At 47.4% G+C, this 288,358-nt stretch overlaps 1 pseudogene; it reads right to left on the reverse strand.

The window, feature by feature from the left end:
• Nucleotides 1-46,780: 46,780 nt before the first annotated feature.
• On the reverse strand, nucleotides 46,781-204,994 carry LOC140214177 (uncharacterized; annotated as a pseudogene).
• Nucleotides 204,995-288,358: the final 83,364 nt, after the last annotated feature.

The raw sequence follows: 288,358 nt of genomic DNA on the forward strand, positions 1-288,358 counted from the left end.
GCTCTCACATTTAATGACATCAAACAGCCACAATCACTCCTCCACAGTCACGGGCACAGGCGAAGTCCGCACGGGCAGAACGGAAGCACCGATTCACAGCTCTCGTCGCGTTTATCGCTTTAGCGCCACCTATATAAAAATAATATACAGAGCCAAGCCAAATCATTATTTAGCTTCTATTTGGGTGAACCTAACGCTTTCGGGCCCTAAGTGTTGGAACGACCAGGGAAATATAACGCTTACCCCACCTTTCCAGTCCGCCGACAAGGTCGCAGGAACGGCGGCCTTGAAAGATAGTGCCCGAAAGAGGAGGCACGGCCTTGACGCGCCCGGGAGAGGCGTGGCAAGCGGCTCACGGCAAGTGTGCAGACCGACAGCGAGACAGTCACGGTATTGCTAAGTTGCGATAATCCGTTGGTAACAATACGCGGCGCTGGCGCGTTTCGTCGTGCAGCCTTCTGCGCTTGAAACGTGGAAGATGCGTGCCGCGCAGGGTGCGCTCATGTTGTCATACGCGGCTTTTTTTCTACACCATTTTTTGCCTGTAGCTTTTTCGCGTTTCGCGCTATCTCCGTTCACTGACTGCCGTCGAGCAAACTAGGGTAAAACTCGGGTGAACGAGAAACTCGGCGCATCCTGCATAGTACCCCAGGTGCTGAAAAGGCGCAGTGGTGCCGGCGCAGCAGATAAACAGTGCCATAGATGCTGATGCGGCATGTTGCACGCACTTTTTAATCAAGCGATGACGTGTAGGCCGTGTTATTTGCTTGGTGTGATCACTCAGTGGCCTCGTGCATATGGCTGCTTTTCAGAATGAGTGCGAGCTTCTTATGCTTTCTGTAAAGTTCTAAAACACTTCCACAAAGTTGCGCCATAAACGACATTGCCTGCTCCGCCTGAAGCATAGATGGTTAAGCAAGCCTGCTAGGAGCTTCAAAAATGAACGAATGAATGAATGAATACTACCATTGTGCAGTAAAACCTTGTTAATATGTACCCACTTAATAAGCAATTCCAATTTATATATAGTCATCATGAATCCCCTGCCCTGTCACCATTCCACCTGATGTATTGGCTCAGCATATAAGCCGTAGTTGCTTAAGGCATGCCAAACGGTTAATGTGTAGTATTTACTTTATTTTTCAGAGGGTACAAGCATGACACTGACGAATGACTGCTTAAGCAGTAGTACTTGATGCATGCCAAATGGTTTGTGCATAGTATTTACTTTCATTTTTGGGTGTGCACAAGCATGACATTGGCAAAATGTTGTGCTTGAAGACCATAGGTAGCGAAACTGTAGCACACAGACCTTTCCCGTACTGTAGCTTCCGCCGATAATGACGTCAAAACATGGTAGCCATGAAGTGTTTCCTGCTCCCATAGCTTCTAGCACTTCCACGTCATTGTCATCGATGACGACGTGGATGATGGCCCTTCCGTATCTGACTTGGCTAGTGTGTTGACCATCATCAGGGTGTTTACAGAGAAGTGGGGACTGATGGAGAATCTGGCTGGTGGACGTGCCGAGATTTGGGATGCCGTCACCACTGCAAGGTCACTACATCGGCAAATGAAACTCACATGTTTTTTTCTGCCTGCCCGCAAATAAAACTTGTCTGCGTGCGTGTTTGAGTGAGAATTAACATGTTCTTTTGGCGGGTAAGTCTATAGCCGCTCATCTGTGATTGTCGGTTAATTAGTACATCGATTAGTGCATACCTTATCCACGTTCCCCATTATATATGAACTAGGTTTTAAATCAATAGTGGGCGCAACAAATATCAATGTGCCGGACACTTTTCTGGCTGCATGTTGAAACCTTGTCAAAGAGGTTATGGAGCGTATGCACACCCTCTGTGTCTGCAAACGTCACCCCTGTGAGCATCGCTTGCGTGGTGCTGCGAACCTCAGCAGCACCAGCTAACCAGCAGGTGCAGCGGTTCCCTGCAACGCAGTGGCACATTGCCTGCACCATGCCACGATTGAGAACTGTGGTGCAGAGGCATGCTTTTGCACCAAAGAATCGAGGGCTATGTGACAGCACACCATCACTGTTGTGCATGGTGCAGTATACTGTGCATGAATCGGACACACCTTATTTAGTACATCAACCACCACGTCTGCAGCATGCCAAAGTGCCACCGCCATTTCAGCCACAGCTGTGTACACCACCGCGTGACACTCCACGATAAGACTATCAGAGCAGTCTGCGCACCCGGCTTCGGGGAAGATTCTTCAGCAGATATTGAGTGTGCACCCAAAGGCAAACGAGCCAAGTTGAAGTTTTTTTCTTGTTCAGGAACGTTGACCCCTGTTTCTCACTGATGGTAGCACGAAGGCATATGTACTACAATGTTTAGACATCAATTACCATAGACATTTAATATTTCGACGAGATATAAAAGATCTGACAGCGATGTTAAGGACTCAAAGTGCAACAAGGCAAGGACAATGAACGTATATGATGGCACCTGCACTGTTATTTTGCGTAAACTCATCATTCCACAGGTTCTTAGGGTCAAGATGTAAAACTTACCAGACCCAGCTTCTCTTGTCAGTCAACAATATACACCATAGAATTAACCTCTAAAGTTATCACTAAAATGAGTGATAAAGCCCCTTAAAGCTTACATTAGGACCATAATTCACAAGTGGCTGTAATATGAACGTGTAAGCACTCAGAGGATTCCTAAAGCATTGTTGAGCACAACATGAACATCACTTCCAGCCGGGGAAATACACGTGCGATGGGAGACAATGCCACTAGCTACTAGTTACAATAGGGAAAATAGAGGAATTCCGGATCAAGCTACAGAACAGGTATTCGGGTTTAACTCAGGAAGAGGGCCTTAGTGTTGAAGCAATGAACGACAATCTTATGGGCATGATTAAGTAGTGTGCAATAGAAGTCTGCGGTAACTTCGTTAGACAGGATACCGGTAATTTATCGCAGGAGACGAAAGATCTCATTAAGAAACGCCAATGTATGAAGGTTTCTAACCCTACAGCTACAATAGAACTGGCAGAACTTTACAACTTAATCAATAAGAGTAAGATAGCCGACAAAAGGAAGTGTAATATGGACAGAATTGAGCATGCTCTCAGGAACGGAGGAAGCCTAAAAGCAGTGAAGAAACTAGGAATAGGCAAGAATCAGATGTATGCATTAAGAGACAAAGCCGGCAATATAATTACTAATAAGATAGTTCAAGTGGCTGAGGAGTTCTACAGAGATTGATACAGTACCAGTGGTACCCACGAAGATAATGAAAGAGGGAACAGTCTAGAGGAATTTGACATTGTACAAATAATGCCGGAAGAAGTAAAGAAAGCCTCGGGAGCTATGCAAAGGCAACGCTATGCAGCCGGGGAGGATCAGGTAACGGCAGATTTGTTGAAGGATGGTGGGCAGATTGTTCTACAAAAACTGGCCACCCTGTATACGCAATGCCTCATGACCTCGAGCGTACCGGAATCTTGGAAGAACGCCAACATAATCTTAATCCATAAGAAAAGGGATGTCAAAGACTTGAACAATTATAGACCAATCAGCCTACTGTCCGTTGTGCACAAAGTATTTACTAAGGTAATCGCAAATAGAATCAGGATCCGCTTAGATTTCTGTCAACCAAGAGACCAGGCAGGATTCCGTAAAGGCTACTCAACAATAGACCATATTCGCACTATCACTCAGGTGATAGAGAAATGTGCGGAATATAACCAACCCTTACATATAGTTTTCGTTGATTACGAGAAAGTGTTTGATTCAGTCGAAACCTCAGCAGTCATGCAGGCATTACAGAATCAGGGTGTAGACGAGCCGTTTGTAAAAATACTGAACGATATTCATAGCGGCCCCACAGCCACCGTAGTCCTCCATAAAGAAAGCAACAAAATCCCAATAAAGAACGGAGTCAGGCAGGGAGTCAGGATCTCTCCAATGCCATTCACAACGTCTTTACAGGAGGTATTCAGAGACCTCGCAGAAGAGGCCTCGCGGTAGAGTCCATCATACGTTCAAATGTCGCAGGAGCATTGCATAGGAAAAAGGACATGACTTTGAACTGATATAAGCCATCCGGCGTGATGAAGGCCGTCTTCTCGCGATCCATTTCATCAACTGAAATCTGCCAGTAGCCGGATCGAAGATCGATGGACGAGAAGTATTTAGCTCCGTGCAAGCAGTCCAAGGCGTCATCGATGCGTAATAGTGGGTAGATGTCTTTTCGAGGGATTTTGTTCAAGTGGCGATAATAGAGGCAAAAACGCCAGGTACCATCTTTCTTTTTCACAAGGACGACAGGCGAAGCCCAAGGACTGGCTGATGGCTCGATGACTCCTTTGCGAAGCATTTTGTCCGCTTCTGATTGGATGATTCGATGTTCAGCATGCGATACACGATAGGGACGCCGACGAATAGGATTCGTGTCTCCAGTGTTTATACGGTGCTGAACTACAGATGTTTGGCCTAAAGGCTTGTCGCCGAAATCAAAGATGACACTGTAGGATGCAAGCAGGAGACATATGTCCGTGGCCTGTGCAGAGGTGAGGTTAGGTGCTATCATTTTCGCGAAGTCATCCGTTAATTAACCAGAGCTGCAATTGGCGCGGGCACGGCGGACCATCGACAAGCATGTGGCTTAAACCGTTCTGCTACCTCGTGCAGGTGCTTGCTCATGGCCTGGCCGGATCAACAATACTACAACTGCCGCAGCCTGACCAGTCTTCAAGAAATGCAATCGACCGTCCCTATCTACCAAACTTCGCCACGTGCACTAGTACCACAACTAGAACACCGATGCCACGTCACTGCTTTCATGATACCAATCCTTCGCTGTTTTGGGACGCGTCACTTGAGGCGCCACCTATTCTTCACGTGACGTCGACGCGTCGGTGTATAAAGTATAAACCCCATGCAAGCGATCTTGCACGCGACAGCGACAAGCGACGCGATGGAGATGGCTGTCGCGTTCGCTCGTCGCCTACAAGTCGTACCCCATGCGAGCGACGACTTCGAGCGATGTCTGCCCAGTGTTGCCGGTATGAGGGCAGCAATATAGGCGCCGAAACTAGCGTGACGCGTGCTTTATTAACTTAAGTTGATGTGTTTTACTGTAAAAAGCAGCATAAGATACTTCTGAAAATCGTGCAGTAGGTTCTTATCCTTGCACGTATAAAAATTCAATCGTTTGCTCGTTCCGTGCAACAATCAGAAGTACTTGAGTTATGTACATTCAGTTCCGGCTTCGCGCTATTGGCTAGTCGCTCATAGCACTTCCGGGCGACGAGCGACGAATTCTAGATTTGCAGAACCGAGCGATCGCGCGACAAGACCGAGCGATCTGTTGACGCGACGGCCCGATCCGTCCCTCGAACCCGTCGCTCGTCGCTGTCGCGCACAATATCGCGCTCATGGGGTTTAGCCTCAAAGGAGCAGCTCCAGACGTACATTTTCAGTGGGCACGGCGGACCATCGACAAGCATGTGGCTTAAACCGTTCTGCTACCTCGTCCAAGTTAGTAACTGCTATAGTACGATGAGAAGTGAAGGTCTTTTGGTCTTGCCGTGCCCCCTACGGTGTGCTTCTATTGTCCATGATGTGTACTGCGTGTGCTTGCTGCTGAAGTGCGGCGACATTGAGTTTAATCGCGGCCACACTAACGGTAGTGGGGCTTCTATCGAATCCATGCTGAAAGTGTTGCTGTCTGGTTAAAACAAGTTGGCAGCGGACGTGACTGCGCTCAGGAAGCAACAGAATAGGGTGGAAAACGTTATAGCTGATTGGGGAACCAGGTTAATTGAATGAGAAAAATGAGCCTCGCGTTTAGATGACCTTGAGCGTACAGTGAGATCACTGCAGTCAAAGTTGACTGATCTGGAGGATAGGAGCAGGAGATCCAATCTGGTAGTCTTAGGCATTCCGGAGGATGTCGGCGAAACTGAGCCTATTCTTAAAAATAAAGTTCTTGACGAGGTGTTCTCTGCAAAGCTTGCTGTTCCTTGCAAACCCGTCGGCCGAATTCATCGTCTTGGTAGCAAAGGTAACAAGAGACCAGTCATCATTTGCTTCCAGGATTTTACCGAAAAACAGCTTGTCTTAAAAAGTGCGTACAAATTAAAGGGTAGTAGAATATGGATTCAAAACGATTACTCGCGCAGCACACTAACAAAACGTAAACTCTTGTGGGATAGTGCTAAAATTGAAAGAGAACAAGGCAAGAAAGTTCGCTTAATTAATGATGAGATGCGTGTTAGCAATGAGCTTTTCGCATGGGATGACAGTAAGAATTTGAGGATCAAAATTGACTGCCATGTAAATACTTCGAAAAATGATTGACTTGCCTCCGCTGATACTTCCCCTGGTGCTAAAGAACTGAGAATTTTAAACATCAACGCCCACCGTGTCGTCAATAAATCGGAAAGCCTTGAGGCAACTATCATGGGTTACAATCCCCATGTGTTTGTGATAACAGAAACATGGTTGCATGACAATATTGAAGATGCTGTTGTGTTTCCTCCACCTTATTGAGCATATCACCGTGACATGTGTACTAGAGGGGGCGGGGTGGCGGTTTTGGTAAAAGAAACTATATCCGCTACTCTGTTATGTCAGGCCGGTAACTTGGAATCTGTTACAATAAAGCTTACTTGCTGGGATAAATCATTCTTGCTATTTGCAGTTTATCGAGCACCTGACTCGCCCCCAGAATTCTCCCCCGATCTTTTTGAACACATGGTTTCATTCACACGCGATAAAACACTACTTTTAGGCGACTTTAGCCTACCAGATAGTGATTGGGAGAACGGGTTTCTCTGCACCGGTATAAATTCACACTTAGGTTACTTGCATGACATCATTCTGTCGCACAATCTACAACAGGTTGTGAGACAGCCAACGCGCACCTATGGTACGTCAGCAACCATACTTGACCTCGTTTTTGTAAGCCGGTCATTAGAAAACTTTTTTGTTTCGGTTGAGCCTGGAATTTCTGATCATAGTCTGGTATATTTTTCTTGTTCTTTAGAAGTGCTTAACACCAAAAAAATTAAAACAACCACTGTTACAGATTTTTCTCGTACCAGAGACGAAAGTGTCTTGGATTATATTGAAGAATGCCTTGATAACTTTCACAGTAACAATGCTACTGTGCTTTGGGATAAATTTAAAGAAATTATGACTCACTGCCTTAGCAACTTTATTCTTAATAAAACTAAAAAAACTTACAAAGGCTGCTCCCTGGATAACGAGAAACATCTTGCACCTTAAAAGAAATGTTAAGCGCTTGAGACGACGATGTGCCTCACGTGTTTCAATTCACGAAATCCAAAATAAACTCAACCAAGAAGTACGGCAAGCTAAGCGCTGGTATTTTCACCATACGTTGCCAAATTTTATTCAAACGGCACCCCAAAAGTTTTGGGCTTTTCTAAGCGCAAAAACCAAACCAATTGACCAAATTGTTCACAAGGGCCATGTCATTGTCGAAAAAGAACGTATCGTGGAGCACTTCAATAATTATCTTCAGAGTGTTTTTTCAAATTTCGATGGTGTTATAAACCTTAACCGCATGTCATGTAACTCGCCCTCTGATATTGTTTCGCAGCCTGGTGTTGTGTCGATGCTGCTGAACCTCAAAACTAAATCGTCTCCAGGACCTGACAACATACCGAACGCTTTTTTTGCCCAGATATGCTGAAGCGTTAGCCCCTTTTCTTGTTGTTATCTTCCATTCCTCGTTACCTTCGGCTAATCTTCCTACAGACTGGCTAACTGCACGTGTCGATCCCATTCCGAAAAAGGTGACAAAACCCTAGTAACTAGTTATCGTCCCATATCATTAACTTCATCATGTTGCAAGTTAATCGAACATATTATAGCTAATGAAATAAGCAAATTCCTAAGTGACAACAACGTACTGTCCTCTCATCAGCATGGTTTCCGGAAGGGTTTCTCTACTGTAACACAATTACCCACAATTATTCACAACTTTGCAAGTGCTCTTGACAAGTGAAGCCAAATTGACGTAATATTTTTAGACTTTAAGAAAGCGTTTGACCTTGTTCCTCACAATCAACTTATAGAAAAACTACAGTCGATAGACCTTCCAGCCTATATTATTAACTGGGTGGCGGCTTATCTTTCTAATCGCAAGCAGTTTGTTTCAATTGATAATTACTCTTCTAATGAGCTTTCAGTAACCTCGGGAGTACCTCAAGGTAGCGTGCTAGGACCGTCACTATTTCTAATATACATAAACGACATCACTAACGAAATTTCTCATCCTGTTCAAGTTAGACTATTTGCCTACGATTCTGTGTTGTTTAACGAGGTTACTTGCCACGAAGATCAATTAATGCCTAACTCTGACCTTCAAAACATTCTTTCCTGGTGCAGTCGGTGGGGCATAGAATTGAAGAGAGAAAAGACTGTTTACATGTCCATAAAAAAAAAATGTCGTTTGTCTATAACCTCGACTCTGAACCGCTGACCAAAGTCAGCCAGTATAAATATCTTGGAATCACAATAACCAATGACCTCAGCTGGAATAGCCACATTTCTAACGTATGTAACTCGTCTTTCAGGAAGCTTTGTTTCCTCAGGCACAAACTAAAGCACGCTCCCTCTGGTACTAGATTACTGGCTTACACTTCACTCATCCGACTGAAAGTAGAATATGCATGCATTGTGTGGGATCCCTATAAGAAAATTAACATTAACGCTTTAGAGATGGTCCAACGTAAAGCTGTCAGGTTTATTTTTTCTAAATATCGACTGAGTGACTCTCCTACTAGCATAATAAATCAAAATAATATTCAAACGCTACAACTACACAGGAAAATACGACTGAAATTTCTTTTCTTGCTTAAAAACAACTGTTTGTCTCTCAACCCACAGGCTTATGTTAAACCACTTACAGCGCGCCGAACACGGCATCGTCACGTTGATTCTTTAACACTTTATAACACCCGAACTAACGAACTAACCTCTAAATTTTCCTTCTTCCCGCGCACTGTAACAGATTGGAACAGCCTGCCATTATCACAATTGATAAACACCGATTCTATTGAACACATGTGCCTTTAATAAGCTTTGTGACTGTTTTTCTTTTCTTTTTTTCACACGTGAATTTTGTGTTTGCAATAGTGGTTGCAAGTGCTTATATATGCGTGTGATACTGTTCTAATGTTTGTCGGGTTGTCTTCCTTCAGTGTACCTTCTCTTAATCTTATTAGTCGTCGCTTTCATTTTAGTTTTCTTCTGATATTTAGATATGTTGCATTGCTTTTGTATTTCTTTTTCATGTGTGCGTGTGTATGTATATATATATACGCACATATGTAAATATTTATGTATTATGCCCCTCCTGCTTGAGCCCTCATTTGGGCCTGCAGAATTGTTTAAATAAATAAATAAATAAATAAATAAATAAATAAATAAATAAATAACAAACCACTGTCGGCATTTAGACTCTCAATGTCAAATTCGGAACCACTAGAAACACTGGCCAAGAACATGCTGGCTGGAATCCCTTGAGGGCACAGGCAGAAATTCAGAAGTGGTAAAACGACGTCGTTATTAGTAACCGTGACCAGCGTATGCGGAACAGCAACGTTCCGGTTCAAAAGCACGTCGATGATGGAACGAAGCACATGTTCACCGTCAGGAATCTGTGGCTGTGCGGTTAAAACGACTTAAGTGACTGCCTCGGGTGACAGACGCACATCTTGAAGCTAACACAAGTTTGGTGGAGCGGTGCTCGGGGCATCCGCGACTTGAGGCAGTTCTAACTGAAAAACGCCGGCTGCGCAGTTGATGACAGCGGAATGATGGGATAAAAAGTCCAATCCAAAGATACCGTCGTGAGGGCAGTTTTCGGTCACAGCAAAGAGAGCATAAAAGGGCGGCCGGCTATACTTAAACGCGCAGTACACATTCCAAGAGCAACTAGCACGCAGCCGTCAGCCGCACGAAGCACTCCGGCAGCTGCTGGGGTGAGGACCTTTTTTGAACGTCTACCTAGGCTAGCACTCATCACAGATACGTGGGCTCCAGTGTCGACGAGTGCTTGGACAGGTACGCTGTCTATTTTAACGTCAATTACACTTCTTGTTGGCACAGACAGGGGATTTGCTGCAGTAGTCAGCAATTGAGCACCCCCTCCGAGGGCTGCATTTGCTAGTTTTCCGAAAGGGTGTGGCCGAAAGCCACAGGCGATGAAAGGCGACGTGGCTGCGGCGAACGGTAAGATGGATGACGTGTTTGCGCTGAATGAGACTGGTGTCCGCGCGGCGATGGTGAGCGGCTGCACCTCGTGTTCCTAGCAGAGTTGTCGGCGCCGTTAGACCCGGCGGGGGGCGAAGCATTGCGGGTATTTCTATCAAAACGGCTCAGGTTGGTCGGTGTGCGAGGTGCTGAGGGCCACGAGTTGCGACAGTATCGGGCGACATGACCAATGCGGCGACAGGTGAAACATATCGGCTGGTCATCCGCAGTTCTCCACTCAATTGGGTTGCGATAACGCGGAGAGAAGCGTCAATGTGGAGCCAAAATAGCAGAAGGGCGTTCTTTAGCTCTGGGATTGGCGACAGCACAGACAGAATGTCGACCAATGTTTTCAAGTTCCTGGCGAACGATGTCTTGTACGAGGGGAACTGAAAAAGTGCTAGCATCAGTGCTACGCGAACAGAAAGCTGCGGGCGCCATCGCATCCAGTTCACGTCTAACGATTCGCACCACGTCCTCTGATGGCGAGCATGCTGCTGTGCGGGTTGATCTTCACACGCTGACGTTGCGGCAGTATAGGGAAGTCGGGCGAATGCTTGCAAGACACGTCGGCTTTTGGCCTTCTCGAATTGTCGGAACTCTTTAATGATTGCATGAACTGTAGAGCAGCTTTTGCACATGAGCAGATTAAACGCGTCTTCAGCAATCTCCTTAAGCACGTGCCTGACTTTCCCAGCTTCTGTCATGCCGTGATCGGCTTTACGACAAAGTGCCAGCACGTCCTGGATGTACGAAACATAGGACTTCATGTGGGATTGGGCACGGGAGGCCAGTTCCCGCTTTGCGGCAATTTTACGGCCGGCTGATTTGCCAAACAACTCTGTCAATTTCTCTTTGCATTGGTCTCAGCTGGTTAGCTCCTTCCTCTTCGTGGTTTTCCTAGCACACTTTTGCCGTGCCTATTAGGTAGAACAACAGGTTAGCGAGCATAAGCGCAGGGTCCTATCTGTTGGTTCCAATCGCACGTTCGTACACGGCCATCCATTCTCTAACGTCGCAGCGCCATCGGTCCCTCAGAAAGTTCCAGGATCCTTGGCTTGCACAACGACAACTGAAGGTGACAGCGACGTAGCATCCGACGGTGACGTAGGAGGCGGCAACGACGTTGATCTCGAGTGCTCACCGTCGGTCATGGTGCGGACGGTGATGCGACGTCCGCTGCGGAGCTCCGTTTCCAGCCGTGATACCCCGCACCTCTCACGAATATGTTATGGGGATGTTGGAAGTATAGAAGATTGTATCTACAATCATCATCATCATCATCATACTGGTTACGCCCACTGCAGGGCAAATGCCTCTCCCATACTTCTCCAACTACCTCGGTCATGTACTAAATGTGGCCATGTTGTCCCTGCAAACTCCTTAATCTCATCCGCCCACCTAACTTTCTGCCGCCCCCTGCTAGGCTTCACTTCCCTTGAAATCCAGTCTGTAACCCTTAATGACCATCGGTTATCTTCCCTCCTCATTACATGTCCTGCCCATGCCCATTTCTTTTTCTTGATTTCAATTAAGATGTCATTACCTCGGGTTTGTTCCCTCACCCAATCTGCTCTTTTCTTGTCGCTTAATGTTACACCCATCATTCTTCGCCACGCTGGGCTCCAGTGTCTGCGCCACCGCTGCAGCGGTGGCGTAGGCGTATTTACAATATATATACAAAATCAGTCAGATTAGATGAGATGGCTGACCACCAACAACACGCAGTAGCCAGCGTCCCGCGATCTTCTTCCTCTCTTCTTTCATCCTTCCGTAACAATATGTTTCAGTATTTCTACTGAAGCTGTTGTCGATACCGTAGGGCAAAGGGGTTTCCCGCCTCGAGGTGGCTGGTATTGCAGTTCTTTCACACTCTGTGCGCGTTCTTCAAAAACGTAACGCTCACTACCCATGAACGAAGTTTTAAAGCGCAGGGAGCAAGGGGCTGATTTGCTTTATGCAAATGCAACAAGGTGTCTTGCGGGCAAATTGAACAGGACGTGTAAAATCCTAGACAACGCTGAAGTTCGTTAACTTATATTTTTTTTTGTTGAGTGTTTACTTGTAAGGTTTTACTTGTTACTGGTGCGCCTACATGTTCGCCCAATAAAGAATTACATTTTTGCAATGCGTCGTACATCATGTCACTGCAACGTGACAACGTGCTTGACGTAAAAGAACGGATTTCGCTTCCTCTGCCTGTCTCTCAGATTGCGCAGACTTGGAACAGATTCTTTTGTTTTGGCGAGCTTGTGTGTAAGGACATGGTTGTTTTGCAGCAGTGGGGATGGCCGCTATACAAGTGAGCGTCTTGCTTACCATTTGTCGGCTTTTTGTGCAGGGACATGGAAATGCAACCGACACTTAGTGGCAAAGTGATGTCGAGGAAGTAAATACTATCTAGGAAGAACTTGTGCGTGATGCGAACTTACGGGCGAATAGAATTGAAATTAGAAATTAAGTTCACGAGAATTTGCGCACTGCTGGCCCACGCAATATATATATATATATATATATATAATACAGGAATTCCTTATAAAATATTGGTTTTATGGCCGAGTTTCCGAGGAAGCAAATTTCTGACGACACCATAAACATATTAGCATAATTTGGCGCCATCTTCGTTCCCATGGCAGTTCCATTGAATTGTACATAATGGTCGTTGTCAAACTCGAAGTCATAATATTTAAGTAGTATATTTAGAAGAGTCTCAATGGCTCTTTTTCTAAGTGGCTAGGTTCGATGGAGTCAGCGTACGCTGAAACTGTGGAAGCTATGCCCTCGGTGTGGGGTACGTTGGGGTACAAAGATGCATCTCGCTGACTCTCTGCTGGTAACGCGAGATTTGGTACCACCCAAAGGTTTGCGTCTATAATGAGAAGGTGAAATGCCCTTATGAGAATGTAAATAAGGTTGGATATTTATTTAGTAACGGTTCCATTGCCGGAAAAGAAAGGCCGCGCGGGATTGTGTATTTTCTTAATTCGTGGTAGTACCTGAAAACTGTATGCGCAGAAGAGCCTGAGAAACGAGCTTCAAGTCGAAGTGCAAGCTGTTCATTCGTTGTTGATGAATGATCTGCGTCGCGAGATTAACATACAGCGTTAGTGGTTTTATTGTCGTGTCCTTACTGAAACACACACTCAGCTATTAACAAAAAATTCACAAACTAAGTTCTTAACTATTTACTTTACAGCAGATATGACAATTTATGAATTGTAGCCGGTGAGCTTGGGAAGGCGTGTCTAGTTTGAATGAACTTCCAGAACACCAGTTTGGAGATATGCGCCATCAAACTTGGCGTAAAAAAAATGCAAGGTAGTTTCACTTACTGTTTGAACAAAGCACTCTTGCATTGAAGCAGAAAAGTTACTGGAATACCCATGTATTTCGTCCAAGACTTGGGTAAATAATACCTCGACGCTCCCATCATACGGCAGATTCATTTCAAGTGGATTCATCTTGCTAACTCACCCGCTACAATCTGTAAATTGTAGTATGTGCAAATATTTAATTAAGAAAGCAATTAGTGAATTATGGATAGTTGGTTGAATATGTGTTTCGATTTCTCGTGCTAGTAACGTGCGCCTCTTCGAGTAATCCAGGTCAAGGACAAGAATTATGCTACGTACCACAGGGTACTTATAAGAATTCCGCACAAATTAACAAGCGATCTATGGCGCAAATGACGGTGGTCAGCTCCGGGCCACGGTCAGTTACACTTCGCTCCTCGAAGGACGTGTGTCGGGCGAGCTCCACACCTTGCAGTGTGGCCGCTTAAATCGCGGAGCCTCAAGCAGGCGCGATGCACTGATCTCTCGCAATGCACTGAGCCCGAGTGTCGTCTTTGTGGATGTGCCCAATTACGCTGCAATTTGTCATTACGTAAGCACAAGCTTGCAGGACAACATGTCCTTCTGCGTGCCACAGTTGGATGAAAGACAAGTAAAGGATTCTCTTGGGTGTGCCCGCAGTGCGAAAAAATTAAGCGTCTGGATCTGACGGACCTTTGCATCATTAGACAAACGGCTCGCAGTGTGAGATATCGCCTGAAAATTGTAGCGCGGTCTGTCTCGAAGATAACAACACGTGTAATGATTCCGAACGCACACGTTCAATCTTGTTGACGGTAAACGAACACTACGGCCCGTGTAGTCCAGGGCCGACGAGACATCGTCTGGTAAGGGGCATAGATTGCGTCACAGGCAAACGTATAGTCTATGGCGAGTGTTTCTTGCAGTGGCATGGACCGAAGAGGAAGCGCAACATTCTTATTACAACCATTTATTTCACGATCCATGCCTTCGGGAGCAGCTGCTTTATGAACGAATCCGAGTGAAAATAAATAAATAGAATGGGCTAAAGAAACTAAACAAGAAATAATTACGTGTGAAAATATTGATGACACACGGACAGAAAAGAACTACAACTTCAGCAAACGCACTAAACTCATTCTGATATTGAGTCATGGTTACCACAAAGCGCACGCCCCCAAAAGTAGTCGAGTAATTTTCTATTCTCTGTCTATGATAGAACTTCTCCATGCGACGGGACTCAAAGGACATGTTTCACACAAAGAAAAAAAAAAATGGAAGAAATACGCGCGGCAATTTTTCTTGTGGCTGCTTACTGCATTTTCTCTGAGCCCTTCACCTCAAGAATACTCTATGACCACGAAATTGAATGTAGTCCACTCTGCCGTCCTCTTAAAACTCGGTTAGCGAGCGAGCTTCCGCGACAAATGTGCAGTCAGAATCAGCGAGGCAGAACTAACGTCATCACCGTGCAAAATGCTATGAGAAGCGAGAAGCCTCGCTCTGTGCTCTTCTTACTAGTGTTATTTATCCAGATAGCCCGTCGGCGCCTTTGCTTTCAACCCATCGCCGCGGAAAGGCATAACGTAAAACTTTAGGAAGCAAACGCACATGAAGGTCGAAACAGCGAAAAAAATTGACTGCCCCTCACCTTCGAGTAAGAACGGTGTTCAGGGGTGGAACCACGGCTAAATCAAATTTCACAAGCGCGCCATTCGAGAGGCAATAAAGCGTCCTCTTCTCCCCCGGCGCAGACGACACCGAGTGGGCAGGCAGGTAGGAGACGACAAAGGGCGGCTTTGGATGGGGGTTCGCTGAAGGCAGCCGAGCGGGAAAAATAGGGGGAGACTAGTGGAGTGGCATTTTAAGCTCCCTTTTGTCGAATGCTTCTCCTCTCCCAAACACTTTCATCCCCCTCCCGGCCATCATGTCAGCGATAGCGGGGACACCGTCCGTTTTTCGACAATAAAACAGGCGGTGAAGTAGGCATGCCGCGTCATCTCGCACACAGCCGTTGAGAGCGGCCCTGCTCGGCCAGGGTGGTTGCCGACCGTTCTAATTGCGCGCGTATAGATGTGCATGACAAGCAAATTACGCCCTCTATTACTGAATGCGGGCCAACACCGTGGCGAAATGCAGCCGCTGTCGTGATCGCCAGAGCGCTGCTTCCGCTCCAAACTACCTGGCCGCGCACAGATGCGAAGCGCGAAATGCGGGAACGAACAAAGTGCAGGAGACGCACGACGACTGTTGCGTCGATGGAGCTCTTTCGTTGATATACCTTTGGATGACGTCCGCTAAAAACCGTCCCCGAAAGTGATAGGTTGACAATAGCGCTCCTGCACTCGATGGTCATTCAGGAAAATAACGTACACGACTGCGAATTGAAAAAGCTGCACTGGCAGCTTCTTCAGTGAAGCCGCATTGCGAAAGCAAATGTCGATGACCTCGCGCCGCGCGTCTATTGGAAGCGCGACGCAGCGCTGAAACTCCCTTCTATTGCCTATTTTGCCTAGATTGCCGTGGGCGCAGGAAGTCATATTCATGTCTGGTGGCGCACAACCAAACTGCATACAGCTTGGTGTAGGCATTCTGCAGATACGGAAAGGCTCAACACTGGCTGAAGTTCGCGGACGCTCTATAAGCACTGTCGCATTTTTGGTGAGCACTTTTCAATAAAACGATATGCCGTCAAGTTTCATTACGTTACCACTTCCGCAAAGGATGGTGGTAGTCCAAGTACTCGGCTGGCTGAAGAACAGGAACCTATGTCACAAATAACCGAGCATACGTCAAGGGTGTTGGCTGAATTACTTGTTTTCGGTAGCTGAGTTAGGTACAATGACCTTGGGGTTTTCTGGGCCGCGGTTCGGGCGCGCGCCTGAATACCTGCCCCGTGGCAGGAACTGGGAAAATCCTTTGAAACCGTCGCGCACAATTTCCACAGGTGGACGCTGGAGATTTGCACTAAGAAGGCAGCAAGGAAATCTTGTCATCTTGAAGCCTGCGCTGGCCTCGAGGGGTACGCACGGGGGTAGCTATTTAAATAATTGGAAAAGGAAAAATTATTTCTCTGAGCAACCGCTGCACCAAATTTGATTACGTTTGTTGCATTTAACAGGAAGCTTTAGCTCGGACCCAACTCCGACGCAGCCTATTCAAATACATGTAAAACGCAAAAGCGTTTTTATGAGACAACCTCTGGACCGATTTTAATTAAATTTGCTGCATTTGAAAGAGAAAGTTAAATTCTAGTGACTGTTAGAAGCGGAATTTCGATTGAGGGCTTGAATTTTCTTAAAACTATATTCAAATATTTGACAGTTAAAAAATATAAAAGCACGAAGTTTACAAATTCATAGCTGTGCATCAACAACTGATATCGCGGTTCTGCAAACGGCATCCATTAATTCATTCAAAGCGGACAAATTCAATATGTCATATTACATCTTATGTGAATTTGTTACGTGGTTACAAGGGTCTTGCAAAAGGTGTATTTCCCAATCATTAAATTTTTTTTATATTCATGTGTAACATACCGATTTTGACCGCTTTATATGTACTATTAGAAGCAATTAACTGAATTGTATTATCATTTTACGTTGTTGAGTTACAGAGTTAAAAACTTGGTAGTTTCGCTTTTTGAAAATTTTCAATTTTTGCCAATTTTTCATAAAAGATTGGCAACTTAACTCAAAAATTTGAAACCAACAGTCACTAAATTTTAAGTTTTTCTTTTAAATACAAAAAACCTTGTCAAATTTGGTGCAGTGGTTGCCGAGAAAGACGAATTCTCCTTTTACGTGTATTTAGATAGGAGCACCCGAGCTAAAGCTTCCTCTTAATAACAGTTCAAACAATCACCGCCAGGAGTAGACTTCTTGTTTAGACCGTTCACGTCTTATTAAAATTCTTAAAGTCGCGCAATTCTGAAATACAAGGCTATCAAGTTTACAACTGCATAACGCCACAATGCAAAACGATATCAAAATTCTGTAAACTGCGCACTATATTACACACAAAGCAGACCAAATTTATGCATCTGTAATGAAGCAGACGCGCGCCGCTTTTGCGGTGGCAGTCCGAAGACGACGACAGCCCGCGCGGTGATTGCAAGATAGCTGGTGCAGTTCGCCGCTGATAGGCTGCTGCGACACTCATTATCCCGTTGATAATTAAATCTCATCACTGTTGGTTCTTGGAATGCCTCAACTCACCCTGGAGCTGCGCACGCTGCCCACCGTGACTGACGTGACCAGCGCACCGACTGAACCCCGCGTCGCCTGCGCGGGCGTTCTCCGTCCGCCCGGCCAGCCCGAGCGGAGAACATGACGTCGAAGACTGGCTACACGTCCTCCCATGAACGTGTCAGCGCTCACAATATGTGGCACGAGCACGAGAGAAACGCAAATGAGAGAAAGGCAGGGAGTTAAAACCTCCGGTTTGCTTCCCTGCACTAGGGGATTGGAAAGGGGAAATAAAGACGGAAAGAAGAGCGGTGACAAAAATAAAAGCTTGAAAAAATAAGTTAAAAGGGACGGAATTGGATCATTATAGTCTTTCTAATAGGCCACTGCCACATAAAAAGGGGAACAACCCAAGCACAATAAAACTGAACGTCATATTAAAGCTAAAGGCTTATGGGACGAAAATAAACGATGTCCGGCGTTACGGCACCAAAGTTATTAGGGGGTCAAACCCACTATCTGTGGTGTTAATTAAGGCGAATTTAATTAAGACCTACGACCATTGGTTTTAATTAGTGCGAAGGTAATTAGGGCGCGGATAATTAAGACGTCGCATGAAAATGAGAAAAAGAACAATACTAACAACATTCGCATAAACAGCAATTAACCTTCGGGGTAACGTACGAAATACCTGATAAATTTTACCACGCACATTGCTCATGCGTACAATATATAAAAAGTTTTTTTTTGCGTGTACTTCCATGCCGTACATCCACATGCGCGTACTTACATCTAAAAATTTGGAGCACGCTTAGGCTTCGCCTTTAAGAGTGGAACACGATAGCATTCAAAAATCCCTGACTGCTTCTCATGCTTACCGGCCATGCAGCGTATGCGACCGTAATGCTTATGGGGAAACGCTCGAGGCGAATACTATGCCCTCAGCTGGGCTTTCTAGTAGAAACGCGGCCTCTTCCGCGGGCCGCGATGGATTGATGGATGTTGTCAGCGTCCCCTTTGGAACAGGGCGGTTGGTTGCGCCACCAAGCGCTAGTTATCTTATTGCGTAATTTCCTGCCTATGTTAAAAAGGACAAAAAGGAAAGAAAAACCCACGATGAATTCCCATAACCAGTTTGTGAACCCCTATTGTGAACTTTGCTTTATTGTGCCCCAGTTGTTCGTCGTTTCCCTACTTTTCTTCCACCAATCTTCCGATCGCCTCTCACTAATCTCTATTACGGACAGGTTTACTTTTCCACTGTTCTCGCTGTTCCCGAGGGCTTCAAGGACACCAGTGATTCCTAAATCGATCGCTGGGCAGATATCTTCAAATTATAATACAACATGCTCCGTCGTTTCCCTAGCTTTACCGCATCAGGTGCATGCTTCTTGCTTCTTATATGTCGCTTTATAAGTGCGTGTTCTAAGGCATCCTGCTCTCGCTTCGAAAAGTAATGAGCTTCCCTTTGAGTTATCATAAATTGTTTCTTTCCTGGTTTCGTTTCTTCCTCTTAAGTAGTTACTCATGGCAGGTTTCTTTTCCGTTGCCGCCACCCATTAAATTTTCTCAGCCTCTCCGACTTTCCCCTTGACGTTCCTGGTTGCCATGTTGCTCACCATACAGGCGGCATACTTGCTGCTAAGCTTCCTAGTTCTTTTCCTCCACTGTGAATCAATGTTTTTCCTGTAGAAATACCTCAACACTCTCCCAGCCCATTTATTTTCTTCCATATTCCGCAGTTGTTCTTCATAATTAATTTTACTGTGGGTTTCCCTAACTTCAAAACTAGTCCAGCCCATATAACCCTGCACAGCTTCATTTGTAGTCTTGCCGTGAGCACCCAATGTGAGGCATCCCACTGACCTTTGGTTCCCATCGAGTCCTGATTGTACCCCTGATTTAAAGCAAGCACCCGCATTTCCAAAAGTAAGTCCTGAAACCATTACACATTTCCACATACCCCGCAGCACCTCCTACCTATTGTATCCCCATAGCGCTCTGTGTTTCATTATGGCCGCATTCCGCCTCCCTTTTGCTGTTATTGTTTCTTACAGTGTTTCATCTATCGCCTTCGTTTACACATGTACGAAGGTATCTATTTTATCCGAGCTATTTCCCGGTCCGGAGTTGACACTGTTTGTTCACTGTTTTTATTGAATACCATAATATACCTGATTTCTTAACCCTAAATTTCAGGCGTAAATTCTCGCCTGCCTGTCCACAGATATTAGCCGGACGTTGCATATCACTTTGTTAGCTTGCAACACAATGTCATACCCATAACCAAACCTTGAAGCTGCTGCTCTACTACTGTACCCGCCCGTTTGTATGAGAGAGTAAACCGTATATACTTCCTTCTAGCGCCATTTCCATCGTCACCATGTACATCATAAAGAGCAGTGGGGATAAAAGGTACCCCTGCCTAGGTCCCTTGTAGATATTGACACGTATGCTTATCTTTATCGGCCGACCACGTTTCGCCGCTTAACAACTGTAATATCACAGCGAGGGACGCGCCTGCATGTATCCGACGTTTCTGGAAAGTTATCGATGCTTCTACCCGGCTGTCTGTTGTCGCCGAACCTTGTGTTATCTGATTTCATCGCGTGACTCGAATGTTGTAGAACTTTATGGAAGGCATGCGGGTCCCAACGATTAGTCTGGAACATTCGACGACTGTTGTATAAAAGCCGACGCGCTTGACCCGCTGATCAGATTTTCGACGATCGCCGAGCGTGTTCGCCGCTATCGTTGTGCTATAAGTGTAGCCTGTTATGTGGGCACAGGTTCGCCCAATAAAAGTTTGTTTTGTCGTTCACAGTATTGCTACTGTGTTATTCAACGTCACCACCACGTGACATCTGGTGGAGGTGCTGGGTGCTTACGGTGCTTACGATGAGCTTTTGTTCCTAGGCCACGTGATCAGCAAATCAGGAGTACGCCCCGACCCACAGAAGACAGCTGCCATCGCAAAGTTCCCGCAGCCAACCGACAAGAAGGCAGTGCGCAGATTCCTTGGCATGTGTGCCTACTATAGGCGCTTTGTGAAGGACTTCTCACGCATCGCGGAGCCGCTAACACATCTAACCAAATGTGATGTCGCGTTCAAGTGAGAAACGCCGCAGGCCAAGGCATTTCAAGAACTCAAACGACGCATGCAGTCGCCGCCGGTACTTGCACACTTCGACGAGGACGCCGATACCGAAATCCACACTGACGCCAGTAGCCTAGGCCTCGGTGCCGTCCTAGTCCAGAGGAAAGAAGGACTTGAAAGGGTGATATCGTATGCTAGCCGGTCGCTGTCAAAAGCGGAAAGCAATTATTCTACGACTGAAAAGGAATGCCTCGCCATCATTTGGGCTACAGCTAAATTCCGCCCTTACCTCTATGGCAGGCCATTCAAAGTCGTCAGCGACCACCACGCGTTGTGTTGGCTAGATACCTTAAAGGACCCTTCAGGACGGCTGGCGCGGTGGAGCCTCAGACTACAAGAATATGACGTCACGGTAATATACAAGTCCGGAAGAAAACACTCCGACGCCGACTGCTTATCGCGCGCCCCCATCGATCCCCCGTCGCAAGACGACGAGGACGACGACGCCTTCCTTGGGATAATAAGCGCGGAAGACTTCACTAAACAGCAACGAGCAGACGCGGAGCTAAAAGGCCTCGTCGAGTATTTGGAAGGAAACACCGACGTTGTCCCTAGGGCATTTAAGCGCGGGTTGTCGTCGTTCACGCTACAAAACAACCTGCTAGTAAAGAAGAACTTCTCACCAGTCCGCGCCAGCTACCTTCCTGTTGTACCGTCAGCGCTGCGTCCAGAAATACTGCACGCCCTACACGACGATCCAACCGCTGGGCACCTCGGATTCTCCCGGACGCTGTCGAGAATACAGGAAAGGTATTACTGGCCGCGTCTGACCGCCGACGTCGCCCGTTACGTCAAGACATGCCGAGACTGTCAACGACGCAAGACACTACCGACAAGGCCAGCAGGATTACTACAGCCGATCGAACCTCCTCGCCGACCATTCCAGCAGATTGGGATGGATTTGTTGGGGCCGTTTCCGATATCAACATCCGGGAATAAGTGGATCGTCGTGGCGACGGACTATCTCACCCGCTTTGCTGAAACTAAAGCTCTACCAAAAGGCAGCGCAGCCGAAGTGGCGAAATTTTTCGTCGAGAACATCCTGCTGCGACATGGTGCCCCAGAAGTCCTCATCACCGACAGAGGAACGGCTTTTACAGCAGAGCTCACCCAAGCCATTCTGCAGTACAGCCAGACAAGCCACAGGAGGACAACTGCCTACCATCCGCAGACGAATGGTCTCACGGAGCGCCTGAACAAGACCCTCGCCGACATGCTAGCAATGTACGTCGACGTCGAACACAAGACGTGGGACGTGATCCTGCCGTACGTAACCTTTGCGTACAACACGGCGGTGCAAGAAACAACACAGATCACGCCGTTTAAGCTGATTTACGGCAGGAACCCGACAACAACGCTTGACGCCATGCTGCCGCACGTAACTGACGAAGAGAATGTTGTCGTCGCTAGCTATCTCCAGCGCGCCGAAGAAGCCCGACAGCTCGCCCGCCTGCGAATCAAGAGCCAGCAGAGGACCGACAGCCGACACTACAACCTCCGACGACGCTTCGTCGAGTACCAGCCTGGCGACCGTGTTTGCGTCTGGACCCCGATACGCCGACGAGGACTCAGTGAGAAACTACTCCGACGCTATTTCGGACCCTACAAGGTCATCCGACGTATTGGCGCTCTGGACTATGAGGTCGTGCCAGACGGCATTTCGCATTCACAGCGGCGCCGCGCACGATCTGAAGTGGTCCACGTGGTGCGCCTTAAACCCTTTTATGGACGCTGACGAACTTCGGTATTTTTGTTCTTTTCTTTGCTACGAGTGCTTTTGTTTATTAAATTCGTTTGTTTGCAGCATCGGGTGGATGCTTTTTAAGAGGGGGGTATTGACACGTATGCTTATCTTTATCGGCCGACCACGTTTCGCCGCTTAACAACTGTAATCACACAGCGAGGGACGCACCTGCATGTATCCGACGTTTCTGGAAAGTTATCGATGCTTCTACCCGGCTGTCTGTTGTCGCCGAACCTTGCGTTATCTGATTTCATCGCGTGACTCGAATGTTGTAGAACTTTGTGGAAGGCATGCGGGTCCCAACGATTAGTCTGGAACATTCGACGACTGTTGTATAAAAGCCGACGCGCTTGACCCGCTGATCAGATTTTCGACGATCGCCGAGCGTGTTCGCCGCTATCGTTGTGCTATAAGTGTAGCCTGTTTTGTGGGCACAGGTTCGCCCAAGAAAAGTTTGTCGTTCACAGTATTGCTACTGTGTTATTCAACGTCACCACCACGTGACAATATCCACTTTTTCCTCGCTCCTCAACCCTTCCCATTCAACGCAAACGATATTTTCTAGGCAAATCTCTCTCAAAAGCTGTATAGAATCATCGCCTAAGCCTTCGCTTTCCACAATAGCCCACAATACGTTATGGTCTACGTTGTCATACGCTCCTGTAATGTCTAAAAAGGCCACAAATAACGGTCTCCTTTCTACGCTTGATATTTCAATACACTGAGTAAAGACAAATAGGCTATCATCCAAACGCCTACCTATTCCGAAGCCATTCAGAAATTATCCCAAAATGCCAATATTCTGTGCCATGCTTGCAGCTTTAACTTAAATGCCTGCATTTCTAACCTGTATATCACCGATGTAATGGTCAACGGTCTATACGAGTGAATTCTATATTTCTCCCCCTTACCTTTACAAATTAAATTCATTCTGTCGCCAAGTGTCTGGTGTTCCGCTATCGTTTAGACTTTTTCTACAGCTGTCAACAGTGCTTCCTTACTTTTTGGGCCTAGTTCATTAACCAGCCTAACCGGAACCTCGTCAAGTGCTGTGGCTGTGCGCTTCGGAATTTTTTCTTCGGCTTTCTTAAAATTTGTCAGCACCAGCTCCTTTTTCATGTGGTTCTCTTTTATACTCAACTACAACCTCGTCATTACCTTGGAACGATTCGGCTTTTATTTTTGGGATGTAATTTAAAGCCCCTTCCCCTTCCAATTTGTTTCCATCTTCGTCTAGGATATGTCATTGTACTGTTCCAGACTTCGCTACTGGTAATTCTATGTGGGTCCAAATGTTCTAGATGCGGTCTTCGTTTTCTCACGTATTTCTGACAACCAACGTTCACTTTCGCCTTTTATCTTTGCTTGCACCAGAACTTGAACCATAGGTTTCTTCTAACGGAATATTTCCCCTTGTTACTTCATCACTGCGCATTTCACCTACCTGTGCTCTAGGGATGCTTTCTGTCGTTTGGCGATCGCTTCTGGCATCGGCCGTTTCCACCAGCTTCTTGGTTTCTTTTTTCCTCTCCAGCGAACATGTTGCTCCTCTTTCCGTATTTCTGTCGTTATTAGAGTGAGAAGCTCATTATATTCACTCTTTGCTTGGCCGTTTACAAAGCTCTTCCTAAGCTCTTGTGACTATATTTGTTCAGTGTTCAAATTTGGAATGGTCATTTTGCGCTCGTTGCTCTCTTTCCCAACTGCACATCCTATTTTCAATAAGACGCGTTTATGGTCGCTTTCTATGCTGGCATATGCCTCGTCAATGAACATTTCTATCAACTTATCATGAATTCCTTCAGTCATGAAACAGTAATCAGTGGTCGATTGCTGGTTTCCACTTCCCATGTGGTCTGCCCGTCACGCTTAGGCCCTGTATTCACAATAAAGAGGTTATGTGGCTCACAAAGATCTAGCACTGACTTCCAATTGTTGCCGACATAGCCATCTAGATCCTGTATGTGGGCATTGTGGGAGATGCGGCGGAGCAGAGCGCCATCTGGTAGTGTTTCAAGGAAGCGTCCTCTGCCATTTGCGCCGGCGTGCGCAAATGGCGGATGCCGTCTCCCGTCTATGCATTGTAGAAACGCTTAAAAATGGGTTTATTTCAGTTTTTCCGTAACAGAGTTATGTTTTCGCGTATATTCAATTTACAATCCGATAGCTTTCATGTCCGTAGGTTGTGTGTTAGTCGTAGTTCAAGATTTTCCCACGTATTTTAGCTCGAGAAATTTAATATTTCATTTAATTTATTGCGTCACATACAAGGAGGTGAAGAAGCCGCCCGGGCCCCGGGGCTCGTGGCTGCCTAACAGCAAGGTCATCCGTCAATATCTTGTTTTGAAATAAAGTATTTACTCACTGACTCACTCACTCTGAAAATAACGTCCGAAGGCGGACGCCGACGCCGGATTTTTTAGGAGACGAGCTGCGTAACGCTACGGCGTTCAATCCCTCATTAGGATGTGTCAACGCTATTACTGGCGTGGAATGTACCAGTTTTTCCAGCAGTACGTTCGGTCATACGCCGCCTGTCAACAAATCAAGACCTCTCCACAGCACCATTCTGCCGCACTACAGCCGCTACGGTGTCCTGCTCGGCAGTTAAACCGCATCGTAATCGACCTCTATGGCCCTCTTGTATACAGCGAATGTGGGAACCGCTGTATTATTGTTAGCGTCGATCACCTGAGGCGCCACGCCGAGACCACTGCCCTTCCCGCCGCGATCGCGCGCGGCGTTGCGATAAAGAGGTTATGTTCGTTCTTCGTAACTTCATTCTTCGCCACGGTGCACCTCGCGAACTACTCAGCGATAGGGGTCCTGTCTGGTTTGGGATTTTTGCCATCTGATTGTATGCGCAACGCGAATTGTTTAGTACGATCTGGAAGGTACTAAACAAGCGACGCGATGGAGATGGCTGTCGCGTTCGTTCAAAATTCGGTAGTTCGCTCGTTCCGCTCGTTCCGTTTGTATACTGAGAAGCGCGCACGTGCGCAAACCGGTAGTACGTCACTAATGTACATCCCGTTCCGGCTGCCTACTATTGGCTAGTCGCTCATAGCACTTCCGGGCGACGAGCGACGAATTCTAGATTTGCAGAAACAAGCGATCTGTTGAAGCAACGGCCTGATCCATCGCTAGAAGCCGTCGCTCGTCGCTGTCGCGCACGAAATCGCGCTCATGGGGTTTAGCCTTAAGGCGTTATAGGTTACCGACCCGTTTATAATAGCCGAATTTAACGTAGCCAAGGAGGAATGTCCCCTCAAATTGAATTCATCAATAAACTTGTATCCTAGGGTTACATTACAATATCTACTGTAATGTAACCCTATAAGATATTGGGCTTCTATTCTACCTAGCTCAGTCTCCACAAATACAATTGTTATGAATAATGTCCCTTGCAATGACCCGTTAATTATTGCCACGACATTCAACGAATATTCTCAATCGATATTTAGAACTAACTTCGACCTACCTGCCTTCATTCATGACTCACATTATTCAAGGTGTCTCGAAGGTGTTTTGAATCTAATTTTGCACTGAGAAAATAAATCCCGTGGCCCTGATGGCATTACCAACGCTCTTCTTGTTGGATATTGTCCTTGAACTAGTCGGTATTTGACTAATTTTTCAAAAGTATTTATCTACCTCGACAGTTCCTTTAGTTTGGAAACTGGCGAAAATTCACCATTAAACTATCGTACGATTTCATTAACGTCTCATCATGTAAACTTCTTGAATGGAGCGATCGATACACGCGGGTGAACGCGAGGTTTGGCAAAGCGATGAAGAGGACGATGAGGGCGTATACACGTGGGCCGGATCAGATATCTTCTCTTGCCATAGCTTTGTTGGTTAGTATTCCGTAAGTATATCCACGCCTACATCTCACCTTCGTTACACAAATCTTTTGCGTGACTTTTGATGCTGGACATACGTAGCGAGGTCAACAACGCTGTATACTGATGAGCGATCTCGGCGAAAACCAGCCATGAAATTTGGTAAAAGGTTGTGGTGTTCCAGGTACTACTACAAGCGGGCAAGGATCATCTTTTCCATTGTCTTTCCCACACTGCTAGCCAGCGCTATTGGGCAGTATGAGGTGAGTTCAAGTGGGGACTTGCCTTGTTTTAGGAGAGGGGACCAAGCGGCTTGTCTTCCATTCTTCGGGTACCATGTCATCTTGCCAAGATACGTTGCATAGATGTAACAGTTCTCTCCGTGCGCCATCACTCAGGTTGTTCAAGGCTCGGTAGGTTATTCCATCTGGTCCTGGGGACGAAGAACGCCTGCATATAGCAAGAGCCGCTTCTAGTTCCTCCACTATGAAAGGAAGATCCATGCGGCAGTCACGTGAAACAGGGACGTGACTGGGGGCTGGAAAGCCTGGACCGGTTTCTTGGCCAGCGATCCTTGCACAAAAGTCTTCTGCAACATCAGCATCCAGTCGCCTCTGGAAGAGCGCCAGCGCTTTGAATGGGAAGCGTTGTTCAGGGAGGGAACGCAGACCACGTATGGTTCTCCAGATGTGGGAAAGTGGCTTTCGGGGGTCTAGTGACTGGCAAAACATTGTCCAACGTCGAGATGCCAATCTATCCATGCGACGTTGAATTTTCTTTTTTAGGTGTCTGGCTAAGGTCTTCGACGGATTTTGTGTGCCGGTAACGCCGCTCCGCACGACGACGGAGTGCATGAAGTCGCTCCAACACTATATCCAGTTCCTTGGGCTTCGACGAAACCGTGACCGTGCGCGTGGCGTCTCGTATTGCAGACTTGATTGTTTTCTCTAATCCAGAGGACAAGCCCTCCCGACAAGCATCTTCCATGGTGGAAGTCAAATTAGTCCAGTCAATTAATCGAATGGTGTTCCGTGGGAAGGAACTGGACATCTCTTTGATGACAAGGTACGTGGGAATGTGATCACTTCCGTGTGTCTCGATATCCGAAAACCATTTAACACATCTTGTGAAAGAGCTGGAGACGAAAGATACGTCAAGACAGCTGCCATAATTCACGCCTCGTATAAACGTTGGGCTGCCGTCACTCAGGAGTGAAAGGCCGGTGGCAGGCGAACCTTGCAAGTCTTTGCCCTCTTGCATTTGTCCTTGTGCTTCCCCATGCCAAATGGTGCGCATTAAAATCTCTGATAATGATATATGGAGCAGTGCACGCCGACAAGATGTTCGTTAATCTTTTGGGATCACAATTACTTGAAGGCGATATATAAACGCCGACAAGTGTAACTATGAGTTTTCCCTTTTTAATTGTTAGGCAAACATATTGATTGTTATCATGAGGCGGAATCGGCTGGCAAACATAGGTCGATTCTCGACGAATAAATACCATGACTTTGCTGCATGCCTCAGTTGTTGCGGATATAACAGCGTCGTATCCCGATAATCTGACTGGTTTCGACACGTTAGGCTCATATATGACAATGATTGGGAACAAATTAGTGTAAATATATATATATATATATATATATATATATATATATATATATATATATATGTATAGAATCACTCAAATGGCATCTATGAGGGGACGCAGCCTTGAAATGATTTGTCGATCTGCTTTGGGCGTGTCTTCAGCGGCAGGAGTAGGCTCCCGAATGGCCTTGACAATCTGTGGTTCTGTGGGAAGTTGCTGGCTCGGAAACGCAGGCCATTCTTCCTGAGAAAGATTGTTTTGAGCTGACTTTCTTGTGCTGTTCAGCCCCTTTTCGGCCTGATGGGAGAATGTCGGTGCTACACTGGAAGGACCCCTCTCCTTTCGTGTCTCTGCCTTTTTTGAGGAGGTTCGATGACGCCGACACCAGATCGTTTCAGCAGCCTCCATGTGAGTCGAATTGTCCCGAACCATTTGCTTGAAAACAGCAACCTCTTTCTTGATGCGAGGGCAGTCCCTAGACGAGGCAGCATGGCAACCATTACAGTTGCCGCACTTCAGGACAGTAGCCCGGCACGTGTCCACCGCGTGAGTTTCAGCAGACCGGGGACACACTAACGAGTTTGGACAGACCCCTTTGACATGTCCAAGCCTAAAGCACTGATGGCTTTGAAGAGGCTTTTGTACGAAGGGCCGAACAGAGTGTCGGAAGTGACCGACTTTGACGTGAGATAGTAGGCAATCTCCTTTGAAAATCACTTTGACGCAGCGCGAAGTTCCAAGGCGGCTCACACGCGTGATGACAGCACCCTCACTCGCTGGTTTGACGAGGATAGGCAAGTCCGCGTTGGGAATGGCGACATCAACGTCATAAATTACACCTGCTGTGGATACATCATCCATCGGGATATAGGAACGCAGTTGGATGCGCCCTAGCTCCGAGATCTGCTTCAATTTTTCGACAGCACTCCCGTTGGAAACATCGATTGCGAGGACATTTTTTCGTGTATTTATCCAAATCTCCTTAATTTCATTCGGCACGACCCCTTCCAAGAAAACGCATTGTTCTTGCCTGCTTAGCAGTCGGAGGTTGCCTGAGGGTTTCTCGGGTACGAACACGATGGCGTGAGGCCAGCGTTCAGGCTTTGACTTCGGAGTCGCCGCGCTCGCTTGCGTAGATGTATTCGTGTTGAGTCCTCCTTTTGGCCCTCTTTCTGCGGACAATGATGAAGCTATCATCCGACGAGTCATCATCCGACACGGAGTACAGCTCAGTGTCCTCGGCGTCACTGAGCATGCTTCCTCTCTTCCTCGTGAAGGACGGCCTTGATGACCTCTGGCCAGGAGGGCCTCTGGAAGGCTCCGCGTCCATGGTCACAAGACCGGGAGCCGAGGCACGAGGAAATTCCGAAGATTTCGGCAGAAACCAGAGAACACAGATAGAAGCGTTCTACCAAGAAAACGAAGTACATGTAGCGTAGCTTATGCTCGTGGGTCCAGTCGTTGAGGTTGGCAACCCCGTCAAAATGGTCAAGCCAGTCGTCGGCGTCCTCGGAAGCACTACCGTGGAACGGATTCGGCGTCCGGGTGTGAATGACGACCCCGTGCGATGATGCAGTAGCGGCAGGAGGTGGTTGCTTCGTCATTGTAGTGCGTTCGGGTAGCAGATCGTGCTGTGGCTGCAGTTCCTGGAGACGTCGGCTGGCACGTACGTGTGCAGGGGTAAGCTCGGCCGAAGGAAGGAAAAACTTTAATGCTCTATTTACAGCTTTCAGCGGCTAACAGAGGTCTTCATGCTTTACTGAAGTCTCCGTCGTCTTGAGTGGTCGGCGCCCCTATTCCAGAGCACCGCTGAGCCTGGCCACTTTGAGAGCGTGTTGCACCGATCCTTTTTGGACTGTGAGCACGCCGCTGGTGAGCAGGCCCTCCCACTGTTCCGCACTAGGTTTTTTTTTTTGCGGAAAGAGAAGTTATTTCTGCACTCCTATGTCATGTGATATAGTGTTGAGATGGCCCCACACCATGGGCGTGTGTCCCTGTATTGACTGGGAAACATTTTATGTAGGATGTTTAGATTGGAGAATGTACCTGTCTGCAGCCTTCGCCAGCCGACTGCTTCGTGTTGTGTTAAAGATGGGTGGGGTGGTGGATATATTATCCTTTGCCTCGGTGATGATTTATTATTTCCGCGTACGTTGGTTCCACCGTCATAGTGGTATCCGGGTCCATTGACTGTCCCACTCGGTATGCGAGCTCGCGAGCTAGACTGTCGGCCCTCTGGTTACCCTCTATTCCGGTGTGACCCGGCACCCAGAAAATCGTGTGCAGTATCTTTTCGTTCGGAAGCCCTGCCTCGAGGAGGATTCGCAGCGCCCCTTTGTTGATTCTACCTGCCGTGTAATTTCTGCATGCTTCTTTGGAGTCTGTGAGTATAATCAAGGATCTGTTTCCACGGTAACCCTCCGCCGCTGCTAGAGCCACAGCTGCTTCTTCCCCCTCTGTTACCGTGCAGCTCCTTAGGGTTGCGCTGCTTATCAGCTCTCCCATGTGATCCACGGTCACTGCCACCACTCCATGTTCTTTGGTGTTGTGGTCCCACGAGTATAGCGCTGCATCCGTGTATACCACATTGTTTTTAGTGGCCAGGTGTTTTTCTACGTATTCTGCTCGTGCCTGCCTTCTGGCCGCATGCAGATTCGGGTCCATATTCCTCGGTAAGGGGCTAGCTTTCAGTGTCTGGCGAAAAGAGTCTGGTATGTTAGCCATCCTATCCTTCGTTGATTCTATGTTTTTGGAGCCTAATCTTTTAAGGACCGCCCTGCCGGTGGTTGACTGCTGGAGCCTGTGCAGCGGCGCACCCAGCTGTGCCTCCTTGAGCTCTTCAAATGTGTTGTGGATACCTAGCTTGAGTAGCTTGTCGTTCGACGTGTTTCTGGGCAGATGCAACGCCGTCTTGTATGCTTCCTGATGAGAGACTCGGCTTGTTCTCCCTGTTGTTGCGTCATGTTGTGGTGCGGGAGTGAGTACATGACCCTGCTAACCACCAGGCTCCTGACCAGCTTGATCGTGTCCCCCACCTTCATGCCGCTCCGTCTTTGCGACACTCTCGTGATCATCCTGCTGACTTGCTCTGTCGATTGCTTGAGCAGGCCTAGTGTGTGTACTCACCGTTTGCTGCTCTTGATCCGCATGCCGAGGATGCGTATTATGTCTTTCTCTGATATGACTTGACCTTCCAGATACACTTCTATCTTTTCCTTGGTTGTGTTCCTTCCAATCCTCAGAATTTCTGATTTCTCGGTTGAGCACGCGAGGCCTCTCTCCTTGAGGAATTGTTCGACGCATGTTGCCGCCTTCTGTAGCTCTTCTTCTTTTTGGCCCAATGATCCCTGATTTACCCAGACCGTGATGTCATCCGCATACATGGAGTGCTGGATGCCCTCGATCTCGTTCAGTTTCTGGGCTAGCGCGATCATCGCGATGTTAAAGAGAATTGGCGAAATGACCGAGCCCTGCGGGGTACCCTTGTTAGGCGTGTCAAAGGTATCACTCCGCAGGTCTCCGAGTCCTACTGTCGCCGTGCGCTTTGAGAATGCCCGCACGTAATCGTGGACTCTCTTGCCGCAGTTGGTCTTGTTTAGCCCTTCCATGGTTGCTCCGTGGCTGACATTGTCAAAAGCCCCTTTGAGGTCTAGGGCCATGATGATGTTTTCGCCTGCTTTGGGGATACATTGGCGAATATTCAAGGCACTCATGGACCCAACCAAAACCAAATCTGCGAGCAACAAGGCACTTCAAAAGCTCGTCCACCAATATGAGGGACAAGACGAGGAATTATTAGAGGAAGTCCGGATCAAATGTTATGGCCGGGACAAGCCGCAAGAATACGAAGGGGACTACCAGGGAACGGAGAAACCGGAACACGATAAGCTCGGCCTAACTACTCGCCGGGCTTAGATCTGGGGTATGCTCCGGAGATCTTAACATCTACCGTACCCCGCACCTCCACCAGAAATGTTACCCAGCTAGTACAAGCTAAAATAGTTAACCAGCGACAGATTGGCAAAAAAGAAACGTCTGCTTTTAGCAATGGCTGATCCTCGGAGAGCGCGCGCGCAACCACGAACTTACTCTTTCTCGCCTCACGGGGCCAGGGTCATCACGTGTGAACTTATTTCGAGTCAATATCCGTAGGTTCGTGTAAGGGCCTGTCTGGCGCCTACGCCAGGCAGCGGCATCCTCGGTCTTTAGATTTTGATTGGTTAGTGGATATCGCTAGCGGCTCCCTCTGTGGTAGTTCACGATGGCTGAATACTCGAGGTCGACAGGGTCCGGGTATTCTGCAGCGGGCGTGATAAGTGCTCGGTTATGCACGAATCCTCGAGCTGGTCTGTCGGTCTGCAGGTTACCCGTGATGCCAGTGTTGCCGGTATCCTCCTACGGACGCCTTGTCGCCACGTCGGCTTGTCTGAAAAGCTGATGCTGCGCTACACAGGGACATCACCGCCCCTGTGCATAGCAGCAGCAGCTTTTCAGACAAGCCGACGCGGTGACAGAGTGTCCATAGGAGGACAATGGAGCGAGGAGGAAATGGAACGTCCCGATGTCGCGTGTCATACCGGATCTTCTGCGTGGCCTGAGAGTCAGTGACCCGGGAGCTGGCAATCTGGCGTGCCATGTGAGCCTGGGTGAAGACGTCTTGAGCGTATTGAATAAAAGTGTTCGTCGAGGAAGGAAGAAGTGTGTCAAAGGGCAAAGAAGCGTGGTGGCCGAACAGAAGGTGTAACGCCAGCGGTCTCGTGACGGGACGAATTATCGGCGAAGGTCAGGAAGGGCAACGTGCTGGCCCAATTACTGTGATCGTCAGAAACTTACATAGCATTTTGTCAGCGTGCGATGGAGCCGCTCCGTGAGTCCGCTTGTCTGCGGGCGGAAGGCGGTGGAAAGCTTGTGCTTGGCAAAACAGGAGTGAATAGGTGTTCAAATACTCGGGACAAGAAGGTATGGCCGCGATCCAAGAGGAGCTGCTGGGGTGCGGCGTGATGGAGGATGACGTCATGTAGAAGGAAATCCGCTAGCTGAGTTGCAAGGCTTGAGCGCGAAGCTCGCGTGATCGCGTACCGGGTTGCGTAATCAGTCGCGACAACGACCCACTTATTGCCAGATTTTGACGTCGGAAAAGGACCGAGAAGATCGAGACCCACGCCAAAGAATGCTTCTGAGGGCACGTCGATGGGGCGAAGACGTCCAGCGGGCAGCACAGCAGGTTTTTTCCGGCGCTGACAGATTGCTTACGCTGCAACGTAGCGGTGCGCAGAGCGGTACAGCCCTGGCCAGTAGAAGCGGCGCCGTACGCGGTCGTAAGTACGCGAAACACCGAGGTGGCCTGCAGTAGGGGCATCATGCAACTGCTGAAGAACTGATGTCCGGAGATATGCCGGAGATATGTCCGGAGATGGTCCGAAAGGTAAAAGTCACACGGCAATGTACTTTCGAGGTGTTATCTATGCACATGTCTTGGGAGGAGTTGAAGATGCGCATCCGTCGGAGGTTATGCGCGCCAATGTGAATTTTAATAACGTATAGTTGAAAGTACAGCGTTCGTCTGTGTCCAACGCCGTCTCCTTGCGTGCGCGTCCTTTGTGTTTTGCTGGTACCCCCTTTTTTTCAAGTACTTCTCAAGTAGGTCGGTAAGAGGGGGGGGGGGATGATTTCGGCAAAATTTTGATAAAACGACAGAAATACGGGCATAGCCCAGCAAAGATTCGTACGTCTGCGGCGGAAGACGGAACAGAAAGGTGCTCGACAGCGCGAATCTAGTCAGGGTCGGGTTGAACGCCAGCGGCACTAACGAGATGGCCAAGAATGGTAATTTGACGACGTCAAAGTGGCATTTGGGTGAGTTCAACTGCAGGCCGGTGCGTGGGAAAGCAGCAATAGCTGACAGACGCGTTAGGTGACTCGTGAAAGTTGGTGAAAAGACTATGACATCGTCTAGATAACGCAGGCTGTGGACCCTTTTAGCCGCGAAGTAAGAAGGCCGTCATTTTTTCGAAGGTTGCCGGGGCATTACAAAGGCCGAAATGCATAATCTTGAATTGGCAGATGCCGTCCGGTGTTACAGAGGCAGTTTTCTCACCGTCCTGGTCATCTACTGAGATTTGCCAATAGCCTGGTCGGAGGTCCATCGATGAAAAGTACTTGGCTCCGTGCAAGCAATCCAAGGCGTCATCAATACGCGGCAAGGGGTAGACATCCTTGCGTGTGATTTTGTTGAGGTGTCTGTAATCGACACAAAAGCGCCAAGTGCCGTCCTTCTTCTTGACGACAGCTGGGGACCCCCAGAGACTGGAAGATGGCTCGATAACGCCTTTAGTGAACATCTTATGGACTTCTCGTTGTATGACTTGTCGTTCAGCATGTGAAACAGCAGGCGGCGTATCGGATTGGCGTCTCCGGTGTAAAACGATGGGTCACCACCGACGTCTGGCCTAAACGGCGGCCGTCAAGGTCAACAATGTCGCGGTAAGTTTCAAAGAGATGGTGCAGGCCAGCAGTTTGTGCCGGAATATCAGGTGCAATCATCTTGCTATGTTATTCTGAGAGTCGGTGAATCAGATGTTCCTGCAGAGGGCGACGGGATTTCGGCGTGAAGAGCCGATATCGCAATAGTTCACAGGCGAGATGTCATCGAAAGACATGCCTCTAGAAAGAATTTCAGTCGAGCAGTTAAAATTAGGGAAAGGAAGCGAAGTCTGATTGCCCATAACCCAGGACACGGTATGGGGAAAGGCCAAATTTCTTTCCAGCAATATGTCAGCGGCGGGACGTAGTACATAGACGCCGCCAGGAACAAATGGAAACGACAGTAAAGTGATGTATGTAGTAGCTTGAGGCGACAAGCGGATGTCTTCGGGAGAGTATAGCCGTGGTTGTGTGATCGGTGGGCTAGATCAGCCATGGGGCAGTTCAAACTAAATGATACTAGACACGTAATCAAAGAGGACTGAATGAGACGATAAAAAAGTCTAAGCCAAGTATAACGTCCTAAGGGCAGCGTTCGAAAACGGTAAAGAGAGTCGTTAGGCGCCCCGCGATGCCAGTGTAAGTGGTGCACATACCAAGCACGGCAGGCGTTCCTCTGTCGGCGACGCGGAGGGTACGTGATGCAGCGGGTGTGAGAACTTCGTTCAGGTGTCGGCGCAGTTGGTCACTCATCACAGATATGTGCCCGCCAGTGGGAATGAGTGCTGGGATACTGACGACATCGACTAAAATGTCCATCAAGTTCTGTTTGGTCGGCAAAGTGACCAGAGGGATTTGCGGCCGAGTCGTCAAAGCAGCGTCACCTCCGTGGGCTGCATCACTTAGTTTTCCGGAAACTGGCGTCGTGGCTGCATCGGAGACGGCGGGCGACGAGCTGGTAGTGAACGGGACAGGTGACGTCGGAAAGACGACGAGGGACTGCTTGAAGGAGCCCGAGAATCATCGTTTAGCTGTTGTGGCGCCAATGGAGGCTGGTAAACATGCTCGCTCTGTTCGGGGCGATATTAACTGGTTAATAGCGGTCGTAGAGGGGAGGAGACAGTGCGGTTGTTACAATGGCGAGCAAAGGGACCAATACGCCAGCAGGCAAAACAGATTGGCTGATCGTCTGCGGTTAGCCACTCGGCTGGATTTCGGTAGCGTGCAGGATACCACGGACGAGTTGATGAACCTGGAGCATGAGACAGCTGTGAAGTGGAAATGGCATATAAAGAATGAGCTCCACGATTAGCCAATTCTTCTCGGACTATTGCCTGCATAAATGGGGCTGTAGGTAAGTTGTTCGGTTCACCGGGGTGGCAAACGATGGCTGCAAGAACCATAATTTCAAGATCTCGCCGCACTATCTGTGCCAGGTCTTCTGGTGATGATGATCGCTGCATTCCTAGCCTGTCGTCAGAAGAGGATGTCGCAGCTAAGACGTTGCACTGCGGCGGCTCTTGGTCTGCTCAAAGCGTTGGCACTCTGTTATGATGTACTGTACTGTTTCACAATTTTTGCACATTAGTAGGTTGAAAGGATGGCAAACCTTGCCTGGCTCAGCCATAGCTGAATTAACTGCCCACCTATAGGAACATGTTCAGCCATATCGCTGCCGGCCTTACGGCACAGAGCCAGCACGTGCGGGATGTAAGAGACGTATGATTCTGTTGACGTCTGGGCGCGGGCCGCTAGTTCTTTCGCAGCGCTGCTCTTCCGCACAGCGGGACGACCGCAGAAGTCCCTCAGCTTCTGTTTGCACGTGTCCCCGTCTATAACGTCTTCCTCGAGGTTGCCATACTACCCTTCGCCGTGCCTTGTAGGTAGATGACCAAGTTAGTCAACATAATCGTCGGATCCCATTCTTTGTGGCCAGTTATACACTCATACGTGGCGATGCAGTCTTCCACGTTGAGGTGGTCGGTGCCGCAGAACGTTCCTGGATCCCGCAGCTGAGTCAGCACAACCGTCGGGCTTGAAGGCGTTGATGTGGCCCCTGCCATACCGAGTCCTGTTTTTGTCCGTGATGTGCCGTCCAAGGTGACGACCCCTGCGGAGCTCCATTGTTGTTTTTCGTGGGTACCCCGCACCTCTCACCAATTTGTTACATTGCAGAAGTCACATATATAAAGATGTATTTACAATATTTGCCAGAGAGACAACTATGGATAAACAAGATGGCTGTGGAGACCGATTGCACCTCTATACGTCAACTCGTCTTCTTCGGACTCGCGCCACTCTTGGCTGTGCCCTAACAATATAAACTACTTCTGAAGAAAACTAGCTCAGAAAACCGCATTGTATTTAGATATCTACACTATAGTTTTAAGCAAGTAAAATTGCCCTTGTATAATGCAATTTTTTTATTCTCACCTGAACTATTTCGAAGTGGTACAGGGAACAGCCACGCGTTCTCAAGTACAGCGAACTAGCCTAATTCAGGAAAAAATATACTGCAGCATGTATAACGTCCCACAGGCTTATTAACTGCGAAACTCTTCTGCAGACGGCATGCAATGGGTATACATAAACTATAAAAATATCGGTTGAGCCTAAAGTTCGAATATGAAACGAAGCACAAAAGTATACTTCGTATACTGATCGCAGATCGCTTTCAGGGTAGGCATAGCGCAGGCGCGTCACAAGCGGCCGCCGCCGAAGTAGAACGCCCCCTCCTTCAGTGCCTTGAGCGTGGTGGAAGAGGGCATGCTTCCTCTCCGCCCTTTTTCCCTTGGGCGCGCAAGACCAAGCAACCATCCTCGGCTCACCCTCGCAGGTTTTCACCTGCACTCACACCATACGGCGGACAGCCACGGCGTTATCGCACTTCAACTTTATATGGAACATCAAGGCGACGCCGACACCGACAGCGATGCTGTAAATGGGCCTGAAGTGTCCATATAATTGCTATCGTTATAAAACGCATTTGCGGTAACTAGCCGACTTGGGTGTCACTCCCAACAAGACGAGACGAATTGTCACTACGGTTCAACTTAAATTAGAACAACGCTTAGAGTGGCGTTCTCTCCGAAATGAACATGAATTAAGAAGTAGGCACATATTTTATTGGACAAATAGAAATCGTCATGCATTCAACAGACGGACCTAATGTTATGCTTACGTGAGTCTAATACGTTTCACATGTTCTTTTTTGGGGGTACTTGCTCATCGCTTTTGTCGTTTGTAATTTTGACCATTTGTCTTGCTTGATTATGCTCGAAACTAAGTTTTTGACCCTGTGCCACTGCCAAGCACTGCTTTCGGAGGCTGTGGGCCTAGTTATATTGCAAGAAGCACCTTTTTGTTGTCCTACCATCAGTATGAGGGTACAGTTGGTAAACAAAACTTGTCTTTTTTTACCCTAGCTTTTGTAAATCGCCTCATCCTGTTTTCTCTAGTGTGTTAGAGCTCATAATTAACCAGTAAGCGTGCTCCAATCACTTAATAATTTTGGAAGGTTGGCAATGAAACGCTCGGACTACAGTGAGCTGATCTCATATTGTCCTCTAATGCACGAGGACAATACACGAGATTTACTTAAGCGCCAAGTGTCATTTAAATGTGGACTGCAACTCAGCCACGAAATCTGTTTCAGCGCTATCTCGGGGCTCTCTGTGTATGTTTCGCTTGCGTTCCGCCTACTCTATTCATAGTGCAGCAGCAGTTAATTAATACCGCACTGTCTGCGGATCCTGCATTGGTTTAAAAGAGGCCTGTATTCCTAATTAAAGGAAAATGAGACATCCGCCCAATTGTAGCAATTGCTACAAAAGAAACCCGTGCGGGTTCCTCGAAAGGAAAGCCATGCAGTTGAAGAAAAATTCGTCCTGGTCCGGGGCTCGAACCCGGAACCACCAACTTTCCGGGGCAGTCGCTGTACCATTTTGAGCTAACAAGGCGGCTAGCGGACGGCAGGGCGTAGTCGAATTTGTCAACAACACGAAGCAAAGACAAGAGTTTGACGTAATAGTTCTGCGGAAACTCACAAGGTGGAAAGAAGTAATGAATTAAGGAAAAATGAGACATCCACCCAATTGTAGCAATTGCTACAAAGGAAACCCGTACGGGTTCCTCGAAAGAAAAGCCTCGCAGTTGAGGAAGAATGTCTCATTTCAGCTGTTCTTCTGTAGCAACGAAGTCAAGTACAAAAGCCCACGGCTCAATCGTGAGGCAAAATTAATTCACCGTAGTCGTATCAGAACTACATATTAAAGGAACCTCTCTGGGCGCTTAAGCCCTAAGCGGGAGTGATGCAATTATCGCAATTACCATAATGCCGTTATCGTAAGATAAAGTGTATGACGCCATATAATATGACTTCATGCTTACGACTCTTTTTTCTACTGCTGAGTGATGTTCACGCCAAGCCATTCAACTTTTGTAGTATAACCGAGATTGAGTTATCAAGACGGCGTGACAAGTAGTGAAGCGCGGTATTACGTCTCACTCCTACCACTTCGTTTGTTTAAAACAAGGTAAACATGTTCTCGAGTCTCGAAGCGAGAAAAATTATGAGCCATTCCACTCTGTGCAGAGGGATGACCAGCGAAGCTGTTTATCATACGGCACAGAGGCGATGGTATGGTATGGTATGATGAACTTTACTTAATGTCCTGAAGATCAACCCTTAGGTTGACGCAGGCGGCTCCCAAGTTGGGACATTAAGGTTTAACTTCACCGCCGTATCGTGGGCCTTCTGGGCGGCCTGTACTTGATCGAAAAGAACTCCACTGTGTAGGACTCGCCGCCACCAGTCTCTCCCCTTGTCACAGTCTGTGAAAGACACAGGACACTGCCAAAGCATGTGATCCAGAGTAATGGTGCCATTACACTTCTCGCAATTGATTGGTACCTCTCATTCTGGATATAGCTTGTTAATAAAGTTTTGAGTTGGATAAGCTCTTGTCTGCAGCAATCTCAGAGTCACCGCTCGAGCTCTATTGAGCTTAGCGTGTGGCACTGGGAATTCCCTTCTGTTCATGTAGTAATGCCTCGTGATTTCATTATATGTAAGTAATTGGTCCCTGTTCTCCTCCTGTATATTATTAAGGTCCTGGTCGCGTAGTGCACGGATAGTATGTCCTCGTGCATCTGCGTTAGCCATCTCGTTTGAATTCTTCTGAGATGGATTGACAGACCCCAAGTGCACACAGGCGATATAGAATTTATTTATTGTCCTGATCGATGGTCGTCGTGACGATAGGTATGCACACATTCTCGTATCACTTCTGTTATCAAATGCGTCCGTCATGTAAGACAATCGCTCATGCTCCCTGAAGCAATGGTTCATACCACCGTAAACAATAAAAAAAAATTAACGCGGCCTCCTCATTAAGACGACAGAAGAGAAATGAAATTCTGCGCTCAAATGAGGAGCGGCAAGGCAGTCAGCTGCGGAAGAAGACCTCGACAACGAACGCGCAAGCATAGGCATGAGCGTCGGCGCCGACGAACTAGTTGTGAAAGAAGACGACGATGCTCGAGCTATTGATTATGATGATAGTTGTTGACGACTGTTTCGTCTTGCCAATGAATGGCTAATACCACCTTAAGCAACGAGCGACAACGGAGCCAGCTGGGGAAGGAGACGACGAATGCGTGGGTAGGGGCACGAGCGCGTTCGGGATGTTACGCTGAGGAGCGCAAACGACCCGGGTATTCACTCATCTTACTACACTGCAAAGAGGACAGCACAACGCTAAATAATTCCGCACACCGTCAAAAATGAAGACCAGCATTTATGGCTGGGCTACGGCGACGGAAGAAGCGGCCTTTTAAGATAGTCGAGCCGTAGACGCACACGTAAAGACGCAATCCACGCCATCCGTGGTATAGCCAGTGCCCGCCAGGCGGCGACACTGCTCAATCTCGCTGCGAAAATGTCAGACCTTTTCATCGGGCGAGGAGGAAAGGGTGCGCGGGGAGCCTTTCCTCCTCTCTGACTTGTGCGCGCCGGTGCGGCGCTGCTTGAATGTGCTGCTGGTCGCGTGGTGCGGAACAATTTGGAGGTTCTTTTAGCTAGTCCTGAGTGCCAATTACATGATATCAGTTCATACGAGGTCGTCTAACAACAAGTGTGTAGCCTTTAGGTGCACCAGTAGCTACGGTATGCGGAAACTTCACTTGGCTGTAGAATAATGCGCCGGGCATCAACTGCGGTGTGTGTATATGTTGTGAAATATTTTGAATGTATCGGTTTTCACTCGACGAAGGGAACGGGCGTCTGTGAGTTGCCAGCGTCCAATGGAGAATCTTTTCACTGTCTCTTTTTCTGAAAAGAGTGCTCGTGTACGTCCAACCAAATGCAACCCCAGAACATCTAAGCGCCAATTGTTATATAGCATTTGCATCAGCCACCGGCATCGTTCTCGCGCATTTCAAGTCTAGTAGACTTCAAATCACTATGTATACGCTATAGCCTCCTGTATGAGGCCAAAGACCTTGCTAATCACGGCGGGCACTGCGGTTGCTAAACCAAGATGATACAAACACGCTTTGTGCTTCTATCGGCATTGCCTTTCTTGCCCTCTTAGGCATAACATCCAAAGAGGATCGCATAAAAAGAATACAGCGGCTGTTTGTAAGGACACAATATCCCTAAGATGGGTAAGTGCGTCGCAGAGGAATGGACTAACGAGATTGGAAAAAAAGAGAGAAGAAAAGAAAGAGGTTCTTATTTTGTTACTTCAGAAAGAAAGAGAACAGAACACCGGATAATGCCGCAATAAGACTTCATATGGTCATGCTGCTTGCTTGGACCACTTGTATCATGAGCTATATAGAACAAACAGATCTATAACACAGCATTCACTACTGCCTCGGATGCTCGCGCAATCTGCGGCTGGTCTTTCGGCCAGTCGACAAGTGTGATTCCCACTGTACGGAATGCGGTTATTTTAACCAAAAATATTTTATTTGTGCACTGAAACCTCGTCTAGCAAGCAAGACATTCGCGCAATGTATCTGCAGATAACAATTTGAACGCTACAATTGTCAGAGTAAATAGCAATAGCTTATTCCGCAGTAGTACGGTACCCAAGCTGTTAAGATCGTCATATGTTTTGTAACTACTCATTGCTGGTAAACCATAGCTTAGAATTGCTGTAAGAATGCTCCAGTAAGGTCACATTCGGGAAACGAATTTTTCAGCTATACCTAATTGATCTCTGAGGCTAATTGTAGGCTCATAGAAACACGCGCACATCGGGCATGGTGCTCCATCCGCACTAACGCCAGAAGAAACTCCGGCCAGGCCGACTTAAATCACTTCAGTACGCGTCACAGAAGCGTTCCCCACGTCGAAGACGTCATTTTATGCTAAATAGACTGGGCAAGTGCGAAGGAACCTGCCAGAAACTGCCGCCGCGCGTATACCATAGCATACAACAAGGAGCGTTCGCCCAAGCCAGCATGCCAACTGCCCACAGATAGCGCTATCGCCTACGCAATATGGTGGTGCCCATGGAAAAATGGTCTCAAACATTTGATGATGATACGCGGAGTTTTATGGTGTAAGGGACAAGTATGGCCAAAGAGCGCAATGCTAGTGTTAATGAGTTGGCAGTGTAATACGAAGGTAGATACGAAATTACGAGAGGTAGATTGATGTGGCTGTGAAACGGCCTTACGAAGAGTCGCTGTAAAGTGCGTAAAAAGTATGTGTAATAAGATTATGGCAATGACTAATGATGTATACCATGAACATCAAAAATAGATTTTGAAAGGATAAAACATATAAAAAATATATCAGCGACTGCCTTGACAGAGCCCTTCCAGCCCAATACCCTGGAGGCACGTGCTGCACAGAACACCACTATCACAGCAGCATCCTCTGGCAAGAGGACGTGCTACGAATTCCTTGGTCTGATAACATCTAATACAACGTCGCTCAAAGAACCTAGAACTGTCTTGGTCTGAAAAAGCGGCTCTTCACCAAGAAACATAATGGGATGGAGCAGGACATGATAGCGATATGCTAAATGGAAATGTTTCTCTCTGTTTCGGCTTCCCGACACTACAGGAGGACGTGGAGGACGGCTAGCCGCTCACCACATGTACGGCAGGGTGGTGGTTTATCACCAGTCAGCAAAAAGCTGTGCTTGCCATATGTGTGTCCTATTTTGAGACGATAGAATAGGACATCAATTTGTCGCGTTTTCCCGGTGGATGGCCAGGAACCCAACTGTGGCTTGACTACGTGACCCCTATTATTTGGTTCAGCGTCCCACAAACGCTGCCAGTGAATTCTCGGTTGTTTTTGGGGAAAAGCTTTTAGATCTAAGGCAGGGACTGCAGCGGTAGGATTGACAGCTTGTGATGCAGTGTACGTGGCAATTTCGTCTGCCAACATATTACCCTCTATGCCCCTATGTCCGGGCACCCAGCATACTGCTACGACGAGAAAAGACGCTTCACAATATATCTACAAGATATGTACAACGGACAGAACACAGGCATACAAGATGGAGCCAGTGCGCACGACTATCGGCGATCGTCGCCTTCGTCAGTCCTCTCATCATCGTTAGCTCCTGAAGCACCTCGCGGCATAACCCCCGGCGGCGAAGGCGCTGTACCGGCGCTTGGTAGGTTTGAGTGATATCGCTTCAGTCGAGCGACGTGACTGATATCAGAGGAGCGTCGCGGTGTGGAGGTATTAAGAGGTTGTAAGCCGTAGGTCACGCCTGTCACTTGACGCAAGACATAGTATGGACCTGAGTAGGGTGAAATCAGCTTCTCACAAAGACCAACTCGCCGTGCTGGTTTCCAAAGAAGCACGGTGTCACCAGGGTTAAATTGGGCACTGCGGTGACGAGCGTCATATATGCGTCGTTGCTTTTCTTGGGAAGCGGTCAGACGCAGGCGTGCAATCTCACGTGCCTCGGTTGCTCTAGATATGTCACCTCGGGCATATTGTGACGTTGTATCGAGAACGGCTCGGAGGATCGTGTCAAACGGTAGTATAGGGTCTCGTCCATTCAAGAGAAAATATGGAGAGAAACGAGGAGAATTATGTCGATACGTATTCTAGCAGAATGCGGCGAACGGCATAGCGGCATCCCAGTCACGGTGGTCGGTGGAGACGTACATAGCGAGCATTTCTGTGATAGTTCTATTGAGCCACTTTGTGAGGCCGCTGGTCTGAGGGTGATACGCCATTGTAAACGTGTGCTTGTAGCGCAGGTATGCAAGATGTCCTGACAACCTGTGAGAGAACGTAGCTGCCCCGGTCGGTAAGGAGTTGTCGGGGAGCGCCGTGGTGAAGTATCACTGCGTCAAGAAGGAAGTCAGCGACGTCGGTTGCACAACTGGTCGGGAGAACCCGTGTGATCGCGTAACGGGTGGTGCAGTCCGTAGCAACTGCTATCCGCTTATTCTCACTCAGGGATAGAGGAAAAGGGCCAAGAAGATAAAGACGAACTCGAAAGAATTGCGCAGATGGTAGATCAATGGGCTGACGAGGGCCAGCTGGTAGGGCTGCTGGATTTTTGCGGTGCTGACAAGATTTACAGGAGGCGAAGTAACGGCAAACGAAACGGTAAATACCAGGCCAGAAGAAACGACGCCGAACACGGTCATATGTGTTGGATACTCCCAGATGTCCAGCGGTTGGCACATTATGCAAATGTGCGAGCACAGTCTCACGCATATGCTTGGGAATGACCAGTAGCAGTTCAGGGCCATGTGGTTGCATGTAGTAACGGTACAATATGCCATCTTGCACCACAAACATACGTGAAGAGGGTGAAGTTGGCAGGTCCGCCAGGCTGAGAATGATTTCTATTAGGTAAGGGTCGCGTCGTTGCTCATCGGCCATGTCACGAAACGCAGTAAGCGCGAGGACGCATGCTGACTCGCCGGTCTCAGGCTGGTCTGGTGGGTCTACTGGAGGACGTGACAAGCAATCAGCGTCCTCATGGAGTCTACCTGTTTTATACACCATTGTGTAAGAGTACTCTTGGAGCCATAGAGCCCACCGACCGAAGCGTCCAGCTGGATTTTTTAAAGACGAAAGCCAGCATAGGGCGTGATAGTCAGTGATAACTGTGAAGGGCCGTCAGTAGAGGTAGGGGTGAAATGTACCTACTGCCCAAACAAGGGTGAGGCATTCACGTTAGGTGATCGAGTAATTGCGTTCAGCTGGTGACAGAAGACGGCTAGCGTACGCAATGACACGGCCGCAACCATGCTGTCGTTGTGCCAAAACAGCGCTGATACCGTGGCCACTTGCGCCGGTGCGAAGCTCCGTTGGTCCGGACACGTGAAAGTGGCCGAGAACCGGTGGCGACGTGATTCGCGTCGTCAGCTCAGCGAATGCACTAGCTTGGTCGGGACCCGAGACAAAAGTCGCGTCTTTCTTAAGAAGTTCCGTTAGAGGGCGTGCGATGTCAGCAAAATTTCGCGCGGAGCTGCGGAAGTAGGAGCACAGGCCTACAAAGCTTCGAACGTCCGTTCCGAAGGTGAGCACAGGGAAACCCTTGAATGCGCGAACTTTCTCCGGATCGGGATGAACACCCGAAGAGTCGACGAGGTGTCCGACACTGAAAGAACTATCGAGAGACGCTCGAGGTGTGAGTCAAAAGTCGGCGAAATAACAATGACAACATCGAGGTAGCGCAAGCAGATTGACCACTTTTAGCCGTGAAGGGGGGCGTCCATCATTCGTTCGAATGTGACGGGATTATTGCGGAGCCCAAGTGGCATTTAACATACACTACCACAATACTTGTGGTGCTAGTGGCCACAGCTGGATTTAATGTACTATACGTTTCGGAAGGGCCAGCACGGGAGGGGAAACCCCACCTCATGTCGGTCCTTGCTGTCCAGCACTGGCCTCCCCAAGACATCATTTGTAGGTGAACTACCTTGGGGAAAGCTGTCGTGTTTTTGTTATACTGATCTTATATAGCTGTGGCCTACCTCAAAACTAACTACATCATAAGGAGCAACACAATGGTATTCAAAACAGAAGGAAGAAAAAGGAGAGAGAGAAAAAAAGAAATTATTAAACGACAAACGACAACTAGAAATGAACGAGCGCGTGACGAGTCTCCAAGGAACATCTACACTCTTTTTCTAAATCTATTGCGACAAATTAAGCTGCCGCGAAGGACGCAGGCACTTAACCAAGCCAGATGAAATCATGAGAGACCCAAGGTCTTGCTTAACTTCAAAGTTTCTCGACAGGTCATGCTTCTAGCTCCGAAAACCAAACTATGGGATGTGAATTTCTTACGCGGATCGAAGCAGCTCTGTAATGGAACATACTTTGCTGCCTTCTCACGTGTCTTGTCTTTAAGCACCCCCACATTGGCGTCCCATACGACCGCCAAATCGAGCACCAATACTTCGTCCACAGTCTCAATGGCTATGTCAGGCTTCAGCCTAGTGCCCTCTCGAGTCGTTAAACGAGGTTCTTCTTGAACCGTAACGCTCGGGCTATTTTCCTGTACTAGACGGGCAACCTGCTTCGCTACGAAGTTGTGTCGTTCAGTACGTGCGAGGTGCACCGACTCACACTCCTGCGAAATATGGAATGATGTTTCTGGCTTTTCATGACGGCGACGTCATAGACGTGACGTCGGATCGCTGCTTTGTTTGTTAGTAAGAGACCTAGTCGGATACAGATTAGTCCTAAGGCGCAAATCCTTAAGACGGTCCCCTGAAGGATAGAGCCCATCAGGTGTAATAAACGCCGTTTTTTCACAATCCATGTCGTCAACTGCAGTCTGCCAATACCCGGAAGGAAGGTCTATCGCAGAAAAATACTTGGAACCACTGAGACAGTCAAGGGCGTCATCTATCTGCGGTAAGGGGTACATGTCTTTTTTGTTACGTGGTTTGGATTCCGGTAGTCGATACAGAAGCGCCAGCTGTTGCTCTTTTTTCTAACGAGCACGACAGGAGGTGGCCATGGGCCTGAAGAAGGTTTGACGATATCACGGGCAACCATTTTGTCAAGTTCCTTTTGTATAACTTGGCGCTCAGCACAGCAGACACGCTAGGGACGTCGGTGTATGGGTTTGGCGTCGCCGGTGTGAATGCAATGCTTGACAAATGTTGTTTGGTCCAGTGGTCGGCCATTGAGATCAAAAAGGTCCTTGTATGACATGAGCAGGCCTCGAAGCGCGTTTAGTGTTCGGCCGGTAGGTCAGTGGCGATCATCTTCGTTACCTTATCTAGCATCGCGGGGTTCTAATCAATAGCAGCAGGAGGCGGTGCAGCAGGCTTAGCTAAGACGGAAACATGATAGTCGGAAGATGGAGCAAGGGTTGCAAGAGAGATATCCTGGGGTATCACTTGAGGGCACAGTACAAAATTCACAGTAGGGAAACATGCGGCACTGCCCTTTATACTGATGACCGAGTGCAGGAACATGCCATTCTGCGAACAAAGGACGGTAGCGTTTGGCGATACTATGTAATCACCGTCGTGCACAGGAGGACCAGGAGACACGTCGATGTACGTCACGGCTAGTTGTGGTAGACAAACGTAATCGGCGGAACACAGCGGACTCGGCGCAGGATCAGAAGGCTCAACGGCATGAGGTAAGGCAAGCTGGAAACCCCCGCAGAGCAGTCAATACGAGCCGAAGGTCCTGAATGAAAGTCAAGTCCTTAGTCCTAAGTCCTAAGCCAATTCCTAAGATTACATGTGGGCACTGATCCAAGACGTAAAACAAAACTGAAGTGTGGCGTCCGGCGAGAGTGACACGGGCGGTACGCAACCCAGCAACAGCCAGAGTCACGCCATCGGCTACGCTCACTGCAGCGATCGGAGCAGGGGTCAGAACTTTCTTCAGGCGAATACGGCGGTTTGAGTTCATGAACGATATGTGGGCGCCGGTGTCAATGAGTGCGATGACAGGTATACCGTCCACGTCTACGTTAATGAGGTTGTGATGTCCAGGTATTGTGAGCAGAGGGTTTGCGGTTCTGATCATCGTGGCAGGCTCACCTCTCGGAGCTGCGCCCGTCAGTTTTCCGATGAGCGGCGGGAGTATGAGGGAGAAGGAGAGCGATGACTCAGAGGTGAGCGGGGCAGCTGTCGGGATGGCGAAGGGGTGCGGTTTGATCGTGCTGGCGATGATGGTGGAGCATTGTCGTCGTCATTGTGTACCGGTACTCGGGGACTACCACCTGGACGTCGGATGTTTCGATAGCTCGGCGAAGGCTGCGAGTTCCAAGCACTGCGACAATGGCGGCAAATGTGTCCAACGCATCCACAGCAGAAGCAGATGGGCCTGTCAGCGAAAGTGCGCCACTCTAAGTAATTCTGATAACGAGGACGAACGGTTGGACGTCTGTGTACCTCAGGTTCGGCGAGCGGGCTGTAGCCAGGTCCGTTGAATGGGCAGAGCGTCTGTAATCCTGCGTTTGCTAATTCTTGACGCCCAACGGTTTGGATAAGGGAAATGGTTGCATGGGACTCGTCGGGGTTACGCAGCTGAAGAGGAACTGGGGAGGCAGCTTTAATGTTGCAGTGGGTGATGCGCACAATAATGTCGGATGCAACATGAACGGGTGGGAAACGGGGGCCCTCGCAGGTAGACGTCGCAGCCGTGTTCGGAAGACGAGTGAAGTTCGGAGTAACGCGGCGATTTTTTGCGTCTTCATAGCGTCGGCATTCATTGATGACGTCTTGCACTGTGGATTAGTTTTTAAAAACCGAAAGTATAAACGCGTCATCCGCGATACATTTGAGGATGTGCACAACCTTTTCCATTTCCGGCATCGTGTAATCGTCTTTGCGACAAAGCGCGAGCACGTCGTAGATATACGTCACATAGGACTCGGTGCAAATCCGAGCTCGACATGCGTACGATGGGCTTGCCGAAGAGATCGATAACCTTTTGCTTACATGCATCCCAGCTCGTAAAATCCTGTTCGTGGTTCAGAGACTACACTTGTGTAGTTACCACCAGGTAACATGCGATGTTCGATAGCATCAGAGTCGGGTCACAGTTGTTTCTAGCGCTCACGCGTTCGTACAGTTGAAGCCAATCTTCGACATCGGTGTTGTCAGAGCCGTAAAAGGTACCTGGGTCACGCGTTTGGGTGAAGACGACGGGGCGGGTGGCGGCCGGGTGGCGGCGGATGGTTGAGACACGGTTGATGACCTGCTCGAAGCATTCTCGTCCCCACCCTGCGCTGGCATTGTAGATGCTGCCAAGGAGCATCCGCTGCGTAGATCAGTCTTGAAATTTGAAAAACCCGCGCTCTCCACCAAAATGTTACGGGGAGAGAAGATGCTTGACAATATATTGACACAGTGATGTGGGGCTCCCGCACCGCGGGACGGCGCGCGCAAATGTCGGCGCAATGAAAGACGATGAAGCATACAGGCTGCACGCTCTTCTTCTGGCCCGCCATTAAAGAGAAGCGTCTACTTCATAAGACTCCGGCTTCAATCTATGTTACATTTTTCTTTTGGAGGTGCTGGGGACATGCGACCACTCCCAGATCGAAAACCGTCTACAAGCCCAGTATGAAGTCCGGTCGAGTTGACGCCTGTTCACGTACGGACAAGCTGTCGACTTCAAAGACTGCCACTTGAGCACGAGTCTCTACCCAATCGAGTCAGAAGGATGAGTACATCGGTTCCGTCTTCTTCCTCAACCATACCGACCAAAGTCGTCCTTAACCAGCCGTGAATCCCCACGTCCTTCCATGGGGACGCCTTCGAGGATGTTGAGAACTGGCTCGATCACTTTGAGCGTGTCGCAGAATTCAGCGGCTGGACTGCAGAGCGCAAGCTACGCAACGTCTACTTTGCCCTCGAGGACTATGCACGGTCATGGTTTGAGAACCGGGAGGCGGCCCTATTAACATGGGACGAATTGCGACGGCAGCTAATCAGCACATACGCTAGCCTCGATCGCAAGGAGTGAGCTGAATCTGCAATTCAGGCGAGAGTACAGAGGCCGAACAAAAGCGTGGCAATGTTTGTCGAAGATATGTGCCGACTTTTCCGACGCGTGGATCCGACCATGCCGGAAGAAAAGAAGCTTAAGAACTTGATGCGCGGTGTCAAGCAAGAGCTATTCGGTGGCCTAACACGCAACCCACCAAATACCGTTGCAGAGTCTCTCGCGGAAGCCATATCAATGGAAAATGCACTGCAGCAGCGAACAAGGTAGTACAACCGCTACCTGTCGACCCTATCGCTTGACTCTCTCGCTATACCCTGGGACAATATCGACGCCTTGCGTGAGCTCATTAGGCTTGTTGTTCGAGAAGAGCTCCAAAAGTTTCAGGTGGCTCCGGCATCGGTTCAGCGACTCGCTCTGGCTCAGGTCGTCAGGAAGGAACTCAGGCAGCCAGTCCAAGTCCCAGAGCGAAGCGAGACACCACAGCACGAGGTACGGCAGCCACAGCCCCGCATGTCGTATGCGGAAGCTGCGCGAAGTTCGTTGTCCCTGATTTTTCACGGTGTCAGCGACGTCCCGGACTTTCATGGTGTGCGCGCCGTTGAGCAGAGAACTGCACTTCAGGACTTGCCGCATGCCATTCATGGCTGAAACACGACCACCCTGCAAGAGCGACGTATGGCGCACTGCAGACCGGAGGCCCTTGTGTTTGCAATGCGGTGAAGCCGATCACCTCTACAGGGCGTGTCCTTACCGCCGAGCTGGGCTCCATGAATTTTCACTGAATGCGCCATGCTCGAGCAATGGTGAACAACCCCTGGAGATTGAGGCCTACCTTGCGGACACCAGGACCTCGTTTGCCCCACGACTCCGTAACCCTTGGTCACCGTCACCCGCCCGAAACAGGTCTTCCAGCCGACTCTTCCCGCCGAGCGCAACAAGGCGTCGCTCACCCAGTCCTGCCTCCAGGGAAAACTGAGTCCAGCGACCTGCGGAGGTGAGGTCGCTGACGTTGAGAACGTTGAAGATACTCCACTACGACGACTGCAATTTGACGTAATTGAGACGCAGAGAAAGCAGTGTCGTTCGGTGTCAGTATTTTGCGACGTACCAGTTACCATAGATGACCACAAATCACGGTGTTAATCGACACGGGTGCGGACACATCTGTTCTGAGCCAGAATTTCGCACATATAGTGAACAATGTTTCGACGCACTTCACCGGAACTCAGATTCGTACTGCAGGACGGCACCTCATAACTCCAATGGGCCGGTGCACGGCACGAGTCAACATTCGGGGCTTCACGTACATCGGCGACTTCGCCAATATTCCTGAATGTTCAAAGGACCTTATACTCGGCATGGATTTCCTTCAGGCGGACGGTGCCATTATCGACCTGCAAGAGTCTAGAGTCAGCTTCGCTACTACGCAAGCCATAGCGAACAGTAATGGTGACGTCGCGCTTCGCGTAGCTGACAATCACGTCACGTTGCCACCCAAGAGCAGCTTGCTTACTCTTGTCCGATGCGACATGAAGGACGATGCCGAAGGAATTGCTGAAGCAAACATCCCCCTGCTTCTTGAGTGCCACATTTGCACAGCCAGGGGGCTTCTTCAGGTGCGAAACCAATGTTCAGTGGTATTGCTAAGAAACTTTAGCAACGAGTATCGGCATGTACTGCGATGAACGACAATCGCATTCCTTCGCGAAATCATTGATGTTACTGACATTGCTACATTGGAAATCGCATCGTCTCAGCAATCTGAATTACCCAGCCTAATAGAACGGGTTCACGTTAACGCTCCTCTGCCAGACCACCAGAAAGACCGTCTGCTGAGTCTCGTGAATGAATTTGCGGACTGTTTTTCAACGTCGTCCAATGTGCAGCGCACGTTCATCACAAAGCACCGCATTATTACGGACGAGTTCGTACCGTTCGTCAGCATCCTTACAGAGTGTCTCCAGTGGAAAGGGAAGCGATCAAGCATCAGGTGAAAGAGATGCTCCAATACGACGTGGCCCAGCCGTCCACAAGCCGTGGGTCTCCCCTGTGGTGTTAGAAAGAAAGACAACACACTATGGTTCTGTGTAGATTACAGAAAGTTGAACCGTGTCACCAAGCGCGATGTTTAGCCATTGCCACGCATCGACCACGCGTTGGATCGTCTACAACATGCCAAGTTTTTTTCTTCGTTGGATCTTAGGGTATTGGCAAATCAAAGTTAATGAAAAGGATCCTGAAAAAACAGCGTTTGAGACACCTGACAGGATTTATGAGTTCAAAGTTCTACCCTTCGGTCTCTGTTCCGCACCTGCCACCTTGCTTGCTTGTTCCACACCTGCCACCTGGCACCTGCCACCGTGCTTGCTGAACTCAAATGGTAAACCTGCCTCGTATACTTGGACGACTTTGTCGTGTCCTCGAGCACGTTTGACGAACACCTCGCACGACTCGAGAGTGTCCTGGCTGCGTTCCGTACGGCCGGCCTTACCATCAAGCCTGAAAAATGCTACTTCCGGTTCCAAGAGCTGAAATTTCTTGGCCATGTCGTTGGTCCTACAGGCGTCCGACCAGACCCCGACAAGTTAGCTGTCGTCGCCGAGTTTTCACCACCCACAGACAAAGAAGGCTGTCCAACGCTTCCTTGGTTTGTGCCCATATTATAGGCGCTTCGTCGAGTTGATTCTCCAGAATTGTTGAGCCTCTGACAAGGCTTGCACACGAGAATGTGCCTTTCATTTGGGCGGACGAGTAGCAGCAGTCGTTCAAGGAATTGCGCAAGCGCTTGCAAGAGGCCCTAATACTTGCTCATTTCGACGAAGACGCTGACACTGAAATTCTACTGACGCCAGTAATGCGGGTCTTGGCGCATTTCTTGTGCAGTGGCAAGCTGGTGCGAAACGCACCATTGCTTATGCAAGCCGCAGTCTCACCAATGTTGAGAAAAGCTACTCAACCACTGAAAAAGAATGCTTAGCGGTTGTGTGGGCAATTAGTATATTCCGACCCTACTTTTACGACACACCCTTTAAGGATGTCAGCGATCAACCACGCCCTGTGCTGGCTTGCCAACCTCAAGGATCCTTCAGGCAGACTAGCCCGTTGGAGCCTGCGCTTACAGGAGTACGACATTACAGTTGTCTACCGATCTGGAAGGAAGCACAGCGACGCTGACTGTTTGTCCCGCGCACTGCTCCCTACAACGTCATCGGACACTGACCATGACTTGTCATTTGTCGGCGTTATCGACGCCATAAGGATGGCTGAGTACCAGTCCGCTGACCCTGAGCCGCTGCCGCTGATCGAGCACCTTCAAGGAGTTGAAGGTGTTTTACCCCGCTCGCTCGTGCGCGGCTTATCATCGTACTATTGGCACGAGAACGTCCTTTACAGGAAAATCTATGGAAGCGGTGCAAATACGTACCTCCTTGTCGTGCCGTCGGCGCTGCGCCAAGACATTTTGGAAGCCTGCCATGGTGAGCCCTGCGCGGGACACCTGAGCTTCGCTAGGACATTAGCAAGGATACGATAGAAGTATTACTGGCCCCGGCTTTTTTCTTCTATGCAACGGTACGGGAAGACCTGCAGCGATTCTCAGCGCCGCAAGAAACCACCAGTTAAGCCGGCTGGCTTTCTCCACCCTGTGGACCCTCCTCTAGCATCGTTCCAACAAACAGGAATGGATCTACTTGGGTCATTCCCAGTGACCTCTTCACGCAACAGATGGATAGTCATCGCTACCGACTACTTAACCCGGTACGCCGAAACCGAAGCTATTCCGCAAGCAAATTCGTATGAAGTGGCCAAGTTCTTTGTACGCCACATCGTCCTACGACATGGTGCACCGTCTGTTCGCATCACCGATCGCGGTACAGCCTTTACAGCCGAACGTTCTCCAGCTGACGCATAGCTCTCACCGCAAGAGCACTGCATATCACTCTCAAACCAATGGATTAGCGGAACGTCTGAACAGAACGCTGGCTGGTATGCTCTCCATGTATGTCGACGTAGAGCCCAAGACGTGGGACGAGATTTTACCCTATGTAACTTTCGCGTATAACAATGCGGCGCAGGAGACTACACAGTTTACGTCATTCGAACTTGTATACGGGCACCACTTCACGTCAACACTTGATGCCATCATACCTTGGCTGATAATGGCCCTACCCGCGAACACGTGGGAGAGTTCGTACAAAGAGCTGAAGAAGCACGACAGCTTGCTGGGCAACGTATCCGGAGCCAGCAGCATACCGACACCCTTCGATACAACCAGTGTCGACGCGACGTCCATTACAATACCGGCGCCTGCGTGTAGGTCTGGACGCCCATCCGTCGCCGTGACTCTCGGAAATGTTGCTCCGCCGGTATTTTGGTCCCTACAAGGCTACACGCCGCCTCAGTGATGAGACCTACCAAGTAGTCCCCTGCAGTTCTCACCCCTGTTCGCTCCGTCTTCATCCTCGCGCTGAAGTTGTTCATGTAGTGCGCATGAAACGCCGAGATGCACTTGAGGAGCTCCATTTCTTGTAGTCTCTGAAAGAACTTCCTGAAGCGACCGAGACGGTTGCTTTTCCCATGGGGGTCAATTGACACAGTGATGTGGGGCTCTCGCACCGCGGGACGGCGCGTCCAAAGGTCGGCGCCATGAAAGACGATGAAGCGTGTAGGCTGCACGCTCTTATGGCCTGCGATTAAAGAGAAGCTTCTACTTTGTAAGACTCCGGCTTCAATCTACGTTACAATATTTACAAGATATATACAATGGGCAGAGGTCAGGCATACAAGATGGAGCCCGTGTGCACGACTATTGGCGATTGTCGCCTTCGTCAGTCCTCTCATCATCGATCGCTTTCGCAGCGCCTCGTAGCAATATAATCACATGCTGCTGAGACAAAAGGGGGTTAACCGAGGCGCCCGCCTTATGTTAATCATATCGTGAAAAGCCAACAAACAGAGGAACCAAGGACAACATAGGGGAAATTACTTGTAATTAATATTTGCAATAAAGAAATGATAATGACAATGAAAGTGGATGAAAAAAAGAACTTGCCGCAGGTTTGGAACGATCCCGCGTCCTCCCACGTCGATCCCCCGCCAAGGTTTGCGAGTGGAGGCGCTGGCTAACGAGGTTAACCCTTGGGGTAGAGCATAAATACCCAACAAAGTGGATGGGAACACCGTGGCAGTTCAATTGGTTAGAGCATCGCACGCGTAATGCGAATACGTTGGATCGTTCCCCACCTGCGGCAAGTTGTTTTTCCACCCACTTTCATTGTCATTAATTAATCATTTCTTTAATTCAATTATTAAGTACAAGTGATTCGCCTATGTTCTCCTTGGTGTCTTTGTTTGTTAGCTTCTCATCACACGCTGCTGCAAAGAACGAAATAACGCAAGATAAGTACACGGTTTCTTGGTTTACGCAGCGACATTAAGGCTTTTACGACGCTTAGTGAGTCTGTAAATACAATTGTTTTTTAAAGTTTTAATTTCCCAATATGTTTTACAGCCGGCAACCGTGGATCGGCCTCTGGCGTAAAGGTGCTTGTTTTTGTGTGCAATGCATCAGATTCAGAGAAAGATGGTCCAAATGCTGCAGAATCAGTCTGGTGTAAACTTTATCTAGACGAAGCACATGCCGTGATAGGCGTCGTTTACCGTCCGCCAAGTTCTTCCGTAGACCACTTTCTAACTCTTGGTCGCTGTATTAACGAGCAACAGCTAAAAACGGGTAACCTCATTTGCATGGGGGATTTTAATGCCCCCGGCCTTCATTGGCGTACTTTAACACTTGTGAAAGAGACTGCCATAAATAGAGAACTAGTTGCCTTTTCTCTTTTATTCGACCTTGTCCAGATTGTGAATAAACCTACACGATGCGGTGCTGTGCTCGATTTGGTTTTCTTTATTTCTAACATTCTTGCAAAGGGTTACAGAAGTGATGTCATTGAGGGAATTTCTGATCACCGGGCCGTTCTTGTCTCCTTAAATCCTCCGCAGGATTTCCAAGCGTACAAAGGGCGTTAAAGAAAAAGAAATAAGACACTTTGTTCAGGTTTTCCTGCATTCTCGCATCCTGTATGGTGCCCCTTTTCACCCTATCACTAGAACACAGCTACGTACTCTGGAACGCGGCAACAACGAGGCAAGGAGAGTATTGACAGGATTGCCAAAGTACACGCCACTCCCTGCACTCAAGAGCTGCAGTGCTTTAGGTGGCATCGCTGACCACATTTCAATGCACGAGCATACGCATGTGACACGCCTCAAGTCCACAAACGAGGAAGGGCCACATTGGTTAAAATTCAGCATGACATCTCTAAGCTTCCGTCGCTTCCACGGATATCTCCCCCTTGGGAGCACGTACCAATTGCGGATCCCAAGCCACTGCCGAAGAACATGGGATAAGATCAATCGGCAAGAAGACAGGCCCACGCCAAACGCCATAAGAAATATACGCACCAACTACGTGAGGGGGGCCACTACAATTCTGGCAGGTGCCATATAGTCTATGTGGATGCTTCTATCGGAGGACCAGAGGAGGAGCCAATGTTCCCTACGGCGTGGACAAATATGGAAGCAACTGAATGGGGCAGTAAACTCCACCTCACAAGATATGTCCTTCACAGCTCTACGACAGAACTCTATGCCATCCTAGATTTTGCCAAGGGTGTTGAACACACTGCCAACAAAGGATGCTGAACACACTGCCAACAAATTTCCAAGAGAAGCTAAGCACCACTACAGAGTGTTTACGGGCTCTCAAAATGCCTTTAGAGCTTGCCAGGACACTCGTACAACCACTGCTGTGGTCCAATAACTCCTCCTCCACGTGCGTCGTCTGCGTGACCAAGGTCATGATTTTCACTTACATTGGATCCCGGGGCACACGGGTATACCACGAAATGAACAGGCCCATCGACTAGCACGCACCACGCTACTATGCGCGCTGTCGAAACCACCCGAACAATTATTGAACAACGTACCTGAAGACGCGGAAATACACAGTCAGTGGTACGATCCTATGGAAGCAATAGCCGAAGCCAAGCGCCACCGGCGCAGCTATCTCTTCACTACGTCCAATCCCATGGACATTCCTCCCCTTCCCTCCCAGGCTGCTACTCGTCGGCAGCGGGTTCTGCTCCGGCAGGTACAGACTGGCACCCTCCTTACCCCTTTCCCCGTGTAGTGTTTTCGCAGCGTATTTCGATATTTTCGTATCACCGTGACATTTTCGTACCATCGAAAGTATCAGACCCCATGATGTAGATAATTAAGTCCCCCACCGTGTCCCTTACCTTCTCACTCCCGCCACTTCCCAAGCCAATTCACCGTAGCCCTTTAAGGGGAAAAAGTGTGAATAAAGACGTGTAAACAACAACGCCAGCCGTGCAGCGCTGCTATAACCGAATGCGCCAAACTCAAGGTTCCATATACCACACCAAGTTAACCCAAGCGGCCTGGGATGACAGGACAGAAAAGTTGATAGGAAAGCAAACGATTAAGAAGCACACTATGAGGCGACCACTTATTTCATCCGGGTGGGTCAATCTGGGGGCGCCGTGTACGTGAAACAGAGGCCATAGGGTTGTGTTGACGCCACTGAGGGTCCTTAAAGGTCCAAACACTCAGCATAGGCTCAACCCCCAGGATCCCCTTTTCGCCGGAACAAAGCTTGGTGCTTTCCGTCATGGCATCAAACTACTCGAATGGGTCTCTGATTAGACTAACATAAAACTAACATAAATAAGATTCTGGTACTGCAAAAGAAAATTGTTCAAATATTCGCCAATATTGATAATACAGCTACCTCCAAGTATGCTTTTGAAACACATAACATTGTCCGGGTCAACCTTTGTATCACTTTAAGTTACAAAAAATGTATTTTTCGACGGCATCCATTGCCGATTTTTATTCGACTCTAGCATCTTTGGGCATGCGTCATGCTAACATACACAAAAGAACTATTAATACTTGGAATATACCAAGTTTTCGTACAAACTGTAAATTACAAATGTTGTCTTACAACCTGCCCCATGTTCTAAACACATATAAACACACAATAGGATATACTAAAGCTGAGCTGCGGAAATATTTTGTTGAAATGTGATTTTATGTTCTTTATGTTTTGCTTGATTATTCCTATTTCACTCTGAATATTTGTATCACCATTTGAGGGTATCTATTTTCGATTTTATTGTTTAATGTTTTTTGCAATAGATTGTTACACTCTGTATGTATAACTGGTGGATGTTTTCTCTTTATTGACTATAACTATTGTATTTTTGTCTGATTTCTGTACCACTCGTTTGCTACTGCTTGTAGGGGTTTTCTGGACATAGTCAAGCTGCTCATCAGCTTTTTGCCAGAAAACCCTCCAGTTGAACCTGGAAAATAAACTTACTTACTTACTTACTTACTTACATGAGACCTCGATTCGTAACGTTTAACCATGAAAAGACAACTACTATGAAAATAATATCTGGTGTTCCAGTATAGTCCTCACTGTCCCCCAAAGCTCGGTTCTTGGGGTGCTCTTGTTTTATGTTAATGATATTGTTGAAGTTATTGCTGACACTCTTGTTAAAACCTGCTTGCCTGGCGATGGCTGTTTCTTGTATTCAGATGTTACTAGGGTACATGATCAGCAGATAATAAATGACGTCTCGACATTCAGTCTCCAGTATCTCTGCAGGAAATATTTTATGTCGGTCGATTACTTACAGATGATTTTGATACCTACAAAGAAATTTCAGAATCGAAAAATTGAGGATCGCCAGTGAGACTCTATAGTCCGCACAGAAGTATGTTTATCTAAGTGAATTACTCACAGGGGACCATGATCAAGAAAAGGAATTTTACAAAAGAATGAAAATGGGTTGGAGTGCATATGGCAAGCAGTACCAAATCCGGACTGGGAGCCTACCACTGTCGTTGAAAAGACAAGTAAAATTATAGCATTCGGCTGGTGCTAACATATGCGGCAGAAACTTGAAGTTCGACAAACACGGTCGAGAACAAGTTAAGGACCGCGCAAAAAGCGAAGGAACAAAAAAATGTTAGGCGTTTAGTTAAGAACAATAAGAGAGCGGTAGCGGTCAGAGAGCAAACTGGGATAGCCGATATTCTAGGTGATAATAAGAGAAAAACATGGAGCTGAGCAGGCCACGTAATGCGTAGGGCAGATAAGCGGCTGATTATTGAGTAACAAAATGCGTGCTAAGGTAAGGAAGCACAGTCGATGACGCCAGACAATTAGGTGTGGTGATGAAATTAGAAAATTCTAGGCATGAATTGGAATCAGCTACCTATAGAAGGTCAGGGGCTCTATAACGTAAAACTATTCCAATATGTTTCTATTCCAATCTCCTGGCGTCAAATTTGCGTAACCTCCAACGCAAGCACCGGGCGGTCACCCACAGGGTTGTCTGTACAGACCACTCTCCTCGTTCATAGGAGGTCACTTTTATTTGCTTGAAAAACGAATAACATTGCCTACACTGAGCGGCTTGTCGTATCTAATTGGCTGACAAGAGGCGAGGAGAACGCTCAAGTGGAGAGGCATCCGCTGGGGCAGAGCCAGTGCACTCAAAATCGATAACCGGATGAAGAGGGTGGTGCCGGCGTCTGCGATTGGTCGGCTTTCCGTCACTTAGCTTGTGGTGGCTGGTCGAAAATCGCGGCGGCATGCAACGGAAGCTTAAGGATGACGCTAAAACTGACCCTCAGCAAAGAAAAGTTGGCAGAATGAGGTGGTAAACGTGCCGAAAGTGCTCGAAAACGTTACACGGCCACGCAAGAAGCTTTACTATACGCAAATACACCCATGCTCTCCGGCAGGTGCGAGTAGCCAGCGTCTCAGCGATCCGCGGCAGCCATCTTTTATTCCTTTCGGAACGGGGCAGCCTGCGGCTATTCCGAAGAAAATTCAGTTTTGTTCGGCATATTAATGCATTTTTATCGCGTATACGTCACTCTGACGCGCTGAGTTTGTGCGGTTTTGTGACGTCGCGTGACAGGCAGCTGAAGTGGGTGCAGCCCGAAAGCTTTTTACCAATAGCCGAGGGCTAATGGCGAAAAGGGGTCGAATCAGAAATAACTATTTTCCTTTTTTCTGTCAAATCATGCATAATTAGTGTGTACACATCATATCAGATGGGGAGCTATCGCGGTTTTCGTGACGTCGCGTGACAGACAGGTGGAGTGGGGGTGGTCGAGAAAAGTTTTTGACCAATCGTGGAGGGCTGATAGCAGAATTGGAATAGAAAAGTTTGGAATAGTTTTACGTTATAGCGCTCCAGGTTACTTCCCAAGAAATATTCAGCCTTTTCCAGTTAGTGTGAATCATGGGACATTGTGGTAAAAATAAAGGAAAATGTATGTTTTTCCATTACTAGCCATTTCAGTCATGGCGTGCGTGTTTATGGGCGCGACTTGTTTTTGCAATTACTGTGCAGTGGTTGCAAGGAATAGACAACGAACATATAGCTTTCAGTAAATTGAACATTCGGCTGTCCTAAAGTACGCCCATTTATCTTCTGAGTAAAATGTATCGCTTGAGACGACAACCTTTGTGAAGGCACTATCGCGTTTTACGGGACGTATTGAGTGAGGCGTTTCGGTAGTAATCGCGAAAGACTTTTTCCTTCTTGTAATGCTTGCACCCAACATTAACCTGTTCATATAATTCGAGCGAGGGACTCAATATCTTTAATGAAGAAACGTAGCATGACGTACACTAGGATAAAAGAATATTTATTTAGTATGTAATTATGATAGGGCTCTATAACATACATACTACAACATAACAGTTTCACTTGAATACGCGTCGGTAGTTTGGTCGCGACATCATTCCAAAGACTTGAGTCTATTCAGAAAAAAAAAACCATAAGGTTTTTATATAATCGTTATGACCGCCATTTCTCACCGACATCACACGCTAGTAAGCTGCTACTAAAGCGTCTGGCCCATAGGCGTACTTGTGACCATGTTGTTCTGCTATACAACATTGCTCATGGGAAAACTTATGTCAATGCACCTGTTTTTTTCACTAACTCTTCTTCTCGGCCCATTAAAAGAAGTCATCGTCTTAACGTTGTTCATTTGATTGCATCGATTGATCGTTTCAGGTTTTGCGTTTTTTCCACATACAATTGCGATTTGGAATGGCCTTGAGGGGTCCTTGCGCGACTTATCGAGTGATGAATTTGCCGACCTATTGCCGAATTATGTTCATTAATCAACTAGCTCTTCTTGATATTGTTCTTTATATTTTTGTTTTCTTTTTGTCACTAAAATGTATTCTTCAGTTGATTGACATATATATGCACTCACTCCTGCAATATCTTGCTATGCAAGATGGCAGTATGTGTAAATAAAATAAATAATACACACAGTTATTCTCATCCGACCTTGACTTGCTTTCTATGGAGTCTCCAGCACCTTGGTAAAAAATTATGTAAATTTAACACATTTAGCAACAGTTGATCGTAATTCGTGACAGTAGGGGCTTACAAAACTAGCAAATTGACGCTTAGCTGCGACATTCATGGGAAGTTCTTAAACAAGTAGAAGAGCATAAATGTTTAGGTGCTACAATAACCTCACCACTAAAATGGCCAAAGCATGTAAGTAAGGTCTCTTCAAATGTCAGAAGAAAGCTGGAGTACCTGAAACACAAGCTAAGCATTTCCTACAGCGCATTACGCTTAAAGGCTTGCCTATTTATACTTAGACCCTCACTGGAATTGTCGTATATGACCAGCAACACAGCACAGATGAGGCATAAATAAAGTTTAAGTGCAACGTCTCGCCACTCGCTTTATGTATAATTGTTTCAAACGGCGACATTCTATATGCTCTATGCTGGAATTGGCTAAATTTTAGTTTTTTTCGGAGGTAAGAGTTTCAGGCAAAACGTTTTTCCATATATATTTCTGGAAGTTAGGCATTCGTTCGAGAGGTTGTATAGTTGGAGAGATCACTAGGGCTCCTCTGCATAATCACAGTATCAGCATTAAACCAGTATTTGTAGGCGGCGTTCCAAGCAGGAGGTGCATGCAAAGGATTTCGGGAACACATATGCGCTTACAATAAATTGACACCTATAAAGGAGGAAAGCTTCAAACTACAAATTCAATTAAGTTACCAATTCCAGCTAAGGATACACCTCAAACCGAATAATTCCACGTGGATAATAACAAAGCAATGGAACCGACAGATTTAAGTAAGGATGAATTGTGTAGTAATGAATTCCAATTAGCTGTTGTACGTCAAGCAAATGAGCGTTTCTGCACACTTCGCCATGGTTTGCAGTATCAAATAAACAAATGATCAACTAAACAAACGAATAATACGAAACAGATACCAGGCACGGACTAACTTTCTATAAGAGACGCCGGGCTACTTTCGAATTGGCGACAGATTTGTGTGCCGACATCCCTCGTCCGGCTCTCGATCCTTAATCCCATTTGCCGTGCATCGAGCGCCTCTCGTGGTTGGCCGCAGCGCCTCTATTTCTACAGCCTCCGATGGAAACGAGGCGAACGCGTGGTAGCTCACGTAGCCGGCCATGCGTTCAATATCGGCTAAGGCACAAGAAGCGGCTGCCGCCGCGGGGGGAAGCGACCCCGGAAAGCAATTGGCTCGCTCGCCGGCGGGGTCCCTCGAAGCGTCGCCGGCGGTGCAGCGAACGATACTGCGGTGAGTAGGGCTTGCACCACACTCGGTGGATGAGAGCGGCATTCAACCGCCGAGTAATCAGAGTGTTCATGAGCGAGCATGCGTCGGGACCATTATCCGAGTCAATTGCGGGAGGGTTTGAGCCCAGCTTGGTGCAGCTTGGAGTAAGCACTCGGAGGTGTTCCCCCTCCCCGGAAGGCGATGTGATTAGCGACCAGCAGAGTGGAAGGGTGCTGACAGGTTGATTCATCTTCAGTGCGTGTGCTGGCCTAAACAGGAGTGCTGATGGAGAAGAGGCTTTTGTGTTCCACAAAACGCAATACGTATTTTTTATTGCAACAGCGGCTCTCGTCTCCGATGACAGAACTGCATATTTCAGAAGCGCCAGGGGCACGGTGCTAGCCCATTGAAAACAGTTTCACTTATGACATGGGCAGATAAAGCCAAGAACACGCAAACACGTGCTTAGCTACCGACTAATGCTTAAAATCAAAATGTGTTAACAACAGTCGTCGTTAAGCTAGTTTGTTCATCACAAGAAGTGAAATTAAGAGAGCCCAATAAACACACTGACGAGATTAAACACTAGTGCTATCGAGTCTTGTCCGTGTCTTCGTGGGTTCTTACAATTTTACTGTAAAGGTGCGCTTTTTATACGCACCACCACGGCGCCCCATCAGTGCCCATTGCAACCTGCGAATCTCCTCACCCACACACAAAAGAAAGCGAGCGTGTTGGGGCATTAAGCAGTGCAAATTTCGCTATTGCGCGTCATCTGGTAGTTTAGCAGGCGTTCTGTGCTTATGTGAACATTAGTTCAGTTAAATCATTGTTGTTACTAGGTGATGCCAAGCCGCGTATTTCGCCCTACGGCGTCTCAAGGGAAGTGATTCCCAAAGCCCGCTGGTGTTCTGTACCTTCCTGGTGTCACCGAGGCTTTGAGTCGTGTCGTTCTTAAGATCTTTGAATCAGGCACATGTCATCTGGCAAACGATGACACTAACTAGCTAATTTGAAAAACCAGCTTGACAGCAAGGATTGTCCAGAAGTGGTGTCCAAGGAAGGTACCGCGTGTTCGTTGGAGCAGCACTCACATCGGTAATAACGGCAGATTCACATAAAGAGTCAAAGAGCTCCAGAGAAACGTCCCCAAGAAAAAAAATAAACACCAAATACCTTTGCTCAGGATGTCTGTAACGGTGGTCAACGCATCGATTGGAATAGCGCCACCATAGTAGTCAAAGCAAAAAGGTTCTGATGAATCGCTTTTGCTGGGCTCTTTGGTAATTCAGAGGACAACCGATACTGTCAACAGGACAAGTGGGAACCTACGTGCCAGCTCCTCCCGCTCACTATGTAATATCTTGTCATAAAAATAAACGGCTTTTGTCGGCCTTAGTACATATCTCCAATGAATGCGGACGGGTTCCCAAATGTTTTTCTTTATTTTCACATTGGCTTGGTCAGCGACCACCACTTCTTCAATATTCAAAAACTCTTTCACTGTTGAAGGCTCCGGCGATTTTTGTTGTCTTACCCACTGGCACGCGTCGGTACGCTTCGGCACGCACAGACAAGCGAACGCGTCGCTTGCAGGGCGCGCAACCACTGGACACAAGCTCTGACGCGGGCTCCTTGGCTGCGGCGCACTGTTGCTGGACTATCTTGTTTTCAACCGTCCAAGTCTGACCTAAGCCAGCCTGCTGTAAACTAAGCTTGAAACAATAAATTAGTCATCGGTGTGCTCTTCTAGATATGGAAAACACATTCGATTAATGAATGTACGCCTGCAGCAACGGTTTCTTTTTACATTTGAAGTAACCATAGTGCACAGAATATCGATATCAGCGCTAGCACTCTCGCGTTCATCTGTCTACAAGATAGCTTCGCAAACACTTGCACGACCATGCCAAATCGTTTGAAAAGCTGTTGTACGATTTCATTTTTGGTAGCTCATTGCTCAGCCAACTATTCAAGAATTAGGCGTGCAAAGTATCACTGAAAAATCTGTGTTAAGAATATTGTCACGTAGCAGTGGTGGTGAAAAATGATGTAGAGTCAGAACTGGAAGTTACAAATTTAAATCTTTATTAGATGAAGTTGTGTCTAGCGAAAGCAACACTCATTCGCAAAGATAGCGGCGAGCAAAGTCGGCGACCGTCGAAAATTTCATCTGCGAGTCAAGCGCACCGGCGTTCATGTATCAGTCGTCGATAGCTCCAGCATAATCGCTGGTGCCCGCGCGCCTTCTAGAAACTACTGCGCAATTCGTGTCGCGTATGCAGTCGGATTATACAAGGTTCGTCGACAACAGACAGAACCATCGATAACATTCGCGAAGCTTCCGATAAGTGCAGGAGCGTCCTGCGCCGAGCGATAAATTTTAAAATTGGTTAGCCAGTGAAATACGGTCACCGGATAGAGATAAAAAATATCTGTGTCAATATAATTATGCTTGTTGGTGCATGAAATAAACGTCAGAATGTGGGTTCTGAGAAAACCAGCAAAAAGAACTGAAACGCCTGTAGCACTCACACGCACACACACACACAAACACACACACACACACACACACACACACACAAAAAAAAAAAAAAAAAAACATCTAGAATAGCTAAAATTTACGTAATTCGTAGCTTCTCTCCTCTCGATTCCTAATTTTGTCAAATCTTGCCCATGGAGCACCTAACTTATTATTCTAGGTTGTTTCGAAGCATCAACACCGCATCAGGAGGCCTTCACACTGACTGTATTTGGAGAAAAATTTTCACTGTGTAAAGGCCATGTTCTATTTTACCTGGTTTCAACATGTCACGTCTGTTTTGTATCGACAATAATGAAGTGACATACCGTCAGAAAAACATGCTTGAGAATTGGAGACTTCTAATAGGTGCCTTTCGTACTTGTCAATTATATATATATATATATATATATATATATATATATATGATGCTACGAAACAGCCACCACGAAGCATGTCAGTCCCGTCGTGTCGCGGGATTAGCCGGGTGCGCGTTTTATCGCGCTTTGCTGGACCAAATATAAATTTATTCACTCACTCACTCACTCACTCACTCACTCACTCACTCACTCACTCACTCACTCACTCACTCACTCACTCACTCACTCACTCACTCACTCACTCACTCACTCACTCACTCACTCACTCACTCACTCACTCACTCACTCACTCACCACGGTGTGGCTGCACTGAAGAGGAGGAAAACGACGTGGACCCGCTTGATTTAGCGTCGCCATTTTCGCTTTCCGTTAGCTTCCTCTAAATAAATTGCATATAGCATTGGGCTACAGCTACACGTAACATTAATTTGGTGGAGGTGGACGTTCACCGTACCCGTCATGTAGCTTCGCAGCGGTCACAACGGCGACACTGCAAATTCGGCTCCTGCTGGCGGAACTTCATCTACGCAACCCTCTCCGCCTGCAGCCCCGACCTACGTCGCTGTTTCCCCCTCTTGGGATCCTGGTGTGTTCAATGGAGTCGGCAGTCCTGATGTTGACGACTGGCTCCGCTTATATGACCGTGTCAGCACCAGTCACAGGTGGAATCCGACTATTATGCTTGCGAACGTTCTTTTCTACCTCGACGGAGCTCCACTTGCATGGTTCCAGAGTCACGAAGAGGAGATCTCGAGCTGGGATTTTTTCAAAGAAAAGCTCCGCGACCTTTTTGGCAATCTGCTCGGTCGCCAAGTCAATGCCAAAAAAGACCTTGCCACACGTGTACAGACGTCGACCGAGTCCTACGTGTCGTACATTCTCGACGTCTTGGCCCTTTGTGCCAAGGCTGACCCGACCATCTCTGAGGACGAGAAGATTATAACCACGTCCTCAAAGGCATTGCTGACGACGCCTTCAATTTACTGGTGTTTACGAACGTCACCAGCATCGATACGATCCTCAAGGAGTGCCGCCGTCTCGAGCATGCTAAAAGCCGCCGGTTATCCCAGCACATCATGCGACTTCCCAACACAGCTGCTACGTCATCCTGTGACGACCTCTTCCACCAGCCGTCGCGATGTGACATCTTGACCCGCATCATTCGTCGTGAGGTTGAAGTGGCACAACCGGCGGCCCCTCCATTCCCGTCACCTGATCATTCTCCGGTGACAATCGCCTTGATACAGCCGTCGTCCGTCAAGAGTTGTCCAACGTCGGCCTGAAATCCATTCGTTCCGTACGCTCGGAACCTCTCTCTCCACGCACGTCCCCACCGCGCTCTTCTTATACCCGTGTCACACAGGCGTTTGGACGGCCTTCCAACCGATAGTCAGTTTGACTCAAAGGTCAAGTTCGAGCTGCTACATGGGCGGTTTCGAAGGCCGTCGAGTCAATAGTCTATCGAGTCAACGGAGCACCTTACAACTCTATCGAAATCTCGATGGCCTTTGAGCAACGGAAACGGAAACAGTGCGAACATGCCCTCTCGTTCGCAGTGTGCCCGTACTATCGGTCAGAAAGAACAAATCAAACCAAAATGCTCTAAAATACTACATATGAGTGTTATTAATTATTCAATAAAGTATTTTTCCACTTAATATGTGCGAACTGCACATGCTCTCGACAACAGCGACATGCAGCGACGCAAACGTTGCCGCAGTTTCGCTACTCAACAACTTAAAAACTAAACATATATATATGGCAATGTATAAACTTTTTTTTTCATAGATAAACAAACATAAGAGAAATTATAGTGCTTTTAAGTGGTTGTAATGTTGCTTAACCTTTCGTGACAGGAAAACGAAAATAAAGATCCGCAGCGCCACACAAGTTTACGAGAAACGCCTGAACCACTCAACGGCCTTTCGAAAGTGCCGTGTAGTAGCGCGACAACTCCTTTGAGTAGATAGAGTTGTGGTATTTCGAAGGCCGTCGACTGGAAGGCCTTCCAAATGTGCCCGTGTGACACAGGTATTACTCTTATGGACAGCGCAACCCCTCCGAATGGCGAACCGTGGACGAAAAGCCGATCTGCTTTAACTGCCGACGCATTAGACATGTCGCTTGCCACTGCCACGGCCGCTGGACTTCTCCGGCGCGCTATTCTCCTGATTACCACCTTCGCCCCTCTGGCGCATCCTTTTCCTTCGCCCCTTCTATGCCCGCTCCATCACCTGACCCTGCGACACCTGTGACACGACCCCGCTACTCCCGCTCGCCTTCTCCCTCCCGTCGTCAATCTCGTTCGCCCCTGTCAGGCCGTGCTCCTTCTCCGACCTACTCGCCGCACCCCCGACCGGAAAACTAGACCGTGCAGCTTCTGGAGGTGAAGCTGCAATGACGACATTGGCGCGAAATCCTCGCTTCACATTACCCACGAACAAGAATCTTTTGGACGTTCTCGTCGACAATGTTCCTGTGTGCGCGTTGATTCACGCTGGGGCGCATGTGTCAATTATGAGTGCTGCTCTTCGCCGTCGGCTCAAGAAAGTTCTGACGCCCGCTCCGAACCGAGTCGTACAACTCGCCAACGGAGGGACTGTCGCTATTGTTGGCATGCGCTCTGCCCGACTCACCATTGCTGAGAGACACACCGTCGTTCTCTTCACCGTCATCGAGCATTGCCCTCACGAACTCATTCTCGGTCTGGATTTCCTTGCCAATCATTCTGCCCTCATTGACTGTTCGGCCGGCTCACTTCGCCTTGACTTGCCTCTTCTTGCCGACCCTGTGGACCCGCCTCCTAGCCGTTTAAGCTGCATGGATTTTATTCGCCTACCGCCCCACTCTGTGACACACGTCGACTTGCTGTCCTCACCAGATGTACCTGACGGTAATTATGTGGTCGCACCAATTCCGGCAGTTACACTTACACGTGGTGTTACCGTGCCGCACACTGTGCTGACAATTACTGGCAACCACACCTTCCTTCCCCTTGTCAATTTCGCGCTAACCGCGCAAGTTCTGCCTCAGGGGATTTCATTGGCTATAATTAGCGCTTTGCAGGATGATGAGATCGAGCCATTCACAGTGGAAGATCGTCACAGCTCAGCCCGTACCGTGACGTGATCGCACAGTACTGACGTCGACATTGAGAAGATGGTTTCCTCTGACCTTACACCTGCTCAAGCTGAAGCTCTTTGCCGCGTTCTTGAAGGCTGTCACGACATTTTTGACTTTGACAATCGACCCTTAGGCCAAACGTCCGTCGTGATGCATCGCATAAACACTGGCGATGCGAACCCTATTCAGCGACGTCCATATCGTGTTTCTGCGTCCGAACGAGCTGTTATCCAACAGGAAGTCAAAAAGATGCTTGCAAAGGACATTATCGAGCCTTCCTGTAGTCCATGGGCTTCTCCCCTCGTACTTGTCAAAAAAACAAGAATGGAACGTGGCGCTTTTGTGTGGATTATCGCCACCTGAACAAAATCACGAAAAAGGACGTGTACCCTTTGCCACGTATTGATGACGCTCTAGATTGCCTGTACCGTGCCACCTATATTTCTTCTATCGACTTACGGTCCGGCTACTGGCAGATATCCGTCGACGACATGGACTGAGAGAAGACTGCATTTATTACCCCTAACGGCCTTTATCAGTTCAAGGAGATGCCTTTCGGTCTCTGTAACGCGCCCGCCACCTTCGAACGAATGATGGACTCTTTGTTTCAGGGGTTCAAGTGGTCCACCTGTTTGTGCTATATGGACGACGTCATCGTTTATTCGCCGACTCTTGACACGCATCTAGACCGCCTTTCAGCGATTCTTGACGTGTTCCGCCGCGCCGGTCTCCAGCTGAACTCGTCAAAATGTCACTTCGCTCGCCGCCAAATCACCGTCCTTGGACACCTCGTAGACGCCCGAGGCGTGAGACCTGATCCGGACAAAATTCGCGCCGTTACGAAATTTCCTGTTCCGAAGTCTATGAAGGATGTTCGTAGTTTCGTAGGGCTGTGCTCTTATTTACGACGCTTTGTGAAGGGTTTTGCGACCATCGCACGTCCCCTTACCGAGCTCTTGAAGAAAGACGCCCCTTTTTCTTGGGGTCCTGACCATGCCGCATCTTTTTCGCAGCTCACTACTCTCCTTACCCCGCCTCCAATTTTCGCCCACTTTGACCTGTCTGCCTCAACGGAAGTTCGAACTGATGCCAGTGGTCACGGCATAGGAGCAGTGTTAGCACAACGCCAGCGTGGACATGATCGTGTTATAGCCTATGCCAGCCGACTTCTATCACCCGCCGAGCGCAGTTACTCAATCACGGAGCCCGAGTGCCTCGCTCTTGTGTGGGTTGTTGCGAAGTTTCGTCCATACTTGTACGGACGCCCCTTCTGTGTCATCACTGATCACCACGCTCTCTGCTGGCTATCCTTGCCCAAGGATCCCACGGGATGACTCGCTCACTGGGCGTTACGCCTGCAAGAATATACCTTCTCCGTGGTGTATAAGACGGGACGCTTGCACCAGGATGCCGATTGTTTGTCCCGCTATCCCGTCGACGAACCGGCTGACGTGGACGCCATCGCTTGCGTGTCCCAGTTGCTTGAAATCGGCAACGAGCAACGCCGCGATCCTTCATTACGAGCCCTCATGGACCATCTGGAGTCAACGCCTGGCGACGCCTCTCTCCGGATGTTCCTCCTTTAGGAGGGGACATTATACCGCTGCAATCTCGATCCACACGGCCTTGAATTCCATCGCACCTGCGTTCGACTGTCCTCCAGCAACTGCACGATGCTCCCTTGGCTGGACACTTGGGCGTCTCGCGCACATACGACCATGTACGCCGTCGATTCTATTGGCCGGGTCTCACCCGCTCCGTGCGGCGCTACGTTGCCGCTTGTGAGCCCTGTCAGCGCCGGAAGAAGCCCTCCACACCTCCAGCTGGATGTCTCCAGCCGATCGACATACCACCCGAACCCTTTTTCCGTGTTGGTCTTGACCTGCTTGGACCGTTTACTCTCTCGGGCTCCGGAAATAAATGGGTCGCCGTCGCTACTGATTATGCTACGCGGTACGCAATCACCAGAGCCCTTCTGACAAGTTGTGCTACTGACGTTGTTGACTTTCTGCTCTATGACATCCTTTTAGTGCACGGTGCTCCACGCCAATTACTCACTGACCGTGGCCGCACCTTTCTGTCGGCAGTCGTCGAGTACATCCTCCGCTCCTGCTCGACAAAGCCCAAGTTCAGCACGTCCTACCACCAACAGACCAACGGCCTCACGGAGCGCCTCAACCGGACCATCACCGACATGCTTTCGAAGTACGTTGCCACCGACCACCACGACTCGGATCTTCACTTACCATATGTGACGTTCACGTATAATTCATCGCGTCACGACATTGCCGGCTATTCACCAGTCTATCTCCTATATGGCCGAGAACCCGCGTTGACCTTAGACACTTTGTTGCCCTCGGTCACACGTTCAGCCACTGAATACGCCCGCGATGCGATCGCACACGCCGACCACGCGCGCCAGTTCGTCCGCACCCGTCTCGATGTCTCACAGGAGCATCAGAGACGCCTCTATGATTGCCACCATCGCGACGTGCACTTTACTCCGGGTTCTCTGGTGCTTCTCTGGTCAGCCATTCGACGTGTGGGCCTTTCCGAAAAGCTGCTGTCACGCTACACTGGCCCTTACCGTGTGGTGCGACAAGTGACCGATGTCACGTATGAAGTCGTCCCCGCCGACCTCTGAGCGTCATCGTCGGCTGCAAGTGACATCGCCTGTCCTGTCTCGCTTGCTGTGTGTTGTGTTTTTCGGCGCTACAACTCTCTTCTGGAGACATCGTTCACATGGCGAGACTAAAGCCATACCATACACCTTTCCCCGCGGATGTGTGAATTAAGCACCGGGACGGTGCTTCTACTGCCGGGGGTGATGCTACGAAACAGCCACCACAGTGAGGCTGCACTGAAGAGGAGGAAGACGACGTGGACCCGCTTGATATAGCGTCGCCATTTTGGACTTCCGTTAGCTTGCTCTAAATAAATTTCCACAATTTATACACTCCGAGTTATAAAAAATGCCAGTTTATTGTTTTCAGCCTACTATCATGATTTGACTGAGAAAGACATTAAATTTGTTCTCTGAGGTACGCAATACTTGCTGCGGCATAATATTTTCTTGTATAACACTGCATACAGTAGCTAGCCATTATTAAAACTCAGAAGAAATTAATAGCGCAATGCATATGATCAGGCACATAGCACTTTATTGCACTTTCTTAATTCATGCCTTTTTCAATTGCACAATAGCTACTGCACTGAAATAAAATACTAGTACCTACTTAAACAGCACGATTTTATACTACAATAATAATCAATGACCCAAATGTTTATTATACTGCCCAGGAACAGCTAGAGAGCCTTCGTACTGGTGCACTTAAAACAATATATGAGACAAAATGTAGAGAAAACATGTATGTGGTAGGCGAAACAATGCGAGACAGAGAAACAAATAGGAAAAAAGATAACCAGAAAGAGTAAAAGGGAGCTAATCACACATGATTATCTACAAAACCCTGACCATGAAAAGAAAATTCACAGAAGAATAAAAATGGGTTGGATCGCATACAGCAGACATTGTCAGCTTTTGACTGGAAGCTTACCGTTATCATTGAAAAGGAAGGTGTACAATCAGTGTGTTTTACCGGCTCTGACATATGGGGCAGAGACTTGTAGACTGACAAAGAAGCTTGAGAACAAGTTAAGGACCACGCAAAGAGCGATGGAAGGAAGAATGTTAGGCCTAATGTTAAGAGACAGAAAGATGGCGGTTTGGAACAGAGAGCAAACGGGGATAGCTGATATTCTAATTGACATTAAGAGAAAAAATGGAGCTGGGCAGGGCATGTATTGCGCAGGTTAGATAGCCGTTGGACCATTAGGGTTAGAGAATGGGTACTAAGAGGAGGGAAGCGCAGTCGAGGACAGCAGAAGACTAGGTGGATGAGATGAATTTAGGAAATTCGCGGGCGTTAGTTGGAATCGGTTGGTGCAGGGCAGGGGTAATTGGAGATCGCAGGGAGAGGCCTTCATCCTGCAGTGGACATAACATAGGATGATGATGACTATTACTATTATGTACATATAGAGAAAACACAGGAAGTGAACTCTGAGGTATGTCAATACAGGCACAATTCTTATTACATCTTTTTTTTTTTGGCGTGGAGTCATATATAGCATAATCTTAATGCAACAAGGCCAGGTAAAAAAATAATGTGGAATGCTGCCCGGTATACTGCTGCGGTACGAAGAATTGCATATTATCAAGAATGCTTTGGGGAATGTGTAATGCCATGGACCACTTTATACAGGAACAAAAGGCCTGATTAATAAGCGTTGAGTCTAGAGGTGCTAGCTGAGGTATTGTTTGAGAAGGCAGAACTATGGTCGCCAGAATGGCAAGAAAAGTGCTTGCAGATAGATATCAATTTATTCTGGGTGCGTTCAGTGAGGTCGGAGTTAGATTTGCACGTTGCACCCCCATCTACAGATGCATACTCTAGTAGTGGAAGGCACACAGCAGAATACAATTTCAGAAACAGAAGAGATGAGTGGAAATCGTGCAATATACGACATACAAATATAAGAGCATCAATGGCACGTTATGTGTCTATGCGTGTGAAGAGAAGCTTAGCATTTTGTCGAAGTACACACCAAGATCTTTCATTTCATCGACCCTGGGAGTGGAGCATCTCGAAGGGTTTATGAAAATCGGACATGGTGATTTACGTATATAACTTAATGCTATAGTATTGGAAGCATTTAAGAGTACCTTATTGTTTCTGCACCAGACGAAGAAGACGAGTTCTTGATCAGCTGCTAGTCCTGCTTCGCTCTGGTTTTTTCGGTTAAATTTGTGCGTACCGTCGCCCCCGTGGCGGGTACGATATCAAAAGCAATGACGGACGTTCCGCCTCCTCTGCCGCCAAGGTTGGGGGCTGACCTCCAAGCTGCAAGTCGGTCTGCTGCGCTCGACCACCTGAACGCGACTCTGCCAAGGTCTTCGAGCTGCTCAGACGTTGACGACATGGATTCTGACGGCGGATATACCGAGGTCACAAATCGTCGGTTGAAGAGGAAACTTCGTAGGACATCAAGCGTGAGTGAGCTTAACTACAATAAGCCGCCCACACAGCAAGCGTACACAATCGCCTACATCCCCGTCGCTGCTACAGGCAACCTCAATTCCCTCAATAGGCAAACTCCCACTGCCTATCTCGAGAGGCTGGCTCCAGGGCAAATCAGAGAGGTCCGTATTAATCCCAGTAGAAACATACTTACTGTTGATGTGACTACACGAACCAGCCTCGACACCTTGAAATCTGTAACTGAGCTAGGAAATATACTTGTCCGCTCATTCATCGTACATGGAGGCAGCACCACCGCTGGTGTTATCTACGATGTCGATACAGATATTGATAATGACGATCTCCCAACGCTAATCTCATCAACCGTCCATATCACAGACATACACCGTCTTGGACGGTCGAGGTGCATAAAACTCATTTTTGAGGGAGAGACCTTACCAACACATGTAAAAGTGGGTTATGTGCGCCATCCTGTCCGTCCATACATTCCTAGGCCCTTGCAGTGCCGTAAATGCCAGAAAATCGGGCATGTAAGTGCTGTGTGCGTGAACAAGATGACATGTCCGCGCTGTGGTGGTGATCACGATCAGTTGACGTGTGCTGGCTCTGACTTGAAGTGCCCTAACTGCGATGGGCCACACGAGGCAACGTCGAAGGACTGTCCAAAATTAAAGACTGAAATGTCCGTGCTAAGGAAAATGGTACGAGATCGATCTACACACAGAGAAGCTGCTACCAAGGTCCACCGCCGCCAGAGGCGCTCACGTAATCGCAGAAGGAGATCAGCATCGACAACAGGACAACCTGTACTCCAGGAAAAGTCGTCGAGCGCTCATGCTAGTCCTCAAACGTCACAGGCACCTTTAACCACGTCTACTCTTCTAAACACCAAGGACACTACAATATGGCCTTCCCTGCCATATCGGAGTACAGAAGTGCAGCCGGAACGCCAGCGTGACCATGAACCTTCATCGTCGGATAGGCAAATCAAGGCAATGCTTGCACAGTTGATTCGTTCCTTGCGATTGCTGCTCATCGGAGTTAAGACGCCCGTTGCCAAGGCTGCGGTGCAAATTCTCGACGCACTAGAACCAGTGCTTGCTGCTGTATAAAGGCTAGTAAACGCCATGGCATCATCACCTTCAAGGTTGTCACTACAGGAAAGGATAAGCGGTTCCGTAATATTCCAGTGGAACGCACGAGGTCTACGGGGTCGCCTGGGAGATTTTAAACAGAGAGTGCTCAAGCATCGGTTTCCAGTTATCGTAATATGCGAGCCGAATATGACATCGCCATTTAGACTATCTGGCTATGAACAATTCGCGTCTGGGACAAATGGAAATACTAGCAAAGTTTTACTATGTGTGCGATGTGACCTCACGTATTCGCTAAACCAAGTTCCGGTGCATAACAGCAACGAGTACGTCTCTATAACACTGAAGCTAAAGCGCCGGATAATCTCGATCATTGGTGGCTATATTTCTCCCAGGGGAAGATTTGACTCTGGACACCTGAAACTTGTTCTTGACTCTTGCCAAGGACCTCATATTATTGTGGGCGATTTCAACGCGCACCACCATCTTTGGGGTAGTAGCATCACAAACCTTCGAGGAAGACAACTTCTTAACTTCACAAGCAACAATGATCTTGAGATCCTGAACGATGGCTCACCAACATTCCTTCGTGGCACGACGTACAGCAGCTGTCTCGATTTAGCTATCGCTTCACGATGCCTTTCGTCTTCTGCTGCCTGGTGCACAGATGCTGAAACGTTTGGCAGTGATCACCTACCTACTTATGTACAACTGAGGTGGTTTACAAGACTTCCAAGTTCTCATACGCGACGCACTGACTGGGATGCGTTTCAGTACAAGCTAGAAGAATCTTGCAACTGTTTAATTTCACCGAAGGAGATTGAAGAGCGCATTAGAGCAGCAATGCACGCAACAACACGCATCATCGAAACTTCGAATTCAAGAACATCCGTTGACGTTATATATGAAGAGCTGCGGGCAGTCCGACGTCGCGCCGAGAGGAAATACAGGCGAACTAAATTGATATGAGACTTGAGGACGTCAAGCCGTGTGCAAAAGAAAATTCAAAGATACTTAGACAAGCTCGACAGACAACGTTGGAGGTCATTTTGCACCAGCCTGGACCCAAGAAAACCGTTGTCCACAATATGGCATGTTGTACGAGCACTACCATCTCCTCCACAACAGCTACGTCCCTTCCGAGCTTTGGCTATCATCCAGACGCGCAGTGAGAAGGAAATCGCGGAAGATTTCTGCATACACCTCTCTGGATCTACAACATCGGTAGCTTCAGTGCTCAGGTGTGCTCCTCCAACAATGGACGATCGCCTCGACCTCCCGTTCACGCTGCAAGAGCTACGTGCAGCGATTTCATCCTCAAGACACTCAAGTGCGCCTGGTCCTGATGGCATTACCTATTCTACCTTGCGCCATCTAGGCCCTCGAGCGACTGAAGAGCTCCTGGCTTTATACAATCTCTCGTCGTCCTCGGGAACTGTGCCTGCACATTGGAAGACAAGCAAAATTGTGGCATTATTGAAACCAGGCAAGACACCTCATGCTATGCTTTCCTACAGACCTGTGGCGCTTGCCAGTTGCATAGGTAAAACCATGGAACGCATGGTTTTGACGCGCCTGCAGTGGTTTTTGGAGAAGCGTAATATATATCCAGACGCAATGACAGGTTTCCGGAAGGGTAGGTCGTCCATCGACAGCGTCATTGACCTAGTAACAACTGTTGAACATCAGAAACGTCGCCGTCGATTAACGGCTGCTGTGTTTCTAGATATCAAGGGTGCTTTTGACAACGTTCTCCATGATGCAATTTTAAATGGCCTAGAAGAATGTGGTGTCGGGGGACGTATGCATCAATGGATAGCCAGCTATCTTCAAGAGAGAACGATATTCATGACAACTCCAGACGGGGAAACAAAGAACCACCCCGTCTATCATGGAGTGCCTCAAGGAGGTGTATTGAGCCCAACTTTATTTAATATCGTTCTCATCGAACTGGTCAAACAACACGCAGGCGCAGTCTCGGTCTCTGTGTATGCAGACGACATCTGTATATGGACCACGAGCTTAACGCGCTTACAAGTGCAAACGAAGCTGCAGCGCGCGGTGTCAATAACGTCCACATACCTAAACAGTCGCGGACTGCAGCTCTCACCGGAAAAAAGTGCAATCATGGCATTTACACGATAGTCAATGGCCTGCTACCCCGTTATGATTGATGGGAAGATTATACCTTCAGTAACCCACTACAAGTTTCTCGGAGTCATCATCGACCGTGACTTATCCTGGTCGAAGCACCTCTCAGGATTAAGAAAAAAGCTAGACAGCTTTACTCAGATCATTCGACATATGTCTGGAAAATCATGGGGGCCATCCAAGTCATCTCTTCTGCAGCTCTACCAGGCACTTTATGTTGGCTACTTCCGCTACAGTGCGCCTGTACTTTCTCGGGTTAGTACAACTGCTGTACGCACACTTGAAAGTGCTCAGGCTCGCGCACTGAGAATTTGCCTAGGACTACCACGATGTGCGTCTACTTGGGGCACTATTGCAGAGGCACGTGCGTGCCCAGCTCGAGTTTATCTGCAACATGAGCCATTGCGAGTGCATCTAAGGGTACTGACAAGACACAGGAACCATCCACTCACGAACGTCACAAGCGTACGGCCTGTGTCCGCCTACTCAGAAGCCGTGTTGTCGCAGCAAAACTTATTGCCGTCGGACTTCGAACCGTATGACATTCCCGAAGTTCCACTCTGGACGATGGCAAAGCCAACGGTCAGGCTCTCAATCCCTGGAATAACGAAGAAGTCGAAGATGCCGCTTGCTGGCCTCAAGCATTTCGCGCTATCATACATTGCTTACATGTATGGATATTACGAACATATTTTTACAGATGGTTCTGTGACACAGACCTCTTCCGCGGCGGCCTACACGGTGCCAGGAATGGGGATCGCACAGCGTTTCAAGATAGGACACAGGACGTCGTCTACAGCAGCTGAGTTGACCGGAGTACGAGAAGCAGTACGCTGCATACTGCAACAAAGTCTCGAGAAGTGGACAGTGTTCTGCGACTCAAAACCAGCACTGCAACTCATCAGCAATTATATGAGTGACAGAACCGCATATAGTCCCCTGGTTTGTGACATCATATATCTGCTTGCTGAGGCGTCTCATTCCGGACATACCACCGTGCTGCAGTGGATTCCTGGCCATTGTGGAATAGCTGGAAACGAACAGGCTGACGCAGAAGCAAAACAGACGCACACTGACGGAACTATTATAAAAATTCATTTTTCCCGGTATGACAGTAACGCCTTGCTCCATACCTCCATTAAAACTTCTACGGCGCAACATTGGGACAGCCCCGAACATCGACAAGAGCGCCTCCATAGACTTGACGCTGGATTACAATTCCGGCATCCACTTCGGTTGCGGAGAAGCCAGGAAACGCTCATTCATCGATTACGGCTGGGTGTGGCATACACCAACCGATACCTTCACAAGATTGGACAAACACGGGACCCTGAATGTAGCGTCTGTCACACTCTCGAGACAATAGCTCACGTACTTTGCGTGTGCCCTCAATATGCGGCCGAACGAAGAAAACTCAAATCTACAGTTGACAGCTTGGACTCCCGCCCCTTTTCAGAAGAAAAGCTTTTGGGCGCGTGGAGGAGTGTTGACTGTGCCCAACGTGCCATAAAAGCGCTTTCGAACTTTTTAAGTGAGACTGGTTTAGATGCTCGCCTATAGAAGCTGTGAGACGTGTAGTCAGTGCGAAATGTGTTTGCGCAAAAACTTTTTGCGGCAAGGTTATTTCTTTTATGGACAAGATTGCTCTTAGTGTATTGCGTCTCCAGTGCGCATCCGCATATTGGACAACGTGTATATAGTATCTCATTGTACCATATCATAATCATCCGCCACCTACCTTTCCCTGTATTTTCCACTTCCCCATTCCCCAGTGAGGAGTAGCAGGCTAGAGACACGCTCTCCAAGCCGACCTCTCCTCCTTTCACTCCATTAAAATCTACTCCTCCTCCTTAGAGTGAAACAAATTTTTTTTGGAGGTTGGTGCTGTGGTGAACATTGTTGATAGTCTCAAATAGTTTTATGTTGACGGCACACAAAGCCATGCTGTTCATTCATTAAAGTGTTCTTAGCACTATATATAACACAAAGCAAGGAATGCGGTACCGATTCAAATACTTTTGATGCACTGCAGAGAATAGATATAGGCCGGCAGTTAGTAACTGCATATCTAGCACCCGATTTCTGCTTGGACAATGTCGATGCTACCTTCCGAGTGCTAGAAAACGTACCAGACTTTAGGGAACTATGGAAGATGCTTGTGAGAACAGGGAACAAGTATGCTTCCATACGTCTTAACCCTTTCAGCCACCACTTTATCCCGTTGATTGAAAACTTGCTTTTGCCACGTGTCTTGCATCTTCAGAATCATAGAAAGGGTACAGCTGCAGAAAAGATTAAGAATTTTCAATTGTTTGGTGAGTTTTGTCAAGTATATAGAATTTCGACTCCAAGCGAAAATTCCAAGCAAAAAAAAGCATCGAATATGAGAACATAAACTATTTCGTGTTTTCAAGAGCTTGAAAAGCACTTATCCAGCCACTTGAAAATTTAAGCCTGGTGCATGACATTGTGAAAAGCAATGAAAGAAGTGAACATGCTACATACAACATACTGACACAGAGTAAAAACGCCCAACCGTCTACCTTCCTACTCATTTTGCTAAAGCATTCTACACGTTATTCAAAATTGCAGCACAGTTCGAATAATAAGTGTTTCAAGATGTATGCAACAGACTTTAAATATTGCTACGGAACAGTATTTGCGATGACGAAGAGGCGAGCAGTGTGAAGACAAAGATGACGATTAGATGCTAGCGCGGGCTGTTGCCTCTTGGCCTAAGTGCGGCACATTTCCTTGTAAATATACTTGCTTTTCGTCTGCGTCTGACTACCTCATACCATCCTCAAACCAATGGCCTGAAAAAGCGGTTAAACCGTGCTCTTACCGATATGCTGCCCAAGTACGTTTCCAAGGGCCACCACGACTGGGACATTGCCCTTCCTTACGTCACATTTGCGGATAATTCTTCCCGGCACGACACCGCCGGATTTTCTCCATTTTATCTACTGTACGGTCGCGAACCGACCTTTCCCCTTGACACGGCACTTCCTCCTGCTGCGATCTGAACAAGCGAGTATGAGCGCGACGCCATCACCCTCGCCGGCCATGCACGCCAGCTTGCCCGTACTCGACTGACGGCCTCGCAAACCACTCAGCAGCGTCAGTACAACGCCCGCCACCGTGACGTACTGTTTTTGCCTGGTGCGCTCGTGCTCCTGTGGTCGCCCTCTCGTCACGTCGGACTTTCAGAAAAGCTCCTTTCGCGATACACAGGGCCCTACCACGTGCTGCGCCAGGTGACGCCTGTGACGTGCGAAATTGCTCCTGTGAGTTCAACCTCGTCCTCTACTCTGGCATCTAGTGATGTCGTGCACGTCAGTTGGCTCATGGCCTACTACACTGCTTCCGAGTCCGGCCTTTAGTCGCTCCGGGACAGCCTTTTTGCCGCCTGAGGTAGTGCTACGGAACAGTATTTGCAATGACGAAGAGGCGAGCAGTGTGAAGACGACGACGACGACGATTAGAGGCTAGCGTGGGCTGTTGCCTCTTGGCCAAGTGTGGCGTATTTCCTTGTAAATATACTTGTATATAGCTTTTCGTCTGCGTCTTCCTACGTAACAATATCATTACTTTCATCAGTGCTTTTGCTGTCGATGCACTATCTTGCTGTACACAATTGTGTAGACAGCGCCTGAAAGGGTGAAGCACGGCGGAAGCAATGCCATCAGTACCACAAAAAAGGGAAGGTTTGAGTCGCTTCATACACTTGAAAACAAGGTTTTCATTGACTGATAGCGCATACACCGTGCCAGACTGAGAAGGAAGGTTACTTGAAGCATCTTTTACACCATATACAGAACATAAATGTTGTGCAAGGCCATCAGCAGTGTTCGAGACAACATTAACATTTTCAAGAAGGCGTACATCATTGGCGCTTTCTTTAGAATAAGTAAGAGCGCACGAAGCTCCGGCCAGCCATCTAGAGCAGAAATTCGCAGGGTGCAGAAGACATCTGCATCTGTGTGTGTGTGTGTGCGCACACACGCACGCACGCACGCACGCACGCACGCACGCACACACACACACACACACACACACACACACACACACACACACACACACACACACACACACACACACACACACACACACACACACACACACACACACACACAACAACAACAACAACAACAACAACAAGCAGGAGTGCCAATTCAGTCCGTTCGCAAGGAAGGGGAGTCCGAATGGCCGGGGGGTAAGAGAAATCTCTGTATGTCAGATGTAAGCACGGAGTTGCGGTGTCGGTACGTACAGGCGTTATGGGGCTCAGGCTGTGGTGACCGCTTGTTCAGGCGGCCTGAAGAAGAATGATGAAATCTGTCCACAGAGCCATCAAGCAATCTCCAGAATATACAGACTAGTGTAATGTTGCGCTGGTATTGCAGGGTGTGTCACTTGAGGGCGTTGAAGCAATCCTCGTAGGCTGGCACAAGCTTGCGACAACCGAGAAGACGGGAGTGGAGGGTGCGTGTTGCCCAGCACAGAACAAAATCAAGTTTGCCAGCGACATGAGTTTGGTACAGGGACTTTACTGATGAACAATACTCAAGCCGAACCAGAATGATAGAAGTGTAGAGTGCTCGGAAAACCTCAGGTCCACAGGGAAGGGAGACACTGGACAAAAAACCAACAATGCGGAACCGTGCTGGTGACATATGTAGAAAAGTCGAGAGAAGATCTGGATGTTACATGCAGAATGGGAAGGGCTTGAACAGCCTTTATAGGGGTGCCTCCGAGGAAGCAGGTTTGACATGCAAGAGTTTCGTTCTTGCTGATACTCGTGGCAGAACGTTTTGCAGTGCTACTACCAAGTTTGTGATTGTAGGCCCAGTCGTTGGCCTTTACGGAATGTGTTTATTTCAACTGCGTATGCTGTGCACCGGTATAATGTTGCCGTGGAAGTGTTAACTGTTAATCAAACACGTTCTGCGAAAATGCATTAGGAACTTCGATTTGAGTTGGTCTTTTTCCTGACTAGTTTATATCATCGCAGCGACAAACATTTTAATGGAAGCTGAAGAGATTTGTGCAGTTTAAGCAACGCGACTGCGCAAAGCAATGATGACATCTTTTCGATTTCCCCGCAATGCACTCGCACCATTTGCCCTCTCCATAAGAAAAAAAGAAGAGGTCAAAATCCAATTACAGTTTCATTGACTCAGTATGAGCTACTTCTCAAGCAGGCATCGAAGCAATCCTGGTATACGCGGCTGCTTGGAAAGGTCTTGTATGATGCAGGTGATCCTATGCATTGCACATGGTTAACATATTGCAAACAGATCATTTATTTTTGAAGCGCCCAAGCATAAGGACACACTGACTCAAACGCGACTGCGCTGTGTCATGCTTCCTTCAGTGCGTCAATGTTCTTTAGTGCTGCACGAGCGATTTATCCCTGACTAGCCCATGTACTTGAAAAAAAGCGAGTGAAGGACTACTGTGTACTTGTACTGAACTGGACTCATATGCCGAATAGAATAGCGCACTGTCAGCTGAAACGGACAGCACGGCTGATGAGGTACGTACTTCCTGTTGTTCGGCCAGTAGTGTGTTTCACTTTGGAAAGTTATCTTTGCCACTGGAAACAGCGCAGAGCTCGCCCGTAAAACTTGAATCACCTGAGTCCAGTCGAAATACTCGGCGGTTCACCATCCGAAGTTCCAGGCGGTTCATTCACCACATCACACAACACACGAAGTCAGGAGTGCCATATGTTAAATCGCTGCAGCACCAAACGAAACTCAAAACACATTTTCTCCGACAAAGTTCTTCAGCTGGGCTCGTTCACTCGCCAAGGAATTACGAAATCGATGGACGCGCTAGGCCTACGTAACGTAAACAACATCGGCGGTATATAGGCGAGTGCTCATAATCCAGACTGCGGAGTTCGGAAGCATGTTTCCATTCATTTCACGCACTACAAATTACGCATACACCAAGCACAGACGTTGCGGCAATCGTGATTCGTTTGCATGTTTTAGCAGACAATTGCACTAAGACCGGCGGAACCCAGTGGGCAGGTTGAATTAGTCGGCGTCGTTCGAAGTCGGTTTGGATCCACGTCGCACTGCCACAACCAACGGCCGTGGGTCGCGTCGTTGTCGGCCTACTATCACAACACCGTGTTTTAGGAACAATGTCGCGCGCTCCGTACGTCCAAAGAACTCGGACGATCGTTGGTGTCGGTTCCTTAGCAGCGGCGGCCATCATAGGCATAGCAGCCGGATTCCTCGCAGCCTCTCATTGGTGCTCGCCGGCGTGGAAACTTCTAGCATTGGCAGTCGACAAAATATCATCGTGTCCTCACGCTTCACCCTGTTCGCGACCGACGCTCTTGACACCTTGGCGCGCGTCGAAGCTTGCCGGCGCGAGCCAGTGGTTGGGCCTTTAGGCGCCCGTTCCTGTAATGAGTGTCGGCGTCGGCGTAACCGAGCGAACGAGCACAGCGAGATGAAAACAAAGGCAGAGCGCAGCGGGCGATGAAAGAAGCGAGGAGGTAAGTGGAGGAGGAGGATAAGGTGAAAGGCTGAGAAGAAAAGCATGTTGCCCCGACGTGGCTGCGAGATGCGCCAAGCTAGCGCGCGTCGTCTGGGAGGTCTGTCTGCGGCGGCTGCTGTGAATCGCGCCCACGCATCGCCCACGTGCTGGCTCTCGCGAGCTCCAGATTAGCGAGGCAGTCGCGCCACACTTCGCTTCGTTTTGAACGTGCCGCGCAATACAGATGGTCCGCGTAAGCCCATAGAGAGCTTTAGAATTAAGGACCCAAGCGGCTTGGGGACCCAAAAATTTGCGCGCCGCAAGTGCGCATGCGCAGAATCCAAGGCGGTCTTGGATTTTTGCGTTCGCGTTGACTCGAGACTCAAAAATAGAAAGCTAGCACGCGTCCCCAAGCCGTCTTGGGTCTTAACACAGCACACTCAGCTCGTTGCACTAACACAATAGTTACGTTTATTACGTCTCATTGTTCGTCATTTTTGCTCCAAAGTGTATTCTGTTTGCTTTCACTTGTAAGAATCGGTTTCCTTCTTTTTTTTTTGCTTTCAAGCGTCTTTTTATTTTCTCCACTACGTGCGTTTAACCCAATTCCCTAACTCTGCTCTTCCTCTAGACTCAAGAGCAGCCTACCCAACGCGGCTTGGGGACCCAGAGTCATGGGTCCTCAAATTTAAAGCTCTGTAATATTGGGGGGGGGGGGCTAAGACTACGGAGTCACCATCTGTCGGAAGCGCCTCGCATGTGTAGGGTGAGGGAAAACGCGGCGCACTGCTCTTATGGCCCAACCACTGGCACGCGCCGAAAGCTTCGGCGCGCGCTGGCAAGCGAATGCGTCGCTTCGCTTCGGCTGGAGGGAAAGGGCGCGCAACCACTGGAGAAAAGCTCCGACGCGCGCCGAAGCTCGCTCCTCGGCTGCGGCGCACTGTTGCCGGACTACTCCGTCTTCATCCGTCAAAGTCCGGCCTAAAACAGCTTGCTGTAAACTAAGCTCGAAACAATAAGTTATTGATCTGTATGTGCTTTTAGATATTAAAAACACGTTTGAATAATGAATATACACCTGCCGCAACAGTTTGTTTTTATTTTAGAGCGCAGCTCTTTGGCGTCCGTTCCTGGGTTTCGCGTCGTCGTCGGCGTTCTCGTCGGCCTCGTAACCAGCTCCGCCCCCCTTTCATCCCCCCAGCGCTAGCAGCGACCGACTGATACCGCTGGATGCCGCTGACGCCGCTAGAGAGTCAAGATAACGTGACTGCATAGAACACCGTCGCCGCCATGCAGAAAGAGGAGGAAAGGGTCCACCCCCCCTGTTCTTGTGTGGCGGATAGGGTGCTCTTCAGTTGCCGACGCGCCGGTTATTTCACGTAGGCCCCGGCACGTCGACGAATACGTGACCACCTTCCCACGGCTAGACCTGGTTCTTAGCGCTGCGGAAGCGAGGGTATTATATTGTTTGTGTCGGCATCGGCGGCGTTGTCCCTGAAACCAACTCCGCAGCTGGGGTTGACTCCCTATCGGCGTCAGCGGCATCAGTCAGTCGCTGCTATCTCTTCCCTCCTCCCTTTATCGTGTTGTCCGCTTGCTGCGCGCGCTTCTGCCCCCATCGTTTGCCGCTGGGTGTACACGCCGCCCCCCTCCCCCCTCTTCCTGCGAGTCTCCGGTTGTCAAAGCGCCGGCTCGAACTTAATTCCTTTCTTCGCTCCTCCTCCAATGCAACCCCTGTGCGGTGGCAATCAGAGAGCCAGATCGGTGGCGGCGGATGTGTATATGTGCACCGCCCGAGCCGAAATTGCCGCTGCCGTTCGCCCTGTGCGGTGGCAATCAGAGAGCCAGATCGGTGGCGGCGGATCTGTATATGTGCACCGCCCGAGCCGAAATTGCCGCTGCCGTTCGCCACTGCGAAATTATCTTGCTGGTAGTAGCTGCCTACTTCGCCCCTACCGCACTCACGAAAGACGTCGTGCACTTCCTGCAACTCGCATTAACCGTCCATCGATCCACACCGATGTTAGTAGTGGGGGACTTTAATGTTGACATAAAGACAAACAGCAATTTCCTAACACTTATGCGGGAGAACATCCCGTTCCTCTCGCTCGTAACGCGTCCCACGGCTGTGACAACCTCGCGAGGCACTTGTATAGATCTCGTCTTTGAGAATCAAGCATTGGTGTACCAAGTCGAACATATATCAGTCTATTTCTCCGACCACAAAGCTTCCTTCATGACTGTCAAGAACTGTTAGTGGAGTCTTTGTTAAAGGAATACGTGTGAAAAATAAAAAAAAAATTCTGTGATAGCGCATACATGTGTTGCTCGATTTCTTTGCCTCAATCTATCGAAAAGGTGAAACAGCTTATTTGCTGCGCTCAAATTTCGCATTAGGAAGTAACGTAATCGTCGGTAATTTTTGAAGTAACAATAGTGTATAAAATATCGACATCAGCGCTCGCGCGTCGTCTGTCTGCAAGATCGCTTTGCAAACACCTGCACGACGATACCATATATCAAAAACTGTTGCACCATTTCATTTTTTGGTAGCTTATTGCACAGCCAACTATGTAAGAATTAGGCGTGCAATGTGTAACTGAAAAAAATCTGTGTTGGAAATATTGCCACGTAGTAGTGACGGTAAATGAATAGTGCCGGCTCAATCGCAACGATAGCGGCGAGCAATGTCGGCAATCGTAGAAAATCTCATCTGCGGGTCAAGCGCGTCGGTTTGCATACGGCAGTCGTCGAAAGTTACAGCCTATTCGCTGGTGTCCGCGTGCCTTCCAGAAACTACAACACAATTCGTGTCGCGTATGCAATCAGATTAGCAAGGTTCGTCGACAACAGACAGAACCATCGATAACATTCGCGAAACTTCCGATACGTTCAGGTGCATCCTGCATCGAGCGATAACGTTTAACATTTTTTAGCCGGTGAAATACGGTAACCGGATACATATAAAGCATCCGTGTCAATATAATTATGCTTGTTGGTTCATGAGAGAAACGTGAACAAGTGGGTTCTGAGAAAATCAGCAAAACAGAATTGAAACCCCTGTAGCACTCAAAAAAAAAAAACTAGAATAGCTAAAATGCATGCAATTCGTATCTTGTCTCCCCCCAATTCTTGATTCTGCCAAATCTAGCCCATGGAGCACCTCTATTATTCTAGGTTGTTTTGACGCATCAACACCCCATCCGGAGGCCTTCACATTGAGTGTATTGCTACAAAACATTTTCACAGTGTAAGGGCCATGTTCTATTGTAACTGGTTTCCACATATCAAGTTTGCCTTTCTTTACATTAATCAAATGACATACCGTCAGATAATACAAGCTTGAGAATTAGAGGGTTTTAATAGGAGTCTTTCGTTGCCCTTTGCCAAGTCGTACTATTGAAGCACTTATTCGAATGTATGGGAGCAGCTCATTTGCATAGTATAAGAAATATATAAACAGGTTATTTTCACAATTTATACACTTCGTCACCACAAAAAGAAAAATTGCAGTTTATTGTTTTCAGCCTGCTATGATGTTTTGACTCAGAAAGATATATTCAATTTGTTCTGCGAGGCCCGCAATAATTGCTGTGGCATATTATTTTATTGCACAACACTGCATACAGTAGCCAGCCATTATTAAAACTCAGAAGAAATAAATAGCACAATGCATATGATCAGGCACATAGCATATTATTGCACTTTCTTAATTCATGCCAGAACGACGACCACAGGCGTCCTTCTCCAACAAGGTCAGCATCCATCGTGCCTCCTTACCATCGGGCTTCACACCCTCAGCACGTTCAACCTCAGCTCTGTGGTGTTTAAAGCAACCTCAAGTGCGTCTTACGGTTCCAGGGATAAGAAAGAAGACCGTCCTGCCTACCTTGGCCTTGAAGCAAGCAGCTCTGGATTGTTTGCACACTTTCTACTTTGATCGAGTCCACATATATACGGATGGTTCTTCCACTCAGACCAGCTCCACCAGCGCAGTGGTTATACCATCACGATCACTAAGCATCCAATACAAGATTTCTCATTTGACAACATCGACCGGTTCGGAGCTTGTTGCCCTCCGAGGTGCCGTTGATTATATTAATAACCAACCGGCTAATCGGTGGGCAATATTCTGCGATTCAAAGGCGGCCTTATAATGTCTTCTGTCATCTCTCCGTCGCGGGTCATGTGAACAACTCGTGTCGGAGATACGAGAAATGCACCATCACATGATCATGAAAGGACACGACGTCGTGTTTCAGTGGCTGCCTGGTCATTGCGGTATCTCCGGCAACGACCTCGCTGACGAAGCTGCTACGAAAGCCCACAAAGGAGCAACCCTTATTTCTGTACCTTTATCGCAGACTGACACAGCCCAACACTTAGGCAAGCTAGCACACTCTTTTGACATTGGAAAAGTGGCACACACCTGGATTCACTCAACATCGATTGCATTCCCTCGATCCCTCTATGCAACTGCGGCTGTTACCAGGTCTTCTGCGAAATGAGGAAACAGTGCTGTGCCGCTTACGTTTGGGCGTCGCATTCCCCAGTGCATATGCATTTTTGATTAGAATGGCTGATAGCGCCGAGTGCAATGCCTGCGGTGTCGAGGAAACCATAGAACACCTAATGTGCTACTGCCCATCTTTTGAAGATGAAAGGCAAGACCTCTGCAGAGCTCTCAATTAGCTAGATGGAAAGCCGTTCACCTTGAACAAGATCTTGGGACCATGGCCTCGCATATCGCAGCTACAAAAGGCCACAAAAGCGCTGCTGCGATATTTGAAAGATACCGGATTGAGTCAGCGTCTGTGATCCAGACTGAGTGACCGACTGATATCCCCAGTGGACTTCCTCTTCTTTTAATCTTTCCGTCCCCCTTTCCCTTTCCCCAGTGTAGGGTAGCCAACCGGGCTCAGTCCTGGTTAACCTCCCTACCTTTCATTTATCATTTTCTCTCTCTCTTCTTAATTCATGCCCTTTTTTTAATTGCGCGAAAGCTACTGCACTAAAATAGTATACTAGTACATACTTAAAAAGCACAATTTTATACTACGATAATAGTCAATCATTCAAATTTTTATTGTAGTGCCCAGGAACAGCTAGAGAGCCTTTGTACTGGTGCACTTAACGAGCACTAACTATGTGAGACAAAATGCAGAGAAAACATTAATGCAGTAGACAAAAAAAATGGAAGATAGAGAAACAAATAGGGAAAAAAGGAAACGCGAAAAAGTAAAAGGGAGTTAATCCTACGTGATTATTTACAGATACACAAAACACAGGAAATGAACTCTGAAGTATGTTTTGGAGTCGAGTCTTATTAGCACAATCTTGTAACAAGCCCAGGCAACGAATGTGGAATGCTACCTGGTATACTGTTGCGGCACAAACAAATGCATATGATCAAGAAGCTTTAAGGAATGTATAATGTCATGGACCACCTTATACAGGAACAAAAGGTGCAGGAACAAAGGCTCAACTGTGGTCGCCAGAATGGCAAAAGTGGTGCTTGAAGATAGACATCAATTTATTCTGGATGCATTCAATGAGGTCAGAATTAGATTTGCTCATTGCACCCCCCTCCTACAGAGGCATACTCTAGTAGTTGGAGGCACACAGTAGAATTTCAGAAACAAAACAGGTGAGTGGAAATCATGCAATATACGGCATGCAATTCCAAGAGCGTGAAGGACATCCTGTGTAATTATCTATGTGAAGAGAAGCTTAGCATTTTGTCGAAGTACACACCAAGATCTTTCATTTCATCGGCCCTAAGGAGTGGAGCATCACATAGGGTGTATCAAAATTTCACATGGTGCGTTTTGTGCATATAACTTAATGCCATAGTGTTGGAAGCATTTAAGAGTACTTATTGTTTCTGCACCAGTTCGAGAGTGAAAAAATGTCTTTTTGGAAGTCGATGCAGTAGTGAACACTGTTGACAGTCTGAAAGTCTCAAATGTCGGCACACAAAGTCATGCTGTTCATTTATTAAAATGCTCTTAGCACTAACAGAAAGCGAGGAATCCCATATCGATTCAAACACCTGACGCACTGAAGAGGATAGATATAGGTCGGCAGTTAGTAACTGCACATCTAGCACCTGATTTGTGCATGGGCAATGTTCATGCTACCTTCCGAGTGCTAGAAAAGGTACTAGACTTTAGGGAACTATTGAAGATGCTTGTGAGAACGAGGAACAAGTATGCTTCCATACATCTTAACCCTTTCAGACACCACTTTATCCCGTTGATTGAAAAGTTGCTTTCACCACATCTCTTGCATCCTCAGAATCGTAGAAAGTGTACAGCCGCAGCAAATATTAAGAATTTTCAATAGTTTAGCGAGTTTTGTCAAGTTTACAAAATTTGGACTCCATGCGAAAACTCACTACAGGAACACAAAATATGAAAACATGTACTATTTCGTGTTTTGAAAAACTTGAAAAGCACTTATCCAGCCACTTGACAATTATGCCTGGTGCACGACATTGTAAAAAACAATGAAAGAAGTGAACCCGCTACATACAACATACTGACACAGAGTAACAACACCCAGCCGTCCACCTTCTCACTCATTTTGTTAAAACATTCTGCACATTATTCAAAATTGCAGCACAGTTCCAATAATAAGTGTTTCAAGATGTATGAAACACATTTTAAATACCATTACTTTCATCAGTGCTTTTGCTATTGATGCACGCTCCTGCTGTGCCCAATTGTGTAGACAGCGTCTCAAAGGGTTAAGCTCTGTGGAGGAAATACCATCAACACCACAAGAAAGGGAAAGTTTAAGGCTAAGTTTAAGGCACTTCATATACTTGGAAACGAGGTTTTCATTGACTGTTAGCATACACTGCGCCAGACTGAGAAGGAAGGTTACTTGAAGCATATTTCACGCCATATAGCAAACAGAAATGTTCTGCAAAGGCATCAGCAGTGTTCGAGACAACACCACTATTTTCATGAAGAAGACGTACATCTTTGGCACTCCTTTTAGAAGAGAGAGCCCACAAAGCTCCAGAAATATTTTGAATTATGTGTCACGCTGGCTTCAACACAATCAATGTGGTCAAAGTAATGATTCTAATAATAATAATAATAATAATAATAATAATAATAATAATAATAATAATAATAATAATAATCTTAGTGGTAACTTGGCAAACTAGACTACAAAGAAGGCTGATGCCTGTATGTTAGAGAATCTGATAACCAGCCATCTAAAGCAGGAATTTGCAGGATGCAGAAGACACTTCCTTCCCCTCCACGTGCACACACACTTGCTCAATAACACAGCACAGCACACACGCACACACTCGACAGGTGCACAACACACAGGAGTGCCAATGAAGTCTGGTTCCAAGGAACGAGAATCCAAATCGCCAGGGGGGTGGAGAGAAAGCTCTGCATGCCAGATATAATCATGAGTTGTGGTGTCGGGCCATACAGGCGTGATGAGGGCTCAGGCTGTGCTGACCACTTGTTCAGACGAAGTGAAAAAAGATTAGTGCTGTTTAGAGAGACGTCAAACACCCTGCAGTATAGACTAGTGCAATGTTGCGTTGGTATTGCAGGGTGTGCTACTTGAGGGGTTTGAGGCAATCCTCGAAGGCTGGCATGAGCTTGTGACAACCGAAAAGACGGGAGTAAAGGGTGCGTATTGTCCGGCACAAAACAAGCTGAAGTTTTGTAGCCTCGCGAGTTTGGTACGGGAACTATACTGATGAGCAGTACTCAAGTCGTGACAGAATGATAGAAGTGTAGAGTGCTCGGAAAACCTTAGGTCATCAGGGAAGGGACACACGGGACACAAACCCAAGAAAGGGCCTGTGCTTACATACAGTGCTGGTGACATATGTGGAAAATTTGAGAGAACAGCTAAATGCTACACCCAGAATGAGAAGGGCCCGAACAGTCTTTATAGAAGTGCCTCCAAGGAAGAAGGTTGGACGTGCAGCAGTTTCGTTGTGGCTGATACGCATGGCAGCACTTTTTACGGTGCTACTACAAAGTTTGATATTGTAGGCCCAGTCGTTCACCTTTACGGAATGTATTTATTGTAAGCACATATGCTGTTCATCGGCATATTGTTGTTGTGGAAGCGTTAACTTGTTAATCAAACACATTCTGGGCAGATGCATTAGTAACTTGGTTTTGAGTACATCTTTGTCCTGACTACAATTTATAGTATCGCAGCAAGAAACATTTTAGTAGAGGCTGAAGGGATTCCAGCAGTTTAAGCATACTGACTGCACAAAACACTGATGACACCTTTTCACCTTCCCCACAATGCACTCACACCATCTACACTTTCCATAAGCAAAAAGTGAGATAAAAATTCAATTACAGTTTCATTGACTCAGTACTTGCTGCTTCTGAAGCGGGCATCGAAGCAATCGTGGTATACGCTGCTACATGCATAGGTCTTGCATGATGCAGGTCCTGCTATGCACTGCACACAGGGCACACGTTGCAAACAGATAATTTCATTTTGCAGTGCTCAACTATAACGACACACTGACTCAAATATGACTGCGTTGCCACGTATGCTTCAGTGCGTCAGTGTTCTTGATTGCTACACGAGCGATTTATCCCCAACTAGCCCAAAAGACGGTCGCACTTGAAAGAAGTGAGTGAATGAGTACAGTGAACTTGTACTGAACTGGATTCACATGCCGAATAAAAGAGCGCAATGTCATCTGAAACAGGCGGCACGGCTGATTATGTAAGTACTTCCAATAGTTCGGCTACTAGTGTAGTTCGCTTTCGGGAGTTATCTTTACCACTGGAAACAGCGCAGAGCTTGCCCGTTAAACTTGAGTCAACCGACACCACACGAAACACGCCGCGGTTGACCAACCCAACTTCCACACGGTTCATTCACCACATCACAGGTCACACGAAGTCAAGAGTGCCATATTTTAAATCACTGCAGCACCAAACGGACCTGAAAATTCATTTCCTTCGACAGATTTCTCAGGTGAGTTCGTTCACTCGCCAGTTACGAACTCGATGGACGCGCTAGGCCTACGCGTAACGTAAACAACATCGGCGATAGGCGAGTGTTGATTATCCAGACTTCGGAGCTCGTAAACGTGTTTCCATTCGTTTTGAGCACAACAAAATGCACATACAACAAGCACAGACGTTGCGGCAATCGTGATTCGGTTGGCTGTTTTAGCAGACGATCGTACCGAGCCCGGCGGAACCCAGTGGGCAGGTTGGATTAGTCGGCGTCGTTCGAAGTCGCGTCGGATCCACGTCGCACTGCCAGAACCTACGGTCGTCGGTCGGTTGATCGTGTCGTTGTCGGCCTACTTTTACAACACTGTCTTTCAGGAACACTGTCGCGCGCGTCGTGCGTCCAAAACACTCGGACGATCGTTGGTGCCGGCGTCTCCGCACGGTCGGCCATTACAGTCCTAGCAGCCGGAGGCTCCGCAGCCTCCGATTGGTTGACGCCTGCGAGGCGTCGCAGCCTCCCATTGGTGCACGCCGGCGCAGCTTCGCCGCGCGCCGGCAAACTTCTAGCATCGGCAGTAGACGTAATCGCTGCGCGACGTTCCGCTTCAGCGAGTTCCCGACCGACGCTTTGACGCATTTGACCCTTCGGCCCGCGCCGAAGCTTTCCAGCGCGTGCCAGTGGTTGGGGCATTAGGTCTGGCTGTCGGCGCTCGATAAAGACATTACGCGGCATCCCTCCTGGACATTTCTGCAAGTACTGTCTAAAGGAGGGAAGTTTTTTACTGTCAAAATAATAGTCTCGGGCAAACAGAAAGCACAGAATGGTTTCAGCACAGATACAGACGGTATCTCTTCACCGAATACGTACAGCGTACGCCCACTGCGCACAATCGCTGCCACGGAGTCCACCGAACTTGCTGCTTGCATGAAAGGTGCGCAATCGCTGAGAGCAAACTATGTGAAATATGTTCTTACGTTGGGCTGTCTCTATAACCCAAATGAAGCATAACAGAAAGAAGCCTCAATGCAGCGATCGCACGGTTTCGCAACGACCGACTGCGCATCTGCATGCATGTCCGCGCACAATGTTTCGCCTTGTGCTGAGAACTTTAGGCCGCAGCATATCAGCATTTGACTGCACACAAGCAACCATTTTTGCGTGGACTATCAGAGCTGTTCAAAAATAACTTCGTTGTAAGGAGGGGCTTCGACGCCTACGGGGACTTGTGCCGTCGGGACGATTCAATCTTTTTTTTTTATTATTTAAATGCTTGGAAGTTTCAATGTAATTATGTTTGTTATCAGTCTTTTCAGTGGGCAATTTCCGCTGCTTCTTTTTCTTAACCCAGTAGATTCATCGTTAGGTGCTAACACAACGATGAGCATATTGTATTTAGCACAAAGAAACACACGACACGAGTGGAGGCACACAGGACACAAGGCACGCAGAATACAGCTCTGTGCCCTGTGTGCCTTCTCTCGTGTCGTGCGTTCCTTTGCACTAAAAACTATTTACATGCAATGCCAACTAGCCCACAAGACTGTTTTCGTAAGCATATGCCATGTCTTTTTAAATGTGCTTCTCACCCTCCATTTCCATCCCAGTGAACTCGCCACTATCTAGCATTAACAATTTTATAGACCAAAGCTTCATAACATTAGCTGGGCAGCATGCGCGGGCGCTAGCGTCTGAATGCGCGCTTTCTGCTACTCACCGCGAACATCGTAGCCATCAACAATCTTTCTCGCGGAAGTGATTGCTGCGCACCCCAGTTGTAGCCGATGGCGGCTTGCCTGTTCCAAGTTTCGCAATCCAAGGTTCATGCCGCTTCTTGTCCTTCGAGTACGTGTGAAGGCTGACAGCGAGCTCCGTTCCGTACGTTCGGCACTGCTGCACCGAGCAGTAGCCTACCATGTTGGACGCCTTCAAAGGCAGCCGCTACCTAATACAGTGCTTTCAAGTGTTCTTAAGCAGACACCTGAAGCGGGAAAACCTCCCCACTTAAGCAGAACCGCGGCACAGGCGAGACTTTTGTTTTCACCTCGCATCGGCGCTTCCGAAGCAGGCGACGCGGCCGCTGTGTCCACGTGATCTCTCATACAACGTCCCGGCGACGGCGGTGCCAGCTTTTCCAGTGGTGGAGCTCGCTTTCTAGAAACATCGGATACATGCAGACGCGTCCCGCGCTGTGCGATAAGATTTGTTAGGCGGCGAAACGTGGTCGCCCGATCAATATAAGTACACGTGTCAATACCCCCCTCTTAAAAAGCATCGTCCCGATGCTACAAATATAAGAGAGCGAAACACAAAAGGACGCTTATTAAACATAAGTAACAAAACAACGAAAAGCAATCAAGTCCGAAGGTCAGTTACGCGAAGTCCCAAAGTTCGTCAACGCTGGTGGTACGGCTTGAGTCGCACAACGTGGACAATTTCAGGCCGTGAGCGGCGCCGCTGTGACAGCGAAATGCCGTCTGGCATGACCTCATAGTCCAGTGCGCCAATACGTCGGATGATCTTGTACGGTCCGAAATAGCGACGCAAGAGCTTCTCGCTCAGTCCTCGTCGGCGTATAGGGGTCCAAACCCAAACACGGTCACCGGGCTGGTACTCGACAAAGCGTCGTCGGAGGTTGTAATGTCGGCTGTCGGTCCTCTGCTGGTTCTTGATCCGCAGGCGGGCGAGCTGTCGCGCTTCTTCGGCGCGCTGGAGATAGCTAGCGACGTCAAGATTTTCCTCGTCAGTGACGTGCGGCAGCATGGCGTCGAGCGTCGTCGTCGGATTCCTGCCGTAAACCAGCTTAAACGGCGTGATCTGTGTTGTTTCTTGCACCGCCGTGTTGTAAGCGAATGTTACGTACGGCAAGACGGCATCCCAGGTCTTCTGTTCGACGTCGACGTACATTGCTAGCATGTCGGCGAGGGTCTTGTTCAGGCGCTCCGTGAGACCATTCGTCTGCGGATGGTAGGCAGTCATCCTCCTGTGACTTGTCTGGCTGTACAGCAGAATGGCTTGGGTGAGCTCTGCTGTAAAAGCCGTTCATCTGTCGGTGATGAGGATTTCTGGGGCACCATGTCGCAGCAGGATGTTCTCGACGAAAAATTTCGCCACTTCGGCTGCGCTGCCTTTTGGTAGAGCTTTAGTTTCAGCAAAGCGGGTGAGATAGTCCGTTGCCACGACGATCCACTTATTCCCAGATGTTGACGTCGGAAACGGCCCCAACAAATCCATCCCAATCTGCTGGAATGGTCGACGAGGAGGTTTGATCGGCTGTAGTAATCCTGCTGGCCTTGTCGGTGGTGTCTTGCGCCGCTGACAGTCTCGGCATGTCTTGACGTAACGGGCGACGTCGGCGGTGAGGCGCGGCCAGTAATACCTTTCCTGTATCCTCGACAGCGTCCGGGAGAATCCGAGGTGCCCAGCGGTTGGGTCGTCGTGTAAGGCGTGCAGTACTTCTGGACGCAGCGCTGACGGTACAACAAGAAGGTAGCTGGCGCGGACTGGTGAGAAGTTCTTCTTCACGAGCAGGTTGTTTTGTAGCGTGAACGAAGACAACCCGCGCTTAAATGCCCTAGGGACAACATCGGTGTTCCCTTCCAAGTACTCGACGAGGCCTTTTAACTCCGGGTCTGCTCGCTGCTGTTTAGTGAAGTCTTCCGCGCTTATTATTCCAAGGAAGGCGTCGTCGTCCTCGTCGTCTTGTGGCGGGGGATCGATGGGGGCACGTGATAAGCAGTCGGCGTCGGAGTGTTTTCTTCCGGACTTGTATATTACCGTGACGTCATATTCTTGTAGTCTGAGGCTCCACCGGGCCAGCCGTCCTGAAGGGTCCTTTAAGTTAGCTAGCCAACACAACGCGTGATGGTCGCTGACGACTTTGAATGGCCTGCCATAGAGGTAAGGGCGGAATTTTGCTGTAGCCCAAATGATGGCGAGGCATTCCTTTTCAGTCGTAGAATAATTGCCTTCCGCTTTTGACAGCGACCGACTAGCATAAGATATCACCCGTTCAAGTCAGTCTTTCCTCTGGACTAGGACGGCACCGAGGCCTAGGCTACTGGCGTCAGTGTGGATTTCAGTATCGGCGTCCTCGTCGAAGTGTGCAAGCACCGGCGGCGACTGCATGCGTCGTTTGAGTTCTTGAAATGCGTCGGCCTGCGGCGTTTCCCACTTGAACTCGACATCACATTTCGTTAGATGTGTTAGCGGCTCCGCGATGCGTGAAAAGTCCTTGACAAAGCGCCTATAGTAGGCACACATGCCAAGGAATCTGCGCACTGCCTTCTTGTCGATTGGCTGCGGGAACTTTGCGATGGCAGCTGTCTTCTGCGGGTCGGGGCGTACTCCAGATTTGCTGATGACGTGGCCTAGGAATAGAAGCTCATCGTAAGCGAAGCGACACTTTTCCGGCTTCAGAGTGAGCCCTGATGACTTGATGGCCTCTAATACTGTCGCAAGTCGCTTGAGGTGATCGTCGAAATTTCCGGCGAAGACGACGACGTCATCCAAGTAAACAAGACAGGTCTGCCACTTCAATCCTGCTAGAACTGTGTCCATCACGAGCTGGAACGTTGCAGGCGCCGAGCACAGTCCAAATGGCATAACCTTGAATTCATAGAGGCCGTCTGGCGTGATGAAGGCGGTCTTTTCGCGATCTCTTTCGTCGACTTCTATTTGCCAGTAGCCAGACTTGAGGTCCATCGATGAGAAGTATTTAGCATTGCAGAGCCGATCCAATGCGTCGTCTATCCGTGGGAGGGGGTATACGTCTTTCTTCGTGATTTTGTTCAGTCGACGATAATCGACGCAGAAACGTAGGGTTCCGTCCTTTTTCTTCACTAAAACAACTGGAGACGCCCACGGGCTTTTCGACGGCTGGATGATGTCGTCGCGCAGCATTTCGTCGACTTGTTGTCTTATAGCTTCGCGTTCTCGCGTCGAAACTCGGTAAGGGCTCTGGCGTAGTGGTCGAGCGCACTCTTCGGTTATTATGCGATGCTTTGCGACTGGTGTTTGTCGAATCCTCGATGACGTCGAAAAGCAGTCTTTGTACCGTCGAAGCAGACTTCTGAGCTGTTGCTGCTTAATCACGGGGAGACTTGGATTTATGTCGAAGTCTGGCTCGGGAACTACGGTCGTCGGGGTAGATGCAACAGAATCCGAGAGGACAAAGGCATCGCTGGTTTCCTGAATTTCCTCGATGTATGCGATTGTCGTGCCCTTGTTGATGTGCTTGAACTCCTGGCTGAAGTTTGTCAGCAACACTTTCGTGTTTCCTCCGTGCAGTCGAGCGATCCCTCTTGCGACGCAAATTTCACGGTCGAGCAGTAAACGTTGGTCGCCTTCGATGACGCCTTCTACGTCAGCAGGTGTTTCGGTGCCGACCGAAATAACAATGCTGGAGCGAGGCGGGATGCTCACTTGATCTTCGAGCACACTCAAGGCGTGGTGACTACGAGGGCTCTCCGGCGGTATCGCTTGATCTTCCGACAGCGTTATTGACTTCGACTTCAGGTCGATGATTGCGCCGTGTTGGTTCAGGAAGTCCATGCCGAGAATGACGTCTGGTGAACACTGTTGCAGGATAACGAAGGTGGCAGGGTAAGTCTGGTCATGAATGGTAATTCTTGCTGTGCAGATTCCACTCGGCGTGATGAGGTGTCCTCCAGCGGTCCGAATTAAAGGGCCTTCCCATGCAGTCTTAACTTTCTTCAATTGGGCTGCGATGGGTCCACTCATGACGGAGTAATCGGCTCCTGTGTCTACTAAGGCGGTAACTGCGTGGCCGTCGAGAAGCACGTCGAGGTCGGTGGTTCTTTGTCTTGCGTTACAGTTAGGCCTCGGCGTCGGATCACGGCTGCGTCGAGTTGACCTGTCGTTGGTACGTGGCGTCGTCAGGTGGTCTTTCGTCGGCGTGTTCTTTCCTGCCAGACTTCGTCGGAACGGCGGTGTGACGTCGTTGTTATGTCGTCGAGGTAGTCTTTTCGGCGTCTTCGTCGGCGGCGGAGTATCTTCGTCAGTTCGACGAACAGCAACCGCACCTCCATCGGTTGCTGCTTTTAGTTTTCCGGATATGGGCTGACGGACCGACGCCGGGCTGGGCCAGTGTATGGTCGGCGCTGTGGCGACAGGTAGCGGCCTGGTGACGGCGAACGGGACGGTCGTCGAGGGCTCCACTGAGTAGCGGCGAGGTAGTCGGCGATGTCACGAGGGCGTTCACCTTCCCGAGGGCGCGGTGCGTCGACGGCGAACCCTCGCAATCCCATGTCGCGGTATGGGCATCGGCGGTACACATGGCCGGCTTCTCCGCAGTGATAGCAGAGCGGGCGGTGGTCGGGGGCTCGCCAAATGTCCGTCTTCCTCGCGTAGGTACGCTGGGCGACGGGTGGGCGTGCTGGCGGTGGCGGCGGCGGACGACGGAATTGCGTCGCTGCAGGGCCCTGGCGTGATCGCGGAGGGGGACCTTGACGGCGTGCGACGGCGGCGTATGTCATCGCTTCGGGCTGGGGCTGCGGTAATTGTGGTTGCAGCTCGGGAACTCCAAGCGATCGGTGCACCTCTTCTTTGACGATGTCGGCGATCGAAGCCACTTGGGGCTGCGACGAAGGCAGGACCTTGCGCAGTTCTTCGCGCACAATGGCCCTGATGGTCTCCTGAAGGTCGCCGGAATCCAGTCCTTGGATGGCGTACTGCTGCGTGAGCCCCTGGCGGTTATATTGCCGGGTGCGCATCTCCAGAGTTTTCTCGATCGTCGATGCCTCTGCCGAAAACTCAGCTACGGTCTTCGGCGGGTTACGAATAAGTCCTGCGAAAAGTTCTTGCTTGACGCCCCGCATCAGGAAGCGGACTTTTTTTCTCTTCTGACATTTCCGGGTCGGCGTGCCGGAAAAGACGGGCCATCTCTTCCGTGAAGATCGCGATCGTCTCGTTTGGCAGCTGCACTCTGGTTTCTAGTAGTGCTTGGGCTCGCTCTTTTCGCACGACGCTTGTAAACGTTTGCAAGAAGCCGCTTCGGAACAGGTCCCACGTCGTTAAGGTGGCTTCTCGATTCTCGAACCAGGTCCTGGCGGCGTCTTCCAGTGCGAAATAGACATGCCGCAGCTTGTCGTCACTGTCCCAACTGTTAAACCTAGCGACCCTCTCATACGTCTCGAGCCAGGTTTCCGGGTCCTCAAATGTTGATCCGCGGAACGTCGGAGGTTCCCTGGGCTGCTGCAGCACGACGGGGGACGCTGGGGCTGCCATTGGGGTTGCCTTGTCCGCAATCTTCTTGGTCTTCTCAGGTAGAAGTCCGTGCTCCGGGGCAGCTGTTGAAGACGGCGGCTTGCTCGATGCTCCGGGACTACGTTGGTGTTCTCTTTGCGGTCCGGGCTTGGATCACGGCTTGTCGGGGGCGTCCGGTACATGAACGAAAAGCACCTCCACCAGATGTCACGTGGTGGTGACGTTCAAGAACACAGTAGTAATACTGTGAAGAACAAAACTAGATTTTATTGGGCGAACCTGTGCCCACAAAAACAGGCTACACTTATAGCACAACGATAGCGGCGAACACTGTCGGCGATCGTCGAAAATCTGATCAGCGGGTCAAGTGCGTCGGCTTTTATACAGCAGTCATCGAATGTTCCAGACTAATCGTTAGGACCCGCATGCCTTCCACAAAGTTCTACAACATTCGAGTCACGCGATGAAATCAGATAAGACAAGGCTAGAAGACAGCGGATAGAAGCATCGATAACTTTCTAGAAACTTCGGATACATGCAGACGCGTCCCGCGCTGTGCGATAAGATTTGTTAGGCGGCGAAACGTGGTCGCCCGATCAATATAAGTACACGTGTCAATATACATGTATTTTTTAAGTTCTACGGAATCCCTAAGCTCGCCTGGGCAGATAGCACAGTTCTTCTCATGTAGCTGAATTGTTCAGAAGCGGACACCATCACCTTGAAAAATCGAAACACATATCGAAACTAATTACAAAAAATTGTCTAATTCGTTAATTAGTTTACGGCACATATCGCAATTTATGAATGTAGCCGTCAAGTTTGCAAGATGTATCCACTTGAAATGAATGTCTCATGTGACACCACATTCGAGATATTGTTTCCCAAAGTGTGGGACGAAATGCATGGGTGTTTCAGTTACTTTTGTGCTTCATTGCATGGAAGAGCGTTTTGTTGGAAAAGTAGGTGGGACAACATTGCATTTTTACGGCCAATTTGATGGCCCATATATGCAAGCTGGAGTCATTCTGGAAATTCCAAGTGAATACGCCTTGAAAACGCATTGGCTACAATTCGTAAATTGCGATACCTGCCGTCAAGTAATTAATTAAGAATGTAATTAGTGAATTTTCGTTAATTCATTGAATATGCGTGTGGATTTCTGATGAAAATAATGTCCGCATTCTAGAATAATCCAGCTCAAGTACCAGAATTACGCTAATTTTTACGTTCTTTATTTCATTGATGAATAGAAGTAATTTCCTCTGTGTTGTTTTTGGTGTCTGTTGGCTTCTTATGACATTAATAAAAATGAGGCCCCTCGGTGAACCCCCTTTCTTCTGGTTAGTTACGTAGCGAAGGTCTCGAATCAGGCAACATTGATGCCTTCAGGTAGCCCGTGTAGGTTTATTGACCAGTCGCCTTCACCCAAAAAGATCACGTACTCGTGACGCCTGCGGCAGAAAGGGTGTTCCACATCCGCCGCCAAGGTCTGTGAGTGGTGGCGTTGGCTAACACTCCCAGGGTTATTTCTAGTAGCAACACATAAATACCCCAGAAAGTGGTTGACAAGACGGCGCCGCGGTAGCTCAATCAGTAGAGCATCGCACGCGTAATGCGAAGACATGGGATCGTTCTCCACTTGTGGCAAGTTATTTTTTCACCCACCTTCATTTCCATTAATTAATAATTACTTTGTTTCAGTTAGTAAATACAAGTAATTTTCCCTGTGTTGTCCTTGGTGCCCTTGTTAGTGGGCTTCTTATGATATTAATAAAAATAGGGTGCCTCGGCTATCTCCCTTTCTTATCGTTCGCTATCTGCAACAGGTACTTTTTAGGAATACCATAAAACTTAAAAAATTATCGCCCCGTGTAAAGACCTACGCACTAGACCCGCGAATCAGATTTTCTGATCGTCGAGTGTACTCGCCGCTATCTTGTTCCCCCAATAAACAAATAGCTTCGTGATTTTCAGTGTGCCACTCTGATTTTTAACCGTAACGACAACGTGACAGTATGCAAACAATGGAGCAGTATTTCAATGTTTCACAAGGAATTCTGTGTTACAATTGTTGAGAAAGGTTGTTCTGACCTATTACTGTTCTTATGTGTTATTGTTATATCAATACTTAAAGCAGTTGTTATGCAGTGTTAACTGGGAATGGATAAGGCGTTCTCCTTCTAGTAGAGTAACGTGCTGCGAAAGTGAAAGGCCTCGAAGTTTTAATGTTATGGTGACCGTTGCCTTGTAGAGATAGAGGGAGAGACGGAAACGGTTATTCTACGAAACAGTGTCCCAAGCGAGGCCAGATATCACCTTGCGGTTGGAAGGCTCCTTAGTCCAGGAACTTCTCGGTTTCGACTGCACTCTTGCATCTGCTGAAAGAAGAATTTAAATTGCGAAAAACAATTTTGGTCTTGAGTTCCAGGTAATCCACTCTACCTCAGTAGGGCTTTTATACATGTTCGAACATACAGCAAAAATAAATCGGGCGGCTTTAAACCGAGCCCAGCTATGTCAGCGTCAGCGCACCGACTGTACCAACGCGAGTGACGCGGCCTCATGCAGTACGGCAGACGTCCCGCGGTTGTAGAGTGACCGGGATTTCTGCATCGACATGCCGCACATCCGGTTCATCGAGCTGGACTACCACTTCCTTCTCACAACGTTCCAGACTCCGGCTGCGTTCAAGGCTCCGGTTGCCACCCCCCGTCCCCGGCTTCTACGACGACTTGCGGGTAGCCGGCCCGGCTCACTATGTCACCTCGAGCGCTCAGTCACAACCGCTCTCGCCATTTGAACGGTCGCATCATTCCGTGTCTTGTCGTCCCACATCGCCTGTGTCCGCTCGTGCCAATCGTCAGCGCGCGCCCGTCGAAGCATCAGGCCTGTAATCGATTCGTGAGCCTCCTCCCCAGCGCGTGAACACTCTTTCCAAGGAATTCACTCGGCCAAACGTAAGTTCTTTCGGCTGTTATACGGCCCGCCGCTCTCCTTCGTTGGACGTTCCCGCAAGCTGTCCGCTTTCCGTTGGGGGCGCCTCACTCATCACCGACACAGAGGCTTTCCCACCGGCTCCACTAAGAGCAAATTTCACTCTCGCGTGCACGGCGACGCCACAAGCACCACCTTCGCGATGCGTTCAGCGTCCACCGCAACCCTGATGCTATCGGCATCCGAGATTTCACCGCAGGCAGCATAGGCGAGCCTTCCGATGTTCTGCCCTCACACCGTCCATAGATGCATGGCCTACCGAAGTTTTACAGGAGCCGCTCTGCCATCTGGTTTCTTCATCTCGAAACACTTCTATTTCAAGAACGTGAGAACACTTGCGCTATTTCCACGCAAGTCCAGACGGTCTATATTTGGACTTTCGGCTTCTGTAGGCCCGGGCACCTATGAGAACCTGTGTTAAGTCGCGATTGCGCACTATGGCATCCCTTGGCTGCGCCTCGCTCACAACCTACGCTGCCGGTGCTGCCTGGTACATTTCTCTCGGATTGCTTGAACCCGACACTACCAACGACGGCGCCATCTGCACACTTTACCTGTACTTTACCATTGGACTTTATTTCAGTCGTGCTTTGCACTAAGAGGGGGGCCCTGTAGCGGCGCGACTAGTGCCTCCAAAGTAGGTGAAGAAGAAACGGGGCCCACGGGCTGGTAGCGCGAGAATAGAACACGCTAGTGTGCTCGATCTGAGTGGCCGCGGTGTCGGCCACTCCCGAGATCCCGAGACACCATGGCTGGCCGGCCTATATGAACATTGGTTACGGCGGCTACCTCATCGCGCCGCCTCCCATAGTGTTAAATAGGCCAGGCGCACGAGAACATTAACGAACAAGCACCAACATTTGACACAAACAAAGAATGTCGCTCCGGTAACACTTCTTGCTTGACCGCTGTTAAAGGCTCAAGCAAGATTGTTTGTTCACTGGTAATAACTTTGGAATGAATATAGCAAAACTTGTGTCATGTTTAGAAGTTGTTTCATGTACATATGCCTAGAAAACTCAGCAGCTGTAATTTGTAAATTGTTATGCGTGACGTAAATAGGCAAGAATTCATGTAGCGAAACTTCATCGATTAGTCGATTATGCATTTCAATGTTATTGTGCAGGAAATGTGCACGTCCTCGTCCGTTTTCAAGCACAAGAACTTGAATTGTGCTATCTGTCACAGGCGCATAGACAAATTTTTGCACAGACTAAGAAAGCATGCCCGTTATGCCAATTTTGTCAGTAAGCTATCATCTTTATTCCTGTCTATGTAACTTCAGTACCACAGTGCGGCTGAAAAGGAATGGCAGCGGAGAACACGAGATGAGTTGGCAAATAAAGAATAAAAAGGGAGAGGAGGAACGCAAAAGGCCGGCAGGGAGGAGCAGAAAATTGAGAACGACTCGAGCGGAAGATGTGGGTTCCCTGAGAAGGCCCAGAACGCACAGTAAGTACGGCTATTGAGAATGGCTTAAGTAAATTTCGAGGACCGCTGCAGGAAACGCCGTTTTCGTGGTTCAAGATCTGCGCCTGCACCATGCTAGCGTTATGAATAGGGATGAGCAAAAAATGTTTGAACCCATTGGAGAACGAGCTCTTGTAAAGCTGATTCATGTGTCTTTTCGCTGGAAAATCAGTAGCGCCTAATCTCCACAGAAAAGGTTGTCGGCCTGCTTTGATGCAGTAAAGGTTACTACTGCAAGAAAGTGGCTTTCACGTCACTTTACTGTTCCTCGGGAAATCATATATGCGGACGTTCAGAACCTTCTTCTTGTCTTAATTAGGGCAGCAACTACGAAACAGGCGAGCGAGATGGTTTCTTCCTGTCCTGTATAGTTTCGAGCCAACGTCTGCCAAAGCAATTTTTGAAACATTCCTTTTTAAGCTGTAGTCTTCATTTTGGGCTCCTGGTATTCTACACAGTCGTCGATATTCAGACTAATCCAGAAAATTTATTTATTTATTTATTTATTTATTTATTTATTTATTTATTTATTTATTTACATATACTGCAGCCCAATATAGGGCTGTAGCAGGAGTGGGAACATTACACATCACTATACATGACACATTAAAGAACCGCCATAAACCCGAAAAGATGAATGATCAAAAGTAAGCGCTTTACATGTTAGCGAAGTGCCTACCAGTGGTAGCTATGAAATCTTTTAGTGATAGTGAACGAATGTTACCGGGTAGAGAACTTGAAAGTTCTATTGCACGTGAAAAAAAAGAAACTGTACTTGAAAGTGTTAGTAAGCGCATAAATTGGTGTTATGTTCAAGGCGTGGGAGCTACGGGTACAACTTGCGGTAATATATGTGATATAGTTGCAATCAAGAAGACCAGAGGCGGAGTTAATATTAGCATATAAATGTTTTAAGGCTTCAATGTGATAACGTGAAATTAATGGTTTCATGTTCAAACATTGTTGAGCCTGTGTTGGTGAAAAAGTGCGGCTGGAATTTTGGCAAATCAAATGGGTAGGTTTTCGTTGAACGGTATTGAGTGAGCTTATTTTACATTGCTTGTAGGGGAACCAAACGACAGATGCATATTCTAGGACAGGGCGAATTAGCGTTTTACATAAAAGCAGTTTGGTATCGCGGGGGTTCATTGCTAAAGTGCGGCGCAAATAACCTAGTTTTTTTTACGGTTTCCTGTTAACATAATCAATGTGTTTAGACAACGAAAGATGTTCGGTTAGAATGATATTTAAGTATTTATACTAAGATACTTTATTAAGTTGGATGCCATCCAGAGAATCCCCGAACGACAGGGGGTTCTATCTACTGGAAAATTACATCACGACTGTTTCACTACAGTTGATGTTCATTTGCCACGTTTTGCACCAAGCGCAGAAAGACATAAGGCATTGGGCAAGATGATGGTGGTCATCAATGGAGTTAATAAATTCGTATAATGCTAGTGGTCTCATAAAGTCGTATTTTAGTTGAGGTGCTAGGAGGGGGAGTTCTTGGCAGTATCTTAGACGGGTATTTCCATGCTTCGCTGTATTACACGTTCGTGCCATGATTTGCTCACGTCATTAACTCTCTAATTTTCAAGACAATTTGTCCATTCTGCAGTTCCATTAAGGTTTCATTTGGACACACAAATGGTCACGCTATTAGGTTTTTGAACATATACTAACAAACTATTCTGCACTTTCAAAAGACAATTCCATGATGAACCCATATAGGTTTCAAGTTCCCGTTCAGCAGGGCCGCCATGCAATGCATTGCGATTTTTTTTTTCATTTTGACTTCATGATCTCAACCAAGCAGTACTTTCTTTAGCTCGCAGCATTTTCACGTAGATATCACCTATTGTAATGACAGCTGAAGGTATAGCGAAACTTATTGATAATCCTAAGATATCAAGTACCCCTTGCCGCCACAATGTACCTTCTAAACTGTTGAAGAGCACCAAATCAGTTTCCAGCTTAATGTTGCAAAGCATTTTCATAAATTTATCATCACCAGCTCGATTATCATGGACGAATGAATTAGCCATGTTCTACTTGTGCATACATCAGGCAGGCGTTCCGATTCATCGAATTATCGCCTTTTTTCCTTCCCGCGCACCTGCTGTACACTTATGGAACATGTAAGATGCTACCACTTAGCTTTTCACCGCGATAACCACTCATCACTTTCTTCCCCATCAGCGTGGTTTTCACCTAGGCCTGTTTTGTAAAACAGCTTTTAGAATTTTACGCTGGCATTCACATAAATCTCGATTTTCCCTTCGAAGGTAATATAATACATTTAGACTCCTGTAAGACATGTCAGTGCGTTCCACACCGTAGTATAAAGACGAAACTTTCTTGGTTTTACCTTGACCGAATGATACTATGATGGATTGAATGCTTCCATTCAAATCGCGATCGGTGTGCAGTCACCGAAACCACGTCTCGGAAAGCAAGGAAGTGACCTCCGGCATTCCTCAAAAATCGGTCCGTGAGGAATATGTATTATTCATCAGCCTAATGGATCGTCATTACTATCGTCAATCTGACTATTCGCAGATAACCAGGTCTTGTATTCGCGCATATCGCCTCAAATCGATAATCTATTCCTACAAAATGATCTCAATAATATAGCTAACAGGTAGTCGCGCTGGCTTATGGTACCCAATATTTTCAAATGTAGGTACGCCTGTGTCTCCCCTGTAAGTGAAATAATAGCGCTTATCAATAATTCCTTAACAACACCTTATGCGTACCCCTACCTGGGTATCAAAATCTGGAGCCAATTCACGTGGTATAATGACATTCTAGATCTCTCTGCCTACTGTTCAAGTCGCTCGACTTGATCGAAAAGTGGCTAATAACGTGACCCTCTTGTACCCACAAGCTTGCCTAAAAAATTTCACCCGTACTATATTTGAATATCCGTTACAAATTCATAGCCCTTTGCATGCCACATAATAAATCGTTGTTTTGGCACGTAATCCCGCAAATTTAATTTTATTTTCAGCCGTCACTAAACTAACCTTAGTAGTACTTAAGGGGTGCTGATCCGCAAGTTGGTAATATGTGATTTGGCTAAGTAGCGCACTTGAGAAAGCGCGTTCACAGAAACATGAATGATCAGGAGACACGCAGGCGCTGGTGTCTGTGTATGCCATCATTCCTGTTAGTGTGAAAGTGTTTTAGGGTGAATGTTTATTTGCCTACTTTCCAGGGTTTGGCATGGCTGCATGGGTGCGGGTGATGTTGGGGGGGGGGGGGGGGGTCGCTACCTCTGCCAATATATTTGTGGTATACAAAGGTCTGGGCAGAATGAAAGTATCGGTGAACGAGCTGCATGCTGGCCAACAGGGTGGCGGAATGGACGCCCCCATTCTATTCTATTCCGGGGAATTATAACTTCGCGGAGTTCTATTCCTTTCAATTCCTTGGAATAAAAATACTTAGCCCATTCCCACTCCGGGATTGGCCGGACCGTTCAATTTCATTCCTGCAATTCCTCAACGTAGGAAAAGCGTCTTGGTAGTTTTATCGAGTTACGATGAACGAACCATAAAGCTGATGTCATCAGACGCGTTAAGAATAGCAAAATTATGCAAAACATGTTGCCAAGGTTGAGGGATATTATCTTGGTCACACATCTCGTGCAGTACATGATGATGATGATCATCATCATAATCAGCCTATTTTATGTCCACTGCACGACGAAGGGCTCTCCCCGCGATCTCCAATTACCTCTGTCCTGCGCCAGCCGATTCCAACTAGCACCCGCAAATTTCCTGATTTCGTCGCACCACCTAGCCTTCTGTCTTCCTCTACTGCGCTTCCCTTCTCTTGGTACCCATTCTGTCATTTTAATGGCCCAACGGTTATCTAATCTGCGCATTACATGACCTGCCTGCCCAGCGCCATTTTTACCTCTTAATGCCTATTAGAATATCGTCTATACCGGTTTTCTCTCTGATCCAAACCGCTCTCTTTCTGTCTCTTAACGTTATGCCTAGAATTCTTCGTTCCATTGCTCTTTGCGCAGTCCTCAATTTCTTCTCAAGTTTCTTTGTCAGTCTCCAAGTCTCTGCCCCGTATGTCAGCATTGGTAAAAGGCACTGATTTTAAATGATAACGGTAATGTTCCAGTCAGGAGCTCACGATGTCTGCTGTATGCGATCCAACCCATTTTTATTCTTCTGTTAATTTTCTTTTCACGGTCAGGGTTCCCTGTGATTAGTTGACCTAGGTAAACGTACTCCTTCACAGAATCTAGAGGCTGACTGGCGATCCTTAATGGAATTCTTGTTCCCTTGCCCGGTCGTTCATCATTATCTTTGCCTTCTGCATATTAATCTTCAGCCCCACTCTTACACTCTCTCTGTTAAGGCCCTCAATCATTTTTTGTAACTTGTCTGCAGTGTTGCTGAATAGAACAATGTCATCGGCAAACAGAAAGTTGCTGAGGTATTCGCCGTCGATCCTCACTCCCAAACCTTCCCAGTTTAGTAGCTTGAATATTTGTTCCAAGCACGCAGGGAATAGCATTGGAAAGATTGTGTCTCCTTCTCTGACTCCTTTCTTTATAGGTAGCTTCCTACTTTTTTGTGTGTACAACCACCGTACTAATTCCTGTAGGGGCAGTTCTCCCGCTATATACATATAGTAATTGCATGGTTAGCATGTTGTAACGGCTTGTCATGTTTTAATATTGCTTAGGGCTAACTGCATTAATGCTAAAATGCTTACGTGTCCTCGTGATCTTTAAGTGCTGCAATGATTGCCGCAAGCAGTGCAAGGTGCAAAGAAAAGCTTTATTTTGTTTTATTTATCGAAATTTCGCAACAAAATGTCATGAGATAAATAGGCGCTTCGCCCTTTAGTATTTATAACACGAAGCGTAAATGACGGCTGTTTCGACGGTTAGTTCTAAAAACAACAACAAAAAAAGAAGAGATAGAACAATTGCCTTGTACCTAACTAAAAGTGAGCTGCTCGAAAGAGGGGCTTGCCAGCCGATTTCGCTTCGCTGTCATTATCAGGGATACCGTAGAAAAAACGCATTGAGTGCACATTAATGCACCTTCCTATTCTTTAGGAATAAGTGTAATGCACGTAGTGCCATTGTTACGGCACTACGGCTGGTATTATCTTAATAAAATGGGCTTCGTAATTCAAATAAATATATTAGAAGCAGACTGCCGCCTGGCTGACTGTTCTTACATGCCAGGCAACTGTGTTTACGGGCAGAGCGATTTGTACAAGGAGTGACCTACGCAGGATTACATTTTCCCAGGAGGGGGGGGGGGGGAGTGTTGTTATTAATAAAAACAAAGATAGGGCAATCCCGAAAGCAGGAAAATACCAAGGAGCACAAAATACAATAAGACAAAAATGGCTTGTACAAGGAATCAACCAAGCACAAATATTTTAAAATGTAACTTAGGGAGACCGTGGGCGTTCTCTACATGGTGTGCCAGTTTTTGTTTGTTTGTCTTTAGAGGTATTTCAGAACGTTTGATTGACGTGGTGAGAGCAGACCTTGAAGTCGCGTAAGCTTGGTGCCTGGCCTGCGGCAAAAACATGATCCGCAGCCACTATTTGATGGGAAGCAAAGTTCGTGACCTCAGCCACGGCAGCAAATGCACCATGAATTTCCAAGATAAAAAAGTGAAGCACGCTCGAAAGTTCAGCTAAACATGAGCGGGGGGTGGTTGCATAATAAACCTTATAGCACCGAAACTGTAATAAGCACAGTTATCTGCCCTTACTTTTCAAACGGCAATTATTATATGCATACGTTCTTTGTCCATGCATTTATGGCAAATTATTTAACAAAGCTTGGCCTAAACAATTGTTCATGAAAATAGCGATAAACGAATGACACATCAAACGAAACCAAGATGTTATTTAATAGCGCATACCTGCCGAATGGCGTCTTTTACGGGAAGCTGCAGGCTGTGGGCTGTGGCCAAATCAAAACTGCTCCAACTGATGGAACTCGCTCAAAAGCTATTTGGTTAAGCGTTCCGGTGAGATGTAGAAATAGTCATCATCATCGTCCTCTTCAGTCTCCCACCCGGTAAATGCAAATGCCTCTATCATTGATGAAGCGTTATCTGTCACCATGCGAATGATCTGGAAAATGAAATGAAAACACTTTAAGGAGGCGAAATTCTACGACGATGCATATTTCACCTTGTCAGCGATGCTCCACTGCAGCAACGCTGCGTCATGCTCGGAGCGGATCCGAGCAGCTGTGTAATGTAATGAAAACTGAATTTAACAAAGGAAATAATAATCTTGCCTCCAAACCATGCTTAGAGCGCAGCACCTCGTCTCGACCTACTAGACAGAGCGATTATTGGAAGGTTCCTCGATGCCGAACAAAGTATGGTCTCCAAATGCTGAAACATTCACTCCCCCACATACTAAACAAGTTCAATTTTTCATTAGAACGACTACGCCTTCTATCGCGACAGGATATGTCCAATCTTTTTTACTGACATGATGTATTTCGTGATGTGTTTTCTTGGTGCAAGAAATGCGGCATGAGATGCTGCATTTTTACGATTTTTGATTTTTTTTCTTATCGAGGAGTGCAAATCTTTATGCGTTTTTCGTTTTTGTATAATTCTATTCCTTATTGTACCAATTTCACAATGTATTTATGTGCCTATTGTTTTCATGTCTACGAATGCTGTCACTTTTCTGCCTTGTATTGCTGGGATGTGGGGCCAGTCAAGCTGCGTTTATCTCGCATCTTTTTTCCCGCATTCCACACCACATATTGTATCTTTGCCTCATGTATGAGTATGTAAACATTGAAACACTGTTGTGAAATGAGCTCCAAGTCCAACTGTACGCAAGACAGTAGAAGAGGGTTGCTGAACTCCTCTAATCTTTATATATATGTTGAAATAAAGTCGCTTCCATGTGTTTCTATGTCCCTAAACCATTGGATGCTCGAGGCAAACCACCATGAGACCAAAGTTAAGTCCAAGCAGCTACTATAGCTCGTGCCTCGCAGAAATGTAGGGCTGCCGTCATTCACACAGCACAAATCATGGTCGGCAGCAAAGGAGGCAAGACTCCTGGCCTTTGGAGTCAATTTTAGTGCTTCCCCATAGCTGGCGATAGGCGTTGAAGTCACCTGTGATGACCCAGGGGCCATTGTTCATTAGTAATATTTTCGCAAGTCATTCGCCGTCAAATTCACCCGCGGGGGATATCTAGGCTCCATTTAGAGTAAATGACACATCCTTCTTTTGGACGTTCAGGCTGGTTGCCATCATCGGTTGCCATCATGAGGCTCTACCGCGTTAGCGACATATGTAAAGTCCGTGCGGATGTAGATGATTACTTTCGTTCTCGCACCGCATGTGGACGAGACGAAAGATTCGTAACCGGACAGTCTCATTGGAGTTGATGTATTTAGTTCGCAAATGACCGGTATGGGAAAGCGATTTGTAAAACTGAATTGATGAATGTCTGCTATACGGGTCCTTAGACCCCTGCATTCCACTGAAAGATCGACTCACCTTTAACTTCAGTGCGGAAGGGGACTATTGGTCAAGCCATGATGCTTAAACGATGCTAGCAAGCAGTGGATTTAGTGCATCCAGTATTTGCAGAGCACTTCGAGCCGCTTGTGTTTTCAGCTTGTTCAGTATGATGCGCATTGTATTAATTAGCGATTGCAGCATATCAGCCACCTGCCTGTCTTGGTCGCACAAATCACCGACAGTAGACGGCGGGGGTTGTCCAGCAAAAGTTTGCTGTGATTCTATTGGTGAGTGCTGTCGTTTCGGCAGAGCCGGCCAAGATTATGCAGATGTGGTCTTCTCAGTGGCCTTGTTCTTCGCGCTCCTTTCCACAGGGTCTGGCTTGGACGGTGGAGGAGGAGCTGGTGTTCAGCATGCGCGTCGTAGAGGCAGCAGCCTTCCTTGAGGAGCGCCGGCAACGGGGACGTCGCTTCCTGATTTTATCGGCGGCTTTGTGATGAGATGAATGATCTCTCGCCACCTCTTTCAAGATGGCCATTTGCTTCTTAATATTTGGGCATTTCTTCGATGAAGCTTCATGTGACCCTCCGCAGTTTCAACATTTCATTACAGTCGCGCCACATTTATCTGCAGCGTGGGGCTCGGCGCAGCGGGGGCATGCTGCCTGATTTTCGCAGACGCTGCTCACGTGTCCTAGTTTGATGCATTTGCGGCACTGAAGAGGTTTCGCAATGAAAGGCCGCACTGCATGTCCGAAGTGTCCCACCTTAACATGCGAGGGTATATATTTACCCTTGAATGCAATCTTCACGAAGCGTGAATTACCTAGCCACTTAACATCAGCGATCACCTCATCATTGGCTGGCTTGGCAAGAATCGGCAAGTCGTTATTAAGGATGGTGACGTCTACGTCGTACATAACGCCGGTGACTACGTCAGATCCCATAGGGATGTAAGAGCGCACCTGAATGCCATCGAGGTCCGTTACGCTGCGTAGAGTGGTCACAGAAGCCGCATGCTGGACATTAACCGCCAGTAGATTTTTTCGGGTGTTCACTCGAATGTCCGATATATCGTTCGACACCAGGCCTTCCAGTGAAATCGACACAGATTGCCTGTTAAGCAGGTTCATGTTGACGGTGGGAAGCAGGGGCATAAATATGATGGTATTGGTGTCCGGCCTCTGCGCGTGTCTTACTGTTTGCATGCTTCACGATGAGGACGTCTTGGTGTTCCTTCTCATCGCTCTGCGGCTCTGAACCAGTTGGAAGTCGCCATCGGAAGTGTCCTCACTGCTGAGAGAGTAAACATTGGTGTCCTCGCTGTCACTGTCGCTCTGCTGACCGATCCGCTTCCTGGAGGCGCCCACCGCTGACACCGCCGTCTCCGGCAGACGTGCGAGGTCATCCACTTCCATCACGACCGAGCAAGGAGCGAGGACCAGCAGATGAACTTAGACTTGCACAGAAATAAACCGGAGCTAGAAAGAACAGCGCTGTATCCAAAAACTCTTCGTCGTCGTCTGTGCTACTAATTGAACCGTTGGGCTTCTCTAGCCGCCAACAGGTGCTAGGTGAGACGGCGCGCAAGCTGTTATGCGAAAGCTTGCAGTGATCACAAGCATCGCGCCAGCGTCAATACGCATCACAACTTCGAGAAGCGCTTTTTCGAACATGCGTCCGAGTCGCTGAAGGCGACAGAAGCAAAAATAGTGAAGGGTGGGGAGACAGCAGGCGGCTGGGGCGAAGGAGCCGCCAAGCTAAAAACAAGATCACAAGTCATAATGGGGGGGGGGGCTGCCGACGCCATAGTTCGGCACGATGAATATCAACGGCATAGAACTGGGGTTACGCGAGTAATCGAGACAAACTTCGGAGCAACTCAGTCTATAGACCCTTTTATTGAGGGCGCCGCCATTTTGCGACCACAGCGCCGTCTGTCGTCCGGCGCCATGCTGGTATGTGGGATTGCGCTGGAGAGTGCACGTCGAACATGCTGTTAACGACGAGCGGGAAGTTTTAGCGCTTTTCCGAGAGGTGTCAACAAGTTGTTTGGATAGGGAAACCTCTTAGCGTGCCGTCACTAAGCTTTTAGCTTCTATATAGCCGCAATATCGAACGGCGATGGGCCTAGAGGCGCTACCGCAGCTCCGCCCACCATTCAAATAGGAGGGGAGTCAAGTATGAGCATGGTCGATCCGTAACGTACACATGTAATGTGTTATTATTCTATGTCTGGCCTTGAACTCTGTTAAGGTATCACTCAGAGGACAACAATCGGAGATGTCTCCATATATCGTGCGGTGTGCCGCACCAGCGTACATCCCTATCCAGGTAGCTGCGAAGCGCCGAGGAAACACGTTTTGCTAGCTTTCGTGCTCCTAAAATTTTCGCTGTACGACTTTCTAAGCATTGTTTATCTGGAACCCAGGCCTCAAGCTTTACAAAACAGAGAACTGTAAAATAATTCGATCGAAAGGGCTGTTAACATGAATAAAATGAGCTTATGTAGTGGCCGAGAATATGCCACGATCAACCAGACGCACGCGACGCGTAGAAAGATTATGCGCATTCTTAGCTCTCGGATGGTGCCTGTGCATGCAAGGGCACCTCGCCTACTCGAGATAGCTGAAAAACAAACTACTCTCTGCAACAGCCACTTTATTTTCTGCAGTAATACAGCGAGCCATGAGCGGCGTCGACAGCTTGCCGGCGAGACCGGAAAGCACAGATCCCATGTGAGCTATAGGGCCGGCCGGCACACGGTAGGCGTGGCTTTGGTTATAGAATGGAAAAGAACACAGCTCCACTTCTTAGTCGGCACGTACTAGTTTCATAATACGTCCTCCGTCAACTTCCACCAGAACGTTGGCTGCCACGCGTGATAATCTTAGAACACGTTTGAACAGAATAGTTAAGTTTAATGTGCGTGCATGAAGAAATAGTTAACTTCGTCCATTCGCAATAGCTGACCGACTCGAATACCTTTCTTTCACGCACCTTTCTTTCATATTCCAGTTTGATGATGGGTGGCTATTTCTGAGTTCGTCGCCGAGCACTCACTGGGAACGAAACCTTCCAAACATACACGTGATGGCATGAAGTACTTTCTGTTTATGCTGGCAAGACAAAGCGGACCCTTCTCCAGCGGCGATATCCACGAAGTCATCGCTGCTGAAGATGCACTTGACGCTTGCTCCAGAAAGTTATTTTCGCAGCCGAGTGCAGCAGAGTGGTAGCCCGTCGACCTTGAGTCATCTGACATCGCAGAAATCCCAGACAGAACACGTTAGAATCGCAGTAATTCGCAATTAAACCGCTACCTTTCCAAGCTGCCGCGGGGAGAAAACGGAATCCGCACATACCAGTGCGAGGAGCAGATGGCACGGCGCGCTGGTTCGAGGCTACGTTCCTCCTCGCCGATGAAGCGTTCTATAAGGAGAGAATTGTAGCCGGCGCGTTGCTCTTAAATGAATCGTGCTTGTAATCAGCCAAGACATTTAAAAAATACTGCTCTATTGTTAAATTCGAGGCTCTGGCCTCGGCTGGTTGATTCTTCGGCATATTTTGACAAAAAAGAAAAGAACTGCCCGTAGACGAAAAGGCGCTCTATTTTCGGAGGAAGGGGCAAGTCCGTTACCATTTAATTCCGGGCAGAAGGTGCCTAGTTCTATTCCTATTCCTCCAAGTGTTGTCGCCATTCCATTCCGATTTCACTCCAGGTGGCGAAAATGTGGAATCGTTCCGGACTCATTGCAATTACGGAGTGGTAACTCCACAGCACTGCTGGCCAAGAATGCGCACCTCCTGTTCGGTGTAACGAAAAATAAGTTCCTATATATAACCTGAACATGTAATATCGGCTCACAGGCAACTCTGAAGAATACTGATCTGGTAATGATATGCTGAGTTATATTTAACGGATTCATTTATTTACTTTTTTTCGTTTTCCCAATCAGTATGTGCCATAAACTTACACGGTCCAAGCTCGAACTCAGTACCATGATCAAGAGGGCCTATAAATAAGCGCTACATCTCCCCATCTCAACCTCTAACGAGAAACTGGACGCCCTCGGCATTCACAACACCATAGACGAGCTTATTGAAGCACAGCGTATTAGCCAATACGAACGGCTCGCCAATTCCACCATGGGCAGGCACATTCTAGGCACCCTAGGCAAAACCTACACAACCGAATTCGGACCAAAAGTACCCATCCCTCCAAATATTCATGTTCAGCTAGTTATGCCGCCCATACCTCGCAATATGCACACTGAACACAATCCGGAGCGACGTGCAGAACGAGCTAAACAGCTACAAAAGAGCTACGACCAAGCCGCTGACTTAACCTACATGGACGCAGCGGAATACCCCAACCAAAACGCCATGACGGTCGTCGCAGTCGCGGGTTCGCAGTACCGCCTCGCCGCGGCCGCATCAATATTCACCACGCAACCCGAAGTAGGAGAAGAAACAGCCATCGCTTTGGCCTATGCGGCTACCAATGCACACTGCATCATCAGCGATTCAAAAACGGTCATTCGTAACTACACAAGAGGCTGGTAGCGCCCCAAGCGGAGAAGATACTCTCTGGCACTCCTCCCTCAAGGCAACGCCGCGTCCAGATCATCTGGGCCCCTGGTCACTCGGGTCTGGCTGGAAACGAAGCCGCCCACGATGCCGCCCGAGCTCTCGCACACCGGGCGCATCATCCTTCCCCTGCGTCTTCCGATCCCGACCAGCCCTCTCTTCTGTATCGCGGTCACACGCTATACCGAATGGTCATGTTCAGAGAAATTCTCCTGCACTACCGCAGAGAGCGATTACGCTACCCCCCAGCACTCAAAACACTGAATAAATCTCAATCCACCACTTGGCGACTCCTTCAGACACGAACTTTTCCGAACCCCGTGCTTTACAACTGCATTTACCCCGATGCACACTCCTTCCCATTCTGCAAAGCGTGCGAGGCCCGCGCTGACCTCGATAATATTATCTGGCAATGACCCAAAGCCTCACCCACCAACACCTACGGCCGAGCAGTGGGAGACATTGCTGCTCAGTTTGGACCCAGAGGAGAAGCTCTGGGCCGTCCGGATGGCCGAAGACGCCGTCAGAAAGCAAGGACTGGCCGCCGCCTCAGGAAGGGGGGGACTGGGGGTAAGTCTGCCGACCCCCGCCAGCCCTGAACCCTATCAAGGACATAATAAAGTGTTATCTCTCTTGGCCATTCGTCCAGAATAAGCATGTTGCACTGTGATACTTACACAAGACTTGAACATACAGCGTGATCATAGTAAGTTGCATGGAATTGTAAAAAATGGCCTGTTGCAGATAACGTAATTCTAGTCCTTGAGCTCGATTATCCGGATAGGCGGGTATTACTTGTACGAGAAATCTAAACACACAATCAAGTATTTAACAAAAATCCACTGATTACCTTGTTCAGTAATTAATTCACGACACCTACTGCAATTTACAAATTGAAGCCGGTGAGTTTGAATGGCGTATCCATTAGAATAAATTTTCAGAATGACGCCGGTTTGGAGATGCGCTCCACGAAATTGTTGTTCCATTTACTCTTTTTAACAAAACGCTCTTTCTTACAGTGGAGCACAAAAGTAACTGGGACGACTATGTATTTTGTTTTATACTTTCGCAAATAATATCTCCAAACTGCTTCCAACCTGGAAATTCATTTCAAGTTGATACGTCTTGCAAACTCACCGGCTACAGTTCGTAATTTGCAATATGTGCCATAGAGTGGTTATTTAGGAAGTGAATTTGTGAATATTTGTTAATTAATTCAATATGTCTCGATTTCTCGTGCTAGGAACGTCCGCCTCTTGCAATAATCGAGCTCAAGAACAAGAATTATGCTATCTGCCACCGACAATTTCTAAAAATTTCATAAAACTTGGAATTGGTCACCCTGTATAATGTCGGCATAGAAATATTTGTGAAGTCCACCAATCTGTGGATGACATGGTGGGATATATTTGACAGATTGTTTCTTTTGCTTTATTTTTCTTGCTTGAGCCATCCTGTATGGGCCCATTCGCTCCCAATGAAGATTGGTTATGTCACACTGTGGGCACAAAGGGTACAGAGTGTGTAAGTGGAGGTAGATATGCTCAATACGGCGTACACGCGTGACTCTTCCCTCGATGATCCCACGTGGCAGCATTCGCGCTTGCCACATCGCCGCATACACGTCGCACTGGCCCCGGCTACCGATTCGGCTGCCGAATCACCTCCCCGGCTACCCTATTTCGAAGAGGGCGAAATGAAAAACACCTCATGTGTACCGTACATTCGGTGCACGTTAAAGAACCCCAGGTTCGCATGAAAGGTGCCTGTGATGATTATCTGTCCTTTTGCTGTCATTATCTGTCATTTATCTGTCCTTTCGACATCTGTTTCTTCCTTCCTAATATTTCATTACGGAGGAACAGCGTGAAGAAAAATGACTCGAGAAAGACGGACACTAAAGGCGGCGCTATCAGTTGCATTACCTAGCAAAGCGAATAACTATATGCCCAGTTGAGTGATTCGTTGGCCTACATAGGGTAGGATGCATGGGAGTGTTTCACCCCTGTATTCTGGTATGCCTATATATATGTGCTCACAAAAATTAACGCTATTATTGGTAGTCAGCGCCTGTCCTGTCCGTCTTTCTTTTCTTGTTTTGTTCGTGCTGTCTCACCGTAATGAAGCCCTGCCAACAAGCTCAAGTTCAGCCCCGATGAACGTTACGGCTTTGTACAGCAGTGCAAGCCCAATAAATCTATGCACTAAAGCGCTGAATGCATTTTGAGATCACAAACCCGAGCGCGCCACAAATACATAATCGCGCGCCATCCTCGGCCATCAGTTGTGACTTCTGGCCAATCGGCCGGTGATGTTTCTTTTCTCATGCGGTTGAGGGACAAGGTCCCTGTGATTTAGCTCGGCGGGGGTGTAGTAGCAGAAAGGAAACGTTGAACAGGTATGACAAACGGTATTCACAAGCGAGCTATTTACATTTACAGAGAGCGTGAAGAGCATGCCCTCAGTCTTCTATGCCTAGCTGGGTGTTATAGCCTAGGACGCTGTTACGACATACGTAGTACCGAGCCTCACCGTTCTACCACTGCGTGGTTACAGCCAACACTGCCCGTGAGTCCTCCGTACTGCACTTATAAAGGCAATGAAGAAAGGAGGGACAGAAGAGAAGACGACATAGCCCGACACGGATAGAGCCGTGTTCTCTCTCGCTGCTAGCGCCGGCCGTGTAACTGCATTCTCTCTCATCTCTCCGCTCGCGGCCTTCGCATTACGATGCACCGCTGTCCTTGCTTACGTGCACTGACCCCTGCCTCACCTCCATAGTCGCCAGAAGGGGCCAAGGCCGTTGGATACTTCACTACGGCGCCACTATTTAGGGGAGGCTGGGAGCGGGCAATCACTTTCGCGGTCCGTTCTCCTTCCCGGATGACAAGGTAAGAAGGGGCTCAGCGCCCGGCGACAATCCCTGTGCCTGGTCGACCTGTGTAGAGCGATAGCCGGGCCATTCATTTGAGTTAGCCCGTCCTTTCCGAGGGAGCGCAATTTATCACTGCTATCGGTCACTCTCGGCCCTACAATGACGCATGCTCGGCCTGACACGACCCCCCTGAGAGGATAACCAAGCTTTGAGTCGGTTCAGTTAGACTAAACTGATTAGGCCGTGATATGGTAAAGGAAAAGCCTGCGTCAATGTAGGTAAATCGTAAGGTCTGCTTTGTTCGTATTTTATCTATGGGAACAGCTCACTGTTCACTGCGGGCAGGAACAATTGCCTTTAGTGGCACTCCTCAGAGGATATACTCTATCAACGGATAAAGTAACAAACAATCAAAAGAGAGAAAAAAGACATGCACGAGGATAACATCTGTTTTACAATATGAAGTGGCATGCAAATCGTCTAAAAGTTGAGGATGCTAGTTTAAACATGGTGCAGCCATAAAGATGCAAGAAACCCGCGTAAAGTTCGTGAAATCGTTCACAAGTTTCAACAGTGTTCGCGTATTGCTGACGCTTTGACGACAAAAGAGAAACAACACGCCGTGCGAAAGCGCCGAAGCTCGGCCAAGGGGTACACAGTGAACGTGAGGCTCATCAGAAAGTTCAGGGAGGCACCATGCGTGAATGAGTCTCCCGAGACAACGTCCGGCTTGGTCACGCAGTCCTCCGTGCCCTCCTTCACTGGTGTGCTGGAACGTTCACGTCCGCTTTTGTGGCCATGGCTCAAGCTTGCTCGCGGCTGTCTTCTCACGTTGCACTGGGGACGCAGAATAGTGCGTCTGCGTTACCGTTGCTGGAGCCTTTCCGATAGAAAGGCTCCAGCAGTTTCCCGCGCTGCAAGGTTTCCTGCTGGTTTTACTCCATGAGGCGTGCTCGTCGTTAAACAGAGGATTGTGGTAAAATACTACCTGTATTTCCGCCCCAAACATGCCTGGATGAAACTTGTTTAATGCCCAAATGATGGCGAATGCTTCACTCTCAATGGTCGACCAGCGGGCCTGAGTTGGGGTGAAGCGGTGGCTGACGAACGCAATCAGCTTCTCCCGACCATCGTTTCCCACCACACACTGCATGGGGATACACGAAAAGCTCCTCCAAAGGATCCGCACTATTTACACCATATGCAGCAGGCCCAGCTAACTTTCCTTAACGAGACCGACTCCCCGACGCGGCACGGAAACTCCGTAGAAAGAGATACCACGCCTTCAATAAAGGAAGACTATCAGCGCAATGGGTTAACATGCATGATACTGTCACGTCACCACACTGTCACATAGATATTTCTGCAAATCAAAGGTTTCCCAAAAGCGCCAGCGCAAGCATCGCCTCACGGATTGGAATGAGTTCCGCAAGACACATCTAGGAGACTTCCAAAACATGCACCTGAAAGATTGGGTAGAAATTGTAAGGCAACGAATCCAGTCACACACGAAGGAGTTAATAGAGAAGTGGGAGCAACCAAGCACGGACAAGCATCTACTTCATCTCTGGGAGGCACGACGTGCCCCCATCAAGAGATGGAAAAGGAATAAGCTCAATCGAAAACTACGCTCACGCATCAACACGCTCAACGAGCAGATCGTCCACTACACCGAACATCTTGCTCGTGAGCAGTGGTACGATACGTGCAACGAGCTCAATGACACATTGAATATGAGCTCCACGTGGAATCTCATCCGATCACTCATTGACCCAACCCAGACAAAGAGCCGGAAACATCCCATAAGCTTCGAAAGCTGCTCGAAACATTTGAGCATACCGACGACCTATTCAACGAGTTTATAACAACACACATTGCGGATGCAGCACAACCACAGTAGGCCGACTACAAAAGCGGAGAGCCAGAAAATGAGGGACTCATCGGCCCAATCACATTAGCGGAACTACAGCGTGCCCGAGAAGAAGTAAAGCCGTATAAAGCGCCAGGACCACACGAAATTACGAGAACACAGCTCCGCAACCTTACAGAAGCCGATAATGCATTCTTACTTCAGCAAATTAACAATGTGTGGGACACGGGCAGCTTGCCATAAGACTGGAAGACAGCCAGCAGCATTTTCATTCCGAAGCCTGACAAGCCCCAAACCATAGCGAATCTGCGTCCAATATCGCTAACATCATGCGTCGGTAAGCTAATGGAGCGCATCGCGCTTACCAGACTTCTTAGTCACCTTGAGCAATCCCAACACCTAGCCCATAATTTGATTGGATACAGACATCACTTATCTACTCAAGACGTTCTGCTGCAGCTACACGAAGAAATCACGAAGGAAACAAGCAGCGCTCAGCTTAAAGCTATGCATGCCATCGACCTCAAGAAAGTTTTTGACTATGTTAACCACGATGCTATGCTGCAAGAACTCAAAGTTACTGGCTGCGGAACCAAGCTTTATAACTATATCAGGGACTTCTTGCGCAGTCGCACGCACATGCTACAAGTAGGCGATATCACCTCACAACAGTATCCCCATCCGCAGAGAGCTATCCCCCATGGTTCCGTGATCTCGCCCACACTCTTTAATCTTGCCATGTGCGTAGTCCATAGAGCGCTACGAGACATCCACGACATCAAATATGCGATCTACGCAGATGAGATCACCATCTGGGTCAACACGGATTCGCCAAGGCATATCCAAGAAACTCTCCAACAGGCTATGAACAGGGTGCATGAGGCTGCTCAAACTATTGGCCTTAGACGTGCGCCGGAAAAATCTGAGTTGCTACTGGTCCATCACAAAAGGTGGAGACTGCCCACCATACAAATTGTAAACGAAGGCGTGCCGATTTCCCAATCAAAATCTATTAAGATACTCGGTCTCCATATCCAGAAAGATGGAGGTCCCGCTGTGACGGTGCAGCACCTGCTCAGGCAACGAAAACAGGGGCTGCACGTGATACGTAGGGTATCCAACCGCGCCAATGGAGTAAAGAGGCGGGTGTGCTTCAACTAAGAAACGCGCTAATTATGTCGCGCCTGCGCTATCACCTGCCCTATACCAATCTCCGTAAGCAAGATATCAATCGCCTTGATGCGCTCATCCGGAAGGCGACAAAGCTGACCATCGGCATCCCGTTTAGTGCCAGCACTAAGCTCCTCCTTGACATCGGTTGCCATAACACGGTGGCGGAACTAGTCAGCATTCATCGTCGTCGCCAAGAACTGCGGTTGCAGTGCACGTGTCAAGGCACGCACACCTTCCATAGAATCGTTCATCATCCAGAAGCTACGCCCCTTGTGAACACGCACCCACTACCCCCGAAACAACACGAACTCCTAACCATAGATCCATTGCCACGCCATATGAATCCAGAACGAGGCAAGGAGAGGCGACGCCAGCCAGTTACCTACTTCAAGAGGTACACTGCAAGACACCCTGACGGCATATACTTCTGCGCTGATGCTAGCGTTGGTGCACGGGGCTCCGCTATAGCAGTCGTCAATAACGACCTCCAAACTGTACATACGGAGGTACTCTCACAGACAGATCCGACCTTAGTGGAACCAGCGGCCATCATTGTCGCTATCAAGCACATGCCCCCTAGTAACTCAGCCTACCCAAGAATCATATTTACCGACTCCATGGAGGCTTGCAGGAAATTGTTGCACAACGATCTCCCGGCTCACATATCGACATTTATTCAAGAGCACGTTCAGGGTCCTTTGGAAATAATCTGGATACCTGGTCATGACGGGCTACCGGGAAATGAAAGAGCTGATCAGCTCGCCTGCGAGACATTGAACCAGGCACCCTGCATTCCGCGACCAGCCCAGACGAAAAGGTGGGCTCCCCTGCTTCTGTGGCATATCAAGAGGCAAGGCATGGAAAAGGAATATTTACGAAACTCAGCAAAGTGCCAAGCCCAGCAAGTGCTCACCCGTGAACAGGGTGTACTGATTCGTCAGGCCCAGACTGAATCTCTCTCTACACCAGCGCGAATGCACCTCCTCCGCAGCCTCTTACCTGAAGATCCCCCACCCTGCCGACACTGTGGCGAACACCCGAACACATCCCATATCCTCTGGTCCTGTGGACGACCCCTACGTACTCTGCCTGCCCCTACAAATATTTCCCCTAAACCCCATGCCGGGTGGCTGACAGAAGCAGCCAGCGCCGACGACCAACGGTACCTTGCGGCGCTTACCAGTGCTGCAATGAAGAATGCCGCAAGCGGGGCACTGGACTGAGGGCCTTTCCACCACACCACCCAACATGAAAATAAAGTTCTTTTTTTCTGTCTCTCTCCCATCTGTGCTGAACAAGCTCCAGCGGCTACCTCGGATGCGTCCGTGAATAGCCAACATGGCTTGTGAATGACAGGAGTGGTAAAAACGGCCGCCTCGCAAAGTGAGCTCTGTAGTTCCGCGAATGCATTCTGCGTGTCTTCTACCGACGGTATCGGGTTTAGCACGCTTCGATTCGTCAAGGCGGTGAGCGGTGCGGCGACTGCGGCGTAGTTTCGTACATAGCCACGATAGTAGCCGCAGAGCCCCAATAGGCTATGGAGCTGCTTTTTCTTCGTAGGTGGTGCTATGTCCCTAATCGCGGCGAGCTTCTTCGGGTCCGGGTCGTGAGTCCTGCCACCCACATGTTCCAGCTATCGTATGCATGAACGCGACGTGACTCTTTTCAACGCTCACTTCGACCTTAGCCTCGCGCAGCATTCCAAAGACGATTTCGACATGCTCCAGCTGTTCTTGCCATGAAGAAGAAAAAATGGCACTGTTGTCTAAATATGCCGCCTCATATTTATTTATTTATTGATACTGTTAGCCCAAAGGCCGATACAGGGTGGAATAATCATAAAATAAGCTTCAAAGATCGCTACAAACACGAGCGCTACGCAAATAAATCCAGAAAATACAACTGCTTAGGTGTGCGAATTTTGCACAAGAATATAAGCATTGTATAAGAGGCACCGAACATTACAAACAACTGTACCACACAAAATAATATTTTCAAGATCACAAACAGAAACTCCAATATCCCGTAGGATCATTCAATTATGTCTTGTTGCACATGCTGCTTATCATTGCACAAAAAAAGCTAATAATGTGAGAGGAAGGTTACGTAGAAGAATATGCCTGTACAGATATTTCAAACTGTTCTAGAGAATCAATTTCCGTCATGCTATGTGGTAGTGCATTCCAATGTTCAATCGTTTTAGGAAAGAGGGAGTACTTAAAGGAGTCAACCTTTGCTAGTATGGCCCTCGTGGCTAGACCTAACGGACCGTGATATCCGTGACGTTCTCTTTTCTGAGTACCTTCGAGTGTCGAAATTGAAGTGGTTATGTTTCATTAAATAAATAAATTTTAGTCTAGCCACTTTTCGTCGCAATGAAAGCTCGGGCAAGTTTAGTTGAGTGAGCGTCTCAGTCACGGAATCCGTGTACCTATATTTTGACATAATAAACCTTGCTGCATGCCTCTGCATTTTTTCAATTTTATTTACTTCATTCTTTTTATACGGATCCCATATTATGCTAGCATATTCTATCGCGGGACGTACCAATTCCAGATATGCAGTTAGTTTAACGTCTCGGGGAGCAAGTTTAAACATCCGTCGTAGTGACCAAAGATTAACCTCTGCTGCATTACATAAATTAGTGATGGGCTTTGTCCAAGATAAGTCATCTGATATCCTGTTGCCTAAATACTTGAAGTGACTCACTTGTTTTATTGGTTTACCATCGAACTTTTAATTGCAATGTAACACATTTCTTGTTTTTCTAGTTATTTGCGCATAAACAGTTTTTTTCGTAATTTATTTTCATTTTCCATCGCTTGCACCAATTGGTGATCGATTCTAGTGCTGAATATAATTTTAATTGGTCCTCAAGACAAAATATTTTAGAGTATATTAAGCAGTCATCTGCAAATAAACGAACCATTCTCTTATCATTAAGGCCATTTATCATGTCACTAATATAACATAGAAACAATACAGGTCCTAACAGGGACACCTGGGGCTTGAGGGACACCTGATGCTACTTTTAGAATTTTCTATTTGTTTCCTTTCACTTCCACGTACTGCGATCTGTTAGTAAGGTATGAGACAATACACTTTACTATATTTAAGTTAACTCCGATATCAAGTCGTTTACCAATCAAATCTGAGTGTGAAACGTGGTCGAAGGCTTTTGATAAATCAAGGCAGATTCCGTCCACCTGACCTGTTTCACTAATTACCTGAGCAAAATCGTGTACTGTTTCTGCAAGCTGGGTGATAGTGGACAATCGGCTCCTAAATCCGTGCTGGTTAGAAATAAATATGTTTTAGCTTTCGTCATCGTTAAACAAGCTTTTTGATAGGATAAGCTCGAACATCTTGCAGGAAGCACATGTAACTGAAATGGGTCTGTAATTTTGAACTCTGTGTTTGTCCCCAGTTTTATGAACTGGCACGACTCGCGCCATTAACCAATCATTTGGTAAATTGTGCTGTTCAAGAGACGCACGGAAAATTATCAGCAAATACTTCGCGATCCATTGAGCATATCGTCTCAAGAATTCATTAGGGATGACATCTGGGCCAGGAGACTTTTTCGTGTCTACACCTAAAAGAAGTGAAAGTATATCTTCTACAGTTAAGGTAATGTCTGGCATGTCTGAACGAGCATTAGTCATTGTCTCTCTTATTTCTGCAGGCAATGGTAGGGGAGGGCCAAACACGGAATGGAAAAATTTGTTGTATATGTCAACAATTTGCGCAAAGTCTGTAATTATACATTCATTGCTGGTAACATACCTCACATCCTCACGTGATGGAGCAAAGTGACGCCAAAAACGCTGTGGCGAATGTCTCATAAACTGTGATAAAGTGTGGCAATAGTAATGTTCTTTCGCAGTAGATAATTTTTCCTTTAGTATTATTGAAAGATCTCGAATCTCATTATGATCTTTATATTTAATTTTCCTTCTACGTTTTAATTTCCGCTTTAACTGAATGATTTCTCGGTTCACCCAACGATCTCGCTTTTTCACTTTTTTTATCTTCATTGGAACATAGTTATGCAAACAGTAATTGGCAATACCTTTAAAGTTATGCCACAACGTATTGACCTCAGCTGCTTCATCAAACGTCTCCACTGCCATCTCCAGGTAATTTAGTATGCTGACATCATCTGCTGCAGCTAAATTTCTTACGTGTATTGCTTCTCTGTGAAGCTTGACTGGCAACACTTTTTTTATGCACAGTAGGACAAGTTTGTGGTCTGAAAGTCCGTCATGAACAGAAGCGGCATAATCAGTAATCCTGCTATCTATAAATACAAGGTCAATCACTGACTCGGTGGTTGGTCCAATTCTAGTTGCTTCATTAACAACCTGCGCAAGATATCTGCTAAATACCATGTCCAATAAAGCATCACAGTGTTTCAAGTCTGCCGAGCCAGTCTGCCGCACATCCCAACGAATATCTGGCAGATTAAAGTCACCTACTATAATGAGACGCGTGTTTTCAGATGTTTTCAGATTTATCTTGCGCTTTCACCTTGGCATACACAACGCGACTGCCGTTTGCGGCTACCGTTCGCTTTTCGTGAGGGGACCCTCTCCGGACCTGCTGGCACCATTTAACTTTTTCGCTTGTTCGAGAGTCTGTCAGACGTGCGAGATCTGAGCCGGTCTCAGCCAGCCGGTCTCAGGCGCACATATTCTAAGCTTTCAGAAATCAGGCTAGCCTTCACGCTTTTCAGGTACAGATACTCCAGGACTTTAGCCGCTCATTTTTTTCCATCCATGTACATGAGCCTTTCTTCAAAACCATATTTTTTCTCGGTGCTTCTCCGACTTCAAAAGAGGCGCACCCATGTCACCCTGCACAACCTAATTCGTGCTTTCACCATAGGCTCCCGAAGCAAACCGGCCTACCAATATTTGGTTAATTTCCAATCCCAACAAGATATCAAATTTCAAGCATAAAATGGCATTTGTGGACGTTAGCACAGGTACCATTACTCCTTTCCTGATTCCATACACCACCTCCTATTTATTGTGGCCCCGAGTGCTGTATGTTTTATTATTGCCGCATTACGCTTCTCTTTATTTTCAGATTATCTTCGTAGTTTAGTGTATACGCCGAGGTATCTATATTGCTTGACTACTCATGTGAATTGCTGTTGAATTGACATGGCGTATTTTGTCGTCTCTTCATTAAAGATCATGATTCCAGATTTCTCTGTGCTTAACTTAAGGTCTATATTTGTCACTGCGTTGCCACTCATACTCGCAATTGTCTGTAAATATGTTGTATGGTCCACTAGTAGCACTATGTCGTCCACCTGCATACATCAGTCCGGGGACCTTCTGCTGCACCACTTGTCCATTACGCATGTCGGATAAATGAAACCCTAATGCACTGTTTTCCAGTCGTCCTTCTATGCCCTTTAGATAAAGCCTGAACAACAATAGAGACAGAATACATCCTTGCTTCAGTCCTTGGTGAATTTGCACCACTTCATTGCATTTCCGGCCATCCCATAAAATTTGTACTGTGTTGCCTCCAAATATGTCCCTCAGCAGCTCCACGAAATTGTAATCTATGCCTTCGTGCTTGAGCATATGCCATAACGATTCCCCGTCTACGTCGTCCATGGGCTCCTTTAATATCTATAAATGCTATCCATAAAGGTCTATTCTGACCTTCTGAAATCCCTATGCATTTTCGACTACAGTGTTCGTTTGTAGCGGCGGGCCTTACGAACAGTTTTATCATTGTGAATACGCTTATTTCGTAAAATTATTCGTAGGCCAAAATTGGTTATGTTTGCCTAATGAATTGCCTCTCAGGTCTTGTAGACCGAGCGAAGGCTGAGAGGGATACTGTTGTTCTCGGCCGACCTGCGTGGAGCACCAATATCGGTGTATATAGACAACTTTCCTCTGAACTCTGTCTATGGACTCCATATTTCTTAGATCGCCAAGTACTGTTCCAAACGACAGCGGTGTACTCCAGCAGAGGTCGGCAGATGGATGTGTACAGGTCACGAGATACCCGTGAATTTCTGTACTCCCTCGAGATTGGACTTGCTATGCGCAGGGGCCGCAGGACAGGCTTAGTGATACATTCTATCTGAGGCGAGAAGATTAGATTGGAATGAAATATAATTCCAAGGTCAACAACTTTGCCCTCCGGAAAGAACGTGGCTTCGCTCAGGTGGTATCATCTGTCTTCCCAGTGTGTGACATTACTTTCGTCATTTCGCCGCTTAGCGCTAGTTTGTTCTGTATGCACCAATCGCCAAAGGTGGCTACGTCTTTTTGAAGTAGAGTGCGGTCACAAAGACTACGAATTTCTTTGAATATCTCTATGTCATCCGCGTAACGGAAGAAAGACGCGTTCATTATCACTCCGGACACATCATTTACGAAGAGACAGAAGGGAAGCGAGCCCTGTGACACACCACTAGTAACTATGCATAATGCATGAGGAGTGCCCGTTGGAGGTGACGGGGCATTGTCGGTGTGACAGATAGTTCCGTAGCAAAGGCATTCAATATGCAGAAAGAGTGGTTTCGTAGAGTTTTGGGAGCAAAGGGTGCGACTAATTAGGTCACAGTGAACAGAGTCAAGGTGACTCCTGCCCTCGAACGCTTCGGATGAGCGGGCCTGACGAGGTTTGATGTTGTTGAATGGGCCGGTATAAATTGATGTTCACTAGGTATTTGGCTGTACAGCGCGCTGCCTGTGAATAACGTGTGCCGTACACACTCAAAGATTTCCCACGCAGAACATAGGAGAGATATCCGTCTGTAGTTTTGTACGGCTGATTTCGAGCCAGGTTCGTGAACGGGAACGTTTGAGGCAGGTGTTGTATATGCAAGTTAGGGTTCGACTAAGAAGATCACTGGACGATTTAATTAAAGCGATTAGAATGCCATCACGGTCATATAACAGCGATGGTCTTGCGTTGCGAATTCTTTTGGCAATAAATTATTGACTAATAGACACAGTGCTTGGCGCATCACCACTTTGCAAAGAAAGGTCGGACGAAGTGGGGCCACCGCCCCTGTTGGCAGCTGATTGAAAGTTCATGGTTACGAAAAAAAGAAGACAAGGGACAAAGAACGTCACGAGCGAGTACGGTCTCACAAGTGAAATTTTATTGGGATCTACTCTGAACATATACGCAAACATAAGGAAGTAAAGCAATGACCGCAAAAAAAAAAGGAACAGAACCAGACCCCTACGCAGCGTCCTTGGAAGTTATAAAAGCAAAATACACGATGTACTCTCTACCGATACGAGCAATTGAATACGATCTATCAATGTAGTAATATTCCATGTCATGTAAGCTTAGCGATTCCTGGCTGACGCATCCGTTTTTGTAAGGTGGTGTAGTGGTTTTTGGTGTAGGTAACTCTGTGTGCCAGGACACGAGTCCCCTGGGAATAATGAAGTTGCTGCACGAAAGAAAGCTTATTGATGTGTTTCCAAACCTTTGTGTTGCTTTGCGAATGTACTAGGCGCTTGAGGATATTGGTGTTGATGGCCGGATGTATGCATGGCTGCAAAGTTACCTCAGTAGCCGCACTATTTCCATGTCCACTTCGGATGGCGAGACTGATAGACATGACGTTCGCAGGGGTGTTCCGCAGAGTGGTGTCCTTAGCCCAATATTGTTCAATATCATACTGGTGGGCCTTGCAGACGAGCTACCTGAAACAGTGCGTATCAGTGCGTACGCGGATGATATCTGTATCTGGTCATCTGGGGTCACACGTCCACAAGTGCGTGCAAGGCTCCAACGTGCGGCTACCATAACGGCGAAGTACTTGCGCCGTAGAGGCCTGCAACTCTCAGCAGCTAAGTGTGCAGTCATGGCATTCACGCGCAAATCAATGTCACATTATCCAATCGTTGTCGACGGAACGCCGCTCCCTTTAGTCACCCACCAGAGATTTCTTGGCATGATAATAGACCGCAGTCTTTCTTGGACCAAACATGTTACTGCGCTTAGGGCTAAACTGACCAACTTCACGCATGTTCTGCGTGTAATATCAGGACTGAGATGGGGCCCCTCTGAGCGAAGTTTGCTCCAAGTGTACCAGGCATTTTTTGTGGGCTACATACGCTACAGCGTTCCTGTGTTATCTAACATGGGGTCACCTTGTATATGCACGCTGGAGAGCCTTCAGGCACAAGCACTACGGATACGTCTTGGCTTGCCACGCTGCACGTCAACTACGGGCACAATAGCGGAAGCACGCGCTTGTCCAATCGACATATACAGGTCTTGTGAACCTGTGCGAACCTATCTTCGCTTGCTAACCAGACACTCACACCATCCACTGTCAACACTTCCAAGCACCAACCTTGACTGTGTTTTTTCTAAAGCTATTGCATGTCACGCAAGCATTATACCTGCAAGAATCCAGGCCACCGACATCCCCACGACACCTCCATCGACATTGCCAAGACCACTAGTGAGGCTTCAGATACCCGGAATTATGAAGAAATCTCACGTTTCCTCCATTGGCTTGAAGCAGCTCACCCTGTCACATATATTTACATTATATAGCGGGACTGTACAAGTATATACTGATGGTTCGGTCACGCCATTTGCCACAACGGCCACATTTGTCATCCCACAACTTGGAATTACTCGACGATTTCGATTAGATCACAAATCGACATCTACGGCTGCGGAACTTACGGGAATACGGGAGGCTGTCCGTTTTATGAGAACGCAGACGCCCCATAGATGGAGGATATTGTGCGATGCCAAATCAGCGCTACAGGCGCTAAAATACTTTTAAAGAAAGAAAGGACCATACTATCTGCTCGTGCTGGAAATCGTCGAACTTCATCACAGTGCCGAGTTAAGTGGCCACGTGATCACCTTTCAATGGGTGCCTAGCCAATGTGGTATTTTTGGCAATGAACTCGCTGACAGTGAGGCAAGATCAGCCTCCTCTTCCTGTGATGAAGTACGGATTGCATACTCGCGACCTGACACCAACTCCTTGATCAAGGCACTCATGCAGGACCTTACAAAGGCTTACAGAGCCCACTATGACAACGTTCACAGACGTCTACATATGAATGACCCAGACAGTAAATTCTGTTTGCCCCCGAAGCTTATACGGAGCAAAACATCATTGCTACAGAGGATTCGGCTCGGCGTTGCTTTCACCCGTCGCTACGCACACCTCATCGGCCAATCGAACAGCCCTGATTGTGAACACCGCCAGATGCCCGTAACACTGCAACACGTACTGTGCGACTGCCCAGCATATATGCTGGAGCGAAGGACGTTAGACAGTTTCCTAGCCAGCGTTGGCAGACAACTACTGTCGGAGGAAGCTATCCTCGGCCATGGCCTGACACTGCAATTTCAATGCGTGCAACAAAAGTATTGTTGAAGTTTCTGCAGGACACCAAGCTCGACGAGCGGCTCCAGCGAGACAACTGTCTCATGTACATAAGCACTCACCACTTCTCTTATCATCATCATCATCCATCCCAATACTTCCACTCCCCTTCCCTCTTCCCCTGTGCAGAGTAGCAGACTAGAGCGCACTAGCTCAGGTCGACCTCTCTGTCTTTCCTATCAATAAATTCTATTCATTCATTCATTATAAGCATACCCGTGACAAAGTGCGAGACTGAACGATCGCTTTCCAAGTTGTCGCTGATAAAAAATCGCCTTCGTTCGAAGCCTTGTTGGCGACAAGGTGAACTCGCTTGCTATCATGTCCATTGAAAGTGACCTCCTCCGCGATCTATCCTTCGAACAGACTATATCTGATTTCGCCAAAGTGAAACGCGAAAGATGCCATTTTAAAAAAAGACTGGTTGCGCTATACATGAATAGTTCCAACAAGTTCTGTGCATCGCCTCCAAGCCTCCACGTTACCAATGAAACGCTGAGCAGTGTAATTAAAGATATGCAGTTGTTCGTCTCTTGTTTGTCGTTCTTGTGAGATTTAGCGTGCTCATAAAGAACTGTATTTTTGTTGTTTTTGATAGTGCCACGTTTTTTGGTGTCGTCCTTGCTTGTCTTACCTTTAACGAAAATATTTTCAAATAATGCTTTGTAATTACAGTTGGTAATTTGCATCTGTATTTTAGTGTATTTTTATGGTGTTTGTATTGCCTTAAGCATTTTATATATATATGGCACATTTATAGAGTAACGTGTATAACGATTACTGCAGTCTGATGCTTGAATTTTAATAAAGAATGTTTTGGATACAACCATGCATCTCCTCACGGGATTAAACTTCGTGATGCAAACAGAGCCTAGCTTCAGAAGGATCGACATCTGAGCTGTGTTGTCTTTTCTACGTTCTTGTTCCTCTTGAGTGCACTAAACCTTTCCTTAATGCCTAGCTTTTGCTGAAAACAGCATGCAGATTAATCACAAAGTGAACATATGTGTTGGTGCTTACAACAGCACGCGCTTCAAGCGAGCTTTGTGGTTTTCCTTATAATATTAACAATAATAATAATCCCGTTGATCGCACTTCGTTCTTTTTAATTTGGTGGAATTAAAAGGAAACATGGCATATTTCCAGTAGCGTAGCAGGCGACGGGGGGGGGTCAGTATAGGGAAAGGGGGGCTTGCATGCGCATTAGCCCAGGGGCCCCATTTTTCTTAATCCGGCCCTGGACAAAAACAAATTATTAAATTGGTATTGAAACTCGAAGCGCCTCTTTTTAATCATGATCTGCATAAAATAGTTCCATCGAAGTTCGTCGACATCTGCCCACGTTGGCACCATGAAACTATACGGTAAAAATTTTCATTTAACAATACCTGGTTCGATTGACTGTATGCCTCTGTGTACCGAACACTGTCGTCTGTGTACAGCTTTTATTTTAACCGATGTATTTTACGATATCATTTGGATATATACGAGAAACGGAAGTGACTCAAGAACCGAGCCGTGTGGGATGCCTGATTTCACTAGTAGTTGGTCTGATTGATGGCTTTTGAATTGAACAAACTGGTGGCGATTATTTAAGTACGCTGAGATCTAGTTAACAAGCTGTTAATTTCTAAGCAAGTCATGTAATTGAAACATTAGTTTACTGTGTGATATATATCGAGTGCTTTTGAAAAGTCTATAAAAATGCATCAATTTGCCTTATATTATCTATGTGCTTGGAACAATAATGGACGGTGGCAACTAGTTCTGCACAAGTTAAATATATGTATACCCTTTCCTGAAGCCATGTTGAAATGCGGACAAGTTGTTATATTTATTTAATAAATTTAATGTGTCTTTATGTATTAGGTGCTCAAATAGTTATATCAGATACAAAGTGCACGAAATGAAGTCTGAAATATGTCAATAGAGAATATTTAGTACACGTTTTCTGGAGTCTAGTAATAGGGCAATCTGTAATGCAATAAGGCCGCGCCGGAAACGTGTAATGTTGCCTGGCATACCTTTGCGGCCGCAAAAGTTGCACATGATCCAGAATTTTCGGACAAGGTGTAATGCTGTGGAACACGTTATACAGGAACAGAAGGTCTGATATAGTACGCCTTAAACTTAGAGGTGGGATTTAAGGTATATTTGAGGGGGCTGGATCATGGTCACTAGAACGTCAAAAGCGGCGCTCGAAAATAGATATTGTCACGTGGTAGTGACGGTAAAGAAAACAGTCAAAAGTGGGAAAGACGAAACTAGCATTTTATTGGGCGAGGCTGTGCCCACAAGAACAGGCTAAACTTAAAGAACGGCGACTACGGGGAACACAGTCGGCGATCGTCAAAATCTGATCAACGGGTCAAGCGCGTCCGCTTTTATACATCAATCGTCGAATGTTCCAGACTAATCATTGGGACCCGCGTGCCCTCCACAAAGCTCTACACCATTCGCGTCAGGCGATAAAATCAGATAACATAAGGTTCGGCGACAACAGACAGCGGATAGAAGCATCGATAAGTTTCCAGAAACTTCGGATACATGCAGGCGTGTCCCGCGTTGTGCGATAACATTTGTTAGGCGGCGAAACGTGGTCGCCCGATAAAGATAAGTACACGTGTCAATACCCCCCTCTTAAAAAGCGTTGACCCGATGATGCAAACAAACGAAAGTAATAAACAAAAGCACTCGTAGCAAAGAAAACAACAAAGTAAGGATGTTCATCAGCGTCCGTAAAAGGGTTTAGGGCGCACCACGTGGACCACTTCAGATCGTGCGCGCCGCCGCTGTGAATGCGAAATGCCGTCTGGCACGACCTCATAGTCCAGTGCACCAATACGTCGGATGACCTTGTAGGGTCCGAAATAGCGTCTCAGTAGTTTCTCACTGAGTCCTCGGCGGCGTATCGGGGTCCATACCCAAACACGGTCGCCGGGCTGGTACTCGAAGAAGCGTCGTCGGAAGTTGTAGTGTCGGCTGTCGGTCCTCTGCTGGTTCTTGATCCGCAGGTGGGCGAGCTGTCGGGCTTCTTCGGCGCGCTGGAGAGAGGGAGCGACGTCAAGATTTTCCTCGTCAGTGACCTGCGGCAGCATGGCGTCGAGCGTCGTCGTTGGGTTCCTGCCGTAAACCAGCTTAAATAGCGTGATCTGTGTTGTTTCTTGCACCGCCGTGTTGTAAGCGAATGTTACGTACGGCAGGACCGCATCCCACGTCTTGTGCTCGACGTCGACGTACATTGCTAGCATGTCGGCGAGGGTCTTGTTCAGGCGCTCCGTGAGACTATTCGTCTGCGGATGGTAGGCAGTTGTCCTCCTGTGACTTGTCTGGTTGTATTGCAGAATTGCTTGCGTGAGCTCTGCTGTCAAAGCCGTTGCTCTGTCGGTAATGAGGACTTCTGGAGCACCATGTCGCAGCAGGATGTTCTCGACGAAAAATTTCGCCACTTTGGCAGCGCTGCCTTTCGGTAGAGCTTTAGTTTCAGCAAAGCGGGTGAGATAGTCCGTCGCCACGACGATCCACTTGTTTCCGGAAGTTGATGTCGGAAACGGTCCCAACAAGTCCATCCCGATCTGCTGAAAAGGTCGGTAAGGAGGCTTGATCGGCTTTGGTAATCCCGCTAGCCTTGTGGGTGGTGTCTTGCGTCGCTGACAGTCTCGGCATGTCTTGACGTAACGGACGACATCGGCGGTTAGGTGCGGCCAGTAATACCTTTCTTGTATCCTCGATAGCGTCCAGGAGAAACCGAGGTGCCAAGCGGTTGGATCGTCATGTAGGGCGTGCAGTACTTCTGGACGCAGCGCCGACGGAACAACAAGAAGGTAGTTGGCGCGGACTGGTGAGAAGTTCTTCACGAGTAGGTTATTTTGAAGCGTGAACGAAGACAATCCACGCTTAAATGCCCTAGGGACAACGTCGGTGTGCCCTTCCAAATACTCGACGAGGCCTTTTAGCCCCGGGTCTCCTCGTTGCTGTTCGGCGAAGTCTTCAGCGCTTATTATTCCAAGGAAGGCGTCGTCATCTTCATCATCTTGCGGCGGCGGGTCAACGGGGGCGCGTGATAGGCAATCGACATCTGAGTGTTTTCGTCCGGACTTGTATGTTACAGTGATGTCGTATTCTTGTAGTCTGAGGCTCCACCGTGCCAGCCGTCCTGAAGGGTCCTTGAAGTTAGCCAGCCACCACAACGCGTGATGGTCGCTGATCACTTTGAATGGCCTGCCATATAGGTAAGGGAGAAATCTCGCTGTAGCCCAAACGATGGCGAGGCATTCCTTTTCGGTTGTAGAATAATTGCCTTCCGCTTTTGACAAAGACCGAGCACAGTCCAAATGGCATAACCTTGAACTCGAAGAGGCCGTCTGGGGTGATGAAGGCGGTCTTTTCGCGATCTCGTTCGTCAACTTCTATTTGCCAATAGCCAGACTTGAGGTCCATTGACGAGAAGTATTTAGCGTCATCTATCCGTGGGAGGGGGTGCACGTCCTTCTTCGTGATCTTGTTCAGACGACGATAATCGACGTAGAAACGTAGGGTTCCGTCTTTTTTCTTTACGAGGACAACAGGGGATGCCCACGGGCTTTTCGATGGCTGGATGATGTCGTCGCGCAGCATTTCGTCAACTTGTTCTCTTATAGCTTCGCGTTCTCGCGGCGAAACTCGGTAAGGGCTCTGGCGGAGTGGTCGAGCGTACTCCTCGGTGATTATGCGATGCTTGGCGACTGGTGTTTGTCGAATCCTCGATGACGTCGAAAAGTAGCCTTTGTATTGTCGGAGCATGCTTCTGAGCTGTTGTTGCTTAATCATGGGGAGACTTGGATTAATGTCGTAGTCTGGTTCGGGAACCATGGTCGTCGGGGTAGATGCGGCGGAATCCGAGAGGGCAAACGCATTACTGGTTTCCTGAATTTCCTCGATGTATGCGATCGTCGTGCCCTTGTTGATGTGCTTGAACTCCTGGCTGAAGTTTGTCAGCAACACTTTCGTGTTTCCTCCGTGCAGTCGAGCGATCCCTCTTGCGAGGCAAATTTCACGGTCGAGCAGTAAACGTTGGTCGCCTTCGATGACGCCTTCTACGTCAGCAGGTGTTTCGGTGCCGACCGAAATAACAATGCTGGAGCGAGGCGGGATGCTCACTTGATCTTCGAGCACACTCAAGGCGTGGTGACTACGAGGGCTCTCCGGCGGTATCGCTTGATCTTCCGACAGCGTTATTGACTTCGACTTCAGGTCGATGATTCCGCCGTATTGGTTCAAGAAGTCCATGCCGAAAATGACGTCTCGTGAACACTGTTGGAGGATAACGAAGGTGGCAGGGTAAGTCCGGTCATGAACGGAAATTCTTGCCGTGCAAATTCCAGTCGGCGTGAGGTGGTGTCTTCCAGTGGTCCGAATTTGAGGGCCTTCCCATGAAGTTTTTACTTTCTTCAACTGGGCGGCGATGTTTCCACTCATGACGGAGTAATCAGCCCCTGTGTCGACTAAGGCGGTAACTGCGTGGCCATCGAGAAGCATCGAGGTCGGTGGTTCTTTGTCTTGCATTACAGTTCGGTCTTGGCGTGGGATCACGGCTGCGTCGCGTTGACCTGTGGCTGGTATATGACGTCGTCAGGTCGTCTTTCATCGTCGTATTCTTTGCTTCCACACTTCGTCGGGATGGCGGCGTGTCGTTATGTCGTCGAGGTAGTTCCTTCGGCTTCTTCGTCGGCGGCGGAGGATCTTCGTCAGGTCGACGGAGAGCAACCACACCTCCATCGGTTGCTGCTTTTAGTTTTCCGGATATGGGCTCGCACAGCGGCCCCGGGCTAGGCGAGTGTATGGTCGGCGCTGCGGCGACAGGTAGCAGCCTGATGATGGCGAACGAGACGGCCGTCGAGGGCTCCACTGAGTGGCGGCGAGGTAGTCGGCGATATCGCGAGGTCGTTCGCCAATCTGTGGTTGCGGCGCCTTAACGGCGAACCCTCGCAGTCCCATCTCCCGGTATGGGCATCGGCGGTAGACGTGACCCGCTTCTCCGCAGTGGTAGCAGAGCGGGCGGTGGTCAGGAGCGCGCCAAATGTCCGTGGTCCTCGCGCAATGACGCTGGGCGACGGGCGGGCGTGCTGGCGGCGGCGGCGGTGGACGACGGAATTGTGGTGTTAAATTGCCCTGGCGCGGTCGTGCAGGGAAGCCTTGACGGCGGGCGACGGCGGCGTAGGTCATCGCTTCCGGCTGGGGCTGCGGTGATGCTGGCTGCACCTCAGGAACTCCAAGGGATCGCTCAAGGTCATCTTTGACGATTTCGGCGATTGAGGCTACTGGAGGCTGCGACATGGTGTACAACTTCTGCAGGTCTTCCCGTACCACCGCTCTGATAGTTTCGCGCAGATCGTCGGTGGCCAGTGATTGAATTCCTGTGTAGTTGGTAGAGTTCATGCGACGGTTGAATTGCCAGTTCCGCATTTCAAGTGCCTTCTCAATGCTGGTGGCCTCGCGAAGGAACTCTTCTATGGTCTTCGGAGGGCTTCGTATCATTGCGCCGAAAAGTTCTTGCTTCACACCACGCATGAGAACGCGGACTTTCTTCTCCTCGGGCATATCTGGGTCGGCGTGGCGGAACAGACGGCTCATTTCTTCCGTGAAGATGGCAACGTTCTCGCTAGATAGTTGCACTCGGGCGTCCAGCATGGCTTCGGCCCTTTCCTTGCGCACGACGCTCGTAAAGGTGCGCAGGAAGCCGCTACGGAACAGGTCCCATGTTGTCAAGGTTGACTCCCGGTTCTCAAACCACGTTCTGGCGGCGTCTTCTAAGGCAAAGTATATATGCCGCAGCTTGTCGTCGGAGTCCCACTTGTTAAAAGTCGCGATTCGTTCGTGGGTTTCCAGCCAATATTCCGGGTCTTCAGTCGCTGCTCCATGGAAGGTCGGTGGGTCCCGATGTTTTTGTAGGATAACGGGGGACGCTGGGGCAGCCATTGGGGTTGTTTTGACCATGATCCGCTTAGTCGACTCAGGTAGAAGTCCGTGCTCTGGGGGCAGTCCTTGCACTCTGCGGCTAGCACGCTGATATTGGGCGATGTTGGTTTTGTCCTCGGGCTTCAAGCTTGGATGGCGGCTTTGCGGGGGCGTTCGGTGCATGAACGCCCTAGCACCTCCACCAGATGTCACGTGGTAGTGACGGCGACAAAAGCAAAACGGTGAATGGCGAAACTATCGTTTTATTGGTCGAACTTGTGCCTTCAAAAGCCGGCTACATTCAAAGAAAAAGGATGCCGGCGAACACAGTCGGCGATCGTCAAAATCTGATAAGCGGGTCAAGCAGGTCGGCTTTTATGCAGCGGTCGTCGAATGTTCCAGACTAATCGTTGGGACCCGCGTGCCTTCCACAACGTTCTACATCATTCGCGTCAGGCGAATAAATCAGATAACACAAGGTTCGGCGACAACAGACAGCGGATAGAAGCAACGGTAACTTTCCATAAACTTCGGATACATTCAGGCGCGTCCCGCGCTGTGCGATAGCATTTGTTAAGAGGCGAAACGTGGTCACCCGATAAAGATAAGTACACGTGTCAGTATTAAAAAACGCCATTTGCATATCCGTACTTCGCGCCGTCCTTGTAAAAGCATGTGGGTATGCTATGAGTGATGCCTTTGCACGTGAGGAAGTCAGGCTGGAGGAATCTGGGTAACCGGGTAGCTTAATAACGGACAGCTCTGAGAAATTGATTAAATGGTTAGAAAACCCGAGGAGGCAGGAGGCCGAAGGAAATAGCAGGAAGAAGAACGTGGTAGTTGTACCTTATGCACATCGCATATCTCATGGCCTGAAGAATGTTGCAGGTCGTTATGGGGTGCATGTTGTCTTTTCGGCTCCTGGGAAATTGAGTGCTATTTGTCCGGCGGTTGAAAGGGGAGAAAGTGGAGCAGAATGTAATCCTAACGTAAGACTGCAAAGTGAAACATGTTAACAAGTAGGCTGCACTACCAATGTGGTATACTCTTTCCCGCTCAGGTGTGGGCGAGTGTACATAGGGCAAACTGGCCGGGGCATCAATGTAAGACTTAGAGAGCATGAATTGTCCTTGGAGAAGAATAATTATGCGCATGTGTCTGCCCATTGCCGGTAATGTAGGTGTAAGCCTCTGCTCAAAGAGACAACAATTTTGTTTTAGCATACTGATGCATCCGCCAGATTAGTCGTGGAAAAAGCCCACATTGAGCGAAAGGGCACGAGGTGCATTAGTCAGCCTTCGATTGTGCTTTTTCAGCAGGATAATTCCTACTGAAAAACCTAGATAGCGCGATACGGTAACAGATGCCTTGTGTACACGTGGCCCGGTTGTGCGTTCCTCGATTGACCATGTGATCGCTTGTGTCGCTTATATACCTGATGTGGGTTTTAGTAAACGTAGTTGTGAGTCAGTGCTCGTCCCGTGTCCTTTCACTTCCGCCGTCGTCTTGTTCGCGCTGTTCCCATTATGAATGTATAACAACTCGTCCAACTTTCCACTCTAATACAGTCGGCGATCATCGAAAATCTAATCAGCGGGTCAAGTGTTTCAGCTTTTACAGAAAAGCCATCGCACGTTCCAGAGTAATTGCTGGTGCCCGCGTGTCTTCCAGAAAGTTCTACACCATTCGCGTCGCACATACCTGCAATCAGATTACACAAGGTTCGGCGATAAGAGACAGCGGATAGAGCCATCGATGACATTTCATAAACCTCCAATACATGCAGGCGCGTCCTGCGCTGAGCGATAACACCTGTTAGACGGTGAAAAGGGCTGAGCCGTAAAAGATAAACAAGTTCACGTGTCAATAGACATAAATGGGCGTTCGTGCGTGCGTGCGTGTGTGCGTACGTGCCTGGCGTGCGTGTGTACTCATGCTACAATTGTTCGCTTCGTTCGTGAGGTGTATATTATTTCACAGCATCGCTCTTGCTCAACAGTCCGCATGAATTTCGCATCAAAGGCGGTGCGTGATTTTATTCATTTCTTTTTTTAAGATGTCATCCTATTTACGTCCCGCTTGATATCATAGACAGGATTTACATTCGTCGTACGCATAAGTTGGTTCACACCATAGGCCACAGGAGGCAACACAAGCTGAATATGTACTAAATCACACAGCGAAAGAGAGCACGTACCTACACCGAAAATAACTTTCACACGAGAGTACGAACTTGTGAACATAATGATGAAAGAGTCTGATGAAAAATATGAAGATCAGCGAAATCAGTATCATACAGATTGTGATTTTTATGCGCAGCAGAATGTTAGCTGTGACAAGCAGGGACGAAGAAGGGCTGCTGCTCCCTTGCGACTTTCTGTGGGGTCCGAAGCGCGACATAACGAGATAGCTCAGCGCAGTTAAATTTCCGTGAAGGAGTTTATACGAAAACAATAACTCCGCGCTACTACGTCCGCAGGTAAGGGATGGTAGCGAAGGTAAAGTGCAAGCGCTACAAGATTGGCTAACGCCAGCTCAAATACGATGGCGTTAGAACGCTATGAACCTTATCTTAACTATTTCTATTCTATCACTTTGGGGTTTGGATGTTCCATTCCACCCCACCGGTGCGCATTCGAGTTCGGAAAGACATAGCCTGATACGGTATTAGGAAAGGAGTGGGTGATATGAATTATTGTGAGAGGTGGCAAACAGAATCTAGAGAGCGCAGACCATGCATAGCAATGCGTTCAGTATCAGGTAAAAAGCTTAACGAGGCATTAAAGAGTACACCGAGATCATTGACCTCGGCTGCCCAACTGAGCGGAAAAGAGTCCATCAAATAAGAAAACCGAATACTTCCTTGTTCTGCGAGTGAAGCTGATAATTTTCATCTTATAAATGTAGAGGCTGAGACCATTATTTTTGCACTTTTCTGTAAACGACGGCAGGCCAGACTATATAATCTGAAAATAACCAATAGCGTGAATACCTTTGAAAGTCTTGATGTCATTGTTATGTTGGAGAAAGGGCGATTTCCGGGTAACGTAAGAAAGATCGATAGTATAAAACTAAGAAACCAAGAACAGGAGTGGCTCTAATACGAAACCTTGAGCAGCGCTAGTGGCCTTGTAAACAAAAGACGACTGTTCACTGACGCTAACATAGCTGGACCTTTCCGGAAGGTAGCAGTGAAGGAGAGCAACAATTTAAGCATGAGTGCCATGTCGCGTAAGCTTTACAGGGGGCATTGGGTGGCTCGCCAGATCAGAAGATTTGCTGAGGCCGCAGTACACCACATCCGTTTTCCCTCTCAGGGATACTGGCGTGAATATCTGTGTCATGAAGGTCGCAAAATTGGTGACTGTTGAGCGACCACAGAGAAATCCGCGTTGGTTTGGAGTTGACAAGCTCTTTACACTAGAAGACACCATAGTGTGAAGGGCAAGCTAAAAAATCTTGGATGTGGCACTAAGGAGAGAAACTGGCCTGTACCTCGAGACATCTCTGAAGACGCAGCACGAAATTTTATTTATTTATTTATTTATTTATTTTGAATACCCTAAAGACCCTGAAAGGCATCACATAGGGGGGGGGGGGGGGGGGAATACAATTCACACATGATATATAACCACAATAAAAACGACTGAAGGCAACAATGAAGCGCAGATTTGGGTAAAAGATACAGTTTGTAAGAAAAAAAAACGAAAAGAAATTAGGGTCAGAATACAGGGCACAATTCCCATTTGCAATACATGGAACGCCTCAACAAGGCACACGCGGCTGGTGGGTGTTGCAAAAACAAACATTTAAAAAAATTATATATATATGAAACAGGCCTGGCAAAAGTGGCAGCTGCACATTTTATACGTTTAAAAGTGTGCGCAGGGCAGATTGGAAGGCAGATGGGTCAGTGACTGTTACAATATCTTGGGGTAGGGCGTTTCATTCATTCGGGCACTCATAACGCCAAAAGGGAATTTTTGAATTTTTCGGTCTTTGCATACATGGTCATTGTGGTTGGACAGATAATGGGCCGGCAATATGGGAACCGATGAAAAAGATGAACCGCAATATTAAAGGGAGTGAAAAAAAAGACAGACGGAAATATTTCCGTGGTGGTGGCAAGATCCGGGAGATGAAGGGTCTGCTTTAACGCAGACAAACTTTGCTATGGAGAGCAGGAGCGCAAAATAAAGCGGGCTGATTATTTTGAATTGATTCGATGCAACAGAAAGGTTAGCTGTGTGAGGGTTCAATAATTGAGGCGTAATCGAGGGTTTCTCGGGTAAGGGAAATGTTTGCACCAAGCCTTGTGTCATTGTTTGCGAGGTACAGATGGCGCTTTAAAAAGACATGTTCTTGAGCGCCTTGTTAGTAATATGCTCAACATGCATGGCCCAGCTTAAATCAGAATAACGCCCAGGAATTTAAAAGAAAAGGTTCGTTCGACTATGCAATTACGAAGAGTGTATACATTGGACGGAAAGCTTAACTTGGAAGAAAATGTCATGACCTTAGTTTTATCTGCATTCATTTCCAAGTTACATACGCGACACCACTCAGGTAATGTGGTTAAAGCTTTTTGTAATATGGCAACGTCATCATTGGTGGTCAACTGTCTATAAATTACACAATCATTGGCAAACAGCCGTATAGTTGAAGTTATATTCATAGCTATGTCATTATTATATATAAGGAAGAATAACGGGCCTAACACTGACCCTTGAGGCACCCCAGTGCTAGCTAACGCGGCAGAAAGTAGATTGGCTGTTATTAATAGCTAATGATTGAGAGTGACCACATGAGAACTCGTTAATCCACTGGGTAGTTTTTCATTTAACTTGAGGTTGTTTATTTTCATGATTAGCCGTTTATGGGGAACACGATCGCAGGCTTTCGATAAGTCAATCAATATTGCGTTAGTGTAAAGGAAATTGTGCAGAGTCATGTAGATCAGTGGTTAGTTCGAACAACTGCGTTTGGCAAGACCGGTTGTATCTGAAGCCATGCTGACTTTTGAATAAAAGACTATTTGCATTAAGATGACCCATAATGTGGGAGTAAATAATGTGCTCAAGGAATTTACAACAAATTGATGTCAGTGAAATTGGGCGGTAATTGCTTGGACATGAGGGCTCACCAGATTTAAATATGGGCATGATATGACCAGATTTGCAATAATCTGGAACACAGCCGGTATCCAGTGATTGTTGGAAAATTAAGCACAGTAAAAACGATGATACGTGGAAAGTCAGTCTCAGTAGTTTTGAGCTGCTGCCGTTCGGTCCAGGACTGGAGCTAAGTGGGAGCCTGTCAGTAGGCCGTGACACACCTGCTGCAGTAACGGTGATTGGCTCCCTTTGGTGAGTTATCGTTATCCCTCCCTTGTCCGTGTTAAATAAATACGGACCAGGGAGGGACACAGCACAAGCGCCGAACAGCGCTTGTCCTCGGTTTCTTTTTTGTCAGTGTTTATGTCGTGCTATTTTTCACCGATGGATTCGTGTCAACTGACCCGTATTCTCATTTTAAGGAACTCAGAACAACAAGCAATACACCACCGCCTTTTACAGCGAAGCTGCTGACCTCTCACTTGGCCGGGATTTTTCGCGGCGTCGTCCTCAAACGGAAAGACACCTGCAGCGATTGAAGCGAAAAGTGCATAGATTATTTGGCATCACGAATAGAGCCTACAACATAGCATTCGCTCCAATAAAGAACAAGCATCCAAAACACAGAATTGATGTTAAGGAACTTCTGATAACAATGCGAAGCACGTAGCGCTCACCGCACGAGTTTCCCACTAAAGATTGCTGTTGCGCAAGCTGCCGACGTGGGGAGTGAGGTCACTAGCCTTTCACATATAACAAACCAGCCTAGCAACTGCTGTTGCAGCTCCGCTATGGGGAGACAATGCATAGTTAGGACTCCTGAGGAGCAGAGTGACTACGAGGAGCGTCAAAAGGAAAAGAAGTGGTAATACGACCAGCGGCGCTGCTTCCGCTGGTGGTACTGTTGTGGAATTCCAGCACAGGGGAAGTCCGCGTTCTCCAGTGGCTGAGTAATGTGCTGGAGGAGTAGTTGAGCAATAAAGCATCGCGAAACCCTATCAACTGTTGTAGTGGTGGTTTTCAACGGCTTTGTTGGACATCCACTTTCGCAGGGCTGGGATAGAGAGTCAACTCATTGTTTGCGTTCACTAAAGTGGGCATGTCAGAGCGGCAGCAATGAGATCTCTTCCAAACTTCTTTTTTTTTTGTACTGCAGGCGCTATCGACGATCATCGATGGCCCCTGTTCCCCGGTGCGGCCTTCGACCTCCATCACGACCGACTTCTTCAGCGTGCGTGGACTGTCGTGAACAGGGACGGTGGAAAGTTTGTTGACAGAAACGCATTAGTTTCACCGATTTGTACTGGCGCCTGCCATCTTCCCGTCACCAGGATCCGCGACTAGATAACGCCTTCAGGAGTCTTCAAAACAAAGTGCCTCAATGTTTTTCGCCAGTGAGCATGGCAGAGTAGCAGAAATATGGCCTCGTCCAAACTTCTTTTTCCTCGTACTGCAGGTTAGTTCAAGCGCATCGTGGCATTGCAAACGCGCAGGAAAACCTATCCTATTCTGCCTGCCATTCCCTAATGTCCTTTTCGGCATTGTGTGCAAGTACATACATGCTCTGAAACTGCTTATACTTCGGAGTGACATAGAATTAAACCTAAAGTAAAGAAGACACTAACAAAAACAGCAATGTCGTCGCCCTTTTAAAATCATTGAATTGCAAGATAGACACCAACGCTGCTGAATTTTTGGGCTAGCTAAATGAGCTCTAACAATTCCAAATTAACGTAGAGCAGCAAAAGAATGGCGTTATCAATTGGCTTACCACTGGGGAAGATGAACTTGTTAACTGCGAGTCCCGGGCACCGATTAAGTATTTACTTAAGAAGTGCCAGATATACTCCGCTTTCAAACTGCGTCCCTGACTGATTGTTTGGATGAAATTGAAGGTAGGTACCGCCGAGAAAATGTAATCTTCATGGATTTCTTGATAAACAGTCGGAGTGTAATTCGAGAACTTTTGTCTTCAACTTTAACCATGCAGTTAAGTGATGATATTATTTCACAAGAACACAGACTAGGCACACTCTCGCCGGACAAGTGTCGCCCGATAATCACAATGTTCTGAAGTTTAAAAGTAGAAACACCATTCTCTGAGCTAGGCACAAGCAAAAAACGGCAGCAGTTCCTGTGAGTGAGGACTACTGCATTTCAACTCGTGATTCTTGGAAAAAGCTGCTTGAGTACGGGAAGAATAGCGGGAAGAAATTTCCAATCAGGTATAAAAAGCTTTTGTTGATGACAAGGCTATGTTTATTCTCGGTCTTCTGATTGCGCATGTAAACTAAGCGCAACGTCTGCACAACTTCTAGTGGTGCTCCAGCAGTAAATCGGAATGCAAAACCTGGGTTCCTTCACGTCATAACTAGCCGACAGCGCTGAAAAATCTTTCACGAACATTGGTTTCCTCCATTCAAACACTCGCACTGTGAAAAAATGTTCGAAAAGCTAGAGCAGCTCGTATTTCAATGTTTTTTATCACTGGCTTTAACCAACAGTAAAACACGTTTTGGAGCTAGTTGGTGCATAGCTTTCAATAGATGAAGCGCCAATAGTGACGGCACACAGGAAGGAATACAGACAGGACAAGGCGGACAGGAGCGTCTTGTCCTGTCTGTATTCCTTCCTGTGTGCCGCCACTATTGGCGCTTCATCTATTGAAACGTAACTAACAATGAAGTATAACAAAAACATAGACGTTTCGCCACCAATGCAGGTGGCATCGTCAGTGAACAAATGGCAACAAATGGGGGAATACCACCGTAAACATACGTCAAGGGGCTACGGTTTGAATTGCATGCAGATCGATTGCGACGCATATACCATGATTCCACAAACTCTCTTGGGCCCCATCAGTGTTCCCGTGCTAACGTGGCTACATTATCAATATCGAACATGCGTCCTTTTGTGAAGCAATGATCTACCAGTTGTGTTCGCACGTGTGGCATGCGTTGCTTTCGTAGCTTCCCTTATATGTTCATTGGGGCGAGTGAGACGTCGCCGCCCCGTCGCGCCGATGTAGCTGGAATGACAGTCCCAGCAGTCAACCATGTAGACGACGCCACTTTGTACGTCCGGAGGCATGCGGTGCTTTGGCTTCGGGAACACGTTTTCCAATGTGTACATGGGTTTGAACACAGTACGAACACCCAAAACCCGCAGAGCACCGCGCACTGCGTCTGACACACGGTGAACATATTGTGTGCACACAAAGGAAGCCGGCCTTTCGCGAGTGCTCTCGGGGGACTTTCGCATGCGGCGTCGCGTGCCATTGAGAAAGCGCTGAGGTTGCCTACATTTATGCAAAAGAGCGGCAACGCTAGTTACTTCTTGCTTCCTGAATGTCTGCGTTGACGACAGTGCTTCGCAGCGGGACAGGAGCACACGTACCACGGCACAATCGTGTTCTAAACGGTGGCGTGAGCCGAAACTCAGCACGCTATCACTGTCGGAAGTTTTGCGGTATACGGCTGTTTACATTTAACCTTATTCACTCCCACGTACCAGCACATATAGAAAGGCTAGGCTGCACTATCCCCCGTTAAACATGTAAACTGAATGGAATGATGAACAGGAGTGCGTCTAGCATGACAAGCCGTTTTTTTTTTCTTTTCTACAACGACAACAGTATCATCCACATAGCTACAGTGCATTTTCACAGGGAAGGGCAAAGACGTCATCACAGTCGTTTCCACGTGTTGCATTAACAATCAGCCACGAGTACAGAAATAAGACGAATAAGAAATAAGACGAAATGGGACGTTTTCTGTCTGGTGATACATGATTCCGGCAGACGTGAATTAGGTGTGCTTCAAACAGGACCTAAGCAGAATCATGATGCCATGGACACTCAAAGAAGTGCGGCTTTGTAATGTCGAGTCATCCTGCAGCCGTTTCTCAATAGTAACCTTTGCCAACACCATCGGCACATTTGTGGACAACGACACGGCATCAAAAGATAACATAACATCCACATCCCAAAGCAGCTGCTGACGTGCCGCAGTAACAAACTCTTTAGAATTGCTGACCGTGAGCGTGTTTCCTTCCGCAAGTGGCTTCAACATTTCAGCCAAATACTTTGACAAATTGCATGTGGGCCATTCAATAAAAGAAACAATAGGGCGCTACGTGCAGCCGTCTTGCGAATTTTCAGCAAAACGTACGCTCTCGGTGTCGCTCGGTGAGACGAAAAACATTCGCCGGTATAGGGCCTAGTCGACCCTTCCTTTCGTTTTTAACCTGCGCAAATAGCCGACCAAATGCCTTTGACAAGTTGAAGTGAGGTCGCTCTGCATTTTCTGGAAGTGCAAAGTATCATCCAACAGCAGTTGCATTGTTCTATAGTAGTCCTTTCAGTTCATTATTACATTGTCTCTGCTCTTACCATCTTCCAGGACCACGACAAATGCACCAGATTTTAGGTCATCAAGTGCAGGCGCATTCATTAGTGGTTAAATTCGACTAAGGTGTCTGGGTATTCGCCGAAATGTTCACAATGTGGCTATGAGCAGCATCTGTCCTGTGAGCGAAACATTCTTCCGTCTCTAGAATGATATCGCGTTTCAGGACAACCAGCCGTGCGATAGTAAAGGTAATCCTTTTCAACAGATCACTCACTTGGTCCTGTAACAGCCGTTTACTAGACAAGTAGTTGTGTACACTTGTAGTCAAAATTTCCCTGCGGAAGGCTGGTGAGCAAGATAGCCGATTTTTTGATGTGGGCAGCCTTATACTTTTCGCCTTGGAGAGCTTGCGCCTTCGCTCTTGCTTCCAGAATTTCTCTGAAGTCGACAAACTGTAGTTTTCTACGACAGCATACCTCAAATGTAGATATTTCATGTTTTGCCTGTTTAAGTTGTTGCTTGTTTTCCTGAATACGGGCTTTCAAGCAATTCCGACTGAAGTCTTTTGCAAGCTGGCGTCCATAGGGCGTGTATACCAGTGTCCAGGAGTGGAAGCGTTTGGGAACAACGTTGCTGTTTAAACACTTGTAGTTGAAACGCAGGTGTCATTCTTGAAAGACGATCTTCGTTGAGTGGTGGATGTGCTTCATCAAAGGGCCAAGAAGGGCACATCCATAACGGTATCGCAAACGTGAAAAAATGCTCCGAAAGCCAGGGGAATTTATACTTTAACGTTTTCTATCACTCGCTTTACTCAACACAAAGTATAACAAAAACATAGACGTTTCGCCATCTACGTGTCCTTGATACTGCAATAAATGATTGATTGATTGATTGATTGATTGATTGATTGATTGCGGGCGGCATCGTCAATACAAATAGGGCAAAAAATGCGGGAATACATCCCATTTATGTATGATACTGCCGTAAACACCCGGCAGGGGGGACGGTTTGAATTTCATGCTGATCGATTGCGACGGATGAACCATGATTCTACAAATTTTCTTGGGCCCTATCGGTGGTCCCGTGCTTTTAGTATAATACACAAATAGGATATACTCCCCTCTCCCCCACCCTTGTTGTCATTTGTGTAGTGACAATGCCACCCATATAGGTGACAAAACTCCTATGTTTTTGTTATACTTTATTGTTCAGCAAAGCCAGTGATAAAACGCTGGAGTGTCCGCAGTGTCTTGAACAAGGATGGTGAACTGTTTGCAATCATCGACACGTGCGGTGCAGATGTAGATGCGCTATAATAGAGACTTAGTTATCTGCAAACTTATCGAGTGACGAACTGTTTTCTTTCGGGAAGTCTCTCAAAATTTTGCTTTTGTGATCGTAATACACGGAAGGAGGGGATGTTTTGGTTGCCATCTCAGACTGATGATGATGATGATGATGATGATGATGATGAAGCCTCAATCAAGACTGGTTACATTCTTTTCATGTTGCGCTTCATCTTCATTAGGGATGATCTGCCCGTGAGTAAATATTATTCACAGTTATATTATATGCTGTGCATGCTATGAGCCAACGTTTTGTTCTGATATGCATGGTGTAATGTACAAACTTCCTTGAGATTTCCTAATGCGCCGATATATTTTCTAGGTGACTTCAACTTGCTAAAATAATTTGGTCTGGGCATTATCCTACCGTTTCGCATTCCTGAATCGAGTCTGCTAAGCTTCTAAATTTTGAGCCGATTTTTCGTTAACTCATTTTGTGACTCAACCAACACGTGCAACAACGCACAATGGGAACGCACTAGACCTTCTCCTTACAACAGCTCCCGATCTCGTAACTTCTTTATCATTAGAATAAAAACAGGAACAGCGCAACACAGGACGAGCGAGTAAATAGGACAGCGCTCTGTCCTGTTTACTCACTCGTCCTGTGTTCCGCTGTTCCTGTTTTTATGCCAAAGATGAACCAACCAGCCCCATTGAACACACTGCTAACGTTCTTTATCATTTCTGCCAGGTCTGAGTGATCATTGTTTTATTCATTTTAGTCAAAAAAAATTAAATTATGGGGTTTTACGTGCCAAAACCAATTTCTGATTATGAGGCACGCCGTAACGGAGGACTCCGGAAATTTTGACCACCTGGGGTTCTTTAACGTGCACCTCAATCTAAGTACACGGATGTTTTCGCATTTCGCCCCCATCGAAATGCGGCCGCCGTGGCCGGGATTCGATCCCGCGACCTCGTGCTCAGCAGCCCAACATCATAGCCACTGAGCAACCACGGCGGGTGACCCATTTTATTCAAGCGAACAGTATCTTTTTCAGAGAATTAAATCAAGGAGACATAGTTCAATTGTTACAGAGGTAGAATTGTTTTTGGATTATTTTAGACGGCAGTTTAGTGAGCGCTCGTTGAAAGCTAAGCGGGATTTTTCAAAAATATAGTTAAGTGCCTCACTGAAACGCATATACTGCTTCGAATTAGTTCGTGCAAAAACCACACCCTCTGGTTTAATGTAGTACTGAAGGGCATGTTGAATAAGAAAAAGATGCTTTTTCCAAGGCTGAAGCGCACTGAGTTGATCACTGGCTAGCTCCTCTCAATGCTTACTCTTTGTTCATGATCGTGGCGGCGCAGGCGAAGAGCACTTTCTACGCCACCACGCTCCCTTCGTTGCTGCTTCAGAATGCTAATTTCTAGGATACTACAGGTGGCCTAAAGAAATAAACGAGTGGTATCACGCTGATATATTTGAATCCTACTGTTGTCCTACGCGAAAAATACTGCACCTTGCTTAATGAAATCTTTTGACTCTTTTGTGCACACCTCTGATGCTCATTCCCCAGTGGTCTGTTACGCAAATTACCCACCACCAATGGATCCTGTTGTAATTGATTCACTTTGGGTCACGAACTTGACCGTTCACTGAGGGTAACATCATCATCATCATCATCATCAGGAAATGACGGAATTAACCCAACGCTTTTTCAGAGTACTGAACTGTACTCTCCAATAATCTTGTCCAAAATCTTCTCCCAGTCTTTGACTTGCCATTCCTTACCGAGGGATTGGGAGGTGGTTAAGGTTGTTCGAGTCTGGCGACTTTAATTCCCCCTTAACTTACAGACCCACACCGCTGAATAGTATGCCGTTTAATATAATTGGACGCATTACCTATACTCCTCTCGTTAACTTTCTGGAGTCTAATTGTTCTTTTTTACCGTACGTCAACATGATTCCTGTAGAACTTCTTCCTGTAAAACTCCAATTATCGCTTTCACTCACAACCTTCTTACTGATTCAGACGACGGATTACAAATTGGTTGTACTGGGCACTGTAAAGCGTTTGATTTAGCATCTCATACTGATTTGGTCATACTCGTTTGGTCATTTGGCAGCAGCAGAAGCTGCACGTGAACTTATCTCTCACGAACACCGCTTCCATTTTTCAGCTATCTGCTGCTCTTTCGGCACCTGTCGTCAAGACTTTCCTGGGGCTTGTCAAGATTTCTGATCATCGGGCCTCCTTCACCACCAGCCAGTATTATGCTGCTCTGCACATGCCCAGGCGCATCCACACCAGGCGTGCAATTGAATGAACTACGACGTCACCAGGATCTCGGCGCCACCTTGGGCATAAAAGCGGCGGCCTCACAGTGAAACGAGTCATTTGGCAGCAGCAGCAGCTGGACGCGAACTCGTCTCTCACGAACGCCGCTTCCATTTTTCAGATTGGCGCCACAACCCTATTGCGTAACCCCGAGCTCTATTTTCTGAAGAGCTATTTCGCTGCTAATGCCGCCATCTTGCAATTGTTATTCTATGTGTTCGTAATATCCGTGTTATTCTGTTTTTTTTTTTGCGTACGCTTGTGACACCATGACATCGCTGCAAGATACTATATGCACTAAATGTAACGCGAACTTCAATGCTGATCAACGCTCAATGTCTTGTTGCGAATGTATCAGGGCCTATCACTTAGGCTCATGTTCAGGGATTTCCGAATCCATGTTCAAGTCAGAGGGAGCAGAGCAAAAAAAATGTGGAAGTGTCAGGATTGCCGTAAACATTGCAAAACTGGCGGCTCAAGTCAGAAAGAGAGCGATGATTCTACTATTGCCACCGTGCGCTACTTGACATCAACCGAAAACTTGATGAACTGCTTCCTCTGAAGAAAGTCGTTTAAGACATGGAAGAATCCGTGAACATGATGGCCAAGAAATATGACCCCATTGTTTCTGATGTTGCGAGGCACAATGGTGAAATTAAGAACCTGAAAAACAGTGTCCAAACTTGAGGAAATCGGTGCCTGCGCAGAAATAAAAAAAGGTTTCTTGTGCAGGTACCGACCTGGAATACCACAGCAGGAAACTAAACATTGAACTTTATGGCATCCAGAAAAAACACAAGGACTGTTTAATGTCATTACTCCCTGTTATTATTAAAAAAGACGGGGTTGATATTAGTGCTGAAATGTTACCTGGTGTTTTCAATGATTATTTCACCAACATTAGTATGTTGCCCACAAATAGCAGTGCTTGCCGTTATATTAAAACCACGCCTCATGACAGCGTTTTTCTTCGGCCGACTGATGAAGGTGAACTTAAGTGTATTTTTTCAAATTTAGAAGACAGTAGCACGTGCGATATAGATAACTTGCAGATGAAACCTGTTAAATATGTTCTCGATGTAATTGCCCCAATGCTAACGCATATTTATAACCTTTCACTCGCTAGTGGTGTCTTCCCACGTAAAATGCAAGCTGCAAAAGTGTTAGCTTTATTTAAGAAAGGTGATAAAACAGCGATGTCCAACTGCAGGCCAATATCAATACTCCCGATCTTTTCGAAAGCTTTAGAAAAAACTAATTTTCATCCGTGTATCTAACCTCCTTGAAACTAAAAACCTCATCACTGACTCGCAATATGCCTTTCGCAAACACATATCGACTCAGCTTGCACTTCTTCAGCAGAAAGAATACATTTGAAAAAAATTTTGAGGACCGCCAGCTTACTTAGGGGTATTTATTGACTTTAGTAAGGCATTCAATTCCATCAGTCATGAACTATTATTAAACTTACCTGCTATAATATCCACGGTGTCGCCTTTAAATTATTTCAGTCATATTTGCAGGACAGATGCCAATATGTGTTTATTAACAACAAATCGTCCAAAATTTCTTGTGTTACAGCAGCTGTTCTCCAGGGCAATATCCGTGGGCCTCTTCTGTTTAATCTTTACGTCAATGATCTCGTTAATATTCATCCCGATGCCAAATTCATAGTCTATGCCGACGACACTACTGTCCTGTTTTCGTCTAATGATGCTCCGGAGCTAGTGCCAGTGGCTAACTCTTTGGAAAAAATATATTTATTGTCTCTAGAAAATGGTCTCAAGAATAACGCTGAAAAAACAAAGGCAGTTTTATTTCAACCGAAGAATAAGAATACCTGTCTTTGTAGGGACGTGGTGTTAGGGTCTTCTAAAATTGAACTCCTCCCTTCTGTGAAAACGCTCGGAGTCTTTTTCGATGACAATATGAGCTGGAGCGATCATATTGATTTTCTTACAGTAAAACTCTCCCAAATTACTGGACGCGCTTTCTCTATTCGCTACATGCCTCGGATGATTAAAATGTTATTTCATAATGCTTTGTTTGCGAGCCACCTTCATTATTGCTGCCTTATTTGGAGCACCACATCTGTTACAAATATTAACCGTTTGCTTGTAATACAAAAGAAAATTGTTCCCGTAATTAGTGATATGCCCTTTGACTCTCCATCTGAGCCCCTATTTAAAAAACTTCGGGTAATTAAAGTCAGTGATATGTTTAACTACTGCATTGCTCTTGGATACCTAAAAGAAACCAAACAGAACTTTAGCCTTGTTTCATCTCTGGCTAGATTAAAACACAACATCCCATGTTATAACACCAGGTCCCCAGAATACTGGCATGTGCCGCATGTGAATTCAACATATGGTAACCAAATGACTTGTTATACTCTCCCCACTCTGCTGAATACTCTCAGATATGCGTCCATCGATGTACCTAATTGTTCTGGCAGAGAACGGTGTAACTTCTATTGCCCCAAGAATTGGGTTTAACCATGTACGTAATCTTTTTCTTTTTAAGAGTTTTGTGTATCTATATATCCCTATTTGTTTTTGCCGAGCTGTTTCATGTGCGAAGCAAGTTGTTTAAGTGAGATCTATGTACTACATGCCATTACTATCTTTCCTTTCTCCATTTTCGTTCTTCCTCTTTCCTTTCTTTTCCTTTTTCTTTCTTTTTCTCGCTCCTTGCTGTATGTTGCCTTTTGGACCTTCTGGGTATTAGGACTAGTCAAGTTGCTTTTGTAGCAACTTTTTCCTAATGCCTGGCACTTTGTACCACTTGTTTTTATGAAGAAAAGGTATTATTATTATTTATTTATTTACTCCTTTGTGCTTAAACTTGGTAAAATTAATTTAGACCCACTCATTTTCGCATGGATTGAAAATTTTCTCGCAAACAAATCCCCATTTGTCACTGAAAACGAATCCAACCCGTTATTCAGCCTATTCTTCTCAGGTGTTCCACAAGGTTGGGTCATAAGTCATTTACTTTTCCCTATTTATATAAATTATCTATCAGGTTCAGTTCATTCGCGTATTGTGTTATTCGCAGAAGTACGAAATTTGTATAGTCGTACAATCCGATTCCGACCCATTAACTCTTCAGTCTGACCTTGTCAAAGTTTCCACCTGGTGTGGAAACTGATAGATGCAGCTTAATAAGGGAATGTAAGATTTTATGCACCTCACGTCAGCGCACTTCTACAAACACTCGTCACTACTGCATAGATGGGACGCTTCTTGAAAAAGTACAAACTTATAAGCATCGTGCAGTTCACTTTGCCTCAACTCTTTCTTGGGAAAAACACATAAATTACATAGTAAACAACGCTAATAGAACCCTTACTTACATAAACTTAAACTGCCGTAAGACTCCGTCATCGCTAAATTAATAATTATAAAACACTCGTAGGTTCAAAGATAGAGATGCAAGTTATGTATGTGATTCGCATTATGATTACCTCATTAATAGTCTTGAATCACTTCAGAAAAGTAGTGCTCGCTTTATTTTAGCAAATTATTACCGCACATCTAGCGTATAAAGCATGAAACAAAGGTTGATGATGATGATGTATGGGGTTTTGTGGCGCAAGGGCCAGGTGTGGCCAAAGAGCGCCATGTCTGTGGTAGTGGGTGTGCCGTGTAACTATGATTACTATGAAATTGGTGTGGCGTGGCTGTAAAGGGGCCTTAAAATATACGCTCTAAAGTGCGTAAAATATGTGTAATAAAATTATGGCGATGACGTATGACTTGTACTATGAACATATAGATGCATATAAAAAGAATGATGCGATAGGTAAAATATATCAGTATATAAGAAATGCTAGAGCACTACTACCTCCTTAGAGCCCTTGAAGCACAAGGGCCTGGAGGCATGTGCTATTCAAAACAATTATCGCAGCGGCATCCTCTGGAGTGAGGATGCTCTACGAATTTAATGGGCTTATAACGTGTAGAACTACATCCTTTAAGAAGTCGAGGACTGCCTTGGTGTTAAAAAGCGGTTCCTTACCAACAAACATAGCCGGGTGTAGAGGGATGTAATTACGGTATGCAAGCGGAAAATGTTTCATTCTTTCAGGTTCGGCTTTCCGACACTCCAAGAGGACATGGAGGACGGTCAGCCTCTCACCGCATCTACCACAGGTTGGAGGTTCAATTCCAGTAAGTAGAAAATGATGGGTCCCAAATGTGTGTCCTATTCTGAGGCGACAGAATAGGACATCTGTTCGCCGACATTTCGTTGGGGAGGGCCAAAAACCTAACTGGGGCTTTATGACGTGCAGTTTGTTATTTGTTTGCGCGTCCCACGTGCACTGCCAGTGATTTCGCAGTTTATTTCGTAAGAAAGGCCTCAGGTCTGTGACAGGCACTTCAGCGGTAGGGTTAACAGCTTGCGATGTGATAGACGTGGCCATCTCGTCCGCGAGAACGTTACCTTCGATTCCCCTATGGCCAGGGACCCAGCATATTATGATATTCTGGTTAGATGAGTAGGCTTTACATAATACCGAGTACAGTTCATTGAATACGGGATTTTTATGTTTGTAGAGTGACATTAAGGCCTTCACGACGCTTAGAGAGTCTGTATAGATCGCTGCTTTTGAGAGTTTTGATCTTCTTATGTGCTTCACGGCAGAGAGTACTGCGTAGGCCTCAGCCGTAAAGATGCTTGTTTCCGGATGTAGTACATCGGATTCCGAGAAGGATGGGCCGACGGCTGCATAAGATACCTCGGTATTTGACTTTGAAGCGTCTGTGTAGTAATCTGCGCAGGAGTGTTTGTACTGAAGTTCTAGGAAATGCATTCTGATTTCGTCCTCAGGAGCGTGCTTTGTAACTTTTATGAAGGATATGTCACATTGTATCACCTGCCACTCCCAAGGAGGTAAGAGCTTGATTTTGTGCATTAAGCGATGCTCGAGGAGTGGGACATGCATTTCATTGCTAAGCTCCTTCACACGCAGCGAGAAAGGCTGTCTTATAGAGGGGCGATTGCTGAAAAGTGTAGCGCACGTCATATCGGTAACGGTATCAAAACATGGATGTTCAGGATCTGAGCGTACTTTAAGGAAATACGTAAAGCTGTTGTATGATCTCTGTAGGTGGAGAGACCATTCATTTGATTCGGCATATAGACTTTCAATCGGGCTTGTTCTGAAGGCGCCCGTGGCTAAACGGATGCCTAGATGGTGAACCGGGTCTAGCATCTTTAGCGCGCTTGGGGCGGCAGAGTTATATACCACGGCACCATAATCTAATCGTGACCGGATGAGGCTCTTATACAGATTCATTAGGCACTTCCTGTCACTACCCCACGTAGTCTGGGATAGAAGTTTCATTAGGTTCATTGTTTTCAGACACTTTTGTTTGAGGTGTTTAATGTGTGGGACGAACGTGAGTCTATTGTCAAGTATAACACCTAGAAATTTGTGCTCTTTGTTTACAGGTATCTGTTGTCCACACACTTGTAAGCAAAGATCCGGAACAAGGCCTCTCTTCCTTGTAAACAGCATACAAGAACTCTTTTGAGGATTGATTTTAAAACCATTTTTCTCTGCCCACCCTGACACCTTGTTCAAACCATGCTGTACCTGTCTCTCACATACTGTGAGGTTACAGGATTTGAAGCCTATTTGAATGTCATCCACATAGACGGAATACAAAATGGCTGGTGGTAAGGAAGCACGAAGCGTTGTCATTTTAACAATAAAAAGTGTGCAACTGAGCACGCCTCCCTGGGGTACACCTGTTTCTTGTGTAAAAGGACGTGACAGCACATTGCCGACTTTCACCCGGAAGGTACGATTGGACAAGTAGTTTTTTATTATGTTTAGCATATTACCATGAATGCCCATTTCCGATAAGTCTCGCAAGATCCCGTATCGCCACGTCGTGTCATAGGCCTTTTCCATATCGAGAAATATCGAGAGGAAGAACTGTTTATGTATGAATGCGTCCCGGATATTTCCTTCAATACGTACAAGATGGTCGGTTGTGGAGCGCCCTTCTCGGAAGCCACACTGATAAGGATCAAGCATTTTGTTCTGTTCAAGGAAATGGATCAATCGCCGATTTATCATTTTTTCAAATACCTTACACATGCAACTTGTGAGGGCTATCGGGCGGTAGCTTGCCACTGAGGAAGGATCTTTCCCTTGTTTTAAAACAGGGACCACAATGGCTTCTTTCCATGCGGTCGGAAGGTACCCTGCGTCCCAGAGAGTGTTGAAAAGTGTAAGTAGTGTCACTTGCGTGTCATTGTGTAAGTTTTTCAGCATTTCGTACATGATTCTGTCAGATCCTGCTGCAGAGCTCTTGCATGAGCTCAAGGCAGCTCTCAACTCTGCAATAGTAAAGGGGCGGTTGTACGGTTCATCCTGCCGACACTTTCTTATGAGTGGCTTGCATTCTTCTATTTGTTTATATTTGAGAAAGGGGTTTGAATAATTGGTGGAACTTGACACGCTCTGAAAGTGCTCCCCAAGTGAGTCTGCTTGTTCAAGCAGGGTATCGCCTTGAGTGTTTACCAGGGGGAGTGAATAAGTTTGTCGTCCTTTTATCCTGTTAACCCTGTTCCAGACTTTCCCCTCCTCTGTATAAGAGTTGATACCCGATAAGAACTTCTGCCAACTCTCTCTTCTGGCCTGTCGGCGCGTTCTCCTTCCTTCGGATTTTGCTTTTTTAAAGTTAATAAGATTCTCCGCAGTGGGAGAGGTGCGTAGCAACCCCCACGCTTTGTTTTGTTTCTTACGGGCGGTCCTACATTTGTCGTTCCACCACGGGACGCGCCGTTTGCATGCGAAACCGTTTACTTCAGATATGCATTTAGATGCGGCATCTATAATGAAGGCTGTAAAGTACTGAACGGCAGCATCAATTTCTAAAGAGGACATGTCATTCCATGAGATCCTGGTGAGAGTTCGGAATTTCTCCCAGTCGGCTGTATCGATTTTCCACCTGGGAGCCTGTGGTAGAGATTCGTTTTCTTTATATGTTCTTAGTAGTATAGGGAAGTGGTCGCTCCCGTAAGGATTGTCGTTGACTTCCCATTCAAGTTCAGACAGTAGTGACGGGGAGACTAAGCTAAGATCTATTGAAGAAAATGTTCTGTTTGCAAGAGAATAGTAAGTCGCTTCCTTCTTATTCAGAAGACAAGCACCAGAAGAGAAAAGGAACTGTTCGATAAGACGTCCTCGCGCGTCTATACGAGGGTCGCCCCACAGGTAGTTGTGTGCATTGAAGTCGCCAAGAACAACATAGGGTTCTGGCAATTCATCTATAATGGACTGAAATTCATGTTTAGTTAACTTGTAATGTGGGGGTATATAAAGCGAGCAAATAGTGATGAGTTTGTTTAGCAGAACAACTCGCACCGCCACTGCTTCAAGGGGCGTTCGAAGCTGTAAAGGCTGACATGCTATATTTTTATGAGTGAGAATCGCAACACCACCCGATGATGCGACGGCATCATCGCGATCTTTGCGAAACGTAACATACGTACGGAGAAAGTTTGTGTGTCTGGATTTTAAATGTGTTTCCTGTAAACACAGCACTTTTGGATTATGTTTGTGGATGAGTTCTTGCAAATCATCAAGGTTTGTAAGGAGACCTCTAATGTTCCATTGAATAATTTGTGTATCCATTTTTAATGTAAATAAGTGCTGTGTGTACGGAAAGGGAGGTGATGCCTTAGGTTACAGGGCTCTTTCGAGGCCCTGTAACGGGGGTTCTGCTCTTTCTGGAGCGTTCGAGGGAGCCTCGCCGCTCCTTAGGCGCTTGGTGCGCCTTGAGAATAGGTGTAGTGTCCATTGCCTCTTGCGAGGCGCCGGACACGTGCTCTTGCGAGCGAGATGTTTCCCGAGAGAGTCCCGCCTTGGAGGGCAAGACCCCTGCGCCCACCAGCCCGGAGGTCGATGGGGCTCCCTGTGGGATTTGGCTGCGCCGGCTGTTGCCAGCGCTTGAAGGGGCCGGGGAGCTTGAGGCAGCCTCGGCTGCGCCCACCTTCGGGGTCGATGGCCCCGTCTGCTGTGTTGGCGTAGCAGCGTCAGCTGCAGCCGCCGGGGGGGCGGATGGCGTCGCTGCCGCCTCACTGGGTGTGGGTCGGACAGCCGCCGGAGACCGTTGTGGCGCTGCCCCCTGACGCGCCACATCGGCAAAGGTGTGCTTTGGCAGGAAGGATACCCGCCTGCGTGCTTCTTTGAAACTTATGTTTTCTTTTACTTTGATCGTTACAATCTCTTTCTCTTTTTTCCAAGATGGGCACGACCGCGAGTACGCGGCGTGCTCCCCATCACAGTTCACACAGTGGAGAGTGTTTTCACACGATTCAGCGGAGTGCTCATGAGCACTGCATTTTGCACAGGTTTGGCGGCCGCGGCAGTTCGATGAGCTGTGGCCAAATCGCTGGCATTTAAAACATCTCAGAGGGTTTGGAACATATGGTCTGACCCGGAGCTTCACATATCCTGTCTCAATACTCTCAGGGAGCACACTTGTACCAAAGGTTAGAATTAGATGTTTTGTTTTAATCTCTTTTCCATCGCGCCTTAGCAGAATTCTCTTAACATTGATTACATTTTGGTCGCTCCAGCCTTCTAATAGTTCAGCGTCCGTAAGTTCCATCAGGTCATCATCCGAAACTACACCACGGGTGGTGTTCATCGTGCGGTGCGGGGTAACTATGACTGGGACATCTCCAAATGATAGAAGGTTAGGCAGTTTCTCGTGTTGTTTTTTGTCGCGGAGCTCCAAAAGGAGATCACCGCTAGCCATCTTTGATGCTTTATATCCTGGTCCAAATGCCTGAGTTAGAGTTTTTGAAACAACAAAAGGTGAGATTGTTCGAGCTTGTTTTCCTTGTTTTTCAGAATGGATTACATGGAATCGCGGGAAAGTTTCTTTTTGGCGTCCAAAAAATTCAAAGATTTCTTCGGTGCGCCCCCTTTTCAGGGAGCGATCAGATAGTGGAGGGAAAGAACTAGCCATAAGTGGGAGTGTATTTTTCAGCATTAGCGCCAGCCACCCACCATGGAGCCCAACAAGGGGACGCTGCAGGGCCTGTAAAACAGGGCCTACAAGCGCCAGCTGTACGCTACCGCTATAACCAAATATGATATAACCAAGGTTGGCTACTCACACAAGGTTAACCCTTGCTGCCTGGAAAATTGGAAGTAAACGGAAGCTAGGAGGAGACAGGAAAGATGAAAAGTAAGAGAAAGACGAAGATTAGAGGAAGAGAGAGACAGGAAGAGGCAACTACCGATTTCCCCCGGGTGGGTCAGTCCGGGGGTGCCGTCTACGTGAAGCCGAGGCCAAAGGGGTGTGTTGCCGCCGCCGAGGGGCCGTAAAGGTCCAAACACCCGGCATTGGCTCAACCCCCAGGATCCCCTTTTCCCCGGACACGGCTAAGCCGCGCACGGCTACACGCGGGAGGGTCCAACCCTCGCGTGCTCGGGTACGTGGTGTCGCAACGCACCAAACGCCTGCTTGCGCAGACGCCCCTGCGGGAAAACAAAGGTTAATCCTTCCATGGCTCTCACTTCGTAGAAAGGCCTCACGCCTATCTTTCTTCTTTAAAATATATTACCTGAACCAGGAATTTAAAAGCGAACGTCTTTTAGAAACATATTACGGTTCGTCTCGCGTTGATCTTCAGTATAAAGTTGGCGTTCCCTTTCAGTAGTCTGAACATTTTTTTTTTCATTTGTTCCCGAGACAAGTCGAGAATGAAACACTGTGCCCACCTCCATCATTTCAATCAACCTGCTTGATGCATTTCAAGCAGCATTTGATGATCACACTCTAATATATTGTTAACATTTCGCCCTGTACTAACAGCTTGACTTATATGTATATATTGAAGTGCTTTTTTATTTTATTCATGCATTATTGAAGTTCCTCTTGTTACATTCAATGTACATTTTACCCAACACTGTTCTGTAACATCCTTCTGGCTTTGAAGGTAGTAAGTAAATTAAAAAGTGTAATTAAATAAATAAATAAATAAATAAATAAAATGTCCATCCTTGCAGAAGACATTGCATTGAGGTGGGAAAGTATCCAAGGATTTTATGTCACTGCACATCCAAGTTTCGGTAATTACCCTTATAGGAAAGGAGGAAGAAAGTATATTAGCGTAGAATTCACGGGCTTCAGCACGAAGACCACGGACGTTTCTATAGAAAGTGTACACATTACACGGCTCTTTTATGGTTTGGGGATTTATCTGAAGGATGCAGCGTATCGTCGTGAAGCACTCCACGGAATGTCTTGAAGGGGCAGCCAATTCGCCACATCGCTGTATCGTTCAGGCGCCTAAAGCCGTCATCTTCAACAGCTATGTGAAAAGATGAATACGAGTCGTATTTCGTCTAAAGCTGCCGGCAAGAGAAGGGAGACGTGCACAGATTCCAGGTGTTTTGTGAGGCGGGCAGGCGTTGTATCGGGGCTCAGCTTGGCATGAAGATAGCCTTTGGTCGCCGCTGCGATCGTTTCGCTACAGATAGTCACCGTCGTCGTGGCTCCAGTTGACGCAGAACTTGTAATACTACTACTACTACTACTACTGCTACTACTACTATTACTACTACTACTACTACTACTACTACTACTACTACTACTAATAATAATAATAATAATAATAATAATAACACATAGTACTGTGCCATTGGCCTGTACAGTCAACTGTTTGTCTATACTTAAGACAAATGTTGGCTTCTCTGGCCGGACTACTACTCAGGAAATTTATTTGAAACGAATAGGTTCCACAAAGAGAAATGATACAAACAATCTGGCTTAACTGATATTTAACATTGCACCTGAAAAAGGCAGGATAGTTTAGCGGGCCCTACGTGCCCATTTTTCGACATTGAAAATGTAAAGACTAGAGACAACATGGTCTCTTTAGTAGCAGGTAGCTGGACTATCATCTTGGAGGTTTGCAAAGGCTTGCACCCATTTCTTACGCCAGCAAAGTTCGACGGGAGAATTGAAAATAGAGAGAAAATAGCAACCGAGCACGCTTTCATCGCCGAAAGTCGTAGGTCTAGTAAAACACGTGGCACCAGTGCTGCGGAAGACTTTGGCGACAGGATTTTTGGATTTGTGCTTATCATCCCAGTGATGACTCAGAGAATCTGTGCAGAACGAGGCTATGAAAACGCCGACTGAGGCTATGAAAGAGTAGTCCCGGAGATGCGTAAGCAATATCAAAAGTGGTACTACGTCAAACGTTCTTCAATCTGGCTTCATCCTTTTGTTTCCACGCTTGAAAGACACCTTGCGATACTGCACGAGAGTGCAAGAGCAACCACGCCACGCCTATAAAGTAGGATCATCATCATGAGCATCATCATCATCAGCCTATCTTTATGTCGGCCGCAGAACGAAGGCCTCTACCAACAGTCTCCAATTGCCCCGGCCGTGCGCTAGCCGATTCCAACTATCACCTGCAAATTCCCTATTTTCGTCACCCCAGCTAATTTTCTACCATCATGGACTGCAATTCCGTTGTGTACCCGCCGTGGTTGCTCAGTGGCTATGGTGTTAGGCTGCTGAGCACGAGGTCGCGGGATCGAATCCCGGCCACGGCGGCCGCATTTCGATGGGGGCGAAATGCGAAAACACCCGTGTACTTAGATTTAGGTGCACGTTAAAGAACCCCAGGTGATCGAAATTTCCGGAGTCCCCCACTACGGCGTGCCTCATAATCAGAAAGTGGTTTTGTCACGTAAAACCCCATAATTTAATTTTTTAATTCCGTTGCCTTGGCATTCATTCTGTAACTCTCATGATCCACCGGTTATCAGCGCTACGACTACATGACCTGCGCAGCTCCATAATGTTAATGCTTCTCTCTTAATGTCAACCAAAATATCGGATATCCCCGTTGGATCTCTGATCCACACCGCTCTCTTCCTGTCTCTTAACGTACGCCTAACATTTTTTGGTTTGATCGCCCTTTGCCTCGTCATTAAGGGCAAATATTATCCGGGGGCTCCTATCTAAATACATGGCAAAGTAGAACTCGCTTTTCGCGGTGACCACTGCACCAAATAATAAAACCTTAAAACTACTCACTGTTGCTAGCGAATTTCCGATTGAGATTGTCAAATATTTTTCTTAAAAACCAAATATCATGTTTACAACTTTGTAACGCAGCAGTCAAAAAAACGATATCGCGATTCTGTAGATTGCAAATAATAGTCCATCTAAAGCGGACAAACTACACACAGATACACCAAATACACTTCTAATATGTGGGTAGGTCTGTTGTAAAGCCTTTGTAAACATTGTAAGAAATGCACGTAAGATATAAGTTAATATGAAATTTTTCCGCTTTGGATGTTCTGGCGGATGCCTGTTCATAGTGAAGAGTTGATGATTTGTAAAGTTCATGCTTCTATGTCTTTCAAATTTAGCGATTTTCGCCAATTTCTTCATACAAAAATTCTGGCCATAAATCAAAGTTCCACTCGCAACAGTCACTAGAATTGAACTTCCCTCAGAATCCGCAAATTGAATGAAAACCGGCCCAGGGGCGCTCTCAGGATAGCACTTAGGCACGTTTTGCATGTATCTTAATGGGTGGTGTTGGAGCTAGGGCCGAGCGAAAGCTCCCTCTTGTTCTCGAGCTTTTTTGTTAACCTGCAAGTTTCTCTCCAATATGTGAGTACTAGGGAATGCAACAACTGTACACTCTTTCTTTTTTAACAGTAGTCGTGAGCTCCCAGTCAGGATTCAGTAATGCCTGCCGTAATTACCGCAACACATTTTTACTCTTTTGTAATATTTATTGTAATGGTCTGGCTCTCCTGTGGGTAATTGACACAGATAAACGTGCTCCTGCACGGACTCTAGAGGCTGACTGGCAATTATGCAATCTTCTTTCCTTGCCAGGCTATTGACCATTACCTTTGTCTTCAGCATAATAATTTTGAGCCCTACTCTTAGACATTTTCGGTTAAGGTGGACAATAATTTGTTGCAGTTTGTTCCCAGTGTTGCTGAACAGGACAATGCCATCTGCAAACAGAAGGTGCTTGCGATATTCGCTGTTGATCCTTATTTCTTAGCCTTCCCAACCTAATAGCTTGAATCATTACACCTATTTTTAAGGCGCTACAAAAAGAAAATCCTGTCCTGTTGGCCTCTCTTGTGTACTACGTGTTGTTTATAGTTTTCTTTTGCACCTTAAAAATGGGTATAGTGAAACAAAACCAACTTGCCAAGCAAGAAGTTCTCTTAAAACATAATAGCTTGAATAGTTCTTGCCAGCATGCAGTGAATACCACAGGAGAGATTGTGGGTTTTTGCGTGACCCCTTTCTTGATAGGCGATTATCTACTTGTGGAGAAGCAAGGTAGATGTGAAATCTGTGTAGACATTTTTCAAGATATTCCCGCATGCCTCCTGTACTCCCTGACGCCTCCCTGACTGCTGGTAGGGCAACCGAATCAAATGCCTTTTCGTAGCTTATGAAAGCCGTATATAGAGGCTGGTCCGCAGATTTCACAGTTACCTCATTGATGACACGGACGTGATTTATTGTAGAATGTTTGTTCTTGAAGCCAGCCTGTTCTTCTGGCTGACTGATGTCAAATGTTGCCCTGATACTATCGCAAATTATCTTTCTAAACATTTTATACAATACTTAAAGCAACCTAATGAGGCTATGATTCAATTCTTTAACGTCTCTCTACTTAAGGATTAGTATAACGTTGGCATTCTTCCAGCTCTCTGGTACATGGTTTAAGTCCTTAAATGAAACGCACGGTATGCAACAATGTGCAGTTGTTTGCAGAGGTAACTAAGTTGAGAAAGTATTCAGAAAACTGTTAGAACTGTCAGAAAAGACAGCAACAACCTACTTAATTTGCTATTGAACGTTGATACTAAAAAGTTACCAGGACCAGATAATATACCAAACGCGCTTTTAAAGCGTTATGCGGAATGGTGTGCTAAGTACGTATGTCGTGTTCACCAGATCTTTATGCAATGGTTCCCTACCGGATGACTGGAGGACGGCCGAAAGCAAACATTTACATAAATCCGGGAAAAAGGCACACACAGAGAATCACCGACCAGTATCTCTTACATATACATCATGCAAAATTTTAGAGCATATCATTCATAAACATATATTAGGTTTCTTAGAAGAGCACAAGGTACTTACAGATGCCCAACATGGTTTCAAACATACGTTTTCTACATGTACTCTATTAGTTGAGACTGTTCACGATCTCGCACAGGCGAATAATGAAGGGAAGCAAACAGATATTGTGTTCACGGATTTTCGTGAAGCATTTGACAAGGTGTCACATAACAAATTTTTCCATCAATTAGGATATTATATTAAATATGAACAGACACTTGCTTGGATTAGAGCCTACCTTAATAACAGACACCAATTCATCACCTTAAACAGTACTTCTTCTAACAATGCAGAGGTTGCGTCTGGAGTCCCCAGGGATCTGGTGTGGGACCACTTTTGTTTCTTTTATTTATTAAGACATTGTCGCAGAACTTTCAGTTTCCGTGAAACTTTATGCAGATGACTGTATTTTGTATGAAAAGATATCTTCTGTTGATGATCAGGTGCGTCTACATAATAACCTGGCAAAGGTTATTGCTTGGTGCGAACAATGGCCAATGTATATTAATTTTGAAAAAAAAAACTGTTTTTATGAGAATCACATATAAGAAAAAACCTCTTCAATTTGCATGGAGTGGAGATGAGTGGAGATGGAGATGAGATGAGAATGGAGGTGGAGTGCACCTTTCTGCGAAAGCGCCGCTGATCTCGCCTTCGTCTATCGTCGATCAAGGCTGTCTCCCCAATGCAAGTGCCGTTTTTGGCAAGCCATCGTTCCATCTACACGTGGACACTGTCTACCGCGCACCCACCTGGAGCACCCTGACGTCACTAAGAAGACATCGGCATGACGTATTCTTGGGTATAAAAGAAGCTGCAGCAGTGACGGCCTTCAGTGAACTCGGCGGCACGGCCGTGACAATGTTGGCTCACGTACCTTTGTACATGCAGGTTAGTGATAAGAAATATGTATTTCGTAGCGATTACCTTTGTCTGGTCGTGCTGCCGTGTCCACATACTATTGTGAGTTGTATCGGCGAATGTTTCTCTTTGGCAGGGATGTTGTTGTCGTTATCAGGGGATGTTGAAAAAAATCCTGGGCCTACTAACACTGAAATGATCAAGGAACTTCTTGACACGCAGAAAGTGATTTTGGGTAAACTTTCTGAAATCCAGGAAAAACAAGCCTCTTCTGAAGCAAAGTTGGTTCAAATGAATACCAGGCTTTCTTCCATAGAAGAAAGCTTGAAGGAATTCGACGTTGTTAATAAGAGACTATCTAAAGTTGAGGACTATCTGCATGTACATGACCGGAATTTAGATGCTCTCAACCGAAAGGTTGATCAACTTGAAAACAGGTCCAGGCGAAATAACTTGATAATAAGAGGAATTGGTGAGGAAGCACGGGAAACTGATGATGTTTTGTTGAAAAAGGTGAACGGTGATGTGTTTAGCGGCATTTTGAAGCTGAAAATCAATTCAGTTGAAAGAATCCATCGCCTAGGCAAAAAGATTGAAGGTAGAGCGCGTCCCATAATCTTGAGGGTGGCTGATTTCAGAGATAAATCTAAAATTTTGCGTCATTGCTCTATGCTTAAAGGTACGAATATAAGCATCAGTGAGGATTATTCGAAAAGGATTGTTGAAGTACGAAAATGTCTATGGGTTTCTACACAGGAAGAAAGGTCAAAGGGAGCAAAAGTTAAACTACTATATGACAAAATAAAAGTCAATAATGTCCTTTATGCGTGGAATGAAATCACTAAAGAGCGCTATGAGTGTCAAGCACACCCTCAGGGTGACCCTGCTTGAATTTTGGAAAGCGATTCCTTCAGGATACTGAATGTGAATGCAAGAAGCATATTAAATAAGGTCGAGGATATCGAAGCTATGATTTTAGAGCATGACCCGGATATTACAATGATTACTGAGACATGGCTTCATAAAGGTATATTGGATAGCGAGGTAACTCTAAAGTCTTATGTAATGGTAAGGAAGGACCGGGATGGTAGAGGTGGTGGAGTTGCGTTAATGATTCGCGATAACATTGACTTTATTATACTTCCTGTCCCTGCTGATATTGAGGCAGTTTGGATTAAGATAATTTGTAAGAATCGTTCAGTCCACATAGGCGGTATATATAGGCCACCAAATTCACCAGTCCAGGTTCTTTCTTCTCTCCGGCACTTTATGGAGAGCAATATGCAACAAGGAGACAATATTATACTTTTGGGTGATTTCAACCTACCTGGAATAAACTGGAATGCTCACTCTCCTGGAGATACAGATATTTTGAATTGCAATGAGCTTCTCGATCTTGTTTTTTGTTTTGGTTTAAACCAAGTGGTGACCGACTATACTAGAATCAGTGCTCGTTCTTCGTCTATCCTTGACCTTGTTTTCGTGTCTAATAACCTGTTGCCTTTACTAATAGACTGTGAGACCAGTGATGGCATCTCTGACCATAAACTTGTAGTACTGTCTTTGAGCCTTTCTGCCAATACTGTAAACCCTCCCCGCAAAAGTGTCGTGTTAAACTTTGCTAGAGCTGATGATGTTGGGGTTCTAGAATTGCTAGGGGACTCTTATGAGAGATTCTCTGAACTTTATATGCGTAATCAGGGTCCTGATTGTCTCTGGGAGTACTTTGCTAATTTGGTCATGTCTTCTATAAAACTGTATATACCTAAGCGTTTAAAGAAAACTAGCAATAGAAGCCCTTGGATAAATAGAGAAATAATACACTTAAAGAGGCTAATAAAACGAAAACGTAAGAATTGTAAAAAGAATCCTAGCACTCAGACTCATTCCACCGTTCAATGTCTTGGAAGGAATCTTAAGATACTTGTGAAAGAATCCAAACAAAGGTTCTTTGGCATCACAATTCCAAAATTTCTAAAAGAAGCACCGGGTAAATTTTGGAGATATATTAATCCATCATCGAATGTTCACTCCACGACACAATCTAATGAGCATCCTTCTTCCGAGAGTTTCAATGATTATTTTGCATCTGTGTTCACAGAAGACAACGGGATTATGCCGAGTATTGAAACTCCATCTGACAGGCCGCCTATTGCTGACGTTGAGATTTCTGAACAAGGTGTGCTCAACCTTTTGCTTCGTTTGAACATAAAGAAAAACCCTGGACCCGATGGCATCCCTAACGAGTTTCTTTATCGCTATGCCGAATGGAATTCTAAATATCTTGCATTAATTTTTCGGTCTTCACTTCATAGCGGTTTTTTACCAAAGGTATGGAAGCAAGCTAAAGTGATTCCTGTCCTTAAAAGCGGCGGTGCTGATAATTTAGCAAGTTATCGCCCTATATCAATCACTAGTACCTGTTCAAAGATGCTTGAATATATCGTCTCGAAACATCTGTTAACTTATATTAATGAATATAATTTGTTATCTATCCACCAACATGGCTTTCGTCAAGGCCTATCCACAACATCTCAGCTCATCGAATTAGCCCATGATCTTTCAGAAACTATTAACTCTCGGGGACAGACGGATATGATCTTCATGGACTTTGCGAAGGCATTTGATAAAGTGTCTCACCATAAACTACTAAGAAAAATTGATGTTATGTTCAAAAATGCTGCTATTACTCAATGGTTCTTATCCTATTTTCTTTCTCGTGAGCAATATGTCGAAATTAGTGGTACAAAGTCTCAGATTTCATGTGTTAAGTCGGGAGTTCCCCAAGGCAGTGTTTTGGGCCCCCTTTTATTCCTCTTATTTATAAACGACCTCCCGTATGAAATAGACGTTTCCATCAGGCTCTTTGCAGATGACTGCATTATATACAATAAAATTGATGCGGTAGGAGACCAGGCAAAATTACAAGCAAATTTACAGAAAATAAAGAAATGGTGTGATGAATGGCAAATGGTGCTAAATCCGTTAAAAACTGTAGTTATGACAGTCTCTAGAAAGTTAAATTTCTTAAACTACTCTTATTTTATTAATAATCATGAACTGATAAGAGTTGATCAGCATAAGTATCTTGGCATGATTTTCACAAGTGATCTTCGCTGGAACCACCATATAGATTATGTGTGTGCCAAGGCCAACAAGGCACTCTGGTGTCTGAGGCGAAATTTGCCATTCGCAGCTCAAGAAACAAAACTTCTAGCCTATAAAACATTAATTAGACCTATAATTGAATATGCTAAGCTGGTCTGGGACCCTTACACTGCTATAAATATATCAAAAATCGAACGAATACAGCGTCTGGCAGTCAGATTTATATTCAATAAATATCGGCGGACGGACTCCCCTTCTCAACTTTGTGTACAGGCAGACCTACCGACATTCCAGGCTAGATCTAAATATGAAAGACTTAAATATCTTTACCTAATCATTCATCATCATGTTCATATAAAGCATACAGACTTTTTTGAAATTCTTTCTAGTGAAACCACTAGACATCGTCATTCAATGTTTATTCGTCCCCCTGTTATATATACCGATTGTTTCAAGTACAGCTTTTTTCCAAGAGCTATCAAAGAATGGAACTCTCTGTCGGAAGAAGCCGTTTCATCCTCATCAATTGATTTTTTCACACAACGCATTGGAAATATCCTAGTTTGTAAATAATATACTTCACTTTGTGTCCTTGTTATCTTCAGCGGTTTACGCTGTTACCTCTTGGTGTTATTAATTTTAATTTATTGTCCCTTTTTGTGTTTCAATGTACAATTTTCCATGTACAAAATATGTGATTTATAATTGTTCGTATTCCTCTCCTGCTATAGCCCTGTGTAAGGGCTGGCAGTATCTGTAAATAAATAAATAAAATAAATAAATATAATTTTGACAACGTATCTCTATGAAAGCTAAGAGAGTATAAATATTTGGACCTATGGATAACCAATGAGCTTTCCTGGACGAAGCACATAGGTACTGTTATTGCAAATTCTTCGCGTAAACTGTTTTTCTTGAGGCGCTCAATCAAATCATCTACGTCTACTGTTCGTTTACTGTCGCACAATTCCTACATTCGCCAGTTGCTGGAAAATGCCGTAATTATTTGGGACTCATTCACTTTAACCAATATTAAAAAACTAGAACGTGTACAGCATAAGGTAGTTAGGTTTGTTTTTAATTCATACGGCCGTGCGTATGTTAGTGAGCTCGTAAGATACAGTGGATTACCCCCGGTGACTGTGCGCAACCGTATCTGCCGATTAAAGTTCCTCTTTCAACTAGTAAACGGCCATTATAAGGTTAACACTTCCAAGTTTTTTAATTACTCATCAGGTTATAACACGAGACGAAGGCATGCTTTATCAATTTACCCCCATGAACGCACGGAATAACTGTTTCAAATATTCTTTTTTTCCTAGGACGGTAACAGACTGGAATAATCTCAATTCTGATATTGTTACCCAGAATTCGTTATCAATGTTTGAAAAATGCTTGCAAATGTTATGCATTTGTGTGCGTTATTTGCTTGTATGTTATGTATTCTTCACCAATGTTTGAAAAACGCCTGCATATCTGATGAATTTTGTATGTGTTTACATGCTTGCATATTTCTATGTATACCCACCCTGCTATGATCTGATTTCAGATCGCAGTATCTATAAATAAATAAATAAATAAATAAATAAATAAACAAATAAATAAATAAGCAACGGGAGATTTGTTCTTCATTGAGTCGTGTTCATACGCTAAGACGAATGGCCGCCAACTCGCCCGGCGGTCGACATTGCTGAGAGTGCCTGGTTCAACTGAAATGTTTGAACTGGACTGACTAAAACTCACTTTCACTCACTCGAATTCATGTAAACAAACTCGGACTCTCCTCCACTCGTACTCACTCACTCCGACGAAGACTTATTGGTGTGGCTAAATCACTCAGGGAAAGCTCTCTGAGCCATGTTTGCCCTGAGCCTCGTATTTCTGTGCAGGATTAAGCCAAGGGAAAATCGGGACCCTACCTCGTCATGCCGGGGACGCTGCGCGGGCTTGCGCACCCGACAATGCAAGCACACGAGACGCATAGCGATTGCACATAATTTTGATGACAGGCATGATTTGGAGCAGTATCTTAAACGCGATGGGCTGAGTGTGCCAGATGACACTGCTGCCGCTATTAGACGTAACTGCACACTGTGCACGCGCTTCACAACATTGGTCAGACGAACCTGTAAAGCAATTAACGCAGAGATGCAGAGCAGGATTTATCATTGGTGACGCATGCACCGGGGTCAAAGTCTTCCCCAAGAAGGCTCCACGGCTAGCCACCAGACGCAAAGCTCTCTGGTGCGACGTCTAAACAGCTGGCACGCACCTCCATTTTGCTGTTACAGCGAGCGAGCATCAGAGCTCTCGGAGACGAGTGGCGGACAAATATTACGACGGCTGGGAGCCGGCAAGTCGACCCCCTCGTTTGCCTCCGATGACAGATGACCGAGAAGCGAGGCAACGCGCGCTCCGAGCGCGTCACGCCGCATGGGACGGCAACCTGAACGCACATTTCGCCGGTCCCGAAGGTACAGATTTATCCGTGACGACGCTGACATGATGGAGGGGGCTCTGTCGGGGAAGGTGGGGCTCTGCGCAGCCGGGGCATGGACGCGCTCACTTCATTAGTGGCGCGTTACAGGCACCCAATTAGTCAGCACAAGCCACCCACGACAGCTAACTCAGCTCCTAGGCCTATTTCCGGCGCGGGCAGAGCCCGTGCGCCCACAGCCGGGAGGGTCTGGTACGCGGAACCAATGCGCATGCATCGTCTGCACGCTGAAGCTTCGTGGAGGCGCTGCTGTAGACTGGCGCGGTCTGCCTTGTTGCTCTTGGCACGGGCACATTTTTTGTTTTGTTTGCTTTGGACTTCCCTTCATCGCACCGCGAAACTCGCTGTCGCCTCGTAATAGATTGGAGCGCAGTGGAAACGGAAAAGCCGCGTTCCTGTGGTCTACGTTCCTACGGGGTGTTTTTTAAAACTTTTTTTGATGTGTTTATATTTTTCTGCGTCGTCTGTGGGTTCTCTGGCAGACGGATGTCACACAAGGCGTGCCCATGAACACGTGTTTCTCGTAACAACTATGATAAGCGACGACGTCCGTAGAAAATGGCGTCGCCCTGTCGCTTACTGCTTCACGCCTGCACGCAGCATGATTAGTTGGGCACTTGTGGCCGATAAGGACTGTTGTTAATGGAGTTGAGCTCGCACTTAAGTGCTGTTTCTTTTTTTATGCAATGGCAAATATTATGAGCTAGGGTCGCCTTACCAACTCCCTCAGTCCTTCCAATGCGCACCTGAGCTTCCAGTGATGGTCGCTGTGATGGTCGCAGAAATCCCAAGGCACTTTGCGGGAAGTTTACAAAGAAAAATCGGTGGCTCCTAGCATATCAGGGAATTGGTAATAGTATCTTTGTGCAATATTTATGAAATTAAAGTAAATGTTATGGTAGCTCAAGGCTAACGATGGAAATGCAATACAATTTTTCTCAAGTGCAACGTTAGTAACGCAATAAAGTGACCGTGTCGGCTAGTTGGGGGAACATCTTGAACTTAGCCCTAAGTGTGGTTGTTTTGTGCCTCTTTTTCGTCCTCGTCTTTCGCGCTGTTCCCTAATTCAAGTTAGTAACGTAATTGTAATAGAATATTTATGCAATCGGTTATGTAACAGTGGGCACACATGCAGCGGCACAAGTTGTACACACGTGAAAACAGCAGCAGCCAGAGGCAAAGAATGCTTCGGAAAATGAATGATCAAGCAAACAAAAAGATTACGCAGCTCCAACACACTACGGGAATTAATGGTACGGGAAACATTTTGCAGCATATGAGCAGCGTTTAAAGTTCCAGAAAGTGTTACTATATGGGCCAACAGACCTTTGCAGAGAAAGTAATTGTGTATGCAACTTGGTTAAAACACGTTGGCGGGCTAGTTGGTTAGAATCCATGCAAGAGTCTATAAGCGCGACTGAACGAGGACCTAGAAAGAAACAGATAGACAGACACAGCGCTTCGTATCGAAGCGCTGTGTCTGTGTATCTGTTTTTTTCTACGTCCTCGTCCAGTCGCGCTTATAGACTCTAGCATGTGTATGCAACTTTGACGATGGCGAAGACGACGCCGCGGCGATTCTATTCCGACGACGAAACCTCACGGCCTGGGCCGAGTCATAATGTAGTGCATCATGTAAGCAATGACAATCTCGAAGAAGGTGAATTTGGGTCGGTTCCATGCTTTCCCCGTACTTTGCCCCCTGGAACACTGTCGACTCTCTAACGGCCCTCGTAAATCCACGCTGCCGGGACGAAGCCGTCGCCTGGCGCCAACTTTTCCCCGCCACGCTATGAGCTCACCCTTTACTCGTAGGTTGCCAGGCATAGGCGTCGCGGCATACCGTGCCCTCGCGGCTGAAACCTGGGCCACCAAGGACAGCTGGTGTAGCGGGAAACCAGAGGAGTCCAGGATTGAGCTGCTATCCTGCATCGGGCTCCAGGACGAGTACGCGCGCCTCTTTTTGTTTCTTTGTATTAACTCTTTATTCCTTTTCCTCTGTAACCCCCTAATCTCCGCCCCAACTCAAAAGCCTACAAAACCGCAAGACCAACGGTCGTGGAAGTTCAATAACCACCCTTTGCACTTCATGAACATGGAATTGAGCCCCACGGATGCAGTTAACGCAAAGAGCGCCCTTACAGCAGATAGAATATCGGGATCGGTAATCGGAAGGATGAAGCAATAAAACGACAGACACCTACCAAAAGAAGTAATAAAAATGAATAAAGCTTTAAAACGTTTAAATCTTTAGGGTGTTTAGTACGTTTTTGGTCGGTGTCCGTCGTATTATTGCTTCATGTTTCAACCCGGCGAGACGGGCTTCTGTCAAACCCTCGACTTAATCGGAAGGATGTTCAGCAATGTGGAACGTTGGGCGAGTTGGTGACTAACCATCGTACCGCGTGAGTGAAGCTGATCCGGAGAAAGCGGAGAGATACACGACGGTTACTGCACTAGCTCGGAAGTGCTTTATTTCAGAACAAGCACCTCATATTTACATACCCGCATCACCTCGGCCATTCAAGACGCGCAACATGTGCAGGGTGTCCTAAACATCATGCACAAAAATTAAAAAAAGAAGAGCAATTGCGTTACTCAAAGAAAACATAGTGCATATTCTTTCCAGTGCAGTGTTGCAGCCGCCAGTGATTTTTTCGTTACTGAGGTTTAGTTAGGTAATTGTAATTAATTATCTAACTCGATAAGCACTTTCCAAATCATCAATGTGTCAATGCTGCATTTAAAGGCGCCTCCAAACGACATCTAACGGCGGTATGTTCAGCGACATATAATACGTACGAATTTATTCCGGCTGATAAACAAACCAGACGAAATAGGAAAAATACCACGTTACTGCGCTCCCACCCGCCACATAAAGCAGCGCCCCCAAATAAGTCGATTGAAAGCAATTGCTTTGACTGTCGCAAACCCGAAAAGACAGTGCATCACCTTGATAATGCCACGGAAGGAGTGTGATCAGCAGGTTTCGTGGCTTCACAGCGATTCCTTTCTCTCATTTCTACGTCACAATTATCCGTCTCTCAAAGCCCACTGATCACATTGATAACAAAAGCCCCTTGATAAGGTCGCCGAAGCGCCGCTCTGACCATGGACGAAACGTGAAAAGCAATGGAATAGGCGTAGAATGTTTCAAAATCATGGCACTGCTCGCACGGCATCGAAAGAGTGCGCGCGCAGCTGCGCGTGTATATTTCGCGCCAGAAACTTGTTTCGCGCCAAAGCCAAATTAAAGAGACAATCTTGTTTTTCATCAGAGTATATACGTGCTGCAAAAATAGGTTCGTGGCAAAAAAGAAGAGACCAGGAAGCGACCCAGGTGTAGAGGAAAGGCCAACTCGGTGCTTTTAAGAAAGTAAATATACCACTTCCAAATGTGCCGAATTCGAAATCAGGACCTCTGCACTAAAAATAAACAGATTTCATTCTGCCCTTATTTTCTGCGCATTGACTAGCGTCGTTAAATATCAGCTGCTGCTTCAGGCTCACTCACCCTAGGCCTACCCGACAGCAATTTCGGTCTGCCAACTGTCGACGAGAGCGTTTTTTCCTTCGTGTCGGCGCCTCTGTCACACTGTACCGACGCCAAGTACAGTATGACAGAGGACCGACACGAAGGAAAAACGCTGCCGCCGAGAGTCGGCAGACCGATACCCAGGTAGCACAAAAGAGATACGTAACGTTTTCGTAGCGTTTATCCAAGACGATAAAAACGGGTTAAAGAAGACACGAATGAGAGAACTTCGGCGGGAAAACGTCGTATATCTCTGCTAATGTCCGGCTTAATTACTTTCTTGAGACGATCTAGAACAGGTCTGCAAGACGTATTCGAAAAGCTGGTCTAGAAATAGGATTGGGAAAGACACAAGTAATCCCTTTGGCAAAACTATTCGTAACCAATTTCTAAACGTTTTTAGGACGTTATCAAAAAGCTGGTCTAGAAGCGGTCTTGAAAGGTTTACGATCATCTGAAGCTAATTTTCGTGGGTGACGGGCGCGATCAGACATCGTTGTTCAAAACACGCGTTTAGTTTAGCCTCACGCGACTGGCCTATGCCGCGCAGACGTCATCAGCCGCACCCGTTGGCACGGCCTAGGCCAATCGCGTGAGGTGAAACTGATCGGGCGTTTCGAACAACGATCTCCAATCGCGCCCCAGATGAGTAGAAGCGTCGGTGTTGACTGTAAGAGCCACGGCGCAGTGCCAAGCACTGTTCCCCGCATGGCCGGCGCATCCTCTACCAAGTCGCACGAAAATGAGCCTGTTAGGAATAATAAATCCTTAATACCGCCTTTAGTAAGCTACGATGCTTACAACCACAATGGGAATGACATCCTGCAAAGAACAAATGGCCACGTCTTGGCAGGTGGCCAGACCAAGCCCTTCATGCCAAGAGTGCATGAAATGAGAACATTGTGACAAAGCAAAAACACTTTATTAAAATGTAATGCTTATGCAAGGTTCGAACAAAATGTGTGAGAAATGCAAATAGAAGTAAAGGTACATCAACAATGACAAAAGTCGCAGAAAGGATTCGTAATGAACTCGAAAGTGAACATTCACTAGCACATAAACAAAATTCCAAGTACACATACAAAAATGAACAGAAGAACCTGGAGTGTACTAAAGTGTCTAATTTGTCATAGTAAAGTGCACGTGCTATTAGATGGACTAGAGTTATGCAGAAGTGACATCGGAGCGAATGGAAGAAGTAGACTGAAAAATGCAAGAGTATGAATCGGATGGTAACTGCCTCCAAGTAATGTTACCTATCAGCTAGAAGCTTGAAAAGAGCACAAAAAGAAATACCACCGCATACCGTACCTGTGACAGAAATAAAAAAAATGGGAACAATGCAAAATTGGAAATATTGCCTTTAGGATATATCAAAGAAGGTAATGGCGAGAAAAAAATAACCATACAACAAAAAAGCAAAAAGTGAAATTAGTACAGAATACTTAAACGGGGGATTCAGTGTAACAAGTGAACACTACTGTAGTACAGCGAACGATGAGACAGTAATGCTGCATCTTGCCACTCCAGAACGTGAGAAATGAATATGCAAGCCTCATATTAGAAACTTACATAAACATGGAAATAAACTGGAATGCACTGGAAGCTGCATTTGTGTAACAAAGGAAGCAATGGTCATAATAAATAGTATGTGTTTTATCTAAAAAGCCCTTTACAAGAGGCAAAGTTGTACCTCTCTGGCAAAAACAAAGTTGCAACGAATAATTTGCAAACCAGCAAATACATTAATTAGCACACTGACATGTCACACTTTGCGCACATCTCCAGTCTCCTAAAGTAAAAAAAAGCACTCTGAATGAGAAAAACGTTTAACACATGTAGCCCAGAGCAAATTCCTTGCCAGTTCACTCACACTTTCACATCCAAAAACATTTGCCACAAAGTCCAGGCACAGTTCCACTGATGTTTACCAATTCACCCCCACTTTCACGTCCAAAAATATTTGGCACACAGTCCAGGCAGAGCTTCATAGATAAACAGCTTGAGAGCACCCTACTGATTATTGTGCAGTCCCGCTGCTGGAAATAGAACTGCCGCACATGCTGGTAGTGGTTTCAATGTAGACACACTTGCTGCCCTGGACAGGTATGCTCAGATATCTGCACTGGTGCTCCATTTTGTCGAAGTAGACACATTGATGCACTACGCTGGTAATTGAAATGTATTGAATGCACAAGTATTGGCTTCACTAGAGAGACTTGCCCACATACCACCACTGGCATATATATGCACTTGCTCTTCACTCAGTAGCATTGAACTTAAAGTGTTCCCTATGTGGGAGCCATGTGTAAAACCGGTGTCACACGACCACTCTCGATCGCGATCACGCCCGATCCGGATCGAAATTATCGATGCGACTGGCTCACTCTCGTAGCTTGCGCAGAGGAGCCAATCACGACCGAGAAATTCGATTTGTAACGGACTGGATAGCGGCTAAAAGAGCCCCGTGTGAAACCGGTATCAAATAATGCACAGACGTACGCTAGGAAAATGTGTTGCACAAGGACAAAGAACTGCGACATGCCCTGTTGTGCGAAGCGCGCGAACAGAACACATGCATATATATATATATATATAAAAAACTGCGAGAGCGCTTCGCGAACTCCATGCGCACACATGGCACCCGCACGAACTCGGCAGGCCGCCGTAAAGCGCGAAGGGCGCACAGCGTACATTCCGACACATGTCCCAAACTGCAAACAATCGTACTACCTAAAGCATACAAGTTATTTTATACCAAGGGCATACTCGACTCACGTATGCAGTATCCACAAGCGAGTTATGCAGCGTACATGCTGTATCCATTCGCCAAATAGTAAAATTGATAACAAGCACAAAGATACAAGGGACTCAATACATTAATACCATTTGAGGCGTCAAATAAAATCGAATTTGGCCGTTTCATATATTGGACACAATATATGGACACATGTGGTACCCGGTAATACCATGAAATACCCATCACGTGGGTAAAGGGGGCGAAAACACAATCGAGAACCTGAAGCGCAAACGATAAAAGCACGGTATGGTGCACGCAAAATTCTGTCAGTGCGCTGTAGCGCGAGGGAAGAAAATAGGGCGAGCACTTGACCTCACCTTTTGGGATACCGCACTAGTACTGAATCATTAAAAAAAAAAGCCTGTTTGAACCAGTTCCCTTGTCTGCAACACTCTTGCTAAACGGGAGACTAAAATACCACGATGACGGCTCTATTGCGGAGATCGGCAAGGTGCGCACAGACAGAAATTTTGCCGCCTTTCTTCGCATTCTGCAAAATGCTTTCTTGTTAGGATCACGCATAGCGGCCGATCCCGACGCTAGGGACACACAGGCACGATTTCGTCCCTCTAACTTTCGTCCTTATACTGCCCTTAACGCCTTAATTACAGCGTCAGTGAAAAGGCGCCTCACATAACATGACAATGAACTTGAAGAGCTGATTAGTGCCCTCCACTCCGCGCCCTCCAATTGAAAACACTACTGATTTCCAAATTAAACTACACAAACAGATCGCACAACCCAAACTAATCACAGAACGTCGTTTTCTTGACGGCAAAACCCTGCAACACTTACATGACAAAGGGCAGCGGCAGCACATTCAGAACAGCCGCTATCATACCACAGCGCAATGCAAGTGCGATAACGCTATTATGCCCGGCTCAAATAGATCGCACAACCCAAACTAATCACAGAATGTCGTTTTCTTGACAGCAAAGCACTGCAACACTTACATGACAAAGGGCAGCGGCAGCACATTCAGAACAGTCGCAAACAGACCATAGTGCCATGCGAGTGCGATAACGCAACTATGCCCGGCTTCACGAATAACATGGCCGCCTTGGTCACATAACAATTGAAAACACTACTGATTTCCAAATTAAAACCACACAAACATATCGCACAACCCAAACTGATCACAGAATATCGTTTTCTTGACAGCAAAACACTGCAACACTTACATAGCAAAGGGCAGCGGCAGCACATTCAGAACAGCCGCAAACACACCACAGCGCAATGCGAGTGCGGTGACGCGACGACGCCATGACGACGCGACTATGCCCGGCTCGCCCGGCATCACGAATCACGTGGCCACCTTGGTCACATGATTTGACGACGGTATCGCCACCTTGCGCAAGGTTGGATCGCGTTGATGGGTTGTTGAATATTGTAGAAGCCGCTAAAGAGGCTGACGCGCCGTGGCGTGGCGGTGGCGCCTTGAGTCGTTTTCAAAACGTATTCACCCCTCGTTTTTAAGCTGCCTGGCTTCCAACGTTATCAAAACGTATTCACCCCTCGTTTTTAAGCTATCTTGTTTGGAACGTCTTTGATGCGTCGATTTTGGTCAAAAATCCGTTTCAGACGTTGAATCCCTTAATACGACGTTTTCAAGACTTTGTGTGCTACCTGGGTATGGGTGTCGGCAGGCCTAGGGTGAGTGAGCCTTTAGAGGGCGTGTTCAAATAGGTGTGCGTCTGCAGCTACACTCTTAAAGAAGTTTACAACCTTTGGGTCGTATATTGTCCCACAAAGATAATCGTCATCTGCCTTACCCGCACTTCAGTTCTTTAATGCGGCGAGCCCGGTACTTCCAAGTCAGGAACGGCTTGTGCGTCATCAGCGTGACACAGGATTCTCGAGAGGAAAGTAGCGAGCGCAGCGTTTTCGAGACAGGAAACAAAAGTAAGGCCGATGACGATTACCATCGTGGGACAAATATACACCCCGAAGGGTGCAACTGTTTCAGAGTGTACGCAGTACTGAGTCCGTTTTATCATATTTCAGTGGCGTCCTTGATGTCCGACACTGGGATGCTACGGCACACATCCGTTACCCTTGCCTTGAGCATATGTGACGTCGAGGATATCTGATCATGTAAACGTGATCTTTCACATAACCCCAAAGAAAGAAAGTGAGTGTAGAGAGGTCAAGTGACCTAGCCGGCCATTTTACAAGCCCGTGCCTTCCAATCCATTACGCATGAAAAGCCGCATCCAGCCAGTTGTGTTCGCGGCTGCTGCTGTGTGCTGGCGCCCCATCTTGTTCTTACGACAGAAGTGGACGACGAGGCAGCGGGATTTCGCTGAGAAACTCATCCACTACTCCTTCAAGGATTTCATCCATGTAACGCTGTCCAGGCGGTGTGTGATTGAATGAAAGTGGGACCAATTATAGCAACGGCGTAAATTCCGCGCCACACATCGAACGAGCACTGGTACTGGTGCCGAGGGCGCTTTACTTACTGTGGATTGGAGTCACTCCAATAGTGTGCATTATACAAATTTACCTGGGCATTACCGCAAAAATTAGCTTCATCAGTCCATATGATGTTGCTCAAAAAGTCCGGTGACTCATCGCCTTTTGTGAAGATCCAAATCGAGAAATCACGAGGATATTGCAGGTCCCTGTCTTCCAAGCATTCGTGCCGGTTGAGGTGATACGGGTGAAAGGCCGAGTCATTTAGAATCCTCCAAACTGATGACTTGGAAAGTGATACCTGGGCAGTCCCATGTGCTATATCATGAGGGTTTGAGGCCATAGATGCTAGAACATCCGTGCGTAGTCTAGGGCTCAGATATGGAGTCCTCCACTAGAAGAGAAACTTGGCCGAGTTGGTGGGGATTCATGTTTCGGAAATTGACAGCACAAAACGGATAAGGGCGAAGGAAAAGAAGAGCGCGACACTGGCGCTCACTCGCAACTGAAGTTTCGGTAAATAACAGCGCAAAACAGACAAGGACGAACTTCGAACTTCAGTTGTGAGTCAGCGCCAGTGTCGTGTTCTTCTTCTCCTTCGTCCTAGTCTGTATTTCTCTGTTACTTTCCGAAGGATGGAGTCCTCCGCCACTGTTTTTTGAAGCTGCCAGTTTGTCTCACGCTTTCATAATTTCTGATGATCGCTGATGCGTTTGGTCTACCGCCACACTTCCATGGCTGATATATAATTGCGGCTTTGTTGTTGCCATTTGCAGCTGGCAAGGTAAGGATCATGTTTGCTTTCTGCTCATTTGAGAAAGACATGACGACTGGGACGAAATAAAACGCGCCTTTAAACCTTTGCACTGATGTTGTCAATTCGCTTTTGTGGTGATAGGTCTTGTGGCAAAAAAAAAAAAAGAGGAAAGAACCATTCGTGCACTACGCTAAGGTAACTTCTATCACAGCTTATTTCCAACTGACACCAAATGTGACGTGGCTCTTCGGCCGGGGCGCAGCAAATAAGGCAATAGCTCGGTCACGACGCTTTTGTTTATTTCCTTTTTTGTTCTGGCTAACTCAGAAGGAGCCTGTTCGAGGGTGCTGTCTTATGATGCAGGTGGTATAGCAGTCACGTGGTATTGTGCACATTTCGTGGGATTTAATTATCAGTCGGAAATAAATTACTATGCAATCGCGTACTAATCACTTATTAGTTGCGGGTAAATATACCGCAGTTAAATGTCCCTTGCCTGTGCCTACAAATGCCTCATTGATACTTTGGTACTGAAGACAGTACTTCTCGAGTTAGACAAATAATTACAGTTGCTTAACTAAATATTTGTAAAGAAAAAATCACTGGCAGCTAGTCCACTGCGCTGGAAACAATATGCACTAGGTTTTCTTCGAGTAACGCGCTTCCTCCTTTTTTAAACCTTGGTGCATGATAGTTGGGACACCATGTATAACATGGTGTGCTCTAATCATTGCAACACTAACACATTTATTTTTATTTTTAACAAATTTATTCTAGTGGTCTTTGAAACTGGCGAGCCTACGAAGGCTCAGTAGAACAGATGGTTCACTGATACAACCCTCTTTTCCCTTGTTAATGGAGAAGGCTTCTACTATTTCATGGTCAGCTGATCCATATGGTGAGGATCACTGAAAAGCGGCAAGCACCTACATTGTGAACAATTTTTTTTAATCGGGGAACGAATGTTTCCCCCCTAGTGACCTCTCGCGTTCCGAAAGTCTTATGTTCACACACCGACCCATTTGGCCGATCTTTACTTTTCAAGATGATAGGGCCAAACTGTGTGCAACGGACGATCTAAAATTGACAAACGCTGGCGTATTCTTGACGATGCACTCATATTGATTTACTTTTATTATTGTGGAAACTCTAGGATCCCGCCCTGCACATAATCTACCGAGCCTGTTAGGTGCTGAAAAAAAAAATACTTCAACACCGTACCTGTTAATCACATTTCTTAGGTTAGACGCAATCTTGTGCGCATATGGTACAAACACAATCTTTTTCCTGGTGAAAGCGTGCAGGCGAACTAAACAGGCTCAATCTTCCTAAAGGGCCCTTAAAACACGTGCGATATTTTTCAAAGATTTCAAGTACCGTCTATATTCGTGTATAAGCCGTCCCCATGTATAGTCCGCAGCGCGCACTTTCGTATGCAAAAAATTAAAAAAAAACAACGCGCTAAGAACGCGCATAGTCCAACAAAGCGTTACAAGATGGCGCCAGTTAGTTGTCCCGCAAAGCCCTTCTTGTGCTCAACAGCTTTAGAGGGCACCTAGCAGACCGAGCGATGGCTCGGCTTGCCCACTGCCGAACGGACTTGGCTGTGATTCCTGGTGGCTTGAGAAACATGCTGCCACCGCTCGATGTTTGCGCAAACTGGCCATTCAAGACGGAATTTCGGTGGTGCTAGACCGAAAAGATGGCTGTGGGCCACCCCGAAACAGCTCCTACAGGGCAACTGAAGCGAGCGTCTCTTCAGGAAGTGTGCGGTTGGATTCTGGACATGTGGCGTTCCGTCTCAGTGGACACCATCGCAAAGAACATTTAGAGTCACGGGCATATCAAATGCCATGGACGGCACACAGAACGACCAGCTTTGGGAGCGCGAGGATGAGGCGAGGTCGTCCGACAGAGGTGAGAGTGCCGGTGAGCTGAGCTCGTCCGAGAGTGCTTAGCTTGAAATCGGCGATAAATAGCGAAATAAAATGTTGATATGCGTCACCAGTTTCGTTTAGTTGTCTGACACTGTACTCGCAGTCGCACTATACAAAGTGTTAATGTGTAGCTATAGGCCTGATTCGTGTATAACCCGCACCTGAGAAAACTTAATGAAGAAAGTGGGCTTATACACGAGTATATACTGTAAAGACGCGCATCGGGTTCTTAATGCCGTCGCGACCAACGACGCCACAAAGCTGGAGCGCCGCGCGCCGCGGGCGTGCCACAAAATAAAAAAAACAATTCCGTGCTCCTCTCCGGGCCTTTCCGGTATGCCCAGCGCGCCTCGTAACGTCACCAGGGTGCATGTGGTGGTGCCACCAGGAACAGACGCTGTCGATTGGTCGAACAAGAACCTACGACTTCCGGTTAGTCTAGCAGGTACGCGGCGCTCCTCCTCGTCGGGGTGCTCGCTTCTGCGCAGTTGGAAATCCGGGCCCGCAGTGCAAGTGCCAAATCGTTCGCGTTCCAACACATTCGTGCTTAGCGTTCCGATTAACTGCACACAGTCCAACAGTGCTTTGCGATGGCTAGAGGGCATCCGTGTGTGGTGCTTGGCTGCAAGAGCGCCGACTGGAAAAGCGAGACTACGCGACACCAGCTGCCTCATGATCAATGCCTGGCATGAGCGCATTGGAGTTCCGGCGATTTACGTGTTTGTGGGCGCCACTTCGGTGCCGAACGCGTATCTGCATTGATGATTCCATTGGCTCGGAATGGGCTAACAGCAGAACGTACCAACCCGTATCGTCGCCACAATCTGGGGAAGGCGGCGGCGACGACGGTGGCCGTTTCATCTCTAGCGGAGGTGCTTCGTCTTGGCGTGTCTCCGTACGGACCATTATATTGGCGAGGCTTGTAGACGTGCGACACAGGGCCCATAGGTGCACGCTTCGCAGGAGCACGGGCCAGAACGGCAGCAACAGCGGGTAGCCGAGAAGAGCGTAGTCGCGTTAACCGCAAGTGGGCAGCGTTTTGAAAAGCGCTTCGGCAATGACGTATATCACATGTTGTTTGACGGAGCACTCGGCGAGGATGAGACCAGCCTAGCAAAAAAAAAAAAAAGAGCGAAACAAGCGAGGGTTGCGTTTTGATCATCGAACGCGTGTAACTCCGTTGTGACTGCACCATTTCTAATATTTCTCGCGGCTACGTGTTCGTTGTAGACTCGTGCACAAGTGCAACACAGCAACTAAATTTCGACCTCTGGGTGGTTTAACGCCAATCCCACCTCTCCCAACATATCTCAGGTGAATCTAGTCTTGATTAACTCTGCGTCGCATAACATTCTGACACAATGAGAACGCCCGAAAATATTTTCCCGGAGCCACCGAAGGTTTTGTACTGATGGTCAGCGAACCTTCGCGATAATTCTTTTTGTATTTAATCCTCAAAGCTCGCAGTGCGTACAGAAAACGGCTGTACTCCTTGTGGTAAATTGCGATGTAAAGTGTGTGCGCACTTGGTAATTAGGCATTTTGTCACCCGCTCATCTACTGGTTTTCAGGTAAAAATCAAGAGGAATATAAACTGTGACAGTTCCATTATATATTGACCAAACATAAACGTAATTCAGAACGCGATTCCATAATGAGAAGTCTCACACCATAACACTTCGAAAACTGGCTCTGTCAAAACATGTCAGGAAGTCAGGCCACTCCTTTCACAACATCGGAGCAATGATGCTCGAATTCCATTTTAGCTCGCACCACGAGCGTGAAACTCTCGAATGTTTCCTGATTTATAATTTCTACGCTGCTATGTCGGGCATAAACAAGTATGCAGGCGCAAGCCTGCCGATCAATACCTAACCTCACTGGTTCCATCTCTTGGTCTAAGCTAAATAGAGTAGCCTCGTGTTGGTATGAAACACTTCAATAACATGTTCGCCTTTACATGGAAGCTAAACATCACGTTATGGTAAATATTCAGTGCCCTTTGCCGATTTTTCACGCAACGCATTGTGCTTCCTTTAACATTTGTTCCGCACCCTGTAGATTTGTTCACCTGTGCCTGCCTTGCCATAGGCGCTTAGCTTCGCTTTTATTTATTTATTTACAAACACTGCGAACCATAGCTCTCGCCCAAGCAGGAGGGGCTATGTACCACGTGAGAGCAGGTTTGTCAAACAACATGCCAGGAGCGCACATTAATAGGACATCTTATTCCAAACAAAGCAAACGTGATAAGTCTGCATTGACAAAACATCAAAGATAAGTAACGTACACTGCAATTAAACACATCAACATTGGCAAGCAAGTCGAGCATAAAAGACAGCAGCCCAAAAACAAGAAAAATGACTAAACATTGTACAGTGGAATGATCTACAATAACTGTGTTTCTATTGCCCTGATAACATTTCCTAAATCGCACACTACAGTTGGCAGCAAATTCTGATCAACAGCAGCTCCGGGGAAGAAACAGTGCCTAAATCCTTCAGTGCAGGTAAATATTGGAGCTAGTAAGGCTCGATAAAATCACCTTGTTTTTGTTCTGGCGGCTAGCTTGCCACAATCAAGCAAATAAACTTTAGCTTCGTTTAGAGGAAGCAAGTAATACATGTTTGGCAAGTTGAGAATGAAGAGTCGACTGGTTTTATTCAAGAGTAAAAGCAGGTTTGCCGAGTGGCAGTAGTGGTGGCCCTGTCCAACAGGCACTTCGGTTCGAGCAGGGGCCAATGACCCCACGGCGGGGACAACGAAGTCCCAGAGAGTCGTTACAAGGTCTATCCCCCCATTCCTCCTGCAGAATGGGGGAGGCTTAGGTGTGAGTGGCAGAAGGAATGAAGAGCTAATGTTCAAGAAAGGTTGATTTCAGGTGGTGGCACGACGCTGTCTCTCCTGTGAACGTCAATGTTAAAAATTTTCTCTGAATGCCAAGCTACACGAAACGGGCCTTCATAGGAAGGAGTGAGTGTGGCTTGATAGAGTCACGTTGCAGAAAGACGTGCGTGGTTGTGTCCATTGTCCGGAAAGCAAACAGAGGCTGCCCGCGGACGATACGTGGGGCTGTAAGTCGAAGCTGGTCGAGCCAGAAATTAGCCTCTCTATGTGCTGCTTAAGAGGAAGCTTTAGCTCGGGCCAAACTCCAACGCTGCCTATTTAAATACATGTAAAACGCAAAAACGTTTTTCTGAGGTAACCCCTGGACTTATTTTAATGAAAGTTGTTGCATTTGAGAGAGAACGTTAAATTCTAGTGACCGTTGGAAGCGGAATATCGATTTAGGGCTTGAATGTTGTTAAGAAGATTTTCAAATATTGGATGGTTTGAAAAAAATAGAAGCACGAAGTTTACAAATTCATAGCTCTGCATCGAGAACAGATATCGCGGTTCTGTAAATAGCATCCATTACATCATTCAAAGCGGACGATTTCTATATGTCATTTACATCTTAGGTGAATTTGTTACGTTGCTTACAAGGGTTCTGCAAAAGCTGTATTTTCGTATTACTAAAGTTTTTGATATTCATCTCTAACACAACAATTTTGTCCGCTTTAGATGTACTATTACATGCAATTACCGGAATTGTATTATAATCTTTACTTGTTGAGTTACAGAGTTGTAAACTTGATAGTTTCACTTTTAGAAAAGTTTCGATATTTGCAAATTTTTAAAATACAATTTACAATCTAACTGAAAAATTAGAAACCAACAGTAACTAGATATTAACTTTCTCTTTTAAATGCAACAAACTGCGTCAAATTTGGTGCAGTGGTTGCAGAGAAAAACGAATTAACCTTTTACATATATTTACGTAGGAGCACCCGAGCTAAAGCTTCCTCTTAAGCATTGCTTGCAAGCTGGGTCCAATGATCCCCACGGCGGTGACAACGAAGTGACGGACGGTCGCTACAAAAGGATTTTGTGCAAAAAGGCTTAGGGAGCAACGTTTCGACGGGCCTCCAATGTGTAAAGTTTATGTTGTTGCATGGGTAAAGAGGGCGAACGTGCGCTTTATATTCTCCAAAAAATGAATCTGATGGCTTTCCTCTGAACTCTTTTCAATGGGCCTTCGGATGGATGGATGGATAGATGGATGCTATGAGCCGGGCGGTGGGACGCGCCACTATGCTCTTATTATATTGCCTAATGTCCTACCTCGTTTAGAAAGAAGGAAAAAAAAAGAAACCCACGATGAATTCTCATAACCAAACTTTCTGAACCCGTATTGTGAACTATGCTTTGGCACGCCTCCGTTGTATGTCGTTTCCCTACTTTTCTTCCACCAATCTTCCAATCACCGCTTACTAATCTATACGGTGGACATGTTTACTTTCTCCCTGCTCTCGCTGAACCCAAGGTCCTCAAGGAAACCAGAGATGCCAAAATCGACCACTGGGCAGATATTTTCACATTCTAATAGAAGATAATCCATCGTTTCCCTCGCTTTACCGCTGCAAGCGCATGCTTCCTTCCTTCCTCTACCTCGCGTTATAAGGGCTGTTCTAAGGCACCCTGATCTCGTTTCGAAAAGTCATGGGCTAACCTTTGAGTTATCCTAAAATGTTTCTTTCCTGATTTAGTTTTCTCTTCTTAAGTAGCTACTTATAGAAGGTTTCTTTTCCATTGCCGCCACCCATGACATTATCTCAGCGTCTCTGACTTTCCCCTTGATCATCTTTGTTGCCATGCTGCTCACCATACAGGTGGTATACTTGCTGGTAAGTTTCCTAGTTTTTTTCCTCCATTGTGAATCAATGTTTTTTCTGTACAAATACCTCAACACTCTCCTAGCCCATCACTTTCTTCCATATTCCTCAGTCATTTTTCACAATCAATTTTACTGTGAGCTTCCCTCACTTCAAAACTTGTCCAGCCCATGTCACCCTCCACAGCTTCATTTGTGGTCTTCCCGTGAGCGCCCAATACGAGGCGACCCGCTGCCGTTTGGTTGCCATTGAGTGCTGATTGTACGCGTGATTTCAAGCACACTACCGCATTTCCATTACACTTTTTCGCATGACTCGGAGCACCTCGTACGTAATGTACTATTGTAGCCCCATAGCGCTCTGTGTTTCATTATGGCCGCATTTCTCTTCCCTTTGTTGTTATTGCTTTTTCCTGTGTTTTCATATGTCTATCGCCTTCCTTTTACATATACCGAGGTATTAAAATTCTTTTACCCGATGTATTTTCTGGCCCTGTATTGCCACTGTCTGTTCCCTGTTTTCATTGAATAGCATAATACCCGTATTTTTAAGGTTAAATGTCAGACCTAGATTATCTCCTTCCCATCCACAGATATTAGCCAGACGGTGCATAACACTTTGATTGTTAGCTAGCAACACAATGTCGTCCGCATAAAACAAACCTGGAAGCTGCCGCTCTACTACTGTACCTGGTGTTTGTTTGAGAGATTAAACCCAATATTAGTTTCCTCTGAGGTGCAGCGGTGGCGTAGAGGTAGAGCATCCGCGTGTTGATAAAATTGAATAAACAAGCCTGGAGTGCGACCTGATCCCGATGACCAGAACCGGTAATGCAATCCCTCACCAGAGCAGGATTGGCCACCCTGGTGCAGTACTTGGCCACAACCTCTTATATGAATACAACAATAAAACCCCGGCCCTCAATCCCCAGCAGCTGCGAAGCAACTGACCACGGTGGTGGTCAGACGGGTGACGCAGCAGAGGGTGCTAAGAATCTCTGGGTCCGGACAGGCCGCCATTGGAATCTGAAACTGGCAACGTTTAACGCTAGAACTTTATCTAGTGAGGCGAATCTAGCAGTGCTATTGGAGGAATTGGCGGACAGTAAATGGGATATAATTGGGCTCAGTGAGGTTAGGAGCAGAAACGAAGCATATACAGTCCTAAAAAGCGGGCACGCTCTGTGCTATTGGAGCTTAGCGGAGAGACGAGAACTAGGCGTCGGATTCTTGATTAATAAGGATATGGCTGGTAACATACAGGAACTATATAGCATTAACGAGAGGGTGGCAGGTCTTGTTGTGAAACTTAAGAGGTACAAATTGATGGTCGTACCGGCCTACGCCCTTACATTCAGTCATGGTGAACAGGAAATCGAAAGCTTCTATGAAGACGTGGAATCGGCGATGGGTAAAGTCAAAACAAAATACACTATACTGATGGGCGACTTCAATGCCAGGGTAGGCAAGAAGCAGGCTGGAGACAAGTCAGTGGGGGAATATGGTATAGGCTGTAGGAATAGCAGGGGAGTGTTATTAGTAGAGTTGGCAAAACGGAATAATATGCGGGTAATGAATACCTTCTTCCGTAAGCGGGATAGCCGAAAGGGGACGTGGAGGAGCCCGAACGGCGAGACTAGAAATGAAATAGACTTCATACTCTGCACTAACCCTGGCATCATACAAGATGTGGACGTGCTCAGCAAGGTGCGCTGCAGTGACCATAGGATGGTAAAAACTTGAATTAGCCTAGACTTGAGGAGGGAACGGAAGAAACTGCTACATAAGAAGCCGATCAATGAGTTAGCGGTAAGAGGGAAATAGAGGAATTCCGGATCAAGCTACAGAACAGATATTCTGCTTTAACTCAGGAAGAGGACCTTAGTGTTGGAGCAATGAACGACAATCTTATGGGCATCATTAAGGACTGTGCATTAGAAGTCGTTGGTAACTTCGTTAGACAGGATACCATGCAGTAAGCTATCGCAGGAGACTAAAGATCTGATTAAGAAACGCCAATGTATGAATCCTACAGCTAGAATAGAACTGGCAGAATTTTCCATGCTATTCAACAAGCGTAAGACTGCTGACATAAGGAAGTATAACATGGATAGAATTGAACATGCTCTCAGGAACGGAGGAAGCCTAAAAGCAGTGAAGAAGGAACTAGGAATAGGCAAGAATCAAATGTATGCGTTAAGAGACAAAGCCGGCAACTAATATGGATGAGATAGTTCAAGTGGCTGAGGAGTTCTATAGAGATTTATACAGTACCAGTGGCATCCACGACGATAATGGAAGAGAAAATAGTCTAGAGGGACTTGACATCCCACAAGGAACGCCGGAAGAAGTAAAGAAAGTATTGGGAGCTATGCATAGGGGGAAGGCAGCTGGGGAGGATCAGGTAACACCAGATTTGTTGAAAGATGGTGGGCAGATTGTTCTAGAATAACTGGCCACCCTGTATACGCAATGGCGCATGACCTCGAGCGTACTGGAATCCTGGAAGAACGCCAACATAATCCTAATCTGTAAGAAAGGGGATGCCAAAGACTTGAAAAATTATAGACCGATCAGCTCACTGTCCGTTGCCTACAAAGTAATTACTAAGGTAATCGCAAACAGAATCAGGAACACCTTAAACTTCTGTCAACTAAAGGACCAGGCAGGATTTGGTAAAGGCTACTCAACAATAGACCATATTCACAGTATCAATCAGGTGACAGAGAAATGTGCAGAATTTAACCAGCCTTTATTACGAGGAAGCGTTTCATTAAGTCATCAGGGTGTAGACGGGTGTAGATCAGGGTGTGAGGGTGTAGATTAAGTCAGTCAGGGTGTAGACGAGCCATATGTAAAAATACTGAAAGATATTTTTAGCGGAACTGCAGGGACCGTTGTCCTCCATAAAGAAAGCAACAAAATCCCAATAAAGAAAGGCGTCAGGCAGGGAGATACGATCTCTCCAATGCTATTCACAGCATGTTTACAGGAGCTATTCAGAGACCTGGATTGGGAAGAATTGGGGATAAGAGTTAATGGAGAACACCTGAATAACTTGCGATTCGCTGATGATAGGGCCTTGCTTAGTAACTCAAGGGACCAATTGCAATGCATGCCCACTGACCTGAAGAAGCAAAGCAGAAGGGTGGGTCTAAAAATAATCTGCAGAAAGCTAAAGTAACGTTTAACAGACTCGGAAGAGAACAGCAGTTTACGATAGGTAGCGAGGTGCTGGAAGTGGTATACTTAGAGCAGGTAATGACCGCGGATGGTGATCATGAGACTGAAATATTCAGAATAATAAGAATGGGCTGGGGTGCGTTTGGCAGGCATTCTCAGATCATGAACAGCAGGTCGCCATTATCCCTCAAGAGAAAATTGTTTGATAGCTGTGTCTTACCAGTACTCACCTACGGGGCAGAAACCTGGATGCTTACGAAAAGGGTTCTAGTGAAATTGAGGACGACGCAGCGAGCTACGGAAAGAAGAATGATGGGTGTAACGTTAAGGGATAAGAAAAGAGCAGATTGGTGAGGGAACAAACGTGAGTTAATGACATCTTAGTTGAAATCAAGAAAAAGAAATGGGCATGGGCAGGACATTTAATGAGGAGGGAAGGTAACCGATGGTGATTAGGGGTTCCAAGGGACTGATTTCAAGGGACTGGATTCAAGAGATTGGATTTCAAGGGACTGAATTCCAAAGGAAGGGAAGCGTAGCAAGGGGCGGCAGAAAGTTAAGTGGACGGATGAGATTACGAAGTTTGCAGGGACAACATGGCCACAATTAGCGTATGACCGGGGTCGTTGGAGTGGTATGCACTTTGCACTGCAGTGGGCGTAACCAGGCTAATGATGATGATGATACTTTTCTCTAGCGCCCTTTTCGTCCTCACCATGTACATCATAAACAGATGTGGGGATAAAGGGCACCCCTTCCTCAGTCCCTTGTAGATATAAACTTTCTCCTCGCCCTTCATCCCTTGCCATTAAACGCGAACTGTATTTTCTAGGTGAATCGCTCTCAAAAGCTGTATACAATTCTTACCGAAGCCTTCCCCTTCCACAATGTCCCACAAAATATGGTGGTCTACATTGTCATACGCTCCTGTAATGTCTAAAAAGGCCACATATAACGGTCTCCTTTCTACTCTGGATATCTTAATAGGCTGAGTAAGGACAAATAGGTTATCATCCAGACGCATACCTATTCTGAAGCCATTCAAAAGTTTTCCCAAATTGCCATTATTCTCTTCCCATGCTCGCAGATTTAATTTAATTGCTAACTTGTATATTACCGACGTAATGCTCTGTGGTCTATATGAGGAAAGCATCCGCCTCACCCAAATGGTGGCTCTCTGAGGTGCGGAGCCGGGCTGCGGCCCTGACCTGATGCCACAGGCCAACCTGGGTAGTGATACCACAATTTCCACCCGCGGTTAGAAACCACGGATGTGCCGACACGGTCTATATGAGGGAATTCTATCTTTCTCCCCGTTACCATTATAAATTAATTTCATTCTACTTTGTCGCCAACTGTGTGCTATTTCGAAGGTCTGTAAGTGAAAGCCCACGAGCCAACAGATCAGGTGAGTTTCGTGTTCCCGGGCAGTGATGCCACTAGTATGGACTCGTTACTTGACGTATCTCGTTAATGCTGTTATAAAAGAATTAATTCCACTTGGTTGCCCATCTTTGTATCCGACAAAGGGTTACAGTTGAGTCCGTCCACAGGTGCTCTTCTATTTTGCAGTGCCTAGACTCTAGAGCCTTCCGCATAAACTTTGGGACTCTTGAAGCCAGAGCGGCGGCTACCAATTCCAAACGTGGTAACGGGATGCGCTTGATTGGAGCTATCTCCACTTTGTGACTTCGAAAACATTTTGTAGAAACCCGCGAAGGACCACACAGGAGGAGCGGTCGGTGAGCAAACATGACATTTTAATGGAGCAACAGTGACAATGACGATGATGATAGCAGATGAGCGAGGAAGCAGTTTCTACAGACACCCCGTGCTACAGGAAGGGTTGTGTTAGTGTCCTCGATAAAGAGACAGTGCGGTTCTGCCATACAAAAACGATCGTGAAGTTCTAGTAGGCCAGAGAATGCGAATGAAATCTTGGACGAGCGGCATTGTTCACTGGTTCGTGCAAATTCCCCTTGTGATCGGCATCACCAGGATCTGCGCCTTGACTTTGTTGTTTTAACAAATGCACAGTTTTACTTTGTTTCGTACTGTCAGTTGTGGTGCGCATAAGTAGTGGTAATAAACGACGTTGCTCAACTTTGAACATTAGAACCTGACGCTAGTTGATCTTCCTTGAAATAGGGTGAACGTCGCCAACAGACGTGCATCACTCCGTCAAACGGACACTTTGTCCAGTATTTGTACTGCTTCAATATTGCGCAGATGATATCCAGTTTCTGATGCATCTTTGGCCTTGCTTTATTGGATATCTGGACCAGTTGTTGCCTTAAAGGTCGGACGTTGGTTGTTTCAGGGTGTCTACCAACCGGGAAAACCGGGCCAACCGGGAATTCTCAGGGAATTTGAATAGTCTGGAAATACTCACAGAAAACTCAGGGAATTTGCGCTTCTATCAGATAAAACTAGCTGTAACTTTATTGAAAGGGAACGAAAGTCGTGTTAATGCTGACTCCAGTAACAGAGGAATGTCAAAGAATTGTCATTGACGCCATGTCATCGGCACGCGTCATTTTGCCAGAGTAGTTAACGACCGATTTTCCAGCCGCCCGATTTTTCGGAGATGCACCCCCACGTACTCCATATAGTCAATGTATATTGCCCTGACTGCAGGTCTGAACTAGCATTAATGAAAGCCACCACCGCCGCCATTTTGATTATCTCGCCGCCTCAAACGGCCACTCTCGCACGGAGATCCGCTGGCAGCCGTAACCACCACCGCAGCAACGTTAGGCCTAGCTGCTTCTACGTTCGCTATTAAGCGTCTTGCCGTGCGGTGCCGTGTTTTTCATTGAAAGAATTCGCCGCTGTCAGCAATGGCACCGACTCTGCCTTTGTAATCCTCGCGACTGGCTTCGATGCTCGCAGAGCACGACGCGTTGCGTAATGCCAGTCTCCGAAAGTCAGCTTCGCCTTAGTACAGAACTGTCAGGCGGTGAAGCATAACAACCGTGGCAAGGGGCAATTGTCACGGGACACAGTATGTATTCCTTAATTATACACGCGTGCACCCCTGTCTCCTGTCACACTACGAGCACCGATATACCTAATAAGTGTACTGGCAAGCCTTAAGAAGTTATGGTAGGGTAAACCCACCAAAAAATCGAATTTTCAATTTTGGCAGAGAAAAATTGACTGCACTTTGAGGAACAAACCTGCGGAAGCGCGACCTCGAGCGCCTGCTCAAAGCTGTTTAAATTTTGCCCCTAAGTGTGCCGTGCGTCCTTACGTCTAAGAATGGCGTGCAGAGGCTGGTTTGTTTATCGTTGTCGATTGCGGTTTTCTCCGTTATGGCGTGTATTTTTTTGCTTGTGTGTGTGTGTGTGTGTGTGTGTGTGTGCGTGGTAAGTAAATGGTTTGTACTAAAGAATTATATATTAATTAAAAGAAAATGAGACATCCACCCAATCGTAGCAATTGCCACAAAGGAATCCCATACGGGTTCCTCGAAAGAAAAGCATCGCAGTTGATGAAAAATTTGTCCTAGTCCGGGGCTCCAACCTGGGACCACCGCATTTCTGGTGCACTCACTCTACCATCTGAACTAACAAGGCGGCTAGCACATGGCAGGGCGAAGTCGAATTTGTTAACAACTCGAAGCAAGAGCTTGACGTAATAGCCCTTTGTAGAAAAGAACTATTACGTCAAACTCTTGCTCTTGCTTACGTGGTCGCTGTCGCCTGTGGTTTGAGTTTCAAACATATTACTTGTCCAGAAGATGGCACGATACTCCAGCAAATGGAGCACAATGAGAACTTTCAAACGTAATCGGTCTTCTGACGAAATGTATTTATGGACGAACACAGAACACCAATGAGTTGCTCAACCAACTCATCTGGCGCCGCTGCCCCAAGAAAACTTTGTCAGTGCTTACACATTGAAGACAGCAACTAACAATGCTGTAGCCAACTACAATGACGGTTAACCTGCACGAAAAGCTGCTCTGGAAGCCCTTGGGAATTGTGCCAGGTTTGCTTTGTAATATTTCCCTCGAAGGGCGGACAAAGAGCGTGTTGACAGGGCAGAATTCTATGGCTCTGCCGAGAGCAAGGAAGGATGACGGATAAAAAGGAACACTAAGGGTTTTGCAGACACCTGCAAGAAAGTCGGCAGTGAAATGTATTCTCCTGGGGCATTTTGAGAATCCACAAGCAGTATTCGAACAGAAGACTTAATTTTTCTCAAATTGCAATTTTTATGATTTTTTTCAAATTCAGTGTACCTTTTCTCAGAAAGTATTCATCCCATTCCAGTGAAACTTTGTACACATGTACAACAACCAATCATAAATATTCTGAACTAAAGAAATCTGATAATTGGAATGACAACAGTGGAAAAATTTACACTGCAAGAAACCCCCCTTCTGCCTTTTCGCAAGCAGAGATATTATTTTTTGGGGTGCGAACTCCAAAGTGGATATGATATCTGTTTAGTTCAGATATAACCTATTAATATTTAGAAAAGCACTGGAATATCATCACATTCCTCTGCGTTCTTGCAGAGATAAGGTACATCAAATAATTAAACACACCTGAAATTTCGGGAGTGGGCCATACGAAAGGTAAACCATCTAGACTCAAACAAAGTTTCTCATGTTGTACCCAAGAGCAACTTTTGTGCGCAAGCGAAATTTGATGCGAATGTCTGCAGGCGCTTCTAAAATAATACGTTAAAACTAACATGTACCATTTACCCTACCATACTTCCTTAAGAGCTTTTTTCGGACGTGCCTGTGGAAATTTTAGCCTTTAAGGGCAGTTGAAGATATGCATTCATTTTTTTTTTCGGACTGCCAGATTTTTCGGATGTTCTTGCGGTCCTAGGGAGTCCGAAAAATCGGACATTGACTGTACAACTGACCAAGAGGACACTTCAAATTATCCATGGGGTGAAAGCGTGGCAGGAGGATGAGAACAGAAAGGACCGACGCACTAAGGAATTAACAGGAAAGGAAGCGTGCCGCCGCCACTTTGAAGGAGCTTGAGCTCAAAAAACAAAGTTTTGGCTGACGCCGAGATGCAGGTGTCCCTCATCCAAACCAAAATAATCTCTTTAAAGCAGTTAAACCCAACACTGAGATGTTGCGTACGGGCTGAGAGTATCCCAGGACAGTTGAGGTTGACTTCCCAGCTGCTGAGAGAGAATCTTAGTTCTGACAAAGTTCAGAACTAAGTTCAGAACTAAGTTCAGAACTAAGATTCGGTATGTGACCGATGAGCAAGCTCATCGGTCACATACCGATGAGCTTGCTATCATTTGATAGAAATAGCTCATATTCAAAAATATTTACTTCTGTATGCATCCCCTTTTCATGCGTATTTGAATATGTTCGACGCAATTTGGAATGGGTTCGACCATTTTTTTCGCTGTAGATTATACTAACACCTTCCTTCTGTGTTCTTTTTAAATAAAATAGATATTAATCCTTACTATTCAAAATGGATTAAGTCAGTTATTTGTTTCAACATGCTTGGAAGAGAGTGACAACATCGGGCGTCAGTGTCAGCCTGTCTTGCCATAAAACAAAGTTCTGGCTCATTCAGGGAATTTTGCAAAGGTGCTCAGGGAAAACCTTGAAAAATCAGAGAAGTTGGTAATGTCAACTTGGTAGACACCCTGTTGTTTGTACCACGTAGGAATTTTTGAGGGTTATGCAATTAGTTGTGACAGCGGGAGAGAGCGCAGTGGCAAGGCGCTCATCTACGTTTATTGCTTCGTGTTACCGGCACCTCTACTGGCTGGAATCTTCGGTTCATGCACGAGCCTTCGTGGTCATCCATACAATGAGCATGCTTTTCCATGCCTCGACGGCGCCGTGACTCCTTGGTGAAAATGAGGTCATTGTCGATTCTTGGACTGTTCATCAGAGACGTTGCCGAAGCGCGTGCTGCTATTTTAACCATTCGCATGGTCTGCACACTGTACAAAGACTCTTTCGGTAGCCCTGCGGCTAGATAGTTGTTTCTTGTTAGTTCTTGTGCTTTCAACGCACCTCTAAAGTCCAAGGTGATGACTTCATTTGATAGCGGTCTTCGGTTCAGTCATCTATGTCACTAACCATGTTACTACCGGTCTTTAGTCGGTACTTCCGTGTCACTGAAGATTTATGCCTTTATGTCGTTCTTTGACCTTCTTCAGTGTGGGTCTGGCTTGTAGCTTCTGTGTTAAAATCATTCATCGGTTGTATTTTTTTTGCAGCGCTTTAAGGCACAAGAGTAATCAAATGGTCATTTCGCTTTTAGAAATCTGTGACACGTCGTCACTGTTTACATTCTGCCTCATATCAATAGCAAGTCTGATTTTCAACTTCGGTGTAGCCAGTTTATCTCTGTAGTCTACCTGAAGGGTATATTCTTCATATATTTCATCGTCAGAAGTGTGTACTTCGATCTTTTTATGTAAGAAACAAAGCCTCTCCTGAAGAACTTGGCGCTGGCTGCTCATGAGGGGCAGTTGAAGCGTTACGGCTTCACAGAGAGCCACACAGCCATCGTCAAAGATGAGGCATACCTTCGCTCTGATCAGTGCCCTATCCATGATCAGCTCGGATTCTTGTAGTAGGTGGCTGTCGGTGGATGTATGGGGGCAGTCGGTTCCATTGACTCCGCTCATCCCGGCGAGCTCATGCGTGGGCTCGTTGCTAGTCGTTTTTGTCGTTGATTAATACAGCTTCCGGATTCCGGCACCGCTTTGTAGAGACTCGTGAAGGACCACAGAGGAAGAGCGGTCGATGAGCGAAAATGGCGTTTTAATGGAGAAATAGTAACGATAATGATGTTGATAGCAGGTGAGCGAGGAACAAGTTTCAAGTGGCTATGGCGTTCGGGCTGCTAAAGGAACGCGATGGGAGCGCAATGTAAAAGCACTCGTGTACTTATATTTAGGTGAACGTTAAAAAACTCCATTTGGTGAAAACTAAAGCAGGTGCCTCATTACCATAACGTAGTTTTGTCATGTAGAACGCCAGAATTTCTTTAACTTAAAAAAAGAAGCTAGCTGTGTCATTCGGCTTTTTTTATCTAGAGGTCTAAACAAAAATAAATTATTCTCGTGTCTGATTTACAAGAAAAACAGGTTATGCTTATATTATATTTTACAGCTGCGGGTATATAAACGGTTCCCAACTGTACGTCCACTCAATTGAGAGAGAGAGAGAGAGAGAGAGTAAAACTTTATTTAATGTAAATAAAATAAGGCACAATGGTTGGAGCCCCTATTCCAGGGCCCCACTGGCACGAGCGGCTCGCTGGGCTTGGTCCAGAAGAGCCAACTGGCTCTCCCGACCCTCGTCCGCAAGCCATGCCTCCCACTGCCTATTCCTCATTAGTGGATGTTGGTGTAATATGGGACTGTCTATGTGCGGAGGCCTCCTGGGGCACTCCCATATGATGTGTTTTAGTGTGGGTGTGTCTGTGCACCACGGGCACTCGTCGGTGAACCTCGTGGGGTGTATTCTGTGTAGGTGGTGCAGGTTGGGGTATGTATTCGTCTGAATACGACGCCAGTCCCTCTCCTGTTCGCTGTTTAAATCGGAGTGAGGATGTACAAAACGTCTCCGCTCCTGCCTTTGCTGTAGGAGGATGTCACGAGAATTCGGTGGAAGGACGTCGCTAGGCCATGCCGTTGCTCGGACGTTCAAACCTCGAGCAATACGGTCTCCCCTAGCGTTTCCTGCCAGTCGCTCATGTGCCGGACACCAGACGATAGTGTGGTGCCCCTCTAGTTGAGTGCCTAAAATTTTGATTATTGATTTGGGTGCCGTTCCTTATAAAAACAGGCGGCAAGCCGCTTGTGAGTCGGATAATATGACAGCCGAATTGGTTTGGCGCTCGGCGTCCTGAATGGCCAAGGCGATGGCTGCAGCCTCTGCCACGCATGCCGAGGAGGTTTTGAAGGATGCCGTTGTTATGTTGTTGTTGCATGTAGAGACTATGCTGAAAGTGTCTGAGCTGGCTCGACTGGCATCCGTGTAATACGCCCCCGGTCCCATGCCGAAACGTTTGTGAAGGGTCTTTGCCCTTGCTCTGCGTCGTCCGGGATGGTACTTGGGGTGCATGTTTTGGGGAATTGGGGCCACCGCGATGTGCGATCGAACATTGCGGTCTATCTGTGCCGTTTCCTCTCCGCAATACTGGGCCTTTCTCTGAAGGCCTTTCTTATTATTGCGTTTGCCTGTTTAATCTCTTGGTTTGTCAAGGCCTGATCAACCTGTAAATTATAGACGGCTGCGTTCAGTTACCCGGTGCACTATCATAACGACAGTAATGAAGCAATCATACGAACGGAATATCTGACATACACGTAGATATTGTCACGGGGATGTTAGGAATATAGAAAGACTGTATTTACAATATATATACAGGATGCGTCCGCGTAGACGAGATAGTTGACCACCAACAACACGCAGCAGCCAGCGTCTCGCAATCTTCTTCTTCCTCTGTCTTCTTTCATCCTTCCGTAACAGGACCCCCGGGTGGTAAAGGGCCGTCTCGGCGCGTGGTAGGTGAAGAATTGCGAACGAAGCATGGCTTCAGCCGCGAAACGTGCACGGCGTCAACAGGCGTCGGACTTGAGGATGCATCAAACTGTAGCGGCGAAATCTCGTAATTTACGTCGGTAACTTGACGTAGGAGTTCATATGGCCCTGTGTAGTGAGAGAGAAGCTTCTGGGAGAAGCCAATCCGACGACATGGTGACCAAAGGAGCACCCAAGCACCTGGCGCGAACTTAACATCGCGATCATCGGTCATAACGCTATTTTCGTATATGCTGCGAGGCTAATAAACGAGATCGGGCGACTTGACGTGCCATGTGAGCGCGATCGATGACTTCACGAGCGTACTAAGTTGCAACATGTGGCACAGAAGGGAGGATGGTGTCAAACGGAAATGTGGGGTCGGGAACATACAAAAGATAAAAGGGTGAACTTCGTGCGGTGTCATGTCGGAACGAGTTGTACGTGAACGTCACGTAGGCCAGCGTGGCGTCCCAGTCACCGTGATCGTTGGAGACGTACGTCCACAGCATCTCTGTGATTGTTCGGTTGAGGCGTTCCGTAAGACCGTTCGCTTTTGGGTAGTAGGCGTTGAACAGCTTGTGCTCAGTGGCACATGAACGGTGGAGGTCGTCGATAACTCAAGACAAGAACGACCGTCCGCGGTCTGTAAGTAACTGTCGAGGCGCACCATGGTGGATAATAACGTCAGGAAGGAGAAAATCGGCGACGTCTGTTGCGCAACTAGTCGGCAACGCCTTTGTTATCGCGTAGCGTGTCGCGTAATCAGTAGCGACGGCGATCCACTTATTCCATCTAGTCGTCGTCGGACAAAGGCCAAGCAGGTCAAGGCCTACGCGGAAGAATGGTTCAGAGGGAACTTCAATTCGATGGAATCGTCCGACAGGTGGCAGGTAAGGTTTCTTTCGGCACTCACACAATTCGCAAGTTGCGACATAGCGACGCACGGAGCTGTAGAGACATGGCCAGAAAAACCGGCGTCGTACGTGGTCGTATGTACGCGAAACTCCAAGATGTCCCGCCGTCGGTGCATCGTGAAGTTGTTCGAGAACGACGGATCGCAGATGACGAGGAAGGACAAAGAGCAACTCAGGGCCTTGAGGGGTCATATTGCGGCGGTAGAGGATGCCGTCGTGCAGCACGAACATGCAGCACGTGCCGTCAGTGCTGCCAGATTGCACTCCGGTGATGATGGCCTGCAAGGTTTCGTCACGTTGTTGTTCAGCGCACATGTCGCTCATGTCAGTAAAAGCCATCACGTAGGTCACCGGAGCAAGATCAGGGGGATCCACGGGGTGACGAGAGAAGCAGTCGGCGCCCTTGTGGAGGCGTCCAGTCTTGTAACTGACAATAAATGAAAATTCCTGCAACCGCAAAGCCAAGCGACAAAGCCGTCCTGTCGGGTCCCGCAGGGAAAACAGCCAGCATAGTGCGTGGTGGTCTGTAACGACCAAAAACGTGCGGCCGTACAAATATGGCTGGAACTTGGCGACCGCCCAAACTAAATCCAAGCACTCCCGCTCGGTGATGGAGTAATTTCTCTCGGCACGTGACAACAGGCGGCTGGCGTAAGCTATCACGCACACGGTACCATTCTGTTGTAGGACGAGAACAGCCCCGATGGCATGGCCGCTTCCGTCAGTGTGGACTTGAGTCGGTTAGATAGATCAAAGTGGGCAAGTATGGGAGGGGTGGTCAGAAACCCTACGGGGCCGGCGAACGCGTGAATCTGCTCCGGGCCCCATGAAAATGGCGCGTTCCTTAGAAGATCTGTCAAAGGCTGAGCAACGTCGGCGAAGTGTTTGACGAAACGGCGAAAGTAAGAACACAGGCCGACGAAGCAACGCACGTCAGAAGCGGAATGTGGCACAGGGAAACTGTGTATGGCGCGAAGTTTTTCCGGGTCAGGTTGAACACCGGATGCGTCAACGAGGAGTCCCAACACGGTAATTTGACGGCGCCCGAATTGACCCTTCGTGGAGCTCATTTGGAAACCTGCTTTTCGGAAGACCACAAGAATGGCAGCGAGGCGCGTTAGGTGGCTGCCGAACGTGGGATAAAAAACAATAGCATCGTCAAGGTAACAAAGACAGGTGGTCCATTTGTAGCCTCGCAGAAGAGAGTCCATCATACGTTCAAGTGTCGCAGGAGCATTGCATAGGCCAAAGGGCATGACTTTGAACTGATATAAGCAATCCGGCGGGATGAAGGCCGTCTTCTCGCGGTCCATTTCATCAACTGAAATCTGCCAGTGGCCGGATCGAATATCGATAAGATCTTGGTGAGGGCTAGTTGGTTTATATTTAGAACCGAAGTTAAACGGCGCGAATAAAACAAGGACACAAGGAAACAAATAACACAGACAAGCGCTTCTCGTCCATCAAATATCGATGGACAGAAGTATTTAGCTCCGTGCAAGCAGTTTAAGGCGTCATCGATGCGCGGTAGTGGGTAGACGTCTTTTCGGGTGATCTTGTTGAAGTGGCGATAGTCGACGCAAAAACGCCAGGCACCATGTTTCTTTTTCACAAGCACGACAGGCGAGGCCCACGGGCTGGCTGATGGCTCAATGACCCCTATGCGGATCATTTTGTCCACTTCTGATTGGATGATTTGACGTTCAGAATGCGATAAACAATAGGGACGCCGACGAATAAAATTCGTGTCTGCAGTGTATATACGGTGGTGAAGATTTGATTTCGGCCTGTAGCCGAAATCAAAGATGTCACTGTAGGATTCAAGCAAAAGACGTATGTCCGTGGCCTGTGCCGAGGCGAGGTCAGGTGCAATCATTTTCGCCAGGTCATCCGTTGAGGAACCAGAGCTGTGAGCTGCAATTGGCGCTAAGAAACCACTCTCGGCATTCAGACCCTCAATGTTACATTCGGAACCACTAGAAACGCTGGCCAAGAACATGCCGGCCGGAATCACTTGAGGGCACAGGCTGAAATTCAGATTCGGTAGAACGACGTCGTTATTAGCAACCGTGAACAGCGTATGCAGAACAGCAACGTTCCGGTTCAAAAGCACGTCGACGATGGGGTGAAGCACATATTCACCGTCAGGAACCCATGGCTGGGTGATCAAAGTGATGTAAGTAACTGTCTCGGGTGACAGACGCACATCCTGAAGCGAGCACAAGTGCGGTGGGGTGGTGCTTGGAGTATTGGTGAGTTGAGGCAGTTCTAACTGAACAACTCCGGTCGCGAGGTCGATGAGAGCAGAATGAGTGGATAAAAAGTCCAATCCAAGGATAACGTCATGAGGGCAGTTGTCAATCACAGCAAACAGAAGTAGGGCGACCGGTTACGCTTAAACACGCAGTACACATTCCAAGAACAACCAGCACGCTGCCGTCGGCCACACGAAGCACTCGGGCAGCTGCTGGGGTTAGCACCTTCTTTCAACGTCTACGTAAGCTCGTTTTCATCGCAGAAAAGTGGGCTCCAGTGTCGACGATTGCTTGGACAGGTACGCCGTCTATTTTAACGTCAATTACGCTTCTCCTTGTGGGCACAGACAAGGCTTTGCTACAGTTATAGGCAATGCATTACAACCTGCGAGGGCTGCATTTCTTAGTTTTCTGAAAAGTTGCGGCCAAAAGCCATGGATACTTTGTTTAGCGCAAAACAACAGACACACGAAAGACGACCAGGACAAGGCGCTACTCTCAACTGACATCATTTTATTGCGTCACTCCTTTATAGATAGCTCAAACTAGAGGAACATGCGCAGTGAGCACCATGCAGTGGAGCCACCAACATCCGATCCCAAGAGCGCACTCATGCGACAGAATCCAAAAAACCAAATTCAGCGCTGTACAAAGTTAAGGAAGGCACACTAATGCACTGTGACCCCAATGACTGAATGAAAAATGCTTCCGATAAATCTCGGGCGGTGGTGTCACGGCTCTTTTTCAAAATCGTGGTATCACGAAACATGGGTTTGCACTTGCATATTTTACAATGCTGAGCCAAATGAGAACCTGTGCCTGTTGGTATGGATCGCTCATGTTCTCCAAGGCGCTCGTTAACACAGCGGCCTGACTGCCCTACATACACTTTGCCACATGACAAGGGAATCTTATAAACAACACCGACGCTGCAATCTACAAACTTCGCGTGGTTGTTTTCACAATCTGGTTTTTTACTTGTTTTAGAAATACGGCTGCACAACATTGACAGTTTCTGAGGAGCGGAACACACTACCGGAATTTGGTATCTAGTGGCGACATTCTTTAGATTGTGAGCCACTCTGTGGCAATACGGCACAACTTCAGGCCTCTTCTTTTGTGTGATGCAGTTACTTTTGTGCCGCTTCCCTTTCAGTTTCTGAAGCAATACCTCCGAGACTGACGTCACCACCACACTTGCGTAACCAGCAGCCTGCAGCCTATTTAACTGTGCAATGAAACTCAGGTTCGCAGAGTGATGACAAGATTTAATTAACGAAGATTTAAACAAATCAAAGCAATGGCGCGTTTCACAGTCTTCGAGTACGCAGACACGTAAGGTAAAAGTTCCTTACGTGCACGTGGCGAGTACATCCAGCAGGCATGGCCTGTTTGTAAGGATAGCTGCAAATCTAAAAACTGAAGTTTACCGTCCCTAGATAGCTAATTTGTGAAAGTTAAACCTTTGCCATTGTCATTGAACAGAGTTAAAATGTCAGCTACCGTCACGGAGCATTCGTTGTTAGTCTGTTTTATCATAACAAGAAAATCGTCAACATATCTGAAAATTTGAACCGAGTCATTGTTTAAGGCACTCTTAAGAGCGCCGTCAACAAACGATAAAAAAATATTACAATGAGCAGGCGCCACACATGAACCAATACACACACCATTTTTCTGGATAAAAAGGCTATTTTCGAACCGGATAAAAGTTGCACTTAAATAAAATTCAAGAAGGGACATGAAACTTTCTGAAAACAACCCGGTCGCATTGTGAAAATATACCTCGCCACTTTCTTCGACGCACGTCATCACACTGCGAAACAGCTCATCATGCGGTATTGAATAGTAAAGATCTTCGACGTCAACAGAAAAAATGCCGGCTACTGAATGGTTGTCTTCCAGAAAGGAAACAACATCGAAAGAATCCTTTATGCCATAAGGATCGTCAATAGTTAGATGCTTCAACTGTTTTTGCAAGAAGCGGCTAACCTAAACCTGCCAACAGTTATTTTCCCTGACTATTGTACGGAAAGGCACATCCGGTTTGTGCGTTTTTGGAGTAAAAACTTCTAGAGCAAGTACCTTACATGGTTTTACATCTTTCACAATGTTGGTGAGGCCTATATTTTCCAACAAAGAAATGGCTTTGCGTTTTACCTTCTGAGCTCTCTCACTTGCCAGAATGAAGTTCTTGTTGACAGCCTGAATGGCTTTTTTGTTGGAGACTGCAGACGGAGCTATCATAAAACCGCCCTCTTTGTCACTCAGTAACAGCCGAAGTTCATTGTCTCTAAAGAACGATACTGTCCTTTTGATCACAGCTGTCGAAGGTGGCGCGCTCCCGGTGACGGTCCTACGAAGGCGATTCACCCCTGACGTCTGACGTCACCGAGTGCCTGGAGACCAGCACATAACTGCATCACACAAAAGAAGAGGCCTGAAGTTGTGCCCTATTGCCACAGAGTGGCTCACAATCTAAAGAATGTCACCACTAGATACCAAATTCCGGTAGTGTGTTCCGCTCCTCAGAAACTGTCAATGTTGTGCAGCCGTATTTCTAAAACAAGTAAAAAACCAGACTGTGAAAAGAACCGCGCGAAGTTTGTAGATTGCAGCGTCGGTGTGGTTTATAAGATTACCTTGTCATGTGACAAAGTGTATGTAGGGCAGTCAGGCCGCTGTGTTAACGAGCGCCTTAGAGAGCATGAGCGATCCATACCAACAGGCACAGGTTCTCATTCGGCTCAGCATTGTAAAATATGCAAGTGCAAACCCATGTTTCGTGATACCACGATTTTGAAAAAGAGCCGCGACACCACCGCCCGAGAGTTATCGGAAGCATTTTTCATTCAGTCATTGGGGTCACAGTGCATTAGTGTGCCTTCCTTAACCTTGTACAGCGCTGAATTTGGTTTTTTGGATTCTGTCGCATGAGTGCGCTCTTGGGATCGGATGTTGGTGGCTCCTCCGCATGGTGCTCACTACGCAAGTTCCTCTAGTTTGATCTGTCTATAAAGGAGTGACGCAATAAAATGATGTCAGTTAAGAGTAGCGCCTTGTCCTGTCGTCTTTCTTGTGTCTGTTGTTTTGCGCTAAACAAAGTATTCATGGATTCGCACCAACTAGCCCGCCAGCGCATTGGGCCAAAAGCCACAGGTGACGAAATGCGACGTGGCTGCGGCGAACGGGAAGATGGGCGACGTGCTTGCGGTGAGCGTGAGGTTTGCCCACGCGGCGATGGTGAGCGACTGTACCTCCTGTTCCTAGCAGTGTCGTCGGCGCTGTTGGATTCAGCGGTGGGCGAAGCATTGCGGTCTTTAATTCCAATGAAACGGCTGAGGTTGTTCGGCGTGCGAGGTGTTGAGGAGCACTAGGTTCGACAGTATCGGGCGACATGACCAATGCGGCGACAGGTGAAACACATCGGCTGGTCGTCCGCAGTTCTCCACTCAGTCGGGTTGCGATAACGCTGAGAGAAGCGTCGGGGTGGACTGAAAATGGTAGAAGGGCGTTGGTTAGCTCTGGGATTAGCGACAGCACAGACAGAATGTAATCCAATGTTTTGAAGTTCCTGACGAACGATGGCTTGTACAATTGGAACCAAAAAGTGGTAGCATCAGGGCTATGCGAACAGAAAGGTGCGGACGCCATCGCATCAAGTTCACGTCGAACAATTCGGCACCACGTCCTCTGATGGCGACGGATGCTGCTGTGCGGGTTGATCTTCACACGTGGACGTTGCGGCAGCATTGGGTTGGCGAATGGTTGCAAGATTCATCGGTTTTTTTCCTGCTCGAATTGTTGGCACTCTTTAATGGTGGCATCAACTGTAGATCGACTTTTGCACATGAGTACATTAAAGGCGTCGTCAGCAATGCCTTTAAGCACGTGCCCGACCTTTTCAGCTTCTGTCATGTCACGATCGGCTTTACGACAAAGTGCCAGCACGTCCTGGATATAGGAGACATAGGACTCCCTGGGTGTTTGGGCACGGGAAGCCAGTTCCTGCTTTGCGGCAATATTACGGCCGGCTGATTTGCCAAACAACTCTGTCAACCTTGCATTGGTCCCAGCTGCTGAGCTCCTCTTCGTGGTTTTCGTACCACACCTTTGCAGTGCCTCGTAGGTAGAACAACAGGTTGGCTAGCATAAGCGCAGGTTCTCATCTTTTGATTCCGCTCACGCGTTCATACGTAACCACCCACTCTTCAACGTCGGCGCCATTGGTCCCGCAGAATGTTCCAGGATCCTTGGGTTGCACAATCACAACCGAAGGCGGCAAGGACGTTGATCCCGCGTGCTCACCGTCATTCGTGGTGCGGACGGTGATGCGACGTCCACTGCGGAGCTCCGTTTCCAGGCGATGTACCCCGCATCTCCACCAATATGTTACGGGGATGTCAGGAATTTATAAAGACTGTATTTACAATATATTGCCACACGGTGTGGCGCAGCAAGACACTGAAGAAGAGGAAAACGAGGTTCATCTCGGCATCGCGCGTCGGCGCTTGCGTTTTCGTAAAGTACAACCGCCTGTATCTTGATTCAGCTTGTATACGACAGCAGGGTATACGCGACAATTTGGCGGAGCTTGCTGGGTACGCTCAACTTATGCAGGAGACCCCAGTGGGCAGCAAGAACCTCGCCCCACAAGTGGAGCTGACTCCAGTTCACCGCACAAGCCGGCGAATCCGAGGCCTCGCCCCAGAATTTGGAAACATCCAGGAAAAAGTGATGACTGCGACCACTGCGACTTCTACGGAACGGGTGGCACCAACCTCCCTAACGCTGCTGAACCCCCACGTGCCGACGGCTTTTCATGACGACACATTTTAAGGCGCGGAAGACTGGCTGGCGGAGTTCGAGCGTGTGGCTGCGTTTAACCAGTGGGACAACAGCACCCAACTCAGGAACCTCTACTTCAGCCTCCAGGATCGTGCTCGCACGTGGTTTATGAACCGCGAAAGTGCCCTGTCATCCTGGCCTGAGTTCCAGCGCAAGCTACTGGAGACTTACTCCAGCCCCTATCGCCGAGAAAAAGCGGAACGGGCCGTTCAGTCACGCGTCCAAAAGCCCAACGAGAGCGTCACAATGTACGTGGCGGACATGACGTGTTTCTTAAGCGTGCCGATCCGAGCATGTCGGAAGAGAACAAGGTGCGTCATCTGATGAGACGCGTAAAGGAGCAACTCTTTGGCGGTCTTGTTCGGAATACGCCCAAGACTGTTGCGGAGTTCCTCACCGAAGCCACCGCGATGGAGAAGCAACGGTTGAACATGTACAACCGGCAAGTAAATGCCGCCTGCACTCCGAATACGCCGGTGGGCTTAGGGTGCGACGTCGCCTTGCTTTGCGAGCAGATTCGCTCAGTGGTTCGCGACGAGCTGCAGAAGCACCACGGCACGTTGCCACCTCCAGTCAGCTCCCTCGCCAGCGTCGTACGCAACGAAGTAATGCAGGCACTGCAGGCATCTCTTTCCAGCAGTGAAGCACCACCTCTGCCAAGCGAATCCCGGCGCAAGACGTACGCAGAAACATTACTGAGCCCCGACCAAGCTTTCGCACCTACTTATGTGGCGCCGCCAGTCACGTTGCGATTGGCGCAAGCCGCTCCGACAACTCCGCTACCGTATTTCGACGATCGCCGAACACCCGCGAGGAAATCAGAGGTTTGGCGAGCACCCGATCGACGACCGCTGTGCTACCACTGCGGCGAAGCTAGTCATGTGTACTGGGAGTGCCCCTACCGACGACTCGGACTGCGGGGTTTTTCTATCGATTCACCTCGGCCTAGATTCGGCCAAAGGCCACCCGACATCGCAGAATTCCTCGAACAGCAGCGCAGACTGGGCCCGTCGCAGCGGCAGTCACGCTCACCCTCACCGTGGCGATATTTCCCTGCTCGCGATACCACCTCGCGGACGAGGCAAGGGCGATCACCAAGTCCACACCGGGAAAACTGACGTCAGTGACCTTCCGAGGCGGGGCCGCTGATACTCGATGCGACCTCGTATCGTGCCGACCGCAGAATAACGAAAACACGATGACGCCAGAACCAGTTTCCGCAAACAAGATTTCACTGGACATACCTGTGTTGATCGACGGCAAAACAGTGAGTGCACTTGTAGATACCGGCGCCAATTACTCTATTCTTAGTGGAAAACTGGCGAGAGTACTGAAAAATGTTACGTTGCCCATGAACGGGGCACCAGTTCGTACAGCAGGTGGCCACGTCGTCACACCGCTTGGCCTATGCACGGCCAGAGTAGAAATTCGCGGTGCTGCTTTTCTCGCCACTTGTCTGGTTCTACGCGAGTGTTCCCGCGATTTATTCATTGGGATGGACTTTCTCCGGGAATATGGCGCCATTATTGACCTCCGCGAGCGCTGCATCACTTTCACGACACAAAGGGCAACACAGACCGGCGCCATTGGACACAGATCCGCACTTCGCGTTTCGGACGACAGCATCACGATACCGCCGCGTGCGAGTGTTATGGTTCTGGTCAAGTCCGACGAACTAGAAGACGGTGAAGCCATTGTCGAAGGCAACATTTCTATGTTGCTGGCACAAGGTATTTGTGTAGCGCGAAGCCTTCTGGAACTTCGTGAAAGCCAGGCAACGGTCCTCGTTACCAACTTTACCTTTGAGCATCGGCACATTTTTCGTGGCACTGCCATCGCCTACGCCGAACCATCAACGGACATCGTCGAGTGCTTTGTTCTGAGGTGGACACAGACGACGGTTCGCTCAGAGACATCGATGTAAACTCCGAGCTTACGGACGACCAAAAGAGCGCACTGCAGGAACTCTTGAACTAATTCAGCGCGTGTTTCGCTCGGGCTACTAAGGTGGGCCAACTGCCAATCACGAAGCACCGAATAACGACATCCGCCGAGGCACGTCCCATCAAACAACAGCCTTCTCGTGTCTCGCCGAAAGAACGTGAGGCAATTCAAGCCCACGTCAAGGAGATGCTAGATGATGGTGTCATTCAGCCTTCGCACAATCCGTGGTCCTCCCCGGTCGTTCTAGTAAAGAAAAAAGACGGAACGCTTCGTTTCTGTGTTGATTATCGACGCCTCAACGATGTTACCAAGAAGGACGTGTACCCACTACCACGTATCGATGACTCTTTAGACGGGTTGCGGCGAGCTAAGTATTTTTCGTCTCTCGATCTAAAGAGCGGTTACTGGCAGATTGAGGTCGATGAACGAGACCGCGAAAAAACTGCTTTCGTCACTCCAGATGGCCTTTACGAATTCAGAGTACTTCCTTTTGGTCTCTGTTCGGCACCAGCAACTTTCCAGCGAATGATGGACACCGTTCTCGCTGGTCTGAAGTGGCAAAGCTGGCTCGTCCACCTTGACGACGTGGTTTTTTTCGGCGACATTTGACGACCACCTGAAACGACTGCGGCAAGTTCTCGGAGCCATCCGATCGGCTAACCTCACCCTTAAGCCTCAGAAGTGTCATTTCGGCTACAAGGAGCTGATGTTTCTCGGACACGTGGTCAGCGCGGAAGGCGTTAGCCCCGATCCCGCGAAAAGTGCCGCTGTAGCCTCGTTTCCAACACCGACCGACAAGAAAGGTGTCCGACGCTTCCTGGGCCTTCGCGCGTACTACCGGGGTTTCATCGAAAATTTTCGAATATGGCGGAGCCGCTGACTCGCCTCACGAGGGACGATGTATCGTTCGTCTGGTCCTCAGAGCAAGAGACTGCTTTCACCGAGCTTCGACAGCGTCTGGTGTCAGCAGCAGTTCTGGCCCACTTTTACGAGGAGGCGGACACGGAAGTTCATACAGACGCCAGTAACGTTGGTCTTGGTGCGGTCCTTGTACAACGGCAGGAAGGTATTGAAATAGTGATCACCTACGCAAGTCGCACACTATCGCGTGCAGAGACCAACTACACCACCACGGAGAAAGAGTGTCTTGCCGTCGTATGGGCCAAATTTCGACCTTACCTTTACGGCCACCCATTCAAAGTTGTAACTGATCACCACTCGGTATGCTGGTTTGCAAATCTCCGCGACCCTTCTGGACGATTGGCACGGTGGAGTCTACGTTTGCATGAGTACGACTTGACCATCGTGTACAAGTCGGGCCGCATACACGAAGACGCTGACGCACTCTCGCGCGCCCCTATCGACACTACCGACCACGACATATAGGGCGACGGCGGTTTCCTTGGGGCCGTAAGCGTTACTGATTTGCCCACATGGCAGCGCGCAGACGATGCACTACGGCCTATATTCGAACATCTGGAAGGACGAAACCCAACAATACCCCGGCATATCGCTCGAGGATTGTGATCTTTTTGTTTACGACATGTCGTCTTATACAAGAAGAACTCCGCTGCCACCAACAAGACCTACATTTTGGTCGTTCCAGCAGACCTCCGTGCCGAAGTTTTGTTCGCCTGTCATGACGAGGCTCCGTCTGGCCATTTGGGTTTTACGCGAACGCTTGATAGAGCGCGCAAGTCCTACTACTGGCCGAGACTTGCCGAGTGTGTTAAGCGGTGCGTCCAAGCCTGCCGTGAATGCCAGTGCTGAAAGTCGCCAGCTGTGAAGCCTGCGGGATTGCTGAGTCCGACTGACCCACCTGGCAAACTTTCGACCAGGTCGGCATGGATCTTCTGGGCCCGTTTCCATTGTCATCTTCTGGCAACAGTTGGATAATCGTCGCCACGGACTATTTAACGCGATATGCTGAGACAAAGGCGCTGCCTCGAGGCACAGCTTCCGAGGTTGCCCAGTTTTTCATACAGGGCATCGTCCTACGGCATGGCGCCCCATCGCAGCTCATTGAAGACGTTTTTAAATTCAGCTGCACGACCCATCGAAGGACAACTGCCTATCATCCATAGACAAACGGCTTGACCGAACGACTGAACAAAACGATGACTGACATGCTATGTACGTCGACGTACAGCACAAGACGTGGGACGAGATACTCCCTTACGTAACGTTTGCCTATAATACTGCTACGGAAGAAACAACACGCTTCACGCCGTTTTACCTCGTTTACGGCCGTGAAGTGCAGACTATGTTAGAAGCAATGCTGCCGTGCGACAACATCGATCATCTCGACCTCGCCCAAGATGCCGAACTTTTCGTGCAACGCGCGGAAGAAGCCCGTCAGCTTGCCTGAGGGCACATAAAGCAATAACAGAGCATCGATGCGAACCGTTACAATCTCCGCCATCGACTTGTCGAATTCCAACCTGGTGGTCAAGTTTTGGTCTGGACTCCCGTGCGCCGAAAAGGTCTATCCGAGAAGCTTTTGAGTCGCTACTTCGGACCTTACAGAGTGTTGCAGGGAATTAGTGACGTGAACTACGAAGTTCTTCCTGACGGAAGTCAGCCTCTCCGACGTTGACAACCGCAATCTGAGATTGTGCACGTTGTGCGGTTGAAACCGTAGTATAGCCCCTAATGTTCGACGTTTACAGCCGCTTCGGTTAGTTTGTGACTTGTGACTATATCGCACACCACAGTGATTGTGACTATAGCCTATGTGTTCGTCCTAGACCATCTCGGCGCTCTCAGGTCAAGCCTATGCATGCTTCCCTTCTTTTTTTTCTTTTTTTGAAGAGGGGGTAATGCCACATGGTGTGGAGCAGCAAGAGACTGAAGAAGAGGAGAACGAGGTTCGTCTCGGCATCGCGTGTCGCCGCTTGCGCTTTCGTAACTTTAGTGCAACCGCCTGTATCTTGATTCAGCTTGTATACTCCAGCAGGGTATACGCGACAATATATACAGGATGAGTTGGCGTAGACAAGATGGCTGACCACCAACAACACGCAGCAGCCAGCGACTCGCAATCTTCTTTTTCCTCTGTCTTCTTTCATCCTTCCGTAACAATATAAATATAAATCTGTTGGGTTCATCGAAAGAGTTACGTTGGATAACACATGCGTCACTCAGTTTCAATTTCATGCAAACATGGTGAGGCTGTCTCCCCACCCCCCTCCCGGAAAAAACATGTGCCTGAATCAAGTTAGTAGATTTACAGGCTGTCCCTAAAGAAGGCGTTTATATTGAACGACACTGGCGGCAGCAGCGGCAAGGAACGTGCATTTTTAAGACGTTTCTCTGCTGATTACAAATACGATAATTTGGCCGACCTAGGCAGCCCGGAGCTTATGATTGCCATTCGTCTACGTCAACGCGCGTTGGTCGCTGGGAAGCGGAATTTTTCGTCCTGCATCGCTACCACCAGCGGACACGCCCCCAGTCGGACCAAGCTTTAAAGGACACACTGCAACCTGCAACTGTCACACTGGCGGCAGCAGCGGCAAGGAACGTGCATTTTTAAGACGTTTCTCTGCTGATTACAGATTAGTTAGTAATTTGTTTTATTATATTTTGCTGCACATTTTTACTGCTGCTGCTGCTGCCGCCAAAGGTGCTATCATGCCATTAGGAAAAGAGTGTTCGCTGTGTGGCGTGCAATTCAATGCATCAGGTTTCAAAATAGATTGTAGTGGCTGTGGATATACGTACCAAACGGGAAAGTGTGCAGAGAAAACGCGCATGCTTGAAAACCAAGTAGCGGGAATGGCCGGCGAGAGTGGGTGGACTGTGGTCTCGCTCGCTTGAACCCTTTTTTTCTCAGTGCGAATGTGATGTCGGATGTGAGCTTCACGCATGACGTCCTGCAGCGGAGGCAAACCCTCAGTACGTTCAAATCTGGGTATTTTAATGCGTTTAGATTGATAGTGTGGAGCCCGGCTTTACGAAGACGTTCAATATGTCAAATGTCCATAGAAGAAAGTGCGCATGGGTGCACCATACAAATGTTCTGCGACGGCCACAGCCCTCAAGAGATTGGGAGAGGTGTGCTGTGGCGTTCCCCAGTATTTATGAGAAAGTCGACGAGCATAGAACTTGTAGCTGTGCTAGTCAATGACCCATTTTGGAAAACTGCCTGAGAGCGCAAGAGAACACGCCGACACGCACACACACGTACACGCACGAACACCCAAAAAAGGAGGACTGTTCTTCACACAAGTGTTCCTTACACAGTTTTGCCCGACAGGAAAAGCATTGATTGCGATAGCAAATTATTAGACAGCTTCAGTCGTTTTATCAGCTACATAAACTGCTGCAAAGATTCTCTTGATAATTAAATTACAAGCACGTTGTCACGCACAGACAGGCAAACGCGAACACATCTTAGTCGCTGACCGCGGACACTCGCTGTCAGAACGCTGGCGTGATGAAGAGCGGCCGCAGCGGCGAGCGAATTTCCCTGCGCTCTGCCTTTTGATGCAACGCGAACTAGGTGCGCGTGGACATAGCGTACACGAAGCCATCTGGTCGGCTAGCCTTCGAACCCAACGCAGATTCTCTTCAAGAGAGGACGCGCGCGCCAGCGCTCAGCCGCCGCAGCTGGAGTAAAAGAGCAGATGCTCTCTAACCTGTCCCCTACACCCGTTCTAAGCGCGCGTACAACTCCCCCCTCCCCTTTTTGCATGCGCGAGAAGACACCGCCGCACGAAACCGCCATCCTTCTCCGTATGCCCCTCGCAGATTTTCGCTCGCACCTGCAGCATACGGCGCGCGGCCGCGATGTCATCGCCTTTGGACTTTATACGGAACATTACGGCAACGGCGATAACGACGGCGGGAATTCGCTAGGAGTGTCCATATAATTGCTATCGCTATAAAAGAAGGTGTGGGTATTCCTTTCTTATGTGTGTGTGTGTGAGTGTGTGTGTGTTCGTGCGCGTATGCAAGTGTGTTGTCTTGCACTCTGAATCAGTCTATCAACATGTATGTAGCATAGCGGGGCCTTGGTTGCCGTAGCCCACGTACACAGTTTTGGGAGATGTTGCAGCTCGCGATAAAGGGATATGCCTAGGACTGATCTGTCCATTTTTAGACTATATGATATGCGGACCATTGTAGAGCGAGGTGCGCATGTCGGGGTTGGTGTAATGCTTGCTGGTGAGCTCAGGTTTGAGATGGAATAGAATGCAACATTTTAGTGTGAAAGCACTACTTGGCCCACTGGCAGTTTGGCCGGTGTCCGGTGGTGGTGGTAAATTTAATGGCAGGAACGCTGAAAATGTAAGTATAGTATGTATGAGATCGATGAAGAGATTAGAAAAAGGTCCTAATGTATACGGAAAGTGGTTATAAAGACATATCCCGGCTTAATAAACTAACAGATTTGAAAAGAAAATTTGTAATGCGCTGGCCAGTAGGCGGATTCGAGCGTCGGCCAACCCGGGGAACCTTTTCACTGAGAGCCAGAGGTGTTTCCTCTATTCCACACCAGCAGGTGTTAGCTGCGACACAAAGGAGCGCCTAGTTCGCGCGGCGTGATTAGCGGTTCGTGACGTGACGGGACAGGGCTCGCCACTTGTATATAAAAGGACACATGCGTTCAGTTGTTTCCATTGCGTGTTGCAAAACGGATCCAGGAGAATCTGCCTCGGCGGCGTCTGCGAATCCACGTGTTCAACCACGAAAGTACGTCTTTTAAGAAGCGCCGGCCCAGCGCAACGTGGCTTGGCGTGCAAATCGGCAAGAAGGCGCCGATCTTCGTAAACGCCAGGCCGAAGCTAAACGGAGGTAGTCCGCCATCTGCTTTCGCGGTGGCCCCCATAAGTGTAGCGGGCTCGCCATTTTTTTTTTTTGTAATCTCAGAGGCAACATATGTCGCTTCTAAAATGACACCCCACAACTCTATATCGGTCCTTAAATTTTTGGCTTGCACATATTCCTAGACGGTTGCTTTCAAAGAAGGCACCGACAAGACTAACCACGTTAAAAATAATTACTTTTGCCCTCAAACAAGGAACAATTTGAATATATTGGCCACATAGCATTATTTAACCAACCAGATTCATTTAAAGTTGCATTAAAAAATGCCGTTTCATTAATGTTTGCCGCATTTCTGCTAATATTTTGGTACGCGTTCGCCCCCCTCCTTATGCTGTGCCAAAGGGGGCCCTTAAGATAAACAAATTAATGAATAAACCGATAAATAAATACGTAAATGAATACACGAAGTATTTTGATACTTGGGCTTAAAGATAACATGCGTCTGCCATCTAGAACAGTATAGTTTTCCCCAATGAGGGGAAAAGCAGGCTCTAACACTTGAGTAGATGCAGTCCACAGAAGATGTTATTCAAAGAAGCGTGCGTTTCAAAGCTAAATAACGTGACGCAGAGCCCAGCTCCGCTGTAGTTTGTCCATTATTCTTGATTTTTTTATTCGCTTTGCCTTCGCACTTGTGCGGCGCCTTAGGCCACCGGAGAAAGTCCTTTGACAGCTGGCCAGCCCAGATGCGGGTCATTTTGCTTAGATGAACCTCTCGCTTTTTGCCACAGAGGCAGGCTCTTCTCATGGTGCCACTCACGTGACACGTGACAAGGCGGCAATGGTGTCGCAGCCAAAATGAAAACCACAAAAAAGCAGCGGTGATGAATTGACCGACAGCTCTCTGCAGACCTCTCGTGACGTCATCAACAGTGCGCACAGGGCGTAGCCTTTATTGCGCCTGGCTTAGCCGCGGGAACTCGTGCGGATGCGCTCTGGTTGGAAGGAGGGAGTAATTTGTTCAGACGGAGCTGCAGACAACCGATAGATGAGCGCGGCAGCGACTACTGTGTGCACAACGTGCCCATGCTTCCCCTTGATTGTAGAGCAATGCGGCGATGACACGAATGTGTCGCCGATAGCAGTTGTGACTGTCTTGTAGACGACACATCCCTAAACGCACCGACCATATATTCGTTCGAATACGTACAGCCAGCCGCTGACCGATTTCATAGTCCCAAAAACGCAGCAGGCAATTCTTTCGCTTCCGCTTGATTTATTTGTTCTGAAAATTGGATAGAAATGAGCTTCTCAAGTTCAACTGCACGAAATTCAGTTTTACCGAGCAGCCTTCGCCGAGTTAGAAGGCGAAGGAGAATGCTTATTGCACTAGAAGATATAGAAATTGACTCTGGATCGATAGCCGATATGGGTAGCTGAGGATTCATTACAACAAGGCTGAGTAAGTACATCAATTAGCCAGTACAATGTTAATACGAGAATTACAGCCTCAATGTGGCATGTATGCAATATTAGCGGTAATTCGGTAGATTCATATATTTCTGTTCGAACTGCCTTACGTTATTACACCTGGATTTTAATAAAACAGAAGAGTGGTATAGCATGTTCTCATAATTACTTTTTGCACTAGTGTTGCACTTTTATGCTGTCTAATGATCAGAAATAGTACCATGTTCAGATTTCTGAGACGCTCTGTGGATGGCGCGTTCTAGGGTGCCATGGAATGGTTCGTATAGCTTTGCATTGCAGTTTACGAACCACAGAAGAATTTTAAGCATACGTTTTGGGGGGCCCGATGATTCTATGCCATAGTTATCTGAGAGTGAAATACGCTAAAATAGAAAATAAGGAGTGTCTGTGAATTAAAATATCTTGAAGCCTTGCATAACGTCAAGCATTCGAAGCTTAGTTTCTTGCACAGAAAATCAATGTGAGTTGCGCAAGCAAACGATGGGTGAACACTAACAACAAGGTGATTTTATGCGTTTAGCTTCTCAATAGCAGTTTCCCAATGCTCGTATGTTTCAGGTACCACTTTTCGGTAAGAGGCGAACGCAACGTATACAGTTTTCTTGGTATTTAGCACTATTCGCTTAAACCGTTTTGAAGTTTCTTGTGGTCCGTTATTAACGAGCAGGCAATGTCATCCGCATATAAAGCCGGTTTACAGCCCATCATTCGCACGCTGGCTGAACCGGCCAGCCTGCAGCTCCCGTAGACATAGGTGCCAGAGTTGCCTCTATAGTAATTGTTGTGTCAAACTCTACGCACGCAACCACTTAGCGGGATGCGCCCTGTGTTTATGCCGGCAGCGGAAGGACAATCGCTTCTTTGGTAGCGCTTACAAAACCGATTGAGCGGAAAGCGCGTCTACTTCGCGTCGCGGTTGTATATAGTAAACGCAAAGAGTGGACACTCTCGTAGGCGCCTGCGGCCGACTTTAGTGTTCCTGTATTACACAGGGACACTAACCGGATAGATAGATGGATGAATAGTATGAGCGTCCCCTTTGCAACGGGGAGGCGGGTTGTGCCACCAAGGTTTTGCTATTATATTGCTTAATGACCTACTTAAGTTAAAGAAAGAGAAAACCCACAATGAATTCCCATAACCAAGTATTCTAACCCACTATTGGTTCTACGTCTCAGGTTTTTGTCGTTTCCCTACTTTGCTTCCACCGATCTTCCAAACACCTCTTACTAATCTCTATTGCGGAGATGTTTACTTTCCCCCTTCTTTCGCAGAGCTTAAGGGCTTCAAGGAGGCCAGTGGTGCCTAAATAGACCACTGGGCAGACATCTTCACATTCTAATAAAACATGCTCCATCGTTTCTCTAGCTTTACCATAGCAAGCACATGCTTCTTTTTCCTTCTTGTATCTCGCTTTATAGGTGCGTGTTCTAATGCATCCTGATCTAGTTCCGAAAAGTCAACTTTGGCTCTCGGCGCACTTGGCGGAATTAGCGAAACGCAACGGCCTCCAAGATGGCCGTCGCACGCCGCCGAATCTCCAATGTCATGTCTCATGATTGCTGCGAACGTATTGCCTGAACAAGCAACAGCTTCATATCGCCTTTTGGTTTCTTACCAGAACATCTTCGACCTCAACAATCGCCAATTGTGCCAGACTTCAGTTATTAAGCATCACATAAATAGTGGTGATGCCAGTCGTATTCATCGTCGGCCATATCGAGGTGCTGCTTCAGAGCGTAAGGTTTTTTAAGATGAAGTTAACCAGATGGTCATTGGGACCTTGCCCTACGCTATGTCACTTTTGCACATAATTTGTCGCGTCACGATACTGCAGGTTATTCCCCGTTCTCTCCCACCTCCCCCTCCCCCCCGTTGTTCGGTCAAGAACCCACACTGCCACTGGACGCATCCCTTGCATCCGCCGCAGCAGAGGCCAGTGAGTATGCACTTGACGCCATCACGAGCGCAGCTCAAGCACGTGAAATTGTCTGCGCTCGCTTCCTGACCTCCCAAGAGAAGCGACGGCGTTTGTACGATCGCCAATACAGAGACGTGTACTTTTCGCCTTGATCTCTGGTACTCCTGTGGTCCCCTACTCGCCCCCTTGGCCTGTCAGAAAAACCCCTGTCTCGGTACACAGGGCCATATTGAGTGCTGCGTGCCCTGACTCCAGTTACGTAAGAAATCGCCCCAGTCAGCACCAGTGCCTCATCTGCCCCGATTTCCACTGACTTTGTGCATGTCGCACGCCTGAAACCTTTCTACTTTCCTGTTATCACCTATATTTAGACGCACCGGGGCGGTGCTTCAGCCGCCGGGGATAATGATATATGCATATTACGTGTTTCTTGTGGACGATGCACGCGGGCGCCCCGACGAAGACGACGAACGCTCTCTGGCTCTCGAGCTGTCGGCTGAATTCTGCAGCGTTGCAGTTATCCTTTATAAATGCACTTTGTAAATAGCCTCCAATTCTTGATCCTTCGTTCGCGTAACAATATATATAGTACTCACTAAGTTGAACTCGGTGTCCACTATATTTCTCCGGGGACTGCGTCCTAACTACAGCGACGTTTATAAAACACGCTTATAGAGGTCTGGAGTTCGTGAACACGTATTTTGCTGCGAAAGCGTAATTATGCCACAAACATCAATCTTTCTCTACACATCACGCATAGCTTTTAACTTATTTGCGTTGTTAACCAAGGACATCGTTTAAACATACAACCTCTACCGCGGAACGCAATATAATAGGCATGCTACGAGTATTCAACAAATATTTGCAATCAGCATTATCATCATCATCCAATTTTCATGTCTACTGCAAAACGAAGCGCTCTCCCAGCGGTCTCAAATTAATCGTTTCTTGCGATGGCTATTGCGAAGTTGTGCTTGCATTTTTTTTACTGTTGTTACATCAACGAATAACCTCCAGTTCTTGACGGTGTTTCTTTTCCATGGGTAAATATTCTGTAATTCTAATAAACCCCCGGTTAGCTTCCCTAAGCATTACATGGCTTGCCCAGCTTGTTTTCCTAGCTCTTAATGTCAAAGCAATGCATGCAATAATCCTGTGTAATAAGGAAACGATAAAAATTTCTCCTCACTCCAGCACTCACACTGCCGCTATCCGCCCTGGATCTGACCAAAGTGTGGCGTATAATTATCCTAGGATACAGGAATACAGAGCCTATAAGTGTGTACCACATGTTCGACCACTTGGTCAAGGAATTTTATACAACTGCAGTTTACCTACACACACTTAACTTCGTGTGTGCATTGCCCACAAGTTCCCACATTCTGACTATATTTGGTCTTCATGGCTGCATGTTGTAATTCTGTCAGGGCACTGGGACCAATTATCATTGAAAAGGAAGGTGTACAATCAGTGCACTTTACCGGTGCTCACATATGGGGTAGAAACTGGGAGTCTGACAAAGAAGCTTGAGAACAAGTTAAGGACCGCGCAAAAAGCGATGGGACGAAGAGCAAACAGGTATAGCCGATATTCTAATTGACATTAAGAGAAAAAAATGGAGCTGGGCAGGTCATGTAATGTGCAGATTAGATAACCGTTGGACCATTATGGTGACGGAATGGCTACCAAGAGAAGGGAAGCGCACTCGAAGATGGCAGAAAACTAGGTGGGGCGATGAAATTAGGAAATTCGCGGGCGCTAGTTGGAATCGGTTCGTGCACGACAAGGGTAATTGTAGATCGCAGGGAGAAGCTTTCGTCCTGCAGTGGACATAAAATAGGCTGCTGCTGCTGATGATGACGATGATTGGAAAAAATTCTGCTTCATCTCTAAAACATTGTCCGCTAATTGTCCTAGGCATATTCGCATCTACTAAACTTCGCTATTTCAGACTTGAGCATTAGGGCTAGCCTGGGTGGCAGGAGGCCCGCTGGATTTTTTCGTGAAGTCCGTCTTTTCGGAACAGTGCAATCTGTATATGAGGCACTTGTACGAATGAATTCTGGGGTTTCATTTGCCAAAACGACGATCTGATTATGACGCATGCAGCAGCGGGCGACATTGAATTATTTTTGACCACAAGGGGATCTTTAACGTGGCCCCAATACACAGGTTACTAGTTTTTTCGTATATTTCTTGCACATTTAGCGTCCATATTTCTTCCCTAAAGCTGTCACCAGAGCTTAAGTTCCGCGGCATTTTCCAATCCCGAAATTTTCTTAAAATAAGGGTACGCGACAAAGGCCTTGCACCATTAGTATCTATTTGCAAATATGATGATTAACCCGGGAACTTTCAACTTGCTCCACAAATGACCCCTACAGATGGAAACCATAAGGGTTTCAGTGCACTTTTCTTTTCTCTTTCTTCCCTGGTTTCGTTGCGCTGCCCATGAAGTGCTAAAATGGCCCCCGTTTAAATCGAATAGGAGCTAGGTGTCAGGTGCACATCTCATAGGGCTCTGGACGTGTTGTGAATAACGGCCGTTTAACTATTTGAAACATTTTTATTAGGAATTTTTTGCAAAGGCCATAATCACATTACGCTTCTGAAACTTTGCCCTAACATCAGTCACAGGATGTCTCCTATTGTCTCGCAGTTTCATTATTTCATTTTTGGGGCACGATAGCTTCACTAAGGAGATTAGGGAATCTTTCTATAGCGTTTCTGTAAAGTATGCTAGCAAATATCTGGAATGCTTCTGTAAGGACATTTCTAGAAAGAATATAACAAACATACACAGATTGAGCTTTTATTACACACGAATAAGAACATTCTTCCAATCACAATAAACTACAAGCATCTTGCCTTGTTTAGTTCACCGAGGATAAAGGAAAAACCAGATACGCGCCAGGTATAGCGCATGAAATTATAAAGAAATCTAATATTCAGTAAATAACTTCAATACAGACAATTAACCTACGCATTTCAAACTTTCAGGGTGAGTCACTAACAACATGGCACCCAGTCTATATCAATGTTGACATGTGGACCTGTTCATCTTTTTTCAGGTGAGCGTTTTTTTTCACCGTCTAACAAATGTTATCGCGCAGCGCCGGACGTGATTGCATGTATCGAAAGTTTGTGGAATGTTATCCATGTTATCGAATCTTATCGAATCCGCTGTCGTCAGCAAATCTTGTGTAATCTGATGGCATGTATGCGCGACGCGAATGGTGTAGGACTTTTTGGAGGACACTCGGGCACCAGCAATTTCTCTGGAACGTTTGATGGCGCGAAAGCAGACGCGTTTGACCGGCAGATGAGATTTTCGACGATCGCCGACTGTGTTCGCCGCTATCTTTTTTCTTTGAGTGTCGCCTGCTTTTGAGGGCACAAGTTCGCCCAGCAAAACGCTAGCTTCGCCAATCACAGCTTTGCTCGCCTTCTTCACCGTCACTACTACGTGACAACTGGTGGAAGTGCTAGTGCGTTCATCTACCGAACACTGCCGCAAAGCCGCGATCCAAGCCAGAAACCCGAAGACAACACCAACGTCGCCCAAGATCAGCAAGCTAGCTGCAGACTGCAAGGACTGGCCCCGGAGCATAGCCTTCAGCCTGATACGACCAGGAAGACCGGGACCAGCTCAACAACCGCAATGGTAGCCCCAGTGTCCCCCATCCCCCATCGTGCTTCAACAACCCAGGGAGCCCCCTATCTTTCGTGGAGCTTCTTCGGAGAATCCGGAAACCTGGCTCGAAACCTTCGAAAGGATCTCAACCTTCAACAACTGGATCTCTGAGGGTAAGCTACACTCTGTGTTTCTCCTTGGAAGATGCCGCGAAGACTTGGTTTGAGAACCGGCAGTCCAGCCTTACAACATGGGACCTGTTCCGCAGTAACTTCCTGAAAACATTTACAAGCGTTGTCCGGAAAGAAAGAGCTGAAGTTCTGCTTGAGACCCAATGAGACAATCACCATCCTCACGGAAGAGATGACCCGTCTTTTCCGGCACGCCGACCCGGAAATATCCGAGGAGAAAAAGCTCCTTCATGTGAGGCATAAAGCACTGTTCCGGAACCCACCGGAGACCGTAGCTGAGTTCTTGACAGAGGCAAGAACTGTTGGCAGGCCCGTGATCCGGTAACGAAAGCGCTTTATTCATAGGAAGGAGCGATATAAGTACACTTGGAAATGGGTGACGTAGACGTCATGTGTTAGCAGCCGGGCGCTATCAGGATGACAGTGTGATATGGCCACAAGAACAATTGAGAAAACTCTGGAAATGCGCACTAGGCAATATAACGGCCAAGTGCTCACGCCGCAGTGCGCAACCCAGGCACTGCGCTCTGGTGACTTCCAAGAGACCATTGGCGCCATTGCGCGCTAAGAACTGCGCAAGATGTTTCTTTCGTCGCAACCTCAGGTGTCTTCGATCACTGACATCGTCAAGGACGAACTTCGACGGTCACTGGGCGTCTCCGAAGTGCAGCCCGAATTGCCGCTTCCCATGCCGGAAGTGATGACCTATGCCGCCGTCGCACGCCGTCATGGTCCCCCTCTGCGCCCGCACCAGGGCCCTGTAACGCCGCAATTCCGTCGTCCAGCACCGCCACCGCCAGCACGCCCACCGGTCGCCCAGCGCAGCTACGCGAGAAAGACGGGCTTGAACGGCTGATAGTTTGCGCTAGCCGGTCGTTGCCAAAAGCGGAAGGCAATTATTCTGCGACCGAGAAGGAATGCCTCGCCATCATTTGGGCTACAGCAAAATTCCGCCCTTACCTATATGGCAGGCCATTCAAAGTTGTCCGCGACAATAACGCGTTGTATAAAGGACCCTTCAGGACGGCTGGCGCGGTGGAACCTCAAATCGCAAGAATATGAAATCGCTGTAACCCAGAAGTCCGGAAAAAAACACTGTGATACCGACTCCTTATCACGCGCCTCCATTGACCCGCCACCGCAAGATGGCGAGCATGACGACGCCTTTCTTGGATTAATAAGCACGGAACACTTCGCTGAACAGCAACGAGCAGACCGGGAGCTTAAAAATTTCGTAGAGTATTTCGAATCAAACACCAACGTTGTTCCTAGGGCATTTAAGCAAGGAATATTTTCGTTCAAGCTTCAAAACAACCTACTCGTAAAGAAGAACTTCTCAACAGTCCCTGCCAACTCAGTATCATCGGCCAATATCATCAGCCTTGGTGAGATGAGAACTCGTGAGGCTTATGAACTGCTGAATAACGGACATGTCCTTCGCTATAGGGTCTCCCAGGTAAGAAGCATTAGGGGGCAGGATTCCTAATCCATAAGACTATAGCGGGCAACATTGACGAATTCTACAGCATCAATGAGAGTGTAGCTGTAGTCGTAATCATACCTAATAAGAGGTATAGATTAAAGGTAGTACAAGCCTACGCTCCAACATCCAGACACGATGATAAGGAAGTAGATCAGTTTTATGAAGGTGTTGAATTATCGATGAGGGAAGTGCAAACTCAGTATACAGTAGTAATGGGCGACTTCAATGCAAAAGTAGGGAAAAAGCAGACTGGTGAACAAGCAATTGGCAACTACGGCGTCTATTCGAGGAACGCTAGAGGAGAGATGCTGGTAGAATTCGCAGAAAGCAATAAACTGAGAATAATGAACACGTTTTTCAGGAAGCGCAGCAGCAGAAAATGGACCTGGAGAAGCCCTAATGGTGAAACAAGAAATGAAATTGACTTCATATCTGCTGATCCCAGCGTAGTGCAGGATGTAGAAGTGAGAGGTAGGGTAAAGTGCAGTGATCGTAGGTTAGTGGGGGCTTGGATTCACCTCAAATCGAAGAGAGAAAGAGCAATATTGGTAAAGAAGAAGCAGGTCAACCCATAGGCAGTAAGGGTAAAAGCAGACGAATTCAGGCTAGTACTTCTCAACAAATATGCAGCCTTAGAATAGAGAGATGGCGATGAGATAGAGCTAATGAATGAAACCGCAACTAGGCTGGCTTCAGAGGCAACAATTGAAGCGGGAGGCAAGGCACCAAGGCACCTAGTTGGCAAGCTGTCCCACGTAACAAAGGACCTAATAAAGAAACGACAAAGAATGAAGGTGTCCGACTCAAGAGATAATATGGAATTCGTGGAAGCGTCAAAACTGATCAACAAGGCGGAAATAAGTGATATGCGAAACTGTAACATGAGAAAGACTGAAGAAGCCGTAAAAAATGGACGCAGCGTGAAATCAGTGAGAAAGAAACTTGGCATAGGAAAAGCCAAGATATATGCACGGAAAGATAAGCAGGGTAATATTGTCAATCTGGCTTCGATGAACTTCGGTTTCTAGGACACGTCATCAGTGCTGAAAGCGTCCGGCCAGATCCCGAAGAGACAGCAGCTGTTGCGAGGTTCCCCACACCCAAAGAGAAAAAGTCAGTGCGACGTTTCTTCGGTTCATGCGCATACTACAAAAGATTTGTGGAAAACTTTTCAAAGATTGCTCAGCCCCTTACAATACTAACGAGAGAAGATGAACCTTTCATGTGGAACGGCGAAAAACAAGACGCCTTAGACGAGTTAAGGAAACGCCTGCAAGCTTCTCCAATCCTTGCCTATTTTGATGAGACAGCCGACACTGAAGTTCATACCGATGCGAGTAATGTCTGCCTCGGTGCCATACTAGGGCTGGGAAGAATGGCCACGAGAAAGTAATAGCTTATGCCAGCCGTAAGCTTCCGAAAGCAGAGGCAAACTACTCAGCAACCGAGAAAAAGTGTCTTGCAGTCATTTGGGCAATATGCAAATTTCGACCCTACCTCTATGGTAGACCATTCAGAGCAGTCAGTGGTCACCATTCAATTTTCTGGCTGGCGAATGCCAAGGATCCATCCGGACGACTAGCAAAATGGAGCCTTAGGCTTCAAGAGTATAGTATTACTGTCGTATAGAGATACGGGAGGAAACAAAGCGATGCCGACTGCTTGTGACGCACACCAGTCGAGGCAACTGTGTCAGAAGAAGAGGATTTCGCGTTCCTTGGCATTGCTGACGCGTCACAATTCACTCAACAACAAGGAGATGACAAGGAATTGCTTCCACTTATACAGCACCTGGAGGGACCCGACGTTCTACTACCGCGTATTTTCTTTAGAGGGCTATCCTCGTTTTGTCTGCGAGGAAGTGTCCTCTACAAGAGAAACTTCGAGAACAGCGAGACAAAGTTTTTACTTGTCGTACCCACAGCTATACGAGAATAAATTTTGCATGCATGTCACGATGAACCGACATCTGTACACATGGGCGTGAGCCATACATTTGCCAGGATTCATCTGAAATACTACTGGCCTAAATTATTAGCATCAGTGCAGCACTATTTCAAGATTTGTCGCGAGTGTCAAAGGCGCAAGACTCCATCCGTAAAACCGGCAGGCCTCCTCCAGCCAATAGAGCCACCAAAAGCCCCATTCCAACAAGTCGGTATGGACCTCCTTGGACCCTTCCCAACATCATCTTTAGACAAAAAGTGGATAGTTGTGGCCACGGACTATCTGACCCGTTAAGCAGAAACTGATTCCCTGTACAGTGCAACGGATGTAGAACTTGCGAAGTTCTTTGTCAACAATGTCGTGCTCAGGCATGGAGCTGCCACAGCTGTGATTACCGATCGTGGAACAGCCTTTACTGCGGACCTAGTGAAATGCTTGTTGCAAATGACACATACTGATCATAGGAGAACTACGGTGTACAACCATCAGACAAGCAGTTTAACTGAACGCCTCAACAGAACACTGGCTGACATGCTTTCGATGTATGTCGACGTTGAGCATAGGCTGTGGGACGACATTTTGGCGCACATCACCTTCGCATATAATAGGCCCGTTCAATAAACAACACGAGTCACCCGGATTGAACTTTTATTCAGCCGAGCAGTAACGACAATTTTGGATGCCATGTTGCCGTTAGATGAATAAAACAATAACTCATTTGACCTAGATGATTTCTTGCAAAGAGCCGAGGAGGCATGACGGATGGCAAGGTACCGAATACGCCGCCAACAACGCATCGACTCCAGCCGGTACAATCAGCGACGTAGTGAAACTCATTATCAGCCCGGTGTCAAGGTGTGGGTATGGACCCAGTGCGATGCCGTGGACTGTCTGAAAAGCTTCTCTGCCGATACTTCGACCGTTACGAAATACTTCGTCGTATAAGCAACGTCACTTACGAAGTGAAATCCGCTGGACACGAGAACCCAACACGGCGTAACTCCATGGCAGTTGTGCATGTTGTCAGCATGAAACTCTACCACGATTGGTTATGAAAAAAAAGTGAGAACCCACAGGAGCCCCTACTGCCTCTCACGCATCGGGCCGATGCGGTAAGTAGGGGATAATATCGTCACAACTTGGTCACATTCAAGTTGCGCGCCCTTCGCATTGGACACAGTGCACGCCGTACCGTGCTGTTATTCAGCAACAGGCAGCGATCTTCGTGGCACGAGTAGCCGGTTGGACCCGGCTCGCGTGCGCCATGCGCACGAGGCATCACGCGGGAAAAAAGAAGACGGTTCGAGACCAGTTTTAGAACGCGACTGCCGGGGATTTCTTCACGACCGCAGTGACTTTTGTCTGTGGGCACAGGTTCGCCCTTAATAAATATCGTTCTTTTCTTAACCTGTGGTCCTCAACATCGTTACAATGTCATCAGCAATCTCGATGATATAGTTAGAGAAGCGGAACAATTCTATACTGACCAGCACAATATCCAGAGGAGTCAGGATAACTCTATTAGAAACAGTAATGAACAGGATACAGAAACTCCTCCTATAACAAGCGATGAAGTCAGAAGGGCCTTCCAAGACATGAAACAAGGAAGAGCGGCAGGAGAAGGTGGAATAACAGTCGATTCAATCAAAGATGGAGGAGACATACTGCTTGGAAACCTGGCGGCTCTTTATACGAAGTGTCTACGACTGCAAGGGTCTCAGAAAACTGGAAGAATGCAAACATTATGCTAATCGACAAAAAGAGAGACGTTAAAGAATCGAAAAGTTATAGGCTGATTAGCTTACTCCCAGTATTATATAAAATATTTACCAAAATCATCTCCAATAGAATAAGGGCAACGCTCGCAGTCGAGGGAACAGGCTGGCTTCAAGAAGGGATAGTCTACAATGGATCACATCCGTGTCATTAATCAGGTTATCGAGAAATCCGCAGTGTACAATAAGCCTCTCTATTTGGCTCTCATAGATTACGAAAAGGCATTTGAGTCAGTAGAGATACCAGCCGTCATAGAGGCATTACGTAATCGAGAAGTACAGAACGCTTGCGTAAATACCTTGGAGAATATCTACAGAGTTTCTACAGCTACCTAAATTCTACACAAGAAAAGCACGAAGATACCTATATAGTAACTGTAGGGGCGCAGAGGCTCTGTCAGGCATTTTGCACTTACCTGTAACAATAAAAACAATAAAAAAGGGGTCAGGCAAGGAGACACAATCCCTCCAATGCTTAGTTGGAAAAAGAATTCAAGCAATTAAACTGGGAAGGCTTAGGAGTAAGGATCGACGGTGAATATCTCAGCAACCTTCGGTTTGCCGATGACAGCGCAGGTGGCGAAATTCTTTGCCGAGAACATCCTGCTTCGATATGGCGCCTCAGAAGTCCTCATCACTGACACGGGAATGGCCTTTACAGTGGACCTCACCCAAGCCAAACAGCAATACAGTCAGACAGACAGGACGACAACTGCCTACAACTCGCAGACGAATGGTCTTGCGGAGCGCCTGGATAAGATCCTCGCCGATATGCCAGCAATGTGCGTCGACGTCGAACACAAGACCTGCGATGCCATCCGGCCGTACTTAATGTTCGCTTACAACACGGTGGTGCAAGAGAAAACACAAATCACGCCGTTCAAGCTGGTTTACGGCAGGAACCCGACAACGATTCTCGATGCCGTGCTGCCGCACGTTTCCGACGAAATGAATCTTGACGTCGCCACCTATCTCCAGCGCGCCGAAGAAGCCCGACAGCTCACCCATTTGCGGATCAGGAACCAGCACAGAAACGACAGTCGACACTACAACCTTCGACGACGCTATGTCATGAGCGACTGTGTTTGGGTTTAGACCCCAATACACCGACGAGGACATAGTGAGCAGCTTTTACGCCGCTATTTCTGACCCCACGATACAAGCCGCCGCGTTGGCGCCCTCGACTATAACGTCGTACCAGATGGAACTTCGCTATCACAGCGGCGCCGCTCACACTTGAAATAGTCTGCGTTGTGCGACTTAAGCAGTTCTACCCGTGCTAATGAACTTTACGACGTTGCACAGCTGATCTTCTGACTTTCTTTCTTTGTTGGACTGTGTTACTTTAGACTTTGTTTCTTTGATAAGTATCCTTCCGTATTTCGCTCCTGTTATGTTTGTATGCTTTTTGAGGAGGGGCGTTGTCACGTGGACTTTTTTATCTTTTTCGGGTGAGTGCTTTTCATCGTCTAAGAAATGTTATCGCTGAGCGCGGGACGCGCCTGTATGTATCAGAAGTTTCTGGAAAGTTATCGATGGTTCTTTCGCTTTCTGTTGTCACGCAATCTTGTGTAATCTGATGGCATGTGTACGCGACGCGAATGGTGCAGAACTTTCTGGAGGACACGCGGGCACCAGCGATTTCTCTGGAACGTTGGACTGCGCGAAAGTAGACGCGCTTGTCCGGCATATCAGATTTTCGACGATCGCCAACTGTGCTCGCTGCTGTCTCCGTTGATTGAGTGTAGCCTGCTTTCGAGGGCACAAGTTCGCCCAACAGAACACTAGTTTCATCCATCGCAGTTTTGCTGCCTTCTTCACCACCACTACTACGTGACAATATATTATGGCCACAACATTTTATTCTTCCATGACAGCGGTGAAACATTGTGCTTCGTACTGCACCTTCAAACAGGCACGAAAAGAGCGCTTAGAAATGTTAATTTAGTCCCTAATCAGCCCAAACACTTCGCCCGTCGTGGTGGCTTGGCTATGCCGTTTCGCGACTAAGCACGACGTCGCGGGATCGAATGCCGGGCGCCACGGCCGCATTTCGAAGGGGGTTAAATGCGAGATGTCTCCATTCGATTCGTCATTCACAGTTTTGCTCCCTTCTCTCTTGTCTCTAATTCGTGACAGTGTAAACTATTGACCACGAGAAGTTCCGGTAGACTCGGGGCAACACTTGACTTAATCCAACCAAAAGAACAGGCTTGATTCAGGAAGGGATATTCTACGAAAGGCCAGGTCCATGTCATCAATGAGGTAATTGAAAAATCTGCGGAGTACAACCAACCTCTGTGTATGGCTTCCATAGATTACGAAAAACCGTTTGATTCAGTAGAGATACCAGCAGCCATGAAGGCATTGCGTAATTATGGAGTACAGGAGGAATACGTGAAAATCAAGGGAAACATCTACGAAGATTGCACCACAACATTGCTTGTTCGCATGAAAGGTAGAAAATAACCTAGCAAGATAGAGGTCAGGGAAGCAGAGACAATCTCTCCAGTGCTATTCACTTCATACTTAGAAGTGTTCAAGCTATTAGACTGAGAAGGCTATGGAGTGAGGATCAAAGGCGAATATCTTAACAACCTTCGGTTTGGAAAGGACACTGTCCTCTTTAGCGACACTGGTAATCAAATGCAGGAAATGATTACAGACATCTGAGAAAGTGTAAGATTGTGGCTGAATATTAATATGGAGATGCAAAAAATACTGTAGAATAGCCTGGCAAGGGAACAAGATTTCAGGCTGGCCAGTCAGCCTCTTGAGCCTGTACAGGAGTGCGTTTCTCTAGGTAGGTTATTCAGAGGCGACCCTGATCATGAAAAGGAAACTTACAGAAGAATAGAAATGGCTCGGAATACTTACGGCAGGCATTACCAAGTCCTGAGTGGGAGCTTACCACTTCCATTGACTAGAGAAATATGTAATCACTGCATTCTACTGGTGCTACCTTATGGGGCAGACTCTGAGAGGTGAACAAAGCAGCTGGAGAACAAGTTGAGGAGTGCGCAAAGAGCGATCGAATGAAGAATGTTACACGCAACGTTAAGAGACAGGAAGATAGCGGTGTCGATCAGAGAGCAAGAGGGTATAGCCGATGTTGTAGTTGCCATTGAAAGAAATAAATGGAGCTGGTCAGACCCCGTAATGAGTAGAGTAGATAACCGGTAGACCATTAGTGTAACAGGAAGAGTGCCAAGTGACGGGAAATGCTGTTGAGGATGGGAGAAAATTAGGTGCCGTGGTCAAATAAGGAAATTTCAGGTGCAAGTTGTATAATCAGCTTACAAAAGACAGGGATAACGGGGATCACGGGGGAACACAAGCACGGTAGTCATCCTGTTTAATGGACATAAAGTGCTGGACTACGTAAAATTCGGTCCCAGTGTGGTGAAATGCTGACTCTATCGCAGACAAACTGACGTTTGCTATGCATGTAAAAGGCTTTGCCACAGAGCTGACGTTTGCCCAGCCCCTGAAAATGCAATCTGCCGCGGCTGTGGTGCGAGCAACCCGGACGATAAGCACGAATGTACACCGAAGTGCACCCTCTGCGGAGGCCCTCATCCCACGGCTGACGGAACCTGCAAGCAAAGGTTCCAAATTACGTTTGTAGTTAGACAACGGAGAAGAGAGCGGCGCAACCACGAACAATCCAACCAACCCACTGGGTCGCCAACACCTCTCAAGCCGGCCCTCAGCAGCTCGCACAGATCCAGGCGCCGATCCCGAGACCCCGGCGGCGAGGGTGGCGGCTACCAGGACCGTGCCCCTTCTATAGGTCGCTTGACGGAACGCTCGTCTTCCAGCGGCCGCAAGGCCCCCTAGACCCGCTCCCACTCCAGGGGCTACTCTCGTTCCAGGGGACCTGGAGTTCAGATCCAGGAGCCTGCTGATCGTGGTACCGCATGGGCTGACGGGGTTAAGGAATCACCGAAGAAGGTAACGGGGGGGGGGGGGGGGGGGGGCAATCGCCAGAGCACAATAGGATTGCACAATTAGAAAGAGAAAATGCTTCTTTAAAATACGCAATGGTGCAGCCCACAGCAGAAATTGATGAACTCAAAAAGTAAGCAAGGGAGAGACAGTTCAACCTACTCAGGCCCGGCGGTAGAAACGTCCCATGGAGATCCCCGTAGCGGAACCGACTGCCAGTGGTCTACCCAAAAAGAGGGCGTGGGCAGTTGATGCCTCAGACAAGAGCGCCAGTGTTCGTAAATTGGAAAAAACACTACATAAAATTGATGAATCCCTCGAAAAAGTTCAAATTGTTATTGACAAACTCGCGGAGGCGGTCAGAGCACTAGGGGTCAGATGCGATAATCTGGAGCGCCACGTTTCTACTACAGCTACAATTACATTGTTGGACAAAGTGAATAACACCGACACTGAAAGGTGGGCAGTGGCTGCACTCCGCAGCATATTATAATACAAGCTAACTACTACGTCCCACCATGGCGGCACATCACAGGGTAATTAATATCTGGCAGTAGAACTGTAGGGCATTCCATCGTAAAAGGAATGTCCTCCAACAGTTCATTCGGACCCATCCTGAAAAGCCACATGTGATCCTATTACGAGAAACGCTGACGGATACGGTCACCCTACCGGGCTATAAATCCCATACCCAATATGATGATGCGGAAAGGGGCATCAGCACATTAGTCACCAACATGTGTGCGTTCATAGCCCACGATCTGAATCTTGAATCCAATAAGGTTGAACACTTGCTCGTTGAAAACATCCCCAACGGGCAGTTCAAGACAAGTATATTTATATTTAAGACATACAGTACATCCAAAGACCTCAGGCAAAGATTCCCGGCAATTATCAACACGGCTACAAGCAAGGCCAAGACATTCTCCCTCCTGGTGGCCGGAGACTTCAACGCTCCGCATCAAGCATGGGGGTACCAACAAGCTAACCGCAAGGGCCTTGTCCTATGGCAAACTACAGTCAATAATAACCTCACGCTTATAACAGATCCGGCTTTTCCGACCAAGATCGGCAACTCCTGCTCTAGGGATACCACACCTGACCTCTTTTTCATATGGAATGTAGAATCGGCATCCTGGTCGAACCTCGAAGTGGACCTTGGCAGTGATCACAATATCCTGGCCACCTCCGCCAACGTGAGAAGCGGGGACGTCAAAGAGTTCACTATTACAGGTTGGGATTACTTTCGCAAGATTAGGGAAGAGCGAGCACAGACACATGACTCAGCACTTAGCCTAGAGCAGTGGGCTGAACAGTTAAAAGAGGATATCAGTGCGGCGACAAAGAAAGTGCAGACTGGACTGAAGGCGGACAGGATGGATAGCCGCCTCGCTCATCTCCTAGAAGCTAAAACATCACTGTTGAACAGATGGAAAGGGCAGAAACTCAGCCGAAGGCTCCGAAAAAGATCGTGGAGCTCAACAAAACTATAGAACATCACTGCCAAACCTTGAGCAGACAACAGTGGGATGAGGTCTGCGATTCGGTGGATGGCGTGATGAGGGTTGGAGCTAAATAGAACCTACTCAAGCATCTGCTCGATGATACCAATACCAAGTAAAACGAACGACAAGTGATAGCGAAGGTTCTACAACAGGCATCACAATATGACGCATTGCAGACCGCACTCAACAGACTCGTTCGCAAGTATCTGCCACTTGGCAACTAGAATGACGAAGACTAACCCCCTACAAAGGCTCATCTTGCCCCGAGCTAGATAACCCCTTCAAGGCATGCGAAGTAAGGGAAGCTGTCCAGAATCTAAATGGCAGGTCGGCCCCTGGTTAAGAAGAAATACCTGTCTGTATTTCTTCTTGTGTGCCGTCACTTTTGGCGCTTAATCTATTGAAAGCTATGCACCAACTAGCCCCGCAACGTGTTTTACTGTTTTACCTGGTCCTGATGGCGTCCCCAATCGGGCCCTGAGAAACCTGGACGACTGCTCCATAGAATGGTTGACAGAGGAGATTAATGGGATGTGGGAACGAGGGGTTGTCTCGGAGTCCTGGAAAATGGCCTCGGTCATCCACATTCCAAAGCCTGGAAGACCCCCGAGGCTGTCAAACTTCAGGCCCATCTACCTCACGTCCTGCGCGGGGAAAGTAGCGGAACATGTCACACACAATCGAATTTCGAAGCACATCGAGAAACAAGGATTGTTTCCGAACAACACGATCGGCTTTCGTGCGGCCCTGTCAACGCAAGGCGTGATGAAACTCATCAAGTGTCAAATCACTGACAACACCACAAGAGATATAAGAGGCATCTTAGGCTTACACCTCGAGAAGGCATTTGACAATGTATCCCATGTTCACATTCTGAACTTCATCCCGGAGCTCAATTTGGGAGACGCCTTCCACAGATACATAAGCTCGTTCCTCCGGGATCGCAAGGCCACGCTCAAAATCGATGACCTCAAGTCCGCCACTTTCAGTTTGAGGTACGCCACAAGGAGCCGTAGCCTCACCGCTGCTTTTTAACATCCCCATGAAGAAACTATCGCAAAGACTCTCCAAAATAGAAGGGATCAATCATACGCTCTGCGCTGATGACATCACAATCTGGTGCACCGGAGGAAGCGAAGGAGCTGTTGAATTAGGCTTACAAGAGGCTGTAGATCAAACAGAGATGTACCTGGAAAATACGGGGCTTAGATGCTCCCCGAGCAAGTCTGAGCTCCTTCGCTACAGGCCAGTCAGGAGAGGTCCCAAACCTAGAGGCTGGAAACCGTTGTCTGAAATAAACATCAAACTCTACACTAAATCGGCTGTACCATCCCCAGAGTAGACACCATTCGGGTCCTTCGCATGTTCATCGAACCCAATGGCAGTAACAATGCGACGCTCAACAAGCTCACAGCCAAGACTGAGAACATGATCACACTCATCAACAGTCTTGAATAGGCGAGGAGGCTTAAAGGAAGACAACCTCCTCAGGTTGTTCCACGCCTTCCTCATGAATCATATGGATTATGTGGCAGCCATGCACAAGTGGTTTAACTCCGAGAAGAAACGATTAAACATGCTCATCAGAAAAAGTATCAAAAAAGTACTAGGCATTCCGTTACGGGCGAGCACGGACCTCCTTATGCAACTAGGAGTGCACAACACATTGGACGAGATAATCGAGGCCCAGGAGTCAGCCCAACTATCCCGTTTATCCTGTACCCCGGCTGGAAAGAAGATTCAGGCGGTTCTTGGGATCAACCCTATCCTCATGGAAGAGCGGAAATATGAAATTTTAGAAGATCGAAGGAACAACATACGAATTGCATCGTTTTCCCGTAATGTTCATCCTCAACACAACGTAGGCAGACGCAGGGCAAGAGCCCTCGCCCTCCTCAAGCGTACCAAGGACGATCCCTACTCGGCATGTTTTGTCGACACAGCTTAATATGGACAGTCGTCTATCTTCGCCATTGCCCACGTTGATAACAACGGACAGATAGTGAAGGCGGCTTCCCTGAAGTGCTCAACACCAACCTGTGCGGAGCAGGTCGCAGTTGCTATAGCCCTCCTAGACAACAGCAGATCGCAAATCTTTACTGATTAGAAATCGGCGGTCAGGGCTTTCGCTTCACGACCCATCGCTGAGGAGGCGCACAAGATTCTCAAGAACAAGATAATCTCTCCGCACACCATCACGTGGTTTCCGCCTCACCTCGACCCCCCGCTTGACTCCTTTCCCAATCTCAATACCATCGCCCACTCCCAAGCGCGCGCACTAACCCACCGCGCGGGAGCAGGATCGAGCTCAGACTCCGGGGTTTTCGAGTTTCGGGAGACTCTCAATACTTTCAGCGAAATCACTACGCACTATCACCTGGGTAGGAGTATCCTCCCCCTCACAGCAAACTGGCTAGACCTCAGGCGTCCAGTTTACGCATGCTTCAGACTAAGTGCTATCCAAACCTGGCCCTTTTCCATACGATCACTCCAGAGGCTTTTAGCTCTACTTGCCCCGACTGTGGGGCTGTTAGCAATCTCACATACATGCTCTGGCGATGCCCCTCGTTACACGGACCCAAACGCATCACGGAAGAAGAATGGAGCTCTGCCATCCAGAGCTCAGAACTTTCACGTCAAACATGGGCTGTCCAGGGAGCCCCCGATGCGGCGGTTAGGTCCCCACGTGGGAGCGGCCCGCAGCTCTGCCCTAGGGCGAAGCTTCTCAGGACCTCGTAATTGAGGTTCTTTGTCTGTCTGTCTGGTTCCAAAGGTTCTTGCTGTTCAGTTTGGTTTACCTGAGGACATCTATTTTTGTAGTAGTGAAGCGGTTCATCACATTCATACAGAAAAAGAATGCATCATTTGTAATAGATTCATGTCTTTCATGCATTTGCTTGTGAAACCAGCAGTATGATCTCTTCTAGTGTATGAATGAGCGCACAAATGTTCTCATTTGTGATCTTAATAATATTTCAGCTGTTGACACGCATTGTAGTTAGGTAGACATCAATTTTATGGAGAGTAGCAATATTTACTTACCATGCTGCTTAAGCACCCTAGAACAAACAGTGTACATTTGCATGTGTTCTGTAGTTACACCTTCTCGCATTTATTATTGCAAAATTGTGTTTATTCTATTTCTGATGCAGCCAAAATTTCTGTTCCACACATGAAGCAATGAGGACGGCACCAGTATAAAGCAACACACTCCACGCACTAAAGAGAAGCTGCTGCCTGCTATAACAAGGTAATTGTGTGGAATTTGGCTGCTACTACAAGGTAGACAACACCTGGTACAGAAATAAGTATGCTTGATATATGCTGTATTGACATGCTAGTCTTGAGATACATGTTATTTGTAAATTAAACGAGAAGAAAGCGGGTTAACAGAGGGGTCTGATTTTTATTACTCATATCATAAGAAGCGAACGAACACTGACACCGTGCGAAAGTTGTGAGATCGTTCCCCACCTGCGGCAAGTTGTTTTTCATCCACTTTCATTTACATTAATCGATCGTTTCTTTATTTCATTTACTAAGCACAAGTTTTTTCCCTATTTTGTCCTTGGTGTCAGTGTTTGTTGCCTCTTTATATATCATTTGCTTGTAGCAGATGATATGAACATTTGTTCATATTTACAGTTCAGCATAATTTGTTCGAACATAAAAGAAAACACTACATGAGTTTGGACGATCTCTGCCGTATCTCTTGAACTTGAACTTTATTTGAACTTTATTTGTATCTATACAACGTACAGATAGCAGGGGCACAGACAAAAAGCCATAAAATCGGCTTGACTAGGTCTGTGTCCCTTATTGGTTTCTTTGGCATCACGTAGCAATGCGTGCACAAGTACAAGATGAACAATAAAAAATATAAACAATATGTGGATAAATGGGACTATTTATACAAAGTTACTTCGCACTGCGGCGAAAAAATTGACATGAATGCAGATATAGTATTGTCATACAAGTTACGAAAGACACGAACAGGAAAAAAAAAAACAAAATGCAGACAATATGAATCCCTTTTCATTTACGGGTAACATTCACAGAAATACAAAACTAAATAGGTCACTGTGCAATTACAGCTTAGAACACGTATACATCAGAACAAAACACAAAGAAAAACACTAAGCATTCACGTGAATGTCAATATGAGTGGCAAGTTTGGCCACCCAATTGAAATGATAATAAGTAGGGTGATTAATGAAAAGAGTTAAGTAGAGATGGTAGTTCATGGCGCAGCATTTGATTCCCGTAGTTAGTTCTTGAGTGCGGAATATGCCAAGTTTCTCTGTGACGTGTACTGAAACTGCTTGTATTTAGTGTTAGCCTTGACAAGTGCACAAGAAAATGAGTGCTACCTTTTCTTTCCGTAAAAAAGCGTTTCAGCAAAATTGTATTGTAGACCGATTTTATCGGCGCTATATCTAATTGACAAAAAAGAGGATCAGTATGTGCATCGAATGAAGAGTTTGAAATTGCACGGATGGCTTGTGTCGCTGTTCTGCCTGCACCAACAGAGGCTCTGCCATGCGCATCTTGGTCATCACAGGAGCCCCCATCTACACCGACAGGACAACGCTGGAGCCGAATTCGCAAGGCTTTGCACCACGAACAAAGAAGCCGTTCCAGAAGTATTTAGAAGAGATATCAAGTCGACAGACGACTGTGTCAAGAGGGAAAAGAGCCTCTGCCATCATTCCACCAGCACGGATATTGGCCGAGCCATCCAGGTACCTCAACAACAAAAATTATGTGTCTTCAGATGTACCTGTAACCTTTGAACATGCACAGACGACGCTGGCCACGAGTTCCGTCAGCTTGTCCTTCCTTAATGAGCTTCCTGACCTTGTCAAATACTATTTGTGCGAAGTATAACTTTTTTCAATTAATGCAAGCTTTTTCATTCCACGTTATTGCTAGAGATCATTACTCTTCCTCATCCAAACATTAAATATCAACCGATTCTTTGCTGGTGCTTAATACCAGTCACGCTCTAGTAGCATAACCTATCTCTAGCAGTATTATCTAGTGTACGCTGCTATGTGCAATTCCTCTCCTGAAATAGCTGATGCGGCATTGGCGTGTGTCTTGCATTAACCTTTGCACCATGGGCTATGTAGCATTAAACTTTCCTTAATGTTTCTAGCTTTCAGTGCTTGCAAGGTAGAGTGACTTTTTTCTTGAATGCAAGCTTCCAAATTCCCATATTTAATTCCTAGTCTCGTTCAGGATTGCTATTTCGCTCGACAGCTTGTGTTTTTGCGCGAACTACATTGAAGTGATTGATTGCGGAAAAGGTTTCGTTGCTGTCCGACTTGGTACTCGTCACCGTGTTACGTTTCTCGTATGTGGGAGCCTGGTCCTTTGCATTGGGAAACAGTCTCTAGAGGCAAGCACCTGCTCCTGCAGTCCGCACAGCGACATAGACTCCGAATTTACACAAGCCGTGATTGGTGCTCCCCGTTCCGTCCTTTCCTGCTGCAGCCGTGTGCAAATTTTGCTTGTGGCCTTCGTCGGACATGATTTGGCGTCAACGAAGACTATCATACGTGATTACATGACCCGAAGTGTATGAGGTTGATATCCACATGGGTGGAAAGGCCTGCAAAAGCGCCTACAAAATGGTGATTCCCACAAAACAGACCGTGTCCATATTGAGGGCTGGTGGGGCACCAAGTGTGAGCGAGACATTAGGGGCCACCGAAAGAACAAAAAGAAACGTGCAAGGTGGAAACGAGGTAACATTAAAATGCAGGGTCACTGCAGGGTCAATGCAGGGTCACTGTGTTGGCCGCGGCAGCAGGTTCTTGAGTAGAACTTGTTGCCGGGCGAGTTGGTTGGGATCTAATGAATACATCGTTGCGCCAAAAAAGGAAAATAAAGACTTGGGAAGGAAGAGTTCGAAGCGACAGATTGAGCGCTGAACTTCAACTGATTTTATTCTTACAGCAGGGCAGGGAGAATGAACAAATGCGCATGCGTACATCAATGTTGCCTAGAGCGATTACAGTGACGTTTTTAACAGTTGCAACTCGTTTTCAAACAGAAAAATGGACGTGTCCCTAATGCAACTCGTGCCTCTCTGTTTTATGTGATATGCCTCCAAAAGTTCTCTTGCTAACGTATCACCACTCCTGCTTATCTCATGCAGTAGTGGCTGGCATGTTGCTTCAGGCAAACAGTGCAATGCGCAGGTAAATGCGCATTGCCTTTGTTGATTACAGACAATTCATGCTCCCGGGCCCGGTCATTACCACACCTCCCCGTTTGACCAACGTAGGATTTCCTACATTTTCGCGGTATCTCGTATATAACGCCCGTCACACATTTCCCGTATTGTCTAGTGTGCTTTTTCTGGCATCCTGACTTTTTGTCAACGCGGCTTAGGCGCGGACACAGTTCAGCCAACTTGCGTGGTGCCGAGAAAACAAGTGGCACACCAAACCTCGTAGCGACTTTCTTCAAGCATGAATTGGAGCATGAATTGTCTGTAATCAACAAAGGCAATGCGCATTTACCTGCGCATTGCGCGGTTTGCCTGAAGGAATATGCCAGCCACTGCTGCGTGAGATAAAGATACTTGGCAGGAGTGGTGATAGGTTAGCAAGAGAACTTTTGGAGGCATATCACATAAAAGAGAGAGGCACGAGTTGTATTAGTGACAAGTCTGTTTTTCTGTTTGAAAACGAGTTGCAACTGTTAAAAACGTCACTGTAATCGCTCTAGGTAACACTGATGTACGCATGCGCATTAGTTCATTCTCCCTGCCCTGCTGTAAGAATAAAATCAGTTGAAGTGCGGCGCTCAATCTGTCGTTTCGTACTCTTCATTGCTAAGTCTGTATTTTCCTTTTTTTTGGTGCAACAATGTATTCATTAGCAAATTCTTGCATCACCCGATTGATTTGCAATGCAACTTACAGCGACTGGCGATGCAAACAAGTGGGACACTGTCCAATCTGCTTGCGGTGCTGGCTGTCACTCGTTACTAGACCGCCATGTGCGATGAAGGCAAGCACTGTGCGTGAAGTCGGACAGGTGAATGTGCTGTAAGAGGCCCGTAGTGCCTGAATGCTCATTGTTGTCATGTGGATCTTAGCCAATGTAGTGTGTATTGTCTGAACCTTATGCGGTGATTGAATGCCGAGTCTCATTTGATCATGGTCACCGTGTTGTTTCTTGGTGTGGCGACCTGGTCATCTGCATTGGGCAACAGTCTCTCGAGGTAACCATTTGCGCCTGCAGTACACACAGCGACAATGACTCCCAATTTACACACACTGTAATTGGTGCTCCCCGTTCGACCTTTCCTGCTGCAGCCGTGGGCAAATTATGCTTGTGGGCCTTCATCGACCGTGATGTGGCGTGAACGGAGACCAGCATACGCGATTACATTATCCGAAGTGTATGAAGTTGATAGCCGCATTGGTGGAAAGGCCTGTAAAAGTGGCTGCGAAATGGTGATGCCCAAAAACCCGACCATGCCCATATTGAGAATATGGGGCACCAAGTGTGAGTTACACATGAGCGGAACGCGAAAGAGCAAAAAGAAACGCGCAGGTTGGAAAGTAGGTAACGCTAAAATGCCGGGCAGTCCATGTCGCTCTGCTGGCTGCGACAACAGATGCCTTCGTCACCCGATTGCTTCGCAATGCAAGGTACGGCGACTCTCGATGCAAACAGGTGGGGCACTGTCCAATTTGCTTGCGCTGCTTATTGTCGCTCGTTACCAGACCGCCATGTGCGACGACGAAAGTGAGCTTCTAAGCGCATCCCGAAATGCAAATTTTATTTCTGATTTTGTACGAAAAGGTGCACTGCTTTTCTTCTGCCAATAAAGCCGTACGTCCTGTTCACTCACTTGTGGCTTGTTTGTACGGGCGTCAGTAGAGGCTCCTTGGTATCCTGGCAATTAGAACGCAGCAGCTACGCGGCAGCCGAGGCAATGAGGCATGCCACATAGCCAGCAGGGCGAGCACGGCACGTACCAGCGCACACTACGGGCGAAAAGCAGCCATATTAGATTTTGCTCTAAAAATAACTGCACTTCCGCTTCCTGGTCGAGCAGCGCCACCTGGTGTCCGCCCCGCTAAGTTCCATGCGCTGCGACTGCTTATTTTCGTACCACTACAGAAGGTACAGTTTCCCTTCTCTAAACTTGGTTGTTTATTCTATGGGCAGCATGCAAACGGAAAAGGTCGCTGTAATATCCAAAAAAAGTCAATAAGAGTGATCTTTCAAATTACCGCTCTGTATCAGTGCTGCCTAATTTTTCAAGAGGCTTAGAGAAGTTGATTGAAACGCGGCTTTGTCCATTTACTGATAAGTTTAATAGCATAGGTACTGCACAGTTTGTTTTTTGTAGAAGTAGGTTGACTGAATTAGCCCTGCTGACCTGAAGGAATTTATGTTACAAGTACTTGAGGAAAAAAAATGGTGCTTAGAAGTTTTTTTGTTTTGCTCAGGCCTTCAACTTCATCAGTGACGTCTTACTTAAGAAAGTCAATCGTTACGGCATTCGAGACAAAGTTCATTCTATTACTGCCTCCTATCTTGAACATTGGTCTCAGTTTGTAGCCATGGCTGGGGACCATCCTGAGTTGAAACCTCTAAATATAGGCGTCCTCCCGGGGATCATGATGGGTCCGTATCTTTTCATATTATATATTAATGAAATAGTCGGTGTTGATGAGAGTCAGTTTGAGATTGACGACACCAGCCTATTTTATGGCGAAATCTTTTCTAGGCTCATGGTGAAGTGTGTGTCAGCAGACCTGAACGCCGGAGTGTCCGCCGAAGCGCCATCACGCCACATGAACACAGATAAAATACAGATTAAAGAATGAAAAATGATTGATTCTGACAGTGAACGATAACGTTATAATAGAGATTGGTAGAAGTTAATGACTAGTATAATGACTAACAATGACTGCTAATGACTCTCACATGACCAATATGTCTTATGATGGCTTGTAATGACCACAAATGATTACAAATGACTAAAATGCTTAGTAGTGAGCAGTAATGACTAATAATGATTTAAGTGACTTGTAATGACCACTAATTACTGTGATATGACAAACATGTCCAACGACGGCTTGTAATGACGACAACTGATTACAAATGACCAAAAATGGTTAGTACTGAGCAGTAATGGCTAAAAGAAAGAAGAGAAAGTGAAGGGTCAGAGAGAAAGAGGCGAATGATAAGAGTAGTAAGAGTACGCTCTAGAGAGATTAAAAGAGATCTTAAGAGATCTATAAAGAGGAATCTCAAGAGACCCTGTCATTTTTCGATGGTGACTCAGGATATGAAATGGCAAATCGAGCCAATAAAACGTTAAATTTGTAGTGACCTAAGTTCAAACACGCGGTCTCGCCAGCCGTTTCATTGTTTCAATGTCTTCTTGAGAAACTTTCCTACATTTGAACACATTTTCTTATTTCCCTAAGCAAGGATTAAAATCCCCATATCTAGGGAAATTTCCATAATGTTGGCAGCACTACACAAAGAATACAAGACCGCACACCACGGGCGCTACACTCACCACTGATTTATTGGGCCCCTAGAAGAACACAGGAAACGTACACTAAAATGCGCATGCGCACAGGTTCACCACGGCAAAAGATATAAAAGAAATGGCGTGTCGTTTCCAAACAGACAACCACTGCAACAATGACGCCCAGTAGCGTTGCAATAAATTTTTGCGTGTGTGTGTGTGGGGGGGGGGGGGGGAGGGCACCGCTATAGCCGGGTGATGATAAAGTTGTAAGGGTAATGCCCATGGTGTCCTTTCTTGTGTTCTTTGTGTTCGTTTTTTTGTTGGGCTGCAATACGTTCATCAGACATCAACCAAGTAGCGCAAGAACAAGTTATCCTGGGTCCTAGTAGAAATTGAATACACTTTTATTTCACAGATTACTAGTTAACTTTGCACGTTTCATTTTGAGAACTACGCTATTTCGCGCGTGAAGTAGATGAAGTAAGCCACACTAATTGATACTGGCTTCTAAAATGTAAAAAAAAAGAACAAATGAGTACACCCCAGAGGAATTCAAAGGCGATGGTAGAAATGCGGTTAATGTGCTTAATGTAGCAGAATTATCTAATGCGTTCAGTAATTAAATCATACTGGGATTTTATATTGTGGGTTCCTGTCATTGGGCTAGAGGAGTTCTCTTTAACAACTCTAATAGATGTATTCTGCTCCGACGCGTAGCTGTAGGCGACAAAAGAAAATGACAAACGAACTGCTAAGATGGTGAACATCCGGTTCCAAAATTGTCGATGTGTGGGCTCAGTGGTTTGACATCGTGACAAAGGGTGGCGCTGAAACACAGCGATCACCTGCTTTTTTGCCTTGCCATTTGTTTCTGCGCTACCTTATTTCATATGTAGATATAAAAAAATTACATTATGCGGTTTTACGTGCCAAAACCACGATCTGACTATGATGAACGTCGTAGTGGGAGACTCCGGGTTAATCTGGAGGACCCCGGGTTCTTTAAGGGGCACCTAAGTGTAAGTACACGGGTGTTTTCGCATTTTGCCTCCATAGCCATCATATGGAGGTTTCATGTTTTCGTTTGATAAAAGTACTCGTGTATCTTGTACGCCTTAGATATGAATATATAAAGGACGCCTTACTTGAAAGAGGCCGCCTATATTGCGTTCGATTTTAAGCAAGCAAAATGAGCAAATTTATTCTTTTCTTTAGCCGCACCAAATTTTCTAAAGGTCGCCTGTGGCAGATAGCACAATCCCAACTTGTGGCCCAAAATGTTCGATGAGGCTGCCATTACTTCTATAAAAAATCAAGATGTTCAATCGAGTAACTAAATTAATTATGCACATAAAAATTTTAATTAAATTACTCTACGCCACATATTTCAATCTACGAATTATAGCAGCTGAGTTCGCACGGTATATTTACTTGGAACGAATTCTGTGGACAGCACCAGTTCCGAGATATTATTTTGAAAGTGTCAGTGGAAATCTAGTGGCGTTTCATTAACTTTTTTAAGACACCCCTGTTTTACGCATTGAAGCACAGAAGTAACTGGAAAAGCAATGCATTTCGACGGACACTTTGAAAATTAGTATCTGGGGACTGGTGCGGTCCAGAGAATTCGTCCTAAGTGGAGACGCCGTGCGAACTGAGCGGCTATAGTTCGTAGATCAACATAATTGGCGTAAAATAAGTAATTACAAAACTAACCAAGGTAATTGTAATTACGTGAATTGTTCGATTGAACATTTTGATTTCTTCTATAAGTAATGGCCGCCTCATCGAGTAATTGAGGTCAAGAGTAGAATTGAGCTATCTGCCGTAGGCAATCCTTAAAAAAATTGGCGCAGCTAAAAAAACAAAACACCCTGTATAATATTTTCCTCGTCGCTATACTGTTTTGCTTCGTCAACGTAATGGCTGCGCTGTGCGGATGCAAGAAATCGGTTGTTCGCAGGATAGGGGACATGAGGCGCAAGAAAGTATCGCACTTTTATCGGCGTACGTTCACTCACGTGGGCAGGATACATCCGGGACACACCTCCGTCCGTGGCACCGCAGACTCCGCCGGCCCCGAGGCGAGACCATTGGCAAACAAGCGTGACACGCGCTCTTGACAGTGTCAAGCGCGGGGAACAAGACCCGCAAGGCGGCGGCCACATATGAAGAGCGACCCCGAGTGCGTGTTTATCCACCGCACTCGCCAAAGGCAGACCGCAAACAAGCAGGGTGACGCAGCCAGGCGAGTGTCAAGCTCGCGGCGCCCGCGAAAGTCATTAGCGGAGAGCCTCTTGAGTGCAATTAGCAGTTGTGTTGATCGTCGTCACTGTAGCGTGCCACTTTGCACACACAGCTCACTCTCGGACCGCGGGATTACATTAGCTCGCGTCTGGTCGTGTCGCTCGGCGTCGAAATCTGGGATGGCGCCTGTCTTGCTTCGTCCTCTGCCGTCTTTTGCGGCGCAGACAGCCGCCGGGTCATTGCGCGTCATCAAAGGGAGCCCCTGAGGCCGAAGTCGTGGATCCGGTTCGCTGGAGCTGCTTCGATGAAAGCGCTGTTTCGAGCTGAACTTGACGCGGTTTTGACAGCACCCGCTCGCGCTGTCTTCCTCTGCACACACCACGCGTGATGCTCGAGAAAATACGGCAATTTGATCAGCCGTTCGTTTGTCTCTCGCCGGATGGCTTCTCAAAGCATGCTTTCCTTTCTCATTTGTGACCGTTTAAGAGAGTTCCTTTTAAACGTACTCTGTTATGAAAAGCATTGCGAAAGACGCATGGAAAGCACGATTAAGAGCGTTGACGAACAATAATCTGGGAGCTGCAAAATATGGGAAGTGATATACAACCTTAATATGCTCAGCTAGTATGCCCACGGCTCATCTAAAATAACCTTCCATATCAAACCTAATAACTTCTCATATCAAAGCTGGGGTTCAATTTTGTTGAAAAGACTTTTTTTATGCCAATGCCTCTCGCGTGATGTCAGCGATTTTGGAAATGGTGGTCGCGTATGCACGACGTTTTTTCGATAGTCCTATCGGCTCCCTTCGTTGGCCGGATGTTTTTTCGTGTTCTCTTCTCTTTTTCCGGGGCTGTATGGCAAATTTATTTTGTAAAATGACACTTAAAAAAGCGCTATTCCACGCTGCGTGAAGCAAATTCATTTTGTAACCTTACAACGCAAAAGCTGCCGCAGCTTAAAGAAATGCAAACGCAAGTACTCCTATTTTCGACGCCGTAGCCACATATTAGTCGGATCTGCATCCAATCCATGCCGTTGACCGCAGGCGAAATGGCGGCCTCCGTTGAACCTGAACAGCTGACAGCCCCTAGCGTGACCGTATACAGGCTGACAGCCCCGAGCATGTCCGTAACGCGGCGCAACCAATTGCGGCTAACAGCAGTGTGCTTGCGTCTGAGAAGAATCCGCATCTTTCATTTCCCTGTGCTGCCCTCTGCCGCACGCCGCTGAACATGTTTTGGAAGGCTGCCGGGGCTTTCGCCGGTTGAGTTGTGTACCTGCGCCCAGGCTGAGTGCGCGTCGGTTGTGCGTTTCATGGATCGCGAATCATTATGAATGGCTTCTTCGGGGCAGCATGTCGTTCCTGGATGCCACGTAGCACTCACAGACTACTGGTGGAGCAGGCCTGAGGGCGCTGTTGTGCAAACAGTGCGGCCGATGAAGGCATGCTTTGAAGTTTAGCAAAGCGTCACTTGTTTGCACTGACACCTACAGCGACAGATCGTTGTTGGCGTGAGATATAGGAGAAAATGTGCATCGGTGATATGAAATAATTTCAAGATGTAGCAAAACATACATGTCTGCGCATATGCACCGTGTTGTTCCATCCTGAGACGAGTCAATATAAGTGGCCGAACAACTTAAATAACGGCAACTGTGATCCAGATAGAGATATTACGGGCTGTTAATTTATTACTGATTCTCTCTTTTCTTTAACCTCTTGATACTTACAATTTACGCGTGCCATAAAGCATTATTAGAGAAAACTGTGCTCACATAAGTGCTCATTTATAGGTCATGTTGTCCCCTCGCGAAAACGCGGATGCCATAGCTGACACCGTTGGGAACTGAGCGAGGCGGTTTATACTGCTGTTCGACGCATAGGTAAACAGTGCATCTCTGAAATTGAGAAATGTGTCAGCATAACAACACGTACAGACCCACCCATCTACGTAGCGAATGCGAATGGCAGCCTACGGGTACGCTGACGTACAGATGTTGGTACAGCGCTGTGTCGCCGGTTGCCGCTTATTGTGTACGCGCCGTGCGAAGTGCAGTGTAGTGGATTTCAAATGGATAAGGCCAGAACTGAATTATAAAAGCACTTCCCATGTTCCTAACTGCTTCCATTTCAGATGAAGTCCGCCGGTATGCTTATAGCGGGCGCACGAACTCGACGGCGCCAGGCTTAATCATCGCTGAACAGGATCAACATTGGCTCAAACTTCATGTGCACGGCTTGAGAAGGTTGAAGCTTGTGCATATCAACTTGGTCGGCATGTTTGACTCATTTGGAGCGCGATTAATTATAGATACAAGCCAAGACGCTTTCGCTATCGCGTTGTCAGTTCGATGGCCGATCGTGCGGCATTCGGTGGAACGGACGACGGTCGGCACGCGGATTTTGTCGGTGCCGTCAACAAGAAAGCCCGTCGCAGTACGTCAACTCGCGCTCGTCGGTTGCGTCGTTGTCGGCCTGGTCTAATAAAATGGCTTCAGTGGCGCACAATAGTCGGTCAATCGTTGGCGTGAGCGTCTTGTCGGTCTCGTATCGACCCAGAGTTACTGCTCCTTAAACGAGTGGGTGAAGTCTGGCACGCGCTGCCACCACCTTCAAGAGCGGGCCGACGCTGCAAGATTTCGTCAGCAACGTGATGATCTTTAAGTGTCGGTCAAGTGTAACGCACAGGTTTTTCGTTAAATTTGATAGCTGTCAATGCAAGCCGGCAGCTACGTGGTTCACGGTGCAGTTCGGACGAGGGCCTGACCGCTTTCTGTTTGAAAGTGGAGCTGCAGTCGTACGCTACGCATGTTTTCGGCACCGCACCGACGTCGAGCTACCACTGGAGTTTCAACACATGCGTCTCCCCGCAGGCCGGCTGGTTCCCTGAGAACAAGAGATGCTCTGACGCCACATCAGATTTTTCTTCCCTAAGTTGTCCCCAGAATTCTGTGTTTTTCTTCCGTGTGTTCCCTATGACGCTGCGATATTTATTAGTCATATCATAAGAAGCCAACAAGCACTGACAGCAAGGACGAATAGAGTAAATTACTTGAGCTTAATAAATGAAATAAAGAGACAATAAATTAACGGAAATGAAAGAGCCCGCGATCTCCAATTACCCCTGTCCGGCGCCAACCGATTCCAACTAGCGCCCGCGAATTTCCTAATTTCATCGCTCCACCTAGTCTTCTGTCAACCTCGATTGCATTTCCATTCTCTTGCTACCCATTCTGTAGCCCTAATGGTCCAACGGTTATCTAACAGGCGCATTACGTGACCTGCCCATCTGCATTTTTTTCTCTTGATGTCAGTTAGAATATCGTCTATACCCGTTCGCTCTCTGATCCAAACCGCTCTCTTTCCGTCTCTTAACGTTATGCCTAGCAATCTTCGTTCCATCACTCATTGCACGATGCTTAACTTGTTCTCAAGCTTGTTTGTCAGTCTCCAAGTCTGTGCCCTATATGTCAGCAGTGGTAAAATGCAGGAGTTGCAGGAGAAGATGGAGCGGCTTATGCGACCAGGGGAACGATTTGCGTTAGTGATAGTATATTCGATCTGGGTTCTTACTAAAAGGTTACTAAAAGATGTAAATGCCAAGGTATTTGCAGGTGCTAGCTTGAGAAAGGGGAGCGCTATTGAGGAAATGTTTGCAAGATGCGCAATCAGTCATATAGCGGGTAATTCTCATGACTTTACTTTTGCTAACGTCAACTCGCTACAACTAACACCATATGGAAGCAATGTTAAGGTCCGATTGAAGAGTAGTATCACCTGCAGAAGTTAATATTTCTCGGTAAATCACACAATCACTGGCAAATAGTTTTATAAACGAGGGTATATTACGGCGTAAACCATTATTATATACGAGAAAAAGTAGCGAGCCTTGGACCTTAGGGCACGATGGTTGTTATCGGACAGTGGGCAGATATATGACCATTGGACGTTAAAAACTGCATATGCGGTTTGAGAAAAAAAGTACTAATTATATTAAAATGTGCACTTAATTTTGTAAACAGTAGTTTACGCAAACGGAATCTAACACATTATAGAAGTCAGTGAAGACGCAATCGATCAAGGAGGAAAGATCGACAACAGGAAATAGAGTCTGTAAATTTCTCATTGTGATTAATACATATTCTTCTCGTGATCCCTGTGATGAAGACTGATGCATGCGCACAGCGAAAGGGGTATAGGTCGCAATATAATTCACGGACTAAGAATGGGCACAAACATGAGGCCTTGTTGAAATGTCATAGAGAGGTTGTGTATCAAATTCCTTTAATTTGTGGCAAGGTGCACGTCGGCCTAAAAAGGTTTTATAAAGGGCGCCTTTTTGTGTCAATTCTTGGCAGTATCCGATTTTGTGCCCCAAACCACTTCTACGCTCAAGTAAAAATTAGCCCGACAGCAGGCGTTAACACGCATTCCAATACGAGATGTCATATTTAACGGGACTAATGAACAAAATTGGTTCATGAATGAAAGCAGTCAGAACACAACCACTAGTACGCGATCCGTGGTCATGCATATGAATAGTGCATGCAAAGCTTTTTAAACATTTTAATGCTTTACGGAAAGCCAAGTGTAAGTGAAAATGTTCGCATCAACTAAGCACGTGTCAGCTATCGATGACAATGCGTCACCTTTCTTGATCCGGCTTCTGATGTTGCAATACACGAGGTTGGAATGTTTGTGCATTTCTTTTTTTTTTTATGCAAGCCGAGAGCACCCGCACTCTTTAGAAGACGTTCCAGGCAATAGATTAAATGCACTGGGACTGCACCGTTGAACTTCGCACGCATTCTCAGTGGTGAAGCGATGAGTTTTGTAATACGACGCGCTCCATAAAGAAAAAATAAATAAAGTGTAAAGAAAAGAAAGACGGTCGCGGCGGTTAGTTTCGAAGCTGAAAAACCACGCTCATAAGCCAAGTGTCTTACCTCCTGTACTGCGCTAAACACCCACGCATGCACAAAGTAATTATTGTATCTGAACTTATGAGAGTGTAGTACCGGCGGTACAAAACAAGTATCAAAGGAGAACAAGTTCTGGGATGGCTTTGTCGAAAGATTTGGTTATGGTGGCATAAAAGCCATCTCTACGGCCACATGTAGAGCCGATTTAGAGCCTTGTAGACACTATTAAAATTCCGGTTTTGCAAAACTTGAATGCCAAACAAGCCACATCCCCGATGTGTTTAGGTGGTAATGGGCGTTCCTCCACCGACCGAAATGCCACCGACGTCTGAAGGCTCATGTGCTTCGCGTGGCTCAATTAAACTTGACAGATAAGCAGTCAATAAGTTCACAAGGATGATAAGGATGGATGATGAGTTATATGGGTCTTATCACGGTTAATAATGGTTCGACAAGGTACTAAGGAGAGATAATAGTCGGGGCAATTCTAATAAGGCTGATAAAGACGCATAAATGTATGTAGGGGTCCGATCAAGTCCGATAACGTAGATAAGAACCACCCTCTCCGCACCTCTGCCATATAAAGCCGCTCGGATCCTGCGCGGACTTTCATGGGTGTGGCAGCACCACAGCCATGGCGACAAACAGTAACCTTCGACGCTTATTTGTCAGGCAGGTAAACTATCACTATTCCTTATTCGCGTCTCGACGTACTCATTATGCTGCTTTATTGGTGCTGCCAACCCCAAGTTGTTGTTTTGCTATTCTTTTCGACTGTTTTCATGTTCTTCGGCAACTGCTAATTTTATCCGGTAAAATTGAGCTAAACCCCGAACTTACCACCCGCGGCAATGAAGAACCTAGTGATATATTGGAAGCACTTATCGAAATCCGTATCAGGTCTGATAAGGTGGTCAAGGACAGGTGAGCATTGATAAGGATAGGATTGAGTGCGACAAGATTGATAACAGCCGATAAGGTTGACAAGGGTGGTATCGCTTCCGATAAAGTTGATAACACCCGGTAAAGGTTGATAAGGGTTGAATCGAGTCCCATAAGGTTCATAGCGACCGATAAGGGCTGATAAAGGTTCATACTGGTGGAGTGAGGTTTGATAAGTGTTGTATCCTTCTTTATTGTTTCAGTTTCGTTTCTTTCAGTGTGTCATCGTCATTTAATATGTTTTGCTATATAAGTGGCTTTACTGTGACGAATAAAGGGAATGTACATACTGCGCTTGCGTGGTCCAGGGTCATGCGTCTGGTCTGAGCCAGACACCACATATTGGCGACGAGGGTCAGTATCGGAGCCATGCCACTCGGGTGTTTTCCAGCACCGCCACCTTTCTTGCCTGCCTAGTCCGGCACGTGTTCTTGCAAAAGCACGCGCCGCTGTGGAGTAGACGCTTTGGTGTGCCGCTTCTAAGCCCGTGGGATCGTATCCCCGCCACGGTGGCCGCGTCCGATGGGGATGAAGTGTAAGAACACCCGCGCCAATGGCTGCGCGAGATACAAAACGTAGGTGATCAAAATTAATTTCAAGTCTCCCACTACGGCGTGCCTAATGATACTATCGTGGTTCTGGCTAGTAAAATCCCAAAATTTAATTATTTATTTGTATCGCTTTGAAAAAGTGTTCAACGACAAACACACCGGCGCCACGAATCACTTTTACAGCGAAGCTGTTAAGGGCTGGTTGCCCCAGGTTCCTGTCCGTGTGTAGACACAAAACTCGCCATACGTGGGCCGATCCCGAAGATCGTGCAATCACGGGCCTACCCGCGGCGGAGGTGAAGGAGGCGGTAAGCACTCCCCATATGCAGCAGAACATCATCGTTATGAGTTCCCTCTCTCTTATAATGCAAAACGGTACCGCCGACTCGTCAGCTTTGAGCTCGATGGGCACCAGTTCGAAATTTAGGTCTGAGACTGCCCCCGACTATACAGTCAAGGGAGTCGTCCGGGCCATTCCCCCCGAGGAAGACGCCAAGGCCATTCGCCGAAATATCGTCAACAAGAGGAACCCGAACGCCTTAGCGGCCGAAAGACTCAGCAAGGCCACGTCAGTCATCATCGCCTTCGATGGTGGGAGGGTCCCAACGTGGGTGTAACTGCGGGGATGGAATGTTCATGTGCACCTTGTACAGAAGGCAGATTCACGTGTGCCACCAGCGTGGACGCGTCAGCCATCGCATGGACGTCTGTCCAATCACCCAAGACGCGTGCGTAGAGGCTGCGGAGCCCGAACCCAGACTCCAAGCACAAATGCACGCCAAGGCGACACCTTCTGCGTGGGAGCACATCCCACTGCGGACAAGACCTGCAAGGCTCAATTCATTACCCCCTAACTGGTTAAGAAACGACGCGGCGACCGACAGAGGGCAGCAGCGGAGGCCGCCCTCAAGCTACAGCTGCAGAACTACGACGAACAGTTCCCACCTCCTCTCTGCACCCGCTCTCGAGGCCGGGCGCCGCATCGCTCGGCAGCAGGGCCTCGATCCTGCCAACAGAGCCAGTCGCGGAGCCCGGCGCGCAGCATAACACCCGGACCGAGCCGTGGCCGTTCGAGCTCGTGGCGTCCGATGGCCGCCATGACCTGGTCCTACCTGACAAGCCGAGCTCAGCAGATGCGGTTAAGGGCTCGCTGAGGCGCGTGGCTCGGGGATCTACTGCCTCAGTACTAGCAATAAGAGGGGCTCTAGAAGTGTGGAATTAGAAGCAGTACAGCAAGGAAGCGCGCCGTTACACATGGCCGGACAGCAGTTAACCCAAGAAATCGGCGACATTGAACAGTCGATGGGCCAGCCATCTATACCTAAGCATACTTCAGTCCCCGCTCCCATCACGAACGGTAACGACAATGCGGCGCCGCCCGCAAAGAAACGCGCGGCGGCCAGCTCCGAGGCTTAAAAGCTCGTCAAGCTGGAATCATCAGTAAGTGATCGGCGCAAAGCACATGTCACGACAAATGACTGGCGGAATGAACAGGAAGGAAGCTGCTCTGTGAAATTCGAACCACGATCAGCAACATCGGCATTGCGGTAAATAACCTCACTGCTCGCACAGATAGAGTTGTAATCCATATAGGCAGAATCGAGACTCACATGGGCTTTTGAGCAGGCACGCCAATAGTGCCCAACATGGGCAGTACAGTCACTCACACTAGCCCTAGCTCAGGTAAAGCACAAGTACAGCACCACGGTGACCAGTCCCACTACCAAGCTCGGGGTGTGGCAGTGGAACTGTCGGGGCTTCAATAAGAAGCGACCACTGCTGCAACAATACTTCCGACACGCGCAACCCACGGCTGACGTCATAATTATACAGTAAACAGAAGGCACCGTACCAAAGCTTCCAGGTTAAACTGTACACGCCTCGCTGAATGCCGTTGACCTCGGACTGGCGATTTTAATTCGGAGAGGGATCGTAGTGCAAGAACTCACCGTACGCGGCACACATGCGGAGAGAGAGTAAAACATCTTTATTAACAATATTTGAATGGCGAGAGCAGTGTGGGAGGAACCCTCAGGTCCCTAAGATGCCTCCGGCGATGTTTCGAGCCCGTTGTATCACAGCTCGGAGGATCTTGGGAAGTCCGTTGCAGAGGGCATCGTCCCACAGCTCTTTATTGTGTAGGGGGTAAACGAGAGTTGGCAAGGGAGGAAAGAGGTTTGCAGTGCACTCAATCGTGACGTGGAAGATTGTGGGCGAGCTGCCACAGCCAGGGCAACGATTTGCATAACAGTGTGGGTAGAATTTATTGAGAGAGACAAGATTTGGAAAAGTTGCGGTTTGTAACTGGCGTAATGCGACTGCTTCCTCCCGCGAGAAGGACGGCGGTGGTGCGGCGTGGGTGCGACGAATGCGTGTATAATGACGGAGTATGTCTTTGTAACGGAGCAAGGGATCCCCCCACTCTGAACTAGTCGCCTCACCGCGCCGAGTCGCCCGGAGGGAAATTTCTCGGGCAACCGCATGGGCGCGTTCGTTACCCGGCAGCGAGGTATGACCAGGGGTCCAAAGTGGATGCGGGGAGGTGTGGTTGGTGTATTTTGCGGGATCTGTTTGAGAATTTGGTGCGCCGCTCTCGAAATGCCATGTCCTGATAGGAACGCCCGGCATGCCTGTTGCGAGTCCGTCAATATATACACTTCCTCAGGAACACGGATGGCGTATCTAATTGCAAGAGCCACACCGAGAATTTCTCCTTAAGCGGCATTTGTTCCGCACATTGCAGCAGAGTCTCTCAGGGATTCGGTGCCATCCAAAACTACCGAGGTATAGCCCCCTTGAGTGCGCGATGTGTCCGTGCATAAAGTAAGTGTTTCCGGGATGTTTGCAAGCATGCGGCCAATGTATTGTACACGGGCTTTGCGCCGCCCTTTGTCATGGTCGGGGTGCATATTACGTGGCAATGGATGAATACTTAGTGCTTGGCGTATCGCTGACGACGAGATCGTTGGACGGGTTTCAGACTCAAGGGGTGGGACAGAGTATCCTAGCCGTGTGAAAAGATGGCGGCCAGTAGGAGTGAGTAGGAGGCGCTGGCGATGGCTGACCCAATGTGCCTCTAGCAGCTCGCATAGTGTGTTACGTGTCCCTAAGTTAAGGAGACGGCGTGTGGAAGTATAATTCGGGAGGCCATGGGCCAGCTTCGTCGCTTTGCGAATCATTGCGTCTATGCGAAGCTGTTGCGCTTGGGTCAACCGCTGAAATGGGAGATGGTATGTAAGGCGGCTGATCACGCATGCCTCCACCAAGCGCAGCAGGTCCTCTTCTCGAAGGCCCGAGTGCCTGTTGGAGACCCTCCGGATCACGGCCAGGATTTGCTCAATCTGTCTGGATAGAAGGGAAACAGTGTAGTTTGACCTGCCATCCGCTTGGACGTGTAGGCCGAGGATACGAGCACGATTAACCTGTGGTATCGGTGTGCCATCCACGTGCACAGTGATAGGGGGAGTAGAGGAACGGCTACGGGGGCGAATGATTACGAGTTCCGACTTTTCCGGAGCATATCTTAAGCCTCATTTTCTCGCGTACTCGGAAACTGTATCGACTGCTTGCTGCAGTCGGTCCTGGATGGCTCCGTCGGAACCCCGTGTCGACCAGATAGTAATGTCGTCCGCATAAATAGCGTGGGCGACATCAGGGATCTGGTCGAGTAGCCGGGGGAGCCCTGCGAGCGCGATATTGAATAGAGTAGGGGAAAGAACTGAGCCCTGGGGTGTCCCACGTCCTATAAGGCGAATCGTACCGGATCGATGCGGTACCATTCCTACGGTATCTGTGCGATCTCGAAGAAATGCGCGGATATAGTTGTACATATGAATTTCACAGTGTGAATGTGCAACATTGCGAAGGATGAGGTCATGTTCAACATTATCAAATGCCCCTTTTAGGTCTAAGGCGATGAGTGCTCTCGTTTGGGCGGACGACGGAGGTCCTATGACTTCCTCCCGCAATTGTAAAAGCACATCTTTGGCAGACAGATTAGCCCGATATCCGAATTGTGAGTTAGAAAAGAATGATTTTTCTTCGAGGAAGGGCTGCAGACGCCGCAAGAGTACATGCTCCATCAGCTTACCACTGCAGGATGTTAGGGAGATGGGTCGTAAGTTTTCAACCTTAACAGGCTTGCCCGGTTTGGGGATCAGTGTGATGTCGGCGTGTCGCCATGCTTGGGGAAGCATGCCCTTGCGCCAGCAATCATTGAAGATATGGGTGAGGTGGTTAATATCCGCGTCACTGAGGTTACGAAGGGAGGCGAATCGGATGTGGTCGGCTCCTGGTGCCGTGTTGCGGCGTAGGTCTTGTAGGACCACCCGCACCTCGTCAGATGTGATGTCTGCATCGTGCAATTCGTTCGCCTCGCCTACATAATGATAGTCAGGGTACTGCGGCGGCGGGCCTGTGGGTATGAAATGCTTCTCTAGCTCTCTGAGGAGTGTCGAGACATCGTCCCTGTACTCGTGCATTAGATCTGCAGCTGTTAAAATGTTTTTCCCTTTGTTGTGGTGGGATCTGTGAGTGAGCGAAGAATCCACCACGTTTTTGCTGTGCTCAATGTGCCTGAGGGGTAATCGCAAAATCCTCGCCAGTTATTCCTCGTAAGGATCTCTGCATACTCCTGAGAGTCCCGTGTAATTTGATCTATACGTTTCCTAAGTTTGGGGTTGAGGCGTTGTTGTTTCCATCGTCGTGTCAACCCTCTGCGGGCGTTCCAAAGATGAAGTAAATGCGGGTCTATGTCTGGTGTCTCGGTTGTGGTGCGCAGTGTGCTCGTGGTGGCCTCTAGATCTTGTGCGAGAGAGTCAAGCCAGCGTTCGCAACCTTGGCGTTCAGGTGGGTCCTGGCGACGTTCCCTGAATTTCGGCCAATCCGTTATACGCACATTTTGCTCGGGCCTGCGCGCAGCCCGTAATGACAAGGTGGTCGCCACAATGTAGTGGTCACTACCAAGGTGCTCCTCTAAAGGCCCGTGCGTAACGACTGGGCCAGTATTGCGCAAGAAAGTAAGGTCAGGGAGGTGTCACGAGATACGCTGTTGCCCATCCGAGTGGGGTGCTCTGGGTCGGTAAGCAGTGTGCATCTCATGTTACAGATGGCATTCCATAAGCGGGTCTCTTTAGCCTGCGATTTAACGTAACCCCATGCAGTATGCGGAGCGTTAAAGTCACCGGCCACCACACAAACCCATCCAAACCTACCAAATTCTGTTAGTAGGTGCTGAAAACAGTGCGTTCGCGAACGGGGGGAACTGTATGCATTGAGTATAAACAGACTCTCGCTGCGTTTACCATGCGTAATTATTTCCAATATTCGGTGAGGAATGTCAATGTTATGGTATGCATGCGACATGTAACATGTTTCGAAACTAAGGCTCCCACAAGAGGAGAGACACCCGAGAGCGTGTTGTAGCCGGATAAAGAAGGGGTGCAATTGACTTCCTGTAAGAGGATGACATCGGGACGGTTCGTGGATGTGGCGATATACTGTTGTAGGGAACCTCGTTTTCGGCGGAATCCCCTTCAATTCCACTGCCACACCACTAGTTGTTCCGCGTTACGCGGCGCCATCATCATCGCGAGAGGAAGCAGGCGGTCGTGCATAGGGATGCGGGCGCCGGGTGCCCACATTTGAAGGTTGCGGCCGAGAGCCTTGGTCGGAAAGCGCGCTTTCGTTGTTACCGCTAAGCTCAGGACTTGCATGCGTGCGAAAGTGCACTCTATACATGATTTCACTTGCTCCTTAATCCCTATTTGAAGGGCCTCCATTTGGCGTTCTATCCTGTCCAGAGCCGCCTGCATACTAGTGCTCATGTCTGCCACCAGCGCGTCCATTTGCTTTTGCAGGCGCTCACAGCGCGCCTCCATGTCACGACGTAAGCGGGCCATTTCTATTAGAGGATCGGGATTTGATAACGAATTGGTAATAGGGGAAGGGCAAGGGAGAGATTTACGGGGCGAAGCGAGTTGTGGGGGACCCTCCGCCCGACCTACCTCCCGAGGTGCCTCCATTGCTGTTTTCTTCTCTGGGGTCCGCTGCACCCCTGAAGGGACCAGGGTCACCTTGGCTGGGGTGTTGGTCTGCAAGGCCTTCTTGTAGGGTTGTTGGGAAGATGGGGAAGGAGGGCGCCTCTCTGGGAGGCGCACCGATGCCTCGCGGGATCGGAACCGAGACTTGGAGCGGGTCCGGAACTTGCGACGGGATCTCGAACGGGTCTCCGACCAGTCTTGTCTGGTCTCCTTCGTTGGGGCGCGCGACGTTCTGGTCTCTGCCGTATCTGTGGTAGTGGTCGGGTCACTGGAGGGTTGAAGTTCACGCTGCTCTTTCTCGAGAGCTTTCCGCACCCAAGCTTTGTTCAATGTCTGCCTAGCACGCCGCGGGCAGTTTGGGTCCGCTGTAGGGTGGGTCCAGTCACAGGATCTGCAGTGTGGGGTGCACGGATCTGACGGGGTGGGGTTGCCAGTCCCGCACGTCGCGCAAATGACCACGTGCGGCGTAGGACAGTAATCAGCCCAATGGCCGAGCTTGGGACATATCTTGCAGACCAGTTGGCGGGGTCGATGGGGGTAGCAGCGGAGTTCTGCACCATAGAAACGCACGTAGCGAGGCACTTTAAGTCCTTCAAATGTTACCAACGCAACGTTGGTTTGACCCATCATTCGTGCTTGAAGTATTCGAGTTCCAGGAGCCAAAAGCTCATCCACTAGCTTGGAAGACGGTGTACCGGGCAAAAGACAAGGAACAATTCCCTTGCATGAGTTGTCTGGGGCCGCAAAATGTGTTGTAATGGGATAGAGCCGCTGACCAAGTTTCAGCTCCCTCACCTTGTACAATGCGTCGGCTACGTGTGACTGGGGTGTGCTGATGATTGCCAAGTTCTGCTGAGGTCGCAGTCAGATTGTGATGTCCTGACGATAGTCGGTGGTCAAGCCGGCCGCACTCCATAGAGCACTGGCGAGTTCTGGGCGCGTCCACTTATCGAGGCAAAGTCCTCCGTGAGGCCGCAGAATTATCTTTTCATCGTGCAAAGGAAGTTGAGGCAGGTTCTGATTCCGACGACACTTGCGTCCGGAATGCCCAAGATGTTATCGGAGTGTTGCGTCTTAGCGTGCGTTTGACGGATGCGTCGCTTATGTATGACTGTCTTCCAACAGCCACCTGTGCTGTTGTCAGTTTTGTCGTCGTAATTGTTCGGGGTAGCATCTTCCTCCATCCTTTCCCCGGTCGGAGTGTCTACCTCTCGTTGTTGGGAGGGAAAATTGGTGACGATAGGATCGGCGGCCACTCCCGCGGTATCCACCTCGGGCGTCTTCGTTGTTGTCGAGGAACGCGCGGAGGCGTTCTGCGTCGCCGATTGCGTCTTCTGCTCGTTGGAAAATGGCGTTGCGGTAGATAAATGCTCCATCGAAACAGAGCGGTGAATTGACCGAAAGCCCTTTGCACGCCCGTTTCGAACATGGGCCTCGGAAGACCTAGTCGCTTGGCGCTCTTGGTTATGGTGTAGAAAACACGCCAAGGCAGCTATGGCCCCGGCAGGGGCAGTCGCGTTGGAACTGCTTCAGAGCTGTAGAGGCGCGGGGAGCGGCGAAAAAGTCCCGGGAAGAAAAGGCGGTCGGTGGGAAACGGCGAGAAAGCCGCTTTCCATATGACTCCCGGCGAAAGCGGCCCGGACAAGGGCGGTCAAGGGCGGTCGGTGAAGGTCGCGTAGTCTCGGTGGTTGCGGAGCGCGCCGACGACACGTCCGTTCACTTCGGCCGACTGAGTGGAACTCACACATGTTGAAAACATGCTCGTAGAGCTCTTTCTCAATAGGACAAGCAAACACAGTGTATTTCTGTTCAACATATTGACACGTGTACTTGTTTATCCTTTCCGGGTGACCGCTTGTCACCGCCTAAGAAATGTTATCGCACAGCGCAGGACGCGCCTGCATGTATCGGAAGTCTCTGGAGTGTTATCGATGGTTCTATTTGCAGTCTGTCACCGAACGTTGTGTAATCTGATTGCATATGCGGGCGACGTGAATAGTGTAGAACTTTGTGGAAGACACACGGGTGCCAGCGATTAGTCTGGAACATTCGATAACATTCCGAAAAAAACTTCCGATACATGCAGGCGCGTCCTGCGCTGGGCGATAACATTTGTTAGGTGTGACAAGCGGTCACCCGGAAAGGATAAACAAGTACACGTGTCAATACCCCCCTCCTAAAATACCGTCAATACCGTCACTACTACGTGACATCTGGTGGAGGTGCCAGTGCGTTCATACACAGAACACTCCCGCGAAGCGGCGATCCAAGCCCGAAACCCGAAGACAACACCAACGTGGCCTAGGACCAGCGAGAAAGCTGGAGGCAGCAAGGATTGCGACCGGAATACGGACCTCTTCCCGAGAAGACCAGAGGGATGAAGCCCAAGTCAGAAACCCCAATGGCTGCCGCAGCGTCCCCCATTCTGCTGCAACAACCTCGAGACCCGCCAACCTTTCATGGATCATCGTTTGAAGATCCGGAAACCTGGCTCGAGACATATGAAAGAATAGCGACTTTAACCAACTGGGGCTACAACGACAAGCTGCGGCATGTATACGTCGCCTTAGAAGACGCCGCCAGGACGTGGTTTGACAACCGGAAGTCGACACTGACAACGTAGGAACTATTCCGTAGAGCCTTCCTGCGGACCTTTACGAGCGTCATGCGTAAGGAAAGGGCCTAAGCTATGCTAGAAGCCCGAGCACAACTACCCAACGAAAACATAGCAATCTTCACCGAGGAGATGACGCGCCTGTTCCACCACGCCGACCCTGAAATGTCTGAGGAGGAAAAGCTTCGCCTATCACGCGTGGCGTCAAGCAATAACTTTTCGCCGGAATGATTCGATATCCACCTAAAACCGTCGAAGAGTTTCTTAACGAGGCCACGGGCATCGAGAAAACTCTGGAAATGCGGAACCGGCAATTCAACCGCCGCGCAAGCCCAGAAAACTACGCCGAAATTCAATCATTAGCCACCGAAGACCTACGCGAGACGATTAGAGCGGTCGTGCGAGAGGAACTTCATAGGATGCTCCCAAGATCTCAGCCTTAGGTTGCGTCGATCGCGGACGTCGTAAGAAAATAAATCCGCGGTCACCGGAAGTTCCCGAAGGCCAGCCGAAATCGCCACAGGCCCAGCCTGAAGCGATGACCTACGCCGCCGGCGCCAACCGTCAAAGTAACACTCCGCGCCCGCGCCAGAGGGCTGTAACGACGGAGTTCCGCCGTCCGCCACCGCCGCCAGCTCGCCCACTCGTCGTACAGCAAAGCTACGCCAGGAGGTCAGACGTCTGGCGTGCCCCTGAAGTCGACGAAAGAGATCACGAAAGACCGCCTTCATCACGCCAGACAGCCTCTAAGAGTTGAAGGTTATGCCATTTGAACTGGGCTCGGCGCTTGCAACGTTCCAGCGCGTCATGGATACGGTGTTAGCAGGATTGAAGTGACAGACGTGTCTTGTTTACTTGGATTACGTCGTTGTCTTCGCCGGAAATTTTGAGGATCACCTTAGGCGGCTTGCGACAGTATTAGAGGCCATCAAGCCATTAGGGCTCACTCTGAAGCCGGAAAGGTGCCACTTCGCTTACGATGACCTTCTGTTCCTAGGCCACGTTATCAGCAAATCTGGAGTACGCCCCGACCCGCAGACGACAGCTGCCATCGCAAAGTTACCGCAGCCCATCGACAAGAAGGCAGTGCGTAGATTCCTTGGTAAGTGTGCCTACTAAGGTGCTTTGTCAAGGACTTTTGACGCATCGCTGAGCCGCAGACTCATCTAACCAACTGTGATGTTGAGTTCAAGTGGCAAGCGCCGCAGGACAACACATTTCAAGAACTCAAACGACGCATGCAGTCGCCGCCGGTACTTGCACACTTCGACGAAGACACCGATACCGAAATCTACACTGCAGCCAGTAGGCTAGGACTCGGTGCCTTTCTAGTCCAGAGAAAAGACGGACTTGAACGGGTGATATCTTATGCAAACCGGTCGCTGTCAAAAGCGGAAGGCAATTATTCTTCGACTGAAAAAGAATGCCTCGCCATCATTTGGGCTACAGCAAAAGTTCACCCTTACCTGCATGGCAGGCCATTCAAATTCGTCAGCGACCATCACGCGTTGTGTTGGCTAGCTAACTTAAAGGACCCTTCAGGACGGCTGGCGCGGTGGAGCCTCAGACTGCAAGAATATGACGTTACGTTAATCTACAAGTCCGGACGAGAACACTTTGACGCCTACTGCCTATCACGCGCCTCCATCGATCCCCCGCCGCAAGACAACGAGGACGATGACGCCTTTCTCAGAATAATGAGCGCGGAAGACTTCACTAAACAGTAACGAGCAGACCCGGTGGTAAAACGCCTCGTCGAGTATTTAGAAGGGAATACAGACGTTGTCCCTAGGTCGTTTAAGCGCGGATTGTCTTCGTTCACGCTTCAAAATAACCTACTCGTGAAGAACTTCTCACCAGTCCGCGCCAACTACCTGCTTGTTCCGTCAGTGCTGCGTCCAGAAGTACTGCACGCCCTATATGGCGATCTGACCACTGGGCACCTCGGCTTCTCCCGGACACTTTCGAGGATAGAAGAAAGCTATTACTGGCCGCGCCTAACCGCCGACGTCGCCCGTTACGTCAAGACATGCCGAGAATGTCAGCGACACAAGACACCACCGACAAGGCCAGCGGGATTACTACAGCCATTCAAGCCTCCTTGCCGACCTTTTCAGTAGATCGGGATGAACTTGTTGGGACTGTATCCGACATCAACATCCGGAAATAAGTGGATCGTCGTGGCGACGGACTACCTAACCCGCTTCGCTGAAACTAAAGCTCTACCGAAAGGTAGCGCAGCCGAAGTGACAAAATTTTTCTTCGAGAGCATCCTGCTGCGACATGGTGACCTGGAAGTCCTCATCACCGACAGGGAAACGGCCTTTACAGCAGAGCTAACCCAAGCCATTCTGCAATACAACCAGACAAGCGACAGGAGAACAACTGCCTACCATCCGCAGACGAATGGTCTCACGGAGCCCCTTAACAAGGCCCTCACCGACATGCTAGCAATGTACGTCGACGTCGAACACAAGACATGGGATGACGTCCTGCCGTACGTAACCTTCGCTTACAACACGGCGGTGCAAGAAACAACACAGATCACGCCGTTCAACTTGGTTTAGGGAAGGAATCCGACGACTCTCGACGCCATGCTGCCGCACGTCACTGACAAGGGGAATCTTGACGTTGCCACCTATCTCCAGCGCGCCGAAGAAGCTCGACAGCTCACCCGCCTACAAATCAAGAACCAGCAGCGTAAAAGCAGCCGACACTACAACCTCCGACGACGCTACGTCGAGTACCAGCCCGACGACCGTGTTTGGGTTTAGACCCCTATATGGCCACGAGTACTTAGTGAGAAACTATTGCGTCGCTATTTCAAACCATACAAGATCATCCGACGTATTGGCGCACTGGACTAGGTAGGAGGTGGTGCCAGACGGCATATCGCTATCATAGCGGCCCCGCTCATGACCTATGTCATAAGCGTCGCCGTGTCCACGTCCGTGTTCTGTGACTCAAGCCATACCACCAGCGTTAATGAACTTTGGCACTTCGCGTAACTGATCTTTGGACTTTGTTTCTTTTCGTTGTTTTGTTACTTTTGTTTAATAAGTGTCCATTTGTGTTTCGCTCTCTTAAATTTGTAGCATCGGGACGATGCTTTTTAACAGGGAGGTATTGACACGTGTACTTTTTTACCTATTCCGGGTGACCGCTTGTCACAGCCTAACAAATGTTATCGCACAGTGCAGAACGCGCCTCCACGTATCGCAAGTTTCTGGAATGTTATCGATGGTTCCATTCGCAGTCTGTCACCGAACCTTGTGCAATCTGATAGCATGTATGCGCGACCCGAATAGTGTAGAACTTTGTGGAAGACACGCGAGTTACAGCGAATAATCTGGAACATTCGACGACTGATGTATAAAAGCCGACGCGCATAACCCGCTTATCAGATTTTCGACGATTGCCGAGTGTTCGCCGGTATCGTTTTTCTTTGAATGTAGCCTGCTTTTGAGGGCACAAGTTCGACCAATAACACGCTAGTTTCGCCATTCACCGTTTTGTTTTTTTCACCGTCACTACCACGTGACAGTATACTGTAATCAGGCTCACTCGTGGCGTCGTTTCTTTTCTCTTTTTCGAGGGGCACTTGCCTTGGCGGGCGCACACCCGTTTCTGGTGCGGGGTGACTTTAATGCCCCGAACAACGCATGGGGCGATCGCTACACTACAGCAAAAGGCCAATGGCTGTAGCAGGGCCTTCATGATGCAGAATTAACTCCTATTACCGATCCCACGGCGCCGACACGCACGGGTGCGTCAACGGCACGGTGCACGACGACGGCGGTCCGAAACATCCCTCAAGGAACGTGGTGTAATACCCTTGAAGATCTCAGTAGTGACCACATAATCATAGAGACACGAATTTTTCAGGCAGGTACACCCCCTCATCTTAAGCTAATTAAATGGACGGACTGGGGCAAGTTCCGAAAGCAGCGAGTCGAACAGAGGCGAGGAGACCATCGATGGCATCGAGGCGTGGATGGAGACGCTCACTGACGACATGAACAGGGCGACACAGACAGTCGCACCCGAAGTCCAAGTTGACAAGATCGACAGCCGACTAGCTCACCTCAGGAAAGCCAAGACATCGCTGCACATCAAGATGGCAGAAGCAGCGGCACAACTGAAAGCTCCGTAAGAAGATGGCACAGACCGATCGCTAGCTAGAAGAACATTGCCGGACCTTAAGCCGCCAGCAGTGCTGCGACATCTTCAACGCAGTCAGCAGGCAGCTTCACAAGAGCAGCACGTGGTGTCTGCTTCGTCACCTATTGGGAGAAATACAGTTCAAGTCTGGTCAGCGTGCCAACCTGTAGCGCCTTTTGCACAAGGAACGGGCTACCATGAGTTATCAACAGATCGTGACATGCCTGCTAGACAAATACTTCCCTCGACGACCCGATGTTCAACACGGAGATTACACCGGCGAGACAAATGCGATGCTCGTTGAAGACTTTCACGAGTCAGAGGTCCGCGCAGATCTCCACGACCTTAATGGCAAATCAGCACCTGGTCGCGACTAGTTCACGAACAAGATTCTACGAAACTTAAATGATGCCTGGATAACCGCTCTTGCGGCACACGTCAACAAATGCTGGCGAGCGGGTCGCATCCCAGAGGCATGGAAACGCTCTAAGGCAGTCCTGATAACGAAGCCAGGAGAGCCGTCCAGCCACGATCACTTGTGGGCCAGTTGCCTTACATCCTGCGTCGGTAAGGTGATGTAGCACGCGTTCTTCACCCGTATCAACCACCTCCTCGAGGACATTGGAGCCTCCCACCCACTGTGGTGAGCTTCGTGTCGCACTTCTCTACTCAAGGCGTCACGCTCCAGCTCTATCACCAGATTATCAATGACCCAACAAGCGGCAAACTTGCTCTGGAAAAGGCATTCGACAATATACTACATGCAGCAATGCTGGGCCGTATTAAGAAGCTCAACATGGGTGAGCGAAGGCACAACTACATCAGAGACTTCCCGTCGCGACCCATAGCCACTCGCGCAGTCAACAGTATCACATCCGACGAACGTGCACTAGGAAACGCCGGCACCGCTCCTTTTCAACCTCGTGAAGCTGGGTCTCCTGGTTTACCTCGACGAAATTACCCTCCATGGTTGCTCAGTGGCTATGGTGTTAGGCTGCTGAGCACGAGGTCGCGGGATCGTATACAGGCCACGGTGGCCGCATTTCGATGGAGGCGAAAGGCGAAAACACCCGTGTACTTAGATTTAGGTGCATGTTAAAGAACCCCAGGTGGTCGAAATTTCCGGAGTCCTCCACTACGGCGTGCCTCATAATCAGAAAGTAGTTTTGGCACGTAAAGCCCCATAATATTTTTTTTACCTCGCTCGATGAAATTGGCGGCCTCCATCATGCCTTGACTGCAGATGGCCTTACCCTGTGTGTCGACCAAGGCAGTGACAGTCAGATAGAATGCACCTGATCTGCAGTAGAATCCTCCCTCCAAGACACGGGTCTCCGGCTATCTCGACTCAAATTGGAGCTGCTCTTCTACTGCCCACGCCATCAGCCCAAGCCTATCGGCTAATCGCGCCAATGTGAGGAAATACTCCTGTATACGCAAGACGGCTCCTGTATTCCCCAAGTTCTGAAGATACGCATCCTCGGCATGCATATAGCAGCCAACGGGTAAAACGCAGACACCATCCGCAAGATTGAAGGCAAGGTTACAGCGGCTACCTGCCTCATCAAACGCATTACAAACAAGCACACGGATATGACCGAGGACAGCGTCATGCGCCTCATACACTCCTTCGCAATCAGTCACATTACTTATGTGGCTGCCTTCGACAACTGGAACGTCACCGAAAGGGACAAACTCAATACCCTTATACGCAAAACTTACAAGATCGCCCTTGGCATACCGGATTCTACATTCTACGGAGTCTGTAGCAAAGAGCATCGCAACTCGAACGCATGTCCTTGATTGCCACGGGTCGGTACATCCTGCAGAAACTCGGCTTCAGTTACCACATCCAACACTGTTAGAAACAGGCCATTCCACCCGACATCAGCGACACGCTGGTCGCCGCCCCATGTCCCTCGAAACATGCACACGAACATAACGGTGGCCGACGCCAGGCCCGCGCAATTGGCACTTGCGATTCTTTGGTGGGAAGAGTCTGCCGCACACTCGGCAGACGCAGCAGACTACACACAAGAAGACCGGTTCATGGCGGCAGTCGTACACGTTAATTCCCGGCTTACGCACGCGTGTAATGTCGGTACGCAATACCCAGAAACCGGGGAAGAGGTTGCGATTGCTCTTGCGCTCACCTACCCCGTTTGCGAGGTAGTTCATAGCGACTCACAATCCGCAGTTCGTAATCGTAATTCAATCGCAGTTACGCACGGGGACGCGTTGCCTGCGAGGCTCTCCAGATCCTAAGGAAAGCTGGTCGACATCACTTCGATAACGCTGCGATCATGTGGTTCCCAGCGCGCGTCGCCACCTCCACCGACGAGGGCCCCCTTGACTTGAACGAGGTAGCACACAGCTCCGTGCGAGAACTGGCCCGCCGCGCGGAGTCGGCATTCGGACCTCCTGGTGCAAAACACGCGAGAACGCTTAGTCAGATACAACGACATCACCAAGGACTACCAGCTAGGCAGGCGGATATTGACCCCACCTCACCCCAAGCGGAAACGTCGCCAAACGGTCGCCTGGCGACAACTGCATACACACAGCTTACTCAGTCCGGTGCGATTGCGGCACATTTTCCCCGCGCAGTACCCGAGTGCTCTTTGCAAGATATGTCAGGCAACTAGAGCGACGCTCTCGCACATTTTGTGGGAGTGTCCTGTTATAGCAGGTAAAATGGTAGTAGCTCCGGAGGTTCTTCCGTCGAAGTGGGCTGCCGCTCTGCGCTGCTCCATGCAATCTCAAGATACGAGTAAGCAGTCCAGCGAACCCGAAAGGCGGCGACAAGGCAAGACCTCGTCGCCTGAGCCTGAGTCGTTAAACTGAGCCCGGATCGTCCCTGAGCCCGGGTCGTTAAACTTTGCCGGATTTTCACTAAAGTTGTTTCCATCCATCTCCATACGTGGGCCGATCCCGAAGATAGTGCAATGCCGGGCTGACCCGCGGCGAAGGAGCTGTTTGCCATTAATGGTCCGACATACACAGCTTCGCTGGTCATCCTTCTTCACAGAGTGGAAAGGCACTGAGTTTTTTTAACGCACTAAAGTTTCTTAGACATTAAAGGAAGAACGCCGAGCATTAACTGGCCTCAATTTGTTCAGTAGGTGCGATTTCAGCTACGAGTGCGCGATGTTCCCTTAGAAACATAATTTTGCGTCCTTCCTTCTTTAGCGCTCCGCCACGTTTGTTTGGCGCATCAGTAATGGCGTAAAAGACGAGGTCACCTCCTCGCGCCTGATCCTCTTGATCATCTAAACGTGCCTGTGGGGCCGCACTACTCTACTAACTAAGTTTTCAAGTTCGTGTCATCATGATTGGTATTGAGCGAGTTAACCATCTCCTCGAGTGTGGCTAGTCAAGCATGAAAACTTGGCATATAGCCATTTTTGGTCTTCCTTAGCGTCATTAAAAGATTTTCAGAAGTCTTCATGACGAGAATCTACGTGAAATGTGAATTTAAAAATAGTGGCTAGAATTTTATTGAGCTGTCGGCAACTTTCACCATACTAGGGTCCAGGTTAGACGTCGCCACAGAGCACTATTTTTCCAAACACGAATACACTCAAGAATAATAGGCACTAAGAGGTGCGAGCATGGGAATAGCAGCAAATCGTTTGACCGCTTAGCAAAAAGTGACGAAGGGGAACTCTTAAGAGGTCTGCGCGTTTTAGAGATATGGATGAGCCGGCAATATTAACGCCAAAGCATTATATGCTCATTACGCGAAAATCCGTTCGCGTGGGCGTGACCAATATATAGCACCGAAAATGGGTGATGGCGCAGAGTAAAAACATGTCAAGAATTCTCGGACTGGTGTAAGATTTTTGAGGCAGCTTCCTGTAAACGAAATAAATAAATGTCCTTGAAAAGAAAATTTGGTGCCTTCTGGTTAACAAAATCTGTTGCTGGGCTAGTTGGTTCATGCTTAACAACTGAATACTGGTAAGCGCAATTCCAAGACGAGACAGAAGATAGACACAGAATCACAGGAGAAGAGCCAACTCAGAACTAAATTTTATTCTGAAGACTTCGCCTACTTAAGTACAGATCAGACCAGGAACGCGCAAGCGCCCTGCCCATCAAGCCAACAAATGCGTCATATCAAGAAGCGTGTAGATTACAGGATCATTTCTAAAAACTGCCTTTCTTTGCTCGCAAAAAAAAAAAACGACGTATCGCTAATAGAGGCACTTTTTTTCTTTCTAATATGATATGCCTCCATGATTTCTGTGGCCAAAGCATTGCCACTCCTGCCTAGAATTCGAATACCGGAAAGAATTGGCTCACACGGACAAGACCTACAATGCATAGGTAAGTGTAGAGAAGCTTTGTTAACTATAGAGCGCTCATGCTCCCGCGCCCGCTCGTTGACGCACCCGCCGGTTTGTCTGATATATACCTTTCCACACTTAAGCGGGGTCTCAAACACAACGACAATGGCCCATGTCACGCATGGCTTGGTATGTATCGCTCCACAGACAGGTTTCCTCGGAGGCCCCGAAATGCGTGCGCCCAACCCAGCAAGTTTTCGTGGCGCAGAAAACACAATAGGCACGTCGTACCTTTTTGCCACATTCGTCAGGTGGTGAGCCACTCTGTGAACGTGGGGTACCACTTCCGGGTTTCTTGTTCCCATAACCTGCCGATACATTTTTCTACCCTTCAGCTTCTGAAGGAGGGTCTTCGACACAGCTGTCAAAATCGAACAAGGCAAGCCACCCGCCTGTAGGCGCTCAGTCTGGCAATTGTAATTATCCTGAGCCAAGTGAGCACAAGACTTTGCCGCCACCGACTCAACACACTGTGTTGCGATGGCCAACTTTATCACCTTACTATGTGCTGAATCAAACGGCAAGAGTTTTTTTACGAGGTCGCGGAGAGCATTTCCAGCAAATGTGCAGCCCACTAAAAAACATGTTAATATCTAAAAAGTGCAAGGTATCATTGTACGGAAGTTCACGAGTAAAGACTAAGCCTTTTCCATGCAGTCTGAACAGGCTGAAAATTTCATCAACAACACAGGTACTCGTCTGGACGGTATTAGTGCTTAAAATCACGAGAAAGTCATTTAAGTATCTAAAAACCCGTAGTACATTCCCGCTGTCTAAAAGGTTATTCAAGTCACGGTAAAAGGAAGCTAAAACAACATTACAAAAAAAAGGGCAACGCACGATCCAATACAAATGCCCTTTCGCTGGATATACACATCATTGTGACAAGAAACACAAGTTGAACATAAGGAAAACTCCAGTAAAACTAGAAAATTGTCAACTGAAATCCCTGCACAATTCTGAAAAGCAATCTCACCATTTTGTTCTATACAAGAGCGTGCCGCAGGCAAGAAGACCGCATGTGTGACTGAGTAAAACAGGTCTTCAATATCTATAGGAAACGCGAACCTGAAAGAATCGAGTGAACCCTAAAAAGTTGTCACTTGTGCAGAATTTTTAACAGCGTGTGGGTCATCAATGACCTGGGCATTAGGCGTTCTAACAATAAGTGGCTGAGCTGCTGCTGCCAGGTACCCTTCTGACTTACAATGCTCCTTGTCTGTCCTTGGCCTGTCCTGTGCTTATTTCTGTCCCGTGTTGGAATTGCGTTTACCAGGATTCAGTTGTGCATTTTGGTATTTGTGGAAATCGAACGGCGTGGTATTTGTGGGACCTACGGGGTGCAAGACGAGCACCCTTCCCCGATGCCCCGGCGGCTCTTTCTTCTGGCTAACTAAAAAGGCCGACTATCGCGTGCGTTCATGACTACAACCGGTGTAAAGGTTTCCCCATTCCCATACGTAAGTAGTTTTAAGTGTCTCTGCCGAATTTTTATTTGCGCCTTCGATGACATACTACATCGTTTTCTACGCACAATAGAGGTGCGCTTATGTTGTCGTTAAACATGCAGTGCCTGTAATACATGCCGGTGCTAATACTTCGAGGCCCAGAAATACGGGGTGGTATGAAATAGTGTGGAAAATGGCTGCTAGAAAAAAAAAAAAACTAGCTTTTTTTGTGCATTCAGACCCTAGCTTCGTCAACGAAATATTCCAACTGCGCCGCAATGCTGTGTCACTGGCCCTTTTGAAAATATTTGCTGGACGTGTTCTTTCCTGCAGGAGGTGATTCCTGCCTTCGACGATTCATGCTTGATTTCGGCGCGACTGTGCGCAGCCCAGCGAAGTGGACGCTACACGTGCTGCCGTTTCGAAGCGATCTTCGTGGGTGGCTACGACGGCCATTCAGTCACATGGTCATGGGCGCCCGGAGAGACGCGCTCGCCACGCCCGATTGAGGAGCGGGTACCAAAGGAACGCAACCACGGCGGCAAATACACACACGCGCAGCTGTGGGACACCGGGTCAAACAGAGGAAGCGGGTTTACTGTGCTCCCTTCGTGACCACCCCGCCGCCGAACGGGTGGCGCCTTTGACCAGGCCGCCCTCGGAGGCGCGGCGGCACTCTTCAAAAAGACACGCGCCTTCTAAACGACACCGCGTTCACTTCTCTGCACCGCGGTGCAACAATTTGTTACACGCGCGTTTTCTGAAGGGCTCCTTCGACAGCCTTCCGGCCCGCACGCGCAGCGCCTTCCGAGAATTTATTGAAGAAGATACGCCTGCGTCGCAGTAAACGCAGCACTATTTTGACCACGCCGACATTGTTAAAGGGTGGTGACAAGAACGTAAGACAACAAGCCGTTTATTGCAACAAAATTGCATTTTGGTTAAGTATCCCTATCAGGAGATCATACTAAGTGCGCAAGAGCGATCAAGAAACCGGATTGGTCGTTTCTGCACCGGTAATCATGTGCAAAAGCAAACGCACTGGAATGTTATACGACACGAAAAAAAGTGCACTATCTATTGCCATAATTGTTTCTGTTAGCCAATAGCCCAATGTTTCTGTAAAGCTACAGGCATTATTAAAGGATTGGATGCGCTTGAAGGCGTATGTTTCTTTCAGCCATGATATTTAACTAACGTTTGCTGGTTCACTGAGTGATTGAGGAGATAACAGATACAGTACAACTCTAGCGGCTATATATATATAAGCCAATTCATCAGTAGGTTGCTGCACTTCTAAGCCTCGCTTTAGCATATGACTGTGAAGTAAAGCTGTGTAGATACCAAATTTTGAGGCCAAGTAGAATATGACATAAGGTTTGCATGCTTGAGAGGAACGATTTCACCAAGTCAAACTCAAACATCATAATTTAAAAGTGAGACATGTAATTTTATTTATCTATGAACACTGCGATCCGAGAGAGATCATTGCAGGGATGGTACGTAACAGTTCCAACGAATAAGGCACAAAAAAGAAAAGACACGAGAGAAAAAGAAACGCGTGAAGATCAATAAATAAAATAATTGGTTTACAAGCGAAAACAAAAATAAAACCATAAATAACACTAAATTATAAACTAAAGAATAAAACACACTCAAAATTACTTTAAGTGTTTCTCTAACGACGACAATGAGTCTTGGGTCACAATATCATCACACAGGTTATTCCATTCAACAATGATTGGAGGAAAAAGGAGTACTCAAAAGAGTTATTTCGTAGAACTAAATGTTTTACTCTAAAATAATGTTGCCTTGTAGCATATCCTTTAGAATAAGTGACGATACATTTCGTATCAATGTTATAACATAATTTTAAACACTGGTAGAAGTACTTTAGCCGACAAATTCGATTTCTGTTGGTAACAGAGTAGTCAACTTCCCTCGATGAGTTCAGTAACTGACGTATGAATTATATATATGCGGCACTGGTTTCTTTTTTTACTTTTGTGCAGTTTGTTGGTGCTATTCCTCGTGTACGGATCTTAAATATGTACTGAATACTCGAGCATAACACGCATGCAAGGAGACCTACAGAAGGTGTGGGTAATTTTAAAGAGTGTACAATTTGCGTAGAACTTTACTCGGAATAACGACAATGTGTTTTTTCCATAACCGTGCAAAGCTGGGCTAGTTGGTTGGGAGTAGCATTGCTAAACATCATTCCAGCGCACAAGTAAACACGGAGGAGCAAAAAAGGACAAGAAGTTCTTGTTGTCCTTCTCTGCTCGTGCGTGTTTATTTGTGCGCTGGGACGATGTTTCGTAGAGTTTTGTCCAAAACAGATTATGTGATCCACAATCTGATATATTTATTTTCAGTTACCTCTGAGAGAAAGATGCCATTTGCATGATAACGAAAGAGAAGTGACTTCTCTTTGTGAATTATTTCTGCAATGTCTGTCGCTTCCTTTTTCAAAATTGAAAGCCATCTGTAATTTCTCACACCATGATATGACTGCTTGGATATTCTCGTTTAACGTGATTTACCTCGACTGAGCTAATTGTTTCGTAAATAACGGGGTCATCTGCATACTGCTTAATATTATTGTGATAGCAGTAAATCTGTCATTTATAAAGATAAATAATAACAGAGGGCCAAGCACTGACCGTTGGGGAACACCACATTCAACACATACGCAATTCGAGCGAGTGCCATTTAAAGAAACATAGTGATAGCGGTTCGAAAGGTAAGCTCTAATTCGTGGTAGCAGTTTGCGATTTGTTATTATAAACCCTAACTTGTGAAGCAGTTCAGAGTGTGATACTCTATCAAATGCCTTACAAAAATGCATGTGAATGACGTATGTTTGTTTTCCCGTATTTATTGCAACTGCGGAATCTAAACAATTCGAAATATTTATTTGGTAGTCTAATAACCGCGTTTAATGCGCTGTTGAACATTTCTTAGCACTTTGTGTTGTTCAAGAAAATGAACTATATCGTTATAAACAATATACTCGAAGATTTTACACATGGTAGACGGTAATCATTTATTTCCAATACTGTGAGCCCTGCCGGGCTGTTACAGGGTGGGAATACAGAGCACAAAGTTCACGCAAACAACGCTTTCAAGTTTTCTTCAAAAGAGTCAACCATGTTGTTGCTCGGAAACACACAAGATTTCAAGTTTTTTCACTCAACAGTTGTCTTGAAAATGAAAGAGTGCTAAAAGACATAAACTCTTGGCACATAAGGCATTATAGCGTAATTGTGATTAGTCGCGGTGAAACGCTTCCAGGAGGCTTCAAATATAAACTGGAATTCAGGTTCAGCTTATTGTTATGGAGTTGATATAAAAATTACAGGCGTGCGATTTTCCTGCGCACAGCCAACGTAATGAGACGAGCCCTGACGAGCATGGAGGTTACCGAGTGCGTTTTGTCACAATAAGAAAAAATAAACCTTACCGCTATTCGCTGAATGCGCTCTAATTTATCTGTTATGTATTGTTGATGGGGATCCCAAATTACACAAGCAGACTCTAGATTTGGTCTAACAATAGTAGTGTATGCCTTAAGTTTAATATCTGGTGCAGCATCTCTTAATTTCCGCCGTAACAAACCAGCTTGCGCTTAGTTGATCCACATATGTTTTCGACGTGTTCATTCCAGTTGCAGTTACTAGTGATTGTTACGCCAAGATATTTCAGCTTTGTGGAACGCTAAATTACATTATTATTTACAGAATACAAAAACATCAATGGAGCCTTATTATTCGTAACTGTCATGCAAACAGATTTATCAAAATTGATTTGCATATGCCATTTTTCACACCAGTCATAAATTCGACACAAAGCGTCATTTAGTCGCTCTTGATCAGAAACACTCTTAACGCGGCAAAACAAGAGGCAGTCATCGGCAAACAACCGCACTTTAATCATAAGATGTAGATTAGTTGCGATATCATTAATATACAGCAGGAACAAAATGAGACCCAAAAGCGACCCCTGAGGTTCACCTGATGATACAGGAAGGAAAGAGGAGCACTCGCCATCTATTTCAACAAACTGTTGTCTGTTGTGTAAGTAAGCCTGAATCCACTTAATAATTTTTGAATTTACATTATACCCATAAAGCTTTTCAAATAGCATGCTATGGCTAACCCTATCAAATGCCTTTGATAAATCCAGAGCGATGACATCAACTTGTTCGCGACAATTAAGGGACTCTGCAAAACTGTGTATTGTTCCAAATAATTGCGTGACAGCTGAGAGACGCCTTCGAAAACCATGTTGTTTGTTGTTAAAGATGTTATTGTTTTCAATATATTCTACTAACTGTTCACTAATTATATGTTCTGAGATTTCGCAAGCCGTACATGGTATGGATATCGGACGGCAGTTCCCAACGTCTAGCCTGTCTCAAGCCTTATAAATAGGCACAATCGTCGCTAATAACCATTGACTTGATAATGCACCATTTATTAATGACAGAAAAGCTTTTAACCAAGAAGCATGCAATCCATTCACGGTATCGCTTTAAATACTCATTCGGTATTTTGTCAGGACCAGGAGACTTTTTTACGTCCAATCTTAGCAACATGTCGACTATACCTTCTTTAGAGATAAAAATGCTATCGTTACTATGGTGCTCGCATTCTAAATCTATTGCAGCACTCTCATCTCTTCGGCTGAATATAGAACCAAAAGAAGTGTTGAATTCATGGGCAATAATTTGGGGATTGTTGCACACTATACCATTTACAACTATTCCATTGATTGAAGGCTTTGATCAGGCAACGTATCGCCAAAATTTTTGAGGTGATGTTTTAAGGTAATTAGTCAGTGTTGTACTAAAAAAGCTACGTTTTAGACGGTCTTAATTTCTGTCGAACTTGAGTGCTAAGGGCCGATATTCTCTCGGAATTTTTCGGTTTTCGTTGCCGCGCACAACGTAGCTGACGTTTTAAATGTATTAACTCACGAGAAACCCATGAATTGCTTTTATGTAAACGCTTAAATCTTTTTGGCACAAACATAGATAATGAACTGCCCACAATCTCTGTAAGATACATCCATAATTCATCTACATCATTTTCTTCCGGCATACGGTCTAAAGCCAATTCTAAATAATCTAGGACGGCCGTACCATCAACTCGGTTAAAATTACAGACATAAGCTATCCGGTTTTATTTAAACAGTTTATATTTCTTTACAGTGGCTACGACCTTTTCATGGTCAGAGATTCGGTCCCCCAATTCAATATTATATTCGAAGGTACTCTCTGATAAGAATAAGTAGTCTAAAATGGCGCTGGAATTTCCTTGAATTCACGTAGGTTTCTCGACCACTTGAACCAAGCCATGTTTCACCGTGATTTCCAGCATAAGTTCCGCATGTGGCCTCTCAAGCGTCCCAGGCATTCTTGCATCCCAATTTACCCCCGGTAAGTTGAAATCACCCACCAAAATAACTTTACTTCTATCTGTAGTTATTGTTGTTAAATGCTGATCAATCTTCTCAAAGAACTCAATAAGGCTTCCCGGGGGTCTATAAATTACACCGATCACTAATGCAAAGTGGTGAAAAAACAACTTACACCACACGCTTTCATGGGCATAAATTGACGGTGGAACATCATATCTAAGCGATTTTTTAGCTAACAGTGCAACGCCTCCACCTTTCGACGCCCTATCTGTACGCAGTACGTTATATGCGTCGGGAAAAACTTCATCCGCGATACCCTCATGCAGCCACGTTTCATTTATTGCTAATATATGTGGATCATGTAATAGCGACACGCATTCAAGTTAAACCTTATTCGTAATGCTGCGAGCATTTACGTTTATCAGCCTGAGCTCATGCTCCTTTCCTTGTCAGTCTTGGCCACGCGGGCCGGCTTCGGCGTTACTGCGTATCCTCACCCTACAGTTAGACTGGGCGTCCCATGTATAGGGGATGTCGGTAATGAAAAGCTTGTCATGAACAAGCCTTACCTTAGATCCTTCATTTTTATGAGTTTTAGCCGATTGCCATAGAAACTTTCTTTTTTGAAGCGTTTCGTACTAGTAGTCGTCAGCGATGCTTATTTTCGTGCCTTTCAGTTTCTTGCAGTTTTTAAAGGTAGCTATTTTTTCATTGTAGTCGTACAAGCGTAAAATAACGGGTCGATCACAGTCATCCTTTCGTTTACCAAGTCTGTGAATTATTTCAACAGACGTCGGTTTGACACCAAGCAGTGTGAAAAATATGCTCCTGATGACCTTATCTTCTAAGTCATTTCGCGTTTCGTTAACACTTTCCTTTACACCAAACACAATCAGATTGTCACGCTGGGCTCTGTCTTCAATACCTCGTATTTTTTGCTCTCGACGCTGAACAGTGCTTTCGAGATTTTTAAGAGTAGCCTCGATATTTGCCAACTTCACACCTTGCTCGGCAAATAAATCAAGCTGCCCTTCAATATGCGTCAACCGTGCTCAGTGGCTATGGTGTTAGGCTGCTGAGCACGAGGTCGCGGGATCGAATCCCGGCCACGGCGGCCGCATTTCGATGGGGGCGAAATGCGAAAACACCCATGTACTTAGATTTAGGTGCGCGTTAAGGAACCCCAGGTGGTCAAAATCTCCGGAGTCCCCCACTACGGCGTGCCTCGTAATCAGAAAGTGGTTTTGGCGCGTAAAACCCCATAATTAAATTAATTTAATAGGAGGGCCCGGGTTGCTTTCTATGTCCCCGGCCAAAAGGTGTTCTAGGTGCGACCATAGTGCATGCAAAACGTCACGGCCCTTCACTGGGAGCGGCAGCACAACAAGGCACAAACAATTCGATCATAACTGCAAAACATAGGAGTAGTAACGAAAATGTGGCAATCCAAACGTGTCTAAACGACATTGTCGTTGTGGTGCCGCCGCTCCCACTGAAGGCGGCCAGGTATGAGTTGTGCCTTACATGCTCGATGCCGGTCGATGACGTGCTCCCGCCTGGAAGGTTCCATTGGTTCATCCCGAAAATGTCACCATTACATGCTTGAAGCCATGATGAATCGGGCTGAACTGTCGTTGCCGGTTGATACGGGGCTGGCGATTAGCGGCAGCATCTGCAAGGCAATCCAAACGTGTCTAAACGACATTGTCGTTGTGGTGCCGCAACACCCGCTATAAAAAATAGATATTTCTATATTTGAGCAAAATTAGAAGAAATAGATCGATAATTTTCAATACTTTATTTGTCACTCATTTGCGCAGTGCTTTGATTATGGCTGTTTTCTAGTCATCGAGCAAAGCACCTTTACTCCGAGACCTATTAAAGAATAAAAACAAGTACCTTGCACCCCATTCTGCACAACCTAAAAAAAACATTCGAAATACCATCCGGTCGAGGAGATATGTTAACTTCTAGTTTTAGCAAAACATTTAAAATACCGTGCTCAGAAATTTTCACAATCGGCATAGAAGGCAACGTCATATCGAACATCGGTATACGGTTATTATCTGTTATAATTACAGCATCGAGTATTGAACGCGGCAGAAGCCGTAGTGTGATCGCATATACCGTTTCCATTTAGCGGTAATGTTTTCTCAGTACATAAAAACGGCTTAATAGGCCTCCAGGATTTTCAGGTGAATATTACATGAAAGAGGGAAGCGATATAATATAATATTTTGCCTTATCATTCGCAGATTAGCGTTCCAAGTTTTCTCACATGTTAGCAATGGCTTCTCTTTGTGAAGTGTAACACACGTTTTTAGCTTTTTTTCATTTTTGAACCTTTGAAGTTTGCGTTGTAGGTGAAGCGTTTGTAGAGTGATGCAAGGACTGTCACATGTGGAGTTTTCAGTTATAGTTGGCACACAGCATACACTGATGAACAATGTATTTAAGTGAGAGCCATAAATAATTTATATTACGTAGGTTTTCTTTGAAATCAGTAGAATATTGGTCTCTTAAATCATTGAGAAATTCATCACTAGCAGGATAACTATTTGAAAATTGGCAAGTAACCACCAATGCGCTGATCATAAGAAACATCAGATAAGGTTAATGCCACAACCTCCTGTTCAGGTATTACAGGTGTGACATTACACAAAACATAATTTTTCACAGTACCATTCACGAGGAAAATATCTAGGAGTGAAACGACGTTTTGAATTCTTGTACGTTCACCAACAACCTGTAACGAATCGTAATGAAAAACAATATCCAGCATTTTAATCTCATTCAAATCTGAAAACTACGTGGACACTGGTGGTCCAATGTTTATTACAAATATTAGAATCACTGGCTAAAGTTATTTTATCTTCCGATTTCCTAGGACCGATCATGTTGTGCTCGACATTTACCAGAACCAAGACCGAGGAGTTTGGATAAACGACTCCGGGGACATATCGTATATTGGTAACGTACACACGGGGATCACGTTTAAGATTTGTGCAACTGTTAAAAAGCGCCTGTGGCTGATAGCGCAATTCTTGTCCTTCAGCTAGATTATCTAGCTGAAGGACAATACCAAGCCCGAGAAATATAATCACATCTGCAACTAAGTACCAAAAACTCAATAATTTACTTCTCAATTATTCACCTTACCGCACACAACTACAAAAACTACAAATTGTAGATAGGGAGCTTGCAAGACCTATCCACTTGAAGTAAATTTCCAGAATGACGCTAGTTTCGAGAGATACATTGGCTAAATACATGGGCGTTCCAGTTACTCTTGTGCTTCATTGCACAAAAGAGGGTTTTCTTTAAAAAGAAGTGGAACAACATTGCATTTTAGGGAGAGTTTGATGGCGCATTACTCCAAGTAGCGTCATTTTGGAATTGTATTCAAACTGGATGCGACTTCCGATGTCGCTGGCTACAGTTCGCAAGTTACAAAAGGTGCCGTAAAGTAATCAATCCAAAAGGTAATTAGTGGATATTTGTTAATTAGCTTAACGCGCGTGCCGATTTCTCGCGCGAGTAATGTCCCTCTCTTCGAAAATTCCAGCTAAAGACTAGAGTTATGTGGCAGAGGTTACACATAAATATTCCGTAAACCTTATAAATTATCACCCTGTAAGAGGCTTTCAGCGCCTGGAACATCGGGTATTCTTGTGAGCAGTAGGGACGCTTTAAACAAAATACCAACCCCGCCACCCCTTCTCTCTCGATCTTCGCGGAAGGTCATATACTTTTTCGGAACAAATTTGGTACTAATACATCCTCGCATAGCCAATTCTCTGGGACCAATGTAATTTCTGGTTCATGAGACTGAAAAAGAGCTGGAAGTTGGACGGTTTTATTGAAGATGTTGTGGCAATTAACATTCCAAATAAGAGAGCGTCTGGGTGCGTGCTGTTTTAGGTCATTTTTCTATTTAAATATTCTATACCACTTTTCCTTCGCCACGTCCCATCCATACAGAATTCCGCCCACACTAAGATAATCAAATACAAGCTTAACGTTGCAACCACTTTTTTCATGCGTAGCACTTTGCCACAGTGTAAACACTGGTAGAAAAACCACGTGAAAGTGAAGATAATGTCACGTGGTAGTGACTGTGAAGAAAGCAGCCAAACTGAGAAAGAGGAAACTACCGTTTTATTGGGCGAATTTGTGCCCTCAAAGGCAGGCTACACTCAAAGAAGACGACAGCGGCAAACACAGTCGGCGATCGTCGAAAATCTGATCAGCGGGTCCAGCGCGTCGGCTTTTATACAGCAGTCGTCGAATGTTCCAGACTAATCGTTGGGACCCGCGTGCCTTCGACAAAGTTCTACACTATTCGCGTCACGCGATGAAATCAGATAACACAAGGTTCGGCGACAACAGACAGCGGTTAGAAGCATCGATAACTTTCCAGAAAGTTCGGATACGTGCAGGCACGTCCCGCGATGTGCGATAACATTTCTTAGGCGGTGAAACCTGGTCGCCCGATAAATATAAGCACACGTGTCAATAACATGCTTTCAACACAGAAATTTAATGAGTCTCGTAACTGTATTATCACAGTGCGATTCTTAGCTGTTTGTTTACATCGTCTATGGCCTCTTCCTGTCCTGTTAATGGTTATTTCCGTATTTCTTTTTTTGGGGGGGGGGCGGGGGAGCGAGTCATCACTGCCAATATCGTAAGGTTTTTAATAGTTTCAGAGCGTTTCTCTTCAATAATATACACTATTAAGTTATTCCTCATGCTTCTGTTCTTGAGCGCATTTTTTTTTTTTTTTTGCAATGCAAGAGACACGCTCTTTTTGCATCTGAGTCACGGTTAATATTGACACGTGCGCTTTGTTATTTTTTTCATGTGAAGGCTTTTCACCGTCTAATAAATTTTATCGCCCAGCGCGGGACGCGCCTGCATGTATCGGAAGTTTCTGGAATGTTATCGATTGTTCCGGTGTTACCGATTGTTCCGATCCGGTGTCTGTTGTCACCAAATCTTGTGTAATTTGATGGCATGCATGCGTGACGCGCGAATCGTGTAGAACTTTCTGGAGGACACGCGGGCACCAGCAACTTCCCTGGAACGTTCGAAGGCTCGCGTGTAAAAGCAGACGCGCTGCAACCCCTAAAGGCCGATCCACACGACGGACCAAATAGCTCTTTTGGACCGCGGTCCGCGCATGACGTGATAGAACGTCACCAGTTCGTGCGTACCGCCGTTGGCCCGCGCAAGACCACGGCCCTCGCGGTTCAACAAATCGCCTAGGCTTTTCCCGCTTCAGTTTTGGCGGCGGACCCCATGCAAACCGCAGCGGTTTCGGCGTAGCCAAGGAATGTTGTCCGGCAGCAAAGTGTCTTCAGCCAAATCCAATCTAGTTCACGGCTCAGCAAAAGCCAGTCGTTTCATGTCCGCCGTTCCGCCTACACGTGCAGCAGATATTTTTTTAAACACTGTGTCCTCTTGGAGTGACGAGAAGGTTTTTTATTTTGTATCCCTCGTTGAGCAGTTCCCGGTTTTGTGGGACTGGAGCCGGAATGATAACAATGGTAACACTCTGGCCGAGAGTGTAGCTGGTTGGTCCGCCCTGCCGTCTGCTATGGCAGTCCGCCGTGCTGATGTGCTCTGCGCCGGACCGAACCGCGGCGGGCCGTGACGTCGCATCACATGACCGATCGGCCCGCGGACTTGGTCCGTCGTGTGGATCGGCCTTAACCAGATTTTCGACGATTGCCGACTGTGTTCGCCGTTATCGCTGTTCTTTGAGTGTAGCCTGCTTTTGAGGGCGCATGTTCGCCCAATAAAACGTTAGTTTTGACAATCACAGTTTTACTGCCTTCTTCGCCATCACTACTACGGGACAATATCATTTCATCGAATTCCCTTTTAATAATATTAAATGAGCTAGCAGATGTACCAAGTTTCCAATACGCTCATTCAAATTGATATTGATTGCCGCGGTCCTATTATTTCTCCTAAATTTAACTGCATCAGTTTCCTGTTCTGTCAGTCCCTAGTTACATTACAGGTAGTCATCACGTGCCAAAAGGCTAGCCTTTAAGGCACAAATATCTGACAATGAATTGGCAAGGCAGCAACAGCAAAAAGCGGTTATCGCTTCTGTAAGAATGACTAAGCGAGTATCTACTGACTTGCACGATACTGTAGAAAGGGCTCGGCATCCTGCCAGACGCGTGGATGGCAGGCACACTGAAGGTCAGCTGCAGCGTAGATCTTCTTGCAGCGACAGGCACGTCCACGTGATCAGATGATGCCGACGAACGAGCATGCGCAAATGTCAGTATGCCCGACAAGATAACTTGACAATATACGCAAAAGTACCGGCTCGATGATGCGCCGATGCGGACGTCGTAAACATAGAGAAAGCAATTCAACAAGAGAGGACACTCAGCGAAGACTGGTAACAGGAAACACGTCACGCCTAGTGTTAATCCCATCCGTTAGTTGACGAGTGCATCGGTAAAAAAGAATGTGAAATTAACTTCCAGACAGCGTTTTATTTATTTATTTTTATGCCGTGCCACTAAATCTATAAAGTTCTGCTTATAAATGAACTTATACTTGGCTTCTTATTTTCTTTGCGTTACCTAGCAACAAGCTAACGACACGCCAGGCGCGGCAGATGCATGCGTCATGCGCCATACAGGCCAACGAAGCCAGCCAAGCCGGTCGGGCATGTGAAGTTCGCCTGTGTGGCCGCACGTCTCTTTTGGATGTAGTGCGTTTGTTGGGCTCCCGGTGTATTCTTGCGCTCCTTCTGCACTTCAAATAGGTACCGCTGCACAATTGGACTACGGCAAGATGAGACATTTTGTTCGACACTCTTCAACGCATTTGAAGCAATTTTGGCTTTTACGGCAAGGAACCGAGACTTGTGACGCAGTTAGCGAAAACCAGCTCAGCCGTCCTAGTCGAGTTAATTTGAGTTAATGACTGGCACTGGGAGATATTTTTCGCGCTTTCTATGAGCCCCAACGTTCACTTCTTTCGGTAGTTTTTGGGCACGCTCACCGCACCCGGCTTTGTGACGCAGTTAGCGAGAACCAGCTCGGCCGTGCGACGCAGTTTAGCGTGTACTGAATCTTACCGGGACAAGTTGTGGCGCTTTCTCCGACCCCGAACATTATTGTAAATAATTTCATTACTTTTTGGGGTACTTTTGAAGCACAGTGGCCGCACCCGACGTTGTGAAGCAGTTAGCGAAATGCATCTCGGCTGTGTGCCGCAGTTATTTTGTTGTGCACTGAATCTTAGTGGGACAAGTGGGACAATCTTAGTGGGATGACACATTCTCTGACCCCCAAAATTATTGTAAATAATTTCGTTACGTTTGCCGATACCTTTCAGGCACGTTCACCGTGCAACATCGTCGATAAAGCACACTTCCTTATCAGCTACCAGCAAGAAACGATGCTTGGCCGCAGCGGGTGTCGCTGATCACGTGGTTTCTTTTCAGTAACTTAAAAGCTCAAGTACAGAGCACGTTCAGCTCAAGTTCAGTGGCGCCGAAGATGGGATCGAGGCCACCCGAGTTTGACGAGACAGCAAGCAGTTGGGATGCCTACCGTGTTCGCCTCGAGGCTTATTTCGAAGGCAACAATATTAAGGACGCATCAAAGCGTCGGGCGCTTCAGGGACGATGCCCGTCAACGCCCATGAATAGCTTAGAGTACGACGAAGTTGTGAAGGTGTTAGAAGAGCACTACAGCCTGCAAGTGAACGAAACACCGGCAAGTTACGCATTTTTCCTACGGAAGCGAGAAGATGGCGAGACAGTTGAAGACTTTTTGGCCGACGTACGACGTCTTGCGAAAGATTGCAACTTCAGCAGCTTTTTGCACATAATGTTAAGACACCGGATAGTCTGTGGTATCCGGGACGACGACGCCAGGCGGTTCCTGCTGACGCAAAGGTAGCTGACTCAGCAGGAAGCCGAGGAATTCGCAATTTCTTCAGAAACGGCTGACTGTAACGTCCGTTCAATGAGGAATGAAGGTGGCGAGAAAGACGCTAGCAATGGGCTCTTCGTTCAACGGCGTCGTGGCAGCGGACGAAATACTGACAGCGGGTACGAGAGACGAGACCCACGCCCTTCGTGCTCGAGATGCGGCTCAATTCACTCGGCACGCGAATGCCAACATGTCGGGAAGGAGTGCCGGAAATGCTGCACTAGAGGACTCTTGGCGAGAGTGTGCCAGTTCCGGCGCGCCAACCAACAGGGGTCATACGCAATCAACGACCTGCCCGATGAGGAAGACAGCGGGGAAGAAATGCTTTTCGCCCTATCCACCCAGAACAATGCTGACCAGAGGACGCGACCAATGAAACGAAACTTGGTCTGGGGCGGCAGGACACTGCGGATGCTGATCGACACAGGGTCATCCGTCAGTGTTATAAAAAAAAAATCTTTAAGAGGTACGGTAAGTAACGCCACTTCGATTGGCCTGCTTCTTGGGGCCTCTTCCAGTGCTCGGCCGAGTCGCCATGAGGGTGGAGCACGGCAAGACGCAAGTGGACAGTTCGCTCGTAGTAGTCGACTGTGACGGACCGCTACTGTGCGGTAGAAACACAATTCAAGCTTTCCGCGTAGCCGGCTTGTCACTCTTAGAAGAACAGGCTCTACCAGGCGTTCATGCGCTGCAGTCTGAAGACGGCATAAAAGATGACTCAGACTTCTTTGAAGACCAACTCGACTGTTGCAGAGGTCCGCCCTTGAAGCTGCATAAGAAAGAAGGTGCGGTGCCGCGGTTTTTGGGGGCTCGTTCGGTGCCGTTCGGGCTTCGCCACCCCGCAGGGGCGTCTGCGTCATCAAGCGTTTGGTGTGTTGCGACACCACTGACCGGAGCGCACGAGGGTCGGACCCTCTCGCGTGTAGCCATGCGCGGCTTAGCCGTGTCTGAGGAAAGGGGGATCCTGGGGGTTGAGCTGATGCTGGGTGTTTGGACCTTTAAGGCCCCCCGGCAGAGGCAACACACCCCTTTGGCCTCTGCTTCACATAGACGGCACCCCTGGACTGACCCACCCGGGGGAAATCGGTAGTTGCCTTTTCCTGTCTGTCTCTCCCTCTAACCTTCGTCTTTCTCTTACTTTTCATCTTTCCTGTCTTCTCCTATAGCGTCCGCGTACTTCCAATTTTTCCAGGCAGCAAGGGTTAACCTTGTGTGATTAGCCAACCTAGGTTATTTCATATTTGGTTATAGTGATAACGTACAGCTGGCGTTTGCAGGTCCTGTTTTTCAGTCCCTGCAACGTCCCATTGTAGGGCTGCACGGTGGGTGGCTGGCGTTATTGCCGAAAATTACATGATTCTATGGCAAGCTCCTTCCCTCCCCTCCAAGATGGCCCTCAGGAAAGAGGGCGCACCGGAGATGTATTTGAGTTTTTTGGACCACAAAGACCCAACTTCCCGAAATTTCACGTGATTCATTCGGAAAAGTCAGATAAACAAGTACGAACAATCTCCCCATTTCTAGTTTCGAAGTCTTTAACTGAGGCTCTTGGTCCAGGTTACAAGGCATCAAGTATGGCAAGTGGAGATCTCCTTTTGGAGCTCCGTGATCTGAAACAATACGAGAAGTTACCCAATCTCGTGCCTTTTGGGGACTTTCAAGTGACAGTGACTCCGCACCGCACTATGAACACTACACGCGGCGTTGTCTCAGATGATGACCTGCTTCAACTGACAGAGACAGAGCTGCTAGAGGGCTTCAATGAGCAAAATGTTGTTAATGTGAAAAGAATAAAGATGAGGCGCGATGGTAAAGAAATTGCGACCAAGCACCTAATTGTCACTTTCAATTCAAGTGTCCTTCCCGAATCAATCGAGGCCGGGTACATCAAGCTCCATGTTAGGCCGTACGTGCCAAATCCGCTCCGATGCTTCAAATGCCAGCGCTTCGGCCACAGTTCGCAGAGCTGCCAGGGCCGCCAAACATGTGCGAAATGTAGTGTCCGCGAACACACCACTGAAGCTTGTGCCAACGCTCTCCACTGTGTAAATTGTGATGGGGAGCACGCCGCGTATTCGCGGTCCTGCCCATCCTGGAAAAAAGAAAATTGTTGCTATTAAAGTCAAGGAAAACATAAGTTTCAAAGAGGCACGCAGGCGGGTTTCATACCTGCCCAAGAAAACCTTTGCCGATGTGACGCGTCAAGGGGCAGCGTCACAACCGCCTCCGGCGGCTGTCCGACCCACAAGCAGTGAGTCGGCAGTTACGCCGTCTGCCCCCACGGTGATTGGAGCTAGTGCTGCTCCACCAACCGAGCAGAAGGGACCTTCGACCCCGAAGGTGGGCGCAGTCGAGGCTGCTCCAACCACCCCGGCCCCTTCCAGCGCTGGCAACAGCCGGCGCAGCCAAATCCCTCAGGGAGCCCCATCGACCTCCGGGCTGGTGGGCGCAGGGGTCTTGCCCTCCAAGGCGGGACTCCCTCTGAAAGCTTCTCGCTCGCAAGAGCACGTGTCCGGAGCCTCACTAGAGGCAATGGACACAACACCTATCCTCAAGGCGCACCAAGCGCCTAAGGAGCGGCGAGGCTCCCTCGAACGCTCCAGAAAGGGCAAAACTGCCGTTACAGGGTCTCGAAAGGGCTCTGTAATTTAATCTCTGTAATTTTTATAATCACTACTTCTGTTTCTGTACACACAGCACCTATTGACCTCCAATATGGATACACAAATAATCCAATGGAATGTCAGAGGTCTTCTTCTGAACCTTGATGATGTGCAAGAGCTTATCCAAAAACACAATCCAAAAGTGCTGTGTCTACAGGAAACACACCTAAGACCACAAAATACAAACTTTCTCTGACCGTATGTCAAGTTTCGCAAAGAGCGCGATGATGTTGTCGTATCATCAAGCGGTGTTGCCATTTTGATTCATAAAAGTATTTCCTGTCAGCGTTTACCGCTACAAACGCCCCTTGAAGCAGTGGCGGTTCGAGCTGTTCTTCTAAATAAACTCGTCACCATTTTCTCGCTTTACGTACCCCCCCACTACAAATTAAACAAACATGAATTTCAGTCATTTATAGACGAATTGCCAGAACCTTATGTTGTTCTTGGCGATTTCAATGCGCACAGCTGCCTTTGGGGCGACTCTCGTATAAACGCGCGAGGTCGTCTTGTTGAACAGTTCCTTTTTTCTTCAGGTGCGTGCTTGCTCAATAAGAAGGAACCCACATATTACTCTCTAGCAAACAGAACCTTTTCTTCAATAGATCGTAGTATAGTTTCCCCGTCTATACTGCCCGAACTCGTATGGGAAGTTGCGAGCAATCCTTCCCATACTGATAAGAACATCTAAAGAAAACGAATATCCTGCACAAGCTCCTAGGTGGAAGATAGACACAGCCGACTGGGAAACATTTCGAACTCTCACTAGCATCTCATGGGCTGACATGTCTTGTTTAGATATTTACACATGTACTTATCTTTATCGAGCGACCACGTTTGGCCGCCTAACAAATGTTATCGCACAGCGCAGGACGCGCCTGCATGTAAAAGAAGTTTCTGGAATGTTATCGATGGTTCCGGTCACTGTCTTTCACCGCAACTTGTGTAATCTGATTGCATGTATGCGCGACGCGAATAGTGTAGAACTTTGTGGAAGACAGGCGGTTCCTAGCGATTGCTCTGGAACATTCGACCACAGATGTATAAAAGCCGACGCGCTTGACCCGCTCATCAGATTTTCGACGATCGCCGACTGTGTTCGCCACTCTCGTTGTGCTTTAAGTGTAGCCTGTTTTCTGGGCACAGGTTCGCCCAATAAAAGCTAGTTTTGCCTTTCACAGTATTGCTACTGTGTTCTTTGACGTCACGACCACGTGACATCTGGTGGAGGTGCTTTGCGTTCATGTACCGGACGCCCCCACAAAGCCGTGACCCAAGCCCTCACGCGGAAGACACGAACGTCGCCAAGAACCAGCGAGGTAGCCGCAGGCTGCAAGGACTGCCCCCGTAGCACGGACTTTTGCCTGAGACGACTAGGAAGATGGCCACCAAGTCCACCCCAATGGCAGCCCCAGCGTCCCCCGTCGTGCTGCAGCAGCCCAGGGAGCCTCCGACGTTACGTGGTTCAACTTTCGAGGACCCGGAAAGCTGGCTTGAGACGTACGAGAGAGTCGCGACGTTTAACAATTGGAACAGCGACGACAAACTGCGATATGTCTTCTTCGCATTGGAAGACGCGGCCAGGACGTGGTTCGAGAACCGAGAAGCCACCTTAACGACCTGGGAACTTTTCCGTAGCGGCTTCCTGCAAACATTTACAAGCGTCGTGCGAAAAGAGCGAGCCCAAGCTCTACTAGAGACCAGAGCTCAGTTGCCGAATGAGACGATTGCGATCTTCACTGAGGAAATGAGCCGTCTGTTCCGCCACGCCGACCCAGAAATGTCCGAGGAGAAGAAAGTCCGCCTGCTGATGCGTGGTGTGAAGGAGGAACTTTTTGCCGGAATGGTACGAAGCCCACAGAAGACGGTCGACGAGTTTCTTCGCGAGGCCACCAGCATCGAGAAGGCACACGAGATGCGAAACCGGCAATTCCACCGCCGCACGAACTTGACAAACTACGCCGGAGTTCAGTTACTGGCCACCGACGACTTACGCGAGTCTATCCGAGCTGTCGTGCGGGAGGAGCTACAAAAGCTGTTGCCATCATCATAGCCTCAAGTGGCTTCGATTGCCGACGCCGTGCGTGAGAAGCTCCAACAACAACTTGGAGTAGCCCCTGAATCGCCGCAGCCTGAGCCGCTAGCGATGACCTACGCCACCGTCGCACGCCGTCAAGGTCCCCCTCCATGACCGCGCCAGGGCCCTGTCACGCCGCAGTTCCGTCGTCCGCCGCCGCCGCCGCCGCCAGCGCGACCACCCGTCGCCCAGCGCACCTACGTGAGGAAGACAGACGTTTGGCGCA

This window comes from Dermacentor andersoni, chromosome 11 (genome assembly GCF_023375885.2).
Source record: "Dermacentor andersoni chromosome 11, qqDerAnde1_hic_scaffold, whole genome shotgun sequence".
Taxonomy (NCBI): domain Eukaryota; kingdom Metazoa; phylum Arthropoda; class Arachnida; order Ixodida; family Ixodidae; genus Dermacentor; species Dermacentor andersoni.